The sequence below is a fragment of the Acipenser ruthenus genome, chromosome 7, assembly GCF_902713425.1.
Source record: "Acipenser ruthenus chromosome 7, fAciRut3.2 maternal haplotype, whole genome shotgun sequence".
Taxonomy (NCBI): Eukaryota; Metazoa; Chordata; class Actinopteri; order Acipenseriformes; family Acipenseridae; genus Acipenser; species Acipenser ruthenus.
Genome location: NC_081195.1, coordinates 10,955,947 through 11,231,516, shown reverse-complemented (window position 1 = coordinate 11,231,516; position 275,570 = coordinate 10,955,947). Strand labels below are relative to the sequence as shown.

Here is a 275,570-nt window from a genome sequence, read left to right as displayed (position 1 = left end):
AAACAAATCTTCAATTGCAGGTCACACCGTGCACAATTTGTCAGATACAAAATCTGATTTATTTTTAAAATAAATTCTTAATGACGTATGTTAAAAGGCAAAACAAAACTTAACATAGTACCACAGTGTTGTTAACACAGTATTGTACCTTGAATATTCCTGTGGGTAAGGAGAAGAATACCAGGTATGAATTTCATACTTTCCAAATTCAATTACTGCAGGGTAACGACCAGGGTCTACAAGGCTTGCACATCCAGTTTTCTGCAAAGGAATCAAAGCACTTTAAATGAAGTCTGTATTTCCTTCAGATTTAATACATTACAGAATTAAATAAAAAACCAGGATGGTAGCAGATAAGTGTTGCTGGATAACAGTATTAAAATTAAATACACAGCTATAACATTTCAGACTGCATCATTCACATCAATGGAGCTTTAACTAATCCTAATTAAACCTACCACTTCCATTTAACATGTTATTGCAACAACCTCAAGCTGTTCTTAATGCCAATGTGACTAGGTGCTAGATTAGCAGCTATAGTATAACGATTTACTCTACGCAATGCAATAAAAAAGGGACATAACTGCACTTAAAAAGGTGGTTATACCAGTATCAGTATTTTTGTACTGGTTGCCTTTACAGTCTGGGATGCAGAGTAGCAGATACCTGACAACATGTCCATTTCAAACTCCAACATTGATTTCTATATTATTGTACAAGTCCCGATTAACAGCCGACTGGTCTAGGTTTTATATACTATTCAGTCATTCTTGTAAAATGTCTTTTGTGCATTGGGGCATTGTTATTTCCTCATGGAGTTTTATATATCATGTTTTCATTGGAAAAAGGGTTGTTTTGAGGTTCCTAACCTGCATTGAGAGTTCCTGGGCTTGCTTGAACATTTGCAAATCCTCTGTTGTAACATTTTCCTTAGCGCTGGCCACACCCATGTCTGTACTTCCTTGCTTGAAAAGTTTTGTGCCTTCATTGTCTGCTGTTTACAAAGTGCAGCATGTCAAAAGAAAAGTCCAATGGTAACAAAAAACAGTAATTTAAAAGGTTCAGTCTAGACTAAATATACTCAGACATAGTGTACCTTGCTATAGCAGTATACTGCATTGGTTCAAGTATTCAAGATGTTGTTCTCAGCAAGGTATTAAATGTGAGGCAGTATCTTAACTGTTGGGTTATAGGTGTTCACATCATCAAATTAGATCCAACATACTCTACAGACATATGTAAGGCCTTAAGCACTGTCTTTGCATTATACTTAACAGTTCAAATGTTATATAGATTAAATATACAAGTGGTGTACTGAAAGCAAAAAATACTGTGGAGTGTATTCAATCAAAATACACAGCACCACTCTATATCTTGCAACATTTCCCTGTTCTATGCCGCTAATCAATAAATACACAAACACATTTATATTGTGCTTCTTGATTTAATTTTGCCATAATACAGAGATATAAAGCAGTTACTATATGTTTCTGATTGAATAACCCTGAGTGTGTAAATGACTGCACAAACCACATTAAAATAGAAAATAAAAGAACTGAGAAAAATTCTCAGTAAAAGAGTTTAGTGACTACTGGCAGTGTTTTTTTTTTTTTTTTTTTTTTTAAACTTTTATTTCTTATGATGATACCATAGTTTAATAAGTTCATATCACAACTAAATCATCACAGTCCAGACTAAGACATTGCGGATTCATTTCAAGATAATAAAACAAATGTGAAAATGGAATGACTTCTTTTTTGACAAGAGTTTAGAATTCTTACAGACTTTGCAACTAACTGGACACAGATATTAGAGTCACCACTGCCTTGTGACTGTTTAAAGACATGGATGTTTTGATTTCTTTCAGTTCCTATAGTGACATGTCTCTAACTGCTGGGTCATTCACGGCATACTACTTTATCCAACAACAGAGACAGTATTATACACAGTACAGAGCTGATCACAATTTTCAGTAATTCTCCCACTTGTATATGCAGAACCATACTTTCTGAACTGGGCTCTTTAGTTACTGTTGATGATAAAATAAACATACAATACATGCAAAATTACATGTGCCAATGATCAAACTTCATTGCAAAGTCAGTTAAGAATTAACCTTATCCTTTTACTCAGTTGAAATGGCTCAAATAAGCCAATATAGTTTACATATTAAATAAATAAAAAAGATGATTCATATGGAATAAAAGGGATAGCATTGAAAAATGTATACCAATGTTACTTCATCACAAACATACAAATGAGACATGCATTGCATATTGATAAGCCAACAGGATTTTTTTGTGAAGATGGAACTCTATTGTGAAAAGCTATGCAGCAGAGGGAAATGTAGAATAGAAAGGCCATCTAATCCTGCTATAAATCACTACTAGCAGGCAATCACAATGGCCACACTACTGCAGAAGTAAGGGGCAGGGACAGAGCAGAGGAGCAACATAGAAAGTTGGCCATGCACTAGAAGCCGTTAGCAGCAATATGAAAGCGGTTTGGGATCCTAGTGCCACTACAGACGCAAAATAAATAAGTCAATAAAATACTGGTGGTAAAGGATTAGTCGAAAAACATTTTAAATGTTAATCAGCATTAGAAAACAGGGCAAAAGTTTTTTTCTGCTTTCCTAAGAAAGTGAAAGAACAAAAGAAGAAAAAAAAAGTTAAGGCCAGGTGAGCAAAGTATTTTAATAGACGGGACGCAGGTTTGGTTGGAGCTTTGACCTTTTTGCTTACCATGATCCTGATCAGGTTTAATTCTTCCATCTGCCAAGCTCCCCTTCCCTGGTGAGGGGGTCCCCTTTTGAGGGGTCACTTTATATTTTAATCTGCCTAGCATCCTGTGCTTTTTGAGGAAAGAAGTTCGTTTGAAATGAACCGTCTTAAAAGCATGTCCTCTTGATATCCCCCACCCAGAGGAGGAGGAATGGGAAACTAACCTATTTTTACTATCTTTCTTTCCGTGAAGCTGAGGACAGGATTTTGATGTGGAAGACAAATCCGGTTTACGCCGCATACGCTTAGGTGGTGCATAACTAGGGTGTCCCTTTTTTCGAGACTGTCCCTGAGTGGTATAGATATGAGAAAGTCCATCAAAAAGTCCCTTAAGCTGGTTGTTATTAGAAAGGCTACTAAATGACGGAACACTAGACAGGCTGGAAGAGCTCTGCGGGGAGTTAGCAGAGGTGGAATTGTTGGATTTCTGTGAATTGGGGCTATTTCCAGGAAATGGGGGAGGGGGTGGGAGTGCACAGAGTGTTAGCTTTTGACTGGTACCTGTTGCCATCGTGCTGGAATGAGAAGTACATGATAGTTTCTGAGGGCCCTTTTTCCTCGGTCGGTAGTGCTTTGAGAAGTCTAATATCTGGCCACGTGACCTGCGGCCAACAGGTGATGGTGTAAAAAATTTTGTAAGGCCATCAATGAGACCTTTGGTTTTCTTGTTAACTTTAAGTTTAGAGGAGGTGGAAGTGGACGTGAAAGAAGTGGTGGTGGTGAGTTTGGTGGCATCACCCGCCCGAGAGGGGTCTGTTACAGCCAATCTGCTGCTTGAGTCCTTCACAGATGCAGCATGACCAGATGAAGGTGTGGTACAGACTTTAATCTTTTGACCCCTACCAGGTGACCCCCTTCCTGCCAGTGCTATCATGGATCCCTCGCCGGTGGCTGCACACCTAGGGGCAAACAAAACGTTAAAAAAATAAGTAAATACAGGCCCTCCATTGTTGACCGGAATTTTTTTATTGTTACTTTGTTCACCTAAAGGGGTCATAGTGACCTCTGACCACCAAGTATAAAAACATTTAATTTGCTCCAATTGTGAAAAACTTTTAAAAACCAAGAAACAATCTATTAGATTAAATGTTGGTATTTCAATTTGGGATAGAAATATAAACCATTTAAAATAAATAATAAATACAACATAAAGCTGAGCAGACTGCTGTACTAGAAAATGTGACTTAAGGTAACAACCACGATTGCATTACAATTTAAAACCTTAAAAACAAAAAAAAAAAAAGTCACACAGGGACAAGGATATTTGTGATAATTTGCTGCCAAGAGAAAGGCTGAACGCTAATCAAGAGAAAGCACAGGTCATGAGGCTATTCCAACCCTGACCATCAAACAGATTGCTATGAAAGAAAAGGCTTTACTAAAAGGAGGCTAAAGGGGAATACAATGTAAGAAAAACAGTGAGATGGTCAAAAGGCACAAAGACAAAAAAGCAAAAGGTGACTGCAGACTGCTACTTTGTCACAAGCATTAGTACCCTGTATCTTTCTATACAAGGGATTTAGGGGAGATCCCTAATAAAAGCTGAATCTCAAAACAATTTTATGAATATAGTAATTGTTACAGCTGTGCAGAATGGTTCTTAAAACAGGATTAATTTATCCGACTTTCTACATATCCACAGTCGGATACGTGACGGATTACTGTATTGTCATTCAGATGTTTAAGGTAAAAGAAATAAAGCAAAACATACAGTGCTTGCTGTTTGAGTTTATTTTTGGGTCTTCCTATTGGTTTTGCATATCGTCGTTTGATCTGGGCTGCTCTTTTATGCAGAAGTCTTTTTCCCCTTTCCTTTGGCCTGCAGACCTGACAGATCCACAATCCTGTTAAAAGGCACAAGTTTGACAATATTAAATGTTAACCATCATCAGATACAGGTACCGTAAAAAAAATCCATATCAAATTGGGATATGTTTATACAGGTGAATAGGTCAATATAAATTTAGTTTTCCCATTCCAGGGAACGTGCGACTATCCATCAGATGGTTATAAAAGCCTCAATGAAGATGGGAAAAAAGGTTTTATTACAATACCTTTTGGCATTCTTGAAAGTGGTGGGTTACAGCACTCCATATGGAACCCTCTATCACAAGAGTCACAGAAAAGCATGTCTTCCTATTAAAAAGAAATGGAACATGTAGATTTTAAACCTTTTGTTCAGATTAAAACATTTTCTGTAATAAAATACTGTAAATTAGTGGTGCAGCATCATTGCAAATGCAGACTGGCAAATGGGGAAACATCAAACAGCAACAAAGGTTATTGTAACCTTCAACCTCCCATAGCTACGCTGCATTGCTAAATTTGTTTATCCACTCAATTCACATGATAAAACCGATTCATCTTCCCTTTTGCATTGCATTTCTCATGTCTAACTAAAGCACAAAACCTCTTATTTTAAAAAGAAAAGAAAGAAAAAGAAAAAAAAAGCAGATATTGAAGTTTAAACATTTCTATGCTTTGTTCTGATTTTTATTATTGTGTATTTTAAAAACATTAACATCCTTGTGAAATGTTAACTCATATTACATCATCATAAGCAATTTATCGAAGCCACTTATACATGAAAGAAGTTGAAATGTCTTCTGTGAAATAAAACAACATATTTTGTAAGTAGTAAAATCAATTTATGAAAAAAACATGTGGTCTGTAGCACTGTAATGGAACTTGACAGAGAATCATAGAACACAGCTATAACCACTTGGGCTATCTACAGTATCTTGTGGAAACCTAAACATGACATCAATACGGCAGTAGTAGTATTCAAATTCAAAGCCAAATTTAGCATACAATGAAAATTGCCTACACTTACTGCATTTTTGCCTTGTATTCTACAGGCACTACAAGTCTTGCATTCAATACACTGCCATCGTAAAGCCTTTACGTTGATGGTCAGCTCCGGAGAGAACTTCAGACATGTTGGGTGCCCTTTTTATAAAAAAAATAAAAAATATAAAGTAAAAATTAGACATAAAGCATATAGTTATTTCAACAAATCCAAATTACATTTAATTTGCACATTTGTCAGAGAACTTTGCATGGTTTAGGCACAACACCTTCCAACATTAATTTGTAGAAAGTAGCTCCAAGTAAATAAATCAACATGTTTTTGCTTCCACGGATGTTAAACAGATCATCTATAATTAAAATCCCTCATGTTGTCCCTTCTGGATAGGAGGGACAAATCTGAAATCACTTGACAAAGACAGTACCAGTTCTTGAACATTTGACAATTTCCAGACTAAAAACACAAATCAGCTTGTTTTACTTATACATAATACCCTTAGTATTTTCAAAATGTTTTTCATTTATATTTTCAACAATGGAATACAAGACATTTTCTGAATTGTGTATTTTTAAAATAGTTATTGCATCAACTTTGTTAACAGCGTAGCCCACATTATACATGTTCAAGATCTGCATCTGTTTCTAAAAAGCACTGTATTATTCAATATGTCTGAGTACAGTAGCTAATTAAAGATAATTTGATCTTAATGAGCCAGAAACAGGAGCAGCATTCATTCTAATGGAAGTCGATCCATGAAAGTCATGTAAAAGCTTGCCTTCTTATCCTTACGTTTTCTCCCAGGACTGCCAAACAGCTGTGTTAGTGAATGCACATTTTGTATTTACACTACGAACAGTTAATGAAAAGCACCTTAATGCTACTTCGTCAAATTCAAGAGATAAAATCCTGTCAGCAGAAGAACAATTCTTAGTGGCATTTAAAATAATTGTTCCAAACAAATTACTGCATTACATTGGTAATTTAATGGAAGGTTAGCAATTTGGTTGTGGAAAAAAAAAAACAGTAAAAAGAAATGACACCAATCTGTAGCAGCAATTTATAACTGATCTTTGTTCTACAATTACATTACTATTGATCAAGCTATTCTTTAAACCATCTTTAATCTAGAACAGAATTTGAAGCTACTACAGCACCATTCAAAAATATGATTTTGTACAAACTTGTGCACAATATTAAACATATCCCAGAAACAAGACGTGGACAGGTTACAGTACAGTATCCATTCCCTGTTGTACAGGAACAGACTTTGTTAAATGTATTTACATGAATTCAAGGCAATCGCTGCATGCCACACATATGCCAAGGATAGAGACCCCTAAAAATAGTAGGCTACAGTACCTACAAATGCAAATAAGATACATTTCTGGTACTGTAGATAGTTTAATATACATGTGATGTACCCCGAACGAGCCCCTCCACTGCAAGATGGTCACCAAGGAAATGCATCCCTACAAGCTAGGGATGCAAGTTATGATCGGTTCGTTTATCAACTCTTTCAGCTGTTTGACGTCCAACCAGTTTTCGGTAAAACCGAAAAAGTTTAAAAATGCATTTATTAAAACTGCAAAGGAAATGGGACATGCCAATAACATGCACTTTTTTTTTACTGTGACAAAGCTTAATACAGGGTATTGCATCACTCATACCAAAGCATTACATAATAATGTATATGTAGAAAGAATAAAATAATGTATTAATAGACAAAACTTTTTTTTTTTTTCTGGTACCCCCATTTTTGCCATGGTCAGCTGTAAGTGGCAAACTTGAATTAATCAATATGCCAATAGAATGCAGCAACAAAGTAATCATACAAACAAAACAAGTTTTAATATGCATTGTCAATACTTTTGTATTTGGCTGTTTTAGCCAGTTTAGCATCATTATTACATTTTATATAGGGTCTACACAGAGTAATTTAACAGACGTGACAGACTGAACTTCCAGCTTCGGCTTTTCACTTCTTAGGATGCATTTTTTTAACTAAAGGTTCAAAATTGTTTGTGCATACCTGCAGTGCTAGCAGCACCAGTGCCTTTCATCAACAAACCGTACAGAGGGCTATCACAATCAAGCAGGACTGGCCGTAACTTTGATTTATGTTACTATATTAAAAAGTATCAAGGGATATTAAATGTGAACCATCTACATGCAGCAAAGTGTTTGACAAGCTCCCTAAAAAGGTTGCTGGTGTAGTGCTGACACTGCCAATGCTTTTCCATTGTACAAAAATTAATTCATTAATTAATATAATTTGGTTTGGAATTGTATGCCGGTTTTGGTTTGGGAAAGTCATACCTGTTGCTTCCCTACTACAGGCAGTTTTTTTTATTTTATTTTTTTAAACAATGCTGTTTCATGTAGTGCCTCCATATATGGTACAAAATCATGTTCTGGCTATATGTGCATCAATCCAAAACAAATAATGTGAAATCAGATTCATTTATATGAAGTGAAACTCCAAAACTGTGCAACAAACACCAAATTACTACAGTACAAATTGACTTACCGCTACTTCCACAGTCTGCACAGGACAAAAGCTCTTCTTGAGTTTTGTCACGATTCGACTCTCTTGTTCCTAAACAGAAACTGCATATTGGGATGGGGTCAGCTCGGAGCTAGAATAAAAAATAAAATAAATAAAAATAAAACCAATAACCACCAATAGTTCTACAGTACAAAGCCAACAGTTTATTGGGTGGGAGACTAACACAAAACAAAAAACAGGATTATCCACTATACAAGGTGGAGATTACTTTTTTTGCATTGTTATGGTTACTGAAACTTAAAGGTCTTACATTTACTTAATTGCTTTTTTTTATGCCACTGCTGCTGTTTTTTCATACCTAACTGCCCATTTTACTAGACCTGTCAGCCACTATCATTAGAGTAACTGACCATGTGCCTCTGTCATGGATTTCATTAGGCTAATTTTGCTTAAGTACATAAAAACATGCACTTAAATCTGCAAATAATTTCCCTATATTTCACATATAAATAAAATATTAATAATCAGAACAATTAACATAAATCAGACTGTTTAAAATATCAAAGGGATTGCTTTACAACTAATTTAATTACTGTTTATGGTGTAAAAGTTTCTTACAATCCACAAAGTGCATAAAATACTGCAAGAACATTAATCTTGTAATGATCAAAAATTGAATCTGTTATTCAAGAGAGAAAACAAAAAAATAAAAAATAAACAAAACACACAAACAGCCTAAGATCTAAATACCACCTCCATTTGGAAGGTGGAACTACAGTAGCCTTTGTGTACCAAGGTTATGAAAACCACTGTACACCTTAACTGTAAAAGTGCAACCCATTCTCCAAGTACTTTTACAAACAGAAATACACTACAGCAAAAACACCAGCACAGGTCCAGTTTAATCATTTAAAACAATGCAGGTATTTAGGTCAGCAACACTGGATAAATTGAATAGACCACACTTGTTTCAAAGTACAGAGTATTCAAATTATGAATGGTCTCCAATTATTTTCTTGACACAATTGTAAAAGTTGAAAAATGCTAACACATCATATACATAATACGTCATGTGAGAATACAGATTAAAACCTTCAACAAATGTACAGCATTCAAATGTTGCTTATGGAATGAAAAATGATTCATTGAATGTTTCAATCAGGCATAAAGCAATCAAAATAAACAATTTTCATTTATTATTCCCAGAAGATTTTCTTCTTTAAAATCTGACCAATCTATTTCCGAGTTAATGTACATTCCATGAACAAGGATTAAGGTAACAGATGGGACGAAAGTTGTTCGTAGTTCAAGATCAAAGACTTAAAGTCTATTACATTTACAATCCTATTTAATAATGATGGAATGTTCTTATTGTACTGTACAGTAGGGTACTGCAATAGATGTTGCGACAGTATGGAATAATTTTAGTATTTATGAGTCAGAACCAAATTCCTACTTTAAAATTCAAATTTTTACATCACAACTGTACCGTTTGTGGATTAAATGGTTTTGGTTCCTTTGTTGCAACCATGTGCCCTACAGTACATCACAGGAAGCGATAAGGTACCAGGTTAACAGATAGTGCATTTGCAAAATCTACAAAAATAACCAGTGATAATGTTATTTTTATTATTTATATATTTGGCAGAGTCAACTAACAAATTTTACATTTATGACATGTCATAAGATGTATTGCACCCAGATTTAGCTATGAGCTAATTTTCATTGCCAGTCCCTGGGCAGGTGTAGAAAGGAAGAAAATAAACAAACAAACAAAACTGAAAAAGAAAATACTTCAAATAAAGTAACATTTACAGAAGGGAGCAACTGCAATTGACAGTTTTAAGTTATCACCTCAAAGATAATGCAATAAGTCCTTCCAAACAAATATATAGTTATAATAACGACATTGGTAAATGTGAAGATCATGTACTGTAAAAACACTTTTTAAAAGACTAGATAACCACTCATTTAACTATCTTGGGAAAATCATGTCACAATATTATACAATATCATTAGGTGTGCACCGATAAATCGATAGCCTATCGGCATGGCACCGATATAAGGATAAAAATTATGAATCGGCTATCGGCAGTTTTTGTTATTTTAGCTGATAATGTACACCGATATTCATGCTTAAATTTCTTCCAGCAGAGAATTGAATGTGTGGTTTGGCGCGCTTACTAATGTCGCAAGAACACGGAGACAGTTTTCCTTGCAGTACTGTGTAAGGTACGATCAATCTGCTGTAAACATGTCTCAAATTTTTTAATATCTTAAGACAATAGGATAGCTCAGTTGTGTGCAGCAAAACAGACTTGATGCTACGTTAAATCCATCGATGAACTGCGGGTAGATTATTCCGATGCCTTTTTTTAAATTTTTTAGGTTGAATCCTAAAATAACATTGATGGTTTAAAGTTACTATTATTACTACACAATGTACTTCAAAATGACCTTTTGTAATTTTTGTTGAGGGCGTATTTGATGGCATTTTGTTAAGTACTTTTGTTAAGTAAGACTTTTTTTGGTTAAGTGAACAATTTAAGTTGGGCTGCATTTTTAAGCATGAGCTGCATAAACACTAATGTTAATCAAAGAAATGTCATAACGTGACACAGTAAATCTGGAAGCAAAATACTGTGGAATAATTCTTAGTATAAGCTTAGGGCATGCTGGAGGCATGAAAAAGTGCAGCAGTGTGGAGTAGTCGTTAGGGCTCTGGACTCTTGACCGGAGGGTTGTGGGTTCAATCCCCAGTGGGGGACACTGCTGTTGTACCCTTGAGCAAGGTACTTTACCTAGATTGCTCCAGTAAAAACCCAACTGTATAAATGGCTAATTGTATGTAAAAATAATGTGATATCTGTATAATGTGAAATAATGTATAATGTGACATCTTGTAACAATTGTAAGTCGCCCTGGATAAGGGCGTCTGCTAAGAAAGAAATAATAATAATAATAATAATAATAATAATAATAATAATAACAACAACAAGATATAGTTTTATAATTTTAGATGTTAAACAGGTATCGTTTTATTGTTGTACTTATGACAAAACTGAACAGGTATTGTTTACTTGTTGCATTTACTTCAGAAAATGAATACAAATAACTTGGTATTATATTGGGTGCTTGACAGCAATTTATACATTTGTTTTACAACATAGTGTAAGGTTTCTGCAGGAGTAATGTTGTGGAAAAGAGTACTTAACTGAATACATAGAAGTCCAGACTTTTCAATAACATACTTTGTTACACTGTCCTCACAATCAGGTACACAAGACACAGATAGTGTCATAAGAGTTCACCGTCGGGTATTTAGTACCAACTCAGAAAGACATTCAGGTTACATTTGCTTTTTATAATCTTCTGATATCCCTGCAAAAAAAACGGCTATTAACCACCGGCCAAAAAAACCTTAAATCAGTGCACCCCTAAATATCATCTACTATGTACTGTAGCATTATAGTATCTTACTGTTTTAAACAACTGCAACACACCAGTTTCAGGGAATACTAGAACATCTGAGTAGCACACAGATTGTTAATATGGTAAAATGTGTGCAAATAGGCTGCACATGGAAAGATGTTTCTCTCTGTTTAGTCAGTATATCTGAAGCACTTTTAAACTGGCTTTATCGTAATGTAAATGCAGCTGTCCTAGGTCCAGCCGTCCTAAAAGTGGCCTGCTCCAAAGGGGGTCTCTGCGATGGCTTTGGTCTGTTTTTTGCTCTACTGTGAACGCATCGGTCCCCGAGTTGGCTCATGTTTGCCAAGTACACCCTTCGGCAACAACCCCATTGTCAGCGGCGTCAAATAGGCACCGACAACAGCAACAGAAAGTTTGGATTGTTACTCTGGACAACAGAAACAAAAACTATTTGACAGAATTCCAAGAGACACAGGTAAAGGATTCCAAAATTCAAACAGACTTTTATATTTGTGCATTAATGTGAAAAGATATTTAAAACATACTGTATATTTATGTTGAATAAATGTGAAATAAGTCTAGTTGCCACAGAACTGTCAAATATTTTTCACACATACTGCATCTACAAATGTAACCTGCATTTATACTTTGGTACAAATCATTATGAGGAAATGTTTCGTTTTGTAGATACCTCTATCTAGAATTAAGCAAATCATTAAAGTCGGTAACAAAAAGCTTTCCTTCATGGGACGAATACAGTCCTTTGTTTAAAAGTAACATGTTTTTAGACCTCACATAACGCGTGTTTATATGCATAACGGCACTAACATACGGTACAGTTCAAATGCGAAAGATTATGTTTTGATTTGCTTCACCAAGTTATTCTCTTACGTTGTTAACCACCCCAAATCCTGTGTGTCACATTCACTCACTGCCCCACCTACTGCAGGACACTAAATCAGACATTACAGGGCTTGAATTTCAGCACGGAACTGTGGGAATCACGGTGACTTTCGCGTGAACTCTTAAAACTCAGCCCCATTCACTTTGGGGCACCAGGGCACTGAAGGTTATGCACATATTACTCAGGCACCGTAAAAGCCCACCTACCAGACTCGCGGTTCAATGGTGCAGTTTTTTTTTTTTTTTTTTATTTGAGCCAGCTATGATTACAACATATATAGCAGTGACCAAACATGATTTTTTTTGGAAAACCTTTTCTTTATTTTTTTTTGTATGCCTTGCTCATGTTGCAACTACCAGAATATGAAAGGAAATTCTGTGGCCTTTCTTTTGATGTTACATGCATGCAGTACAAACTATCCAGTAGTTAAACATTCATAAATGAAAACAGTGAAAAACAGGCAGAAATAGAGCTAAGTGTAAAGAGTTAAAAAGAAATAGAGCGCTGGTTAAAAAGAAAAGCACTTTTCTTCTGTTGCATGCAAAAACTTCAGGCAATGGCAAAAGCAATGAAGAGTGCTCCGTCTCACAGTGATGAACAGCTGTAGGTCTCATGAAAGCAGCTTATTTTAAAGCAACACCAGTGTGAAGGATGATGCAGTAAAATATATATAGTTTTTTTTATATGCAAAAGTGCCTTTTCTTTTGCCATTCCTCCCTAAAATTTTTGAACCCCCCCCCCCCCAAATTGACTGCAGCATGTATTGTGCAAGACTCCTCAAAGCAGATGCTTAAAAAAGCCACCACAACAAGGAATAACCTAGGCCAAAGAGAATAAAGAACTGGTCAAATGACTTTTGAGGTAGCTAAAATTAAAAATGAACATGGCAAGTGTGTACAGCGAGACAAAAGTATAATAATCCATACAAGTTTCCTCACACATTCTGGCAAGCAGTTCAATAGATACAGCAAAATTCTAAAGTGTTACAAAAGTACTGTACATTGTGTACGCCTGTCTCCACTACTGTATATCCCCTGGCAGGAATATCTATCTTCAGGGGGGATAATCATACCCATTATATTAACTACTTCAAAACAGTAGTTTGTAAAACTGATTTTCCTGGCAATATCTTGACTCCTATTCATCTTCAGGATTATGACATAACTACCCGTTTAAGGCTGAATCAATGTCTCACTTTGCTGAAAAACCTAATCAATACCAGCAAGGACATGCTGCTGTCAAAAGCAAACTGCTGTTCATATTGCGAGCTTCCCTCTGGGTTGGTGTTACAAAACTACAGTGTAGCAGATAAATCCCACCCTGCAGAGCTAAGGTGACTCCAATCACTCTGCAGGTACTTCAGAAGATAGTTATCTTATAGTAACCATCAACATGTATACTACATTACTGTATGTCAATAAAATCGAAGTGTCAAAGTTTAAACTGACAAAGTACTTACACCATCATGTTTATTAAAAGATATTTACAAGGCTATAGTCTCTTCAACTGCCGAACCAAAGCAAGGAGTGTTACCAAGCTACTGTACAGCACAGCACTGAACTTGTGGGGTGCCTGACCAGTAGTGGTTGCTGGAATGCAACGCACATTTCGATTTTCATCCCAAACTTGCGTGAGTGCAAAGACCAATGTAAGTTACTTAATGTTTTGTCTTGGAATGAAAACAATTGAAAACATAAACACACAGAGTACACCAGCTAAATACACTAATGTGATCCATTCTGTTTATGGCATCTCACAGACCTTTACCTGCAGCCCCCAGCTATCTTAAAAAAAAAAAAAAAACTACAAAATACCTGCATCTCATTCAATCCCTGAGCAGAGTTCAGTGCTCAACAGTGCTTTACACTACTGTCGTGGAGCTTTTACTGTAGATTTCGCGCAACTCAGTCATTTTCTTCACGTATCTTGCACTGCATACAGTAAATATGCATGTTATCCATCTTATTTATGGCACGTTAGTCACCTGCAGACTACCATGTAAGCTTACAAATGATGTTGATCATTATTTGCCTTTAAATGTCTTGCAAGCTTTGTTATTCTATCTACATGACTGAAAAGTCTGCACTATGATTAGTATACTGTAGTTAATATAGATTTGCACAAATGTATTACTCTATTAAATTTCCATTAGAGAAGAACCTCAAAAGCAGAACTAAACAGAGCTGGAAGTAATTTATGAGAGGAGAGAGCTCTCACTTGAGTGAACACACAAACTTTAGGATGCAATTACATAAGCTAGGTTATCAAAAACATAATACTGTAGTTTTGTCATTCAGTGATTATCAGGATTTGCAAAGGGTTTCTCAGTGTGTGCAAATGCTACCAGAAAAAAAAGCTTCCTGTGACACTGCATAAATTATTTCCTGATAGTTAGCAATAGAACCCATTTCTCAAGAATATCAGCTCTCCGAACAGCGTTACAGTATTGTCTTTTTATTCAACGATTGGAAACAACTGTGTTTCACAGTTTTTGTACTACAACAGTGAAACATGCAACATTTTGTTTGGTCTTAAGAGAATCTATTTTATACACACAGATTCACTTGACCCCTTGCCAACTTTTTCTGTACAGTACTGCAGCCCCCCCATCCAAAATTGGTCATCTACACTACTGTGTTCCTTCATTCACTAATGGAATACATAATAAGGTTATGCAAAATATTTTATAGGAGCTTGCTCTCTATTACAGTAGAGTCAATTATCTGATCTTTGACTAACCGTACTGTCTAATCAACCAAACGCACCTGTAATCACGTGATGAATTACATGTGGTGTATTACGCACACAGCTTCTGCTGCGAAAACTGCTACAAAGATTTAGCTGCCAAAAAAAGGACCAGCAGACTGAGGCAAATGAAAGTTACAGAATCATTCATACCACCAAAACCTTAGATGGAGCATTGTGTGCTTTAAATTGTTGCAGTTAGCAAATAAAAAAAAAGTTAAGGGCTTGAGATCCTGTCTATTGAGCAGCTAAGAACTTTTATTTTATTAATTTCAATTGCACATTATTACAATGCCTTAACAGCAAGTATCAAAGTATAGAAACATTTTCCTGAATTTCTGAAGTTTAATGATTTTCAAAGTTTGGTATATGGTAAATTTAATTACTGTACTGAGTTACCTTAACTGTAGGTGTTAGTTTTACTGAATTGCATTAATTGAATGATTTGTAAAGCTTTGTAATTTTGTATGTTAACTTTATTCTACACATTATTAAAGGTACAGTAATTGTTATTAATACCCGTTAGATTATCCATACAAATTAATTATGTATCGGTCCCAATTAGTCTGGATAATTGACGCTACTGTACTTTATAGTAGCTGGAGGTCGAGCTAGCTTTTATGTTCATGCGTTCCTGAAACGAACACGCCCGAAATTTTGCGTCCCATCCATCAATACTAAACTATTGTTAACACAAAGACTAATTAACTCCAGGGATGTGCATTTTGGTACATTTTTACAAACGTTTAACACTAGAACTGCCACAGTAGTCATTTTGACGGTTTTCACTTAAAATTTAAATTACTCTGCATGTGTTAAAGATCCGCGGTTGTCTGTTCTTGACTTTTCCTAAATACATATATTAAATATACTGATGCCGTTTGAAAGTCAGAATCGCAAAAATAAAAAAAAGTTACAATACATACTTGCTTGTATTGTTAGTACAACCTACAATACACTGTTTGTTATATGTATACAAGCCAGTTTGTTATCTCTGCCTCCGCTGAGTTTACAGCAATATGTATTTGAATAGAATATTGCTCTTGACGTCTATATGTGTTATCGAAATATCTATTGTAATCCTATCAATTCCTTGGAGAACTGCCGTCTGGCTGAGTGTAAAGAGTTTAAAAAAAAAAAAAAATAAAAAAATAAAAATAAAGCGAAGCGCTGGTTAAAAAGAAAAGCACCTTTTTCTTCTGCTGCATGCAAAACCTACACGTCAGGCAATGGCAAAAGCAATGGAGAATGCTCTGTCTCACAGTGATGAACAGCTGTTAGGTCTCCTGAAAGCAGCTTATTTTAAAGCAACGCCAGTGTGAATGATGATGCAGTAAAATATATAGTTTTATATGCAAAAGTGCCTTTTTTATGCCATTCCCCCCTAAAATTTTGAAATTTTTCCAAAACTGGACAAAACCAGCAATGTGAGCGAAGTGTTTGCACTGTGGACTGGCTCAACGAGAATGGAAATACCCAAGAGGCAATGAACAGTGAGTAAGCAAGACTCACAAGAACCAGACTTTTGCTGTTCGGTCAGTGGTTCTGACCATACACGGTACAAATTCCCTTAAAACTGGACAGTTGGCAACCCTAGTGCCACAATAAATAACTGTAAATATATAAAAATGAAGCTTATTGCTGGTTTTAATATGTACTATTTTCTGAAATGTCCTTCATAGTTTCACATGTAACAGACACCATGGTGTCCATGCTACACCTATATTTAATATAAAAATATCCCTTTCAAGACAGGTAAATATTAAGACAATAAAATGACATTTAAAAAATGGTAGAAAAAAGGAGTAAGTTCCAGTTGTATTTATGTATAATAACACAATGTCAAATTAAGTCAAATTTGAGACAGTTCCATGCATTGCATGTTTGAGGATGTAAAACAATTTACATTATATTTTCATATATTTAAGTAAGCAATCCATAAAAGTCTTCAAAAGGACATACTGTGCACTGCTTTATAAGTCTAAGTGCCATGCTAAATATAAAAAGCACCACTTTCTGTTGTCAATGTTACATACAAATTGTAGGGTGGTCATTGAAGGAACTATGTCAATTGAAAATTACTTTTTAAAAAAGACATACCTGTTATATAAATTCATACCTTGGACAGTTGATAACTAAAGAAATAAATGCAATTAAGTCATTTTTAAATTTTGACCTTGCGCTCCCACTTTTGGTACCAAGTATTGGAGACTGACCTATATCACAGCTTTTTTTTTTTTTCTTAAGTGTGGTATAATAATAAATCCAACTACATAATAACATATCCACTAAATTAGATTTTAGTTGGATATATTAAACTTTTGAGTATACTATTTTGTGATTTTATTGGATATCTATGCTTTTTAGTCAGAACTTAAGGTCAAGTTTCTCAAGATAGATGCCAGTGTTTTATACAATAGTATAAAGCAATGCTGTATAGACCTCCAGTTAAGCATGCAGTCTATATCTATGATGCAGTTATAATTGGCTCTCAGACAGGCTTCAAAAAGGTAAATATATGCTTCACACAAATTATATATTTATTATAAAATCAAAGGATGATTGAGAATCAGAGGCAGAGCCAGAACAAATGTCTTGTATATGTTTAAATGTAAAAGCAAATTCTAAAATTGTTGAGATACTGGTTTTGGAATATTGTTTCAAATTTGTTTAAGGCAGCAAAAAATAAATTAAAACAGCTGATGAGAAACTTTCGGTCTCGCACTGATAACGTACTGTACCCTCTCAGTCAAAACGGCAAGTTTCTCAGTATCTAAAAAGCTTAGAGGGAACGATTATATCTGTTGATAGAAATCTAACCAATATACATTTTCTTATTAAGCTACATCGTAGACAACTCAATTGTGTACTTTTCAAAATACTATGGTACAGTACATAATGTCCTCAGAGGCTACTGACATTTCCAAAATCACCTTTCTAGCAGCACTGTACAAGCCTCACTGACTGCTGCACTCAGTAGGGCAATGCCATTGGACAGTTTATAAGTACAAGCAGAACACACAAAAACCTGAATCTTTCACTTCTAATTTTCACTTGAATTATATAATTAGGCAGAGCAAGCCAAGCTTAATGCAAAGTCAATAAATTATTTTTAGCTGTTGACAGAGACCTGCTGGCAATTTTAACACTTCAGGAAATTAATCATTATACACACCTCAAACACTGTAAACTGGTCAGTAATTATGTTACTTATAGCCTGAATTAATAATAATAAAAAAGTTCCTATTCATATTGACCCACAATCTGCACCACACTTGGAGAACACTTGTTTAGGCTTCATGGCTCCGACTCCATGGAACTCTCTCCCAGTTTTGGTGCGTGATGCTCCCACCGTCACTCACTTCAAAATCAACTCTCAAGACCCACCTGTTCTCTCTTGCTTTCCATGCTCTTTAAGCCTGATAACTGCTATTAGCTGCTGTGTTGCTGCTACTATCATGTATTATGCACTTTTCACTGTAATGTATTATGCATTGTTTTTTTACTGTATAGTATATGTATTATGCATTTCTCTGTATTTAAATATTATGGATTTTCTTGTTGTTACTGCATCTTGTAAAGCGTTTTGTGATGGTGGTCCACTATGAAAGGCACTTTAAAAAATTGATTGATTGATTTGTATTCTAGTCCAAGTACTGTAATTATTACAAATTTTGAAAAAAAATGTGCTTTAGGCAGGGTGGCAGTACTTGTTTCAATATATATCCTGCCACCACCCGTTACTGTATATGACACGTGAATTGTGTTAACCAATAGCTTAGCAGGTAAAAATACAATACTTTTTCAACAATGGCTTTTCAACATCTCCAAAACCAAACCAAAACACGCATCAGCTGTGTGGTCCAGTGGTTAAAGAAAGGGGCTTGTAACTAGGAGGTCCCCGGTTCAAATCCCACCTCAGCCACTGACTCATTGTGTGACCCTGAGCAAGTCACTTAATCTCCTTGTGCTCCGTCTTTCGGGTGAGACGTAATTGTAAGTGACTCTGCAGCTGATGCATAGTTCACACACCCTAGTCTCTGTAAGTCGCCTTGGATAAAGGTGTCTGCTAAATAAACAAATAATCAGTGGTCTGTTATGTTTTTGTTGCGGTACCGTATATAAAACATTGTTAGGGCACAGAACAGCCGTTCCTAATCAGCCAGAGTGCAAAAACCCTTCTACTAAATTCAGTAATCTGCTAAATAGAATTTGCATTACATTTTACTTCTACAAAAATATTAACTTCTGCAGAAGCACATCCCATTTGTTCCGACTCACATATACAGGTTAATTTCCAAATTCAGACAGCTGACAGCTACTGTAGGGAGGCATCTTGTACTCCTGCTTTAATCTGACATCCCAATGCCCCAAACGCTTCTACTGAAATTGTACTTTTCCAGAAGCTGATCTGCCTTATGTTATCAATCACCTTGATGCTTTTTGGGAGCAGGTACAGTAGCACTACAGTTACTGTTTCATGCTCTGTTGCTGGATTCTGCTACACATTTCCTGTACAGCTTTTGAAGCCCGGTGACAATTCTTACATACTGACAGGGTCAATAGACAACTACCAGTCAAAACAAGATTTAAACAATAAACCACAAGCTAACATGGTCCCTCTCCTGAGTGACCTAACAAATGCATCATTCAATAAAATGTTCAAATGAAGGCACTACATAGTTAACAATCAGTGATCATCTTTCAAGAGCGAACTAGCCAAATCTTTTACAACTTAACAATGCAATGAGCCTGAAATTTACCGAACTTACTTCAGGAGACGGCAACAAACTAATAGGTTATAATGAAGTAGTACAGTATAGTATCTCAATGTGTTAAGGAATAACAGTATTAATTTAAAAAACAGTCAGAATGTAATTTCTTAAAAGAAATCCCTGCTAAGTAAAACAAGTACAGTAATTAATTTAGCCTACACCTCAAATCTCTCAAATGTGTTGCCATTTACCAAGGGCCTAGTTTTTACAAGTTATCAAGGCAGAGAAGATAATACAAAAATGTGACGTTTTAAACTTGTTATACATTCAAAAGGGACTATCCAGAAGCCAAGTTGGCCAAACTGAACATATTCCAAGTCTTTCAGCGCATTAACCCCAGAAGCAATTTAATAAAAAGCACAAGAGCAGCTGCAGACTGGCCAGTCCATGGAATACAAAAAACAACAAAAGGTTATTTAATTCAATGAGTTAATCAGCACACATTTAAATCGCCACCAAGAGTTTTCTAAACCATCTGCAAGACGACAGACCTTGCTGCTTGTGAAACAACTGGCACCATGCTATCATGTCCTCATGTCAATGAAATTTATCTCCTAGCAACAGTCAAGCTAAGTGCTGGAAAGCAGGGGCCTGCATTCACTGAACAATTCAAAGACAAGGGAACGTCCAGAGCCTGGATTAACAAACGGCTCCAATTGTTGGTATTCAACAACAAGTTTAAGCCACATTAAATGCCATGCTGAAACAGACTCTCTCAAAATATTTAAAGCCATCTAAATAGTGCACAAAAAGCTATTGTACTGTACATGCTATTTACTGTGTGTTTGATATAAAACAGCATAGTTTAATTTAAATTAATATTTATAATAAATAGTACATAACGTTGACACCGCATTTTACTTACTTCTTTTTTTTCATTCCTTGCCATTGCTGTTTCTTCACAGTAAACAGTGACCATAGACACATTTTCATAAAGTAATAACAGGAGGTTTACTTGTGCCTTTTTGTAGCTGAACAAGCAAACGAAAACTGAAATTTAACTTTAAACACTTCAAATAAAACAAATGTGGAAATGGTGTGGTAAAGTAAAGGGGACAAAAACTCACCGTTTTGGTTCTCGTTTATTACATTCCACATAAAGGCGCAACAAAAACTATATACAATCTATATAAAAAAATCTCACATATCACACACAAATATTTTTCAATTGCCATTTTTTGAAACTGTTGCGCAAATTCTGTATTTGTCATTTGTACTGAATACGAACACCTGATTTTTGTAGCCGAATACATCTAAAAAATATTTGTTCAAATATTCGGATATTTGTCCCAGCATTAATATATATTTGGAGGCCTTTTGGATTGTGTAAAATACATCTGGATTAGCTTTTCACTGTCAAACCTAGTTATGTTTAAAATGATTGTAACCGAAAGTTATTGATCAACCAATTGAATAATTATTCTTATTATTTATTATATCACGTTATTTTTACATACAATTACATTATTTTTACATAAAATTACCCATTTATACAGTGGGGTTTTTACTGGAGCAATCTAGGTAAAGTACCTTGCTCAAGAGTACAGCAGCAGTATGTCCCCCACCTGGGATTGAACCCACGACCCTCCGGTCAAGAGTCCAGAGCCCTACCACTACTCCACACTGCTGCCCATAATACCATAATTTCTCGTAATCTCCTTGAACTAACCATAACAGGCCTAAAAATGAAAGAACCAGAGTAAAGATCTTGCATCAAGGGTGTATTTAGTATTTTGCTGGTAACATTTTCAGTTTAGGTTCTTGAAACTCAAAAGCAACAAACTAGTTTAACTTCTCCAGAGTCTTAGTGCATCAGCTGAACCCAGACGATCAGGGAGGTAATAATACACACCAAATTCTGCAGTTACTGTAATACATTTCAAATATTGAAAACCTGAACCTAGGGCTGCAACAAGTAGCAGATTTTACTGGTTGACTAGTTGGTGCCAGTAGTCGATTAGTTGCAACTACATACTGTAATTGATAGATACCTGACTGTAATGTGTTTCCAACTTCAGATGCTACAGTTTTGTGCTCGCTACACTTGACATTTAAAAAAAAAAAAAAATTGGTTTTAGGTATATTTTGTTTTAATTTAACGCACTAAAATTTCTGCCAGGATGGCAGAGCAAAGTTTTTAAAGCTGTTGACCTAGACACACTTTAATCTTCAGAAGTGATTAGTAGTCATTTAGTAAGACAATTCTTACTGCCCAGTCCTCTTATCTGTTCAGCCAATCACCGTGTTCTATTTATCCAAGCCATTCTGTAATAGGACTGCTATGATTAAATCGAAAATCGATTTTTCGATCGATTCCATTCCTCATTGTATACATCAATATAAATACTGGATAAATGATACAATAATTACATTTTTGAACGCGCACAGTTAATTATATTATTTAAGTTCTCACCGAAACTGCACCGAACGCCCTCTGCCTTTCTATTTTCTTTTCCTGCTCGTGTTAACTAGTATCTGAATTGCTGGACCCATCCTACCAGCGAATACGTTTTGAAAATGCTTTGTGTGCATGCCCCTCTGTGTATTCGATCTAAACAAAAAAAAAAAAATGCGCTGCCTTGGATCCAGAGTAGGATGACAGGCTTGTATTCCTGGCAAACAGCATGCAAATAAATTGTGCACATTAAAGAAAACTGACTGTATATAGTTTGCGCTTCTTTGGAGTTTCAAAATGAACTGTTATATAATGAATATTCAATAACGTTAAACTATTATTATTATTATGATGATGATGAAGTTTTAGGCAGGGATTTCCACATTGTGTATTTCACAGATAGTGAAGATTAGGTGGTACAGTACAAACAAGATGCAATGCGTGACGCTGCAGCTGTCACCGAATTTAAAAAAAAATAAAAAAATTGTGTCTAGTTTGTGTGGCGGTAAAAGCAGATATTTATTCAAATGACTATATTTTGTGTGCCCAATTAATCGATTGCTATTTTGATTCTTAACTGACAGCCCTATTTTGTAATATATAAATGCTGGTACTTGTTCCCTGTATTTAAAATTAGCTTGGCAAGTAAATCGGAGATGTAGCCTAGTATTTTTCGCAACCGAACAGATAAGAAACAGTTTGTGGAGCCTTGTTAACTACTGTACTGTATAATTTCAGGCCCTAGTCCTCCTAAATAATTAGAAGCAATTACAACAAAACTGCCAACATTAAAGCACTGCTCATTTGATGTTACAAATAATTAAGGCAGTGTAAATCAGCAGCAATTTCAGCATCAGGTTTTCAGCAGCATTAAGATCACTTTCCAACCCTGGAATAAAGATTAACCAAAACACCATACATACATAACATTTGAATAATAAAAACGGTATTATGTTACAGACTGGATTATGTTACAGATTCAAGATTTCTGACTGGACTCGTACTGTATCTGTTTGCAACTGTTCGAGCACAATACTTTATTACCGTAGGACTAACAAATAAATTCTTACTGTAAAAAAATATTGGTAGTTATTTACAATCAAGAATATTGTATGAACCCTACATTAGAACTAGCAATTGAGCTGATGAAGAAATGTGCAACACCCTTGTCGTGCTCTTCAAATAAGTCTCTGGAGTCTTGGAATCAAATGGACATCTTGGACAACTCATCTCAGTCAGGAAAAAAATGATGCATTGCAGAGAGAACTGCAATCTGACAGGACGGTCAGACATAACTGCCATACAACTCTGGCCTGCAAAATCAACTGATTTCATTTGAAAAGGAGGTGTGACATTTCTAGGCATGACAATCCTACATGGAACATTTCAACACCTTGTAGATCCTAATGTCCAGGACCTTTTCTAACTAGAGAACACAACATCTCTATCCTCTCCCCAGTAAAGCGTGAGATTCCTTCACCATAATAATACAAATATATGGTATTATTAAAGGACTTTTCAACCAGAATTGGTACTTTTTGGCATTCAATAATCTACATGCATTATTTCTTCCTTGATGAGAATGGGAGCCACAAAAGGTGACAATGTTAGGGATATGTTTAAAAGAGGAAAATGTATTTCACACACAGCCCTAACCAGCATAAGCAGGAAACAGAATCCCCAAATCAATATAACACTATATACCAACAGTGAAAATCATGTTCATTAGTGACATCTTCTGACAGATACTATGTTTCCTTGGCATCAAAGTACTATTGTATATTATAATTATATATATATATATATATATATATATATATATATATATATATAAATCCCCACACATTCATAAACAAAACTAAGAACCTAATTATCTAGCTAGAGGAAGGTTTTGCTTATTCCGATTCTGCATTATTAGAATTTGTTAAAAACACGTCAGGGTCTAAGTTTATATGTAAAAATCAGTAACTTAAAAATTAACCTGTTTTCATGAAATACCCAAAAAGAAAATCGATTCTAGGTACCAACAGTGGGAATACAACACTACTAAATCTTTGACAGCACTTACCTGGTCTTTCTCGTGGGGGAGAAGGGTTACAGGTGGGAGCAATGAAGTGGAAGCACAAGTGTATTTAGATGATCCCATTCTTTCCACACTTCCATAGTTCATCCTGTAAAGTGGTCCATCCTTCAATAATCTCCCATTATTAACAGCACGTTTCGCTGCTAAACGTAAACGCTGTTGAAATACTGGGCTGTCAATTACATTTGACAAATCATCCTGGCTTCGAAGGTATCTCTCTATGTTCTTCAAAGAACAACCACTGAGATCATCAAGACCTTCAATGGCTCTCTTCAGTAGCTTATTCCAATCCACATTTCGAAGATCCCCAGCAGATCTAATAGATCCCTTTAGGGATATAGGAAAGGTTGCTGATTTGAGGGGTGAAATCCGCCCAGGATTATCTGGGTCTTTATAGGATGCACACCCTTTGTTTGTTACTTTAAGAACGGAGCCATCAAGAACACTTAATTCCAATTGTTCTAGAACAGTCTTCTTGTCTAATCCATGTGAAGCTGATACTGCATGACAAATTCGTTCTTCGGATGGCCTCTGCTTCTGCCTCTTAACCTTCTGTATAGCTTCAAGTATCCACTTCGTATACAGTGGGTTAGCAAGTTTTACCATGGTTGAAGAATAATTTGTTTCAGCATAGAGTTATCCATAAAGTTTTCTCCTTGTTAGAAATGAAATGCATCCACATTATAAAATGCATTTAAAACAAACAATTCAGCAAAGCATCAAATGCCATTCTAACTCACTCCTGTATATCCTTGGAAAGATGGGACCATTGAAATCAAGAAGGTGGTACATTTGTAGAATAATCCTCTGTTTTAGTAGTTTAACAGTTGGACATCTGAAACATGTTGATAATAAATCCTCAGAAATTAATCAATAACCTAGAAGAAATAAAGAAGAAATTGTTTTACTTTAATGGAATCACTTAACCTGTTTGTACCTTTACCATGTTAGCCATTCATTTCTTAAATTCAAAAGGTTATAAATCAGTTTACAACATGAAAGTATCCGTTGTACTAGTTCCCAGTTACAGTAGGAGTTCTCAGACATCAACTACTTGCTTGCTTTTTGTTCCATTTTACCATGTCTTTGTAGAAAAACTTTGACATTAACTTTTTGGCTAGGTTATGGGGGTTTTGTTGTTGTGTTTTTGTCCGATTTAGCAAAAAGCTTTTCTAAAAGAATCCACAGTGTGAAAAACTGCTTGGGAAAACCGAGTTCATGCAATAAATAGAGTGTACGTGGATCAATATTAATCTGATTAAATATAGGCCTAATGTGCCACATGTGTTCCACTTAAGTTCAAAAGACACTTTTTTCTAGATTAATGGTATTCTACTAATTGTGTTCATCAACTGAAAGATGATGAAGCTGCAGATCTAATAACTGAATGAGCTACAGTAAAGTATAGGCTATGTCATTATCACCGTTAAATTTACAGAAAGGGCCTAAAAACAGAACACTAATTCATGTACATAAATTTTTTTTTTAGCAACGAGCCCTGTACAGTAAATCTTAACGTTTATAAACACAGTAGGATAATTTATGGCTTGGCTAGTTTAAAAAGTATTTAGTCTACATTTTGTCAAACATAGGCCTACTTCAGTAACTGGCATACTGACACGTGGCTCTCTTTCACGGAGACACAGGATGGGCAAAGATGCTAGTCGTCGACCACACACCACAAAGTAACTGCTTAAAATGAAGAAAAACATTTTTAAATACAGATTTAAAATTTTGTAAAATCGCCACTAGTGGCCAGTACTGCAATAAAATTTAAATAACACAGTGGGGAAGCCAGGATCTCGTCTGAAAGTTTAGGTTACAATTACTTTATTGTTGTTTAGTGGTAATCCAAAAATTCTACCAAGAGAGAAATTTCTTTTAGCCGGTATCTTTCCTTGACAATTTTTTTTAAATAGCATCTTAAATAATGTTGCTTGCATGTCACGTTTAAACATGTACAGACTAAGTTTACTATTACTATGCATACCCATTCACCAAACGATTAAAATGAAACTTGAGCTATTAAGTCCCTAAATTCATCCAGTATGTTATTTATTTACCTTGTTGCAACACACAATAAATTCCCCATTGTTATAAATACAAAATTTGAGCAATCACAGAATCATGAAAAGTAATGCGCCATGATTGACTGTACTTCCATCATGTAAATGCAAGCGTGACAGACTGACAGACAACCAAGCATCTTCTTAAAAACCTAGATTCTGATACTCATAAAAACTTGTCCTATAGAATGCCCTACCATGTTTCATCACAATTGTTGGGTGTATTGGTCCAAAACATGACACATTGACCTTGGATGGGCACTTCCACCACTGTATACAGGTAACACTATCTCTGAGGATATACTCAGCAGATCAGATAAGTGTTTAAGTGTAAATGGTACTTTATAGATTAATGTAATGCACACATTTAGTGTACATATATATATATATATATATATATATATATACATATACATATATATACATATACATATACATATATATATATATATATATATATATATATATATATATTAAATGTGAAAGCACTAGTATGCTAGCATTATCTTTAAAGGTTAGTGATTGCAACCAGCACAGAAAAAATGTCAGTACATTATGCAACCAGCAGGTGACCTGTATTGTGCAATATCTTTCGAATTCTTCTACCTGCTAGTAAACCCCAGTGATCACACATCAAGCTCGACTCTCTACTGCAGCAGCAGGGTCAAACTAGGATTGCAGGAAAAAAAGACAACAGCCATTGCATTAAACAAACTCAGTCTCAACGACTCCTTTTATGATCCATCCCATCATTTACCACAATGTCTTCAATCAATTCCTTTACACTTGAATCCGAGTATATTTCACCAAGTAGACTATTCCCTTCATTTGCTTATTGTGATTAAATCAGAATACCTTCACATTAGTTTATATATATATATATATATATATATATATATATATATATATATATATATATATATAAACACCTCTTTTTAATCAATCTTTTTTAATTCGACCGTGGTTACATTTATGTATGTCTAACAACTTAAAAGCACGTTCAAAGTTCTAATAGCCTTGCTCACCACTAAACGAAATACACATCTCCATAAAAAAAAAAGTCAAATACTGATTTCAAGTTTATATTGCAGTCAATTTCTCAATTACCTTATCTTAAATATATATTTGACATCTCTATGTTTATGGCGGAGATAACTGAATATTGTAATATGATGGTAACTTAATGTCCCAATTAACCTGTGCTTGAATTGAATGAAAGACAAATCACAAACCTTGACTTCCAGCAGCTGTGGGTTGACGGCGCTACTGCCTGCTGGTGTTACCTAAACAGACGCCATTTTGTTACAATGTTGTAGTTTACATGAATCCGACATGACACTGATTACAGCCCAATGGAGTCTCATTAAACCTTACCTACACACTGGAGTACCCTCCCTAGCAACGTAAATATTGGCTATAAAATGAAAAATCCGATTCCTGGTTTGATAGAGCAGTCGTCAATCACCAAAGCGAGTTCCTGCCCCTTACAGATGTAATGCAAGTTGTTGGTGGCAGCATCTGCCAATTATATTGGACCGACCCGCCTTTTAAAGAAACGATTAGTTAAAAAAAAAAAAAAAAAAAAAGACACTCATAAGGAGATCCGCCACCTACCAATCTCCTTCACAGGATAACAAAAATAAGGCACACTTCAATTACGATTGGTCGACTGATGTATTAATCGTGTAATTTAACTGAATAACAGCAACAACAAAGGCTGACACAGATTCAAGAGTCCGTCACTTGGAAAAATAAAAACATTTTCTGCCTACCTACAAACGCCTCTCAAAAACGATTGGCTAAGTCAGACAGCAAAATTGGAGCATGTTACATTTAATTGGTTGGCTGTTAAATCTATCATGTATTTGCTAAAGTTGCAGATAATCGGTTGTGTTGAAGTTTGATGAGATGTAGCCTAATGTTTATCCTCGTGTGTGGATGGTTGTTTTTACTGCTGCTACACCCGCGTTTCGCTCCCTTATTGCTTTTAAAGTCAGTGTCAGGTATTTCGTCTCTTCGCCATACCTCTGTCATTTGATAAACACTTTTCTAAACCTACAATACACATTTTCTCAATTTTATGTATTTATACTGTACCACATACATACCAGAATTATAATTACTGTATAAAACCATATACAGTTTGCATAACAATTATTTCACCTCCGAGTCCAATATTACAACAAAAATTCACCATTACGCTATGTATACACTTGGTAAATGTGTACTTTATTATATTTTACATTATATCATACATCTAATTTGGCGAGGTTATCTGACCCACGGTGCTATTCAAAGCGCAGTTTAAATTTAAAAATGTGAAATTTATCATGATGTAACAACACTCTTTGAAATCAAATGTAACACAAAAGCGATAAATGAAAAAAATAACGAGAGAAATGAAGGGAAAATGCCTGCTAAGTCGAAAAAATGTTTGTAGTTACCTTTTTTAAGTTTTCACAGGGCTCGTCTCTTCATTCAATAAATGATGTTATTTTTAACGTTGAAAAACTGAAATTCCAAAAGCTTGTTTTTATTAAATGGATTGACGCACGCGACAGCTCGCGCTGAAGCAGAAAGGACCTGATAACAACTAATTGAAAGGTTAATCTACATAGCAGGCTGTGACAAAGTAGTACCCTCCCCCTTCTTCACTCTATCTCGGAAACACTCTGAAAGGGAAAGTTAAGTTTCTGCCTCACTGCTTGCATTTACAGAATTTAATATAATAAAAATAAATAAATAAATACAAATAAAAAAAGCACTTTCCTTTTAAAAACCTAAGAACAGAAGAGCATCCTAAAACACCATCGATCCAGCAGGGTCAACTAGGCTTGTGATGAATACAATTGTTGTGCTTTTTGTCATGGGACTCTAAACTGAGCTGCGGCAGCATGCAATTATTTTTTAAACACTGCAGTATTATTATTCGGGGCAGTTTTATGTTATTCTTAAGGCAATGACCGACTTCCTTTCCAAGTTGCTCAAGCACAAGCTGTTTGCGTCTACGCGAGGAAGCGCTGTAAAATTTGGATTCTTTGAACCTGCTCTGCAATGTGCAGTTTTATTGTTGCCTGATTCTCAGGTAATTACATTATGCCCTTTAATGCATAACATGAAACTTTAAAGCAATGGGATAGTGTTGGGTACATTGCCTAAAAAATACATGTTATCTTGTGAAGTGTCATGCTATTTTATTTCCTCTCTTCTTGGTGATTTACTTGTTTAAACTGTCTGCTGACTCTCTGAGGTAACAGGTTGTTTTTTTCTGTAATTACAGTCTCCCCCTTTGAAACCTACTTGCCAAAGTTTAACTCTAAAACGTGACAATATAAAGGTAATAGTCATAAAAGTAAATAATATAGTATGTACTGCACACAGTAATCCCAAATGATTGTAGGATTACTACATAATGGAAGTTGTAAACTAAGCCAAGCCACCATACCCCCACAATGTTGATGGTGTTTTTAAAATATAACTTTGATATGTATAAACACTGTTCATAGATTTGTTTTAGACAATATGTATTAATATTACTTACTACAGTCTCTGCTCCTGTCATTGACTATCAATCTCTTATTATTAGTTTGAGATGACCCAAACTGTATAATGATTATATAGTTATTTTTACCTACAAATAAAGTGTAATAAGATTTACTCAACACTATGTAGAGGTAGCCTGGTTGTTGCATGTGAAGCTTTATTAATAGGCTACAACAATAGGTGTCATGCTTTTTAAAAATATCTTGCTAAAGGGGTAATGTTGAAGGCATCAAAACATTTTCTTATCTCTCATTACCATTACAACTTTCTCATAAGTCCCTTATCATTTTTCTGTAGTTTAATTTACAAGACTTTATTTTCACTTAGAATCTGGGAAGGATTAGGACCCCTCCTGAAACACACTTTGCTTCTGTAATTTCTTTTTTTTGCCAACCAGAAGGTAAAATGAAAGTAGGTAAGATTCTAAATTTATTGAAGTAAGAAATGAAGCAAGCCATTCTAGACATCAACAAACCTCTCAGCTGACCATGATAGTGTGAACTTATATCTAAATTGATTTAGCAACCTGCTTCCAGTTGAACAAAAACAGACGTGTGACCAACAAGGCTGCAATGGCCAGGGTCTTTGATTGCTATCTGGACTGAGAGGTGAGTACAACACCTGCAGAACCTGAAAGAAAGTCTCGAAGACACATGGTGAAAATGGAGTGCATCAGGCCTCATGAATAAGGAAAGTAAGAGAGGGGGAGGATGAGAAACTTGGTATGTTTTGGCTCATTTGATCACAGACAGCTGAAGCAATGTCGAACTTTGCTTGGTATCAACCCATGCTGGGCACAAGAAAAAAATGTGAGATGAAAACCCAAATCTCGTTCCGTAAGGTTTCCTGTATAGACAGTGACAGGCACTTTAAAGAAAAATAGTGGGGATCTCATCTCAATAGTGGTGTTAGGAGGGGCAATGTAATAATCTAAAGTGATTATTGTTACTCCAGTAATGAAAAGGCAACATCTATTGAACATGATGGATTTAGTGAGTCGGATGTTCAGAGGCACATAAACCGAATGTGGAACACTGTATAATATATACATATTGTTTCCAATTCTAAAACAATTTCATGGTATTTATTTGTATTGTATTGAACAAAAAAATAATACAACATTTTAAAGGTACTAATTCTACTCTGTGTTTTATCTGTAATTCAGTGTTTTTTTCTCTCTATAGAATAACATATCAGATTAAATCTGAAATGGTGACTTCACATGGAATGACTCCATTGTGTATCATATAAAAGATTTTGCTAACCCATAGAAATGAAGGAGTTGTGGGGCTAGTGATGAATCTTCAACACTGAAAAAGACAACCCTGTTTCCTCCAGAACAATGGTCAATGGTTTGTGTAGGATCTTTATGGGACTAAAAACACAGATTATTTCAAGGGTGGGAGTGGAGCAAGCTTCCCTTTAACTGTTAACACCACTCATGATTGGATATCTGTAATTCACCAGCTCATTCTAAACAGGAAACTTGAACCCCCATATGGCATGGTGGTAAAATGAGCAAGGATTGACTCATATTACAACCTAGTGATTAACACTGGTTAATATAATACCATTTGAAGTTGCTGAGTGAGGCCATCCCTCAGGTGAAATAAATCCTTAGGTGAATGTGTTGGGGAGAGGTGAAGATACACTATAGATTTGGCCTGGTCAGGACAACAAAACCATAGATTATGATAAATGCATTCATTGATAATGACAGATCCCCAGTTAATAGGTTATGCTCATAATCTTGTTCCATAACTTACATGCTGTGGATTTTTGTGAATTTATTACATTGATCTAGAGAATGAATAATTAAATAAACAAACAGAAGGATGTTAGACCGACTAATAATTTGTATGTGATGTTGGACCTGCAAGTGCTTAAACAAAACATCTCCACGCATTTTGGAATGCTGTATATTGGTGGTATATCAACCATAACTTAAACAGTTAACCAGAAGAGATTCAGTTAAGTTATGGTTTTATAATTATTTTATCACGTGTGGTAAGCTCAGCTATTCCCTTTGCCTTTGTACTCTAGCCATATTATAAACCAATTAAAACTAAAATATACCATATTGTATAATATTTATTCAAACTAGAACAGGCATGTTAGACATTGTCATACTTTGAACTAACGAGTATATTCCAAAAAAGAACACTGAAGTTATTAATTGCAAATGAGCAATATGGGCAGGCAGTGTCAGATCTTGGCAACAAACTATTCTTCCAGGCCAGACAAAACATTTTCAGGCCAATTGGCAAAAGTATACATTTATTTGAGACACGCTGGGGTGCTTGAAGAAATTTTTAGACGGTCACCATTATGGAAATTGAAATTGAAGTTCTTGAGTATTATTACTGAATAGTACAATTCATTTTTATGCAGATTTATTTATCTAGAAGTCTGTAGTGATCAATTAACTGGACCACATTATTTGTGTTAGATGTTACTTTAGGTTTTGCAGGCTACAAAGGTTAATTACTAGTAGGGGTTTGCTTTTAAATTAAGCTTGCAGTAGCTCTAGTTTATGTAATGCATCCTTGTTAATTTCAGGGTGTGTGTCAGTTATCCAGAAAATCAACTAATTTGACAGCTTAACCCCCCCATTAGTGTGGTTACTAGACGTTGTTCTATAGTGCAATTTAGATTTTACAATATCAATGCGCTCAGATAATGTTAAAGTGAATTAAAAATTAAATATCAATATAACTTGGGGACATGTGCATTGCATAAACATGAAAATAGCAACATTAATATAAATAAAATATCCAGGACCTAGCAGGCATAAAATATGAAGAAATGAATGTTTAAATCAACTGAGAGATTATTCCAATTCTTGTCTTTCTGTTAGGGTTAGTTTACACAGCTGTAAAATAAGGAAAGGTGCTGGGGAAAGAAGAGATGAAAGCAAAACATAAAAGGGCATAAATAAATAAATGGATCTCAATTCCATGCTGTGATACATCTCCAGTCCCACCTGACCAGTTTCAATTCATGGGATTGTCAAGCAAGTGAATTAATCTCAGAACAAGGTTGTGAATATTATGATAGATATCAAATCATTTTGGTGAAGTTTACTTTAAGATTTGAATAGAAACATATAGGACACTGGAAATAAGGCATTATCTATGTATATACACACAGTATATTAAATAGTTAATTAGCCAAGTCCTTAATAGATATTCATTAGTCTTAGGATAACACTTTAGGTACTTGACATCACTTTGAATTTCATCTTTCGTTCTCAACATTTTATATTACACCACATTTACTAACCTTCTGCTAAAAATGTGCTTTTGAAGCACTGATCAATAGCACTGGAGTGGTGTATTTGGTTTGTTTCGATCCCAGGTTGCATCATCATGTAGCATGCTGGTTTTGTGCCAACACACACCAATAAAGATGTTTTCTTGTACACCTTGACCCATACATGTTTCAAGATCATGATGGTTCTTTCAAACAGAGCTCTGCTGTCCGGGACACATGCAGAACTTACTATAAATGTATAGGTTTTCTTTAATTTTTACGTGTCTTAAATGTTTAGTGTCCAATTTTAGTATTCATTAATATAAACAAAATAACCCAGTTCCAGAGTACTGAGAAGAGATTTATTTCAAGCAAGGCATTGTAAGAACAGCATTCAATCCTCATTACCTAGTTAATGCTCTTCAACCTCAGCCTCCACAGGGTACCCCTCTGCTGCATTAGCTTTGGATAATCACGCTCCAAAGTCTTTGCACGTGTGGCTTTTCTGAAATGAAAAGGATCCATGCCAGTTGTGGTGGCAGTGCTTGTAATATACACACCCATCCATTCTGCTTTTAGAGGGAATGCCTGGTCTGGATTTGAACCCATGACCCACAAGACAAAGGAGGGCCAATCATTCTTCCATCATAAATATTTCACAAACGCTGTAAAAAATGGTGTCCCTTTCATTATCATAATAATAAAAAAACAACAACAAATAATTATTTTCACCCAAAAATGTCAGTTTCTGAATTAAATGTTCTCATTCCTAATCACGGATTCACCCTTTTGTATGTTTGTATATTGCCATCTGCCGCCTTAAACGGCAAATCAACCAGCTGGCAGAGAATGTGATCTGGACCAATCAGTAATGAGATAGTTTTCAAATGCATTTGTGTCGAGCGGTGCAAAATGTTGATGGGAAAAATATATCAGCTCTAACAAGTTGTTAATTACATTTTACATTAGAAAATATTTTTTAAAGAAAATAACATTAGCATAAATGTCTTAACACATATTTTGAGGGTGTAAAAATAGCCCCCTGCTTCTCGTTCCTGGAAGGTAATGTAGATCTGAGAAAACTGTTCCCTGTGCCACTTAATTATATTAGAATATATTAGAAGCATTGCGTTTCAGAATGAACAGGCTCACAAGTATTCTCAGTTCTATTAATTTAAAATACAGTACTTTAGGCATGAAACATTTGCTATACAATTCATAATGGGAATGGAAACCTGTACTGGAAATCAAGCAGTTTATACACAAAATAACGATTTAAAAGTAATTCATTGACTAATGTGAATAGTTATTACCTGTTAACTACACAAACAACCCTATATCAAATAGATTGATCAACACAATTCAACATAAAAATTAAAAAAAAGTACTGTCATTTGTAAAAAAAAAAAAAAAAGCACTCAAAGTATACTGTTTAATGTAAGGATATCTACAACAAGATCAACCTGTCAGAGATTTCAGTCAAGAGAACCACTTTGCTTCCATATTGAGCCACTGTCATTCTCTTGTACTGTATTTCACACACCAGAAAAAAAGCGTAACATGGTTATCACAGTGTTTTTATTTTGTCAGTCTGAGATGGCATAGTGTAGTAAATACATGCTGTGGACCCCCCCCCCCAACAAATATAAAAACTGTATTTGGGATGTAAAATCTATACCATTCATACAATTTGTTTTTAAAACTGTGCGCTTAAAATTTCAATTTGGTATGTCATGGCAAGATCCTGCATAAATAATTCTGTACCTCAATTTAAGTCTTTAGTAATTGTATTAAAAAAAAAGTCCCCTTAACAGAGAAAAGCTAATTCTAATTCTATAAACACAGTAAACAAAGACATTCATTCCCTAGATAGTGTTACATTTAAACAGAAACGTCATATTTAAACTTATCTGCTTAATAAAGCTATTTAAGTAACCGTTTTTTTTCTTAAATAAGAATTGTAAACAGAATTTCATGAAATTGGCTTTCTTATATAAATTACAACATACCCACAATTCCAATAACTGTACATAGTGAGATGAACAGAAGTACAGATGTCTAAATGCAGGGACTGGAAAGAGGTGGGTCAGTTTAAAATAAAAAATAAAATAAAAAAAGAATAATAAAAAGGCAGTAATCCCCATTGTCAAAGGGATGTCTCTTGTTCCCACTATCATTTTCCGATGTTAGTGAAAGTCTGGCTTCTCCGGGAATGTGCATCCTGCACGCCTGATGATGACGCTGGCTGAATAATGTCCAGCCCGAATGCATTCTTCCAGGGGTCGGTCATAGACAAGTTGCGACAGAAAACCTAGCATTAAGAGAAGTAAAAATTAGAAGGGTTGTTACATGCATCATATTAAACACCTTCGCAAGTTAAAATATCGCAAGTCATTGATTCTATTCTGTACCACACCTACAATAAAATTAAGTATTTACTATATGTACCTACCAATAATGCATCCTAAAACATTTGTGCCCTGATTAGCACTAAATCTTGGATAATGTAGTCTGATGATTAGTGCTCAACAGGGTCTGTGAAACTAGTCATTGATGTTTGTAAGAACTGATACAGCTCCACATTTTTCAAAGTACTACTGAACAATATTCCGAATGGTTAATGTGTAAAACACTACAGCTATGAGGGTGTATTTAATTGATCTAAGCAGCGGTGGATCTAAACACAAGCAAATATTTCTATTTTGGAAGAAAGAGTATTTTGTAATAAAAGAGCTGTATGAATGCCCAGAGGTAAAAAACAACTGGGCTGGCTGTCTACTAGAAGCCTTCTGTAAAAAGGTACTTCCAGTCCAAAACCATTTGATGAATTTAGTAGAAAACTGGTCCACTAATTAGGTATGATTCTACACGTCTCAAATCAACTGTACTATCCAGAACAGCTTTGACAATGAGTTGATTACAGTCATCCCTCACTATATCCAAAAGAAAAACCTCTCAACATACCAAGACTGCTGAGCCCTCTGCTGCCAAGGCACAATGAGGAAGATAGTGACAGAAAGAGACTGTGCACCAAATGATAACTCTACAGATGTTAAGAGTCTGCCTAATGTTCCAGAGTATGCTTGATGTGTAGATGATGAAAAACTGTTCTGTGATATACAGCTCATTAGAGTTAAAATGGTTCTTAGTCAATGCTTACAAGAAACTTCAACATTTCATATCTCAATTTCAGATTTATCAACATGCTCTCGGGCTGTCAGAATATTAAACTAGGATTAGCAGTTTCCAGAGAAACATACCGGGGGAAGAAATCAACAAGTCCTGCTCCAGGTTTCCTAGTGTAGCATTCTGACTGTAGACTACAATGACAAACAGCTGGTAACTGCATCTGCTGACACCATGAAGCACCAGCTTCGACCCTCTCAGAAAAATCAACACTGTTTGAGCACACGTTTACAGCTTTATTAGGATGTCTTGCTTGTCCTGGAACAGCAATTGGGAGCTATTGTAACAATTAAGCTTGCTGCTCTTGAACCCAGAATGCTTGGTAAGGTTATTATAAAAGTAAACTGCAGGAGACCAACGGGCAAGAAAAAACAGCCTAGCAAATGGTAATATTTCTACTCTCAAGAACTGAACAATCTGATTAGGGATACGATGAGAAGAAGACTGAAGAAAACAGCTTTGATTTTAGAGTGCACATAACGTGTGGCGCTTGAAATAATTCAGTTTTCTCAATGGTTTTCTAACTCTTCATAAAGTGTGATGGTGTTTATGATTTAGAGTAAATCTGGTTGCAGAAAAATATCAATAACATTGCCTCTAGAGTTACTGAGTTTAAATGACTGTGAAAGGTTCTCTCAGAGGATCAACATTCAATAATAGACCATAATGACCTTAAGGGTCCCAGATCAAGTTGGACATTTGATTTCCTGTTTAATAACAATTCTCTTTGTGTGGTACAAACAAAGTACAAAGGTAGGCTGGAGGGGTCCCTTATTGTGGTAAGAATCATTTATCGTTGCACAGAAAAGCAACTTGGAAGGTTCACCATTGAAGAACACCGCTTAGGCTTAAAACAACAGCCTTTTACAGTTCAGTAAAAAAAAGAAAAAAAAGAGAGAAAGTAAATGAATGTTTATAAAGAGCAAAAATAAAAAATCAAGCGGTTAACTCAAATGTTACTTAAGTGCCCCTGCTCTGTTGCCTTGATAAACCATTCTCCTTTGCCGATCCACTACATCCTTGTGCAAATAAGACTTCCAAGATAACAACATAACATTCTCTGGCTCAGGACCAGCGGACTCTATTGAGAAAGGACCTGCAATTTCTCAGTATGTTATAACTAAAGAAAAAAATAAAATAAAATGAAGTACAGCAAAACTTTGTTCTCACTACTCACCACAAGTTTATATAGGGTGTTACATTTACACATACAAGGGTTTCTACGTGCAATCTTCCTGTAGCTGTTTACAAAGCATCCTGATAGCACCAATACATCTTAAAGCTGCCCCCCCTTAATATGAACTAATCATACCAAATAATAAAAAAGTATTCTACCAAAATTAGGCATGAGGCCCCCCTTATTGAAACAAAGATACATTAATAATGTGCCTTATCTGAATGTTAAAGAAGTGTTTGACAAATAGCCTGCCACCAGACCAGGAAGTACAGTATGCTTCTTTATCTAACAGTACAAAAACCTCATAGTCTAAAGACGTGTATTTTTTCAGTTATTGCTTGCCATTTATTTGCATGTTGGATAAATAACATTGTACACGAAGCTTGCTTATCAAGCCATGTGGTTACTTTTTTGCATTCGGGTACCACATATCTTCCTACAGGATGAGGACATGAAGATGAGTACTATGCAAAAGATACTCATCATCAAAATTTATAAGATGCCCATATACTCAAAATATATGAACCCTATCACGTCCATATAAGTTATAACAATATCTAATCCCCCGCCCCCCTTACACACTTTTTACAACATGTTCAAGGGGCAAAGCTGCAGTATCAATAGAACTACTTATTCCTGTATCACTTTATAAAATGCACTAGAGTTACTATTGAAAGTAACAGTCGTCTGAAGAAAACAGATGACGAAACAGAATACCGGTCTCCCAAAGAAGCGATGTAGATTAGCGGTTCCCAAGCTGTGGGGTGCAAAAGATCCAAAGGTGGTCACGGAAAACAGCATACTTAACACGTACAAAGACAGTATATTTGTTAAATCAATGTAAAGGGCAGTATTATAAATTTGATCCTGCTTTTTCACTCCCGATCACAAGATTTTTCTTTTCAGAACCAGTGTGCGATTGTCATCTCATGTTCTTTTCCAAACCAGAAGCCTGGTCATTCTGAACGGTTATTCCGGCATTTTGTGTAGGCTATTCCTTCATTCATTTTTTATGTTATGGGAAAGTTGCTGTAAAAATGGAAAGAAATACTAGTGTATGTGTAGACTAGTCCGCATCATTCAGATTTTAATTTTATCTGTATTTATCCTTTATTCTTAACGGGTCTTAAACGCACCTCTTAATAAATTGTTTGTAAATCTTTATAACAAATTAAGAACTTAATTCATTACTACAGTAGTGGTTTCATATATTTAAAAAAAAAAAAAAAAACCTAACCCGTGGGTAATGGTAGTATTTGTATGACAGGTTACTTCTGTTGTGGTGAGTGTATTGATTCCTGCAATCTATATGAAATCACTGTGCTTTTTTTAAGTAGCGCTTTGAAGCCCGTAATTTAATTTCCGGGATTTAATTTGAAAAACCACGAAGGAATCCTTCAGGTAACCTAACAAGGAGGTGGGTCTCTTCAAAAGGGGATAATGAGAGAATAGCAAAAAACAGCACAGAAACATTTATAACTGAAAAAGAATGCAAGAACACTATGAAGTTCTGAAGATCAGAGACAAGTAAAAGTGCAAAAGTAGGTAAACATTCTAATTGTGTGTGTGTGTGTGTGGTTATTAACAGTGGCAAAAGGAAAAGACAACAATATACTCAACATTTGGGTCAACCTTGCTCTCTCAACTAGTGGTACAATTCTGAATGACATAGACATTCAAGGAAAGAACTCTACAAGTTAGGAATCATAGAGCAGCCTAATGCACTTAGCACAGAAAAACAAGTAAAGTGTATTTGTGGTATGGTATGGATATATTCAAAGTGTAGACACCACTTACATTATATTAACTTCAAACCACCAATACATTTGGTGCGGTGTAATGAAACAAAACCTACCTCCTACAAATGCATCTCCAGCTCCATTTGTGTCCACAATTTCACTCTGATCAATGTCTAAAACAGGGAAAATCATCACTTCATTGCCTAGAGGAAAGAGAGAATAATCAGTAAAGCTGAAAATAACCAAATGCCTGACATAAAAAGAATGTTACTTGAACACATGTACAAAAACCAAATGTCACTGTATTAAATTACCCACAAGAGGCTAGTGCTAACTTCTACAGATCAACCTAAATAGCGTTTTATAGCACAAACTTTCGTAAATATATTAATCTCAGTCCCAGGATCTATGCCTGTATATACAGTAATAATAAAATATATATATTTTAGCCTTTAAGCTTCAGGGACATTAATGCACAACAGTTGTCTTTTAATAAATAATCAGCAGTTTGAAGGTTACAGTGCTCCCCCTTTATAATGCTGTAGTCGGGAGCCATAAGTAAGAGACCGTGCTATTTGTGTTCCGCCTTATAATGAGAATACTAGTGTTAGTGTAATGGTACAATGGAGCAAATGGGAGCCATGACCGTACCGCCTTATAACCTGTTCCGCAGTATAAAGGGCCACCTTATAAAAGGTGGGGAACACTGTACTTATACATTTTCTACCAATCTACCTGGAGCTTATGTATTTAGCTTCAATATTTTTTTTTTTTTTTTTACCATTCCAAAACACCTACAATATAAACTCTTGTAACAACCAGATTTTCTATGGGGGTTCTTCACACGACTGTGTTTTGCTTATGAATCTGTATTAAACTCATTAAGCAATTTAAAGAATTGTAATATTAAAAGCTTAGTGAATACACTTCTTAGGATTGTTACTTTCCCACTACAACGGAAAGCACAGTTCATTTGTACATTTTGAATCACGACCTTTAATATAATATAGGTGATCACCACTGGCATCAAACATCACAATGAATTACACCAGTTACAACTGCTTTCTGTGAATCATTTAACAGCCGTTTGAATGGCTGAGGGGTAACAGTTGTTACAAACTGCTATTTTTTTTGCATGACTTTTTCAATGCACAGTGCTGAAACATTAAGGATATCATTATCCAATAGGACATAATGAGACTTACATTTATTAGGATGTCAGAGGAGTTAAATTTCACCTTTGGAGCATAGCTGAAAACCAAGTGCCTTAGCCAGCCTAATCTCTGATCACAGTTACATCCTAAAACTCCTGCATATTTCAAACATCTTTGTTTCACCACTGCCAGCTGTCATTTCAATGTATCTGTTGACAGAGTTAGGAGAACTGATGGCCTCTTCCAGAGGTTTTTATATAGCTCAGACGGGCAAGGTTAATAATATGACAATACTTATAATGGTCATTAATCAGACTGTTGAATTGTCTGTATATGTTAATGTCATATACTTGTACTTGCTAGAACTGAAGTCATTGTATTTTATCTTGCTCTTAATTGTATTAATACTTGTACTGTGATTCTTGAAATGTATTTTTGTTTGCAACTGTAAGTCGCCTTGGATAAGGGCTTCTGCTAAGAAATAAATAATAATAATGTATGGTGTGAAATCTTAGTATCCAATTCTGGTTAAGTGTAATTTTGTATTTACATTTTGCACTTAAATAGGTTATTTTTCTCTTTTGCAATTTCAATACAATCAATAAAGTTTCAAAACATGAGGGATATGCCACTATTTTTTTGTTTTCACATACCTACATCTTGGTGACATTTTAGCTGTAACTATATTTAAAACTGTATTGCTGTAGCCTGATATTAACACTAAGATTGTTAAGAACATGGTTAACACATTTATAGACGCATAATCAATTGTTTATAACACATTCCTAAACTAAAAGCGTGACTAATCTTTTTTTTTTTATTATTATTTCAAGTAAGGAACAGCTAAGCCTGTATTCTAATATAATAGTAAAGTAGGCAAAGTTTGTGTTTTTAATACAGATGCTTTGTTTAAAATAACACATTTTCTTAATCAGCTGCAGATTTTTCCTTTGATAATTGCATTAAAACGAAGATCCTTTTAGGATCAGCTAATTAGCAGCAAAATGACTTTGTTAAATTAATTCTGCAGATGAAGCATGCTATCCCACCTCCCTCTTGAAATGATTAAATGCAAATCTTGCATGTAAATTATGTTAACAGTAATTTATAGTTTGTCAATTATTCTGCAATTAGAGATTAACACAACTAATGGGGATGTGATTTTAACCAGCAGTTTTAAAGTACATGTAAAAGACAGCACTTTAAATTCACTTGTTAGCACAGGATAGGCTTCTGAAGTCTGACTGCAGGATATAAGCAGTCAAAGGTAATACGTGCACAACCGCTGTCACTTACAGTAACCCTTGAGGCTATATAAATAGTCTGTTTATCATAACCACATTTAAATATATGTATCAGGAAGTCTCACCCGGGGGGGGGGGGGGGGGGGGGGTATTCATGATGCAGCATATGCAGTGTCTCCATCTTAGATATTCATAATCTTAAATAAATAAATATAATAATACATACAATTATGGTGTATAAATGGCTCAACGTTCTGAATTTAGGTGGCTTAGATCACCAGTATGTAAAATGAATTCTACAATTTTTAAAACCTGGACTTGAGGTGAAACCTCCCTCAAGTTCTCTGAAACACACTCATCTAAGCAGAGTGCAGACTGTGATTCAGTCCAAGTGACTGAAACTAGTGAGTCATCAGATAGATATGGACTGCATTCATTTTACTTTACGGCAAAGCATAACTGCTAATTAAAAGAAAAGATAGATTTAAATATGACACCTAAACAGAATTCACCGTCAACATTATTATTATTATTATTTATTTCTTAGCAGACGCCCTTATCCAGGGCGACTTACAATTGTTACAAGACACATTATACATTATTTCACATTATACAGATAGCACATTATTTTACATACAATTACCCATTTATACAGTTGGGGTTTTACTGGAGCAATCTAGGTAAAGTACCTTGCTCAAGGGTACAACAGCAGTGTCCCGCACTGGGGATTGAACCCACAACCCTCCGGTCAAGAGTCCAGAGCCCTAACCACTACTCCACACTGCAGCCCATACAGTACATGCAAGCTAGCTTTGTAAACAGAGGGTAAAACAAAATCGAAATCTTGTTTTCTTCTTTGCACAGCCTCTCTAATTACCTCTATAAAATTTGTCATGTGTGCACCTCCCATTAAAGTACAGTTTTTTTTGTTTTTTTTTTACATTGAGATTGGTGTTAAATACAGCATTTAACAAGCTGCCAAATGCATTCTTATTTTCAACAAGCCAATAAATGTCACATTATTAGCGTGCTTGTAAGGAAGATATCCTGTTGTCAGATGGTCTATTAAGGGGGAGATTAGGACATGACACAAAGATTTTACAAATATACTGTAGGGAAATGCATAGATTTTTAACAAGGCAAGATGCAGGTTAAGATTTTAATAAGGTACTACATTAGTTTTAAATGTATGGGAAAGCAAGTTGTATAAGGCTCCACTGTCACTGTAGTAAGCAAGGCTGAACTTGCACATGTTCATGTATACTGCATTGCTGTTTAATGGTGCATGATGCTCTAGGTGGTTCCCATAACCTTGCTTTGTCTCCTACAAGCTGCGTCAATTGATATGATAATAAAAGAAAGGATGTCTGAAATGAGCGGGGCTGAGCTTGGGCAATCTGTGCAGTCTTTGCATTTACCACCATTTGGTAGCCAAATGCTCTCCAAAAGTCTTCTTTAGTTGCCACAGGCAACAATGAATTGCACTTGCAGCTCAGGGACAAGGGGCAGATGCTTCAGATCCAAATGGTAATAGTTCCAAATCTTGAAAGAGATCTTTATTCCAGACAGTAACTGCAAAATCAATGAAGAAATATCTACATAACAGCCTTTTTTATTTATTATGCTGATTGGTGTACAATTACTAGTATAGCTGAAGCAATGTTTTTATCTGGAAATAATGTCTTTCTATAGTTTTAAAAATAAAACAATAACAAATATTTAAATATACTGTTATTGAAGTAGCTTACTTCAAATATACCCTATCTGCAAAATTAATGCCTAATCCACCACCAGACTAAGGCTGATCTATAACGCAGTCCTAGCGTATTGGACACCACTCAGAACGCATTTGTGTGAATATACCACAGATGCTGTTTACAGGGTTATTTAATCTTTGCTGCCAAGATGCTGTGACATAATTGTCCTTTGTTTGTGGAGGATAGTTGTTTGCACTGAAAGCATCATTAAACGTAAGAGGAATATTAAGTATTTGTTTGCTGCCAGGATGGCACTGTCCTTGACCTACAATGAGCTAATGTCAATTAAAAAAACACACACATTCCCAGTCAAAATAACAATTCTGCTAATGCTCAGAAAGCACAGTGAAACAACTTGCATTGAGTAAATTAAATCATTGTATTTTTTGTTTGGAAAATATGAAGAGGTAAACAAAGAATCTCTCGGGCTTCAAACTTCAGCTTTTAAGCTAAAAACAAAACAATAAACAAACAAAAAGACTGTATTGTAAAGCAGGGGTTTTCAAATACAGTATACAAAATATGCACTTTTATCACCTAATTAAGACAATGTTTTAGACAGGTTAACTATTCTGCTGCCCTGATTTTAAGTTTCTGCTTTAATCCTCCAGCCTTAAACACAGATGCTATGGAAGTCGGCATTATCCAGGTAGGACTTGTTCTTCACACAACAGTTACTGCTAAAGACAATACCAATTTGAAATCTTCCCATCCCAGAGACAAACATAAAAGACCCAATAATGCATATAGATAATGAATCAGTCTGTATTTTGTTATCCCACTACTGTAGGCCTATAGGCCTGCATTATTATTATTATTATTATTATTATTATTATTATTATTATTATTATTATTATTATTTATTTCTTAGCAGACGCCCTTATCCAGGGCGACTTACAATCGCAAGCAAATACAAATACATTCAAGTGTTACAATATAAGTCATACAATAAGAACAAACTCAGGTTTTCTGAGTAATTGACTAAGTAGTATTAGGTATTAATAAATAAAAAACACACACTTATTACATTTGTTGATTTCAAAACAAGAAAAGCTACCCTTCCCTCACCTTTACAACCGAGTTCAAATCAATGGCAATTAACTTCTGCACTGAGTGTTTTAAAAGTTGATTGGAAGCAAATTTTCCTCTCCGCCGGGGCTCTGACATTTCTACTGCTGTAGTAATGGGAGTTTTTTGCAAACAAAAACAAAGTATCCCTGTGAGAATAAATCAAATAGGAATGTCACATCAGATACAATGAATATGTGAAAAACATTTATATCAAATGGTATGTCTGAGATTAAAACCATGTGGCAGCGAAATGGCTCATGTCTACGTTATCATCGGACCGCCACTGAACCACAAGAATAAGATAGACATTAGAGAAACAGACATCATTTTTAAACGATGCAGAGAAACATATTACTTAAAAGTCAAGCACCAGCTCAGATTTAAAAAGCACTCACAGGTCAACACTAAATCTGCTTCCTTATACACAATCAACAGAGTTTCAAATATATTAACAGAAATACTGTTTGTCTAAAGACACCACTAGCTGAGTGAAGTTGTCATTTGCCATGAGAATGGGAAAAAGTCAAGAGAAGAAGTCAGAGAAAAAACAATGTGATAGACATATCCTTAGGGACCAAGCTACTCGTAAGAACCAAACAGCATGTTGTACAAAAAAAAAAAATGAAATTAACAGGATTTTGTTTAAAAGTGTCCTCATTTCAAGCTCCAGTTTATTGTCATGTTAATCAGTTCAATCTGTGAGGAGATGAGGTCATAATTAAAAAGAGATATCGGGTGGTCTTGGCCCAGCCATCAGTGTACTAAGCCACGTCGCAAAACACATCGGATCAGCTTTAATTAGTCTCAACTGCAAGGTTAAGGTCTCAGGAGATGCCTCTGGTGGGGGAAGGGAAGGGGAAGGGGATGTAATCTGTCAGAGCCCTGCATGACTACTGTCCTTGGGAGTGCTTTGTTCTGTCTAAAAGCAATTCATTCTCAATAAGCGGTTATCCAATACTTTACCCAACACTTCAGAAAAGACAGAAAGTAAAACATAAATGTAGACAAAATGTCAGACTGAAATGAACCGAATACAATGGCCAGTACTTTAAATCCTCACAGAGAGGCTGTGAACCTGTGGCTAAGGACATTCATAGACCAGAAGAGACATTCCAAGTGCTGTCACGAACTGCTGCGTAATAAAATATGGTGACAACAAAGAAAAAGGCCAAAAAAACAGACCACCACAAAAAGCTGTTGCCCACCATGAGCTTACACTACTGAAAACCTGACATAAGTGACATCAGTTCTCACATTTGATTAAACTCCTGTAAGTGTACAAGCTGATTACAATGCAGGGTATGCTTAACAATATTTAACATAAACTTGTCTAGTTAGCAAAGGCTATTTTTTTCCCTCTTTTTTTTCTGTGTATCAAATTAAACCAAGTCAGAGTAAATTTACATTTAGGGTACTTTTATCCAAATATTCCTAAACTGAGATTCCACCTTTTCAAAAACGAGACACCTGCCATTTCTTATGCTGGGGTATATTTGCTGGGGGGTAGGGGGGTAATGATTAGTTGTAGTGATTGTGAGAATAAAATGATTAGAAGTGGAACCAGCATAAAATATGAGAGCTAGTTTTCCTTTAAGTCTATTTCAAATAGGTTTATTTGCAGCTTTTATTGTTGTGGACTATTTGGCTGTTACTGTAGTTGCTGATCTGTCTTGATGGCAGTGTGCTGTGTTTATTCATTTAGAAAAAGGGAAACTCGGGAAAGAATAGAAATGCAGCACTCTGTCTGAAACACGTTACAGATGCAGAGTCGTTATCGGTGCCTGGATATATACAGTGGTTTGCAGAAGTGTTCACCCCCTACCAATATTGTAACATTTTGTTGAATTACAAATAACGTATGCACAGCTTTTCAAACAAACTTTTTTTTATTCAAAGCTGTAGTGGTTAAACTGAACACTGTTATATGAGGAGGAGGTTAAATGTCAGCAAAACTTGCAAAGAATGTACAAAATGAAATTTACTAGTTGCATAAGTATTCAGCCCCTTAAGTCAGTACTTGGTTGAAGCACCTTTTGCAGCAATTACTGCTATGAGTCTTTTTGGAGAGGTCTCTACTAGCTTTGCATAGTAGGATGGTGACATTTTTGTCCATTCTTCACGGGAAAATTGCTCCACTTCTGATACGTTTGTTGGGGGATCGTCGATGGACTGCAATCTTCAAGTCTCGCCATAAATTTTCGATTGGATTCAAGTCAGGACTTTAACATTAATTCTCTTCTTCTTCAACCACTCCAGTGTGGCTTTGGCTTTGTGCTTCTGGTCATTGTCCTGCTGAAATGTGAATTTCCTCCCCAGTTTCAGAGTCTTGGCCGACTCAAACAGGTTTTCCTCAAGGATTCGCCTGTACTTTGCACCATAGATTCTCCCCTCTATCCTGACAAGCTACGCAGTCCCTGCTGAAGAGCAGCATCCCCATAACATGATGCTGCCACCACAATGCTTGACAGCTGGGATGGTGTTGACTGGGTGATGTGCAGTGTTGGGCTTGCGCTAGACGTAACACTTGAAATTTAGACTGAAAAGTTCAATTTTTGTCTCGTCTGACCACAAAACCTTTTTCCACATGTCTGCAGTACCATCTACATGCTTTTTCGCAAACTCCATACGTGCTTTAAGATGAGGCTTTTTGAGTAATGGCTTCTTTCTTGCCACCTGTTCATACAGGCCAGCTTTGTGTACGGACCGGCTTATTGTTGATGTGTGAACACTGACTCCCATCTCAGACACAGAACTTTGCAGATCTCTCAAGGTCATTGTTGGTTTCAGAGTGACATCCTGAACCAGTTTCCTGCTTGCTCGGCTGCTCAGTTTGGGAGGGCGACCTCATCTGGGTAGTGTCTGGGTGGTACGATGCATCTTCCACTTCTTAATGATGAATTTCACTGTGCTGAGAGGGATAATCAGCGCCTTTTTCTTGTACCCTTCTCCTGCTCTGTGCCTCTCTACCACTTTATCTCTGACTTGTTTCGAAAGCTCCTTGGTCTTCATGGCTGCTTTGTTGGATCACTGTGAGTTGCAGCTTGAAAGTCTTTATATACCTGAAGGAAATTTAACTACAAGGTAAACCACTTTGAGTACACCCATGCTGAAACCATTTCACTAATTTTGTGACCTTTCAAACAAATCATTTGTACCTGAGCTGATTTAGGGCTGCAGTAGCAAAGGGTTCGAATACTTATGCAACTGAGATTAATCTGTTTTTCTCTGTGAATCTTATTTATATTCTATATGCATTTATCTTTATCACTGTGGAGAAGTTTGTGTAGATTCTACATGTAATGTCTAATTTGAAAGCGTCGCGGAGTACGCTCAGGTGCCAACAAAATGTTAAAACTTTGCAGGGGGGTGAATACTTCTGCAAACCACTGAACATACATACATTTTTTTTTATTGTTTCAACTGGCGAGCGAGCGTAAGGCATTGCAAAATAATACGGCAGGAGCGGTGCTATGATGCGCAATAAACAGATATGCTATGGTTTGACTGTAGAGCTAAACTATAAAATTGCACTGTGTCTACGAAACAAATGCCATCCAGGAGACATTAAGACATTAAAAAAAAAAAAAAAAAGGATGGGCATATTTATGAGACAAGCAAAAACTGGAGCTGGGCCAAAGCATCACCATGAAGGCTGGACTTTTAATGAACTAGTTACAAAAAGCTTGTTCCTTTTAGCTTTTTGGGGATTGGTTAAGCTAAAGGGGTACATGTTTATTAATAGATCAGTTCTACTGAGTATACAAACACACAGGTAAGAAATCATAACAAATTGTTTCGGTTCTAGTAACCTCTTCGGTCACTATTGTCCTGGCTCTGTCATTTCAGGTTCATACTTCATTTTACTCTTAATGCTAGGCCACGCTAGTGCAGAGAATGAAACAACAAGACCCACACTGTGACCACTTAACAGTAAGCCTCTGTGCCTCAGAACAAATTAAGATCTAGTCATACCGTCATCAGCTGTGAAATGCCGCAAACCTCCCAAATGGTCATGTATTAGCTCTCTCCACCGCTAAGGTTCAGGGCACAGAAAGCCTAATTAGTACTTTAATAGGTGCGTCAACTATGCCGTGTAATTCTGTGGTAACATTGGATGCTAAATTAAAGACAACCCTTTTCTTGATGTTTTCATTAGGCATTTCATTAATGCCAAGAGGTGAGGAAAGGCTGATTTAATATTGAGGGGAGAAAAACAACAATAACAAATTGGCATCTCTTTTGAGAATTGCCCCACAGGCCAAGCATTTGTATGTCCTTAATCATTATTAAATGACTTAACATGACACGCTGAGCCTGGCGAATGATTGCATCCAGACAAGAAAACAAATTACACATGAAAGATCAAGCTGTATTAAAGGTCTGCCTCTGGGAAAAGAAAATCTTTAATTCTCTTTTATACTGACATTTATTTGGCTGCCATGAATAACAACATAGCAATCAGATTTAGCTTTGCTTGCCACTGTACTGCTTCACCCAGGGCTCAGAAATTTCTTGACATTTATCATGTTTACCTTTGTAGACAACGTCACAACATACTCTCTTATCCACCTCACATTTTATATAAAGTTCCCCGATTTTGTCTTCATGAAAAAGTCTAGCAGGTATTACTTGTCTCCATGAAACATCTATAGGACAATAGATATTTTTAATTATAATTAAACCCCAGGGGCCTGGGTTCAAATTCAGCACCATTTCTTTATCTGGGAAATTACTTTGCTGGGGAGTCTCACCTTATAGTCTATTTTGGATGCTAATTTTAGAGGGACTGATGCTTTTACATTAGTTTGATCAATCCAATACTATACAAAAAATATTTGTGAAGGCTATGCAATTTATATACAGCTATACAGCCTGCACAGAATAAACACCCTCTCCCTGCTTAAATACTTAATTTGTAATTCCAAATCACTATGTCTACCAAACTTGACTATTTATTTACATAGCCACAGGCATTCTCTGAACCATCAATATGTCTCAGTTATTTTCTACATCTTTCATTTTGGCTTCCGTGTATTCTGACACAAATTCAGTTCGAAGCACTAAATCTAACAAGATCAAAAGAAACAACAGTTGACAACATGCATTACAAGATTACCTTGTTACAGATATCAGTGGCTGTTCCACAACTGACTGCAATTTGTTATAGTAAAACATACTAAAAAGCATGTTGATATTAAGTGATCCTTTCCCTGAAGCTATTTAATGCAAGACTTTTGAGGAGAGTACTTAATGCAGGCACTGAGATCAAGGAAGATGTCAAATTAAATCATCATTCAGAAATGCTAAAAGTCATTTAGCAAACGATTAAACAAACAATAAATGAAGATTATACCACTGGTGACGACGGTGCCATCTTTCCCCTGGGTGAAGACGACAATCCGTTGCCTCTTCTTGTTCACTTTTGGCAGACTCTGGGTCTTCTTTGCAATTTCTTCAATGTCTTCTGTCTGTGGAGGCAAAAAAGCAACACATGGAAATCATAGCATGAAAACAAACAAAAAAACGGTCTGCAAAACTTCCAACTATGCTACAGAATATCACACAGCAAGAAATTTATTTCAACATACTCCAAAAGATTTGTTTGTTTGCATATATTTAAGTAGATAAATGGTTCTTGTCCTAGGACAAGGGCTGAGACAGGAATATATTTTAAATCACCTAATGTAACAATGAAACAAAAATAGAGTGCAACAAATTTTATAAAAAGAAACTGAAGAAATTCAAATGACAAACAGTTTTGAATAAAGTCTTCTAGTCGAAATGTTTGCCAGTGAATTTATTAAGTTTATTTCAGTATTTCAGAAATTTTACAAAGAACACTAAAAACAAATTTCTTTGAAAATTACAATATATTAAATGACTTTCAGGAGATAGGAGAGTTGCTTACATTCAACAAAAAAGTGGAGACACAAAACCACAACGTCACCTGTTCCCAAGTAAGTTTGAAATCTCCTGTGCTACAGGAGATTTCAAACACATCCTGTCACCGGGACCGCATGGTATATGAAAACAACTTCTGCATTAGAAAATACACTATGCTCTGACCCGCTTCATGTTATAGATGCTCACATTCCATGCTGGAAGCTAATTAAGTTGAATTGATTTGAACTTTTTTGTTAGACAAGTGTCTGAATGTAAATATCCCTACTTGTATTAAAACAATATCCATTTAGTGGACGCTAAAACCTAACAGGTTTATGTGCTTCTTTCCAAACCCAACTGTCAGTGCTGCCTCTTTAATTAACCCATCAATGTGCAATGTGAGTAGGTGGGGTGTTGAAACTACCTTTCCACATCTGGTTGGAGTATTCTACTCATTCTGCATGCATACCTGTGCTTAGTGGAATATCTTATCATAGGATCTCATCCCCTCAATATGCAGATGCTACATTTATAAACTTGTAGACGACACATTATCAATCAATACATTTTATTTTTACACATTGGTGGAAACAGGGCTGAAGTGTCAGTTTTGGCTGGATATTGAATGCTGTTTTGCTCCAGCCAAAGACTGTGATCTCTAAACACTTCCCAAGCATGTACTATAAATCAGCCCTAAAAGGTTTAGTGTTCTTGAGAAAAAGCTGTGAGAGAGTCTCTAAGTAAGTGCTAATGGAAAGGTTAATACTGTGGTGGTTAGCAGGCAACAGCAAAAGCAATTTGTCACTGTGACTGAATTTAAACCAGGCACAGTCAAGTCTGTAGCCCAAGGGTGCAATAAAACTATAGAATGGGCTGGCTTAATCAACTATTTCCGTCTTTTTATAGTCTTGCTACAGCAAGATCACAAGCATATGCTTCAGTTGTTTATTTTTTTCTTGGATCCAAAACAATTATATAAAGCAAAATCTTAAAAGTAGTAAGACAAAGCTCTAAATAAATCATTAATTAACAAAACCGCTGGTAAATGACTTAACTTTTGTTATTATTATTAATACAGTGCTCTCCCTTTATAACGCTGTAGTCGGGAGCCATATTTAAGAGACGGTGCTATTGGTGTTCCACCTTATAACGAGAATACTAGTGTTAGTTTAATGGGAGCCATGACCGTACCGCGTTATAACCTGTTCCGCAGTATAAAGGGCTGCCTTATAAAGGGGGAGCACTGTGTTATTTGCTATGCTAGTGAACAAATAATGATTTCTAACTCATTCAAATTAATACATTATTATTATTTCTACTTTGTCCCTACATTTTATAATTACAGTAGTTACTATAGTAGTGTGTAGTTTTGGGAGCTTAGGTGACAGGTTATTTTAGTGAACAGATTGTCATAATTGGTAATGGACAGGCATGAGATTGGAAGACCTGTCTAAATCACCTGCATTCCCAGAACATAAGAAAGTTTACAAACGAGGCCATTCGGCCCATCTCACTCATTTGGTTGTTAGTAGCATATTGATCCCAGAATCTCATTAAGCAGCTTCTTGAAGGATCCCAGGGTGTCAGCTTCAACAACATTACTGGGGAGTTGGTTCCAGACTCTCATGATTCTCTGTGTAAAAAAGTGCCTCCTATTTTCTGTTCTGAATGCCCCTTTATCTAATCTCCACTTGTGACCCCTAGTCCTTGTTTCTGGTCCTTTGGTCCTTGGGTCAACATTGTCAACACTTTTTAGAATTCTGAATGCTTGAATTAGATCGCTGGATAGTCTCCTTTGTTCAGATTGAATAGATTCAATTATTTTAGCCTGTCTGCATATGACATGCCTTTTAAACCCGGAATAATTCTGGTCGCTCTTCTTTGCACTATTTCTAGAGCAGCAATATCCTTTTTGTAGCGAGGTGACCAGAACTGAATACAATATTCTAGGTGAGGTCTTACTAATGCATTGTAAAGTTTTAACATTACTTCCCTTGATTTAAATTCAACACTTTTCACTATATATCCGAGCATCTTGTTGGCCTTTTTTATAGCTTCCCCATTGTCTAGATGAAGACATTTCTGAGTCAACATAAACGTCTAGGTCTTTTTCATAGATTCCTTCTTCAATTTCATTATCTTCCATATGGTATTTATAATGTACATGTTTATTGTCTGCGTGCAGTACCTTACACTTTTCTCTATTAAATGTCATTTGCCATGTGTCTGCCCAGTTCTGAATGCCGCCTAGATCATTCTGAATGACCTTTGCTGCTGCATCAGTGTTTGCCACTCCTCCTATTTTTGTGTCGTCTGCAAATTTAACAAGTTTGCTTACTATACCAGAATCTAAGTCATTAATGTAGATTAGGAGGCAGTGTGGTCCAGTGGTTAAAGAAACAGCCTTGTAACCAGGAGGTCACCGGTTCAAATCCCACCTCAGCCACTGACTCATTGTGTGACCCTGAGCAAGTCACTTAACCTCCTTGTGCTCCGTCTTTCGGGTGAGACGTAGTTGTAAGTGACTCTGCAGCTGATGCATAGTTCACACACCCTAGTCTCTGTAAGTCGCCTTGGATAAAGGCGTCTGCTAAATAAACAAATAATAATAGGAAGAGCAGAGGACCTAATACTGATCCCTGTGGTACTCCACTGGTTACCTCGCTCCATTTTGAGGTTTCTCCTCTAATCAGTACTTTCTGCATGTTAACCACTCCCTAATCCATGTGCATGCATTTCCTTGAATCCCTACTGTGTTCAGTTTGAGAATTAATCTGTTATGCGGGACTTTGTCAAAAGCTTTCTGGAAATCTAAATAAACCATGTCATATGCTTTGCAATTATCCATTGCAGGTTAGTTAGACTCTATCTCCCTTTCCTAAAACCATGCTGACTGTCTCCCAGGATACTGTTGCCATATACGTAATTTTCCATTTTGGATCTTATTATAGTTTCCATAAGTTTACATATAATAGAAGTCAGGCTTATTGGTCTGTAGTTACCTGATTCGGATTGGTATTATGTTTGCAATTATCCAGACTGTTGGTACAACCCCTGTGTCAAGAGACTGTTGCATGATCTTGGTTAGAGGTTTGTAAATAACATCTTTCATTTCTTTGGGAGGATCTCATCCGGCCCAGGGTATTTGTTTATTTTAAGAGCTCCGAGCCCCTTTAACACCTGCCTCTGTTATGCTAAAGTTATTTAGGAACAGATCAACATATGGGGCATGTTGTCTGTATCCTCCTTTGTAAAAACTTGTGAAAAGTAATCATTTAATATATTTGCTATTTTTTTCTCTTCGTCTGTGATTTTGCAATTTGTATCCCTTAGACATTTAACCTCCTCTTTGAATGTTCTCTTGCTGTTATAATACTGGAAAAAAAACTTTTTGAAAAAGTTTTAGCCCCCTTAGCAATGCTCATTTCCATCTCTCTCTTGGCCTTTCTAACTTCGTTTTTGACATGTTTGCAGTTCCAAGTACTCTTTCTGTGTACTTTGTCCCTTTTAAACGCTCTGTAAAGTGCCTATTATATATTATATATATATACACATTGAAGGTGTATCTTAAGCATGTTAAGCCCTGCATACACGAGGAGATATGTTTCCAGACAAAATGTTTCCTCGTGTCTGCTGGATGTTTCCAGAAACAACAAAACATGTTGTGCAGCTCATTTAAAGGATAATGGCATCCTCACGATTTAGGATCCACTCCCTTGTCCACACAACTCTGTTCCTGTGCTTTCCCCTTCTTTCACAAGGGGTTTAGTGTAATTATAAGTGCAGCACCACTCGGTGCAATAAGACACCTCCTTTTTTATTAGCATGCAGCAGGAATGATCACGTGCTGCTTAAAGTTTTCTGACAATTTTTGAAGAAACATGTTTCCAAGTGTATGCTGGGCTTAATGTTCATGTTACTGTAATAAACCCAACAAAATATTTCCATGTGATCTATTATATGATGTTTCTGAGACTGCTCAAATAAAATATTAAAAATCACCATTTCACCTGCATCATACTTCAAAAGGCCAATTCAGAGATAGCAGGCAGATGAACATCATATTGCATCCTTAGGCTGATCTAATGATGGTCTAAAATATACAACATCACTGCCACTGCTATTTCCCCACTTATGATGAAAATAGGCTTAATAACAAGCAGGCTTTTATTCAATCAAGAAAATGGATAGATGTTACACTGACAACAGCCTGCAAGTTTATTTCTGGCTGTTCAGATATACATGGTAATACTCAATTGATCTTAATAGTAGTGGATATACAATTACAGCCATAGTATAACTTAATAATAAATCGACCCAGGGTTATGAAAATGACAAGGTATTTAGATCTGCCTCTGTTTACATAAACTGAATAGAACCCATTGTATCCGATAACTAAACATTGTAGTTAATTCAGATGATGTTCCTTTTAAATCTCTAAACTGCTCTAAATCTAATTGAATGTCTAATTACATTTCTCGAGAATCTAAAACCCATTTTATGTAGAGATTTATAGTAGTTGGTTAAATGCATTTATGCACTTGACTTTTACCTCTTAATTTCTTTATTGAAATCCAAAGTGAATGACCAACAAAACCCATTCTGGTTTTGTTTGCTCTAAGTTTAAAGTGGGTAAATCAGATGATGTGAGCCTGTTTTGTAATACGGAGGAGTATATTTAAATAGAAACAAACCACTGTATCTGTTTGAATATATCAAGTTGAGTATCAGCTGCCCTGTACCATTTTTCCAATAATAGATACTGAGTAAATCTAAAATGATCAGCACTGTACACAAATAGATATACCAATTTACATTCCCTTGAGGGTAGCTCATGCAGATTTGGAGCTTAGATATACTGTAAATTAGTAGAAAGAAGATTGTTCTGGCCATTTAGCCACAGTCCATTTGCTGCTAGAGGTCTTTGGTCTTTAAGGTTAATGAATTCATGCTTCATAACGAAAGTGTTCACAGCATACAGATACATACATACATACAGATACTATATTATATACATAATTACTCACTTATTTGTACCTACATCTGCTCATCAGAGAATCATTTTTAAATGCAAAAAGAAACAGCTGCTTCTATCAGATTCTCTTTTTATGCCCAAACATTGTATATACTAAGAGCCACTTTATTTACATAATCGTAAACCACAGGTGGCAGTGATTAAGTTATTAAAATGGCGTTGTACTTCACAATTTAGTCTTTTATCACACCACTGCTATAGCAATGAATCCTCATGGAGTGTGATGAAGCTAATGAGGTAGCTTTTTAACTAAGCAACCTGATGGACCCTGTATCTGCAGAGGCAACTTGAAACCATGCCCAACTTCTCAGCTTCCCAATAGGCTTTTCAAAATTCAATAAACATCTGTAGGCGATGCTGGGTGCAGACCTAGCAGAGTGCGTCATAACACAGAGCTGGCTGAACAAAGAAACCATGACGACTGCCAGGTTTCCATGGCAACTGCTGCAAGGCCTGGAGAGTATAATAGCACATCAATCACTGTCCAAAAGAACTTCATTATCAGCAAAAATAATCCTTTAGAATCTGTTTAGTGTGTAATTGTCAGTCAACTCACCTCAAAGCCCTGCTCTCTTGCAAAAGTAGCAGCCTCCTGGAATAAAACAGAAATTAACAGTATTATAGAGCTGTGGAAAGTGAAAGAAATCAGACAATTTAGGGGCATAGAGATCTCACTTTCTTGAATCAGTTCTCTCAAACTGTGTTCTGCTTTGGAGAGCAAAGCAGCTCTGTTTTGTTTACCTCTTAATTAGTATTTCTAAAGCCTGCATTTTACCTGTGTTGATATAACAGTGCAGTTCATTTCATATGGATTTCACACACTGGCCACTGATATCCTTTATCTCTCTGCCTACCACTACATATGCCCTTGTAAAATTTCTAGTTGACCTAGTTACTATCTTCCTAAGAGCTTCAGAATTGAATATGGTTTCCCGCAGTACAGACATAACATGGTAGATCATGACTTTTGCTTATTATTAAAATTACCAGAATCAGCTGGTTAAAACTACAAAAGCAAGTTTCATGCTCTCTGGTAGGCCACTGGAATTCCATGGCCTCTCTGCAATGGAATGACTTGACAGTAAATGATCCAATAATGTCAGGCAGGTCTTGCACTCTGAACTGGAGTGTGACCCTTGGGTATGGATGAGAATATAGACCTTGAGGAAAAACAATGAGGTTAGTGGGTCCCACTGGACTACACAGCCTCCTGCACAGGTCAGCATTATAGAGCTAAAGATCCATCAATTAAATCTACCACACACAGAAAAGCTGGCTGCTGAGCCAAATCGATTCATTTGGCACTAGTCTGCGCTTTGTGACAGGGACCTGCAAAACAAGGCTGGTATGTTCTGTGGAGAGGAGCAGCCATGCAAAGTCAATTCTGCACTGCTGTTATTGTGTTTTTTATTTTTTTTAAATGTGTGTGATGTATGATTGCATTCCCAATCTGCTACAAAAGATCTAGTCTTCCACCTCCTCCTGTGTGGGGAATTCCCAAAACCCCTCAGAAGAGTGAAGCTAAACATGGGCAGCAATGTGGAGTAGTGCTTAGGGCTCTGGACTCTTGACCGGAGGGTCATGGGTTCAATCCCAGGTGGGGGACACTGCTGCTGTACCCTTGGCAAGGTACTTTACCTAGATTGCTCCAGTAAAAACCCAACTGTATAAATGGGTAATTGTATGTAAACATAATGTGATATCTTCTAACAATTGTAAGGGCATCTGCTAAGAAATAAATAATAATAATAAATAATAATAATGTTAGTAATCTACCAGCCCTAGACAATGATAACATTGGGGACAATGTGGCATTTTATCTGCTATTCTTGCGAAATGTTTTACCAGAAGAATTGCTATAAAACAATCCACCAACTGAATAGCCAGGTGCATGCTGCTCCTTCTACCATTATACTAGTACCAATGCACAATGAAGCCTTTATAAAATCACTAAACTATTCATCCAAAAGAAAAAAAAAAAAACAACAACAACAACTTGAGATCACTGTGCTTAAATGGTTGATGTTTGTTCAAGCTCTGATGTTTCTAAAGCTTAACTGAACCCAGTGTGATACAGTATTTCAGCTGGATAACAAACTCTTACTGTAAGTGCACACCAATTATTAATTTGCAGAGATTATCCACTTCATTTATGAGCTGTAATTTACTGAATGAGAATTTGACAGTCCTAGGCTGTTACCCTGCTAATTATCAGGGTGTTTTATTGGTCAGCAGACCAGGGCTAATGACTTGAATGTAAATTTAATATAAAGCTAACAAAATGTATGATATCAGGGGCTCAATAAGACAGATATATATTTAGAGCTTAAGATCCAAAACCAGCTGGGGAGGTGAGCTTGCAATTTCTTGCCAACAGAAACTAACTGAGCTACAAAACACTTTACTAAAAAAAGAAATCATTACAATGATTGTATTCTAGTCTCTGGGAAATGTGTTTAATTATTCTCTTTTGGTCTTTACACAATGGACTGAGTGGTGGCAACACCATGGGACTCACAGGCTGTCTGATGGTCAAAAGAGATAAACACTGAAATAAACTTACAGCTACATGTTGGCTTCACAACCTAAAAATCAAGGACAGAATGCATTTACTGAAAGCTGAAAAAGGTAGGAGGTGAAAAGGCTTAACTCACATATAAAAGCCTAGCATTACCTTAACCAAGAGATGATGCCCTTACCCGAACATCCCACCATCCAGTACCCAGTGGGAGGCTAGAAACTACCAGATTTACAAGCCTGCTAAAAGAATACACAACCACAAACTTTTGTCTACATGACAATGTGACACATTATTCTACAAATAAATCAATAACTTCCTAACTGTGTCTTTACAGTGAAACAATTTTGACAAGACAGGTTCTACAATTATTTATTGTTACTAATTTGTTTCAGAGTGGGAAATCAAAGATTAAAACTGGAGTGCTTTGGTTAATAAAACGTGATAAGCTGAAAAGCATATCTCCCCCAGGCGACTAAGTGAATAAGCATTAGCTTGACCGGGCTAGACCTGACTGATGTTGATGCAGAAATTGCATTGTGGGGGTGCCTGGGAGGTTAGCCTGACAAGTTATTTACAAGAGAGTCATGTTTTTTTCTTCCTCCTGGTTATTCCACTAGCTGTACATCATGATAAATTCCTTTATCACGTCAAAGTAACTCTAAAAGTTTAACATCTGACTGACAGGCTTAAGCATTTCAAGATTATATTTCCACAACAACATTTTAGGGTCTACCAGGAGCAAAAGGCTAATGCACCTGGTATGTTTAGTTAACATTAACACTGGTACATGTTTCTCAGTCTAGCTGGAAGTTGTACAGACAGCAGATGTGTACTTTCCCCTGTAAAATTTTGGCATGGAAGAGAGTACAGGTTATCCTTGACCTTTAGGGGGAAAGAAATCTAGGTGTTTAAAATATTTCAACAGCAAGCAGCCCAGAACATAATTTTAGACTTTCAAAATCCTTCAAAACAGTTGACGTTTTCACTTCAGGTGGCCTTAGTTCCATGTCAGAAAAGGCATACTTTCCTGTCCATTTAGTTCTGCTTTTTATTAGTCTTGATGATAAGCATGAATCTTCTATTATAAATTTTAGTAAGTGTGTATGGTTGTGCATGGGTTGTTGCATGTGTATCAGCTCCACTGTTTTGCAGGGTGACCACAAACAACTACACATCTTTTCAATCCAAAATGAAGCCAGTTCTACCTTTTAAGAAGGCACAACTTCTTAATTGCAAATATTATACCAGCTAGTTATTTTACAGACTTACAAAGTAACTAGCTGGTATAATACTTGCAATAGCTGGTGTTTCTAAAATAATTCCATACAATCTTTATGCACTTACATTGCTATATATGTTCGAAAGAAAACGGTACGTTGCAGCAAACATGTATTCTCATTTCATTTTAAAAATGATATAAAGGAACCATATAATGTTAAACACAAGCTTTACTTTCAGGTAGCCTTGAAAGTAGAAAGTAACTTGGTTACTGGAAGTCTTCTTTCTTGCCATTAACCCACCAATGGCTTTCCCTGTTGACTGACCAGCTTTGAAGCCAGTGCCATGCTTTGACTCCTAAGACATAAGAAAGTGCAACAGCAACAGAGTTATAAGGCAAGCAAAGTCAGAATTTTCTCTAACCTAGTTGTGCCAGATATTTTTCCTTCTATATCAATAGAAAACAAAACAGACTGATGTGCCGAAAAAGGAGTCTTGGTGTGCATTCAGTTGGCAGGCTTGCTGCAAACTTGCTTGAACACTGACCCACAATGTTGCTCAGAATAAATAATAAAACTACTGACTGCATAAAAGGCATCACCAACAAAACTGCATACTTGTAGATTTGCTATACAGGCTGCAAAAGCAGGGCACATCTGACCACAAGGGATAATTCTAATTAAATTAGCCAGTCAAGATCAAATGGGACCCAAAGGCATCAGCTCAGAACAGAAAAGGAACAAGAGATTACCCCTCCCCCCCTAAAATATGCCCAAAGGCCACGATGCAGTTTCACGTAGCAACATGTAACAGACAGAGGTCAGAATGATCTCCATTCTAGGACATTACCTAATACACATGACTATTGATATTATAATCTGCGTTTACAAGCTTCAGTTTTACATCTGACAGCACCAAGCTCAGAGAATAAGGAAATAAACAACCTACAAATCGAGGTGTTAGTGCTCCCCAGAGAATGCAGCATTTCCACTCATGCATGACATGCGACAAACAGCAAACCAAAGCTGAGACAAAACACCAGGATTTTCTTTTCAGGCTGAATTTCAATTCCAGTTGTATCACCAATATTTTTCATCGGCTGTAAATCAATTTAAACTAATACATTATATATCACCAAAATGATATAAATAAAGATGTGAATGATCTTCTACAGACTCCCACTTCTTTGAGATGAAGATATATCAAAATCATTATTATTATGCATTGGGTGGGAAGTGTCTGAAGGTTGAGCTTTTATGATCTTGTCCTGAATTGTAAAACTACAATAGTGCACAGTTACATCTTCATGTGAACACCTTGTAAAATTACTGTGCAGACTTTGTGGTGGTGTGGTCTTGTTCTTTCACTATGACTAGCGGCATGTTGTCAAAACGAAAGAACAAGCACTCAACACATGACGTATTTCAGATATGACTGTGAAGCACAAGCTTCACTTTAAAAGACAATTGCCACAGTGTTTACATGTGCATGTCATAGCTACTCCTCTCACAGTTGTGTATTGAATTGTGTTCTCACCCACAGTCTTCACTTGAAATTAATCTCGCAAAATCCGACACAGTGGGAGGTGAATTAGGCCTGACTCATGTCATCTTAAAAGTTTAGCACATTTTGTCTTTCAAATGAAACTTGGTGTTGGAAAATGTGTTTTGATTGGCTTTCAATTGCTGCCTTTTCTATGGATTCTCTGAACGATCTTAGCACCACACCGTTTTACATCAGAGTAACACTGTAATATGTAATTGGTCTCAAACTGAAGTTTGTGAACTAGAAAGAAAGACCAAACTGGGGATTGATCCATGTTTACTGCAAGTCCCTATAAGCTGAGAAACAAGACCAACTCGAGAGGGTTGCCTGGCAACTCAATTGCAGCAGCTAAACAGCAATCAGGGTACCACGATTCCACCGAAAAGAACACTTGTTTCTAAAACTACCAGCTACTCCAGCTTGTTACATAAATTCTTAATCTTTGGACCAATAAATACAGAAACAACCAAAATGAGAATACCCTGAGCATTCACAGGTAAGGCATTTGACAAATAACACTCTGCTAGCAAGGGTTAAAAGATCATTTAGCATGAAAACAAAAACAAAAAAAAACTGTCATGTGTTTTTGGTTTCAATGAAGCATTTTGCAACAAACCTGAATGACAGTAAGAGCGCTTATCAATTTAAACCAATTGAATTTTCACAAACACCACTTTTCACAAGCCTAAGTCCTGTCACATAGATCTTAATTCTAGGCATTAAAAGTACTGTGCCACTAGCCTGTTTGGTTTTCATTATAAAATAGAAAAACAGTGACAGATAAAAATGCACAGTAGATGAATTTATGTCTACACTGTCGTCAAGAGGAAGACATTTTATTTGACTTTTCATGTTTCTTCTTTCTTTCTTCGGCACATACAAATTCATGAATGAGTTGATGGAATGCGATGCAGGAGGTGTTTTTCTAAACACCTATTGATCTGGGATGTGATAATCCCAGAGGAAAGGTCACAACAGGATTGCAATGTTAAATCATTTATCAATCAATACTTATAGCGGTAAGTAACTTTTGGTCTGTAGGTGGCGCAGTGGTACTGAAGCAAGACATTTGAGAGAAAACAGGACTCTCAATAAAAGGTGTAAACATAATTTTTGTTCAAAAAATATTTTGCATTAAACTTCTCTATTCCTCAATATTGAATAAAACTATACTACTGGTTGACACCAAGGTGATACTATATGGCAGAAAACCAAGCCTGTGTTCTGGCAAATACTGGAGCACGACCACATTTTTTTCTTCCACATGGTAAACTTGCTTTTGGTTCATTGACTGTGTTAAAATGTGTGCAGGATGAGCTTAAAAATGAAAATTATTTCTTTGTACACGTTTTCAAAAGCAGTACACCCAAAAATAAAAAAAACAAAATCCTAAAATCTAAAGCAATCATGATAAAGAGCAGAAACTTTTACAAGACGTATCATGTGACCCTAAACCACCAGCTGATGTGCCCTTGCCAGTTTCAAATCAGAAAAGGGAAAAGATCTCTGCCTTGGGCAGCAAATAATAAGCATGTCACAAATTCAGTGCAAAACTTAAATAAATCAGAAGATTATGTTTAAAGGAAATAGTTGGTTTTGCTTAGTAGACCCACAATAACATGGGTCATCAAAATACTAAATCACCCAATTCATGTGAGAACAAAGGGGAATCGGGGTCAAATTCCAGATTGCTTCCTCTGTTACCCAATTGTCTTAAACTTTTAAACTTATTCAGGCCTACCAATGAAAAACGTCAGGAAATCCTAACGAAGACCTGCAAGTCTCATCTCCCAGCAAGTTTAATGCTATTTATGTTGTTCAGGAGGCTGTGCTAATTGAAAACACCATTGTTTTAGAAATGCCAAGAAAGTACCGTGTACTCCAAAAATGACTCCAGACTACTGTGTCTGTTCACTTTTTTCTTAGGGAGAGCATTGTATTAAAAGTTGAGGATTTCTACTGGAGGCCTCTGATCCCCAGGAGAAATACGCTTTTACATAAAACCCTCACAGTAGTAGTAAGATATAAAAGGCAATACTTTGAAAAACACTCAAACCAATCTTCAATTTGAACTTAATTAAAACATATGAATTTGGTTATCAATCAATTCCTATTTCTTATAATATGAGCTCGCCAATTAGCCCCAGTTCTGTCTTATTAAAGTCAAATTCCGATATTGTGAGCTCCATTCTTTTTTCTAAGTTGGCTGATTTTATCTGCGAAATGATATGTTAGATGTGAATATATGACAGGAAATATATTCAGATTTCGTATTTATTTCATGTGTAAAGGGAACTACAGTCCTACAGTACAAGAAACCGACATCTTACCCAAAAACAGCAGAGCACTTGAACCATAGATCTGCTCTTACATCTATCACCTTTCAGTATGTTTATTCCCACTCTTCTTGTCAGGATGTCCAGTACTTTTATATTTCCTCATTAAGACACTTAAGGGTTGGGGACCTTACTTGAAGAGTAAGTAGCGGGGTTCCTAAAAATACAGCGCTATACATCCCCATGTTTTGATGCAACTGTTTAAATAACGTATCTCATTTTGCTTTTCATTGTTAAAATCCTGACACCTTTTTTACACTAACTTTAAAAAGTTGTTTCAAAGCTCTTTTCAAAATGGCTTTTCTAGTGCACTGATGGTGTAAGGATTATTGTCCACGTTGTCAAACAGGTACCACAGCAATAACGATCCATGACGTGGTACAGAACAAAAAAGCCAGAGCACTTGCTATGCTTTTTTTTTTTTTTTTTTTTAAACTCTAAAAACACGTGGGGATGTATAACTCTATACTTTTTGGAACCTCACTACTTACTCTTCAACTCAGCTTTGTCAAATATTTTATGGTTCAGCTCTAAGGTTTTCCCCAAGATTGCTCAATAAGGCTGCAGTCACAGCTGTTACTTTTCAAACGTAGGCTCAATAACAGTCACTGGTGACAGATTCAGAAAATGGGGAATTAAATATTCTCCAGGTACCTTTTGCGTCTCTGGGGCCTCATACAGCACTGCTGTGAAGTACTTAGTTCTAACACTGCCCCAAATAAATACCACCCATATTTCAGTGATGGTGAAACAACTTGTATTAAATAAGCAAGTTATTTGATGTTTCAGTTGTATGGAAACCATATGCCTTTAAGAGTGGGACACAGCAGAACATAAGCTTTGAGATACTGTGTTCATTGATTGCCTGGGGGTGTTAAATCTCATGCGTCCTATTTGGCCACGCTGATAATAAGGTAAACTAATGTAAAATATATCAAAACAGTAGGGCAAGAGAAAAATATAAAAAAAACTGAACACAAGGTTCAAGTAGAAGACAACAGGTTTAACTATTAGGGATGTGATTTTGGTAAACTTTTATGAACGTTTAAATGCTATGCTGGTGTCAGCCTTTAAACGTTTAAACCATAGCTACATACACACAAAATCTTTATATTACATTATGATGCATACCGGCAGCCCTGGTTAGTATCTAAGCAAAGAAACCCTAAATAAGCAAATACTGTTTTAACATCGCAAAGCCTGTTCAAAAAAAAAAATGAAGCAAGAGTAATATTAACTCTACTGTCCAGGGATCGGTGCCATAACTGGGAAATCCATTAAATATCCCCCTCTGTTGACAAATTACATAGATATCAAGTACATCTATTTTGTTTTTAAACAAATGATTTGCGTATAAATGTACTGGTAAATAAAAGCCTATACATAATTTATTTACACTTATGCGTTCTCTGAATTAATATTGAAAAAAAAAAAAAAAGTCCTTTTAAAATCGTGTTATACGTATTTCACAGGGATGTAAGGGCTAAATAAATGTCAGTCGCCACCTAGAGTGTTCTGTTTATTATTAATGAAATATTTTCATTTCAAATGGTGAAACACTGAACTTGCGCTTTTGTGGTACGGCAATTTTGTTTGACATAATTATTTATTTACAATACCATGGTCTTCTCGTCTGGTTCCTTAAAATACTTCCAAATGTGGCTTCGCCTTGTTCCTGTTTAGAGATGCTATTTTATTAAAAATAGAACAAAAACGTCAGAAAAAACGCTTGTCATTAATTTTCTTACCCCCGTGGACTGGATACCATACCACGCCCACTACAGCATGAACAGCGTGCACCAATGAAGCGCCAGATCGACAGAGAATAAAACCCGCCCCAGTGTCAATCTTTCTGTTGCACTAATTGTAAAAACTAGTTGGAGTCAATTGCAAATAATAATATCTGCCCTTACAGTGGCACCACAGCAGTCGGATATGCGACAGACTACTGTATATGATGATAAATTAGTAAAATTAATACATTTAAAAATATAGGTTTGGTGAAATTTGTCACGTGACCGGCTATACGTCTATCATATTATTCAGCGTTTGACCACTTCTTTAGAGTTCATACGTTTAAACGTTTAAAATTCCCATCGAAATTAACTTTCTTATCTATGCCCTAGTCAAGACTCCTGCCCTATGCAATGTGAGTTCCACTGCAGAGGCTGGTTTAGCTAGGTTGGTTTTTTATCAAACATATGCTGGATAATGTATGACTCAAGAAGTTATTACTTACTTGGTACTGAAACTGTAAACTCAACAGCAAATATATTTCGTCAGCTAAACTAGATCCAATGCCATGCTGTGATACACCACTGTCCTTTTGCCTCTAGGATGTTTTTTTGGTTACAAGAAAGGAAATACAATTAAATGTGAATGCTGTGCCCTAGATTTGTCACATAGGTTGAATAAACTTGAAAAGTATGAATTAAGATTAAGCACAAGACGTCAAATGTACACATTGCAGAGGCCATAACAATCTGGGCAGATGCATGACTTTCTCACCCTGTGTTGCCTCAAAGTGAAAGAGAGACTATACTTTTATCAAAGGCATTAACAGTATTGACGTTAATCTACATTTATAGAAACTAAATTTAAGAATTTTAGACAATTCTTAGTGGAACTACCAAACTCCTCAGAGATGGCTTAATTGAACTCTGCAATGAAAAGAAAAAATAAAAGTATCTGTAATTATTGATAGTTTTATGCCACCCTTAATATCTTTATGTGTAAGCATTCTAGAAAAACAGTACATTAGGACAACTGCAAGGAAAATGCAATTTTGATCTTCTGCGATCACCGGGAAATAACCAACCGCAGGTATGCCGTCATTCTGAGAGTAACCCAGGCAATGAGGGGGTCGGTATCAAACCACCAACAGCACAACATGCACTTCCAGCCACCCACACATGGTAATAAACAACCAAAGCCCCAGTCAGACAAATGACTGGCAGTCTCTATAAAAAAATAACCTCATTGATGAACAGAACGAAAAAAACCCTGTGATCCCTTTATTTTTCCTTTTTATTTTTTTTTAATGTGAACTGTTTATCAATTAATTATTGCTGCTGTGGAATCAACTGCCTATATTCCTTGGAAGGGAATTCATGCTGAATTTTTCAGAAGTAAATTAGCCAATTCTTAATGATTTACCCAGTATAAAATTACAGACTCAACACTACACATAGTGTCTGAAAAGGGCAGGTCTTCAAGCTCAGCATGCAAACCTCATTTTAAAACATCAGCGTTTTCTTGATAAGAACATAGACAAGGTTAGGGATCGGAGTGGGGAGATGTATACTGACAGGAAAAAATAAATGACAGACAAGTTAATGTAGCTCTGTACAGCTTAGGGACATGTTTACTAAAAGTAAAGATTTGAACTTCTCCGAGTCACAAACCCATGCAAATTTTAATGGACTGGCAAGAATTCCTTTGATAACTGGCTGTTATTTTAAAGTGGTACCAGAAAGTCTTTGAAACTGTTATATCCTTCCTCTTAAATCTAAGCCCACTATATGTTACTTTTTATCTAAATTCAATCTACCAGTGAGGACATTTAAGTTCTAATCAGCTCCTTATGGCATGGGGAAACATGTGGTTGGTCCATTCAGACAACTACTTAGTTTGGAAAGTCATACAACCCCTTGATCAGCAAGTATTTCACAACGATGTATGCCATCCAAATCCCAGCCTTTACACTACAGTTTGGGTTTTTAAATGATCAACTACAGGTCGAATAACTATTCCGATTATTGTAGAACTATTCACAGTAATGTAGTAATCCTGTGGTGACTATTTTAACCAACACATCAAAAATAATACAAAAAAACTGCTAGAAAACATGGATTACACAGCCTGTATAAAGAGTCCTCTGCTAAGCTACACAAGGTAAGTTTGAAAAAAAGTGCTTGTAGCCCTAAGAAGAAACAGACAGAGACACAAATATTTAATCAAGTGTCCTTGGCAGACACAAAATACAGACAACTGTTTCTATAAGGTCTCTGATGCTGCTATGCACAACCTTCCCCATTTGCTAAATGGTTAGCCTATTGGATTTTCAATTATAAATGGAGCTATACCATTATAATCTCTCTCTCTTAAGTCCACATAAATAACCTCCTCCTCAGTGGTCGATCTATTCAATAAATTGTACTTCAGTGAGAAATGAGGCATGCTGCGACATGGGGGAGGTTTATAATGTCAATGATGGGTTGTAAAGAAGGTGCTGCGGGAAGGCTACAGAAATGTCTCCGAGGCAATTTCAGCCATATACACTACAGTGAAGCTGCTCAGAAAAATCACACTGTGGGTCTTTTTATGATGAGCAAAGCTCTTAAATCATTTACCAACCTTGCAGCTGTCCCAGATAAAAAGTGCAGGTATTTCAAATGATCTGAAATCATGGTGGAATTAAATCACTACTTATATAACATCAGTCAGGGTGATTCATTCTATCCCAATGAATCTTACCTACATTGTCTCAGCTACTGCAATACAAATTCATGAGTAATAACCAAATAATTCTCATTGTACAGTTTATCTTGTGTTGTACAAATGACAAGCAAATTATGTGTAATTTTATTGGCTAATCCAATACCATCTGGTTTCAGCAATAATGATTCTACACACTTTCTTAATTAACTGTGGCTATTAAATTCATGTTTTCAAATGTATGACCTCTGTTTATGTATTGCCATCACGAGGACAGCAGACAAGCACTCAAATTAGACCAGTCCTACACTCTGCACTTGTCAATTAAGTAGTAGAGACTGGAGTCTGATCAGAATCTTTTAACTTTATACATTAACACAGCTCATTCCTTTTTCTTGTGAACATGTGGAAGCCTTAAATTACAAAAAGTGCCATTATTAAAACATGCATTTGTATAATTGTTTCTAAAAAAATCATCCTATCTTTAGGTTGAAACTGCTCCAAAAACAAATGCATTCTACTATGAATTACACAAAACATACAGTTGAAGCAGATATTAAAATTTCATTGGCCCAGGTGATTTATCTGGAGATAACCAGTCCCAATTCTAAGTAACTGCCATGACATCCATTTACCACAGCAGGCATTTGACAAGCTCCGTCTGTCTGGCACTAAAACATAAAAAGCTTTTAAAAGTTTAAATCATCATGGCCACGACACCTGCCTGCAGCGCTAGAGAAGCCGACTTCACTGGGAAACTAAGACACAGAGTGCTGGGAAACTAACACACAGAGTGCAGTGGTCAAGACCCAGTGTACTGGAAAGATACATCCCAGACAAACTGTTAGCACTGACTGTGTTGATTTGTTCTACCACTACTCTTTAAAAAGCAAGTTTGTAGGACAAAATTCACTCAGTTATAAAATCATTTTAAAGAAAGGTACAGCAAATCTTGAAAATGTTATAACAAATATAGTATACATAACATTACTCTTATTAATACGTCATGCCAATAGACCCAATGGTCCAATTATTTAATAGGAAGTTCTATTTTAAAACCTTATACGATGTACCATTTTCCAACCTTAGTAATGGAAGACTTTTAGATGTTACCGTGAAAATATCTCCAATTGTTATTCTTAAAAGGTAAAACTGAGTAACATGGTAAATGTCATCCCTGAAGAAAGGATGATAAACGGTTATACATTTAAAAGAAGATAAACACATAACTCTGTTTCTGTTATCTTTTGGTAGTGGACCCCTGGGACTTTCCCATGACTTCTAAGTCTTCATCTGCATTGGTGGTTCCATCAGGGAGGGAAGGAGGGCTTCTACAAACTTGGCTTATTAACAAACACCAACCGTCTGACCTTCCACTGCAAAACCCACTCAAGACAGGAAAAAAAAACTAAACAAAAACAACCACCAAACACAGATTAACCTTTAGCACAGTGAAGCCAGTGAGACCTTAACCAAAAGGGAGAAAACTATGAATTACTACCTATCTGTTTATTCTTATCTGAGCAGACAGACAAGTATTTCTTCTACAAAAGAGACATGTTACTGTACATTTGCCAAAATAATCTTCCCACAAAAGTATTTGCTGGAAGTGACTGCCTCACCGTCTCATTTCCGAATAGGATGTCCACGTACGGCATGACCTTCATCATGGGCTCCTTGAAAAACTGGCTGACAAATGGTGCAGAGAGATTCAAGCTGAAGACCTTGTTGTGTTCGGAGGCATGTTTGGCCACCTTTAATATGGACTCTGGGGAAACTGTGAGGAAGAATCCCTGTAAAGAAAAAAACAAAATAGTAAAAACAAGAAACATCTTGCTGCACAGACATGCATATAAAAGATTGTATCCAATAATAACTGCAGGTTATTTATTTTATTTTTTTACAATTCTTATAAAATTAAATCACTAAATGGTTTGAAAATTAAACCTACACAACCTAGCATTTCTGCTAAAAACCAACATGTTTATCATATGCCACAATCATAGTCCACATTTTGAAGCTTGTTGAAAGTCTGCTTCCATTTTCCTGAAACAAAACAAACAAACAAAAAATCCAACAACTTCATTGCATAGGATCTGTTAACTTATTGTTTCAAGCTACTGTACCTTTTTTTTTCAGAAAAGTTTTTCAGAAAACAAAAATGGTGACAAACTGCATAGACTTCATAATAGGGCACCTGCCTATTAAAAGGCTTTGTCTGGATTTCCTTTACTGAGAAACAGGAGAGGCTACACTCCACATTATGTGGTGAAATACAAAGCAGGTAAGAAAACACCTCTCTATCAACTGAAATTTGAAACCAAACCTTTTTTTCAATGCCTTTGCGGGTATAGCCTATTCTTTTATAAACCTACAGAATTAGTGCTAGAACCGGTACTTAAGATAAAAATGGGCTCTAAATCAGATACATGTAATCATAATAGGAAAAGCTCTAGTGTCTATAAAGTAAGAGTACCTGGAAGGCTCCATTCAAATTTATTGAGAAAGACTTTGGATGTGCAGAATGTAGAAAGCACAGTTTAAGTACAAAAGGAGATAATCTCTAACAAAACGTACAGTAATTTTAATGCAGCAAATGCACATATTTGCTAACATTTGTAAACTGTTCAGCGGGACGCTTGTCGGGGGTGGGGGGTTATGCGCATCATACACATGGGAGGGTCATATGCAAAAAAGACTCATTATCATATAATAGACATATCCCCCCAACTCAACACCACACAGCCATTATGACAGTAAAAATAGACATAATGAAGCGTTCTTCCCTTTGTATATGTTAGTGATCAGAAGATGTGTCAGCCACACGAAGAGCACAGCGTGTGGTTTTCCCTAACTCTACTGTGCAGAACAAATGATTTTTTTATTTTCTATGGGTAAATATCGGGACTTTCTTCCTATGCATCGGGACTGTCCCGACCATATAGGGACTGTTGGCATGTATGAATCCATGTATAGTATGAAAATTATGGAAGCCCAAAATACATAAATAAAATAAAACGTCGACTTACTATCTCATAATGTCGACTTACTTTCACATTATTATGATTTACTTTATCATAATTATGACTTACCGTAAAAATGATTTTATAGGTCGCACCGGCGTAGAAGTCGCCTCCCCCTCCCGCTTTTTGAGACTTCAAGTTTAGGAAAACACAGTTTTTGTGTTAAAATAGCTTTTTTACAATAGATTTGTGTCCCTACATTCTCAATACCAGTAAATAAAGAAAGATACACAGGTTTAGTTTCGAAATAACCCTTTTTGCAACATTTTATTCCATTAATAATTTCAGTGTTTTTTGTTTAAGTGCTAGAAACGATTTAATTTTTCAGAATTTCTAAATAATTGGTTCAAGTAAATTTAAAATACACTGTCAAAATACATCAAATATAGATATTGTAGCGATCCGTGCATCTGTGTTTATGTCTGTTTGCATGCTGTGTGTTATTCCCTCCGCGCTGTATTCTGCCATTGCTTGTTTACCTTTTGTGTGTGTATTCCCGTACCATAGACAATAGTTCCAGCTGCATTGGCTTTTACAAATGTGTTGTATTAATTCAAATTTAAAAGAAAAGTATTAAACAGTGCTGCTTGCATCAATTAAAAAAAGCAAAAAAAAACAATAAAACTAAACAATGCACCATCTAATAACCAGTAAACAACACCTCTTAAGTGTTGCATAAGGTGCAGTACAACTTCATTACATTTCCAGCTGCAAAAATACATTAAAATTTGTTGTTAATCAATCAGAACCACACACATACTTTACAAGTGTACCACTGCGTTGCACTGACATGTAGAACAAGTTACAGTATGTTATGTATTAAAGTCATTCAAAAAGTACTCCATTCAAGCAATGTTTTCTACAAAATCGGGCCATAAACACATTCCTGCTCTATCAGCTCGTTTTTCTTTCGCCATATTTAAGTTTGTCTTTGTTTTGTCTCCAGTCACGTACTGTTTTTTCAGCACGGCAAATTCAACAACGCGCAGTTTCAAACCTCTTGTGTAGCATTTTCGTTTTTTGTCACAGTCCTACTTTATCCAGTGTAACCAAGCCTTTGGCTTTCGGGTTCGTTGTGCACGAGTTATTTGACTCAACACAGGACTTTTTTTCTTTTTCAGCAAGTACTTTTTTTCACACAATAAAATAAACAAACAAAACAAAACAAAACCCTAACTCCAACTGGGCGTGCTAAACTAAGCTTTTTTTTTTTTTTTTCTGATTAATCCTAACCTAACACTACTTGACAGCTAAGCCGTTTCCCATCACACACAATCCAATACAGGTCCCCACAGTGCCTTTGCATACATGCCAACAGTTCTTATATGCTTGGGACAGTCCCGATTTCCTAGCAAATGTCCCGCGTCCCGATGCATAGGAAGAAAGTACCGATATTTACCCATAGAAAAAAAAAATCATGTATTCTGCACAGTAGTTATTGAAAACCACACGCTGTACTCTTTGTGCGGCTGACACATCTGCTGATCACATTGTCTATTTTTACTGTCATGATGGTCGTGTGGCATTGAGTTGGGGGGGGGTACGTCTATTATATGATAATGAGTGTTTTTTTGCATATGACCCCTCCCATGTGTATGATGCGTATGATTCCCCCCCCCCCGCTGAACAGTTTCCAAATGCCTTTGCTGATTCCGACCAGACAGGTCCCCTCCTTCACCACATCAGCCCTCTCTACTGGGTTTCCCCTGCCGTTATGCAGGGCCCAATTAAAACAAATTGGAGCCAGGTGTTTCGCCTGACTCCTCCCCCTATTCTGCCACATCAGTCTCAAAAAGCTTTGCAGTTACAACAAACTCAACTTGATAAATTTACTCGGCTTTTTAACCAATAGCTGTCTGCTACGGCTTTTTAACCAATAGCTGTCTGCTACGGATCCCAGTTTTAGTCTGAATGTTGACAAATCAATGGCGGGGTGGGAATAAGGAAAATCATAAAGACCGACAGCTAGTGTTAACAGAGAAGCAGTATAGGTGCGACGTTTTTAGTCTGAACGCTTACGTTTAATATTCAAACTGACTTAGGGTATTGAGAGTAACAAATTAAAACTTAATTAGAACAGTGGTTTTGTGTTAGATCCTGAAAAAATAAATCAGGATGTTGACAGTTAAGTTTGTGTGAGCCATAACCGTGGCTATAGTAATCCCATTGTGGCACTGGTACAGTAGTTTAATATTAGACACACCAGCACATACACACCGGCGTATAAGTCGCGCCCACCTTTTAAGGGCCCCACAAAAATGCCTAGAAAATTGACTTACAACATTTTTTACAGTACTACCTCACAATTATGATTTACTATTTCATAATTTCGACTGATATGATAGTAAGTCATAATTATGAGAAACTAAGTTGAAATTATGAGATATTAAGTCATAATTATGAGAAAGTAAGTCAACATTATGTGATAGTATATCATAATTATGAGATAGTAAGTTGATGTTTTATTTAATTTAATTTTTTTTTTTTTTAGTGGTGAAAATGGGCTTCCAAAGAAAACAGTAGGTTCTACCTTAAAATAGTTTTTCTTTGTCAGTGTTTTTATTTAAAAACATGTAATATGGTAAATTTGGCATATGTATTATCTTTTTCTGTTCCCTTTCCTGTCATGAAGACATAACTATTTCTAGAATTCTTGTATTTAAAATTCACCAGTGTTATCAGGAAAAAACCTTTAAGGGTTTTAGTTCAGAAATACTAAAATTCATTTACAAATGTTATGACTAGAAGTCTTTCTGAAACAAGTGTCATTGAATCTGTTATTTCTTTTAGTATTACTACATTTAGCACCATTGAGTGTTGAAAGACTCAAGTTGAAAATGACTGTTATAATATGCAGCTTGCTGTTTTTGAGAGGTTAGTGTCACTGTTTTTGATAAATGTTGTTATTTTTTTAATGTTTCTGTGATAGCCAGAACCTTAACTGTCACTAAATACTCCTTTATTGGCCCTGGCATTTTTTTCCTCTGGTTTGATGCCAATGTGTTGGAGAGAAAAAGATTGTTTTGAGACACAAATAGCCTTTTTGTCATTGAAGATAAACTCTTATAGCTACCACATTACTACCACCTGCTAGACCATCATCGACCAACTAATGAAACAAGTATTTTCTACATTGGGCGCAAGAGGCTTGCTATGCACCCAGATTGTGGAACTCCCTGTCTAATGGTGTCTATGACTTCAAACAAAGCACTTGCCATTAGTTCATATTATACAGCTGACTGCTAATATCTGTGTTACTGTTTTTAAATTGCATTGCATAGCAATCTCACTGATGTTGTACTATTTGGGGAAGGTTAAGTTGCTAGTCTTCAAATGTTTAAAATACTTCTAAACTCAAAAATACTTTTAGTGCATCGGTTGCAAACAAACAATACTTGAGGGGGAAGATTAGTTGTGCTAAGCCATACACCGGTAGGTAGTATGTAAATTACTAAGAAAAACAAGCTATCACCTGTACTGCTGGGTATATTCACAGAAACTGTCTGTAATTGACAATGTTATGCTCAGGCCTGGATGTTCACAGGTTATTACTGACAGCAATGGAAAAAAGATGAAGAAGAATGGACTATGGATTGAGTGCTATTCCTACAACAAACACTCATTGGCTCAAAGAAACTGGTTTGGCTGTGAAAGTGCCAAGGAAAAAAACATGTGCGAATGCAAAGAATCCCTTTCTTCTGAGCAAGTACATAAGAAAAATAACTTCCATAAGTATGTCTTGTGGATTGACAAGGCCAAATTCCACTTCCAGGTACCCAATGGGAATGTCTGTATGTGGAGGAAGCCAGGATAAGGGTTTTCAGCCATGCAATGCTTCCTGGTTTCTTTTGGGATTTCTTGGTTAGAAATAATAATTGAATAAGCTGACTTTCTGACAAAAACTAAAAATCACAGGACATGTAGCAATTAAGCATTTACCTAAGCTTTTTGCCAAAGTGGTTTGCACATTAGTACATTTCCTAGAGTTCCCAGAATGACCTTCAAATAAGATTCTTGATATAAAAATAGGAAATATGATGGAAAATGCAGAACTGCTAACTATATTTTGCTATCTCCCTTGAACCACCATCACCAGTGTGAATGACACATCATGCAATTTAACAATGTTGTGACTTGTGACTTATTTAATTATGTTTTCATGATTTAACTTAAAATAGACTGAATAGGTGAATGTTGCCATTTTTTTTTTTAAAACCATGCGAGACATTTTAGGAAGATATTTTTTACATGAAAAACACGTAAATGTAGAGAGCAGAATTTGCAAAGAGCTGGTATTTCTCCGTAAAATATAACCCTTCAACTTCATGAATTTCAGTTTTATAAATCACTGAAAGAGTACAATATTCTCTAGTCTACACACCATACCTTCAAACACTATCAAAATCATATTAGTTTCATATATCAGCAGTATTTATTTTGAAAAGAAAATTAAATATTGCATACATTTGTTTTTAAAGTAGGCATTTCAAAATCATGTTTGTTTACAGATTTTATTGAGCATGAGCCACTTTTAAAGTTGTCATATTCACAAATTAATTAAACTTTCCAATCATTAAAACAGAAAATTAAATGTATTTTCCTGTTCTTATCAACGTGATTATTAAAGTTTAAGTAGTATGCCAGTAAACAAAGCAGTTAAGTAATGACAAAATGTATTAAAAAACAACAACAAAAAAAAAGACAGACAGACATTCTGCTTACATAACCTACTATAGGGGTACATTAGCCTGGACTATTTGTACAGGTAGTGAATATTTTCTATTTTAAGAATGGACCACATGACTATTTTGTATGTCAACAAGACCTTGCTAGAGTAAGTGTTTTCTCGAGTAATGCTTTCTATTTATTTCTTGAGTAAGACAGCACTGGTAGCCATACAGTAGATTTATTGTTTAGTCTGCTTTCATATATTTGTAGCAAAGCATCTTCAGACCAGTTCAGCAGACCAGTTCTACCTTACTCAATCTGATATTCTAGATATTTTTTCTTACTTTATCTTTGTGTAGTAATTGCTACAATCAGAAGGCGAAAATGTGCATGGCTGGGAATATTAAAAGGAGGTTCATGTGTAAAAATCACATTTAAGGAGGTCAGCATCTTCTGAAATCCACATGCTGTATGACAAATGGTTTTACTGTCAACTGACATATCAATAATATGTATCAGTAACATTTAGATCAGAAAATAGTAGCTATGCAAAATACATTTATGGCATCATTATTCGTCATAAACCACAGACAAGCAGTGGAATCTATTGTATCGAACTGTAGACAATTAACTAACCCTTTCGTGTTTATATCATACAAGAGTGTTATTTTACAGATTAGGAAGGAGGACGCCAAGTACACCCTTCTGAGTGCACATCATTACATTAAGTCATGCTATAGTAGTTGCAAAATTGTTCTTAGCGGAGCAATGGAATGCAACTTTTGCCCCCCTGCATTAGTGTTATCATGAAGTTAAAAAGTTACACACACCCAAAAATCAGGGAGTTTACTTAACTAGAAGGAAATCTTTGCTGTTGTGAGGCAAACTGAAGCAGCTTTTCAGATGAATTGCTGCAGCTTGCTCTAAGATGCAGTGTTTATAAAAAAAAAAAAAGTGTTGGATAGAGTTACAGGCTGTACTGAAACCAAAAAAAAAAAACTGTAAAGAATTCTTAGGATTTGAAACAGACACAAGTTTTAAAGCCAAGAGCCTTCAAATACTAATCCACACAATAATTCAGCACATAGCCCAGGCTCAGATTCCTAACAGATACCATATGCAAGCTGTAATACAATTACACAAAGGTATTTTGGAAGATGATAATTCCATCTGCTTGAGCCTTTTAATTAACAAAACATAATAAATTACCAATCACAAAGTTTTGTTAAATGAATAAAAAAAGTACAAGCACAAAAGAAGTACAGTAATCCGTTGCGTATCGGCGTGTCACGTATCCGCCTGTCAATCTCTTCAGCAACGTTAGTTCATTATTGAACAGAGAAGCTTAGTTTAGAGATTGTAGATCCTACAAAAGTTTTCGTACACTGTGTTGTATGTACTCTGTGCGCAACCATTGCTGGTAGTGTCACGTGAGCTGTTCAGTGCGTTGACATGTAAATAAATCCTGTTCGCCTGTGGGTTGTATCAACTTCAACCTCCGTCTCGACCTCTTGCCCAATAAGCAGCGAATGCACGCACCCAGACGGCTACCCTGTCACAAGCATTAATACTCTGTATCTTTCTAAACAAGGGATACAGGGGAGCTCCCCATTAAAAGCTAAATCTTAAAAAAAATACTTAACCTGGTCCCACCACAGTCGAATACGCGACGGATTATTTCACTCGACTTCCTAAATATGTGCCCAAGATACATCCACCGTCACATTTATTTCAGTGTTGTGTTTTTAAAAATATTTTCAGGAGATCATTCAGACAGATTAAACTACTGGCTGTAAGAAAGTCATGCTGTTTACTTTGTTAAAACATCTTGATTACATGTTGGCAGGCTCTATATATACACTATCTGACTTGTGTTGGCTTCAGCAGAAAGGTTCTCTAAGATAGTCAGGTGTTTCTATGTGCTACCAACTCCAGAAGAAACACAATTGTTTGTTCTCTGAAAAAGCAAGGAACATGAATAGTAGGCCACTTTTTTCCCTATAGCATATGGCAAAGTATATGGCAACATTACTAAACGGTGGACTGAATTTTACATTTTTGGAACCCCAAATCTGCAGGAAATATAAGCCTTGTCCTCCAAGCAAATATTTACGCTTTCAGTTACTGTAAAAATCGTTGTATAGTTCACAATGGCGTAAAAGTCGCCCCCCCTTTTTGAGAACACTTTTTTGTACTTAAAATACTTTTTTTTTTTTACATTTTTTTTCCCCTATATGATCAACACCTATAAACAGGGTTGACGACCTTTTTGATTAAAAACAATAATCAGATTTATCTCAGATTTCTTTTATTTAAATCAAATTTTTTTCTTTTTTTTTATATTAAAATTATGGATTTTTTTGTAGTACCATAGTTGTAGCTCTACAGTACCTCCAAACTGTACATTTAAGGATGTTGGAAATGGTGGCTTGTGAATAGTCACATACCAAACAAATTATTATTTATCACTGTGGCATCCTCTAAATGTGAACTACAAGAATTTAGCGATGGAGTACGCCAGAGAAAAATACCCCTCACTCATCCCAGTCATTCTTTTACTTTTCTTTCTTTCATTTCCTCTTTCTGTGTAAGTCCAAACACATGCACTTGTTACTTAGGACTACTTTGCTTTTTATAGTGTGTTCAACTGTTAAAAGTTCCTGATTGCACCACTAAATAAACCTGGTTTCAGCGGGTCTTAACACACTGTCTACTTAGGACCCCATTGCACTGTCATCAGCAGGGTTAGAAACTCTGTCTCATCTGAGGCGAATTAAATCTGATGAGGACTAGTTGATGTCTGTGTCTCAGTAGTCCTCTGGGCGAGTACTTAAAACAAATGTACACATATACTCTCACGTTCAAGTCTTGCGTTAAAAATATGCAGTCACTCAGAACTGAAACCTCCCTTCACCTCCCCTGCAATGCCAACCCCACTTAACGTTTAACGTTCGTGTTCTCCCTCTGAGTGGGATGCTAAGTTTATCGTTTGAATTTACTGAAACATGTATCTTTTGAAGTAAGTGTAGTCATTTTACAAAAATGTGATTTGAACCGGGTTACGACCTTGACTGATAAATTACCTGTACTGTCAAATTATAGTCTGGATGCTTCACAAAAAGAACTGTTATTGCAGCATATTTAAAAATATGAAATCCATGTACACAAAGTCTCCCATCTTTCTTGAAAAGATCTGTTTCTTAATTTTTCTTTTGTATTTGTTATGCTCTTATTAGTAAATATACATTACAATAAACATTTTATTTGTGTCATCGGTGTCAATTTCAGGCGGAGCTTTATGGTCGGCAAGGTGACACAGCTGAGAGAATCTTTTCTTGTCATCCCGTCTGGTGCTGTCAGTGTCAGTTTCTCATCACACAGTACAGTAGTTGCTCAGTAACGAGGTGCAAACAGGTGATTGATCGATCTGGATGAGCGTTTATAACTGTACTTTAGCAAAATAAAATCTAAGCCATTTTTAGGGACCCCAACTGTTGTTGATTCCACCAAGGACTAGTAAGTTTACATTAGGACTACCAAGTTTCAAAGTAGCACAATATTGTTAGTTTCTAACCCTGCATCAGAATCGCTTCAGCGAATACATTAACGACGGGACAGGCGCTCTAACGGGGCAAGACATGTCTTCAGAATACCATTTCAGTGCAGTATTTTTTGCGCCACAGGATCGGGGGCAAGCGCCGTTCGCGCTTGCACTTGCATTTGCGCTGTAATCAGAATACAGCCCTAAGAGTTTTAATTTATAGACAGTAAGAGTTTAAGATGTCTGTGTTAATAAAAGGTTTTTAAAACATACTTTTCATGTATTTTCCTAGAAAATCGTGATTTCAATCATGATTTAAATCAGCCAACCCTGCCTATAAATAAAGAAAAACACAGGTTTAGTTTCTAAATAACCCTCGTTCGCAATATTTTATACCATTAATATTTTGTGTTTTTTTTCGTTTTTAGTTAAACTGCTTGAAACTATTCAGATTTCTAAATTGGTTCAAGTACATTTAAGTGCAATGTCCAAATAAATCCAAAATATAGATATAATACTATTACAGTATTGTACATTCTATTAGTAGCAGTATAAACCACTGACAAATGGTACTTGAATGGATTTATAGTAATAATTAACAGAGCGTAAAACCAAGTTATACATCCTACATCACATCTGTATTAGTCTTTTACTTTAGCTTATCAAGTACCCAAACACTTCAAGAACATACTGTCTTTGCTTTACTGAACAGTTGCAGCTGCATTGGCTTTTACAAATTTGTTGTATTAATTCAAATTTAAAAGAAACGTATTAATAACAGGGCTGCTTGCATCAATTAAAAAATAGACCTCCTTCATACCCAGACCACATCTTCCTGTCACTGTGCAGAAAACAGCTTTCAGTCATGATGTAGTTATTTTGTTTTAATTACTGTTATTGATGACTTCAGTATCACCACTGATTAAGACATAGTTGCTTAGTTTCTCTTGTTGTTGTCATTGCTTTATAGTTTAAAGCAAAAAAGCAAAATAAATAAATAAATAAATAAATAAATTAAACAGTGCACCATCTAATAACATCTTAGTGTCGCATACGGTGCAGTACAATTGCAAAAACATCCAGCTGTACAAATACATTCATGTTTGTTTTTTTAATCAGAACCATAACCACACACATACTTTACAAGCGTACCACTATGTTACAGAATGTATTAAAGTCATTAAAAGTACTACCTTGGGCCATAAATGCTGTCCTCCTCCATGAGCCCGTTTTTCTTTTGTCATATTTAAGTTTGTCTTTGTTTCGTCTCCAGTCACGTACTGTTTTTTTCATCATTGCGATTGCCATGCATTTTGGCAAATTCAACAACGCGCAATTTCAAACCTGTTGTGTAGCATTTTCATTTTTTGTCTGACTGTCCTACTTTATCCAGTCTCAAAGACACCTGCATTATATAATATTGCAGTTACAACGAACGAAAGACATAAGTTTACTTGGCTTTCTAATAGGGCTGTGCGGTTCTGGAGTGTAGAGTAGTGGTTAGGGCTCTGGACCCTTGACCGGAGGGTTGTGGGTTCAATCCCAGGTGGGGTACACTGCTGTTGTACCCTTGAGCAAGGTACTTGACCTAGATTGCTCCTGTAAAAACCCAACTGTATAAATGGGTAATTGTATGTAAAAATAATGTGATATCTTGTAACAACTGTAAGTCGCCCTGGATAAGGGCATCTGCTAAGAAATAAAATAATAATAATCATAATAATAATAATAATAGTATGTGTGTAACCTCTGGCGCCCCGAACATGTCAGTGAATTAAAATGTGCTTTCAATTACTCTTCCGATCACACCAGAAAAAACTGATCAGCTGTTCATGCAGTCAGTACATTGTTTGTAATGCACTGCAACAATTACATATATCAATATTTGTCTTGGCAAATGTTATTAATATTCTACATATTGCGATCAGTATTCATTGAGTATAATTTTAGGTCTAGATCTGGAGTTGTACGATAGTTAGCTGCGGAGTGGTCTGTGGCGCATCTTCTTTGACTTCAGCCTTGCGCTTTTCTTCGTTACACAGGGTTTCAAATTCTGCTTTGTGTTTGGCTTGTAAATGTCTTTTTAAGTTACTTGTATTTCTGTAATTGGCGCTTACTTTTTTTAAACATATTTTGCAAGTGCACAATTCTTTATCAACCTGTGTTAAATATTGGAAAACTAAACTTTTATGTTTAGCTGCAGGAGGGGTGCTGCTAGCATTGTCAGACATTTTCTCGAATGGTCAAAAATGTCAGGAAACCAACACGGTTTTAATGCTTCAACTCGGTTTTGGTTTTTTCTCAAAAATTTAAACCGAACCGACAAAATCGGTTAACTGCACAGCCTTACTTTTTAACCAAAAGCTGTTTGCTACGGATCTCAGGTGCGGGTTCAGTCTGAATGTTGACCAATTAACGGCTCTGGAGGGTGGTAATAAGGAAATTCATAGAGATGGACAGATATTGTGTTAACAGTGAAGCAGTATAGCTATGACGTTTTCATATTCCGTAGATTGATAACTTTAGCAATTATTTTTATTTTTTCCATGTACACGTGTGTGGGTTGACAGGAGGTCAGTCAAGACTCTGAAAGCTTGCGTTTAACTTTCAAAATGACAGAGTAACTCATTAAAACTTTTAATTAGAACAGTGGTTTTGTGTTTCTACCCAGCAGCATGACCTGAAAGTCGTAGATCCTGAAAAAATAAAGAAAATCGGGTTGTCGGCGATAAATTTAATTTAAACAAAAATGTTATGCATGTTTTAAACAAAACCTTTTTTTTTTTTTTAAAAAAACAAAAATACTATTATGCACTTTGCTACACTATCTATATAATGTACTACCTCCCAGTTCACACTACAGATTTCACATTCGCAAGGATCAATGAAAACAACTTTCGTCTCTTGTTTCAGGGCAGACAGCCAAGTTCGCTATTAAAAAAAATAAATAAAAGATTTACAGTACAAGCAGTGACCTTTGGACAACATCACCATTACAATACTCTTCACTGTGTGTACATACAGTAGAGGCTGCATATGTCAATACATAAAAGAAATATGAACCAACTGGCCCTAACTTAACAGGTCTGAAAAAAAAAAAAAAAAACCTTGCTTGTTTGTGATCTCAATTTATTACTTAAGAAAGAAAAATCCTGTTAAGGCCAAATCCTAGCAGTGCAAAATGAAACCTTAAACACATGCTTTGTGTTACTATCTTAAATGTCACAATCTTGCTCCTTTCTTTTTCTGATGTTCACAAGCCTGAAGGGGCAATTCAGTCACCAGGCTTTATAACGTATCATACAAAAAAAAAATACTAAAGTTCTGATTTAAAACCACAGCACTGATGAATTCAGTTCAGAACACAGGAAGGAGCTGTGGTCTGTGAAGGCAGCTCCTATATCAGCGTTCATTCCCCAGAAAGGTTACACCTAAATCAATATTTCAAACCGCATTCATACCAAAACTCAAACAGTTAAACTCAACCTTGAACGCACTATTAAAGTTGTATCCTATAAACAGGCTTGATACTATTCGATTTTAATTTTTTTGCCAAATCGACAATTAATATCAAAGTTCATTTTTGGAAGAATTTACCAGTTTTGTTTTTTTTTTCGATCGTTATTTTTCTATTGAAGCAGAGAATGGGTGAAATCGACCTTTATGCTTAAAAAATGCACCAGACTTTTTATGCCATTGAGAAACGTTGTTACCAACATGCTAGTTGAAATAACTTTTGGTCACAGTGGATTAAAAATGGTCTCAAATAAGCCGTAGAAAACGCAATATAAAAGTGTATTACGCAGACTTTTAGAACACAGATTTACAAGTAAAAAATAATATGCACAGAACAAAACATTAGATAGCTGAACAGAACTAACCTGCACTTATTATCCAGAGTCTAAGCTCCACCCCTCTCCTGCTTCAGCACAGCTGGAGTCACTGAAGGAAAGGCAGATGGGCCCACTTCATCCTGACGTGGAGACTTCAGCTGTCGTTCAGGGTATTGTGCACAATACTCATGAAGTGTTTTCCTCTTGCGCCCCATTTTCAAATCAAACTAGTAACTGTCACTGTATATACCTATAATAGCAAACGCTTACCTACACCTTAACCCGCTAATTTCAAAGTATTCGCTTTGAATAACAGACGTTGTAACCAGCAAATGAAAGTGCACAGCTGGTGCAGGTCTTGATGATTGACAGTCATTTAAACGAACGAGAGCATTCTAGTGCTGCTTCAGTTAACGATGTCAGAACAGGGTGAAAGTGACAGTGAAACTACAGTATTAACAGACCACTGAGTTGACTGACAGCGACCCCTAGCCATTCAAAGCAGAACAGAGACGGGACAGACAGCAAGTATTAAAATTACACAAACTAGAGATGATTTCTAAATTACAATTTTGGCAAAAAAAATAAATAAAAAAAAAAATAGCGAGTGGTTCTACAAACATTTATCGTAAATTTATTTCAGTCGAACTCATATTTTTGGGGAATTCGACATTTAACAAGCTTTACCAATTAATCGAAAAGAAGCAAGCCTACCTATAAACAAGGCTGGAAGTCTCTGGTTACAGTCATCCCTACCAAGAACAGTAATAGGCTTTTATTTTGGCTAGCTTGCAAGACATTTGTAATACAGAAAGGTGCATTGGGAATCAAACCGATTGAACAAAAAAGTAAAAACCTTCAGCTGGTTTAATGACAAAAAATAAATAAAAAGTCCCTAATGATGTAGAAATACACCAGCAGTTTACCTCAAGGATTTACAGTTGGACCTGCTGCTGGCAGTGCATAATTACAGCTGTGCCGTTTATCATCTTCTACATATATCAGTATAAGTGGTGGGCCAGTCACTGTTAGCCTGCTGAGTGCTGTATTGAATCGTTCAAATTTCTGCCACTGAAGTATAAACACCCCCCACCCCCCAAATGCTGAACTGCAAGAAAACAGCAGGACTGCATACAGGGATGAACTTCGATTAGCAATACCGGGTTACCTAGGCAAGCCTAATTTAGTGATAGATTTAATTTCATTACAAACTACAAAAAAAAAATGGTATAATGCAACACAAAATCAAAATATGCATTCTGTAACATGATTGAGTAAAAAAAAATTTTCTTATCCAATGCTGCCTTGGAAAATGTTATGTAGCGTCAGCTTAGTAATAAAAATGAGATTTAACAAATTACAGCCAGATGAGGACCTTTATAATAAAGTGCAAATCACCATTTTCAAGCATTAGACAATGTAATATGCCAACAAAAAGCCATCTATCAGGCCAATTAAGAATATGAACCGTTAGGGTAAAAATCTTATGCCTGAATTAAAGAGGGCATTTTTGCAAATCTAGCAAATGTGTCATTTGTTAAAAAAAAAAAAAAAAAAAAAAAACACTCACCAATTTCACTAATGCATTATTTATATTACGTTATCTCATGCATGCAATCTAAAACTAATACATAGAAAATACGATAAATGGGCCGACAATCAGTTCAAGAGAAGTGCACCACGTACACAAATACAACGTATTTAGAGTGCTGTGCCTTTCATATTTATGATGTTTGGCAACTAATTAAACCAAATGAAGTTTAATTTAGAAAATGGCAACTGTATTTCACATCTGACATCTACAAGGCCACTTGCACAAAATACCACTCAACATGATCAGCAAGATCATGCATCTTTATTGCATTCTAATGTGTGTCTTTTATTCAAGTAATGAATGTTGGGTTAACTCAGATCAGCATTTTTCATTCAGAAATATGGGCCTTGCAATATCCAGTTCTTTTAAGACTTTCTTCATCACATACTAGTAAAACCTGCCCTGTTCAACTGTTTAACACTAGTTTCCTATATTTCGATGATGATTTTGAATCTACAGCCCATTTTAAATAAGGAATATGTTTTGTAGTCTGTAAAAAAAAAAACCCAAGCAGCATTCCAGTGAGGAGGTTCAATGGGATTATGACAGTGGCCGAGTCCACAGATGTTCTAGCAGCAACTACAACATAGCACCGATGAGCTTATTCTATACCTGCCATCTTTCTTACAAATTACGATTTAACTGACATCCAGACATGTAATGTTTAAAATGAACATTTAGACTGAGTTGGTTTGGCAGCCAACCCATATCTCCCCCAAGCTAAAGGCTTATGCTTGCCTCAGGGTCAACTGGACTGCCCACACTAAACACAGTTATTGTGCAACTGTTTAATACCATTGCAAGTCATATTATGCACTGTGATGTGCTGAATATTTCTTTAGATGTCCTTTCATTTTACCCAATTTATACAGATATGTTGTATGTACCGTTTCTGTAGATCTATCAAACAAAAATTGTCTTTGCATTCAAATACTATATGTTTTGTATAACACAACTGTTCTAAACATATCACATTGGGCTGACAGACTGCCAGATGTTAACAATATGTAGACAGGAAAATGAATTTATTTTATTAAATCCATCAATACTGCCACTTGAAAGAAAAACTTTGTCATGCTTTTCTTCAGAACTGTAACAGCTTCCATAGTTATACAATATTCTAAGCATAATTATGAGCAGAAATTAAGATCATAGCTCTTAAATAAACACAGCAAGGGTATCTACATGAATTGCCAGGAAAAAGGAGACTTAAATACTCAACAGAGGGGGTCCTAATTACCTGGAAAAAAATCTCTGTAAATCAACAGATTCCGATCGATGAAGAGGATTATATTAGAGTAAGCCCTTGGCCTGTTGCCTATAAGAACAAACTAATTGGACCAGTCTCAGCTGCAAATGATCAAAAAGGCAAATTGAAAGCAACAGAACTAAAAGTGACAATTGTGCAGCAGGGGAAAAACGGATCAAGTATTGATCAGCTAGGCCAAAGTAATTAGGATGGTTGTCAAGGAAATGGGATGTATGCTCTTAGCTCTACAGAAATGCATCTTTCTTTTACATGGCCCAAATGAATTAGCTAGTCACAAAAAAATGCTTGTTTTTCCATAAGCACCAACTTATTTTAGCTCCATTATGTCATCAGCGTTTAGAATGTTTGAATCAGCTTATTGCCTTCAGGCGGTGCAAGAAGCAATGAATCAGCTACTAGTAAATATTTATTTAACCGTGGGGTGACATTGGTGGAAAATAAAGGTAAGAATTGTACATGCTTTCAGGACATTATTAAGCACTGAACACAGGTCTGTCTTTGCAATTTGCAGCCGAAAGCATTTTACTCCTACCAAAAACAAGAAAGTTGTGCCCCAAATTAAAATGATTAATTAAACTATAACTCCCCCTAAAACAAAAGGTTAATGGGATATGAAGCATTTCAATTTAAGATTACTGGATTGTTTCCAATCTTCAGTGTTTAGGTCTACTGTTCTCATGGATGTTGGGGATATGTGTGTTTTAGTGGTCTCGGCCTGGTTCCTATTGGAGAGGAATTCACTCCACAGAGACTACCATCATAATTTGTGCCAAAAGATTTGGATGGATAGAGACTGAACAATGAGGGTTATTGTGCAGTTTCCACAAGCACAAAAATGTTAATGTTTAAAAACAAACAAAGCAAAAAAAAAAAAAAAAAAAAGTGCTCATCTCAGTGCAGTTCCAAATTTGTAAATCAGATAAACTTAATAGAAAACCACGTTTACGTCAAAGTCTTTCACCCGACAACATAGAGCAGTAATTGCATATATTAAATTCCAGTGTCAAGACATGCTAGTTAATTATTATATACTTCTAAATAGTCAAGTCAATAGAAGGACTCTCAGTATAATCTTAACCTTTTGTTTTGAGTACAAATACTTGGGTATGAAATAGTGTTAGGAAATGTATTAATTAATAAAATCAGGTAAATTACTGGTAATAATGATAATGCTAGAAGACACGTAGATACCAGAAAAATGAAAATAATTTACTGGTTGATATGAAAGCTGTAAAAACAAACAAAAAAAAAAAACTACATTTTATACTTTTTCACGGACAATCACCAACTTTTTTTTTTTTTTAAATTGACTACTTTAAGTTGTATTCATTGGTATCCCTGTTTTATGTATTGCACAGCTGAACTTTTACAAAGACCTGCCATGTTAAAAAGTGCCACCTCTGCAGTCTAAGGACCTGTATTGTAAAGAATAAGAGCACTTAAACAGAATAATATTTCCTCTTCATTTTGTACTTCCACCTTATTTAGGCAAGCACTGAATTTCCAGGAGTGATAAGAGCTTAGCCAATGTAATCCTCTGAGGCACTCGGGCTTATCTTACATGTGAGGAGTACAGAAACCTTTCCACGCTCAAGAGGCAACAGCAGTCAGTATGGCTGCTACGGTACTTGACCCAAAGCATAGCAGGTGTACATACATGCTGGTGTCACAGGCGGTTCTGGCACGTCCCTTTTGTGCTATAAGTCATTAGATCCTTTTGCATGGAAGGGTGTGTGGTTCTTTGATGGACCCAGATTCAGTTAAAATGTGTTTGCCCACTGACCATGGGATGTAGAGATGGGAGCCCAGCCTACAAGATTTTTGCAGGTATTATTCTTTTAAAGACTGTCACCGCTACTGTAAGCAGTTCGCTCTTTGGGAACAAATTGTACATTTGTGAAACTGCAACAAATATTGTAATGACTGTAATGTGTTTTAAAGAATATAAAACCAGTAGAAAATATTATTTGCCGATCTGTGTAAGGCCTGTTGTGGTGTTCGCAGAGCCTCTTCGAGCTGAGATCAGCTGAGATAAAACCAACCGCGGTTCCAACAATTTTGAAGCAACAGCAAACTGCTGGCATTGATGTGGGTCCCCAAGCAAAACGACCAAGAAAGGCGTTTGAGAAACGGGAGAAGTCTCGGGAGAAGTTTTGCATTAAACACTACCGGTACACTACTAGTAATTTTTTTTAGTTTTTGTTTTTTTAGAAAAAAAAATACAGTGCAAGCACAGTGTCTTTATAAGCACAATGTGCAATATAATGATGTAATACATAAATTTGGTAATATAAAAACAACTAATTTCACATGTTGGTGAAAACAGCAGTAGTCACTGTCCTGTGATTCAGGCATCTTTACACAGAAGCAAATTGCCATGTCTGTGGCAGCAGTGATGCGGTATCAGAAAGTGATGCTTCATTTTAATTTTGAGTTGATACAAAAATAGTGAAACTATACATAACATACTTTGCTTTAGTTTGTGTTTAAATGACTATTGATAATGAAAGCAAGGCGACTTGTGCGGCAGTTTCAGTTTGTAAACTGGTTACTAAGCAACCTGGCTCAGAGATTTGAGTCAAATATGTCAATGCCACAATAAACTGTTAGTGAAATACAGTATTAAGAACCATTCATTCATCAAAAAAAACAAACACATGGTATCGAAATAATATTTCATAAATGTTATGGGAGTATCTATTATTTATGTATTAAAAATCGTAGTATTATACATAACCTTCCAACGTAGCGCTGTAGTAGAACCTCAAAAAAATAGTAGCTGCTACGGCCAAATCGTAGCCGTTGGCTTCTATGCATTATGATTAGGGGTAATATTAACAAAAAATGAAAATGTGCACATGCTGAATATACTATGTATATATTGAGAGATATGTTAAATACATGCCAGTAGCAATCCAAAGCATTCGGTTATTCTGTTAGTATTGTAACGTTTTCGGTTCCCGCAGGCAGGAGTTTCTTACAGCTGGAGGTGTGACGTGAAACCGGGCCTCCCGCCCCGAAGCATAGTGCCGATACCGCTGTACAAAAGAGCCGGCTCCCTTGCAGGAGCGTATATCGGGCTTATGTCTTTTGGTAAATATGGGTTTCTGAACAAGTGCTATAAATATTTAACCCTTTGCGGTCCATTGTCAGACTGGGTCCGACATTGCAATTATTCCTCACAGGTCCTTTGTCGGACTGGGTCCGACATCATTATAGCAACGCAATAAACGGGTGTTTAGTCGTTTTTTCTCCGGAAAAAGCCGAGAAAACCATTCAATTGCCGAGTGGTAGCGACAGGAGCCGAGACAAGTCGGAAAAAAAAAAAAAAAAAAAAAGGCGTATTTCATGAATAGTCATACATGGTATCAGGTATCAGATAATGGGCGTTCATAGTAAACAAGCTGGCTAAGTGCGTCAGCGCACTGAGACTATCATGGACATTTGCAGAGCTTTTTTCAGATGTTATAGTAATAAAATAATGACTTGGATCGCATTATTGAGGAGTTTGGTGATAAAACGAGTGATCTGGAGATGATCGATCGGTATGTACGACTATTATTATTATTATTATTATTTATTTCTTACATAGCTGAACGCTATAGCAAACAAAAGGGTGGGGCGGGGCTGGAGATGCCTAGTGTGTGCTTTGTTGATATGCAGGGCCATTTAAACCCGTTTGACTGTGAAAAAAAATACATTTAAACAGCGCGTATAAAATTAACTGCGCGTGTGAAAATTAATTAGACCTGGTGTCCCTGACGCGCGATTAATAAATGGACCGCAAAGGGTTAAACATGATATTTGTAAAAGGGATGTAAATTACATCTTTTAGGATTAATTAGTGAAGATGAAATGCAAAGGCATATAGTTACTGCTTTTCATACGGACCAAGCAGGTTGATTTACCCCCCTAGTCACAAACTGTCAAAGGGTCATCAACCTGCTGCTTCAGGCTACAGTAAGTGTTGAAACTCATAACGTTAGTTGACTGGCTGTAATAAATAGCCATGCTATTTTATTAATACAATTTAAATAGGTTAGCGCTGTATGGCTTTATTTATTCAAAACAGATGTTTTTTTTATGAGGACGTTCCTTCAAAAAGGCCAGTCGGGTATTTCTAAAAAAAAAAAAAAAAAAATGTGTTAATGCCCCCTTTGTATCCAGCATGTGTATGAATGAAGATGACACCAACTTTGGTCTTAAGTATCTCAGGTCAAGCTGAAATCTTGATCACAGACCCTGCAAGTTTCTGAAATGCAAACCGAATAACACTATTATGGTTAAAACCTTACTCCAAGACTTCACAGTTCTTTCACATACCCGTAAAACATCATGTTCCAATATGATGATAACACTTCCAGTGGCTGAGAATTGGGACAGTAAATGTCAAGCGGTCAGCAGCAGAAACACTGTGTAGACTCATTCAGTCTACAGCTCTCTTTCAAGAATGTAGATTAAGTTTGCCAAGTTCAGCCCCACAGCCAGAATCACTGCTAAAAATCAAGTGAGTAAAAACGAAATCTAATTAAATGCTGACTAACCCCCGTCTAAATCGGGGGTGGGGGGGTGGTGCTGCAGTAAAGCAGACATTTCTTTTTTTGTGGCATTTATAAAATCACAGTGGGCATGTGCCCTTCCATTTTCTATGTGTGGAGAAATTGATGGCATGCTCCCAGATATATAAATATGCCCTCCAGTAAAACCTCATTAGCAATGCTCACCACCTGAGCTAAGGGATCAGCAGTCAACGTAACTTATTTTCTGCAAGTACTATGGGACAACAATACCTAGTATATTAAACCCAAATGTTTAAATACAAGTTTAAGTAAATCTATTTATTTAACCACACATCTAAAATGATAATGGAAGTAGGGTTTTAAAGCCAATCCTCAGGTATATTTTAAGGAATTATATTTTAAATCAATTGGGCAAAGGGGTGAGTGGTTCACACTTCTGGCACACACTATTCCCTATAACCTACACTGTATCAAAAAAAGTGACGTCCAATTGTTCTAAAGGGGTGAGAATTTTATATTCCATTACTAAATGTTTTCAAGGGAAAAAGTAAAATCTTCCATGGTTTAGGTTCATAAAGACTCGTGTCAAATCCAAGCTGCTTAAATCATGATAACCCAGGAGTAAGGTTTATCTTTTCTAGACACATTACAGATGAAAAATCTGTTCTCATTTCATGGATTTAGATTAATGCCATAACAGGAAATACTTCTGGGACTAAACTTGCCTGATGCCTTCAAAGCAAACTGTAAATTTAAAACTACTTCCTTAACTTGAAAGATAAGAAGAAAGAAAAAAAAAAACACAGCAGAACGGTATCCTTTCCAGAGAAAATGTATCGCTTCCTGAAAGAGCTCATAAAATTTACTAGATGAGCTCAGAATACATTATTTTACAGGATACCTTAGGCTAATGTATAGGTTTCAAACAGTGAACAGATCTGTTCTTAGAATGAACTCTCTCTCTCTGTTGTCTTTATAATGAGATTAATTAAATACATTAAAATATATATATATATATATATATATATAACATATATATATATGTATATATATATATATATGTATATATATATATATATATATATATATATATATATATATATATATATATATATATATATATATATAACAACAACAACAACAACAACATGTCTATTTTTCTGTACTGTAAGTTGTTGTTAATAAACATTTAGAGTAAGGTTTATAGTGCTCTTTAATAATCACTATAAACTGTCACATTTAACCTCAATAAGGACCTTTACTATGCTCTAACAGCAAACATTAAATCATGCTTTAGTGAGTAACAAAGGTTAGGAATGTATAAAATGTTTTTAAAAAAAAGCTTTATAAACCTAATTAACTGCGTATAAAAAAACACTTTTGTATTGATCAACACATAGTAAATCAAAGTGTTAACAATGTAGTTTCTCTCACTATAACAGTTATATTGGGTATCTTATACCACTTTCACACACAAATGCCGCTAATGAGCCGTGTCAGAGACTCTTTAAAATACCCATTCACACAGCACAAAACTGTGCAATCTATGCCAGTATAATACCGTCATAACCCTTTCACACAGCCAAAGGGCTCCTGCGAGTACAACTTTCAAACCTGTCAGTCAACAAGTACAGGAGAAACATCATCTGTAATTGGCAAACCCAGAACTGGAAGAAGACAAGTGTTATATTGACAACAGAACTAGCAGAAGGCACAGATGTCGTTGTCCATCCATCAACAGTACGAAGGTCACTCTTGAAATCAGGACTTAACGGATGTGTTGCAGTAAGAATACTTCTGTTAAGAAAGGGGAACAAGATGAAAAGGCTAAAATATGCACAAGAACACAGAAATTGGACTGGAGATGATGTTTCTCTGTACTTGTCGATTATGCTTCGGATACCACACCTTGAAAATCAAGTGATGCGAGCTATTTAACTCAATGTTTTTCCTTCTTTATGCAAGTCAAGGTTGTTATAATAGTAGAAAATACTAGCGGACACTAAGTAAATTTTTGATGCTCATAATGCATCAGAGTAGAAAAATTCAACATGTCTAAGACTTTTGCACAGCAGTGTGTATGTATATATATATATATATATATATATATATATATATATATATATATATATATATATATATATACACACAAATTATACATATTCTCGCTCTCCCTATATATATATATATATATATATATATATATATATATATATATATATATATATATATATATATATATATAATTGAACAGTCTGTTGCTCGCTTTGAGTTTCCTCTGCAGTCGAGAAGTCTCCTGATCACATTAACTGGATTTGCTCAGGGTCTGTGCCCCCAAATTATACTGTACAGTTCAAAGTGCTGCATCTGTTTAGTAGCTGCCACTATTATAAAAACTTAACAATTCCTTAACTTCTCCTGGTCTCCAATTACTGTCTTGTTCTTGATCAGCCATTGTATTTGAAAAAAATTAAAGCGTGTAACACAGACGACAAAAAACACCCAACACGTCCAGTATACAGTCACGCGGGATGTTGACGTTCAATCCACGGCCACTATAGTGCTTCAGTGCCGATGAGACGGATTGGTGCTGTCTCTGAACTCGCGAGTTGGTTCAGAGACGGCATAAAATATGACGGCTGTAAGTACTGTAATGGTTGATCTCAAAGGCAAGGCTGATTGTGGTAGCCTGTACAAACCTAAACATTTACTTCAAAGGCTGTGTCAATTAGCATTAAAAAACAACAATGCTTAATGGAAACGACTTGAATAACTTTTCTGATGGTTTTATGCAGAAGAAACATTTTTCCTGTTTTGGAGTAGTGGGAGTATGCATTTGAGGGCTATTCTCCAAGTGTCAAATAGAAGGGATATAATAATTCAATGAATAACCAGTCCACCAATACCTCGCTGGGGTAAGCTACAGGTTTCTAGTTTCTAGCACATTTTACAGCGCTAGGGAACCATCCAGGATTGCATTACGAAAAACAACAGTAGTGATGGATGTGACCTTAGAAAAATCCAAAAGATTACAACTGTGAACCAAACATTAAAACAATAACTCAAACATGTACCGTCTCTACACAGCAGAAACTTAAGTCATATAGCACTAATATGGCAGCTAACTTCAACTGGTTAAAGTAAAGTATGCTGAGGAGTTTCCATAACCCTGAAAATATGAAGCCGCAAGCTGAAATGCATATAAACTCCCTCACAAGGAAGCTTAATAAGTGATTGATGCAGTCCAGACAGAATCCCCAGTGCTGCAAAATGCTATAGTAATAAAATAATATAATAATATAATAATAATAATAAAAACATATAAATAATACGTTTTCTGTATCAACATTGTCATTCCCCACTCATTTAGTACTCTGTTAATCATTAAGTATTTTGTATCCTACACTATTTTGGTGTTTCAAATCCTTCAAGGAAATGACAACGGATAAAACTGAGGCTTTTCATCCAACAGCTGTGTCTATTAAATTTATATTACCATTCAGCTTACAATTATGCCTGCAACCTTGATCCAGCATAATCCTCAATGAGAAACTCTGACTTGAATATTCATAGATCTACAACATTATGGATGCCAGCAACTGCAAGCCAGCAAACATCATTGTGGTCAAAAAGATAAGGATGATTATTAACGTCTTTTGGGGGGGGGGGGGGGGGTTGTGTTTGATTCTACCAAACATAATATCTAGATCTCTAGAAAGATTTGAACTCTGAACTAAATTAAGATAGGTTCCTTAGTAGAGCTTTAATGACAAAACAATGTATGATTGTTTAAATGTATTTTCATATTAAAGCACATATCAGAGAAAAATAATGGAAAATAACTGGTTTTATATTATTTAGTATTTTGCTGTTGGCAATGGTTGCTCTTCTTGTATGGATCAGTCAGCTTACATATTTTGACAATCTTCAGCCAAGGGCTATGGCAAAATAAACCACAGTAATTATTTTGATTGGCTTTCTTTGTTATGCTAAACCATAAAACGCTTTCAAGCAGTGGTTAAGTGAAAGCACGCACATATAAAATCAAAAAGAATTCTACATTCATTTACAGATGACACACACTTGGCACTTCAGAGTTTGGCACTATCCTGCAGTACATAGCTGGATCACAGCCCCCTTTTTTGGCCTGCACCCATATTAAACTGCAGCGTGCACTTTGTGGCTGTGAGAGCTGGCCTTTAAAGGAAAGCAAATGAATCACAAGCACTGCAAAAAGAACACACTTCTACAATACAGAGTCACCTTGTTATTTGATAGTACACAGAAAAAAAACAGGTTTTTATTTTCTAAATCACTTCCACTTAATAAGGAACACCTGTCTAAATGAATTTCAATCCAAGCTACCATGCTTCAAGGTTTTCTTTCATTCACTCCAAAGAATTACCAGTGAAGGCACAGGTGCCTATTCGTAAAGCGTTTGACGTCTTATTTATAGTAAGGTGAGAAATCTGCTTTAAATAAGAAAGAAACAAAATTAGGAATTTTTGAAATTAAAGTCTGTAAAATTGTAAAGCACAGATTACTGATTGGCTTTAGTTTTAAAAACCTAGAATTTAAGCCACTATTTAAAAAAAAAAAAAAAATATATATATATATATATAGAAATGGGAATTTTTGTGAACAAAAAAACAAAGCAGAAGCATATGCAAAGGGTATGTCACACCATATTGAATGGTTTGTAAACATGTAGCTTGGAAATGTGATAAAATCTGTATCATTGATATGTCCAGCGGTCAAAAGCAATATGGCAGTGAAAAGGTTCATTTCTACTAGACGTCACCTGTAATGGAACTATTGAAAAAATGATAGAATACAGCTTGTAAAGAGTGGTCTGTATCAATATGCTCAGAGGTTAAAAGAATGTCCTTAGTACAGTCTCTTCACTTAACTAACCACTTAGCTGTCACTCGCTGAAGTTGATTTTACAGAACAAAAAAATCTACAGATTCCAGTTACTGCAGCTTCGTAGAACAAGTTATTTTTGTTCACGGACCACCTGTTTTTTTTTTTTTTTTTTTTTTTAATCTCAGTGGACTACACAATAAACAGTACAGCTTACAGAAAAATAAGCACATAAAAAAATCAGTATAATATTAATAACTGTACTCTTACCTTTCTTTGTTTTAATGTGATGGGTGGGCCTGTTTCTGTGAGCAAAGTTAAGTTTTAAAGAATAGTTCTAGTTTACTTTCATTAACACAAACTTACTGAGAGGAATATATAAAACACAGATTGTAAATATAATTACATGTACCTGTTCGTCTCATGTAGGCAGTATTCTGCCTTTGCTTTATCCTGCTCGTTAAAGAATTAAAACGCTGTACAAAAAGCAAAAACCCCAAACTGAAGCTAAACTTTTATTTAAAATCAAATCTGACATGAATCGTTTCAAAGTGCACCAAATCTTAATCCAACATGCAAGAATCCCAAACTGAGTTTTTATTCCAAATCAACCCGACATGAAAAGTTCATCAGATCCTGAAGTTTTCTGTTGTTGTTTTTTCTTTAATCAATTTTGCTTTGCCGCATGGTTGCTGAACAAGCCAAAAAACTAGTGCTTTTTGACAACTTATATTCACGACAGAGATAAGCCTGCGTTACTGCTTTTTTCAAATGATCAATATAGTTTCCAGCTTTGTTGCAACGTAAAATAATTTTCTTTTCGGAGGCATAGTTACACAGTGCGTATTTATGAAGACAAAAGAGTTGACTTCACTGCAGAGGTGGCATCCCGTGCGTACAGACCGGGATGTTGACAGTGTGTGTTTAAATTAACTTTTTAATAGGTTTTTTATTTGGGATCCAAGGGCCAGGTTCGTTATAATGAAGGCCGTTATAGCGAGGGTGTAGTGTATATATAAAGCCTTTGCTGGGGTGCTTCTCCCTACAGTGCATTCAGATACTGCACCAGATCAAAGCCAATAGAATGTACGGTTCATTCTTTGGTAATATACCACCAAATACAGTCGAAAGAAAACATATCGTTTATTATTCAGGTAGTCAAGAGGTTTATACCTATAAATAATATTAACATAAAAACCTGAAGGCAGAAATCCATATTAGTATCTACTTAGCCCTTCAAATGAAAATACTTCTGTTTGTTAACAGACTGTTTTCTATGTTCTCAATCCCCTACTGTGCTGTAACCTGCAATGTTTTGAGATTCTATACAGTTTTTCTCTGGCAGGGCCCATTTACTAGATGAACTGAAATGCAGCCTCCTGCTGTTACTGAAAGCCACATTAAGGCACGTCACATGACTCTGCTCATGTCAACCAATGATGGTTCAATTAGACAGATAAATATCTACAGTCCTCAGCATAATAAATCTACCACCTATCCTGGAATGGTAAATAGAGATGTGTTTAATTATATAGAGGAAGGAAGGTACCAAATAACTACTAGCTGCCTGTTTGATTTAAATGGTTTTCTTTAAAGTAAAAAGAAATCCAGTGGGTAAACTAGACATAAGTAAGATATATAGTAGTATACATGCATCTATCATAATTATTATTATTTGTTTAGTTGCTTGCTGCAGTCCGATTAAAAAAAAAAAAAAAAATGCATCACAATATTATGCAAAGTTTCATCCCCTTACGACCATACAAAAACAATGTTTACTGTAGGTGTATTTAAACAGCTTAAGGCCAGCCAGACATGAAACTCAGCACCTAAATATGGATGGTTCAAATTCCAACTGTAACCAACACATGCCTGCAACACTGAGTTTTCCAGTTTCCTTTTTTTTTCTTTTTCTCCCAAACTGAATTTGCATTGCATGATTTTTATGGAGCAGGACAGCAGCAGTGAGCGGCTGACAGCAGATCTCTCTCAAGGTCAGGTAAGGGGCAGGCAGCAACACTGTCTTCACAGGAGGGCTGAGCTATAAGCCACCTCAATTAATTGACACTTCACTTGCAAATCAGGTGTCCCTTTTTGGTGTGAGTTGCCCAGTTTAGGTGCCAGTTCATAGTTTGAAATGTTGTCCTCAGCCAGTGTTCTGTTTGATGCCTAATGTGCCAAAATCACTCATTCCACACCCCTACTTTGCACAGTGACTTATGGTCTAAATGGATTGTGTCACAAGTCAGAAACAGAGTGTGAGAGCCATCTAGCCAGATAGTCAATGAAAAATTATAAAAAAAAAAGAAAAAAAAAAAGGAAAAAAAAAAAGATGTAAATTAATAATATGAGAAATATCTGCTATCCCCAGTATTGAATAATGGTTGGAGCAGGAATGCAGAATGCACTAAAGATACTATTACGTGCACACTCCTTCCTGGCTGGGGGTGGTGCATTGTATCAGTGTGCAGAGAAGGGCAAAGAAAAACAAATTTCACAGGTCACATATCTATTTATTGCTAACTTGACAGCTCTTCTTTTAATCCCGGGACCTTCAGGTCGTTTAATACCATCTGCATGAAGGCACTAAGCTCCCACTGATTTTGTTCCAAACGGGTATGTTGCAGCCTTAAAAAAAAAAATTATTTTACTCTATCAAATCTGTCTGGGTTAAAATCAGATTAATTTTATTCACTATGGCCAAGGAAGATTGTGGCACAATAGGTTAATTCAAAGTGGCATCATAGAAAGCGCATCTGTCACTGGATATCAAATTACAGGGCAAACTGCCCAATGGTTAGAAAAACAAGCCTGCAGTACGCTGCAGATTACTTGCATGTGTGTGTCTAAGGGGGATCGGAAGGAACAGTGCCAATATTCAGTACCCACCTAACCTTACCCATTTATTAAAGAAGCTATTTAAGTGTGTGTTTTTGTTGTTAATTATAAAATACTGAAATACATATTTCAGTAACTTAATATTATATGGTAGTCAATTATTAAAACAGTGAGTTTTCTTCATTATCCGTTGCCTATTTATAGCGGATATACATAAATAACTACATAAACAAATCTGGAATATTCTTGTTATCACTCACTTTGTCATGAACTGCCTCAGGATCCTGATTTCCTAGCAACAGTCTGACACAAAATTTGGCAGAGGTTCAACATTTCCTTTGTGAAAAATGGCACTTCTGCTTCCCTGTGCTACTGCTGCTTCTGCTTCTGCTCGATTGGCTGTGCAAGTGCTCTAATAATTCTGTTTTCATCCAATCACATGATATAGCAGCAGGCACCTTGAGAGCCTCTGCCAAGCATCATTAATCATAGCTTTATGGCACTTTGTTTGTAATCTGATCTACAGATTAAAGCAAAACAAGTACGGTATGTGCATACCGCAAATCACTTGTTTAGGAAAACCAACAAAAGGAAATTAAACTATTACTACCACTAGTAGGCAATTCATGACATGTCTTATTTCAGATGTTTTAAAGCACTTGTCAAGGTTAAATGGAGACTGCTATAGAGGATGGGTCCATAATCATAGTTCTAGCTATGCCATAGTGCATATGAAATGCAAATGACCAGTGGCATTAAACATCAGCAAGCAAAGAAATCTGAAATTAACAGCGGTCTACATTATTGCAGTATCCTTGACTTCCAAAAGGGTAGACGAAATAAGATACTTGTTTTTTAATCCAGAGCAGTGACTGCCGCTGGGTATGAAATTCTTTTGTAACCCTGTCAACACCGCTGAAGCATTTCTCCACATTTATACTGGGGGCTTTATGATCAGATGCGGCCAAATTGTTGCCAATTTATAGCAAATCTGTTATGTGTACTTATGCTAAACAGAGCCTGCACCGAGACCACCCAAACTCAAAGAACATTAAATCAACTGTATAAAATGACTTGCCATTGCCTTGTCTTGGAACAAGATGCGGGGTTCTACTTTAAACAGTGCTGGCATTACAGAGGTATAACCCTGTCTTCAAATGGCAAAATATTATCTTCTGTCCAAGTGTAATTCAGACAGTTGAAAAAGAGTTAGTTTCAGAATAACAACAAAAAAAAAAACAACTGAAAAGCAACAATATTATATATAAAAAACAAACCAACAAACAAACAAAAAAAACAACTATTCTATATGTAGTGGTCCCAGACTGCCTCTTTATAGATCCCTATTCTATGTTTAAGCATTCATTTGACAGTTATAAAGTTCCAGTCTCCAATCAATAAGAACCACGTAGAAGCCTACAGCAGTGTGCACTAAGAGGCTGCTGGAAACATTAACACTGTGGTCCTTTAGCTGAAAGGAGTAACTAAATTTTCGATTAACTCGCTGGCTGGATAATCAATTTTCACATTTCCCCACTGGTGACTGTTTTTTTCCAGTGGAATTTACCACTGGAAAAGCCATGAATATATACAGTTTAAAATGCTTTACATAATATCTGGAGGCAATGTTACCGGAGATCATAGCAACTGCTATACTCTACAGCAGTGGTGCACAACTCCAGTCCTGGAGGGCCGGTGTCCCTGCAGGTTTTTATTCCAACTGCACCCTAAATTACTTTATTGGACCTTATTAGAAGCTTAATTGGTCCAATTAACTAATTTAAGGTATGGTTAGAACAAAAACCAGGCGGGACACTGGCCCTCCATGATCCGAGTTGTGCACCACTGCTCTAAAAAGAACTGGGGTCGAATTGTTCAAACTTCTTTTTTTCCCTCCACATCTGTGTGTGTTCAATGTTAAATCATACTTACACTTTACATCCCAAAGCATGTTTTTTTTTTTTTATACTGTAGCTAAACGACGGCAAGACTTCAATAGCACCTCTACTGCATTTCTCTGGATCTCAAACGGCACTTACTGTACTAAACATATTTAAGTGGTGTATGTGTGGCACTATTTGAATTTAAACCTAAATGTGGAAAAAGAGCACTGCTTTTCCATTTCTCCGAGGATATTATATAAAAAAGTCCATCTTCTCTGAAAACAGCAACATAATTGTACGCCTTTATAAACAAAATTATTACTAGTAATTCTATAACAAGACGTACAGCCTAAAGCACACTTTGAAAAACATATTTTGGAAACCTTGTTTTATTTTAATTTTTTACAGTTAAAGCTGTTGGATCTGTTGCTTATGCTCACAGAAATAATGCGACTAGGAGTGAACTACAAATTTCATCATCCAGAAAATCAGTCAGAAACTGCCCATAGTGTTCATGGGCCTTTTAATTATAATATTAGGTTTTAGTAACAATTATATGACTGCGTATTCATGCTGTCTCACTCACTTGCATGTTAAAAAATACATCTGTTCTGGGGCTTTGCTGGCTGGCAAAAGCAGTGGACTACTGATTAATGTAAATGCATCATTTACTGGGTAGAATAAAAAAAATAAAAAAAACACACATCACTGATGTGGCTAATGACCAACATAAGTGGATTTCATCTTGGTGGTAGTGATTGCTAAGGAGATTGCTCCCCTGTATACCCGACTCCTTAAATATTAATTAAAACAATACAAATAATAAATAGAAATGTGTACTATCCCCAGTAGCACAATCGAAGGTCATGTCATTTTAAGTAAACACAAACTAAAATGGAAACGTGAAAAAGATTATATCATTCATCTATCCAGAGACTAAACAACAATTTGGCAGTAACAAGGTTAATTTCTACTGCACACGACTTGTAATGGAACTTGTTTGAGATAATCATGCAATACAGCTTGTAACGACACTGTCTGAATCATTAGTATGGTCAAAAGAGGTTTAAATACTTTAGCATTGAAACATGTAATACCTATTGGAAACCCTCTCTAATAATAATAATAATAATAATAATAATAATAATAATAATAATAATAAATTTATTTTTATATAGCGCCTTTCAGAGTGGACCACCATCACAAAGCGCTTTACAGAGGTAGGCTGTGAACTGTGCATTATATGCAGAGTCACTTACAATAGGACATTGATTGAACATCTTATCCGCAGGATGAAGCACAAGGAGGTTAAGTGACTTGCCCAGAATCACACAGTGAGTCAGTCAGTGGCAGAGGTGGCATTTGAACCAGAGACCTTCTGGTTACAAGCCCTGGACTTTAACCACTGGAACGTTATACAGACAAATTCAGAAAATAGAACTGTGTACCAACAATAAAAGACCATATGTAACAGTATGTGGTCTGTATAATTGATATGGCCAGAGTTCAAAAGAAATGTGGCAGTGGAACTTAAGTACGAAAAAGAAAGAATACAACTCTGTACCAAACATTAAGACAATAACTCTCTCTGTGTAGCTGTAAGTCACATGACCTCAGGGTGTGGTGGACAATAACTCTCTCTATGTAGCTGTAAGTCACATGACCTCAGGGTGTGGTGGTGGTGGCAGGTTGACAAACTCATACAAGCTCCTCTTAGAGGAATGCTTAATGAAATGCTGACAGAATGAGAACATATCAAACCAAGCACCCATCCCAGTGCACATTTGAGCAGTTTACTTACTGCAATGTAAAAGACCTTGGCCTTTTCCACCAATTTCCAGTTCTCTTCCAAGTCCAGATGCTTCTCCTTTTTATAGCAGTTGGCAGCAGCAAGGTTTGCAACAAGGGACCTGAAATGAGATGCGTCTTTCTTTAAAATCAAGTGCAAATGACTACTTTATTTATCAAGATCTCATTAAAAAACATACTATGCATTATAAAACATTAAAAAGGTTCCCCTTAAGTCTTACAACACACACACAGAAATCACACTCCTGCTTCTTGTTTTTTTATATACTTCGGCATAAACATGAATCAGAAACCATTATGATGGCCGCCTGATTTATTTTATTTATTTACTTTAAATAACATGTTATTATTGTACCATTCAACTTGAGACAACTGGCCCAGTAAATCACATGTTGAAACTTCTTATGTTGGGATAACAGTCTTTGCTGGTTTGGAAGGTGTAACCATCGCACAAGGGGACTTCAACTTTACTTCCTAATCAATCTCACTGCCCATCAACCATCTTCCACTTTGCTATGATGCTTCTCCTTTTCCGAAAATCCTAAAACTAATTTTAAATTTCAAGCAGCCAGATGCAATCCAGTACAACATATTCCGAATGGTTACAGCAATACAGGAGACTTAGGGAACCAATCACATGTCGGAATTAATTCATACGTAGGTCACTATGAACTAGATTAGAAGGAGTATGCGTTTCTATATTAACTGACAGTTTGGAACTACTGTACTGGCCAGACTTGAATTACTCAAATGTATAGATCTGCCAACATCCTATGCGTACATGCATTGCTTACTGTACAAACAGTTGTTATGCAAATTGAACTATTCTGCCAGCAGCAAAAATTTACAAAAATTCAACAGACAAACAAATCTCACAGAGGCCAGACAAAAAAAACTAAATAAAAATTAGTAAAAACATATCATACCCGTACAGGAATTCAGCCAAGAGCTACCAGATGCTAACAGAATAGGAACAAGTTGTCAAGTAAATCACCACTTATGAAAGTTTCTCATAGATACCCACATTTTATTATAGTATACAATACCCTACACTCAGTGCTTAATTTGTGCCGGGGCTTGCCAGGGTGCAGCCCCGGAACCTCTGGGCATGCAGTCATATTCCTGGTAGCTTTAATTAAAAATCTCATAAAATGCTTTCTTTAAATTCTCAACACAGTCTGCAAGTTCTTGTATACAGGCTTTTTTTTTTTTTTATCTGGAGGAGTACAAGAAACAGGAACACTAAGGTATGTACTGCTTAATGGTGGATTCTCCATCGCTCTCTGATTCTCTAACTTACTAAACTGTTATTATGGTCTGTGCCTGGTTTAACTACGGTGATGTACTCTGATGCTTTAATGTACAGTAATATAGTGTTCCCTGCTGGCACCTAGAAATTAAAAAGTAATTTAACTGTTAATTATTGTGTTTTTTACATTAACAGTTATTTGGGGGTGAGACTTGAATTCAGGGGTGACTTAAATTAGAGTAAACACGTTTTATATATATATATATGTATATATGTGTATGTATATATATATATATATATATATATATATATATATATATATATATATATATATATATATATATATATATATATATATATAAAATGCTTTTCCATAAACCATCACAAGCAGTCTTAATTAAAGCTCTTTCTAGCCCGGTAACATGTTGAAGTTTTGTAATACATGCAATTGCATTTTTGCGTTGCTAAATTAATTACTGTATAATGATGTAATGTGAATTAAATGAAAACAACCCGTCAAAGCCTGACCACATCTTCAGCGTACTTTGAAGTGCTTGTCAATTAGTTCCATTCTTTAGAAGAGACAAGACGCAGTCTCTGTTTGATTTGATCATGAACAGGGGAGTTAAAAGTATAAATAGTCAATGTGCCAAATATGATACACTGATTCTTTTCCCACCCTTAAAACCTAAAGAATTCTACGACTGCATAATTCATGTTTTTAGAGACATTGCTCTGGGAGCTGACGTTCAAACTCATTTTCAGCTTTCATCACATTTTTTTTTCTTAAATAAATAAATAAATGATGCTGGTTTCAAAAGGAATATATCAGTAGTAAGGTTTCCTGTTGAAGATAATATTTGTGTACAGCTGGGGAGCATCAATGAGCCATCAGAAGCGGTTTAGCGGATGCTATTCTATTAGCAGTTTTGATTAAAGTTGATTCATCAGCTGTCAAAAAATGTCTCATAGATGACATTTCCTCACTCAAAAGGAAACCCACGCTGAGAAGAGAGAAATATACAGGGATAAGAACAGATGTATGACCGCCTCCACTATATCCCCAAACATTTGTCAGCAGCAAAACAAACTCAGGTGATGAAGACAAAACCAATTGTTATCAATGATGTAACGTGCCCCAGTCTCTGTCCATGAATACGGGTGTTTTATTGTTTTCAAAAGTTTTTATTTAAAAATTAAGGCAACACTTTTTTTATCTATTAAATCTACCAATTACCTTTTGTTTCAAAGCATGTTGTGTTTGGATTATATGGCAATATAATAGTTACATTAGTCAGGGTTTGTGAGATTAATTCAAATGATTTGCTTTTGGACATAAAATGTAAACAGTATTGAACAACCATAGTGTTTTTTTTATTATAGTTACGATTTTTTTATTTTTTATTTTATAGTTAGTTATAGTTATTAGTTTACTTTTAGTTCTAGTTATTATTAGTTAACTAAATATAAGTTTAGTTATTATTTAGTTATTATTAGGAGGTTAACAGAGTGGTGATGACCTTGAAATCTGTCTAGGTAAAAATAACTTTGGTAATGCCAGGCTCTACACCTCTTCACAGTACACGCCTTACGATAGCCAACCACAAAGATGTATTGATCAGAGATTATCATTTACTAGCCAAGTCTTGCTGTACAGCCCTCCACACACTAATACTAGTGAAATAGATTCTATATGCTAGTAAAAAGCAGGCTGTTTATTTCAGCTTGATTTTTACTTAATTTACAAAAGCTATATTTAGTTTTTTTTATATTAAACTAACTTGAGGAAAAATAATTAAACCATTTAATTTGCAGTTGTAAATGTTTAAGTAGAACCTCAATGCCTGATGAAAACAAGGCACACAGATAGAAGGGTTAAATATATAAGCAACTTGCCTGAATCAATGGTACCCATGAAAAGAAAAAAGAAAACATTTGCCTTTTTTGTGCAATACAAAATGTCCCTGACTCACAGGCTCCAAGAGATCTGGAGAAAACATACTGTAGGGCCATAAGCATTTACCTTTTTAGAAAACACAAAAGTTGCAATATCATAAATCTTTCATGTGCTAATTTAACAGTCCCTATAGGCAGTTCAGATGTTTATTTTTGATTTTGGTTGAAAATGCTTTATGAATATGGACCATATTGAAACAAAAACTAATATTAAATTGTATATTTTCTATAGGCTAACATTACCATTCCATATTCAGATAACAGCTTTGTCGCAAGACAATGGTACATTTTCATTCCATACATGTAACATAGCACTTGCTTTGTTTGATTAACTTTGAAGAATTTACCGTTTTCTTTTCAACCTTTATTTTTCCATTCAAGCAGAGAAAGGGTGAAATTGGCCTTTATGCTTGAAAACAACAGACTTTTTATGCCATTGAGAAATGTCTCATTTAGCGAAACCCCTTTATCATATTCAACATGCAACAAAACTAGAGATAGCTGAACAGAACTAACTTGCACTTATTATTCAGTGAGATCGCCCCTCTCCTTCTTACGCACAGCTGGACTCAGAGACTGGAAGGCAAGGCAGATGGGCCCGCTTTGTCCTGACGCAGAGACATCAGCCGTCGGTCAGGGTATTGTGAACAACATTCATTAGGTGTTTTCCTCTTGCACCACATTTTAATATCAAACTAGTAACTGTCACCGTATACCTATAGCAAAAGCTTACCTAAAACTTAACCCGCTAATTTCAAAATAGGCGCTCTTAATGACAGGCGCTGTAGCTGGCAAATTAAAGTACACATTTGGTTTTAATGGTTGACAGTCATTTAAAACTAATGAGAGCATTCTAGCGCTGCTACAGTCAACATGATCTGTTAGAAAAGGAAGAAATGACTGATGGTGAAACTACACTAGCCTATTAAAGGGACCACAGAGATGACTGACAGCGACTCCCAGCCATTCAGAGCAGAACGGAGATGGGACAGACAGCAAGTATAAAAACCACACAAACTAGAGATGATTTCTAAATTGTTATTTTTGGTAAGAAAATAAAAACAGCGTGTGGTTTTCAAGACTTATCCTATATAAATTTATTTCAGTCAAACTCATATTTTTGGGGAATTCGATGTTTAACTTCAACGCTTTATCGATTACAATGGAAAAATAGTAAGCCCAACTATAACAAAATGTTTTTAGTTTTTTTTTTTTTTTTAAGTTACTATTTCGTTATAGTTTTACATAATTTTTTAGTTATAGTTACTATTAACGGATATGATTTATGTTAGTTGATAGACATTTTCATTATCGTTACAGTTAACTAAAAAAAAAACACTGGTTCAGAAATTACTTCTGTTAAAATACAGTATTTTAGTAAGCAATTGTTTAAGGTCAAGGAATGCATACAAACCTAAAGCCCAACACAGCCTTATCTTGGTTATAACCTGAGGAAATAATAAAGGCAATCCCTTGGAAAGAGAGAGGTATGACACAGGCCCGGTTTTTGGGATGGAACCGCATAACAGTCTTGCGTTTCGATTGGTCCATGTCTGTCACATGAATATGTCATCACACAAGTGAGAAAGCTTGCAGGCATTTTTAACATTGCGATCAGAGAGAGAGAGAGAGAGAGAGAGAGAGAGAGAGAGAGAGAGAGAGAGAGAGAGAGAGAGAGAGAGAGAGAGAGAGAGAGAGAGAGAGAGAGAGAGGAGAGATTGCTTTCCACAATCTTTCAATTAAAATATAAATGTGGTATTTTAATGTATTTTTTACTCTCCCCAGAAAACATTTTTATGAAGAAACAGAAATAAAATGTAAATGTTAAAAAAAAGTATTTCTTATTACAATGAAGAAACTACATTGCACTGAAATAGATACATGAAAATTAATTAAAGGAGTCATTTTCCCTTATTAAAGGCTAATATTAAAACACATTTTTGAGAAGGAACATGGTATTCCAGAAAAAGGACATCTCATTTGCTTATGTAATGTCCATCAATATATTGTAGTGTTTCAGGTTCTTTTTGGGACAAAAAATGAGACTGCAACCGAGGAGTAGATGAAGGCCGTTTATTTTGACAATAATTGATCACAAAATAAAAATCATAGGTGAGGGAAAGGGGACTGTGAGTCGAAAGTGGTAAGATCTTTGGAAACAGTCGTATTAGCTTTCTATTTGGAAAAGTTAGTATAAATAATACAAAATAGTGTGCACTGTAAATGTTTTTTTTACGTTAACATTTACGTCCCATCTCCTCAATTATGTGTGCCATTTTAAATGTTTACCTCAAGATAAAACTATAATAACTACTAACAATGAAAAATGTTTTTATTAAAGCCAACATAAAAAATATCCAAAGGGATTTAGTATAACTTTGTCGCTTTGTAGACTCTTGTGTTTTCTTCCTTTGTTTTGCAAGTAAGTAATGTATCCAATTCAAACACTGAAAACAAATTCAAACCGCCGCTATTGCTGTTACGCTGTATTATGATTAATAATTACATTTACTGTTATTATTTACACTGTACTTCTAAAGAATGCAGAAAGATTGCACTTCCCTGATTAGGAGGCTTGGTGGTAACTTGTAAGTTTGATGGCCTTTGACTTGCGCTTTTTTTTTTTTTTTTTAAACTTTGACTGCCTTTTGTAAATGTGTTGGCCTTTTTTAAATGACTGCCTTTTGTAAAAGTGACAGCCTTTTCATACCCAGCATACACTGCAATACCCAACAAAGTTATACAGTGATATTCTGATAGCACAGCAATTTAAATGAAGTTGGTAAGTGGTTGTGTTCTTCAAATACACAGTAAAAAGGGATATTTATAGGGTATACAGTTATACAGCGATACAGTGGTTTCGCCATCTAAGGACAGGTACTGCATGGGAACCAAATAAGCTAGACACTCGAGCTTCTGGATTCATTATCTGCATGTCCCACAGGTAGTCAGCCTTCCAGCCCATTCACAGCTTGTTTGACACCCTCTTGTAGTTGCCCATTTCTGCATATAAAGCAAAATGCTGTTTGTCAATCTCTTTTTTTCTTTCTTATAAAATCAGTCTTTGCAGGAATCATTCCAAAACACTTGAATCAGTTAGGGACTACCAGTCTGACACTACAACCTTTTAAATAGAGTTTCTACGTCATTCTATGGCTGAAAAACACTTAAAAGGGACGTTTTCAAGTACACTGCAATATAGTGATTTGCGATACTATCTGCATATCCTACAGGTACTCTGTACCAATTTTCAGCCTCCTAGCATATTCACTGCTTGTTTGACACCCAGTTGTACATGCCCGTTTGTGTATATAATTAGGCTTGCTACTTTTCGATTATAACGGTAAAGTTTGTTAAACGTTGAATTTCCAAAAAATATGTGTTCGACTGAAATAAATTGATATACGATAAACGTTGGTAAAACCACTCTCTCTCTCTCTCGCTCTCTCTCTCTCTCTCTAAAAATGCCAGCAAGCTTTCCAACTCGTGTGACGACATATTCATGTGACAGACATGAACCAATCAAAACGCGAGACTGTTTGCGGTTCCATCCCAAAAAACGGGCCTGTGTCATACCTCGAAACAGAGGCTGACCTGTTGTCGTCAGTGATGCAGGCTGCACAGGTTCCTGTTGGCTCTTCGCTCTGCTCGTAGTAATAAGCGTCAACATGGGCTTCCTCGGCTTTCTTCTTCAGGATCCCACCAAACTTATCAGTGCCAATGCATCCCAAAAACGTTGAAACCTTATGAGGCTGCTGAATCATCCACTGCAGGATTAAAAAGAAAAACATTAGGAGACCAGCATGACCAGTCCTACTTGTATGTTAATAATAATAATAATAATAATAATAATAATAATAATAATAATAATAATAATAATAATAATAATAATAAATGTGCTTTTCCACCTCAACTTGAGACAGTGGCATAGGGATGATTTAATTCACAGATGATTTAATTCACAGTGCATCAACTGTGTGTAGAGAGCCCAGCATCACCATGTTCAGTTCTTAACACATGCTGTACCAAGCAAATATGCCAAGAGACTTTTCAATGTTACTGTATTAAAGGATTATGAAGTTTTCCCATAAAAAAGAATTCTTCCAGGATAGCCCTAAGGACAAACCATCCATTTTACATAGTGTGCATATTGCGTTCAATTAATATGAGATTAGCAACCCCCTGCTAATACAGTTTACTGCTGCTATTTAGTGAATTTAGATACTCCGACATGATGTACATCTATAAACTAAATCACAGCCCTGGAACTGCATTACACATCAAGTAAGAAACATTGTTTGGCTTTTCTGCCTTGAACATAATGATAAAAGGACTTTCCAAACCTCAGTGCACTTGCCTTTAACCTTACAAGATTTATTATTGTAAAAACATGTTGCTGTGTTGCTTGTTTTACTGCAACCTTGCTGTTGTTGCTGACAGGGCCCCCTTGTGAATGAGACGTAACCTATCATAGCTCTATCCTGTATAAACTGATCCCGGTTACATTTTGAAGCAAAAAACATACTTTTCTTCACTTGAATGTCAGGTGTCACTACTATAAACACCTGTGACATACAGAGAATTTGGTAGATTGTTATACCAAAATGTCCAAAAAGGTTTATTCAAATTTGGGAAATCCAATTAAAAAAGTGGCCAGAGCTCATTTATGACCTTTATCACTTGTGTTGTGAAATTCCATCACCAAGTTATCACTATTGGAAGAGCAGTTCTCAAACGCATCCATTCACTCTACTGCAGATCCTTGTCACAGAGGACAACAATGGACAGCAGGAACCAGTGTATTGGGCAGCCCACGATCTCAAAGCCCACTGAATAAAAAAAGGCATCTTGGGTGGCAATTCTGTTACTGGCACATAATGGTAAACAATATATAGCCAAACTAGACTGACTGCAAATAAAATTACAATCAACTACTTACAATGGTTAGACATAATGAACAAGGTTAATAAGCATAGGAACATCTGTAGTAGTAGAACCATCATCTGTATTTCACACTAAATTACTTTCTGTTTAATTGGTTTCTAAAGCAGGTGTATCTCACTTTCCCTGTGCTAAGATAACCAATTGAAGCCATCACAAAACCATCTAATTACAAGAAGTAAACTCCCTCTTAAACTAGAACTTCTGTCAATTAATTTCAATCCCGGAACCCTGCTGACAATCTCTTCCCAATTGTGAATTGAATAAATGATAATACCTTCAGTACTACAAAGCACTATCTGTGGGTTCTGGAAAGGTCAATCAACTCTGCAATGGAAATTCATGCTTAGTCACATCCTAATTATCCTATAGTGCCAGACACAAGAACTGACAAATCAAGATGCTTCATTATCGTGGAATGGAGCACTTAAATTAAGCAGCAGGCTAGACACTGCAAGACATTTTGCCCCAGGCAGTAGATGAAGCAGCATACTGAATTGAAAGATTCAGAAGAATAACAAAAAAGTACTGGTGCCCAAATATCTTGCTTGTTATTTTTTTTATACTTTTCAAAAAAAAAAAAAACCTACTGGTCATATCAGTTTTATTTCTGTTCTCATTCTATCACAAAATGTTACTGCTAATATGTCTACGATAATTCCCAATTACTTCATAAGGGTAGGCTACTGTACATTGCTGTAAGAAAACAAACAAAACATACTGTGGCTATTATCTGATCTAAAATGTGGCAGATTTAAATACAAATCGCCAGTGTTTAAATCGTGGAAAGACGACGAGTTTCAGAAAAATGGTCTCTTACTGCAAAAAGTAAAACAATGCCAGGTTTGTTCTTATTTTTTAAACTTAAAACAGTCTAGATGAGCCAGTAGAAATAGTTCAGCATTATTCAGTTCTAAACATTGCTCAGTCTCACAGATGAAGCCTTTTAAAAGATTTACATTATGTTTCAAACAGGGGACCTATCTTTTTTTCATTTGTGTGATTTATGGTTATTCACACACTTGGACTCCTCTACTGCTGCTGCTGTTAACTATTAATTATGACATCTTGCTGATGTGAGGACCAGTCGTCAAAGAGCTGACCCAGCATGTATCCCGACACTAACCACCTGCCATTCTGCTGCAGTACAACGTTCTGAATGGATACTTATGCAAAGATAAAAGGGACAACAATTAGGCTGTTTCAGTGCTTCTAAAAGCCACTTATTATAATGTTCTATTTTTTTGTAAGATGGTTAATAATTATTGACTTTTACGCTTGTATGGACAAATATTCTAAGAAATACTGCTTGAGAAGCACTCGGAGGGAAAAATGGCCACGTTTTTATTTGTTCCTATAGCAAAAATGCATAACGCTGTTTAGAATGTAATTTCATTGAATCTGATTCTCATTAATTGGTCCCATTTCATAGAAACAGTTTTGGGGCGGCATGTTGGTTAATTGTCAAGTGCTTTGGGAGTTATACAACCAGCATTTGCTAATATTTGTTTCTAATAGGAATATTTTAATTAAAAAAATCCTAAATAGAAAAAGTAGAATTGGGGTCTACTGGGGTGCACCATGCTGTCAGGAACGATCCAGTTGGCAACAACAGAAGAGAGTGTAAATATTAGGTCATGCAAAGCATAATGTAAGAAAAGACAATTTTGTTTGAAATAGAACACTAAGGTCTAACACTCTGGCAAGTCTCCATTTTCAGAAGGAGGTGGGGGTTTTATTAACAACTCTAAGAAATGCAAGGAAACAAGGCGAATAGAGACTGGTGATTCCTGGCTATATAAATATCTCCCAACCAGACGAAGTGCTGTATTTTATACAGATTTATATTAATGCAACAATCACAACCCTCATTTGTATGTGTGAAATCATAGTAGAATCTCAGGAAGCATCTGTATTAAGGAGAATAACTGAGGTAAGAAAAATATACTGCCTTCATTGTGCTAGACTTCTGACAAGCTACAGACATAAGCCTCATTTATTCATTAGACCTGACAGAAATACCGCCCCCCCCTCTAAAGAAAAAAAAAAAAAAAAAAAACTAAAAATCTGTCTGCGCTCTGAAGCAGTGCAAGCAAAACATACTCTTCTGTAACAATCTTTCCACAAGGCATAATTGCCTTGGATCTGATATAACAAGGAAATCCTCTGCAGTGAGATTCAATAGCTCAGCTATATACATATCACATGCCTTTCTACACTGGGCTTAATGAATTCATAGTTATGCCCCCACTGTAAATTAATATACTCAACTGGCATGTTGCAGTTAAAGTCAAAATATCAAGAGCTGGGGCTCCCGAGTGGCGCATCCAGCAAAGGCGCTCCGCGTGGAGTGCGGGATGCGCTCTATAGTCTGGACGTTGCGAGTTCAAATCCAGGCTATTCTACAACCGACCGTGGACAGGAGCTCCCAGGGGGCGGCGCACAATTGGCCAAGTGTCGCCCGGGCGGAGGGAGGGTTAGGTCGGCCAGGGTGTCCTCGGATCACCGCACACCAGCGACCCCTGTAGTCTGGCCGGGCGCCTGATAAAGCCGGCAGGAGTGTATGCAGATTTAATAAGCAATGGCTGGTAACCACTGCAGGTAAACTCAGCTGTCACAGCCCTTTCTCTCCACAAAGAAAACAGAGATTTGCAAATCAAATACTATTTAAAATGTGTTTTCCCCCTCCAGGTAGCACTACAGTAAGCACCAAGTTAAAACTGTGGATAATAGGACTTCCACTTTTAAAGCCTTATTGTTTACATTGCGTCATAAATTACTGTCACCACAACTTATTTTTTCTACATACATTAAAATAAATAGATTTCTGACGGCCAGAGGATGACAATTATAGCTCCATCAACCTGTTAATCAATATTACCTTTTTTAGAAAGGTAAAATAACTAGCATAAGACACAAAACAAAATGAGCACGCTAATATGTGCCTGTTTTTTTTTTTTTTTTTAACCAAAAAGGTACAAACCATGAAAAAAAAAAAAAAGAATACATCAAACTTCTGCTCATCAATATCTGTCACTACTGACATCAAAAACCAGAAGGCAAAGGGCTGACAATGATGAGCTCTGGCAGGCTCTATCAAAAGTGTGAGTGATCAAAGCCAAGTAGAGAATTTTTCACTCTGTCACGTAAGTTTTTTTTTTTTTTTTGAGGTTGAAACATCTGGTCAATATCTTCCATCACTGCAATTTCATGCACAGTTAGCAATCGGGCACGTTTTTTGTGTCTGTGTACGCTGTCCATAAGGGGCTACACATATGGCTTATGATCCATCTCTGTAAGAGACAACCCAAGACATTGCCCCGCAACAGTCAAGCTGGTTAACAGGACTGTATTTCGAGTCTGTGTTGGCGACTACATGTCAATGTTCAACTTGCTACTGTAATTCTTTAAAGTGACAGCTTGCCATAAAGACAGCATACACAAGGAAAGTGAACCACTTAATGGTCATCGACTTGGAGAGATGAAACCTGTAAAAACCATGGGAGATTGAGAGAGAGGATCTGCTACTGTATTTTATTTTATTTTATTATTATTATTTTTTTTTAATTAAAAAGGTCTGCGGCTCCAACAAAGGCACTTTGTTGCAACATCAAATTTACAGGCTGGTAGGTTAAGGCCTTTGGACTGCACACTGGTCTTGTCAGAACAGGTGCATCAGATAAAATCAGGCTTGTCATGCAATCCTCCTGTGTTGCAGGTGTATCTGTTTAATTCTGAATAACTGTACTTCGCATTTGAGGAATATGGTTCTAAATGAAAATTAAAATGTCATGATGACTGATGTGTTATGCATTGACAAAACGAAAGAGATGAAAACATATTTCCAAGGGATTCAAATGGGTGTCACCACTGGCTTGTTGAAGGTTATCTGATACACAATACTTATATGCAATGATGCAGCACAGCTTTTTGCAATCAAGGCAAACCAGGTACTTTGAAAACCAGGTATTTTTTTGGTTTTCAATATCAGGTTGTTCTAGAGGCACAACCCAAGCAGTGATGACATAAAGGAAAACTATGCACAGAAATCCCCAGAAGAGCAGCTACATTTAAAAAAGCCACAAAGTCAAGTAGGACAGATGATGCTACGAACAAATCAACCAATCAAATTAATGACATCTTATTATCACAGTTAATTGGTTTAGATCTGCCAACTTTTTCTGTATTATTATTGGTATTAGGGGTGCAACAATTAATCAATGCATCATTTCCTGAGCTTTGATTCCTCCGATGTCTCCTGTTGCCGGTTTGCATTAATACCTTGAGTGTGTGAGAGTGCGCTTCTTTTAGTGCTAGTACGGCAGATTAGCGCGTTGCTAGGATACACAGTTTAGGTCTCTATATTTGCGTTGGACAAGCCAAATCAGAAGTAGGCTTGTATTGTACGTTTTCTTGATTTAAGTTAGGCAATATGTTTTTTTTTGTTTTGTTTTGTTTTAAATCTATTAAATCTACTGATCTTTTGTTTCAAAGCATGTTGCGTTTGGATTATAAGGCAATATTATATAAAAAGAGGCTGAATTTAGTATGATAGATAAATTAGTCAGGATTTGTGAGATTAATTAAAATGTTTTGCTTTTAGACATAAAATGTTAACAGTAATGAACAACCAGATAGAAATGACTTCTGTTAAAATATAGTATTTTTATTACTACAATGTTAAAGGGACATCTGATGCGGTTGTTAAAAACTCAAGTCCATTGTATTTCTTTTTTTACAATTGGAAGTGTTCAAATTTGAATACAAGTTGTGCCTTTTTGTTTAACTATTATGCACAACGGTGTTTTAGTTATTGGATATTCTGCTAAAAAAATAATGTTTGTTCTTTATTTTGAAAAATAAAACGTCAATGCATCAATTATCGTTGATAAATGCCTATACGATAATCGAATATGAAACGAGGGTGCCGATTGCACCACTAATTGGTATCGTTATTATTAACAAGTCTTTATGATAAAATATATCTAGATTTTTTTTTTTTTTTTTTTAATTATGTATTTTTAAGCAGCACTGCAGTTTTATCATGGTTACCAACTGATACAATTTAGTAATAAAACTCTTATCTTAAAAGCCATTCCTGTAAAAGTAGCTTGCGCAGGGATCCCTTTGCTGCAGTACAAGTAAACAAGAAAAGCTTTTAACTTTTCTATGACCCTGTTGGAAGAGCCATCCATTCAGTCTTCTGGCTGCTAGAGAAGTATATCATGGTAAGAATAAAAAGGCTTCCCTCTCCACAAGGCCAGGAACACAATTATAAACGGGTTTCCCTATGTCTGTTGGATTAAACTAACAAGATTAACAGATTGTAACCAACAGGGCTAAACTCTGTGGCTCTGGGCAAAACAGTCCTAGATACCACAGCATATTACTTTTAATCTTTTAAATTGTCTACAGACAGCACATGACTTGCAGTGCTGCTTAAATGATAATCCAGTTTTGTTCCATGTATTTGGATTAAGTCACAAACTTCCATTAACGTTATTAATACATAACTATTACATTATTAATGGTAGTATACAATATGTAATAAAACTGTAGTAAAATGCAAGTAGAAAATAGCATACAGAAAATAGCTTGTAACTGTTATAGGTTGCCAATATTAGAACCCAAAAATGTGTGTTCGGTTATCTTTTAGTACAGTCTTTTTTATAAATCAACCTATTTATTCGGGAAAAAAATATCTATCTATCTATCTAATATCTATATATATATATATATATATATATATATATATATATATATATATATATAGGTCCTGTACACTCACTCACCAAAATATTATAATGTTTTTATTGTGATACGTGACGCAAGTGACACCTCCCAAGATATGTCTCAGAAACAAAATTCTGGAGAAATGTTCAGCTGTTAGAGCACACACTGTACTTTTCTCATGGAAAAGTAAACAACCCACTAACCCCTGAAAGGTCATATTTCACACAGCTTGCAGACTGACCATCTTCTAAGACAGCATAGTACTCTACCACTTTGCTAAACTAGTAGAAAAGAAATAAACTAGGGAGGCATTTGAATGTGAAGAGAAGAGGCGATGAAGAATATGGTAAAAAAACAAACAAAAAAAAAAAACTATACAGGTAGTAATAGACAGTGCTATAGAAACCAAAGCTACAAACAGCAGTGCAGGCAGCATACCAAAAAGTAAGTTTTGATTTATTGTTCTGATAACCTTCCAGATTCCTTCACTAAATGCCAACAGCAGTGCACTCGAGATTGAGTTATACGTTTCATTAATCTCTGTGAAATACTGTGTGATAAATAATGCTGTCACACTGGTTATAAATATGTGTTGTTATTAAAAAATCTAACAAAATGTGTACCATCACATAAAAGCCAACAGACAAGGGCAAACGCTATTAATTGACAAAAAAAACAAAACACAAACACAACAAGTAACTAAGCCCAAGCACTGACAGCAATAGTGTACTGTGCGTCTTTATACAAAATGTAGTATGACCTTCAGATTGATCACAGCTTCATAGTTATAGCATACAAGCTTTTTGCAAAGGTCTGGGGGATATCATTTGTTTACATAGAACAAAAATAATTTAAGGTATGATATCCAAAAAACAAAAGTATGCTGAGCCATGGCTGAAGTTCATAAAACCAGACTGCGACACAGTCATATTTGGGAGTATCCTCTGTAGGTACAGCCATTATAGCAGAAAAATAAGAATGTGGATACTAATAGCTCTCAAAGTCCCCATACCATGTGCCAAAAGTAGTATTCGTTCAGCAAAATCCTATCTGGCTTCACTCATTTCAGCTAAGAATAACTATACAAAAACAATTCAGTCCTCCCCAATGAAGGACCTCTGTTGATTTATCATCTCGTGTCACCTGAATAATCTAGACACAGCATTCTTAAGTAACAGATTTGCTTCAGTCCCGTTACCACAACACTCCTTGGACTACTCAATTCCTAAAGATATGTGCTCATTTCTGATAAAAAAAAACAAACAGATGCAGGACTGTAACCGAGTCACTGACACTACTCCCCAAGCTTATTTTAAAAAAGGGAGGCTTTAGATACAAGAAAGCTTTTCTTTTGAGATTTACAGCTGCCATCAAATTTGTATTCAGTGTGCTGATATTTTGCTCCATTTGCTTTGGCACTTGCTGAGAACCAGCATTCTGTAAACATGTCTAAGGAATCTTGTATTTAAAATAAATAAATAAATAAAACAAACAAACCAACCAAGGAACATACTTTCAACCATCTGTGCTGTAAAAATAAAGAAATAAATACACTTTGTTCATTAACCTTAAGCACATTGTTTTTTTTAAATACTAAAGCAGCTAGAAAATAACTTATTTACATCAACCCAGAAATTCATAAATATGCCTATGGATAAGTGGTGAACTCATCTGGTTATTTTAAGCTAGTTGGTGATAGCAGGTTTGTTTAGTTGTGTAAATCTGTGATTTTGTTCAAAATTGTAGCCTTTTACAGTGTTCCCTTGTATTGGAATCCTCTATTTTCTGACCTGAGATGTTGGAAGACCATCCCTTTTCAGTCTATTTGAGAACCCAGGGCTCAAAGTTGGCCAAAATACTTATGGGCATCTGGCGCCTAGCTTTTAAAATTTGGTCGCCTAAAAAAAAAAAAAGGGCCAGGTAAAATACTATATAGTGACGTCACTGTTTTTGTACACATCCTATGAACTTTGTCAATGTGGTATATGAAACAAACAAACAAAAAAAGTATTTGCAATCCGTGACAATAGCAGCTACTCTATGGTTTTAATGACAAGTTGTAAAAATAAAACACATGGATGCTGACATTGAGCAACTTGATTTCAGTAGTTCATTATACAACAGCAGACTGAATAAACTTTATGAACACAATGAAAACTGAACAAACAGCACGATTAGCAACAACACGTTGGCTACCAGATGTCAAATTATATTACTTTCGCTAATACATTTTTAAGACGAAGTACTAAATACAGTAAGTTAGGGTCTACTGAAATCTACACAAAGGACATGCACTGAAAAAAAAAAAAAGTTTGATTGTTTAACATGAAGCCTGAACAGGGTCTAACCACACATGGAATTCAGAGAAAAACACGTGGTATATTGAGGTAAATGTTTTGAGAAAAAAATAGTGATTAATAATATTGTGGGGAAAAAAAACCCCACAAAAACAAAAAACAAATTCAGTGAAACTAATAATATAACTTATTTTGTATCTGACCTGCCCACTCCCACAGTCGCCAATGGTGAATGCAAATTAATATTTGATCGCCGAGACCAATTATGGTCGCCAAGTTCCAAATTTGAGCACGGAACCCAAAACACCACTTCAAATCCCTCACCAGAACTCAATAATGAAGTATACATAAATTGTATTAGTAATTAAACTCTTTTAAATGATAAAAATGTAATAGAAAAATGATAAAAATGTAATAGAAAGAATTAGTGTTGGAAAACACAACTGAACGGCGATGAAGTGTGTCACAACAGGTTTGTTTTTGATGCCTTCTAATGTTTCTCAGAAAGTAAGAAAAAGGACACACTTCAAGGAGCTTGTTAAAACATGTTATTGTGGTATCTAATGCTGCAAACCACAAAGCCTTCTTTGATGGGATTTATGTGCGTTTACAGTTCCCTGCTTCCTTTTGCAGGTGCCAGAAACAATGCTATATATTTTAAATATCAAGTTACCAGGTCCATACAATTTCAACTTTTCAAATGTGACTTAACTACCAGCATTGGAAAATGGCTATTTCATTTTGTGCTGCAGGCATACTTGTGGCTTTTATTTAAACAAATAGCGTTGCTGTGTTAAACTTAACATTTTAAGGATTTTCGAAGTCAATTTAAAGTTTAAAAAAATGCCTCAAAATGTTGGTGTATATCGTGAGTGTCTGTTGGCTTGAGTGTGATTTCTCCTTATAGCTTTTGAAGTTCCAGCACATACCCACTTTTCAGCAGGGACACAGAGTGTTCAGTGCCTTCCAGTGCAGGACTGCATAAGGAAAGGCTGCAGTTCTCAAACACCAGTCCAGATACACAATGGACACCCTTCACAGCATCTATCTGTGTGGGGAGCACTATTTAATGCAACAATATAAAGTTGTCCATGAAGTTCAGGGGTGTTCAATTTCTGAAAGGGACAAAATGCTAGAAAAATCTACTTATCCTTCTTAAAAATTGAAAGTGGACCACCATCACAAAGCGCTACAGAGGAGAACTGTACATTATATGCAGAGTCACTTACAATAGGACATTGACGTGATAGGAGTTGGCCGTAAACACATTTTTAAATGTTTGTTTGTAGGTGCTAGACTTCTGCAATTCAGTGTTCAGAAACTTGCGTGGCTCTCTAGAAATATACCAGGAGTGTTTTTTTCTGGCAACAGAACAAACATAGGAAAAATAACTAAATAAAAACGATTTGTCCAACTGGCAAAGAATAACGGCAAAACATTTTGTTCCATAAATCTTGTTGTCCCGGGCGTCGGGCGTTATAAATGGCACAGCCTTGAAGTGCTATTAACATAAAATAAAATATACTAGCAGAAAAGTACCTCATTGCTACCCATTTAGTTTTATATGATTTAGTTGTTTTCCTGTCCTGAAGAACTGACTTCAATACTATGGATACATTCTGTAGAGAATGTAACATAAAGAAAGTTCAAGACTGGGCTAGTGAGTACAACCTAACCTATTCTTTATATGAAAAAGGGTCTCCTCCTTTGAAAACAGTGGTGGTTGATAGCTGCCTCCCAGAGACATTAGATCCAGTTATTTCAGCAGGGTTGAAAGCAAACTTTGGAACAGCTCTAACAGAGCTACACAGGAATAAAAAAGTATAACATTATTGGTGTTTATCACTTCCAAAGCCTAATTTATTCACAGTAAAATCAGAGTGAGATTAAATATATTTATAAACACAAATTCCCTACACAGCTACATATAAAGTGTGTTAGTTAAATTAACAAACAGCTGCTAACCGCAGGAATTCAGAAAGGTTACACTTGCAGATATGATTGGCACAAGGAAGTTACACCCACTTATAATATGTTTAGCCTTGGTGATATGCCAAATGGAAAACTTCCAGTTCACACTTTCCAAAAAGTCAGATCATTCATTACAAAAGATTAAAAACCTAGATAAAATCATTAGTTGCCAGCAGGTATGCATTTTAGAGTTTGTAATAACAAAAGGCATCACATCATTATATATATATATATATATATATATATATATAGCTCTAGAAAAAATTAAGAGACCACTGCAAAATTATCAGTTTCTCTGGTTTTACTATTTATAGGTATGTGTTTGGGTAAAATGAACATTTTTGTTTTTTTCTATAAACTACTGACAACATTTCTCCCAAATTCCAAATAAAAATATTGTCATTTAGAGCATTTATTTACAGAAAACGACAACTGGGCAAAAGTAATACAAAAATGACTACAAAAGATTTAGAAGCGAGTAGTTTTTCGAGATTTACGATTATACTGTAAATCACTTTCACGAATCAGCCCCCAAATGTAGTCTCCCATCATGTTCTCGTTATACTGTCCTTGGTAGCGTCGTTCAAAGTCCAATATATCCTGGTGGAAGTGCTCGCCTTGCTCCTCCGAGTACGCTCCCATGTTCTCCTAACTAAACTAATATATTAGTAACATCCCTAATTTTATATATATATATATATATATATATATATATATATATATATATATATATATATATATATATATATATACACAGACGTGCTCAAATTTGTTGGTACCCCTCCACAAAAAACGAAGAATGCACAATTTTCTCTGAAATAACTTGAAACTGACAAAAGTAATTGGCATCCACCATTGTTTATTCCATATTTAATAGAAATCAGACTTTGCTTTTGATTTTTTATTCAACATAATATTGTAAATAATAAAACAAATGAAAATGGCATGGACAGAATTGATGGGACCGCTAACCTAATATTTTGTTGCACAACCTTTAGAGGCAATCACTGCAATCAAACGTTTTCTGTAGCTCTCAATGAGACTTCTGCACCTGTTAACAGGTAGTTTGGCCCACTCTTCCTGAGCAAACTGCTCCAGCTGTCTCAGGTTTGATGGGTGCCTTCTCCAGACTGCAAGTTTCAGCTCTTTCCATAGATGTTCGATAGGATTCAGATCAGGACTCATAGAAGGCCACTTCAGAATAGTCCAATGTTTTGTTCTTATCCATTCTTGGGTGCTTTTAGCTGTGTGTTTTGGGTCATTATCCTGTTGGAGGACCCATGACCTGCGACTGAGACGGAGCTTTCTGACACTGGGCAGTACGTTTTGCTCCAGAATGCCTTGATAGTCTTGAGATTTCATTGTGCCCTGCACAGATTCAAGGCACCCTGTGCCAGGCGCAGCAAAGCAGCCCCAAAACATAACTGAGCCTCCTCCATGTTTCACTGTAGGTATGGTGTTCTTTTCTTTGAAAGCTTAATTTTTTCGTCTGTGAACATAGAGCTGATGTGACTTGCCAAAAAGCTCCAGTTTTGACTCATCTGTCCAAAGGACATTCTCCCAGAAGGATAGTGGCTTGTCAATATGCATTTTAGCAAATTCCAGTCTGGCTTTTTTATGTTTTTCTTTCAGTGGAGTCCTCCTGGGTCTTCTTCCATGGAGCCCACTTTCGCTCAAAAAGTGACGGATGGTGCGATCAGAAACTGACGTACCTTCACCTTGGAGTTCAGCTTGTATCTCTTTGGCAGTTATCCTTGGTTCTTTTTCTACCATTCGCTCTATCCTTCTGTTCAATCTGGGGTCGATTTTCCTCTTGCGGCCGCGCCCAGGGAGGTTGGCTACAGTTCCACGAACCTTAAACTTCTTAATAATATTTGCAACTGTTGTCACAGGAACATCAAGCTGCTTGGAGATGATCTTGTGGCCTTTACCTTTACCATGCTTGTCTATTATTTTCTTTCTGATCTCCTCAGACAACTCTCTCCTTTGCTTTCTCTGGTCCATGTTCAGTGTGGTGCACACAATGATACCAAACAGCACAGTGACTACTTTTCTCCATTCAAAATAATGTTGCTTTTTTATTTCAAATTACTGTGGAGAAACACCAAAATATCAATATTTTCTGGGCTCAGTCTGGAACGATATGGATTTCCCCTCTAATATACAGGTGAAGCAGATGTCTGGCGATTGTGCCTGGAGAGCGGTCTGTGCTGCTCATGATCTTTGCTGTTTTCAACTTGTCGAATCAGTGAAGCAGTGTTTCTGCGTGTTTTAGACGTATAAATGCTCTGGTAAACATGCATAGTCTTCATACTTTGACGGTTTTTGTTTATTACCGCGGCTTCATTTTATTAACAGCAATAGCGGCTGGTTGAATATGTGTTTGTGTTTCTTACTTGCAATAGAAAAATGAAGGAAAACACAAAAGTCAGGAAGTGCAAAGCGACAAAGTTATAGAGTTGCTTTGGATCATTTTTAGTTAGTAATTAATTATAGTTTTATCTTGAGGTTAATGTTTTTGATATAGTAAACATTTTAAACAGCACACAATTATGCTGAGGTGGGAAGTAAATAGTAACGTGAGAAACATTTATAGTGCAGACTATTATGTATTATTTATAATGACTTTTGCCGAAAGAAAGCGAAAGATTCCTAAATACTACCTTTTAATTCTTTGCATCCAAGTTTTAAGAATGAAGCCTACTGTTTGGTTTTCTGTCTCAGCAATCTGTCAGTCCCAGACTGTTGTGTAAAAATTGTATATTAAATAAACGGGAGAAAAAATAAATGTGTAACCAGATTATTGTGCCTTTTATTGCAACTGTGGTACCATTCATTGAGCAAAAATTGTAAAGGGTACTTTAGCTGAAACCTCCCAACAGAAGGGGTACAGTTTCAAAAAACAGTTGAAAACCCCTCAGTTAAGAGAAACAAAGTGTTACCTAGCAATAGCCAATCAAGTGCGTTTTAAGACATGCAGTGCCCGCCCACTGATCTCTCAGCAGAGTGCAAAACTTAATGATGAGAAGCCGGTGCATGCAAATTGTTTTCTTTTTTCTTTTTTTTTTTTGGACTGCATGTTAACAGCAACGAACAGAAAGGAAAGAAGAAACGTTCAGGTGGGTATGACACCGTCGCAAAGTTAAGCGGCATCTAGGGGACTTTTTTTTTTTTTTTTTCAATGGGAATAAAATTGTATTAATTTTTGAATACATAAAACCAAAATCCCTACAACACTATCAACTCAAGGAGACGGCAACATCTTTACAATACAGTTTAAAATGAAAATAATACAAATGCCTGTAGCATCTCAGACTTAGTTATACAGTAGTAAATAGACTTTTTGATTCTCTGCATTGGTGTGTGCTTACTGTGTTTTTCTTGACCGATACGATAGATAATAGCTGCTGTTACTTCTTTGGTTTGGTAAATTAATAGGAAGGCAGTGATGAAAAGTTCCAGTGCCTTGTTCTTGCTGATATTTGAGTATTTGTGTTTCAATTAAAGACAATCGCGTTTGCTAGCGATCATTGTTTAGTAGGGCGGTTTATATTAGACGTCACTTATTTAATAGCCTACTCGGATATCTCATGCAGTTTTCAGAACTTGAGATGTCTTTGTTCATTAGTTAGTTCTAATGTCCACAGTGGCTCACCGATGGACAAATGGTGAATAAAAAAAACACGCCCATATCACCTTAAACCGGTAATCATGGTATAGAAAAATGGTTGCGGTTTCAAAACCGTGGCAGTTTATAATGCAGTTTACCGTAAAACCGGTATACTGTGACGTCCATAACAACATATATAGGTAACAACATGCACAATACAAAAAATGCTTCTCTCACAACCAAAAATGTTCTGAGAGAAGGGCCTCTAGGGCTGAATACTAGATATAAATGTTATATCCCCCATAGTGCTCAACTAACTGAATAGTCAAATGTTGTAATTTCAGTAAAGGATGAAAATGCAAGTGTCAAATCGGTCTTCCTTTACCCCCTTTCTTTGCAGAACACAAGACTAGAGATATCTGCCTAAAACCATTACCCATCTCTGACTTTAATGCACTGGCACACAGTTAGGTGAAATCTTGTTATATCCAACCTAGACATGGCCTGTGTGGGTGTCGTGCTGTTCATTGAATGAGATGGCATGGATTGTTTCAACCCCAGGAGGGAAGACAAAGAAGTGATATATCTCACACCAGTGAAGCCAGAGCATGCTGCGAATCCAGGAACAGGCACTGCCAGACAGGAGCAGCTGGAAGGGGGAACTAGCAGCTGCTCCACTGCCATTGCTCCCAGCAGGTGTAACTATTGTGCTGTGGTGTTAAAGGAGGGTATCGGATAAAACTGGTGAAATTGGGAAAAAACGCTAAAATTTAGGAAAATATAAAACTAAACCCCAGAACTAGAAAGAAAGTACAGCAAAGTTCTCCAGATCTTCAGAGCTCACTACATTGCATTGCTGACCCTCACGTTTATAAGCACCTAACCAAGACATTGGATACAGCGGAATCTAAGAGGCTGGGCCTCAGCCCATCCTACTGCACAATGACAGTCTAAATCGCTTACAGCTGTTTCAGACAGACATCACTTGTCAATTACAGGCTTTCCTTTGTTTCACTTACATATAGAAGAAGTCAGCAATGACAAACTGCTAGCTGGTCTAAAACAGTTGGTTTCTGCTACAGTAAATAAATATTGATAATCATGCACTACTACTCTTCAAATTATCCAAGAGAATGCTCATTGATCGTGCGTGTTTTGTTCCCTATACAAATTTAAAAAATGAAATCAGCAAGTCGTTAAATTCACTGTATGCAAATACTGTATGAAATTAGTATTTTCGGTTACTTTCCAAAATGCTTCAGCAGTTATTTTTTTTTTCTGTCAAAATATATATAGTAGTAACTCGATACTAGTGGCACACTTAAGTTGCACCTTCTTTCCTTTGCTGTCTTCCACAATGAAATCCCTGTGGTTACGGGCACATTCTTTTACATTTGCAATTCTGTTTTAAATCCTCCATATCTTAAATGTAATACAGCTTTAAATCCCGCGAACAAGCCTCCATTCCTGATTGTAATCTCGTTTTAAATCTTGCATGTGGAGTCTGCAATAGAAATGTAGGAATGTGCTGTCACTCAGTAGTTGGAGTGGGTTTAAAGTATTCAGAACAAATCAATGACAGATACAAGTCAGGAAGGAGGAGCACTGGGAAATGTATTTATTATTATTTTTGTAGTAGGTTTTATTTTTTAAAATTTTTGTCATTTTTGACCAACGCTTCCAATTATTTAAAGGCAACCTATTTCACGCCATGTCACTTCCAGTCTGTGGGATCAATATATTGTAGTATGAAGTCTGACAGTCACATGTCTCCAGATGTACTGTCCTTCTGCTGTTTATAAAAGGTCTCAAGTCAGACATCTATGGGCTTTAACAATTATGTTAACAACATAATAGAAAAATTAATAAAGAGTATGCAAAGAAGAATGTGTTCAAGCCCCAAAGGTTCACTCATTTCATTCTGAACAGCTGACCAAAATCAGGAAATCCATATCAGATTCAAAATGTATAAACGACTTGTGGAACCAGAGTTTAGTACAGTGGTCCTCAAAGTGGTGCCAGGCCATCGTGCCCGCGGCAGCTGTTCTTAAATTATGGGTCGTGAACACATTTCTGGCGGGTCGTAGCGTGAGAAAATAAATAAAACTTTAAACACGTTTTCCAACAAAAGCGTCACAGCAGTCTGTTGACAGTGCTGCTCGCTTATTCTGTACTTGTACATATTTTTTTTTTTCCCTGAAGTGCCTCTGCGACACGATCAACCAATTGAATATCGGCATTTTCTCTGCAGCAGCACAAACATAAGTTAGCTGGGTGGGGCATAAACTGTGTCTGTTTCAGTTGCAGGTACTGACAGTAAGTTTAACCAATAGGAGAGTCAAATATCTTCCAAGCTGTCCAAACATAAGCAAGCACAGGTCAATCACGGTATTCTGCATGAAAATTGGCGAGTAAGTAGCCAATAGGAAAGTGAAAGATCTGACAGATGTCCAATCATTCGTGAGCAGAGGCGGGGTGTTAATATGCCGGCTAAACACTGAATTTCGCCGTCTTTTATTGAGAAAAATAATACATTTCAGTATTTCGAATTTTAATTTTCTGTCTATATATTTTTAAATTTCAACAGACATGGGAAACGCCGTAATAGATTTAGTTACGAATCCACTTTCTCTGAATAATTGTACTGGAGATGAGCGATCTTTAAACAGAATTTTGCCAAACTGGAACAAAGCAAGACGCTATCTACCCTCTTATTTTAGTTTACTCGTGGTTATCTGTGTAAACATGCTATTTAAAGATATTTGCATTGCATATTTTATATAAAATTAATTGCCCGCAAACAGCCAAGTAAGATCAATTTATGCCAGTGCCCAAATTACTTTGAGGACCCTTGGTTTAGAACAAAGATATGACACTACCTGCGAGTGGCAATCGTAACATTTAGATTAATATTTTCAGTGGCATGACTACAGTTTGTTTTTTCACTTTGTCTTATCAATATCAGTAGACATATCAGCACCTGTTCTCTGAATCATAGCGAAGCACATGCACTGGAATTATTAGTTCTGACTTAGGTGAAGAACCATCCCCTAATGTTTTCATCCATAAATTATATCTTTTGCACTCTACAAAAACACACCATGTGCCAATTTAGGCAAAGGTTAATCCACAATTTCTAAGTGACAGTAGTGCGATTTCCATCCATTTATCGAGCAAGTTTATAAGTTAAAATTGCTACAAAAATAGTAGCAACATAAGAGTGAAAAAATGGTTTTCTATCTACTGCAAATTCTAGTGAGTCAAAGGGAATTCACTGTGACGTTTTGTGATGTCATAGCCTAATTTGCATGTGTCGCTACGTTTTCAGGTTATTAGCAAGAAATACTCGCTAGATGATTTTCCATACATTTTTTTCACTCGCTCGCTAGTGTAGTGAGTATATTCTACCGAGTTAAGCTCTTAAAAAACCAACAATAAAATATACATCCCGTATGGGAAAATTGAACCTGCAGTGTGTGTCAAAAATGATGTAAAGTAAGTGTTGCATGCGTAAAAGGTACTTGCAAAGGTAAAGGTATTGTTTTCACATATTTTCCCACTAGTTTAAAGGTTGCTTATTCTTTTTCTGCCGTTTTGTTAGAAGTCTTCCAATTTTGTGTAGCACAGTGTACTAGGATGCATACTACTAAACTAGATAAGCAGAAAAAAAAGTTGTATTATAAAGCCATTTAAAAAGTATGTGTGTGTATACTGTATGTGTTTTTATATATATATATATAAAATGGACGCTCTTAAGAAAAAAAAGACAATTAAACATTCAGTTTGTTTAACTTAATTTTAAAGCTGAGGGAACACAGAGACACTTTGTTGCTTGGAACTTGGTTTCAGGAGACCAGGTTTCAAGCCACTGCATGGCACACCAGTGGAGGCTTGAGGAGACCAGTGGCACAAAATCAGCCAAATCAAAAGCCTACTTTTAAAATGGGAGAAAATCATTACTGAATAAAGAATAAAAAGATTATGAAATTCCAACATCATTTCTCAGTTTGTGTTATTGCGTACATCTGAAATGATACAAAATAATGCTGACAGTTCTCTCATTTACAAATTGCAGTGGAGAGGGTTTACTGAGTAATTTATTTTAAATTAATATCTTTAGCAAACGGCGATGCATTCAATAAGATTTGCTTGTGTGATTGTCAGGCAAATCAGCGCATTTTTGGCAGCGACACAAAATAAAAATAAAAAATACTTAATACTTCTGATTGGTTTATATTTGGGGAAACCCCCGATACAGTCCATATATGGATAGTATTCATCACATGATTTCAATGAACCTATAATATGATTCAGAAGGATTCCCTAAAATAGTCCTGGAGCAGACTAGTTCGTAGAAAACAAAGTGCTAAAACATTTCTTGCTCTTATGTTGTTAGCTTGTTTTTTTGCCAGGATTTTATTAAACAAAATAGCATTTTTTTAATAGACCGTTTTTGGTTTGTTTTGGCTTTTTTTTTTTTTTTTTTTTTTTTTAAATTAATGGGTAGAAACTTTGAACTTAAAATGTAAACAAATCAAGTACAGAGACATCATCATATTCATTTAGTAATTGTAAAGATAATTGTGTTTCTTATTTGCTCCACGTCAGAGCATGCAGATTATGCAATTTGATGTCACTGGAATGGTAAGAAGGGCACTAGGCCAAGAAACACGCTTGTTACGGTTTTCCAAGTGTTGAATAAAATGTCGCTGCGAGTAAAAAATAAAACCGCCTCTAGCGAGCGAGCTTGTCATGCGAGTAAAAACTCCTTAAAAGTTGACTTAAAACCGTTTTCCATAGCGTTTGTTGCATATCTTTTCTTATTCGCATAAGTTTTACCGAGCTTAAAAGTTGGAAAGAAAAGGCCTAGTATGTCTATAATAATGTACAGCAAGTTAAGCAACACACAGCGCACGGTTGCACTTCTTTTGGAACAGACCTCCTATGCAAATTCCACCTTGCACCGCACAATTAAAAAATACCCAATAACTTGCAAACTGTAGAACATCATAACACACAAGAAACGTGAGATTCTATAAAAATTCAAAAAGAGCCTTTTAAATTAAAAGAACAACATTGAGCCAGTCCTCTATAAATCCCAGGGGAGAGACTGGAATAATATGGGCACTTTTAATGATGCAATTTATATGGAAGGGACTTGGCAAGCTTTGCACTTCCTAAGCTGGCTGAACAATCTAGCCTGTTTCTTTGTGCTCCCATTTGATTGCGGAGTAGGAGAAGGAGGAAGATGTCAGAGTTTGCATGGGGAGGAAGCAAACGATAAGACCAATTTCTATTAGTGTCTGTCTGTATCCTGCTGTGTGTCACCGTATCTCAGTAATTCTAGCACTAAGTTACAAAACCTGAATATCCCAATTTTGACTTCCACCTACACAATTTAAGGTCTGTCACTGGGCTGAGCTTTGTGCTGGACTTGTATGGTTCAAATCAGAGGGATAACAATCTTGTTTACTTTGTTTATTAGAAAGCCTGTGTGGCCTTTTCCAGTGCTGGTACAAATTGAAATAAATATCATAGCATGTGTATGCCATTAGTAAACAGAAGACAAACTTGATTACATAACTAAAAGAAACAACAGATTCCTGGGTGGGTTACTGTGCAGAGTTATTAATTCCTGAACAGCCCCCAATGAGAGCCACTGCTCTACACCATCCACCCAGGAAACTGTTGTTTTTTTAGTTATGGAATGAGTTTGTCTTTTGTTTTCTGTATCAGATTTCTAGATGGTGCTGTGTATCTGACTGGTGCCTTTTATTTAAGCCCACATTTTATTGACGAAGTCCGCTGCCATCTGGCAATATACGTTGATTATTGACTTACTATGTGGTGTGCACATTGGCAAGCATTGGACACAATCGGTAAACTATTATTTGCAATGTTAAGTTGGCTCTTATTACGATGGATCGGTGGCTGGTTTGTGCAAAAGAAAAAACACAACAGCTGTGACATACAGAGAATTTGTGTAGAGGTGGGGGGCATCAAGTAAGACAGACAAGAGGTAGGAAGGGTGCGGTCCAAAAAGTTAGAGAACCACTGTTCTAGAGGAAATGTTAGGGCTGGCTGGACCCAAGACCAACACAAAAACTTTAATGAATAGCCTCACTGGTAATTTTCTGCAAAGCTTTCAAACCAAAATATTTAAGGTTGCTTTATGGGTTGCTATGCAACTGGCCACTATTCCACAGGTCTCTATAACAACCCAACCACAAATCCAACATGTGTGTGCCAAGATAAAAGCATGCTATGGGCCTAAGGCACTCCATTGGAAAATATATGAATGAAGAAAATGTAGCTAGCCAAAGCATAACTTCTGTCATATGGTTGGTAAATCAATGGTTATACTTCCTTTCATTCTAACTAGATCTAAGGGCTTCAGACATAGCAATAAAAACATCAAAATAGCCTACAGGATCAGGGGGTGTGTTTCGTAAATTTCACATCACTGCCAACAAAACAGACCAAGGCCACTATGGCTACTGTGTAATCAATTAATTTTCAATTAACCCAATGAACCTTAAAAGTCTGTTTTACTTTTCTAGGGCATTTACTACGGCAGCTAGATTGAGTTTTAAATTTTAACAGCAACAGAATTAGCTCCTCTTTTGCAAGTTCACAAGAGATTACCAAAGTATCTATTTTTATCTTTCGCAACCAAGTCTTAGTAGCCTATAGTTACTCATTAATCAAAATCTGTGGCAAGTAACCTTCACTAGATCATACAGTTTTAAATGAAAGGAAGATCTGATTTGAAAGTTTGTGTTGCATCTATGCCACACCCTTACTCTGAAATGTATAAATATATATCATTGCTATTGACATTTCCACAATAGCTCCAGGAGTGACCATTTTGGGAGAGGACTCTCTTTGATGTAATTCTTCTCTTGTACGAGTACAGATACTGAACAGGCCCAAGAGCAGCCACACGTCTCAGATGATTCTCGGAAAGATAAACTTAGACCCTTTCATGTTTTCTTTTCTTCTTTTTGCATATTTTATTGCCAAAACTGCCGTCAGCTATACTGATTTTCATTACTGAAAATAAAAGAATACAAACAGTGATTTTACCAGTCTCTCTTTCAAATCTAAATTTTCATATTTGTTCAGAAACTGTGCATTTCAAAAACAGGCTTTGGCTGTCAGACAGAGAAACAAAATGCAAAATAGACTGCATCACACATTCATGAGCATTACACCTATTCAACAGTCTAGGTTAGTTTATCAATGTATTGATTTAACTTTCGGAAATTTATTAAAATAGCTGGATTACAGGTAACCAATAAGCAAATTCAATTACAGAAAGTATTATATATATATATGTATATATGGGCATTTCATGTAGTTGAAAAAATATTCCAATTTGCTCACTTCAACCTCCCCGCCCCTCCACCCCAAATAGGTAAATGTAAACCATAAATTGTCTCTGATACTCTATCCATTAATTGTCTTTTGCTTATGATATACTCCAAGTAAGCAGCGAATTGGCATCTGCCTTTTGAATTTAGCACTTGCATTAAATGTCTAATTAAAAAAAAAAAACATTGCTTTAATAATATAGAGTAGCTGCACTTCAATCTCTCAATCCAAAGAAATCAAAGACCCACCAGGTGTGCTTCTTTTAATCCTCAATTAACATGCTAGTCTTCATTCAGCTACACTCATGTTCACTGCATACCCTTCAGCTAGAAAGGCTTCAACATGCATTATTGGCTTGTATATAACCTTTGTTTTCAGCTTGCAGGGATCACATCAGTAAAGCTACAGCTTTGGTGCAAAATGAGGGCCTCCTAATGCTTCTTAGCTTAACAGACCAAAGTCTGACTTTTTATGCTCTTGATTTGTAGTAAATCAGGATCACAAAGAAAAAAACAATTATATATTACCTCTGGGAGTGCAAGAAAATATTTTTCTATGCCTTTTAGCCTTGGACCTTCCAAAGTACCTTTACAGAAATAAAACAAAACCAGCTACTTGCAAAAATCAACCTGCTCCTGTTCAACTTTTCTTAATCATTCCCAACATGCAATAAACCTCTTTTTCAAATACACAGTAAAAACTGGGGGGAAAAAAATGTAAAAGTAGCCAATATCATTCAAGACCTTAATTGTTATTTTTTCTAGTATATCTGCATTTGTGTGCTAGACTCAAAAAAGAAACAGAATTAACTACTGGTATTTTAACACATGTGCTCCCAGTACTCTTTAACAAAAGGTACAATAAACTTTTCTTAGTTTTTGTTATAAAAAAAAAAGCCTGCATAGTTATATATGAAGTCATGGAACAGTTGGGCTCATGGGGGTTGATTGGTTTATTCCACTAGACAGCCAACCTAGACTGTCTATGTTTCCATACAAAATATTAGCTGGGGAAGTCGTTTGTACATTATAAAACACTGAGGTGATTTTGTAAAGAAAGGAGTCCCAGCCGTACAGCCAACAGAAGAGACATGTGTTTCCAATAAATGAGTTCGAACACAAATGGAAGGTTGGGCCCCTTTACCCTTTGCTAATAGACTTTACACAGGAAGCAATGGCCAACAAATGGGGGGGGGGGGGGGCGGGATCATACCCATCTGGATATAAAATGTACATGTATTTAGCAACTGCATTTTCCCCATCTGGATGCAAGATATAATACTGTATTCTGTTTTATTATGTAAGCTACAAGATAAACAAAATTAAGAAACACCTGGACCAAAAGCAGAATATTTTTTTCTTCGGGGTACGCAAGTCTGTATAGTGTAGGTGCAGATGAGCCACTGCATGAGAATGTAACGTTTCTATGCTTAATATAGCAGCTATATTAGGTCAGATGTCAACATCACTGTCCCCAACTCTCCCTCACAGGGATGCTTAATTAACAAAGATCTTCATGTGACAGACAAGGAGAAGGTATGCCTACAGAACAGACACAGCTTTAATGTTGCTCCAAGAAAATCTACCATTTCACTTGCTTCAAAATAAGACCTTGTGTTTTTTTGTTCCATGTGTCTGGGTATGATATTTTGAGGACTGTAAGGGATATACATTGTGCACTGGATGGCTTTGCTACTCCCACTCCAACCTTTGATGTAGTGACTATGTAAGCCTGTCTGTATTTGTTATTTTACTGTGATGTACAAAGTAAGCTGCTTTTAGCAGATGGGCCTTTATCTTTTGTGCTCCTCTGCGGTATGATATTGAACCTTGGAAAAGGTTTGAAGGATAGTCAGAAGTAGATTTTGTTAATACTTAACAAATACATAATCTATAAACATCTGATACTTAATTATGAAGTACTGGTGAAGTAGACAATCAAACATTCAAGATACTGCCTATGTCATATGAGACTGTGGCCCTGCTTGTGTAAATACTGTGTGTGGGAATGCAAAGCTGGTAAGGATGGCATTAATAATGTCCCTGCCAACATCACAGGTGTGGCCATTCTCCAATTAGGTAACGGACTGATAATTGGAGAATGGCCACCTGTATAAAAGGAGAAGAAATCCTTTGTGTGGGAACAGGGAGTTCGGTGAGTTTGGACCTGTGTTTGTAATTATAGTGAAGGTGAATGCCCAATCTATATTATGTTTGCTTGTTTTGTTTGAATCTTTATTTTGGCCCATGTGCCCAGTTTATTTGTTCCTGTGTTTGTTTGTCAATTAAAAGTGTGCATGCCCATTTAAACTGCAGCTTCTTGACTTGGAGTCTCTTTCCTGCGAATACCATCTGAGGCCACAGGGCTATCCTGCCACAGATACTGAACACAATATCCTGGAGTGCCTGGTGCAAATCTGCCATATTTATCAAATGATTTATTTTTGGCAGAGGGCACAAAAACGTCTTAGAAAACACGAAGACGTATGTTATTGGATTTATGTCTAGTTTACAAATGATTAGTACACATCTAGGAGTACAAAAAAAATCATGTACCGAAAACGTTTTGAAAACTGTAAACAAAACCGCTTTGAGAATAAGTATGTCCCGCATTAATCCAAGTTATGCTAGTGCCAAGGCTGTGTATCTTCATCTAACATTTTTTCTGCTCTTTGCCGTTTATGTGGGAGCCACGAGGATTATTTCTCACGATCTAAAATGAACGAGAGAGGCCAGGGTACAATTCTACCCTGGGGTACCGCATGGTGTCTCGCATGCTGCTTTCATAAAAAAATTAATTTCCTGAATTGTTATTTTTATTGAAAGAAAATCCCTTTATAAAAGTATATGAAAACACAAATTCACTCAAGCTGAAAACGCAGTGCTGCACCAGATGGACAGCTAATGCCATGTATGCACATTTGACTTGATAAATGCATTATAACAATATTTATATTAACTTTCTATAGTAAATGTAACCTACTGTATTCTTAAATATTCTGTTAAAAAGAAGCATAAAAAATTAAGAATTCTATTTTTTATTTTTCAAGTTAGAACATGTAACCCTCCCCATTTCTGTAATTATATATATATATATATATTATATATATATATATATATATATATATATATATATATATATATATATATATATATATATATATATATATATATATATATATATTAGAGCCATCAGCAATGATCACCCTGACCCTTACTCACCACATATACTGGATCAACAGCTGAAAACAGTGGCTCTTAGAACTTATGCAGTCTTTAAAATTCAGCAACAAAAAGTTTCTGGTGATTTCTTCACTTTGGACAATGTTTTGGACAATACCTTCTGTTTAAGCAAGTCTATTCTTCAGTACATTCTGTAAAATGTAAAGGTCCACTATTAACTACGGTAGATTCATTTTTCTTTATATGAACAAAGCACCTTATAAACACGAGGTAAAATGAGTATGTGAGAAACTGTTTGAGGAGGCTGTGTGGTCCAGTGGTTAAAGAAAAGGGCTTGTAACCAGAAGGTCCCCGGTTCAAATCCTACCTCAGCCACTGACTCATTGTGTGACCCTGAGCAAGTCACTTAACCTCCTTGTGCTCCATCTTTCGGGTGAGACGTAGTTGTAACAGACTCTGCAGCTGATGCATAGTTCACACACCCTAGTCTATGTAAGTCGCCTTGGATAAAGGCGTCTGCTAAATAAACAAATAATAATAATAATAATAATAATAATAATAATAATAACTGTGTGATCTAGCCTTGCTAGAGCCAGTGGTTACAACAATGTTTCAGTGAAATAGTTATTTTTACTGGACAACACCTGTAATGGAATCTAACTGAGAAAACAGGACAGATAAAACTGCCTCCATCAATCCCGAGGTAATGACTTATTCAAATAGATACATGAAGTTTGACCCAAGCCCCCACTATATCGACATAGAATACCGTAGTGTACTAAATGTGAAGACTGTCTTTATTTAGCAGAACCCAAAAGTAACATGACCTCAAAATGAAAGCCATGTTAGGTCAGAGGTTAATGTCATGAACACCACATTTAGCATGCAGTGTATCCGGCAAGTACAAAGTCAGTTCCTCAGATTGACCGAGATGAGACTTTGTGGCAGCAGCTTTGTAAAATGAATGGCATAGAAGGGTTAATTTTTCTTGCACATAACTGCTGATCCTTACAGAACAGGATGGCGACAACATATTTAGGTTTAGCTTTTGGTTTCTATCACCTGGAAACCAAAAAGTCATACATTTCATAATATTGCAGTCATGTTAGGTAAATGCATAAAACTATTTTCACTTTTTGACTGTATGGAATACATTTTTAAAGCTGGTCCATGGTTTAATAACAACATATGTTACATATGGGAACAATATATGAGGTAGTGCTAGGTAGTGCAAAAGATTATTATTATAATACAAGGATGAAAATAATAGGAACTTTCAGTGGTTTGACTATTGTTGCAGCCTCAAGGAAACTGCTTAACTTGGCAACACCCCTTATAACTTTTAGTTCACAGCAAAACATGGCAGGCCAGCAGCTACTGTACCATAGTTTCAGTTTCATCTGATCATATTTTTAGCGAAACAAACTATTTCTGAAATCCCATGGCTTCATCTTAGCCAATATATGTAATCGAGGAAACAACAAGGGCAGACAAATCAAGACTAGGTACCCAGATTACAAAATAATGTTGACATTGCAGGACTACAAAAGGCCTACAGCATGTCTGCAACATTATTAGTCAATACTGTACTTCTACTCGTTCATGAATGTCTCTGCAAATATGTTATAAAACAAATGGCAAGGCATGCAGTATGATAATGACTTTCAGATGATCATGTTAAACATTAAACAGTACCGAAAGCATTTAAATTTTTTACTTAGATTATGGAATCGACATGGATTAGTGTAGTTTATCTTGTCCATTCATACTGAAAACATTTCTTGAGAAACTGAATTTATGTAAATTTTGCTCTGCTTCATAATTAAAGAGCGCTTTGGATAAGAGCTGTGTGTATATCTCTGCATTGCTTTGACTCGTCTGTTTACAATCTGTTGAATGTAAACCTCCACCATGAGCCAACATAAGCCTTAGGGCATCTCCTCCTGCAGTCACAGAAACACACAAATATTTTCTGTTTTTCTTTTACATAACTTAGTATAACATTAGGTTTTCAGAATGGAAATAATACATAGGGTAAGATTGTTTTGGACATTTAAAAAAAAAAAAAATTTTTTAAATAAGAGCCAATAAATGAGATCAATTTTATTTAACTTTTTAGCTGGGAAAAATAGATGTGTTAATCCAATCCAAATATATTTCTCAAAATTCCTTTGCAGAACTACACAATTAATTTAATTGGGGCCTAGGATCATTTGCATAATGGAAGGATCCCATTTAGAGGCCAAATAAATTACAGAAACACTGCAGCAGAGATAAACAGGGTACCTCTCAGGTTAATTTAGGCCATTGTCTGGATGCAGTATGCATTTTTGCCTCAGCAAGTTGTGCAACAGAATGTAACATTCTTATCTTAATGTTATAAAATAAATACAAACCTGGGCAATTTTAACTGAATTCTGGGTGGAGCCACCGGCATGGTATTCTACTTTGAACTTCCTGACAATTTCCTCAAACCTGCAACAGAGCCACACAAAAAAAAAAAAAAAATAAGTCAAATGCTGCAACACATCACAAAGAGAAAACAAATGGAAACATCACAATTACAAACTTATAACTTGACAATGTTTGTAAACAGGAAACAACTCATTCGCTCTTTTAAAAGGCAGGAACTGAGATGATGGCTATAAATAAAAGTGCAAAGATGAAAACACATGCTTTTAACCGCTTATACAGCAGTGAGGTAAAAGTGCTTGAAAAGGACTGGTGCTTAATTTGAACTCTCATTACAGTTTCAGTGTTTGATGATGCGGAAACCAAGATTGCAGCACATTCCTGCAGCATGCAATGGTTTTAACCACAGGTGACTTTTGATGCCTGCCACACACCATTAATGAACGAGGAACTGATAAGACAAATGTCACATACATATTAAAAGCAACTTTGATGTATGAATATGTTATTTCATTAACATAAATGTTGGTTCCACAGTGCACAAAACCCAGCATCATTTCCTGTTTTCCAATTTGAATGAAGAAACCTACAAACACAAGCAACAAACAGATAACATATTGCTGTAATAATACTCCCTGGGAAAATGCAATATTAAAGCTGGTGTATGTATACATTGCACATTGTTTTTCATTCGCTGTACAGATATTAATAGCCAGGTACTCCACTTCTAGCTGTGGGTGGACAAAGCCACGCTTTTGATCTCCCTAGAATAATTATTCCAGGTTCAGTGATTATAGCTTCCAAACTACTACCCGACAAGTAATTTAAATTCAGTAACCACTTGTCCAGAACTGTAAAAAGGATTAGGTGGAGTATGCCACAGGTTTACATTTTACCATCTTAAGTGACTTAAAGGACCTTCATTTTTGCAATTGAATGTATTAAATTATAACTGAATATCATAATGCACATGCATAATACAACATTTACAGTATACCAATGGATGGTAAACATTAGTTACAAACAAACTTATTTAAAAAAAAACCTAAAAAAAACTGTTTATGCCTCTTTCAGGGGCATAAACAGGTTATGCTACACCAGTTATAATACCTTAAATTTAAAACAATAAAATAACCAAATTTTGTAGCTGAAAACACTACAGACATGATAGTTGATCACCAGGTATTTCAAACATCCAGCTGCTGCAAAGGCCATCCAGTTATCTGCGTTTTTAGTTTCTTTGAATAGCCATATTTGCTTCTGTCATTTTTTTTTTTTTTTTTTTTTTTTTTATTAACTGTAGTAAAAATATTATCTGCAGTGAAGTTAACATATTTCCATGTTAGTTATCAGTTTTATATAGTTGTTAAACCAAAACAGGTTCTGATAATTTCAGCAAGCCAACATTACTTGATGGTTCATTTGCCTGTGTCAGGAAATCAACACAGCTGTCATTTTAGTTTTTGTTCAGTGTTGTTAATAATGTAGCGATGCCAGAAACTACAGTATTAAGTTGAAGGTACTGACGGTTCCAAAATTCTAGGATTTTGCGGTCATCTCACATGGGATGTGGGATGACCGCTCTACTTGTAACCCAGTTTGCTCAGACTAATCATGATGTTTATAATATACATTTGAAAATAATTCAGTATCATCAGCTTCCAGCTGTAGTGGGCTTCTATCAGAAGGTAGATGTCCACTGCTATGTGAATCAAATTTAACATCAAACTGCACAAGTGCCAGCTTTCCCATTTTGACTTGCTGTATTGAAAGCTCAGATCACATCTATTTGACAGCAAATACTAAACAAAGACACAATTGGTCCAAATTTTATTATTCACCAAAACCAACCAATCAATACTTAGCAACTACAAAAGCAACTGGTCCGTAGCACTGCCACTGCTGAACCACAGCCTCAACTCGACTGGAGCTCAGTGTCTTTCAACAACAACAAACTGAGACATGGACAGTTCAATAATATTGCTCCAATCATATCTGGCACTGTTCAGATTAATTATAAGCATATTTATTTAATACAGTTATGTCCCCCCACCCCCCACCCCCATGTATATGGGACTATTTTCCGCAAACTTCTCAGCAGAAGGGTACTCAACAAAGCATTACAAGTTGAAGGTAAATCTAGGTTTTAAGAAGTTGTTTTAAAAAAACATAATGAGAAGAATGTTTTTTTCTGAAAGCGATTGCACCCTCTCAATGAAGGCTCTACAGTGCGGTGGCTGACCCAGACTTTGGTTAGCGCCTTCACCTTCAGCTCAGGACCACACAGTACTAACTCACATCAGTCCACTACCACACAGTAGTGCCTTCATCAACGGGCACTATCACTTAATTATTACACCTGTATGCAAAGTAACAAAAAGATAGCAAACATTATTCAGAGCAGTACATCAGATCATTTAATATATACATGAAAAACATATACTGAGGTATATTGACCCTGGAGTAATATTATTGTGTAGGCCCTGTGCTTGCAAACACTAGTGCTTTTTGAATGCAAAGTTATATTTATGAAGACCAGATTACAATTATGAACACTAAACGTTAACTTATGAAGGAAAATATTAAATTTCATAGTCAAGAATCTGTAAGATTCTTTTCTTTGAAATCCTTTGCCACAAATGTTACTGGGGTTGAAAAAATGCACTTAAATGTCAGTTTGATAAAAGCCAAAAGAACATTTCCCACATATGTTTGCAGTTAGCTATATTGAATCAAGATGGAAAAAAGTAACACAGTCATTTAAATCCCAAGTTAAAACATCAGCTGCTTTTTTCTTTTTTTTTTTTTTTTAGGGGACATGATTTTAAAAGAAGTGCCTCCCAGTTTTAAGAAATTCATTTAATTATTCCCTGGGGATACAGCGGCCTAACTTTCTTTGTTTAAAAAACAGCATTGAACACACCGATACAATACTTATAGACCATTTTATTATGAGAAAACCTGTAACAAAGTATTGGTCCTGGCTGTGCTGTATTGTGGGCACTTCCAGATAACTATTTAAAGCAAAAACCATCACTTAAAAAAAAATACTACTAATAATAATAAAAAATAAATAAATAATTCAGTGACAAAACAAATGGCTTCCTCTAGCGCCAGGGAACAATAGTACATATCTCTCTAGATTGCAAGAAGTTGCCTGAACAAAATCAACGGTTAAAAAACAAAACAGTGTCATTCAAGAATAAGTAGCAGGGTTCCGAAACATGTAGCGTTAATAATGAAAAGAAATTACAGGTACGTTATTTAAACAGTTGTAGCAACACATGGGTGCGTATAACGCTATTAGGTGGAGTATACCACTTCTTTTTTGGAACCCCGCTACTTACTCAAAGTAGCATAACCTAGAACCTAACAGTCCAATACAGAAAGAGGAAACACTGCAACTCTGTAAACGGAATTAGCTTCCGCTACAGAACTAAGCATTAGGAATCTTTCTTAGACCCTCACAATGTCTGAGACTACACTGTAAAGCACACTCAACGATAAAGTATCCAGAACATTTCAGTTACAGTAAAAGAGATCATCAGTGACAACTTCTGATCCTTTTGCCGATACGCATCACCGCCCCCCCCCCCCCCCCCCACCGGCCCTGAACCTCTGCTGTTTAATTCAAGCATCTAGCGTTAGATTGTCTGCTGGGAAGAGGGCCTCCAGTTATTCTAAAAGAAACATAACATTCTTTCAGATACAATCACTCAGCAAGGGTGCTGGGCAGACTCTAATTGATGCTTCCATTTCCTGTTAGGATTCTTAGGAAGCTGGTTTATGAAATGTCTCACATACTGGCAGATTTAATTAGGCAGGTCATTCAGGTCATCTTCTATTTCCTTCAATCCTAAAGATTCTGTCCACAACTGCTTTACATAATTACATGCAATAAAAACAGATTGTACTTGTTACATAACAGCAGACCCAAGACGTGCAGAAGATGTCTGAAGTTTAATATATTTTTTTATAATTAAATTGTGCATGTCTAGCATTGGAAGTTGAGCAAATGACAATGTAATGACACTTCAGAGAGGATAACCAATAACACTTTGTCTATTAATTACTCCATCATCTGGTCCCTGAAGAGTCATTTTTATATTTTGATGTAAAAATGAAATATCAACCATCCATCCTTTCTGAAAACTCCATTCTGTCGAAAGTATTTTGTACAGGATTATTGGTTTAAGACACTATTAACAGGTGTTAATACTTCCGACCAAGGTCTTTTTCTTGACTTGGATTATTATTTTTATTTTTTTATTTTTATTTTTATTTTGGTCTATACAAATCCATGCTGCCAGGATGCACCCCCAGTCCCTGACCACCCAGCACTCCGGAAGTGTTAAAATTGAAGTCCCAACCCTTTCTGTTGCCCTCTTTGCCCCCTGTCTCAATCAGTTTATGCTGCAATCAGTTCCTAAGAGCTGGAAGAGGCCCATCTCTCCCGATGACTCATTAACAGGCAGGCAGAACCAAGTGTTCCAACTTTAAATGCCAGCAGCTAAAAATAACCCATGCAGCCGGCAGACTGACTAATGTTTCCATTAGTATTTCCTTTTCTTCTCTAGATCTGATCTTAAGATTGCTTCAGCTTTCAAATTCTGCAGGAGGCCTAGAACAGGTACAACCAGGGCAACCGAGGAAAGACAGCGTTATTAAGTTGCAAGGTCTGCTAGAATCCCATTTCAGCAGACAGGTGGGAAAGCTGAGGCTAATGTTGTTAAATGGATTTTAATCAATTTCAAGGAAAAAGTTGGGTCATTATTTCTCTTTCAGTTCCTGTTGTGAACATGCTTTACCTTCTGCTGTGTACACATTGCCCTGTGACAGATGCAAGGTTCACAGGAAATACATAAAATGACTAATGTTTCCGATTTCATATTGGCGATGATATGTACATTTCTCAATATTTTTTTTCTTTCAAGGAAACTATTTGCTCCACCTTTCGGCAGACAGTCAGGGGGCCCAATCTCAGAGACTGAAAATAGTTGCTGCAACAGAAGAGAAGCTGCCTCATTCACTTTCACTAATGTCACATGCTTGTCATATAATTTCAAAACATCTGTTCACAGTGGACCACCACACAATTTGGCACATTTCTGTCAAGGACTGAACCGCATACAGGTCAGGAATGTCAGCAGTCTACAAATGACAGGTCGGTGGGAATAGGCCTATGTACTATATGCTCTCCTTATGGAGGATGCAAAAGTAACCTTTCTGACCCAAAAGGTAGGGCCAGCATAAATACATGTTAATCTAAATGTATGCTATCACTATATGAAGTTGGAAACTCTGGTTTATGAGCTCACAGATCCCTCTGTTAATATCTCTTAGCAATGTGTCCTTGCTTGACATTGAACTGAATAAAGGAGAAAAAAAAATAAACTCTGTGTTACCATGATCTAAAGAAGCATTGCAGATTGTGGTTTGCTTAAACAGTACTGCTGTAAGATGTTGCTGTTAATCTTGCCTAATTAGATTGTTCAGTCCTTCACGCAGTACACAGTTTATCTGTTTAAAAATCAATACTTCATTTCACACTGAAACTTGTCCCAACTCCAGACAGTACCATTCATTATTCTGTTTTCAAGGCTTATACTCTGATGTTCCCTCAAGGTTGAGGCTTTTATCTTTTTTTTTTTTTTTAAATAATTTAAAAGAAAGTCAGTAACACATCTGTTTTATAAGCAGAATGAGTTTACTGGCAATAACTTGTACTTTTCAGAAGTTACTTTTCAATCTAACACGTCACAGAACCTGTTTAAAACTACTAGAAACAAACCGTGACATTTAACACTACAGAATATAATACAGGGATATTCTACTAACTGTTTTACAGCATCCTCAAATGAAGGGGACGGGGGTTACATTAGAAGTCTTGTTATACCTGAATACATCTATACCAACTATCTAGTCAGCTAAATGTTTTCCACAAAAGTTTGGCATTACATTCAAGAACCCACAAAACCCCAATGCCACTGGCAGAGTTGCTCCTGTTAAATAATATAGGAATGACTTCATACATGCCAATAGTTGTGCTAGCTGTTATTCCAGAACATAATATTTTTTTTACCCATTATTTAAGGTACATATCCCACTATGCTGTTAGTCTTCCTTCGTCTTTTCTTTGGTTGGTTCAAAGCACTGAACTCCTCTATTACAGCTGGAACATACTGTGCGAGCTTAAAAGCAACTTGTATTCAGAAGTATCCATGAAATATGGAACAGCCTCACAGAGCTAAACTTATCAAGATTATGACATGGGCAAAAATCCTAATGGCATGCAGGGTGATCATTTCAGATATTTACTAGTCTACAAAGGACGACACAGGATTAACGCCACTCAGTGTTCGAATGTAAAGAAAATTACATGTCAAAATGCAATACATTTTTTTTGCCCAATTACATCTGCATTGCTATAGTTACTGTTATTCTACATAAATACAGTACCTGAACATACTGCAACAGATATTTAGTATACATATATACATAAAGATAAAAATAGTGTTGTATTGTGTGTGCTTAATGAAGACACTTAAAGTCTCTTACAGGGCAAATTATATAAAGCGACCCCCTTAAGTAGCCATACAGTGCAGGATTATGATCTGGGAACAGACTCATAACCTTGAGATACCGAAGGTTACGATATTATCACACCAAGATATTGAGTAAGGAAGCAATCCATGTTACACACAGTCTGTGTAACAAACTGCAGGGTGCTTTGATGCATAGGGCATTTTTTTTATTTTTTTATTTATTTTTATTTCTCTGGTGACATCTGCTGGTAGTTATTTCTAGCTCAGAAGCAAGAATCTCAATAACCTGAATAATATTTTTTTATACCAATTATATATATATATATATATATATATATATAACCGTTACAATTAACACTACAGATTATAATACAGGGATATTCTACTAACTGTTTTGTTGTGTGTGTTGTTGTTTCTTTTAAACCGTAATGCATGCGTGAAGCTTGCTTCTTTTAAACCTAGCACGTAAATCCCAGCGAGTAAATCTCCAAGCAGTTTATAGTAGTGCGGCTGTGATGAGTTATTTCTTATCCGGTTTCAAAATGGAAATGATTATAGCTTTTAAGAAATATTTTCAGGAATACAATCTGTGTTTGTGATTATAGCTTTTAAGAAATATTTATTACTTTGTTCACTAATATTTTTTTTATGGGTGTATTTTATTAGGCTATCCTGTTTCTGCACATTCTCCAACTTCACACACACATTATTATATATATATATATATATATATATATATATATATATATATATATATAAATACAAAATAATAATAAAACACTAACAAAATTCTGATTATGTATTGTATGCCCATGGTGGCCACAACACTTCTCAGTTCTGTGCCTGCTGCTAGTGTAAAACTCTGACAGGCAGTCTATACTGTAAGCTACATGCCAGCACTAACTTCTTGACAAGGTTCTCTTTCCAGTTCTAGAACACTTCTCTATATTACACGTTTATAAAAGGTTTACATTGAAAAAACTAAAATCACAAAAGTTTGCTATGATTTCTAAAATGGCAAAAACAAAATACAAGTACAATCTGTTTTTATTGCATGTAATTATGTATTATCATTTTGTTATTATTTTAAAGCATGTTTCAATTCACTGTAAAACACACACTTGGAGCACTGCATTAGATTTCAGCCAACTTTTACACCCACGCTCTCACTTCATGTGTTTGTACCTCAACCTAACCCAGAGAGCAGATTCTTCAGAGCTAAAGAACAGGTATAAACATATAATTATCATGAGGGGAGACAGTCATCCTATAATACAATACAAAAGACAGATGCACATACTAATGAAATGCCATGTGGTTTTTAAATACAAAATGTCCACCTCAGTTCCAAAGAGAGATACAGCCAGAAGCAAGTGCAGCAGTAGAACCTTAATAATGTGTGGCAGCATCTGTCACCGTCACAGCGCTTCTGTGAAGTGGTAACCAGAGTCCGGAACTTTCTACATGAATCACTCAGTCCCGTGGGCAAATCCCTACATTAACAAGGTTCTCCATTCTGAATGCTAATAACGCAGGAGGTAATAAGCTGGTCGTGAATAATTTATACATCGCTAGGTTACAGTGCATAATAAACAGTTTACTTACTGTCTGTACATTAAAGTTGCTTTCGTAGTGATTTGCATTTAGCACGAATAAAGGCTGGTTGTATGTATGTATGCCTTTGTAAAAACATGATAACCTTTTAAGAAAGGCGTAATTCATCATTCACGAATTCCGACTGAAAAATGTAAAACACAGGGCCAGCATGGTGGTACAGTGATAGACCCTACAGTACACAGTCAATGAAATTCCCATTCCAGTATCTGATATAGATCTGAAGTCACTGGGTGATAAAGAAACGTTGCATTTTTTTCTTATCTACAGTACTGGGCAAGAGGGAACCTGTTTTTGCGATGTCTGGCTATGCCTTTGAGCAGAAAAATAAATAAATAAAAAAGTTTTTAAAATTTATATTCTTAAGTACAGTTTCAATTCAAACATCCCTTCTGCCACTGGAACACCTGTGCTAAATACTGCGATATTTGACCTTGATTTTTTTGGGGCCCATTTCCCATATTTTTTAGCATAGCAATTTAGCATTGTTGTCACTCTCCTTGCAACTCCAGTTTTCTGCAGTTTTTTTTTTTTTTTTGGCCAACCCTAGTCACTATACTACACTACAATCCGTTTGTTTCATAAAAGACATTCTGTCTGGAGATACACTTCTTGTTAAACAGATAACAAGATGTCAGAATGAGCAAAGAAACAATTGGGAGGATTAATTATGCGTTCACATTGAATGGGTTGCTATTTAAATTACAAATCAGGCGATACACAGCACTGAACCCGTGTAGAGCAACAAACCAGTCAACACACTTTTTTTTATCAAAGTGTTTCATATTTTATCCTGGTTATTTTAATGTCATTAAAAATGATAAACTTAATTTGTGGAGTACTATAAATAGGATTACTCTCACATGACATTGCTGGACCGTTACTAAACTGTTTACTATGTTATACTGTTATTGTAATGCCAGCAATAAGATAATAAGACTGAACATCAGTGTTAGTGGAAAGCTCATATTTACAGTGATATGTACATTTCACAGTGCTGGACATTTGTTTTCTGAACTGTTGTAATATAATTAAGTTTTCCTGCTTATTTTAATGCCAGCAATGAGCCAAGTGACATTTATAAACATTATGACATGTTTGAAGTGTCTTCAGGTGCTTTACTTACTATTACAGCAACAAGAGTCTAAAAATTTTTGCTTTAATAGAAAAAAAAAGAAAAGATTCTGGTAATAAAATGTACTTATTTTAACTCTCAACATTATATTTATGTTCAAATGCCATGTTTAATTATTAACAAGTTGATACAAAAGTGGGGAAAACAGAATTGGTCATTTTGGAAAAAAAAGAATTTACTATTCCCCAGAACAGAAAACTAGTAGTCCTATGACAGTTTACTTAACTTGCGGTTGAACAGCCAGAACTTGAGCTGGTTTCACTAGGAACAAGACTTGAAACTACAAGAAAACTGGCAGAGATGTAGATAGGGCAGCGGTGCGTTTACAGTACCTCCTGTTTGTACCTGGTAAAGCGTCTCATTTTGCTTTACCCATGCAGAAATCTAAAGTTCCTGGCTTACTCTTTGCAAAGGGCATCCGTCCACTATTACCCAGAAAGACAATGACCTCGGCCAAAACCAGAAACAAGTTGCCTGCAAAGGTTCCAACTTGTGCTTCGTGGTGCACAGAGATTGTGTGCCGTTTTCAGTGGTATGGTAAACTGTACTCAGGTGAACTCACCCAGTCTCCCTCGACAGCATAAGGTAATTAAAGTTAACATTATTCAATTGGGTAAGTAGTAGTAAAATCTGTATCGATTACATCAGGGTGCAAACTAGTATTTCTTTTAACATCCATTACAGGAGCTATTGATGCTCTGGTGCTGCCACCAACAGGAGACAAGTAAAATGGACCCCAATGGCTCTTTTATAGGAGGCTTAAACAAAATCACATTATGCCCAAACAACACTGGGGATAACAGGATCTGCTGTGCACCACATCTGAAGACAGTGGGCTCTAACTGAAATAGGAATGTTTATCTAATTTGAACTATAAAGCTTCAGATGACACAGGGTTCAAATTCATCAACCTATACCCTGCCAGGATAAACCACGGCTGGGTTTTGTTACAGCATTTTATAGCACTGGGAATCAACCACCATCTGTGGTTATCACAGGATTACCCCCATAACAGCAGCAGTTGATGCAATCCAGGTGGATGTAACTAATTAATCCAGCAGTGTCTTACCGCAGCGGGATATAAATTGATTAAATCAACCCAATCTTGTACCTTAGAGAACTGCACACAGTGCAAAAGAATACAAACAATTCCCTTCTCAGTTCAGAATATGAAAATACCAAATTCTACCACATGATGGCAGCATTCCCCAGTTAAACCGCACTACTGAAATTGTGTTGCCACCAGGTAGCAGAAATTTGTTATGAAATTTGAGAATAAAAGCTCATTCTACCAGATACTTTATGAATTTAAATCGGTGGAAAATGGTTAAATGCATATATAATTATATTGATTTTTGAACACTTCAAGTAGCCATGAGTCAGATGGTTTGATTCAAGACGCTAAATAATTTGCACATTACTCGTGGCATTTGAAAAGTTAAAAAAAATGTTAGAAAAGCTTGAAGGCACCAGTGTTCAGGATAATTGCAGGCCATTTATATCATTCACTTTACACGATGCACTTGATCAGCTTTTGTTTATAATTATGCACAGCATTTAAAGTGTAATTCTTGGCAGAATTGTATGGAACCCATTCAAAATGACAAAGTGCTTGGGTTTTTGACGCTAGAGCAAACACAATGCAGCATTTACACCAGCTCAGCATTTCTTGCCTTCGTGTTGGGGGGAAATAAATGAATTATCATAACAATATCAACAAGAATCCCTGCAGCCACCAGTGTCAAGGATGGGATCTGCATCAGCGGCAATATATAATCCAAGTCCTATGCTAACAAAGGCAACAGATTGAGTGCTAAATGTGGCAATCTACAGTAGCAAGGATGAATCATGTCTGGGGCACATGTTGGATTCCAATCATAAATAGACAGATAATATGGCCTAAAACCTTTTATACAATTTACTGTAGCTTAATATTTCTCCGTGAGTTTAAAAATCTGTCCACAAATGATTCTGTGTTACTTTCATTTGAACTGGAAATCTGGTCTTTAAACAGAATGTACCGTACAAGGACTAGATATAATTGGACAGCTCAAAAATAACAGACATTCATAATAAGATATGAAGTTCTGTAGTTATTCCATATGCTGTGTGTCAAAGCCAAATTTTCAGTCTGCAATGCAGAAAACAGAAGTTATTCAATGCTAGTTTTTATTTTTTATTAAAAAGGACAAGAAGCAATGACCGAACAAAGTTTAACTAAGCAGAAATAAGCAATTTAATGCAGCATAAAAAGATCAGTGCTTGTGAGTTTACTTTCAGCAAGCACTCTCTGCTGCCCTTTTGGAGTAGGGTATACTGTATGCATTCATCAAGCAAACCACACCAATTCTGGGGTTCATTTGGGGGAATCGTTTTTTGTGTAAACCAATGTACAGTGAAACACATTATCACTATTGGCAATGTTCATGTTTTAAGGAGAACAGACGCCAAGAGGGGTTTTTTTTGTTTTGTTTTTTGGGGGGGGGGGGGAGCTATGGTCCGATAAGTTAATGTAAAGCATGCAAGGCATCTACTTGCAATATCCCATTCCACATTCCCAACACTAGTAACCTGCTGTGGCAGCACTACTCAAAGTGCTGTTGGGTGACAAAAAGATTACACTGGTCAGCAAAACTGGGCCGTTTAGACAGCTGACACATTTCAGAAGATACATATCATATGCCATGTGATCATCTTTGTATATATAATTCTTAAGTTTTACAATGCCAATTTTGGTTGCTTATAAACCAACCCCCGAAATAAAATATTTATTACAACTCTACAGGGAAGATGTTTACACAAAATGGAAATGATTCCATGGTCAAAAGGCTTCATTTTCAGAGCCCACCTGTTCCGTCAGCTGTTGCTCTTTCAAACCAAGCACTCCGAGGAAGAGGATGAAAACAGTGCAGAAGAATTATTTTTCTCTTACGAATCCAAACCACTTCACATTACATTGTTGTGTCTACCACACAAAATACTTCCTATGTTTGTACAGATTACCCAAGGTTTAACAGCAGTATAAAAAACAGTCTAATATCTCCTTTCACACTAAGCCAGCCTAATGTACTATCCTCTTGTCACCACACTGACGAGACTGATGCTGGATAAGCAAAGCCATCTGGCAGGGGTCCAGGGGCCTTCTCCAAGAAACTCGTAGGACTGAAATTAAATGAAATATGAAGTGCAGCGAAAGGTGTTTAGTACGTACAGCATGTCACAATGATTGTATTCTTAACATTGATATCGTCTGTGTCTCTCTCTCTCCCCCCCCCCCCCCATTTAAAACGTGTTAATTAAAATCCCAATCGCCCTGCCACATACTGGAAGACCGTTACTAAAGGAACACCCCCAGTGCCTCTTGCCAAACACACACCATTGTGTGTGTTTATATAGTATGTGCAATCTGTAGGTACCATTATCTAAAAGATTCTCTTTTTAATCATAACTGACTTAAGTACGAGTTAAAAAGATAAGAAATATGTAGCTCATGTTTTAAATCCATTCAAATGCTTACAGCCGAAAGGTAAAATCTTGAAACAGTTGGCAGCAGGATGCATCTCTTTCCAAGCCTCGAGAGATTGTATGCAGTTAAAAGTTTGACCTTGGAGGTGAAAAGGGTGGAATTCTCTGTTCCTGTTCTTATATATATACCAGGAATTCCAAGCGCATAATCAAACAAACATTGAATTGTGTTCAAATATCAGGATTTGCTATTTGCAAAATGGAAAACCACCACATTTTTTTTTTTTTTTTTAAACCTCATAGTGGGAGCTCATTTTAATGGCTGAATGCTGCTGCTTCAGCTTCTGGTAACTTATCCTTGGGAGTGCACTCCCATCAGGCATGTTCAGCAGGGGCTCAAACTAATTGAGGACAGAAACCACAACAATTTGAAAATGTGAGCCATCTTCTGGTCATTATAGAGGCAGTGTACTGGTACAGGGCCTGGGAAGCAGCAATATATGATTTACCAACTATCTATGTTAGCTTTTTGAAGAAAGTCATTTGTCATCTAAAGTGCACCCTGCGTATTACACACATTCTGTATAAAAGATTCATGACCGGGAAGCTTTGGGTTACATACCTTGAATACAGTGGACCTCTTATATATACACACCTGTAACACAACCCTATCAATAAAAACGGTATACTAAAAATACTACTACCCAAGCATAATGTGCATGTTACATAACACACAACCTGTACAGTATAAGACACAGAAATGACCCCAATTATTTGTCAAAGGGTACACATTATATTGAGAAATTAACGGTAATTACCTATGTAATATTCTGAACAGGCTTACAAACCTCTAGGTATGTCAGCAACATTTAACATTGTCCAGACAAGAATATATCACCACACTGTGTCAATGGAAGAAAGAAAATAAGTTGAGGGCTTCTTCTTTGAGTCCAGATAAGTAGAGTTTATTGAAAATAAAAGTTCTGAGTTGCAAAGTTACAACCAGACATCTTAAAGGTTACATGGTGACAACAGTTTGCAGGTATCCTCTTTCCAAGCACGGATCAGAGCAATACAAAGAACATTTCAGTATTTTCAGTTTAAATGCAGTCTTTCAGTGACATCATGACTTTTCTTTAAACCAATCAGAAAAAGACACAAATCTCTTATCAGTTTCTTTGAAATCTCTACTGTGGGAACGAAATGTTGGTCAGAAGTGTTATTTCCCTGTAACACCTAGAGCAGGACACAAGTGTTGTAAAAAAAACATAAAACCTGTTTCTAGAGTTAAGCTTCTATCCTGCAATTCTGGAGGATGTGGAGATCAAAGGTACTTTACCAGCAGGGCATCTTGCCATTTGTTCTCCTTTCCCACAGTCAACCAGAAATTGTCCCAATACTGAATTCATTCTGTGGACTAAATTCTTAAATCAGTCAATTTATCTCTAAATAAAATGTTCCAACAAATGCCATGAAAATGTATAGGTCATAAGGACCTAGATGCATGAAAACAGCCCATGCAGGAAGAGACTGGATAAATAGTTAAAACAATAATTAAAAATATTAGGATTAATTCAAACCAATGTGTAACTTCTTGTAATAAAATGTCCATGCACTTAGGCCGTGGTTCTAAAAATATTTCTTCCAGAAACCCAACCAATGAGAAGCCAAAATAGGTCATCATGAGTTTTGACAGGAAATGCACATTGATGGGTGCTTCTGTATTTAGACTGGACTGATGTTTAAGGAAAATGACTCAAAATGACTACATATATTTTTGGGGATAATGTCATGTAGCTTGCCAATCCCAGTCTGTCACCCTGTTAACAAGAGCTAAATCTAGCACTTGTCTGTGTCCTGTAATTAAAGCTTTTTTAAAACCCTGTATGCCGTGTTTTCATAATTTAGTGTAATCAAGTTCAACTGGATTTCATATAACAAGCTGTCCGCTGGTGAAGGACAAACAAGCGATGTCAGTGACGTGAAAGTTAAAGATAGATTTCCAGGGAAACTGGCTGAAGATTTACCCATGGCTGGAGTGCAATAATGATAGTGGCCAAATGAGTTGTTCGGTCTGCAGTGTGTCTGCGCAACTGTAATTTGCTAACCACTGTAACCTGTACAACCTGTACAAACAACACAGCTTTGAAAAGAAAAAAAAAAAACTTGAAATAGAAACTTTGTCAGACAATGGAGAGTGCTCTGCATCACAATGATGAACAGCTGGATGTACATAATGTTAGAGGTTTACATTTGAGGAACTTTATATAGTTTATTTACAGTCGCAAATGATTTACAGCTATTATTACAGCTGTTTTGTTCACTAATATATAATCTCTCCTACTTGTTTCATAACGCAGAGAGCTGCTACTTGAACCATGTCATACATAGCTACTTGCTCTGTTTTGTTTTTTTTTGGTGTAAGGATTTGAGCAAAACTAATAATTATCTACCTATTTGTGTGTTCATTTCTAGCATTGATGTTTTGGGGGGGATAACACAGAATTACAAAACAGCAACAGTCACTGAAATGGCTATATAAATTAGCAATGTATATACCAGAGGTGGCCAAACCACAGCTCGCAGGCAGTTCAAGAGCGGCTCCCGGTGAAATGCTGGGTGACGCACACTCTGCGGCTCGAATGAACTGAAGAACGAATAATAAACAAAAACGAGAGAAAAAGTAAAAATAAACACAAGTTCATTATTTTTGTTCTCTGTATTTATTCATGTTTGTTATTCTTTCTTCTCTCTCCTGTTTCTTTGAGCCTGCATGTTCACTGCGTATTTCAATCACCTTGCGTGAAAGCCAGATGTGGAACTGAAAGCCAATTTCATAATTTTGAATTAAGTACAGACAACGACATTGCGCAAACCCTCCCTAAAGTATGAGGCTTTAAGCCAGAATGGGAGAGAGTTTGCTTTCACTGAAAACAGTGGTAAACCTCTGTGTCTCATCTGCAACACATATCTTAGACACTGCAGTTTGTACAAGGCGAGCAACCTCAAAATGTCATTATGAAACAAATCACAACAAATTGTCATCTGAATCTCCTAGATCAGACTTTGGGAGAAACAAACTCGCCTCTTTAAAATCTCACCTCAGCAATCAGAAAATGCTCCTTTCGGCGTTCAGTAAAGAAGCTGATGTAACAACTCAAGAGAGTTTTGTATGGCACGGAATATCGCTTGTTCCAAATGTCCTTATTCAGATGAATTCATCTTTTTATAAAATTGGAGTGTTGGCACTAGACTAGAGAATGCATGTTTTAATGTTATATTGCAGGTCTAAAATTAATATTATGTTTACATATCTTGCATCTCGTTATGAGCAGGTACTGTAATCCCTTTCAAAATAAATACAGTGTATCATTCACAAAGCTCTCAAAAGTATTTAATACATGCAGCAGTAATACAAAAAAAAATGCTTATTTTTGTATGTGGTGTTTTTGGTGAAATCATATTTTGCTTCATAATAACTGATTATATTGTATTTGAAGTATGTAATTCATACAATATAAACATAAATAATTGTAAAACACCAGTGTTACATTTAAAGTTTAATACACTGTAGATCTACAGTACAATACAAATTACACAAAAACTGTGTAAGCTCTGCAATGTCCTATCTCTTGTTTTTGTGTATGTTACTGCCATCAACAGATAACAACTACTGCACAGAGTAAGTGCACGATTCCGTTATAATGTTCGAGTGAACAATGCTAGAATTTAAAATGTCTTGCAGGCAAATATTTCTCAACAGCTCGGGAAACAATACTTGCCACCTTCCCACAGAGCACACGGTCCCCAGTGACCCCGTGTGGGGTCCCAGCAACTCGGGAAACAATACCTGCCGCCTTCCCACCAAGCGTATGGGCCCCAGCGAACCCGTGCGGGATCCCAGCAGCTCGCCAAACACTACTTGCCACCCTTCCGCCACTCATAGGGTCAGAAGTTTGGGCACACCTGGTATATATACTTAAGACATGGAAGGTGTCAGAATGTGTATTATGTGAAATAGTGGACAATGAAGCATTGAAAACAAATTAAATTGCAGTTGCTAAAGAAATGGCCTGAAAACTCTCTGCTGCTTGATATTTTTTGTTAAAGGCCTAAATGATCCAAACACAGTGGAATGCAAACTATACAAGGGGCTCTTGACATACGAAGGCACAACCAATTTCTGCAGTACTTGATGTAAGTTCACATTAATATTTTTGTCAGGGATGAATTGTTGTGTACCCATATCTTACCTGAACATTAGGTAAATCATAGAACACTTCGCTGCCGCTTTAGACAGCTCTTCTTCCTTCTTTCTTTTCATATGTTTTTGAGTAACCACGGAGCTCACAGATGGAAAAATCACACCGTGACACTGCCAGTGAACACATGTGATTGAAAATTCCTGGAGGCGCGATCGTATTGAGCTCAGTCTAACAGCGTCCCTCCCTCTGTTTGCCCTTCATTAACCAATGATACAGTACATCTTTCTCGTGGCTCAGTGCTGGGAGGTGCACAGTAAAAAGAACAGCAACAATAATACATTATGATAATGAGTCATTTTCTCGCAGGACGAGATTAGACAGAATTCATTTGAATTGTGACACAACGGGCCAGCTGACGCTGAGCAAGTTTGTGAATGGGTTGCAGATCAGATGTGCTGGTGCTGAGGGACACCGGCGGCAATAAACACAACTTTTGCCGTAAGTTTTTTTAAATTTGAGAGGCATTGCGGCAAGTGGCTTGGGCACTGCGGCAATTGTCGCCGGTGCCGTCGGTTATTTCATGCCTTGGGATAGGGAACCCAAACTACATTTCCCAGAAGGCTCTGCGAGTCAACTGATTTCTTGCCCAGGGTTAATGCAAACCACCTGGGATCAATCAAACAGGTATCTGTGTTAGCAGCAGTGTGGAGCAGTGGTTAGGGCTCTGGGCTCTGGACCGGAGGGTCGTGGGTTCAATCCCAGGTGGGGGACACTGCTGCTGTACCCTTGAGCAAGGTACTTTACCTAGATTGCTCCAGTAAAAATCCAACTGTATAAACGGGTAATTGTATGTAAAAATAATGTGATATCTTGTAACAATTGTAAGTCGCCCTAGATAAGGGTGTCTGCTAAGAAATAAATAATAATAGTAGTGGGTCTGACTCAAGGCTGAGACCTGCATGTAGACCCAGAGCCTGCTAAAGAGAAAACACTGCTGAGTGTTTGTTTTAATCTGGTAAATTTATTAGCTGTCCGGTAATTTATTTTAGGAAACTGGAAAAGGTTTAGTTAGTTCTCCGAAGTGGAGACTGGTTTTTGTTTTGATTTATTGTATTTGATTTTGTGTTTCTTACTTTCTCCCTTTGCACTAGGACAGTAACGTTAATAAATATACAGGCATGGCCCTGTTTAAACCAATGCGGTTTTGTGAAGACATTTATTTCTTACACTAGAAGACAGTATTAAGAAGTCCTGAACTCTGGTATTTTATATATGTCAGTGGTATGAAAGAGTTAACTACTTCATTGTGCAAGTACCATTCTGTCTGGGTGCAATGCTGACTACACTACTTTTAACAATCGGTGGTTTTCTTTGCAATGGTATTGTGTTAACACCATTAAATCTCAACAGTCTACAGCAGCATGTTGTGTTTGAAAAAAATATACTTTCAATTGTTAACAGCAAATATCCTGGTCACAGAATTATAAAAACATTGATCACCACTTGCATTTATCTTTTAATTTTTTCTACATTATTTCAGTGCACGTTTTTACAAACATGTTCATTGTTTAACAGGGAATGTATATGAAAAAAAAAATCCATCATATAGAAACACTCACAGCTCTTTGTGTTTTTCCTCAGCCAGGATCTGGTCATTTGGCTTCAATCCATACCTTTAAATAAATAACAAATTGAAAAAATGACTTATTAACATTTTACATGCAAACTCTCTATACATTTCAACACATTGCTACATTCATCCAAGTAAGAAAACATGTTCAAAATATTGTGAATAAAAATGAATGCAAAACAAAAGCACAGACTGAATATGATCCAGAATCTTTAATAGTTTCAGAGAAAAATAAGTGTCTGGCTGTGCAAGTGGCTCGGTGTACTGTCCATGGGTATATATGTTGACAATATTTGTATTTATTATTTTGACCCCAGTTTTTTCCATCCAATCTGAATGTAACTGCAAAAGCACAATGTGACCCCACCACTGTAACCCTTATCAGGAGGACTGCAGATCAACCAGTAACCTCATGGTTATCAATGGATGTGACCAGAATACTGAACCCTCAAGGCAAGGGCCCTCTGCATGATCTGCAACTTGCATGAGCAGGATTGGAATTACACCTACAGTATGGCAGTGCTCAGGAGATCAAAGGCAACCAAACAATATTGGATTCCTTTGTTCACCAAAGTAACAAAATAGCCTAGGTCTTAAATGGTTCAACACCACCTACCAAAGTGGCTGGAATGTCACATTCAAACCCAATTACAGCTGTGAAGTGTAGGAAGGCCAATGTTAAGTAAGTTACGTCAGCGGCCTCCACCCAATAACTGAGTAAAAATGTACCACCATTTAATTTTTTGCCATTAATTATCAAATAAGGAAAACGAGCTAGTGAAAAAAATAAATAAATCCTGCGTTCCCACAGCTTTTACCTTTCATTTTTCCAAGCAAAAATACAATACCAAGCTTTTTGCAGTGTGTTTTTTGCCTATAAAACATAGTAGGTACACGGCTTGAATAATACTGTTAAATACAGGTTTTAATTACTTCAATTAAATCTATCAGTAATAGGTTTATTTGATGTACTGATAATATTAAACATTAACATTTTACGAATACTTTGTGATAAATACAATGGTCCTTTCCATTGCTCTATTTATCTGCACCTGGCGTCTAACAGTTCCAAAAACATTGCAAGCAACATCACTGTCTCCTTTATCAAACTCTCCCACATGAGGATCAAGATACTGTGTTGTCCTGACCTTTCCATTTTGTAACACCTCTTAAAAGTACCACTTTTTCAGTATTCTAATGATACATATTTCCCAATATAATATCAGTGGCAAACAAACACAATGATACTAAACTATGTACAATGAGCCTCTACACAGCATTCCAGGCCTGTTTATTAGGTAGTTCAGCGTTACCATACCATAGCAAACTGGCATACATGGGGAGGTCAGTCCAGAAAGAGCTTGGTGTCAAAGCTCTTCACAATACCTATGGTAGCCTGGAACAGCAAAGCTCAATTCAACCAGTGACTTGTCTTTTTGCCACTATGACAATACTTCATGTATTCTTCATAGTAAACATATCCAGAACCAGGGGAGTCACCAATAGCGCATCAATGATATTGTAATGTTTCTCATATCCATCAGGGTAAACCTTTGCTTTAAACAAATCAACAGCTCCAACAGGTTTTTGTATAACTAGTTAACTATAACTAGTTAAAATGAAAAATCTAACCAGTAACAATTGTGCTATACATAGAAACAATCCATACTTTATAATTTCATTCACTATGTAAAAGACATGTGTGGCTTTGGGATTTACAGCGCTACACATTACTTTACTGTTGACGGTAGTAGGCTTCTGGTTGTATGGTGCAAGTTCATTGCTCTTTTGAACTTGCAAGTGCTTAGGTAAAGAGTGCATGTTGGCCATGTTGTTCCAACTCACTTGTCAAGTAAGTCCTTGTCGACCACAGCACAGATGTCTAGAAGAGGATTACCCATTCCGAAGAGAGCATTTTGGCTACAAGAGAGAAAAAAAGAGGGAGAAATTACTTGTTTTTATTATTATTACATCACGTCATAACTTATGGGTTTACTTATTCCCGACTGCCAGATAGTTGAACATCTGTACAGATCTAGATGATCCCACTGTACTCTTCAAAGCTCATAACCAGCTTCTGTGGAGCCCAGGGTACTCACTGCAGATGATTATTCTACATTAACGGACTGGGGTTTTACTCATTCAGGTTCAATGTCTCGCATTACATTTCATTAAGAATCTCATTGAGACCACAAACCAAATATTCTGGTCCCACAAAACAATTAAATCATATTGCAATACATTGTAAACAGGATTATTTTTTTGTTTTTTTTTGTTTTACTGGAGACAAATTTTTTTAAAACTTCAGCATGCAGCTTTTGCAAAATTGCAATTTTGTAAAAAAAGCCCATGCATAAAAAGTGAACTGTTACGCAAGACGCTATATTTAACTCCAGCTGCCTCAGAAGAATACATAAAGCATTCAACCATAAAAGAATGCTGTTCCACATTTCTGATTACTGTACTCCATGAACAAACAGCTTTTTGTGTTATTTTTCAGATCCAGAAAAGGTTTATTTTAAGGATATACAGGACATAATATACAGTACAGCAGGAAAGGTCTATCTGCAATATTTAAGACAAAGCTACATGAATAAAATAGTGTCTCAGCAGATTTAACACTACAAAATCATGTGGACTGCAAAAGCACTGTAAGTCTAGTAAAACTCACTGACTTGGTCAGTATAAACAGAAGGCAAACATTAGAAAAAGGTTTAACTTTCATAAACAAATTGGCAATTACTCTAAGGAATATTCATATACAGGTAAGCAATTATTTTCTGGAAATAAAACAAATAGAGATATCGCACAGAGAGGGATGCTCTGGTCTGCTAAAGAATACCCCTTTCAAGTTTCATCAGAATTCCAGTGTGACAGACAGACAGCCTAGACCTCTAAATACTGTGTATGCAAGACTAAAATGTGACATACGCCGATATGGTAATTGGATTTGGTTTTTGCTCTTTTGTTACACTTCAAACAGTTAAAATGTTTGTCTCTTGTGGGCTCCTGAGTGGTGCATCCAGTAAAGGCGCTCTGCGTGGAGTGTAGGTTGAGCCCAATAGCCTGGACGTCGCTGGTTTGAGTCCAGGATATTCCACTGCCGACTGTGGATGGGAGCTCCCAGGGGGCGGCGCACAATTAGCCGAGCACCGCCCGGGGGGAGGGCTTAGGTCAGTCAGGGTGTCCTCGGCTCACCACACACCAGCGACCCCTGTAGTCTGGCCGGGCGCCTGCGAGCTTGCCTGTAAGCTGCCCAGAGCTGCATTGTCCTCCGACGCTCGAAGCTCTGAGGTGGCTGCATGGTGAGTCCGCAGTGTGAAAAGAAGCGGTCGGCTGACGTCACATGCTTCAGAGGACAGCGTGTGTTTGTCTTCGCCCTCCCGAGTCAGTGCGGGGGTGGTAGTGGTGAGCTGAGCCTAAAAATAATTGGATATTCTAAATTGGGAGAAAATAAAAAAAATGGCAACTACTAAATAAAAAAAAAAAAAAAAAAGTTTGTCTCTCGCATTGTGGTTTGAGTTTGAACTCTCACTTACAAACACATTTGTCTGATATAAGTTAAGATAGTAGTGAAGACTATGTTTTAGATGAAAGTGGCATTAGAAAAATTTAAATGAAAAAAACTAAGGAATGTGAACCAGCAACGGAAAATAAAGTTATTGATCATTTTGTTGAACCTAAAACAGAAGAACTAAATATCATTGCCAGCGATCAGTTTGAGAGAAGTACTCAGGCAAAATGTATGTTTACATCTAAATGCGAGTTTACATCGAACATCAGTGTAATTGATGATAAAATTGCTGTTCTTGAACCTGTCCAGAAGAAATGTGAAATAAAAACAGAAGCAGGGATGTTTGTGGAATTGAATTTGTAATTATGATATTTTTATTTAATTTACATTGTTAATGTATAACTGTATTACTTTTCTTTAACAATTTGAAATGCTAAACTGGAATAGCAAGTCCTTTCCTAAGTATTATGTTTGAAATGTCTAACACAATAATTAACTACTTGTTGAAATTATTGCTGCATAATAAAGTGGCATTTGCTTTTCTGCTGAATTGTTCTGACTGGTTTCATTGACGACGCAACAGTTTTCTGTGGATTTGTAGCATAAACTTTAGATTTGTTAAACAATATATCTCCCCTTCTCTGCAAAGTCAATCAGCCGCTTTTAGTTAGAACATTCCTAGAATTCATCCATTAAAAGGATCAGAGGGTGACATCATCTTTTTTAATATGAATAAAGCCATCACATAACATAGTAGATGTTTATTTTGCTTTGGGTTTTTAGATGTACAGCTGATTTATGCTATTCTAAATACAGTATTTGTCTCTTTTCAATAACGAGTCAGTTCACTAGTACTCTTGCTGCGTTCTGAAGGCAGTATCGTACTTTCCTTGACATTGACCAATACATTAAAGTAAATAAAATCGACAAGAAATCAAAGGTTTGCAAAAGTACAGTACAAAAAGCAAAACCCTGGGGGCCTGAAGCAGCCTGCCCACTCCTTAAAAAAAAAACAAAAAAAAAAAAACACAGTCTGGCCATCCACACGTAGCCTGACACTTCCATCCCATGTGTTCTTTGGGCGTATAGGATAAAGAATGCAGCACTCAGTGGTTGGTAAAAACAGGTGTACATTTCTTTTAAAAACAAAACAAAACAAAAAAAAACCCCAAACGTTGTTCCATTTTCTAGTTTCACTGTGCCGCCGCATAACCTAAAAACCGCCTGACACTGTAAAATCAGCTTGCCTTTTCCACACGTGTACTTAATAATGAAGCTAAAGATATACGTCCGTTGTTGTTAACATGCAAGTACACGTTAGCTGTCAATCGTTTAAACTGTGCGTGCTTGCCTTCTGTTTTTAAGACCAATGTGTTCCGCAAAGGCAACAATTATGCAATTCAAAAATAAATAACACATATGAATCATTCAGAAATTCTAAAGTCAAGCCTGAAAAGAAATTACATTTTATATAATATACGTCCTGCATTAACATTTAAATTCCTCTCTCAGGAAATTGCATAATCAAGACCACATTTTAATGTTATATACACTAGCACGAATACAGTAAGAGGGAACTCAAAATATGCTGACGAACAAAATACGTAAACACTCAGAGGTACAAAAGAAACAACAGTGTAGTATTATTATAATACTTAGAAATGATCATATGATATAGACCCCTGGTCTAATACATTACATATTGCGTGCTATATATATATATATCGTTAGCTATCAAAACTGTAAATGCAATCTTTATAGTACTGTCACTTTAAATCGTTACCTTAAAGCTGGCATGCTTGCTAATAAATTTGATCCCTGGGTAGTCCTGTTGACAAGTTGTTTCACAAGCAAACGCTTTCTGCTCCGCTGTAACCTGTGCTAATTTCCAATACATAACGTGCTTTTCTGTATCAATTTGCTTGGGAAACCGGAACCCCCGCCCCGCTCGAGTTGATTGGATAGATCAGAAGGGGGTGGAGCAAAATGTATCAAAAGAAGATGTAGGTGGTTACGGTAATGCCATTTAGTTTGTGTCCTACAATTACACTTTTTTTTGCAAAGGTGCTGTATTTTTCTCTTTTACTTGGTAGAATACAATGCATGCTCAAACGCTGCTGCATAAGGTGCTTTAGCCTTTGAATTATACCTGCAACGATACCCTAAACCTGGTTTTTAATTATGTAATTTACTGCTTACTTAAAGTCGTGCTTTTAGGAAGCTTCAGGTAAGATTCAAATCCGGACAAGCTACATTTGGGTTTCATACACTTGGACGCGCGTCTCTTTCTTGTTAGATAAAACAGAACAAAGGGGTGCCACTTGGTGAATTCTACATCTAGGTTACCCCACAAGTCAGGTATCGTGGGCAGTCACGTATTGTTAATGTTGGGTGTCTATTTCAGTAGTGAAATATCTTAAGTAAAAAGGAACACAATGTCATTAACAAATTTAGGACGTGTGGTGCACATATTAAACGTTAAAGCAATTTAATTGATCTAAGTACAATTTTAACATGGTTATTTTAATGATAGATTTAAACAATTCCGAATAAACGCCCGTGTATGTCCATGTTGACTCTTGACTTTTGGATACATGTTATTGGACTGAACAATTCAAAATATTAAATTAAGAGACACAGGGGTGGTTTGTGTATTTCACCGACAGGCCAACCAATTTAATGCGGCGCGCACCCACACACACATAACAAAAAGACACGTGGGAACAACATGCGGATCTTACCCACGTGAAGTTTACAACATACCATACCAACAGTCTAAGGTATATTGTAAGTGCAATAAACCATTTTAAAACACACACACACACACACACACACACAGTTAAAGTATACGCACAAATAAAATACATTAAAAACCCGTTTATCAAAATGAAATAAAATTGGTCAAACATAGTTCCCGCCTTGGTGCAAAACATTGAAATGCGAGGAATGAAGTCAGGACCGTACGTTGGAACATTGCACATTCTTACACTGTTTAAATTGAATTATTAGGCATGTTATTACCTTAGTTCTTTTTCTTCAAGTTTGAGTTTTTTAGCTTGAGGTTCCTCTGCTGCCATCTTTACCGCACGCCACAACAACCTTCAATGAGACTCGGAGCCGAAACGAAAAAGAGAATACAAAAGTATTGAGGTCTTTGCGGACCACAGACAATGCCTGAATTAAACACCGACAATGAAAAACCATAATTGTCAAACAGTGAAATTAACAGCAAATTTAACAGCATAATTAAATCCATTATATTATTTTCCCCATAATAAAATTTAAAGGCACTTATATAGACAACAGTGTAAATCCGCGCCATTGCCACCTCGCTTCAGGTTTATTTGGTGTGACCGGAACTGATGCCGAGTAAGAAGGAATACACTATCTTTACCTCATTTTATAATGTGTGTTGGGATAAAGCAAAGTTACTACATATTTTGTGTTTACTTTTTAGGTCTCTCTGGGGTAACGGTTGCCAACATCATAGTTTCTAGTTCTGTACATGCCGGTAGCTATCTATAATAATAACTGTGGTACTGTGCAACGTAACTGCTTATCCGTCAGTCGTAGCTTTGATGTATCCTTCTCTTGTTTGTCTTAAACAAATAATACATCTAAACGTTGCATGTCTTCCTACTGCCTTGCTGTGTAACGTAGTAGGCTTCATGCATTGCCATAATGGTTCACTACATACGTGAAAAAACCAAAGACATCGACACTTGATAGTGTATTTTAAAAGAACAATTACACTAATATGAAATATGTGTATATATTTTATTCGAGGTTCAGTTTGGCATTAAAATAGACGCCAGTTGTTTGTGGTCCTTGCAGCCATATTTGCCACAGCAACACAGCTGGGAGTGAAGTCCTTCATGGGAAACAGGAACTGGAGTTAGGGGTATCTTCTTTTTCTTATTATTTTTGTTCTATTTACAGACAGTTTTCACAGAAAAGTTAAACATACAGTATAGCTATATGGAAGAACACTTATTCACCATACATTAATTAACTTTGTGCGATAACTAGCTTGCAGTTGAGTTACTTACACAGCGTACTCGTTCGTAGTCTCAGCAGTGCAAGTTGTAGAAACCTGCGAGAACCACTTTATTGTTTCGCTGCTGAACTATTAACAAAATACAGTTTTTTAAAATTAAGTTTGTTAGTGTTATATAATTTTTTGTATAGTTACAAAGTGACTCGGATTTGAATAAATAATTATATTATTTGTTTAATAAGTTCATTTTTTTTCCATTCAGTATTTACCGTTTGCATTGTTTATCGGCGACTATAGAGACACACACACCTATTTAAATCTATGAATGTGCTTCTGATACATTCATTATCACAACAAATTAAATATTTAGGTGATATTATTTATGGAATCCATAAATAAGTAGAGGTGTAACCAATACAATGTCACAATACGATACTTATCACGATATGAAGGTCGTTATAATTATATCTTTATTATAATAATTATCATTGTATTAATGTTATTTTTTTTTACATTATTTCAGCCAAAACAAAATGATTCACAGCCTGTTTCTCATCAACTCTGCTGGCGACATATTTCTGGAGAAGCACTGGAAGAGTGTGGTCAGCCGCTCGGTATGCGACTATTTCTTTGAAGCCCAAGAGAAGGCTGTCGATGTGGAAAATGTGCCCCCCGTCATCCCCACACCTCACCACTACCTCATCAGCATCTACCAGGACAAAGTCTTCTTTGTGGCTGTCATCCAGACCGAAGTGCCGCCACTCTTTGTTATTGAGTTCCTGCATCGGGTAGTAGCGATGTTTCGGGTGTGTCATTTTGCTGGTCATTGAAAGGATTGATTGTTTCGGTAGATTATGTATAAATGTGTATAAATTCTGCAGTCTGGTGCTGGTGCTGATGTAGCTATATAATAGGGTATACAAAAAATGTAATTCAATTAATATAAGTATTGGATCAGATTTTTGAGACGCTGCCATAGATGACCAGTTCACATCAAAGATAAATGACCCCCATGCTGCAGTGGTAAAAAAACAAGCTACAACTTCACTTTTGCTGTTTCTTGACACCCTTCTAAATAGTGGAGTATTTCAAATCTTCTGTACAAAGTGTTTTTTATTCATAGTACATTTGAATTGACTGTGGCCCACAAATAACCATTGCGTGAATGTAACCCTGCAGCCAAGCAATTTTTAAAACCTGCCAAGAACAGGCTGCATAATAATGCAATAACTTTTTTGAAGTTAAAAAGAAAAAGGTATTTCCCAGGCCAGCACAGACTGCTAGAGGACTTGGTATTTATCTGTGGCCTGCTCATACCTTACTGCCTTTGACTTTTGTTCTCTTTACTGCATGCTAAGCTTGCTCTGCTTGGTGTAAGTGAGTGTGTGGGCTGTAGAACACAGATAGGAGCTAGTCCAGTTAGATCACTATTTTACAAAGCGATATACTGTTCTGTATGTGGAAACATTGTAGAAGCATAGGTAGTTGTATTTAGAGATTAAAAAGGTAATGTGACAATGCGTACTTTCTGCATGTGACTGATAACTTTTTTGCTTATTTTTACAAGCACCCCTTTGCAGGTTGGATGTATAATTTTATTTATTTTTAAACGGGCTTTGAGCTGGCGCACTACCTAAACTTTATTTAATTATATTTTTAACGGCTAAAGCGTTTACTGATTCAAGTGAAACAATGTTAAAACCAACAGAGAAGAAAACATTTAATATTTATCACCAGGTTTCAAAAGCTTTTCAGCACACAGTAATCTGGTCTAAAGGCGGGTCTCAGCTTTCACACAAACAACCCGAGTCATAAAACCAGTTACAGATAGGTGTGCCTCATTCAGAAACTCAGTAAGTTTCCAATACGTGGCATTCTGTGGTCACAGAGGCATTCTGGGAAATGTGGTATTTCTCTTCCTAGTTAAACAACAAAGACTACATTTTCCTCTTCACTTCAAAGCCCATCTCACCTTAAAGCAGGGGTATCAAACTCCAGTCCTCGAGGGCCACAGGGTCTTCTGGCTTTCATGCCAACGTAAGCTCTCAATTAATATAATTGATCTAGTTATTTGTTGAATTTTACATATTTAATATATCAAGGTCTTTTACAGTTGATGATTTTAAAAATGCACTTGATTCAAGGTACACTCCCTGTGAAACATTTTGAGGCCCGAAGTGTTAAATGTGTCCAGTTAATCAAATAATTAGACCAATTAAGTAATAGAGCTCGGGTGGAACAAAAGCCAGAAGACACTGCGGCCCTCCTGGAACTGAGTCTGACACCCCTGCCTTAAAGGGTATAAACTGCAATATTCTGGGTCTTACAGACTTTACATATATAACATTCCCCCAAACTCTATCACTGTATTTTAAACATTGATCAGAGTTCAGTTTTTTTTTTTTTTTTACTTAATAAAAGGAATATAGACTTCAACACCTGCTGTGATTTTGTTTTCGGTAAATATTAAATGTGCTTTTGTGTGTCTCTCTAATCAGGATTACTTTGGTGAGTGTTCCGAAGCTGCCATTAAGGAGAATGTAGTTACAGTATATGAGCTTCTGGAGGAGATGCTAGATAATGGGTTTCCTTTGGCTACAGAATCCAACATACTGAAAGAACTTATCAGGCCTCCAACAATTCTGCGATCTGTTGTCAATTCCATTACAGGTAAGCCAGACATTTGTATGTTTAGAATAAATTCAACCTGAACTTAACTTTTTGCAAAGGGCCATGTTTTCCAGAGAGAAAACCAAATGTGCAATTTTATAAAGCGTAAAATGAATAACTCAGGATGCATATTTAGGATCCTTCACATGCATCTTGGTAGTTTCTTGCTCATTTTCATTTTTAGCCTAGTGGTAAATGTGTTATGAATATGGCCCAAAAAAAAAATATATATATATATATATATATACTGTATATATATATATAATATATATATATATATATATATATATATATATATATATATATATATATATATATATATATATATATATATTTTTGTCATGTTTGTCTGATTGGAAGTTTCTTTTTAATGCTACAAAAAACATGATCATCTTATTTCTATATATATATATATAATATTAATATATATATATATATATATATATATATATATATATATATATATATATATATTTATTATTTTTTTTAATTTAATGTTTTATATTACACTTTTTTTTAAAATCAGGAAGCAGTAATGTTGGAGAGACATTGCCTACTGGACAGCTCTCCATTGTCCCCTGGAGAAGGGCTGAAGTGAAGTACACAAATAATGAAGCCTACTTTGATGTTGTTGAAGAAATTGATGCTATTCTAGACAAATCAGGTAGGTACAGCATTCAGACAGCTGGGTGAAAATGTTCTGCATTCCTGCTTTTAAATTGTGCATATTAACATTTTCAGTAAAGTATGTATGGGTTTTCTGATAAAGGGGGAATGATAAATCCTGTGTTTCACTGGAATTGGGGATTACAAAATTTATACACTAGCTTACTAAAATTATGTCTCAGAAGTGATTGATTTTTTATATATATATATATATATATATATATATATATATATATATATATATATATATATATATATATAAACTAATGGTTTTTTTTGTCAGGTTCAACAGTGTTTGCAGAAATCCAGGGTGTTATAGATGCTTCTATCAAGCTGTCTGGGATGCCTGACCTGACATTATCATTTATGGTATGTACTGTATCACTGTTGATACGGTAAAACTTTTTGAATATATATTATAACAAGAGATTGCTGATAGATGTATTACATTAATGTCAGTAACCACTATACATTATTTAATAGCATTACTTGATTAACATATGTTTTGCAAGCAAACAATCTGTTATTTGCTTTTGACAAAAACACTATTCATTGTTATATTGTTTGGAATTAAACCCAAGTTTATACAGTGTATGGTGGATTTGTTTTCTTATAAATGAACTTAAATGATCCCCTTCTTGAGATGTGAAACATGCGTACAGTGCAGTTTGTAACTGTAATCTCTTAAAGTTTAAAGAACTTCATCGAGGCGATTTACACAAACAAATGTTATTGTCTAATAACTGCTAAGATCGCAGTTTGCCAGTTCACTGATGCCATGTAAAACCTGCCCTGATGAGAAATCAATGTGCATTGTGACTGTTAAATGTTCAGATCATGGCCATTGTGCTGTATAATGAATGTGAGCCAGCTAGTTTAATATGCTTATATACCAATTACATGTATCTAAATGTCACCACAGAACCCCAGGCTTTTGGATGATGTCAGTTTCCACCCCTGTGTCCGCTTCAAGCGCTGGGAGTCAGAGCGAGTTCTCTCCTTCATTCCCCCGGATGGAAATTTCCGCCTGATGGATTACCATGTCGGCTCCCAGAAGTGAGTTAACAACTAAAACTGGCCAAGGGTGTAATGAGAATAATACTTGGTCTGTTAACACATTAAAACAGTTAAGAAATTAATACAACAAGTAAATCCCAATCGTTTGGATATTTCTGATTTTCACTATTAACAGATCAGTTTGTTGCTCAATACTCACCGTTTACCCAACCTGTTATGCAGCAACACTTAATCTGATGAATCTTGATGATATGAACCAAATCTTAATTTTTTCCACCCAAGTGTTATTTAACGTTTATTGCATAATATTGACATCTATTCAAACTAATAGATAATGTCATACTTATTAATCCATAAAAACACTGTTCGTACTGTCCAGTTTGTTTTGCTGTTTAATTTATGCAGATAAGTTTATGGAACATGTATGCTGTTACTTCTTCTTGCATCGGTATATGTCATGGACATTTTTGTTAAACATGGACTACTGCCCAACTGTATCTTCTATTCTTCCATTGACATTTGAAAGGTAGTTGAACAAGTAAATAATTTCCGAGTGACTTTGTTTTTCTAATATTACTTACTTTCACATTTTTTTTCCAGTTTGGTTGCAATCCCAGTATATGTGAACCACAATATTAATTTTAAGGAAAGTGGATCATCAGGGCGTTTTGATGTTACTGTCGGACTGAAGCAGACCATGGGAAAGAGTGTGGAAGGAGTTATAATGACAGTCCACATGCCAAAAGTGGTGCTTAATATGAATCTAACTCCAACCCAAGGCACCTACACATATGACCCAGTCACAAAGGTACTTCATAAAACAACGAGTGTGAAAATACAGATACTGTAATATATGAACAGTTGCTAGGACTCGGATAAAATACTGCCTTTTATGCAGTTACCATAGAATTATTTGAACCTATAAACGATCATAAATGTTTGCCTTTTTTTCCCCCTTCAGATTTTAACTTGGGATATTGGAAAGATAAACCCTCAGAAAATACCAAATCTTAAGGGAGTAATCTGTTTACAGTCTGGGGCTCCAAAACCAGAGGAGAATCCCAATCTGAATATTCAGTTCAGAATCCAGCAGCTTGCAATTTCAGGTAAGAAAAGAGAGTGGAGGAAGCGTGCGTGACAAGTAACAATGTTAATGCAGTTTGTAGTGTAATTCTGCCTAGGTCTACCAATGGCGATCGTGATTAGTAAGATTCAAATCTTTAAAGTGACATTTTATCAGCTTTTTAATACAGTATTAAAGTATTTCAAGTAGCTGTTATTTACTGAAGTGATCATTGTGCTGTAATCAGATACAGGGTACCAGATTTACAATATTGTACAAGTTGGTTCTACAGAACATTTCTGAGCTAAAACAAAACTTAGCATTTATGTCAGATATAAAATTGTATCTTGTAACTATTCAGTAGTGCAACCAACCTGTCTGTTGCATGATATTTTAGATGTTAATTGGTCTTTTCTTATTTAGGTATAAAAGTGAATCGTCTAGATATGTTTGGAGAGAAGTACAAACCATTCAAAGGAGTTAAGTATGTCACCAAAGCAGGAAAGTTCCAAGTTAGAACATAAAGTATAGTGCCAAAGTGTACATGTTCCACTGAGAGGGCTGGAGAAATGCTGGCACATTAAGGGTCACTTATGCTACCTGAATCCAAATAGCTATAGCCAAAATGCTAAATATAATTTAGTTTTATTCCCTTTAGCATATTGTGCACATTTCCCTGGGGGTACAGTGTATTGTCAATATTTATCTGATTATCTAACCATACAGTATGTAAACTTTTTAAACCTCTGTACACTTAAGCACAATCGTATCCTTGGCAGCCAAGTAGTTTTGCATGCAATAACAATGTATATTACAATGTGTCCTGTGTTGCACCATTATATTTCTAAACATATTGCTGTTTGTTTTCATGCTGTAAGCAGTTACATGGCATTTGCCTAAAGAAAATAACTAATTTTGTGTTTCTGGAAATATACTGCCATTTATGAGCCTCTTTAATATGCCCAAAACAGTTGCCTTATCCTGTTGAACCATTCCCCAACAACAATCATGCTTGTCCTTTTTGATTTGTATTCTTTATGTAATATTTCAATTGGAGTAGACACAATACTAACCAGCCTGTGATGCGAGTGCTTCTCTTATAACACTATTTTAAATGTACTTTATTTACACATTATCATTTTGCAATCTTAGCACAATATAGTAGGTTGTTCATAATACAAGAATAAAGGGAAACAACAATTCTTTTCTTAAATTTGTTTTATAAAGCATGTTTAATAAAGATTGTGTTTATTCTTTCCTTCCAAAAAAAATGTATTTGGCATCTGTTGCCCTGTGTTGTAAGTATTCCACTTAGAAAAATGAATTGGTTACACTTTTAAAAAACTAACTGTAGGATGTTGTCACTCATCTCAAATTCCACAAACACAAAATCAAAAAAATGCAAAAGTTTCAATGTTATAAAATATTTTATTATAAAAATGCAGTGAGTGACACAAGGCAGCAAACAAGTCTACATTTGAACTCAGAAGTGGCAACATCAAAACATACTACAAGATATAACGATGATCAAGGAGTATCCAGAAGGACCAGTTCACTTTACCTTCAGATGCTACATAGAATTGTGTGGATTATTCAATATCTGTCCTTAATTATCCATGCCTGTCTGCATCAAGCAAATTTAGAGATTTAAATCTATAAATGTTTTTAATCATCTTTTTCAAATGTAAAAGGCACATTTTAAATCAAATGGCATACTGTAAAATAAGACCATATAAGTTTATTTACATTCAAATTGCAGTAGGTTTTTCATACAATTAGGAAAATAAGGCTAAAATGTGTTAGTGTAGGGTTTCCTTAAAATTGCAACACAAGTTATCAGTTTTAATTACAGTATTCCAAATGTAGTTTTTATCCTGTTTTTCATTAATTGTGGTATTTCTAATGAATATTGTTCAAAGTTCAGCTTTGATTAAAACCTTGTACAACTACTTTGCATAAACAATCCTGCATTATTCTCAACAGTTTAACATGTACAATACGCTTGTGATTGAATTAGAAACCTTGATCTGAGTCTGTGCTATGAAATTAGCATTTCCCAGTTAAGTGTTTTCATACTTTAAAGTATTTGTATGTGACTATTGGCCAAATTTACTGTACTTTTGCACCACATTTTCTAAAAAGAAAAGTCCTAATATTTAATTTCAATATTAAATGCATTTTTAAAAGCAGCAAAAGCTTAATTTATCCAACTGTCTGTTGTACAAATATTGGGACGGCATTATACAGTAAATGCAGAAAAAAGGAGGGGGGGGACCTTTGGCATAACTTTCAATGACGCTGAGATATTAATTAAAATGGCAAATGTAAAGTATTCAGCTACATTACAATTCAGTGCTTTAACAGCAAATGTTTAACAATCTCCACCCATCCTTGGAGTACAAATATCACATTAAGCACAGTGTTTTAGAAAAGTAGGATATTTTGTGAACACAGCTTATACACACACACAGTTATGGAATATCTTTTTGTAATCCCTCACAAAATTAAATGATCCAATCAGCTAAAATGGTCTAATTGCAGTAATAAATATATATATATATATATATATATATATATATATATATAGTATAGTATAGTATAGGAGTACAATACAAGTCCATATCAACCCCATGAGAGGCCGGACCTGCTTTTCTCCCCACATTCTGACAGTGGGTGAAAGTCAGCTTCTATCTTGCAGCACTACACTATATATTTTTTATAATACATATTTAAATAAGAATAATTAAACAGTATAGCTAATCTTAATGTAACAATCTGCTACAATGATGGCTGTATTACATCAGTATCAGGGTATACTATATATTATAAACTGATTGCTTTTAGACGTAAATCCCAGTTCTTTGCAGTGAATACAGCAATGTAAAACAAAGCCTGTTTATAAAAATCTCAAAAGCATACAAATCTGGGGGATTTTTTTCTTATAAACTGGTGTGGTGGTATGTGATATATAAAAGGAAGACGTTTATTCTATTAACATTTGTATAGGTCAGCTGAGTATATATGGAAATGGTAATCCAAATTACAGTATATTGTTATTCCCAACTATTTAGAAAACGCACCTTGTAATATAGATGGATTTCCTTCTAATGATATATTCTACCCTGTTAAAAGACTTTGTTTCAGGCACAGGTGAAAAATAATTAAGTAAATTCTGAGGCAGGCCACTTAGTGTGGTTTAGAAAAGAAAGACGTTCTCCATTAAATTTGCATATCTGAATACAAATACACAAAATGTCTCTAATTAACAGAATTTCTCATAACACATTTAATACATAGTTTTCATTTACTTTTTATTTTTATACAAACCCTGTCATTCTGCAAACATTCTTCTAAATCTCAAAACATAAAAATCATTTCTGGTGTTCATATTCTCTTTTGCTTCAAATTCAAATATCCCATAGAGGGAGTTTACTGGTACCAGGGAGTCTTTCTGGCCCAGCGCAGGGTGAATCCAGCATCGGTCCGGATCTTGATGGAAGCAGCTTCAGCTTCTCTCACTGTCTCCTTGACAGATTGCATCAGATTCTGGGCATTGTGAACGAGCATTTCTGTCGCCTAGAAACAAAAACACACAGTACCAAGTGTAAAGTACAGACATTCATAATATATGTGACGTTGTATTTCAGTGTTTCACCCAGGTCTGTATTACTAGAAATACTAAAAAGAAACAAAAATTAAATGACAAAACGCAATTGTTGGAGATTCACTATGTATATATTACTTTGGAGTGTGGACTCCACCCACAATTGATAGAAGTGTGAATGGTCTGTTAATAAGAACATTATGATCAGTGGGTCTGTGCTAACTATCCTCGAATGGGACATTAAGATGGCAGAGGTGTGAGTGGCTTGTCTAAAAAGGAATGCAAGGTACAGCATAATAAAGATTAAGTACTGTATGTTGGAGGCAGTTTCATAGATAAAAGTTGAGCATATTTCATAGGCAGAAGTAGTTACAATGATTGCAACTAATTTAACCAAAACATCAGTATTGTGACGTGAGATACAGTGCTTCTTTACCTGCTCAGACTCTTCCTCGCTGATATTAGTGCGGCCCAACATGGTAGCTTTGACAGTGGAGAGGATTTTGAGCTGTGTGCTAATCGTCGGAATACGTTCACACACCTAAGGAAAATAAATAGCAGATAGTTATGTCAATTTACAATCAGATTAGTTCAAAGTCCAAGGAGGAATGTGTAATGATTATTTCCCTAGGGGCCCCATCTATAAGCTTGTGTTGAAAAGTGTTTTGGGAAAATGCAGCTATAGCATAAGGGTCTGTTTTCCTTGGTTTTCTTCAACACATTTTTTTAACGAAGACAAAAAAGCATGAGTCTTTCTTCCAGCACATAAACATGGCCCCATACATAAACAAACAAGACACTTGAGTTGTTTTCCTCAAGTAGCTCTACAAGCTAAATTAGCATCAAGTGTACATTTGCTAATGAGGATAAACACTGTCCATAACAGCAAGACCAGTCACATCACACCCATTGGTTAAATGCAGAGACAGAATTGGTACCAGTGAGCAGGTTGTGTGGAACATACAGTATACAAAGTGTCTTGAATGGCTTAGATACTCACCTGCAGAAGGTTTGTTCGGATTCGCTTGTCAGTGCACTGCTTTGCCACTTCTTTGGCCAGTCGAGTGACCTCATCAGATGCCTTGGCGATGTCCTTGGCACACTGAATAAGGGCACGCTTGTTTCCAGTGACGCCACGCACCAGACGGGACATTTCCGCCATCAACAGGGCCATTCGCTTCGCTGCGCCAATGATGTCATTTCCCTGGGAGGAAAGTAGAACAGCAAGAAGTCACAGGTTGTAGCCACACAATTATGACCCGTGTATCGTTTGATGTATTATTTTAACATATTTAAAAAATAATAAAATAAATCAGACAAATACAAAAAATAAACAAAAAATAAAAATTAAGTAAATAATTAATATGCCTTTTCATTAAGCATTAACTTGTTCTTGTGCATCAAACTACCTTGAGAAAATCGCTTTTAAATAACTCCTCAGTTAAAGCTTTACGAATAGGACCAATGTATAATCTAAAACAACTCCTGACAATATTTGAACATGCGTTTCACCGGCACATTTAAATGTAAGGTTCAGCAAAGATTCAGATTCTCCAATACACACACGTTCTTTGTCAGGTAAACTGTGAATAGACTTGTTTACAAAGGGGTTTTAATTCATGTGAATAAAAATAAATAAATAAAAAAAATCACACCCGCCATTTCAATGCTTACTCCATGCAACACTTTGCATGATAATGTTAGTAATCCATGACTGATCAAGGAAGAATGTCTGCTTTACAGTTTTGTGCACTGTGTGTATGAGACAACTATGTTTTTTTCTAAAAATCTGACTGAAAACATTTATGGGAAAACACTTAATGCTAATTTAGAATTGTACAGGTAGGTATGATTACATTATTACCTTGTTTAACAGTAATAAAACAGAAAAGTAGTTGTAGGAAATAAATCATATATTGTAGAATAACCAGATTCACATAAATAATGCATGATTAATGTCCATTAACCATGTGATTGCCATTCAATTACATTTAAAACATGATGATTGTGCATTAGTTAGGTGGTGTGAATAAGGTATTAGTTAGCCAGGTTACCATACCAAAAGAGGAATCGATAAAAACAATTGAAATTAATTACACTTGTGAAAATTCTCAGCCAGCAGATTTGAAGTACACGTGGCTAATAATCGATGACATGACCTCTAGTATTGTTCCCATTTACTTTAGATGGTTTTAAATGCGTAGAAGAGGTCTCCCTCTGCTGGTCAAAAAGATTGGTTGCCATTAACTGATATACCATTGAAAATTGTGAATATGACAAGGGCACTTTACCCAACATTAGTCTTGGGAAGTATTAGTTAGTCAGGTCACCATCACCTTCATCTGTACAGACTTACCTGGAGTATAAGACTACAATACTAAGGGCTGCATTTGTGAGACAGTGTCCATTTTAGAAATGTGCAACTTTCAATTTTGTTTTGCAACTGCATATATACATTTTTTTAAATGTATTTATTTGTTTTACAGTGCTCCCTCGCTATAACGTGGTTCTCGGGGGACACACAATATGAGCGTTATAACCAAAGAGCGTTATAAACGGGGGAGGGGGTGGGGGGCATCGCGGGACACAACACCACACATCTGACTAAAATACTAAATGAAATAACTCCCTCTCTATCATGCACATATAGTGAAGCAAAAATGTAAATTTCTGTGAAATTAACCATGCATAAAGCACTATGTAAATCAACGCTATATTTTTTACAAAAAAAAAAAGAAAAAAAAGGTAACATTCCCACTCGTGGATCATTTTAAATGAGCAGTTTTTAAACTATAAATAGCCTGGCTAAACAGTGGTCGAGAGTTCAGTTCGAAGCGACAGACAAGCAAACCATGTGTGAGAAGGAGAGCGGGTCAGGAGAGGGGAAGAGGTAATGGGCTCGCCCCAGGTTCAGCTGCCGAAGCGAAGCTGAAGAGTCTCGTCTCCTGGAGAAAGCCGCAGCTCCTCTCGCAGCAAAAAAGTAAATACATCAGGAAAGATAACCACGTAATAGGCCTAATATTCATTTTGTTATAGAACAAATGCTGAATAAGATGTCTGTGTTATAAAGTGCCAGCACAGCTTTTCTTCAGTTCAGATACTGTATCAAAAGGGAGAGACAGAAACGGAAGTTGGACTGAGAAGTTGTTACAGTTTGAACAACACCGGTACTGTATTTACTGTAGAAATACTGCATAAATCACTAGTATAGGGAATTAGGGGACATGCTGTAGGAGTGTTACATCCAAGGCGTGTTATAACCGAGAGCCTTATAGCGAGGGAGCACTTGCTAAGTAAGTTAAGTAGTAAACTGCTAAATTATTCCTAAAATGCACAACACCTTTCTTTGGAAGGCAGGCTTTATTTGTTTTACTGTACAGAGCTTGATTTAAAATATATATATATATATATATATATATATATATATATATATATATATATATATATAAAATTCCAGGAAATTGCAGACAGTCTTCCTTTTTCCTTACAACCACCACTCCTTAATGCTATTATTCTTTGCATTTAGTTAAACTAAAGGACAAAGCAAACAGATAGGTGCAATGACTTCTTCATGATTTTGTATCTGGAAGTCATTGAGAAATTGTCGTCCATGGCTTCACATATGATTTGATGTTATTTTTACCGATCCTAGTTGGCAGAAACCTCAATGTAGATATATTCTGAAGGTGAGCAAGCAATGGGACTTCAAATCGTAAATGAACTCTGACCAGAAGCTGCAGGACTTGTGAAGCCAGTCTCAGTTTGTTCAAGTGCAGACAAACTACTCATTCATGGAAACCCAGCAACGGTCAAGAGTGATGCAATAAAATCAAATCAAATGGATCAACGTTCTGAATTACTGGATGCACACGGACCAATCACCAGTGGGAAAGCGGAGTACCTTACTGGACCACTTGCGTGCTTCTTGGTGCAAAGACTTAGCAGCGGCCATAATGGGCTGGTTAACTGACTGATCAGTGGGCATTAAGAACAGCTCAGGCTCGTAATCATCTTCATTGTCTGAGGGGAGGGCGGACTCAACATCATCCTCATCATCTATATCTACATCCGCCTCAGCGGCTTCATTACCCTCATCAGTCACATCGGGCTGGGAGGAGGAGGAAGAGGCAAGGGGGAGCATGGAGAGACAAGGAGAGAGTTAGTATGAGATGCAGAAGGTGGAAAACGGGAGCAGGAGTCAAGAGGTTTTAGGTGCTGAGCATCCTCTTGGGCTGCAGAAAGGAAAGGCAGGGGTTATGAAATGGGTCAGTAACAAGCAGGCCTAGGCTCTGTTGGAAACTGGTTAACATACACAGATATTTTTGCCGGCTTTGTCCAGATTTGTTTTTGAAAACGCTGCCTTTGACAGCAGGATTTAAGGCATGTCAAAATGATAAAGGACATAAAGAAGTCCATAGCAATATGCCAAAAATATATTTGGATCCCTTGCACATACAGTAACCACTGAAGGAATGGTGAGTCAAGTGTCTCTTTGCCAATCAGTGGTAAAATTCAGGGTAAAGTCTGCAAACTTTTTTTTTTTTTTTTTACCAGATGCTGTCCAACAGAAGCTTTGTCGATAAGCAGATGAATAAATAAAAGTGCAGGGAGAAGGCTGAAAAAACTATTTCTTAGCAGACTACATAGATTTGTGCAAGACAAGGATCAGAAGAGGATTACAAGCCACAGACACTTCAGAAATAGGAAGCCAGCACGTAGTTGCTGTGGAAGAGAGCAGCAGGGTGAAAGCAAGAGATACTAAAAGGGATTAGGTGTGGAGAAAAAAAGTTAGGAAAGCAACAACTACAAAGTCAAAGGAAGACTAAGACTAAGAATATTAATATCTGTAAACACAACACTTTTGAAGTTGAAGTGTACAGTGTAGGCATCCGCACCTAACAAACCTGCTCAGAATCTTGCTTTCCGATGAATGTCCATACCATCTCTACTACTCCCAGAGAATACACTGCCCACAAGCAATGACAGATCCCAAACAAACGTACAACAGATCAACTTGTAAAACAGGTTGAACATTCAATCTGTGTCAGGGGGAGGACCTGGGAATCTATTAGGGATGCTCTGCATTAAGCAACACCAGGAGACTGATTTAACAGAAGATGATCTAAATATTGGTTTGCCCTAAATTTGCTCACATACAGAAATGCAACACCATAATGTGGGTCAAATGTAATAAATATTAATCATTTTGTTACAGTTACTTTCAATGTGCATGCAGTGTGCTGTCGATGACAGTTTCTACTAACATCTGAAATAAGAAAGTACTCTTCATAAGTTCCATATTTCAGTGGTAAACCTTTTGCAAATTTACCTGGGAATGGAATTTATTCATGATAATCCCCATGAGTCCTCCCCCCAGACATTGTTGAAATATATAAAACAGGAAAGCGCTCTTAGGTAATGTTCTGAGCACAAAATATAACAATATTCTACAGAATAATAAAGAAATCAGCAGGCCAGAAAAAATCAGCAGATGCAGTGCCATCTTGGACTATGCAACACGAGCTATGGGAGAACAAATGATCTTATGTTTCACAGAGCAATGAAGGATTCCTCAAGAATAAACTTCATTACTGGTCTAAAATGTGTCCTTGACCAGGCGTTTTAGCTTTCAGGAGACAGATAGAAGTACCTTCCTGTAAGGACAATAGCACCAGAACACTAATACTGTGACATGGACAGAAAAAGAATACTGTGTTATAATCCACTGCACGTAACAGGCAAACACATAATATAAAGGAGGAATATCAATTTTATTTAAGCCCTTAAAACATACCCACCTTCCGAGAAGAGGAAAATATAACTGCATTACTATTATAAGACATTTTTCCAGTAAAATGTTATAGTTTTTAGCCAAAGGACACAGCTTCTAGGTGTCTGTGTCTATCTGGACTCACCTTGCTGGACCACTTCCTAGCTTCCTCATGCAGCTGTCTGGCTGCCACCATCATTTGCTGGTTGACCATCTCGCCTGCCTTTTCCTCAGGGAACTCCTCATCCTTCTCCTCAGGAGGTGGGGGTCTGGGGGGAGGCACTTCGCCCTCTGGGAGAGGGGGTTTAGGAGGTGCAGGCTCCTCATTCAACTGCAAACAAGAGCTTGTTAGTCCACCAGCCTTCATTTTTACTTTATCCTGAATTCTGGTCCAGTCCGACCCAAAATGGACCCTTTTCTGTCTAGCTCTTATAGAGACAAATCAGTGCTATGTTAAACAAGGGCCACTTACTTACCAAGCTCAGCTTACCATTAAATTAAAAAAGGCTGGTTACATTTTTCACTTTGCAAAATTTGGTCATATGTATTCTGCTCTACATCTAGGTGTTGTTTAATTAAAACAAATACAAAATAGAATAAACAAAAAAAAAATTGACTTCCATGCATGATTCATTTATTGTAGTCCACCAAAAAGAACAGTAGTTCCAAAGCACAATAATTTAATGCAGCTGACAGCTTACCTATATCTTTAACATGGCTGTCTGAGCCAAATGAGCGACTATTCTCTTGGACTTGGTGTCAATGACTTACATGCAGCTGATCAAGGTCAGGAGGAGGTGGAGGGAAGTCTGGCTCTTGTGGTTGGAAGGCCTCTCGTACTTTGGCTACCGCTCCCAGAATCCTATATCCAGAGTCCAGGAAACTCTTCTGGAGACCTGAACAGAGCAGACAAGAAACCACTTCAAATCACAGTGGAGCTCAGAGCAAGCTTGAGCCCATCCTGGGCAAGATTCTTTCACCATGATGTTAGAGGAGGAACTCTGCACTCTTGTTCTTAAATAGGTAAACTCCCTCACTCTTTAGGAAATGGGCTAATGACAGTCTTGAACTTTTATGTGAAAACCACATTCTTTTATACGCCTCAATAATACTGGGTGTTTTGATATGCCGATTCAAATCATTGATTAGGGCTAAGAAAAGCAAACAAATCTTCTAGAACGGCTTTAGGAAATACTACTTATGTCAATTCATTTTCAGAAATCTTATTAAATTCTAATGATGCAGAAATGCAGTAGTAACATAACACTTTCAATGGCATGTAAATCAAAGCTAAAATATGGTTATAAATACATTTTAAAAAACCGTATAAAGTTATTTTGGAAATTAGACCCAGATTCCAATACCGTGAAGAATCTGGGCACCTCAACTAAACATCAGAGGATACGAATCCTCAATGCGATCTCTTGGAAGCACAGTACCTGGATCCTGGATGTTCCCAGCTACAGCCTTGGCATCCATTACCATGGGGGAGATGGTTTTGCTCAGATCGTCAGAGGCGGCCTTTACAATTTCACGGAACTTGGGATCTTCAGAGTTTTCCACCTCCCGCTTAGCTACCAGCAGGATCCTATTGGCCCGGCGCGCAATGCTAGTGGCGCCAGCGACAAGCATCTGGGGCTGGACGTTGGCCATGGCCACCCGGCACTTATCAATGTCCTTTTTAATTGCTTCTTCGGATGCGTCCAATAGGGACTTTGTGTCAATGGCTTCATCTACCAAACCTATGCAGAACAAGATGAAAAAGGGATATTATCAGTCTTGGTGTGTACAATTACGTATATTAATTTCTATACAGTTGCCAATCAGAACCCCATATTTCTCAGGGCTTTGTACAATTTACACTAACGCAATACATTTGTAACGTTGTGCCTACCAATTAGTGAATTTTAGACCTTAGTAAGATTCTACTGTTTTTTAGGAGTGATTATCAAGCTGAGCATCCTTACAGGTCACTGTAATGGTTTATACTGTATTACAATCTGTTTAAGTATTGCTGATTATGGAAAATTGTAAAAAAAAAAAAAAAAAAAAAAAAAAAAAAAGTACCCGTCATTTTTTCAACATTGTCAATCCACTGATTCTTCATGGTCTCAAAATGTTCATGGGCAGCCTGGTTACCAGGATTCCTCAGTAAGATACGAGCAGCTGACACCACCTTCGAATCACACAAATGAAATAGTTAGAATCCAGTCCAATATATATTAAACACTGCATCTGAGTAGAGAATGGACAATGTGCTGCAGATATATGGGTAAAAGTAAATCAAAGCATGGTGGCTGTGACATAAATCCACCGTCAATGTTCAGAACCATAAACTTCTTGCTTTGAACGGCAGAAAATAGATTTTAAGAAAAGGCGTTTTATTTCATCAGCTGCACAACAGCGGTTACTCTCGAGTCTCCATCACACTCATACCCCTTCTCCACTGGCACATCCGACCCGTGAGGGCTCGGTACGGTACGGGTACGGGTGGTTCTCCACTGGCACAGCCGACCCGTGAGGGCTCGATACGGTACGGGTACGGGTGCTTCTCCACTGGCACAGCCGACCCGTGAGGGCTCGGTACGGTACGGGTACGGGTGGTTCTCCACTGGTACAGCCGACCCGTGAGGGCTCGGTACGGTACGGGTACGGGTGGTTCTCCACTGGCACAGCCGACCCGTGAGGGCTCGGTACGGTACAGGTACGGGTGGTTCTCCACTGGCTATTTGTTGAGCCGAGTGAGAACCAAACCGTGAAACTCCAGCCTCACAAGACATCTGAATCCGGCTGCAAGCCAAGCTGAGCCCGGGGGGGTTAAGGATTTCCGTCATTACGTGGCATCAGTCAGTACACTCCAGAAAGAAATACAACAAACATGGCAGGCAACGAGTGTGATGAAAGCAAAGTACAGCCTTGGGACGCTGAGGAAGTGCAGGCTCTAGTTTCTCTGTGGGCAGAAAGATCTGGAGTAGTGCGTCAGAAATGAGAATGTTTATGCCCGAATTTCTGACGACTTGAAGCAAATGGACATAAACCACGGGTAACACAAAACTCATCTTTCATCTATTATATTAATATAAAGAAAAAACATGCGAAAAATAAAACAATTCTAAACTTATTTACAAAAATGTGGTCAAACAAAATACTTTACAGCTGTACCATACATACAACTACGTCTCAAACAAAAAACAACAACTATCCTTAAAACAGGATATCTTTGGCAAATCATATTTTTAAAAACTTTTTTTTCCCCCCTTCAACATAACTAATTGAACTTTAGTAAGTCGATATAAATCAGTAAAATGTGTGGATTAAAGAAATTCCTAAATATATTTACAAAATACAGCGATAGATACATATTAATTTTTGAACACCATTTGTTTGCACCTCTTTTGACAAACTGAGTTAATTAATAACAATAATTAATAACAACTGTCTTTCATTGCGTGTGACGTGAGTAGCACAGCTCGGCTCTGCAGTGGAAAAACAACCTAGACTCCCCTTAACCGCACCGTGAGGCTCGGTATGGCCCAGGTCTGCACAATACACAGGTTTCTCACTCTCTCTCCAGGTCCCTTCCCTGGCAGTGTGACCTCATATACCTGCGGTGTTAACTCTCTGGAAGATTTCACAGCAGCCTGGATCCCTTCCACAGTGCTCTTATTAGCTGTTCCAACGGCTGCAGCCTTCTCTGCTGTTCCTCCGAGTTTGGCAGCATGATGTTCAAAGTAGGCGGCCCGCTCATCAAACACCTGAAGTAAAAACAAAACAAGAATTTTTTTTTTTTATGAATGAATAAATAAAGGTTTAGAGTACCATTAGAAATTCTGCTTTCTGAATGATAATGCTAACCGTAAAAACATTTTTTGTGTAATGGAATGTCAATGAATAACGTTTTAAAATTCCAGTGCCTTACAAATGTCCTGGTATTTTTGTTTGGTATTTTTTGTACAGTTAGTATTTTACTCTAGGCCACATCTACAGACCTCTTCCCTGTTTGGAGCTCCGGGGGGCGCTGTGGCAGCCACAGCCAGCAGTTTAATTGGGGTGGTGGTGTCACTGAAGATATCCGAAACCTCCTGGGTCATTGCTTCCTGCATCTTTGACTTCATGTCCTTTATAGAGAATAATGGATAGATAAATTATACTGAAAAAGAGATTTGGGAGTCACATTTATCAATGTGGAAACTTAAGTTAATCCAACATTTCTCAGTGGAAAATAACAATGATAAATAAGACAGAAATTGGTATTTGAATGATATATTAACCTTATATGCCATCTATTCTCATTGCGTTTAAAAGTAATGTGTCTGTTGCACTGCAGATTTTTTTTTTTTTTTTTTTTTTTAAACATCCAACATATATTACCAAAAGTAATTGATGTTTTAGCAGGTTATTGATGATGTAAAATGCTGAGAAGTTTTGAAGCATCCCAGCCAGTTGGGGGAGCACTTATTCCTAATTGAAAAAACAAAGTGATTCAACAGTTTCTTACTTTTAGGGATTCCTGGAGCTGAGCTGCAACAGCCCGTGCCTGTGGACTCTCTCCCTCCCCACGCGCTGCCAGCTCAGCCAGGTGTGCACTTAACTGCTCCACTCGATCACACTTGCCAAGGAGCTCCTGCCGGTAAGGGCCCAGCATAGCGTTGGCAAGACGACGGCCCTCGGCCACCAGCCCCCGCATTGCAGCCTGGCCTGAAACAGCACAAACAGACCCATGTTTCAGTTCAAAAACTTCCCTGCAGGGGGTTATAATATATAACATATACACTAATAATAATAAATATGTATAGGTTGGCATGGAAGAAGAATCATATCGTCCGTGTCCGGCATGTCAACGCATGCAATGCCCAGAGTTGCATCTCGTTGCCCAAACAACGCCACGCTGTGCGGCAGAGCTCCACTCTGGCCGCCCATTGAAAAACATAGCGAAGGCATGCAATTGAAGAAGTGAATCGTCCTGGTGGAACAGAGCAAGTAGGCCAACTCACAGCTGCCACCTTGTGGGGCTTAGGTCACAAGCGGAAACGGAAGGCAGAAAAAAAAGTTATTTTGCGAAACTAGAGAATATGATTTGATTGAAGCAAAGAGAGAAATTGATAATTTAGTTTAAAAAAATTGCTGTCAAATCCATTTAGTGCAGGAGATTATGCAATTAAAGAAATCATAAGAAACGGACACGTCACTGCTAACATCAGAACATCTCCTACCCTGTGGGCGTTTAAAAATAACCTCATGGGCTACAAATGTGCTGCAATCTCCTATGTAACATATTAAATGATAAAAACTTTGGTGCTTCTGCTAATCCTACAAACCATCTGCCAATGAGATGTGAACACATGTTACTGATCTATTTGTCCTCTACAACAACATCACAATTTAAAGTTACATTTTAGCTTTCCAAGACTGTTGATACTGACAACCGAGATAAATTTTCAACTTGTTTTACATACATACACACACACACGTCATCTATTACTGCAGGGCCTGGAATGCTTAATATAACGGTGTAATTATAAATGTAGTCAACTGAGCTAGATCATGTGTTGAGCTACAGGGAGAATAATGCTAATTTATTCTTTTCTACAATTTACATTGCCAACACCTGGAGCAAGTACATTAAAACTAGTAATTTCCGTGATCTATATAGGATGAATTTCCCATGTCAAGTCACATATTTTTTGCTGACATCAGCTATCCAGGTTCTTCAGAATGATACAGATGGCCCACCTTTTTGGGCAATCTATGATGTCCCCTTACTCATACCTAGGGCGTCTGATTTTCCGGTGACATTTTTTTCCAAATTCGGGTGAAATCGGGTGGATTTTTTATATATAAATCAAGAAAGAATAAATATTCGGGTAGAAATCGGGTTTTATTTAGAAAGAAATAAACAAATGCTTAAGCACAAAGGACAACAAAATTGTCGTCAACAGTTTAAATCCCCAACGTATGTATATTTCCACACATTGGGGTATGCAAACCTTTGACGACATCTATCTCTCTCCCTTCTCTTTCTCTCTCACACACATAATGTATATGGAGGCATTTCTCTGTTCCAATCAAGTTCTATATTGTAGTGCAGTTGCAAGTATAATTGTACACAGAACATACAGGAAAACTAAACAACTTTACTCCATGCTGTTTTACAAAGAAGAAAAGTGTGCAAAAAAAGCAAAAACCTTAAAACTACATTGCTGTAATATTGAAAAATCAAATTGAACTATATATTACACCAAGAAGCCACATTTTTCTAAATCGGTAAATCAGCTTACTGTCATCGCCGGCAGTTCTGCTCTGTTGTATTTGAATCACAGACAGCTGCGCATGCGTTTATTCATATACAGTATGTGCCTATTCGGGGGAGTTGTCAGGTTTAACCCTATTGCAGAAAAAAGCATTTCATGAAGCAGGTGATCCACACTCACCCACACCGCGGTCATCAGTGGTGGGATTGTCTATCCAGCGCTGGGCCTGCTCAATTTTGCCCTCCAGGTTAACGGCTGCCTTCACAGGCCTGCTGTTAGCCACGGCTCGGTTTGTCTTGGACTGCAGGTTCTGCAGGGTGGTGGCAATCTGCTTGGCTAAGGCCCTGGCCTCGGGAGTGTCACCTTTTCCCCTGAAGAAAGCAATTAATTAATTAACACACATCTGGACAGAGCCCTTTAACCTACAACAGAGGTCTTAAGATATAGCTAGTAAAAGATGCTTCAGAAAAAAGTGGATTTCATTAATACTGTATATAATTTTATGTGCACAGCTTAACACTGTATATGTTGTCACTAATTAAAAGCATAAGTGCATTATTGCCTAAACAAAACTTCAACTACATTATATACACACATACTGTGTGTGTGTGTATATATATATATATATATATATATATATATATGTCTTACTATACATTAAATTACATTTTTTAAAACTATTATGCAGATAAACAGGCTAATAGTTTACCATAAAGCCATACCTGAGAATAATTGCAGCTAAATAAATTGCTTCATTTCTCAAAATGCGTGTGAAATGCCATGTGTGTCTGAAAATCTCCTTTTCAGAACTAAGTCTAAGCGAAACTACATATAGCTGGACATAGCTGGACATAACTGAAATGAATTTTGAATTAGTGGTTGAATGGTTTACATACTGCCTTCTCAAGTCAGAGAGCTTGGCTGTTAAAGCAGCGATCTCCCCAAGGGAACGTAGGATGTCTTCCCTCTCCTTGGGGTCCTCACACAGGTCTGCAATCTTCTTCGCTTCTGACATGATTCCACGGATGTGTTCCTCTCCCTCTGGGCCCCCATTGGGGTCTGCAAGCCAGTTCTGTTCAAACAGGCAGAGGTCAGCAACACTAGGACTATCTTGAATTTGATTTATATTGTTTACTGCAATTAAAACCATGTACTGACATTCCATCAGTGTCTAATTTAAAGTAAATTATTAAAACATAATGCATCTCAAAAAATATCGCCAAGATATAGCGAAAAGCACCCCATGTTTCAACACTCCAGAAACACAGTGTATATATATATATATTTGGTGTGACCACCCTTTGCCTTCAAAACAGCATCAATTCTTCTAGGTACACTTGCACAAAGTCAGGGATTTTGTAGGCATATAGTCAGGTGTATGATTAAACAATTATACCAAACAGGTGCTAATGATCATCAATTCAATATGTAGGTTGAAACACAATCATTAACTGAAACAGAAACAGCTGTGTAGGAGGAATAAAACTGGGTGAGGAACAGCCGGACTCAGCTAACAAGGTGAGGTTGCTGAAGACAGTTTACTGTCAAAAGTCATACACCATGGCAAGACTGAGCACAGCAACAAGACACAAGGTAGTTATACTGCATCAGCAAGGTCTCTCCCAGGCAGAAATTACAAGGCAGACAGGGGTTTCCAGATGTGCTGTCCAAGCTCTTTTGAAGAAGCACAAAGAAATGGGCAATGTTGAGGACCGTAGACGCAGTGGTCGGCCAAGGAAACTTACTGCAGCAGATGAAAGACACATCATGCTTACTTCCCTTCGCAATCGGAAGATGTCCAGCAGTGCCATCAGCTCAGAATTGGCAGAAAACAGTGGGACCCTGGTACACCCATCTACTGTCCGGAGAAGTCTGGTCAGAAGTGGCCTTCATGGAAGACTTGCGGCCAAAAAGCCATACCTCCAACGTGGAAACAAGGCCAAGCGACTCAACTATGCACGAAAACACAGAAACTGAGGTGCAGAAAAATGGCAGCAGGTGCTCTGGACTGATGAGTCAAAATTTGAAATATTTGGCTGTAGCAGAGGGCAGTTTGTTCACCGAAGGGCTGGAGAGCGGTACACGAATGAGTGTCTGCAGGCAACAGTGAAGCATGGTGGAGGTTCCTTGCAAGTTTGGGGCTGCATTTCTGCAAATGGAGTTGGGGATTTGGTCAGAATTAATGGTCTCCTCAATGCTGAGAAGTACAGGCAGATACTTATCCATCATGCAATACCATCAGGGAGGCATCTGATTGGCCCCAGATTTATTCTGCAGCATGACAACGACCCCAAACATACAGCGAAAGTCATTAAGAACTATCTTCAGCATAAAGAAGAACAAGGAGTCCTGGAAGTGATGGTATGGCCCCCACAGAGCCCTGATCTCAACATCATCGAGTCTGTCTGGGATTACATGAAGAGAGAAGCAACTGAGGCTGCCTAAATCCACAGAACTGTGGTTAGTTCTCCAAGATCTTTGGGCCAACCTACCTGCCGAGTTCCTTCAAAAACTGTGTGCAAGTGTACCTAGAAGAATTGATGCTGTTTTGAAGGCAGAGGGTGGTCACACCAAATATTGATTTGATGTAGATTTCTGTTCACTCACTTTGCATTTTGTTAATTGATAAATATAATCTATTAACATGTCTATTTTTGAAAGCATTCTTACTTTACAGCATTTTTTCACACCTGCCTAAAACCTTTGCACAGTACTGTATATATATATATATATACAGTACATATACACACACACACACACATACACTAGGGCAGCAGTGTGGAGAGTAGTGGTTTTGTGGACTCTTGACCGGAGGGTCGTGGGTTCAGTGCCAGGTGGGGGACACTGCTGTTGTACCCTTGAGCAAAGTACTTTACCTATATTGCTCCAGTAAAAACCCAACTGTATAAATGGGTAATTGTATGTAAAAAATAATGTGATATCTTGTAACAATTGTAAGTTGCCCTGGATAAGGGTGTCTGCTAAGAAAATAAATAATAAATAATAATAATAATAATATATGTTAAAATAAAAGCTTATTGAATCTTAACAGGTTTTGAATAACAGCATACTGTAGAAAAGGAAAATAACAGGTTACAAAGTGGCTCTGTATGTTTTGACTGATCCCACTCCTTTGTGGTCTTCTGGATATACCTGGCTACTGTAACATGGGAGACAGCAAACATTAAAATCAGTAGTTTCTACTCTACCTGTGCAGCATCAATGTTCTTGGTAAGGACCTGTTTGGAATTGGTCATGGCCTCCAGTTTTCGGGCAGCATTTTCTACCTTTGATGACAGCAAATCCAGGCCCTGAGAGACCTGCTGAGCCTTCTGCATGGCCATAGGGGTGGCCCCCTGACCTCTGTTTTACGAAGGAAGATATATAATTTATTACTGAAGGCAAACTAATAGAACAGGAGGTGTATGTTATAATAAGCAAGTGTGTGATCCTAAAGACTATTCGAAAGCCAAGCCCAATTTTTTTTTTCTGTTTGCATAAGCATTTATACACAATCCCCTTCGAAACAGAAGTACACACCCTTGCATTATAAAGCGCATCACGAAAGTACTATATAAGGTATACACAGCAAAGACCTCTGAACTAAAGTATTTCACAACCAAGACGTTAAAAGAACACATTTCTGTTCCTCTATTTACTGTAGCTGTGCTGTACCTTGCACGCAGTTCAGACACTTGGTCAGTCATCTGGCCCAGAGTTTTAGCAGTTCCCAGGATGTCTCTCCTTTCTTTGCCAGCGCACAACTCTCCAACTTTACCAGCCTCATCTAGAATCTGCCGGATGGCTTGTTCACCAGCATCACCTGAACACCACACACAGACATGTACTTCAGCGACAGCTACACAGTGCACAGTGAGGAGATGACATACTTCTGAGTGGATAACACTTGAGGAAATGCAAGGCATTTAAATATCAAGGTCTTGAATTGTATCTTAAAATAAATAAATCAGTCCTGTACTGCTTCCTCTATGTATATGGCAAGAAAATGCAGATTCTACTTCTGCATAAGTAAACTTTTAAAGAACATTTGTACATCTTAAATGTTTTTTTTTTCCCCCTCAGTTAAATAGTTTAATAAATAGAACTATTTCATTGTATCGTTTAACCTAAAATCACATTTTGCAAATAAGATTGAGCAGGTACTGTAGCTCCAACATTACCTGACTGTGCATTGGGGTCTCTCAGCCAACCTTTCGCCTGATTTATCTTCGAGTCAATAAGTGCCATGGCTCTCTTCATCGCTTCAGAGTCCTTTGATAGAAAGAAAAGTTAAACGATCGAAAAAATGCCAAGCTTTTGTAGTTTGGGTATTAGATGGTAATTCACCTTAATAAAAAGACAAGTTGTTTTTAACATTCATTAAAGTTCCAATTGAACTTTTGAAAAAAAAGGCAATACATATGTGTTAATATTATTCACTGGATCTGTATTATGAAAAATTAAAATCTCTCAGGAAAGCCAACTGCCAGAGTGTAAATGAGCACTACATCACAGCAGTACAGAGGACCTCACAGCAGTACAGAGGACCTCACAGCTTTCACATGCAGAAGAACATCACTCAGACACACACAACTGTTAGTTCATTTTGCATTCTAGCATACCTTTTACAAAGATCATACTAAAATTTGAGTTCTATGTCCCAATAATACAAAATAATCCTTATGTATCAGAAGATTTCCCTTTTAGTAAATATAGATTACCAGTGATCATCCATACATTTGTACAATGTTTTACAATAAAAAAAATGACTATCAAGAACCTGACAATAGAATGCTGAAAGAAACTAGAGCATCTGTAACAAGCTACGGCCCCATGTCTCTACACTGGAGTCTTGCCTGTTCTGTGAAGCTAAGCAATGTTGGTCCTGATCAGTATTTGGATGAAAAGATTCCCTCAAAAAAATTCCTCCTTTATAATTGTGTATTATAAACTGGATAAGATATATGGATATACCTGCATGTTAATAAAAATATTAATACTTAAGGCGCAGAAACACATTTAGATAAAAACTACAGATTGTTTTTTATTTTTCAAAATGGTTGTGTAACACTTTAGTTTTACGAAGATTACTTTTAGAATGCTATAAAAAGCATAGACTATAACCCACGTCCTCTCTACACAGCAACACATTCAGATAGGGAAGTAAGGGTTAAGAGTATGAATTAACATCCAACGGTCTCTGTGTGACTTAGCTGTTAAAGTGGCATGTCCTTTTTTGGTAAAAAGTTAGTTCTGGTTTGGCTTAGTCATGCTTCCTTCAGCTGTCATATTTTCCGATCTAATATTGATCAAATTGGTTTGTTACGTATTTATGTTGGCACATTTATTTTTATGTTGTACTGATGCATCACAATTGAAGCACAAGTGAGGTTGCATGCAGCCAATAGGTAGTGAACTGCCGAAGACCACTCACAAGGCACTACATTGGCTAAACTCCGAGTGCTCATATCTAAATCGACTAGGCGAAGTACAATTTATACAAGTACAATATACAGTCTGATGATGCATTCATGTATGTTTGGACTGTAATAATAGCCCAAGCAGGAGAAATTGGAAATCAGAGGAGTTACACTCTAGAAAATAAACTCCCTCCTCAGCGTCTGCATGTGACTTATATAGGAAATGAATCTCTGTGTAGAAGTGTGAATGTTGGACAGGCACAGTTCAACTTGTGGGTTATCTCCAGTGTAGTTAAGGGGAGTGACGAACAGTCTGACTCTCAACTCGTGATTTGTAGTAAAATATTGCTGAGTAAAACTGAACTCCTCCTACCTCCTTTCAGGTTAGCCCTTTGACTTTAGAGATCAATATAATGAATTAAGAAAGAAAAAACTCAGACATTCAGACCACATGACATTCAGACAGCATAACTGTGTTACATAAGAATACAAAGAGGTAAGGCAACACTTTCTGAAGCTGTATCTCACCATCACAATCTCTGACACATTGATTTGTTTTCTTCATTTCAAAATACAGCATCATCATTATATTCATAATGCTGCAGTGAACCTTGGGGTAAAAGTCATTACTCATCCACACAGCCTAGGTAATTAATACTAACAGCACACACAAAAGCAACTGCATGGCACACAATTGTCTGCACACTGCACACAGATATAGTAGACATGCTGCAGCATGAGAAGACGAAAGGGAGAAAAGGTAGGCTTACCTTCTACAGGGGAGAAAAGGATGGAAAAGAAAAGAAAGAACAAAAAATAGATGTTCAACTAGTTACAAAAACAAAAAGGTGGCAAAGAAAAGGTATATTTGGTGTATAGCTAAAAAAGAAGTGACATGAGAAAAGGCACAAATATATTTCATGCTAAGCAGGAAAAGGAAAACGTATGGCTATCTATACTCCTAAACGACTGGATGCCTAGTTCATCCCAATTATAATTCCTCAATACAGGAAGGTAGACACGCTGTGCTTTTACAATAGCCCTTACTACCTAACCAAATAAAAATTACAACATGTAGCAAACAATAAGATAATGTTGTTGACCCTCTGAGGCTACAAGACAAAGACACCCTCTTGCTCATTCTTAGGAGTGGATGTTTATTCTGATGTTGCAGTCTCATTGGAGAGCAGGGAGAGAAACAGTTTGAAATACTGATGTGTTTTAAATATGGGCTCCTCAGTGGAAGAACCTACTTTGTTAGCCCAGGCATCTTCATCCCAGGAGGTGAGCTGCAGCACGCGGATGATCTCATTGATTTCAGTGCTCATCTTCTCCACAGTGAAGTTGCGGTTCTTCAGAGCCTCCTCAACCCCCTGGCTTTTGGAACTTTTCGTTGTCACAAAGATTTTAATAGCTGTGAAAGTCGAAGCAATAATGAAAACAGGTTTAATTGTATTTTGTTTCTATTAAAAAGGTGCAGCACTTTATAAATCATGTTCAATTTCATAATAAAATACGACTTGGTATCTGTTTCAATCTGTGCAGTCAGGTTGATCCAAAAATCTTGTTGATTGCCCAATTTGTATGAGTAGCAGTTCTTGGAATGAAATGTTTCAGACTGGAATTGACTTGCGGAGGGGGCTGCTCAGTCACCTGAGATTAGCACTGGCAGGAGCTCTTTCACAGTGTTCATGGAGTTCACCAGCATCACTCGGTGTTCCTGATGGGTGAGCTCCTGCTGGCGCTCGTCAATCATCTTTGCCATTTTTGTCATTCCTGGAGAGAAAAAAAAGCTCATTCTTAGGAGTGATGTATATTCATGGTCAACACTGGAATTACTGAGAAACCTGTGGTATAACAAAACACATAGCATGATTCATCTCTTCTCTATCATTTTTCTTAATTTCATCTTTCTCCCTATTCCACATTCTTATTGCCAACCATATCAATAAAGTAAAAGGAAAGCAAGAATAGAAGCTAGCTCATCGAATACATGAAGAAGAAAACCAGTGATGTTGTATAATACATTCTTTCTGATCACCAGCAAATATCTGCTGATTAAACTGAAACATCTCCTTGCCAGCTTAGTTTAGAAAGCAGAATATATTTATCTAAAATATTCAAATGTCAGTTCTAGCTATTAAGACAGGCAGTGGAAGAAACTCTCACCTGGTCCCAGGTTTTTAGTGTATGTTACTAAATCTTCCATGCCCTCCACCACTTCAGCCACAGTTAGGTATTCCAGAATGCCTTTGCAGACACGAATGATTTTTCGCACCTACAGAACCCAATCATGTAATGAAAACAGCCATCACAACAGAAGACAGCAAGGTAAACATTTGTTTTTAAGTATAGTGAACCTATTTAAAAAAGGTACATTTTTAAAGATATATAGCAATGATTTGGTAGAGTTAACTTGGAGAAAATTGATCAAATTAATATTTATTTACATCAGCTTGTAAACGACATTAAATGAATCATTGCTAAAGCATTTCTGAAAAGTACTTTGTTGAAGCAAAAATTACATACCAGAAATACCCGGTATCATTTTTAATTAACAGTAATATTCTCTTCCCATAAAAAGTGAAAATTAATCAAATTCAGGAACCAATGTTTTTATGACTTAAAAATGCTAAAATCTGTAAATGATTCAAAACGTACCCATTAAACCCACATAGTATTGGCAGTTTTAACAAGATTTACACTGCAGTCTAGCATTTCAACTTCACTCTATTTCCCGTATTTCCTTCTGTCATTATCTGTTATGTATTGAGGCATAGGTGACATTCACCTGGCAATTGAATAGGAGTTGATATATTCACATGAGTACAGGCAACCATTTGCTCCCAGAAATTGAACTCTAATGAAATCTAGCTTCACATGTATTTAATTCTAAAGGTGCATCAGCCTTCACCCACTTTTTCCTTTTCAATGTTCATTCACCACAGTGACCACACCATGTTTGGGTTCTATTTGCCACTGACACTGACTCAATACTTTGTTTCCATGTAGGTTTCATCTGTCATTCTGTGGCCTACAGTATAACGTTCGCCTAACTTTTACATGCATACACAACTCGTTTGCCTAACTTTTCTCAAATCAATCTTTCTAAAAAATTCTAATAATTTTGACTGGTTGGAAATATACCATGTTTCATTTTATGGAAAATCGCCTGTACCTCAGCCTCATCGAAAGTCAAAAGCAAGTCTGAAGTCCCTGAGAGAATTCCCCTGGATCCGTCAATGAGGTAATCACGAGCGGGTACAGAGTAGGGATCTGCTTTCAGCATGTGGGCAGCCTGGACCAGCTTAGTACAGGCATTCTCAACCCTGTAAATAGAATGTGTCTTGAACTCCAGTATTGCAACAGAACAATTTAATACATCTGGCTCTAACAGTACACATAAAACAGCACGACACTTTGACTGTGTAGCTTTTTTCAGGAACAGCCGATAAAATATATAAAATAATGTAGTGCATACTGAAAAGGGGGCAAGTAGCCCAAAGATCCATGCCCAGTCTCATTCAATCTCTATGCATTTCAAAAGTACACGCCCAACCAGTTCATGTCTGTTTATTTAATGATTGTTCATCAAGCAGCTAAGGAATTGATTATGTAAGCTGTTTAAATGTTATTTTGACAAATGCATGGTCTTAAATCGTCACAGATGCAAATGCAATGTAAAGGCAATGCACACTTGGTAAGACAAAGGGCTAGGTTTGACTGTGTTCCTTGAATTACTACTCACTTTATTCTGTTACCAAGTAATTAATGTGACAAGTCAGCCCAGGTTGTTTTAACAAGTTGTTGCTGCCCTATGTACTGGCCAGTGGCAACACTGCTGGTGCAGATTTGCAGGTTCGATGTAGACAACAAAATGTGCTAGCTATGAAACCAGTCCATTTTTATCACCATTCAGTAAGCCAGCATGCAAAGTTCAGTTGTACAGAGAAATTGAGGCAGCCTTATTTTAGGATTAGTACCCCTCTAGTCTATGACTGTGGAGTCTCAGAAATATTATTTTCAGAGACGGAGCCAGTCTCTACAGGGCACAGAGTACAAACTGATGGCAGAGCAACAGTGTTAGATGATGCTGCCAAATGTGTCAGCTTAAAGATACGGTACAAACTCAGTATAGTCAACATGTATCTCCCAAAAGCTTTTTTTACGTTCTACAGGCCAGCAGTTATGTCTCCATGTCCCAGTCAGACATCCTGTAAACAAAATTCTGTTCTCCTATGAGAACACAGGTCAGCAGAAAGCCAATACGAGTTCAAGTCGGTGCTGATTAGAAAGAATCAGGGAAAAACCCACCATCAGTCTACCAGATTTTCCCCGATTGAAAAAAAACAAAACTAAAAAAAGTTTTATATATTGAAATTCAAAAAACACATGACTGTTCGTATTTACAGCAAAATGTCCATCTGAAGCTGGTTAGGAAAGCAATTATGAAAAATTGACAATGGATAAATAAAGCCTGTTGTGAGTTAAGTAGTTATTATTATTTGTTTATTTAGCAGACACCTTTATCCAAGGCGACTTACACAGACACTAGGGTGTGTGAACTATGCATCAGCTGCAGAGTCACTTACAACTGCGTCTCAACCGAAAGACAGAGCACAAGGAGGTTAAGTGACTTGCTCAGGGTCACACAATGAGTCAGTGGCTGAGATGGGATTTGAACCGGGGACCTCCTGGTTACAAGCCCTTTTTTTAACCACTGGACCACACAGCCTCCTATAAACGATTTAAACGATATCCAGTTGTATCTAGATGCACCTAATAATGTTGCACGCAAAAAAGTGTGAAAGCTTCATGAGAATTAAACCTGGAACTAATTTCAGTGACTTTTTCATTGTAAAAATGAATAAAGGGATTTTATTTGAACACAAAGTTGCAGTAATCTAACAGTGCAATCAGCTTATATTGACTCAGCCCCACTTACGCAAATAGTTTTTATATAGGACAATTTCATACAGTCCCGCAGCAAGTTCAAACACCTTCTGGAGAAAAACGTAATGTACACACAGTGAACAAGTAATGACTTGGTATTACAGTTCAAAAGGCCTGTATACTCAGACAGGGATTTTCATGTCAAAAACGGTGGTTCCATAAACTAAAGCCATCTGGCAGGAAATATTATGCTAACAAAGCCATAATCTGAATTATCAGGCAGTTCTTATTGTTACATTCAAGGCTCTAGGGGGAACACATTAGCATAGGACCTACCTAAAGTTATTACTAACCCAGTTTATGTGCTGCTAGAAAACACAGTATATAAAGCTACAGCTGTTTGCAATCATCTAAAAGCAACACACACACTTACCAAAGCAGTGCTGAAAGAATGGTGTCAAAGATAGAGAATCCACCAAGCATTAGGTTGGAATAAGTAAATCAATTTAGCAAAAGCTTAAAATACTTTTCAGTGTTAAATCTGCATCACAGAGTGAAGCAGCGGAGCATCAAGTTTGATGGTGAGAAGAGCCTCTACTTGGTTAATTTGGGGATCACAATGCCTTTTACATGAAGAAACATTCACCAAAACAGGCTAAAGGCAATTTTACAACTAAGGAACAACTAATGAATGCAAATGGTAATATAAATCAGTTTGTCCACAGCTATCAACAGTTGCAACATACAGATAACTCCTACCAAATTCTAACACTGCAACAGCTGACTAACAAGCTGCCAAGATAAGTTATGGTACTGAGGAGGCAATTATGTCTTCTGAAATAGACGGAAATATCTTAAGGAGTAAACGAGTAACCTGGGTCGAATTCAAACGAAATCCTTCCTGGGATCAAGAAAGATCTTGTGTGAAGTATATTAAACCATCACTCTGATTACAGAAACCTTTTCAAAGCTAAACTATTCATTGCATATCGAGCTTGAAAGTGTGTTGAAGGATGGTTCAGTACTTACTTAATAAAAGCTGGTGGCATGTCTCTTTTCATGAGCTGGTCCTCTGTTGTTTGAACAGTCTCTTTCCCAACCTGAATAAAAGAAGAAAGTATACAATAAATAAAACTGCAAACAAATTACAATGTAATTACTATGTATTTCAAATGCATATATGGTACACATGGATGTGAATAATTTTCCAGTAGAATAAAACAAAGTAGAGCAAAGGTTAGACAGTCTAATACCACGGAATGGTCACGCTAGCAAATTTGATACTCCTTACTATACAGTTGACTATATTCAAAAGTCAACAGTCTTCTATCTTTATACAGTATCTCGATCAGTGAAAGTAGTTCAGTTCAAGTCACAGTACAATAAAGCTCTGTGCTTACAATTGCAGGTTCTGGGAGCATGCCAATAAACATTAGAGAGGCAATGCACTGGCATTTAAATGTCTTGTATGTCACTGTCAAGTGGAACTAGGATGTACTTACATTTTCGTCTCCTCAATTAGGGTCACCATTGAAAACATGTAATGTGTATACATATTACAATAACCATGTCCCTCTTTCACACTGGTGAACCCAATACCTGCCTGGAGTTTTTACAAATCTCCACACTTTAATATAGCCTCCAATAGACCGGTCACAGCACTGTTATGCCAGTCATTACTATAGCCTGTATCTACCAAGTAGCAAGTTTTAAAAATGTAATTAAATATGTAAGGACTGTGTTACTTCCTTTGAACACAAATTGGTGCGCACTTTTGACAGAGATGAATCTGCCACAGCAGAATTCACACTAGCAATATCCGTCGCCAACTCTCCTCGTCCCCCCCACCCCCCTTCATCCCCAGCATGATAAGTGACCTAGTGCACAGGTCTGCATGTAACCGAGTCCAGGGAAAGGTTGACAACTTGCCTGTTACAAGCAGCTGCATTCCAGAGTTAAAATTAGCGGGAGCACCTGCCGCTGGTGAACACCCTCGAAGGAGGAAGTGAGGCTTAGCCACTGTGGGTTTTCACCGTCAGGCCGACTGCCAGCAACAGAGGCGGCCTTTGTGATGAGCATTGCAAAGTGGGTAGCACCCTGGTTTATACAGCTCTGCTAGACCTGCTGCTATAAAACAAAGCCAGCCAAAGCACACTACCCCATGCAGCATTCTCCATTTACTATTATTCATGGGCAACACATTTACATATGGTGAGTGTTATATTGTGCATAAGCATTTAAGGTAAAAAATAGTTAAACTAAAAAGTTCAAAAACCTTTTATACACATTTCTAGGACACTCTTTAAATGAGGCCTCATTCTCAATGGGTGAATCTCCTGGTTAAATATATACATAAAAAAAGGGTGGGAGTCAACGAGTATGGTGAGGCACTGTCTAATAATAGACCTGCCCCTATCTTTAACACTTCAGTGCCTCAATATCACAAACACTCCTGGCTGGCATAGCACAGAGCATTTTGTAACTAATCTGAACAATTATTTATAGAGGGAGGCGCCATTATTAACCACATGTAGACAGCAGTAATTTTTACTGAACAAGCTTGCAAACCAAGGCCAGCAGCTTTGTTATGATATGTCTACTGTTTTATTAAACACCTTTCTTACACTCCCTGAACTTCAGCGCTTGGCTAAGCTGGGGCCAGAAGTAGTATTTTTCATAACTCACAGAAGGCCCCAGAAATAAATGTGTTTTCTTTCACTCCCTTTAGAAGGGTGCAGAGGCCTTTGTAGCTGTTAAAAGAACACAAGGGTTGTAATAATGGAAATTCTAAACACAATGACAAGAAAGTAAGGCAATAACTTTTCTGAACAAGAGTTGGCAGATTAGTGTACTGAGCCAGAACAGTCACTATTTCCAGTTAACAGCAGACTCCCAAATACAACATATTACAGCATGTATACCAAGAACTATAATGCAGCAATGGAGACATATCATTTAGTTTTCTGTCCCCTATGTGGAAAAGTTTACACTGCCTTCCCAAATGCCAAACAGATTACAGAATGAGCAGCCCATTCTGAACACTGTTGCTATGTCTGTGTAACAGGCGTTGTTTTGCTGAGATTTTTTTCACTATGAGTTTCTGCCATTGCATGACACACTAATTAAAAAAATAGATCAAATATGTTAAGCATTAGCATTAAAAGCATTAGCTACCAATATTGCAAACTGTATCTTGTTAGAGCGAACTTTACAAAAAGGTGGGTTTGATCACTGCTTCTTTCAAAGCACAAAAAATATTTGTTACTACACCCTGTATCAGTGCGGAAGAATGTCTGACTGTCTGCCTGCCACACAACTTAATTTATAGCTGCATAAATTTAATGACAAAAGTGGCTATTTCCAGGTTATTACTCAATGTAACTAAAATATACCATGTTTTTGTACACCACTGTATTGTACAAAAAAAAAATTAATGCAAAATTTAGAACAAAGCCAAATAAAATGTAAATGACAAGCACATTTTTATTTGAAGTCGAACAGATAATTTTAAAAAGACAGAAATGTTCTTCATAAAAAAATGACAGGGAGTCCCGCAAGTTCCTGCTGTTTATCATGGTTTTCATTTTCCCAATGTTTTTTTAATGATAATAAGCACATTCATTGGCATGTGCTGTGGATCATCTGTGACCATATGTTATGGCAAGTTGACAAGTTGACAAGTCTGACATCTAGATTTATCATTTGACTTGGTGCCGTCTCTGCATACAAAATAGTTTTAAAAATATATTTGTGGTGATCGTGCAAGTCTGCAGCAGACCCAAGCTCTTTTCTTCCAGCAGTGAACAAGTAAACATACTAAAAATGATGGAGTTACTCATTCACAGTGCCTGATGTAAATACTCTCTCTGTGCTTGGCTGAAAGAGGATGCTCTGTATAATAGCATTTCTAAAGGTTATATTACACAGGCCAAATGTAAAAGACTCCAAGTGCCTCCCATTTAAGGCAGCTCTTAGAATTAATTTGGAGTCCATAAAAGGTTCTCGCACAGGCAGGATGGAGGATGGGGGGGGGGGGGGGGGGGGGAATCGAGGATCACTTAATACAGTACTTGCTGGTAGTAGGTGCAGAAGAAACGCTGTATTGGGTCATGCGGTGATGGAAGCAGTCATGTCCTGTAACCGTTGAAAATGCAGGCAAGCAAGCTAGTAATTAACACAATAGTTTGCCACAAGGGTAAATGTAGCATTGTTCTGGCAAAGCTACATTTGTATTGCTAACTCTTAACCCCTGTCATTTCATGGTGTTGCTCTTATTTTAATAACATGGATCCTCATGTGCCTTACTTCAAATAGAGCAAAAAGGTAATATCCAATATAATAAGAAATATAGAATAAAGACTTCAGAATTCTGCTTTGGAAAATACAGAAAATACAAAAAATTTTCGTTAATAATTATCAATAATAAAACTGCAAATGGTGCACAACTGGTGCACAATAGTTTCCTAGTGTATCTTAATTTCACGGATTCACTTGAAGCTTTGCCCCTTTGTTATGCATAGTAACACAATGTTGCCCAGCTATGTAGTTTTCACTTCATAGATTGACAGGAGACTCGTTGTCTTGGCATTCTCAACTTGCTTAAATTTTCCCATAGTGATGATTCAATGATCGATTCAAAAAGCATTGGTCACATAGTAAATAAACAAAGCAATCAATTTTAAAAATTATATTTTGCCAATGTAATTGTACGTCTTAATTATAGTATTAATTCTACTATTTAAATCACTGTGCTGCACTGGAATATCCTTAAATAAATATTTATTGAATTTTGGCTACTTATTATTATTATTATTATTATTATTATTATTATTATTATTATTATTATTATTATTATTATAATAAATCAGTCAGAGGGGCTTGGCCCAGCTTGACTAAGGCCTGACTGGAGGCTTAGAATTTTATAGACTAAATAAAAGTAAGTTGATTTTATCAGAGCAGAAGCTGTTCCTCGTGTCCAAAACACTGTGGGTTGCCCCATGAAATGATCAAAGACAAATATATTCTCTGAACGCCCCATGTGCAAACACAGAGAATTTTTTAAAACTGGTAAGAGGTAAAAAAAAAAAAAAAACACACATTAAAAATAATAATAAAACATCAGTCACAGAGACAATTTGTACTGATCGTAGACACACACATGCTGCCTTCACTATAGATTTGTTTTATGGCATTTCTCCAAAGATGAAACAGAGAATGCTTAAAGGGGAATGATACAAGGAACACTTATAGACGGGAGATCCATTTCACACAGCATAGGGCTGAGGCTTCCCACCCGGAAATCAAACTTGGCTGTGGAGACAGACAGACAGACAGACAGACAGGCTGTGTCGCGCTACCCCAGTGCCAGTCTGATGCCGCCCAAGGTTAGTTTATGGTTCAATCTCCATAAAAAGCAAGTGAAGGACCTGAGTTTCCAAACCAAGGCTGTTTATGATGTCACACACGTGCAGGACCCGTTTCCAAACCAAGGCTGTTTATGATGTCACACACGTGCAGGACCCATTTCCAAACCAAGGCTGTTTATGATGTCACACTCGTGCAGGACCCGTTTCCAAACCAATGCTGTGTATGATATCACACTCGTGCAGGACCCGTTTCCAAACCAAGGCTGTTTATGATGTCACACTCGTGCAGGACCCGTTTCCAAACCAAGGCTGTGTATAATGTCACACTCGTGCAGGACCCGTTTCCAAACCAATGCTGTGTATGATATCACACTCGTGCAGGACCCGTTTCCAAACCAAGGCTGTTTATGATGTCACACACGTGCAGGACCCGTTTCCAAACCAAGGCTGTTTATGATGTCACACTCGTGCAGGACCCGTTTCCAAACCAAGGCTGTGTATAATGTCACACTCGTGCAGGACCCGTTTCCAAACCAAGGCTGTTTGTGATGTCTCACTCGTGCAGGACCCGTTTCCAAACCAAGGCTGTTTATTTTTCATTTCAGATGCCGTCATGGCGATATACTATAGACTAGCTGGTCTATCACGGCAGCCAAGGAATAGAACTCAACCTGGCTCCCTGATGACAGTAAAAACGTGATGTCCCCGGAGGGCTTGACACAGATGGAAAGTGCTGCGTTACACACTTACTGAACTACTATACCATTTTCTTCTCAAAACAATTATTTTGAATAAATTAATTGCTGCTGCTGTACCCTTGAGCAAGGTACTTTACCTAGATTGCTCCAGTAAAAACCCAACTGTATAAATGGGTGATTGTATGTAAAAATAATGTGATATCTTGTAACAATTGTAAGTCGCCCTGGATAAGGGCATCTGCTAATAAATAGGTCACAGCCAGCACCTATCAATGTCCACTCCAGGGTTAACAACAAGCATTTCACAGACTCCTCACTGAAGACACAGACCGCAGTATTTTCCTCCACAGTAGGGAATCACTTACCTCATTAATGAGGTAAACACGCCCTGCCTGCTGGCTTCAAATCTAAGTCTGGCTAAGTTCAGATCTGTATGCTCTCAGTAGAGCCGGAAATCTCAATTACCAATTTTAATTGAGTTACTGTTGCTTCTATTAGAAGGAACTAAATACAGGTAACCCTGTTTTCTTACATATAGCCATAAGTTAAATTATTGATCAATTTGAAAATCCATTAAACACTTAGACTGTTGTTGGCTTCTTTACCAAATTCGATCTAAAATCATATTTTGAAAAAACTAAAAACATAGCTTTGTAAACTGGGCCTGGTGATTTACTATTCCCTGTTTATTTTTTGTAGTTTATATTATATTATATTATGCATTGATCCCAATCAAACAGAGGGGGTGTCAAAGTTTATATCTCCAATGTGTGGAGTTTAAAACACAGCAGCACATTCTCAGCTAGTATAACAGCAGTCTTCTTCTCCCTACAAGGTAGTGTTTTAAGTCCACTGTCTCTGCCGGAGGCAGAATATATCCAGGCTGTTTCCTGCTTGCTTCCAGACGGGGCTGATTACATTAACGAAAATCTTCAAATTGAAGCCAACGGACATTACATGATCAGCTGACATACCAGCACTACTTCGAGATGGTTCACATACACTGTGTATGGCTATGTTGTAACGAAATGATTCCCAAAGATAACCAGTTGTGGTTTACTAGTGCAACAGGAAACCCATACAGTTACATCAGAGCCTGGCACTCAACATTTGAAAAGGAAATGCATAACATTCTTACAACTACTCCATACACAGTTTACTAACAAGTGTCTTAACCAACAGCAAATTACAACTGTTGCACTTAAACTGAATACAAAAGTTCATCATTTGTGTTACTGTATCTACGCACTGTGGCAAATGAAGCTAAAAAAAAACCTGGAATACATCAAACTGCTATTCCATGCCAGTCTTACTTCCATACCTGCATTGGATTTACTCACTGCTGTACGGCATCATTGTTTTACCTAAAAACATGATGTCTACAAGTAGTGCCACATCCTTTTTTATGTAGTAGATAAGTGCATTGCACAGATAAGGTTCTACACCCTGTTTCTTCCTTCCCTGGTTGCCAGTAATGACTGCTCACTTGTTACATTCAGATTTGCACCTTGGGACCAGTAAATACAGCAGGATTTAGTACTACAGAATGCACTGTCAGTACTGATTTTGTGTGTAATGGGCAGTGTTCTGAGATGCACGGCTGTCACAGAGTCTGTCGATGAGATGAGGTTAAAAGCTCTATAATCACGAATGCAGATGAATATAAAATTGGCTGCATATACACGTTTTATGTATTTAGTCTTTTTACATCCTTATATAACATTTTGAGGTAGGCTGTGCTAAAACTGCCGCCGTGTTTATCAAACAGACAATCCCCATCCGTTGCCAAATTCCTTCCTGCTGGGGTTTATAAAAGGTCAGTCAAATGCTCCAAAATGAACCCCAACCTCCATCAGTAATCGAATAACTGTTTTTCACAGAAAGAGGACAGGATTACTACTTAGTCTTTCTTAAAATAAATGCATGCAATAAATGCAAGCTTCATCTCCATAAATGGTTTTGTTTTCATGTTTTTTAGGCATGTAAATTAAAACCAAGTATGTTTGTGGGTCCACTCTGTGGTACACTTAATAAACTATGAATTTATGTGTGGTCCTGCTAGTTTAAAATCTGACAGATTCCACTAGTCCTAAATCCAGTTCTAGTTTTCAGAACTTCATTAGGTGTGCTATTTAAATGATTAGAGTTTCTCTTTCAAATAAATTGCTCCTCCCCAATAGCAGCATGGGTAAGCCTGTTTCAGATGAGATATGCTGTGACAAGTCGATGCAGTTCAGACCACACTTGATTGCTCAAATTCCTGGCACCTATTTGTTTTTGTTTTTTCAATAATAAGCCTGCATGAGAGTTCTGAAACCTAGTAATGGGTGAAGGACTAGCAGGAGTTTCTATCTACTGTCTCCTATCCACAGGAAGCAATTCAGAAATTCCCAAATCCTTTAAAAAACACACACCAGTAACCATGGTCACAAGCACATGTTTAATGACGGATTACAGTGTCTATTTTACTAGACGTCTCTTTTTCCAAATGATGTCCTCTGAAGCATCATTAGACACTCATCCACACAACATGCTTTATTGTAAAGCACTTTAAGAAAAAAACTGAGGACTTCACCACATCTGGCCAAAAGCCCAGTCAAACATCTGTTAGACTGCAGTATTATCTCAAAACCTCTTACTAATTATGCTAATTTCATGATCTTCACCTTCAGATTCTACAAAGAATGCCTCTTTGACAAGCGTTATTGTTTCACTGTTTGCATTATTATTATTATTATTATTATTATTATTATTATTATTATTATTATTATTATTATTATTTCACTTGAACTGCTTTTTAGGCCAAACAAAATATGTACTGGAGTGCTTTATTGGAGATGAAAAATTGTATTGAGAAAATTGCACTCCTAAACATAAAACATGTATGTAAGTAAGCTTTTAAATTAAATCTATATGAACCATTAAGCTATTGTTTTTAAATGTATAACCAATAAATATTTTTTAACCGAACTGTAATTGTTAAACTCTACTTAATATATAGTATGTTTGCTACAGTATAAAACCCACGTAGACAATAATCACATTATAATCTACACCAAAAACAAATGACAATAGGGTATTGTTTTTCTAGGAATGGCAAAGTAGTTTTTAATTGACTAATTGCACAAAGAAAAGGCTTTTCCAAGTGTTAGTACTGTACTTAACTTTGTGTTTAATTGAAAACCCCTTCATGTTCTGAAGCGGCATTCTTACGTTGTGTTCTACTCCATCAAAACGATCAGAAGGAGTATCTAAAATCCGTGGCCCTTCACTTGTTTATTCTTGTTTTTCCATATGTCTATAGTCTTGCTTGTCAAGTATTTGTTACTGTGGTACCACTTAAAGAAAGGTTACAAGAGACAGCCACCTCCCAAAAATCCCATGTCTCTGTTTTGGAAAGCAGTACTCGTTTTCTTTTTTCTCTCTGTTGTCTTGCAGATAATTTTTCTTTTACAAAATACAGTATTATGAAATCAATAATAGTAGCCTAATGATCTTTTGTTTTGTTACACTTAAAAAGGGTGCAATCTGTAACTGTTACTTCTTTCCCAGCTGATACATAGTAAACGGTCAAGTTGTATTTGTTACCACAGAAACACACAAAAAAAGATTGCCTGAATTTAATTTATTAAAAAAAAAAAAAAAAAAAAAAAAAAAAAGCATTCCGTGTAAAGCTGTTGGGAAAATAAATAAATAAAGTAAATTGCTGAATGGGCACGGTGCTGTTCACCTACATGTCAAACGTAACTTAAGTATCATCTCAATAACCACACCAAAACAAGAGCAGATTTTCTTTCAGTCTGGCTGACATTACGAATCAATTTAGTACCTGTAGTAAAGCAGCAGCTTAAATTCTAAAAGTTTAATTGGGAACGTCTTCGCTTGTTTAATTGGCCAACCAAAACATATGCACTAATTATGTTCACTATTTATTGAGACAGAGAGTATGGAAAAGAGTTGACAGGGCTAGGGAGTAAGTAGAATGAAATTCGAGGCGTTAATTTTGACTAATCCATGCACTTCGCCTGAATCTCACACTCTTTTGCCCGTTCGACTCCGGACGGGGACTCACCCGGACGAGGTTGCTGACAGCCGCCTGCACTGCAGCTACGGGTGCACTTAGGTCCGGGATCGCTTTACCGTCCACCTCCCCTTCTTCGTGCATTATCACCAAGTGGGATATCTGCTGAGCCACTGGCTCCAGGATACTCTCTATCGTCTTTGTATGGAAAACCGGCATCTTGAAAACTTTAAATTTGCTTCCTAGAAAGAAAAAAAAAACTTTTATGCTGCTTTTACCCTATGTTTTGTTATGTTTAAAGCGGGGAAAAAACGCCTTTCCCAGACAGGTCACTTTAAGATAAAACTACAAGCCTCACTCCCCCTCCAACTAGCAACTGGGAGAGACTCCGCAGCAGCTCCAAACGGTGGTGCAACGAAGCTGTTACCGCAACCCAGCGCCCTCTGGCCAATAGATGGAATAGCGACTGCACGTAGCCCTTACTTTTATTGGTGTATTGCAATGCCATTCATAACAAAGAGACAAACCTACACGGTACCACCTTAATCGTGTTTGTTAGAGAGGCGAGCTCTTCCCAAACTACGTCATGCATTCTGTTGCCCTTACAAGGAGAATGTCGGACCTGGAGTTCAGAACTCAGAATTCCATAGCACTGGAAGGAATGAATTACAGCAAGTTGTGTCAGACGGCAAAAAAGTACTGCATTCCATGTGGCGACCCCAGCAGGATAGCCTAATCAATCTGCAACATAAGCCTCCCAACAGTTTTGGTTTTCAGAATTTTAAAAGCACTGCCTTTCTTTGAATGCTTCTTATTACAATGTACGTGTGAGCATTATGTATTATTTATGTATGTCAAAAGAGCGGCAATATACTTTATACCAATTACTATATGATAATAAAGGATTGTATTGTCAAAATACTTTGGTATAGGTACACGTGATTGAAAGGATATGCCGGTACATTATTTCATCATTGTGATTAGTATTTTTCAATAATATTTAATTATGTTTTCATATGGAATCATTTACACCGATAATTGTTGATAACATATAAATATTTTTGTGGAAAATAAATGAAGGACAGAAACAATGCGCAACAAATACTATTTTCTATAATGATCTGTACTTTGCATTTCTCTGTATTTGCAATGTATCAATGAGCAGCACTTATTTGACCCCCATGCATTAGAACGGTGGTCACAAGGTATAATTTCCACCCTGCCTTGCCTTTAACAGCAGGATCTATAACAGGCTTGTAGACGCTGTGAGTAAGTCGGGAGCACAGTTCTCACACGCTGGAGAATAGTCAGAGTAGATTATCTGATTTAATGCATCACCCCTTTATTGTTGTTGTAACCTAAATACAACCTTATACAGTAGCATTACCTACAAACTATGTAGCTCGCAACAGCGCATTCAGAGGCAGCAGTGCAAGTCATAAAGCAGCATGACATTTCAATAGAGTAGCCAATGTGTTGAAGTGCAGAAGTCTGGATCACCAGGCAAGAAAACACGTCAATACTACTCATCAGTGTCACTGAATTATCATTCCATAATGCACTACGTTTACTTCATCTAGTTTCTTAATGTCCCTTTTGATTTTCCATAGAGCTTTCTGGCTGGCTTCAGGGTTTTTTTTTGTTTAAGAAAGGGTCAAATAAGGTTTCATCTCCCTTTCAAAATTGAAACTCTGAAGCACTATCATGGTACATCTATATCTGCCACTAAGCTGAAGTCAATGTTTGTTTCCCTCAACAGTGTGCCCCATGAATCTCTCAAAATCACTCTGATGAAATAATTTATAGGAAACAAAGCAGGTGGTAGATCTGAAGAGATGGCTGGCAATTAATACTATTAGGGAAATAGACTTTATAATTGGAAATTACATTAAACAAAATGTGACAGTACATATAGGTGATCTTTGACCTTAGTGTAACATCTGGTTGCATATTTGATTGTAAATTACATACGGAAGCATTGGCAACCCCAGATTGATATTATAATTAGATTAAACCAGCAATTACTGACTGGTTTCATGGTGCAGATAAAATGGTGGAAAAACTTACCTACAGAACCATGAAACATACCAATGTTATAAAAAAAATAACACATTTTTTGAGACAACTGAAGAAAATGTTTATTTATGAGCTTTTAAGTAGATTCCTACTGAAAAAGTGCATTTTAAAACATATACAATTTAAAAATAGGCTTCATAAGACCTTGCAAATGACCAGCCATTATGTTAAATCTCAGAAAATAAACACGTGTTATACAGGTCATGTGCACATGTGCACAGCCTCCAGACTGAGCTGTGCCCAGAGCTGGACTTGCAGTGACTCAGGAAAAGAAAAACAGCACTCTATAAAACTCTAAATTAAGGTGGAAACACATTAGGCTTCATTTTCCTGAAGAATGAAAGTATCAGTGTAACACAAACAATGCAATTTAACCAGTATCCTCGAGAGATTTCAAAGCTGCAGCCCACTACCAAATAAGGTAGAGTGACTGTAGAAAGAATCAAGGAAACATAATGTAAATTCCAGAGGGTTCATGAACACAGGGCTAGCACAGATAGTACGGATTACTGTTCAAAACCGTTGTTTAAAAAGAAAAAGGAAAAGAAAAAAAGTTGTATGTAGCTTTTTGTTTACCTTTTTATGTTTTTTTTTAATGGTTATGGAAATAAAGCCTCTTATTTAAGAGAAAAAGGGATACTATCCTATCAAAGGACTGAAAAATGGTGTCAATAAATAATGGTTTATTATTAATTCACCAATACCTGACAAAATAAGCAGAGTGGATACAACAAATATCCCTGTATCGATTATGAACTGGGAATATAATACTAGTACCAGTGTGCCACTGATTACAATAGCACTCTGTGACAGGGTGGCTGAGTCGTGACGTCGTCAGGCCAGAAGCAGGAAGGAAACTGACACCAGGGATGTACTGCAGTTCAAAATAAAGACGCGGCAGCGCCGTTTATTTAAATAATACAAAAATAAAACAAATATTTTAAACACAAAACAAAGTGCTCACAAAGCAAAATAAAAGTTCAAACAAAACAAGTCAGGAACACAAAACAATACTGAGGTCCGGCTGGGCAGCAGCCTTCACGGAACCTATAGGTTTAATTTTTAAGTTTCCTTGCTCTCTCGTTCCTCCTCTCAAAACACCCACGATGGCATTGGCTATTAGAATAAGTAAGATTACGAAAAGCTCCACGAAGGCTTTGATCGTTTCTTCCCCCTCTGCTGGTAACTCCTTCGGTCCCCATTTTTCTGTTAGCTTTTTCACCTGGTCCAGGCGCTTCACTGTCATCTAAATACAATAATGAATCATAACAATAATCATAATACTAATAAACCACAAATACAAAATAAACTGCACAGGGGCAGAGGGGGAAACCCCGTTCTAAAAATAAACAAAATCCATGTACAAGGCTCCTTGCCCTGTTACACACTCATTAATATAAATGTATTTTTAACCATTACGGTACTGTTGTATGCTGTACTGTACATGTATCCAAAAGTAAGATAGTTGTAAATGTATGCTGCAGTGATCTTTTTTTTAAATGTCAGAACAGTTTTATACAGCAACCTACAGGTAAGCCTTGATGAATGTTAGGAAAGGGTGTGGATGTTTTTGATTTAACTAGCCTACCGTAAGTCTATTTTAGAATTGTGCAATCTGACTGAGTATAATGTAACTCATTGTTGGTGCTTTTCCAACAGCTGAAATACAAAATACTGACATATACTTTTTTATCATGCACCTCCTGTCAAACTACCCAATGTATATATCAGTGTCTCTGAAGTTAGCAGTGGGCACTGGGGAGCTGATAAATATAAAATATACTCATTGAGTGTTTCTGTCTCACCACAATCATTGGACCACAATAGGTTAATTAAACAAATTTAGAGGTGCTGTTAACCAAACAAAAGGCTGATTTCCTGTTTCTCACAATACAGATGCACAGAGCAACAGGTTTAACCCTTTATATCTGTAAAGATGGCAAAGTAGCTTATAATATTTTCATTCCCCTTACTAAAGGGGAATATGCAATATCCTTAAATCACAGTGTTACTCCAAACATTTGACAAAATCCAAACCTTAAGTCCCTATCCGAATGCAGCATTTCTGTTCAGTCAGTGAGGGATATAAGTGAAATTTTGTTTCTGTATACAATAGATACTCCTCAAAGTGTTATTGTATTATTTCTATAATACAAGATTACATCAAATCCATGTTAAAAACATTTATTTTTATATTGTCATGAAACTAAAAATCTGAATTTATGGATGTGTTTTAAATTTTAAAAAGAATACAATACAAGTAGTATTCTGTAGCACTAGCCAAAACACCAATATACTATATGGAATTACACAATTGCAATTGGTCAAACTCCATTTAGAATTTTGTGATTGGTAAAAACTTCAGAAGTTTGATTTATGTTGGAGCCATGTCATTTTAAAGGTTATCGCCGTTAAAAGTCCCACTGACATATAAGTGCCGGAAACCAGATACACTAGAGCTGGGAAATGAGTCCCTGGAGGAGTAGCTGCTGAACATATGACAGCAAATTATTTTCTTTTTCCCTTTGAAAATATGAAAAAGAACCTATTTCATTTAGCGCTGTAATTGAGATTGAAAAATGAAATCAGTCAATGTCACTCACAGTGCTTTTCGTTCTCCCCAATTGAATTTTTACAGATACAGATTGCACAGTGGGCTGATACGGTAGCACACTAATTCAACATTGACAATACTGCAAGCGGGTTACCATTGAATTAATATTATCACTCTGGTATCATTCATCTAGCTGCCCTTGTGTTGTCATTGCCCCTGGGTTCAGAGCCATTTCAATTCCATTGTACAGTGCCACTGAATATCATTGTATTAAAGTTAAGGCTTATGAACAGGGAAGCAAAACTCATTTAATCTTGGCCAGTGTGAGCCTAAAAAAGTCATTATCTTCCTTAAAACCAGCTTGTCCCTCTTTTGCCTGCTTGTTTTAATCATTAAAGTGTTGCTTGTATTTCCCTATTGTATTTCTAGTTGGTTGTGCAAGACACTTTTTGTGAATGGTTGATATGGTTATTATTGTTCATTATTAAAATAGATTTATTATACTGTACATATTATGTAACTGATAATGATAGGCATCATACATTGATTTAATTAGATATTGGGAAATCTGGATATTTTCCAATAAGGAGACTGTTTTAATTGCACCAAAAATAGGTTTGGTCATTTTTGCATCCACTTTCTCATTAGGTTTAGCAGCAGTTTGGAAATACAGATGTAATGATTTGGTCCCAAAGTTACATGTGGTGACAACATAAAAATGACAAAGACTGTTGGCATACTGCTACAAAATTGTGCACTCTTCTTTTCCTGAACACTTACAATAATCTTGAAGATCATCTCCAGCTAAGCAGCTTATTATGGCTCCTGTGGAGACTTTTGTTAAACACTGTCTATGCAGATGGCCAGCTTTCTTTCTTCAGAGAACTCATTTGAGCATTGTCTAAACCAAGTTAATCACATGACTTTAGCTTGGGTAGCTCTGTTTGTGGCACAATTGCTTGAAAATCAACATTCCACCATTTAGGAGATGTGTTTGAAGTAATCCACAGCAATATTAAATATGCAAAACAGGATAAAGGCAATTTCTTTCACACTCTGTTATTATATCTTGTTAAAATCTCTGAAGAATTGCTGCTGCAGTCTGTTAGCTGGGTCACTTGTAATTCATTTAACACTGATTTCAGTTGTCACAGGTTATTAAAGCTGTCAGACTGTCTCTTGGTATCATTTTGTTTCGGGCAAATAGGAACCTTGCTGGCATCAGCTTAGAGGTGAACAAAGACAAGGGTCGAAGTATTTAGCTGGCATCAATGTTTAATGAAGCATTGTGTTGCTCAAACCAAAACTGAAATGACAGAAAACACTGGTGCACACAAACTTCTGACAATGACAGATAAGTCAAAACTCACCACAGACCCCTTCTGATGAAGTGTTGCTCACCAGAATGTCATCTTTGTATTTCTTTAACACACATTTCTACAAACAGTGATTCCGTGATTAGGTTGTGCTGTGTCTATAATCTCCCAAGTGCTTTCAATTTAAAACATATTGTCGCCTTTTAATCTGTAAACAGGTGAGTTTTGCGTGGCCGATGCAGATCCACATTATAAACACATAAGCATAACAATAGCGTGTAATGTCTTCAGGCAGGGTTTTTAAAAAAATCCCTCTTGTTACAATTCTTCAATCTATTGATGTTGAGGTTTAAAAGTTTTAAACTGAGATGAGCCAAAATATACATGATGATAATTGGCCAGTAAAAGCCGACATTTCCCTTTGAATCAAAAGCACTCTGCAGAGCCTAATGACATCATTTAAGAGCGTCACCATGTTCAAATCAAATGTTGTTTCCGTTTTTCTTTTTTTTTTTAAACCCTACTTGAAGAGGGGTTTTTCAATATATATATATATATTTTTACCATATGGATATGACACAGCTTCCCCTTTGAAAACCCCCTTCATCAGATGTTTAATAGCCTACAAATACAAGCCTACTATAACAGCTCAACAAAGCAGTCTTCAGAGAGTTTAAAGCAACTGTTTTAAGGAGGGGGCTTGCTGTGGCAGGACTTGATTTACAATAGTCTACCCATCATTCTTTAAAATATTTTGTACTAAAAATAACAAAAAAAAACAAAACTAACCTTTTGGATAAGACAACAGAGAACAGGAAATAAAAATAGTGAATACAAAGATTGATTTTTGTTGTATATGTGCGTGTGTGTGTGTGTGTGTGTGTGTGTGTGTGTGTGTGTGTCTGTCTATCTGTTTGTGGTTTTCAGCCTACAGAAGATCATCACTGTAACAGTTGCTGAATAGGAAGTCATGATTAACAATACAAATCATGGTGTGACTCAGAGTAGCCCTATAATCTGTGAATCAGTCCCTTAAACAAATTCCTCTTACTGGATGTCAAAACTAAACCAAATACTAATAAATTGAAGTGAGGCTGCAGATGATAATAATATGAATGAAAAGTCTAAAGAAAGTCTGGGAACCTGACAATCATTAATGAGAGAATTGAAGGGTAGAAACTGACAAAAAAAAGCCTAATTAATTAATCTGTGAGAGTGATGGTAGTCAGATCATTGATACAGAATTGGGTCATACTTTAATTTAATGATCCATTCATAAAACATGTTATTAAAAATGTTATTTAAGATATTGGTGATTTTTAATAATGCCTTAGTAACATGCTTTATAATACAATTATCATAGCATGTTAATATTATTAATAATAACAACTGTCTAAAGTAGTTTATAACAGCCTTTAGAACACATTTCAATATGCTTTATTAATTAAGGCATAATGTTTCACGATAATAACAAAACTATAAGTTATTACCATTATTATGTTGAAACACCACAGCAATATCTGAAAAGAAAAGCATTACACCGTGTAACAATTTTTTTTTTTTTTTTGGTTCCTGGGTAGTAAGTGTTATTTCCTAATTGCTTATGCCTCAAAAGTATAGAAAATGGCTATTATTCCCCACAAACTTTGCTTTTGTGACCAGGACAGTGATATTTTGAAATTTACCTATTTTCAATGAGAAAATGGGCGAATTTGTGTCTTTTCGTTCACATAAAGTCAGAAAAAAACAACATATGAATCCAAATTAACATGTATTTATACTAAAGTAATACAACAATGACTACAAAAGATTTAGAAGTGAGTAGTTTTTCGAGATTTACGATTATACTGTAAATCACTTTCACGAATCAGCCCCCAAATGTAGTCTCCCATCATGTTCTCGTTATACTGTCCTTGGTAGCGGCGTTCAAAGTCCAGTATATCCTGGTGGAAGCGCTCGCCTTGCTCCTCCGAGTACGCTCCCATGTTCTCCTTGAATTTATCAAGATGAGCATCAAGGATATGGACTTTGAGGGACATCCTACAGCCCATTGTGCCGTAGTTCTTCACCAGAGTCTCAACCAGCTCCACATAGTTTTCGGCCTTGTGATTGCCCAGGAAGCCCCAAACCACTGCGACAAAGCTGTTCCAAGCCACTTTCTCCTTACTAGTGAGCTTCTTGGGGAATTCATTGCACTCCAGGATCTTCTTTATCTGTGGTCCAACGAAGACACCGGCTTTGACCTTTGCCTCAGACAGCTTAGGGAAGAAGTCTTGAAGGTACTTGAAGGCTGCCGACTCCTTATCTAGAGCTCTGACAAATTGTTTCATAAGGCCCAATTTGATGTGCAGTGGTGGCATCAGCACCTCCCGGGGTCCCAGCCATACTCATCATACTTCAAGGCTTCCAGCAAGGTCTTGATGCTGTTGTAATCCTCTTTGAGGTGCACCGAGTGAGCCAGGGGAAGAGACGGGTACTTGTTACCATTATGGAGCAGCACGGCTTTGAGGCTCCTGGATGAGCTGTCAATGAAGGACAGTATAACGAGAACATGATGGGAGACTACATTTGGGGGCTGATTCGTGAAAGTGATTTACAGTATAATCGTAAATCTCGAAAAACTACTCACTTCTAAATCTTTTGTAGTCATTTTTGTATTACTTTAGTATAAATACATGTTAGTTTGGATTCATATGTTGTTTTTTTCTGACTTTATGTGAACGAAAAGACACAAATTCGCACGTTTTCTCATTGGAAATAGGTAAATTTCTAAATATCACTCCTGGTCACAAAAGCAAAGTTTGTGGGGAATAATAGCCATTTTCTATACTTTTGAGGCATAAGCAATTAGGAAATAACACTTGCTACCCAGGAACAAAAATTGTGTTACATAGTGATTAGAGACTGAGACAACTAAGAAAAGACTGATGAGTTTGACATGACATCCGTGCTTTATTTGCCATTCTGTTTTTTTTTTTTTTTTTTGAGAAATAACAGAACAACTGATACTGTACCTACAGAAAGTCCTCAGACCTTGCAACTGTTTTAGACTGCTGACTGGCTTATGCAGTGTCTGCATTACTGGCATTAGTTCTCCCTTGAAAGTCATTGATCGGGCCCATTGATCTCAATCTCAAATGCACCACTGGAAAGAAGGTCATGTTTCTATAATGCAGTATAATTACTCATTGGAATCTGCCATTAATATCAGGGATAGAGTAAGTTTTATAATGCAGGCTCCGTACAGAAAAGGAGGCCTTATTTGTGTATCCATCAGTGTGTCTGCTGGTCCAGCGGTCCCAGTTTGACCTCAATCTCACCTGGGAATGAAAGAAATCAGAAAGCATGCCAGCTGTCTCCTGCTGCCCTTTGTGTCTTGTAGGCTTGTATTTCTTAAATCCCGGTAATACAAATTTGCACACTGCCTCCCAGTATAAAAAACTATAAAGACCCAAGTTTGTCACAGCCCTTTTGAGATTTGAACTCCCAGGCCTGGGTCAATGGTATTTATAGAGCAGAACTGGGTGGTCTCAATCTGCACTACACCTGGTCTGTACATTGAGTGACACTGTCTTCAGCCCTGGCAATCCCTTCATAAGTACATTATGTTAAAGAAGACAGATGTCTCAGCATTGAAACCAGTCTTACAAGGTGTCTGCATGATGATAGCCAGTATTCACAAACATCACTAAGCACAAACTCCTTCAGAATGCAGCAGGCTTGTTTTCATGTTCTTAAAGAGTAAGTAGTTGGGTCCCGAAAAATATAGTGTTATACCTCCCCAGGTGTTGCTACAACTGTTTAAATAACATACCTGCAAGTTTTCTTTTTGCTGATAGCATTATGACAACTTTTTACACTTATAACTTTAAAGTCTGTTTCAAAGCTCTTTTCAAAATGGCCGCTCTAGTGCACTGATAGGATTATTGTTCACATTGTCAAACAGGTAACACAGCACAATAACGATCCATGATGTGGTACGAAGCAGAAAAGCCAGAGCACTTGTTGTTATTTTTTTTTTCCAGATCTCTTTCTGAAAAGAGATTTGAAACAGACTTTAAAGTTATAAGTGTAAAAAGCTGTCAGGATGTTAACAGTGAAAGAGAAATTGCAGGTACATTATTTAAACGTATAACTAAGGTGACCTTATGGATCCATGTTCACCGGGACAGTTCAGGCTTTTCAACTCACAACCCAAGGCATTCTGGCACATTTTACCTGTCTCAGGTACCATTCTTTCCTTTAAGAGGAACAGGGCTACGCTTACCAGAATGCAGTAGGTTGTGAGTTGAAAAGCCTGAACTGCCCCAAACTGTCCTGGTGAACACTGAGTCATATGGTCACCTTGCGTATAACGCTATATTTTTTGGAGCCCTGCTACTTACTTTTTAACATGTATTGATTTGTTTTTCATTTAATGTAGAGTGTAATATCAGTAAGCCAAAAGCTATGCCATTTTTGGTCATAATTTAGATTTAGAAAGTGGCCAAGTGATAGGGTTTTAATGAAGTAGTTATCAAAATCAAAGAGGATTTGATCATTAAAATAGGGTACATATTAATGTTAATACCAGAAAACATGTAGTTGTAAAATGCTAAGGATAATGCTAATAAAACAATGCATCATTTGTCACATGACCATCAATTTATTTTGTAATGTCTGAATGCATTTTGTGCAAGTTTTCAGCATGCATAGTATATGTACACATTTTCTGGGGGAAATGGATATTTAACAACCACAAAGTACACAATCACTATTGTGGTAAGTAATGTAAAAACACATGGTTTGAAATTGTGATGCATTATTTCTCCTACCCATTATTGGTAACTCTGAAACTCAAGTAACTTAGAAAATGGGACAAGTCAGCTGTGTATTAATGTAAAAGCGCCCTCTTGTGATGATAATAGTGTAATGCACAGCCAAAAGAAATGCAGTACGCCACTAAAGATGAATATATATATTTTAGCACATACTAGAAATGTCTTCATAATGAGTGATTTCATTTGACCTTTTCAATCTATTTTTACAAACATATGCTGTATTGTTGTACTATATTTAATGTAACATCGGTGCTTTCTAGTTCTATGCTGCTAACATACCTCATACAACTGAGATTCAGTAATAAACAAAGTATTTAAACACGGCTTGCTTGCATGTATGTGCACATCAAACCTCCAGATGGCGCTCAAAAATTATTTATGGTAGATTCGAGCATACAGTATGTCATGATGGTGTACGTTAACTTTTTTTAAAATAAAAAGTGTTGAAGACTTAACCTAATACATTAGTATATGTCCAATGTGTATCCTCTTTAGAATTAGTAATAATAACACAAATAATAATTAATATGTAAACATTAGAAATGTCTGGCATCACTCCATGGTACTCTAAATAGAAAGCAATAGAATACCAGGAAGCAGCTATTTTAAACCTAAAGCATGGTACTTGAAAAAGCGATTGAAGTAAGACAAATAACTAAAATAACATAGAACAAAATATTAGTGCAGGACCAGTGATACTGCTACATTTCTGGAGTTTAAAACATCTGTAAAGTTTGGGCTATTATTTCCTAAAAGCAGTTTTCTTCTAAAAGAAGCACAACAAAATAATTACTTTAAAAAGACAAAGAAAAATGAACATATTTACACAGACTGACCGAGGTCTAAATAAGCCATAAAAAAGGAGGAATTCAGACAGGTTTTTTTTTCATTGGGCAGTAATGAGACAGTCGGGTAAGCACCAAAGAAAATGGGGAATTGATTTATACAATAGCTCTGACACACACTTCACATAGAGAGCCCTACAGCTGTTAGGTGCCAATCCTGGCTTCCTCCTCTGCTAAGCACTAAATGATACGACACCCAACAGGATTCCCTTCCCACCAGAATTTTAAGACAAGAACAACCCCATGGGCTTAGAAACTCTGTGTAACCCATGATGTAACAACTAACACCGTCTAATCTCCCCACATTACATACCGCTATTGCAAATTAACCAAGTGTGTTATGAGACACTTACTATGATACAGATGATATGAGGATACTTTTTCCTTTCTTCGGATATCAAGTGACATTCTTCAAATGAATGGTAATGTGTAGTAATGTGTGGTAATGTGTAGTAACGGGCAGTTTTTCCTATCCAGTCACACAACATATTGGAGGCTCAATTAGTTGGACAGCGCTCAAGCAGCTACTTATGTGGTACCCCCAACTGGAATGCCATCCACTTTCCCTCACACCCACCACATTACAATCACTTTTGACCACACAGATCCTGCACATGTAACTCAAGCCCCACGAATCATTCCTGTGATAGCTAATGGCTGATGCAGTTTTCCATTCCCACGCTTTCCCAGTAGTGCCATGATGTAACCCAGCAGCTGTTTCTCAGGGTTCCACAGATGCCTTTTGGAAATCATATAGTCATAATAGTTTTCAAGAATACACTGGGTTGTTAATGTATGTGCAGTATTTTTATAACTTGGTTATCTTCACAATTGCATCCTACATCTAGTAAATTGAAATTACAGTGTTTTCATATTTAAAATATAGATAAATAAAAAGGTTAATCTGATACTGCATTTTTTTTTTTTTTACAAATGGAAGTAATAATTCTATTTTTTTAACAAATGTTATTTGTAAATATAACTATAGAATATAAATATTTGCAAAGATGTTTTCAGTTCCTTATAGAAAGCTTTGAAAAATGTATCATAGCTTTTAGAAATCTAGTAACAATATAAAGGACAGGGTGTTTGAAACTGGTTGTGTGTAATGTCTCATACATCAGTATGGCTAAGTTTGTTTGTTTTCTTGTTTCAGTATTTCTGCATTTACTGTCCACTTTTACAATGGAATTTAATGAAAATTGTCCACATTAACCCTAACTCAGCCTAATAAACTGAGCAAGTTTGACCTTTGCTTTGTCTTATATAAGTTCTTGACATTGAACTCAGTTTAGAGGCTAGAATAGGGCCTCCCAGCCTTGGGATCCTGGCCTTCACTGGCCTCAATTAAAAATGTTCCTTTGGCCTCAGCTGAAACTGGGGGACTGAACCTTAACTCCTTGGCCTTGTAGGCCCTGGCCTTGAATCCAACAATGCTATGAGGTTTCTTTACATTGAATTACAATGCTATGCTGTCAAAGCTGTAATAAAGTACTCCTGCATGATGATATTACACCTGCATGAGATTATTCCTGCAGCCTCCTTGCCAAATCAAATGGCAAAATAAAATATAATGTTAACAAATGCAAATTATTTACCTCCTCCAGGCACAGAAATATAGGATGCAAATACCAAATGGGTGGTAAAGAACTAGAACAGGCCCACCTAGGACCTTGGTATTGTAACAGATAGACTCATTGCAGTCAGTATAGGGAAGTGAAAGTTAAACAGAATGTTTGGCGATAGTGTCAAAATCAAAAGCACTGGGGAGACTGCATTTAGAATGCATGTTCAGTGCTGGTCACCACATTACTAAAAGGACATTGTGGCCTTGGAGAGTCCTACAAATCCCAGGGCTTAACAGAATGAGTTATGAAGATAGGTAGAGGGAACTGAATGAATTTAGTCGAGTATAAAAAAAGAATTAGGGGGGACATAATTGACAATTGAAAAGGACCCTGGCCAATAAGTGCAGCACATAAACCAAAGGACACATTTGGAAATGAAGCTGAGACAGACTTAGGACAGTTGGTAGGAGACATTTCTTTACACGTAGTAAGAGTATTAAATGGGTTACCTAGCCACGTTGTTGATGCTGAATCATCGGGACTAAGACTAACCACCTAGTAGAAACAGGGCAAGCGATAATGAGCCAAATGGCCTCTCGTTTGAAAATCTCTTATGTTTTTATGTATACATAGCGTAATACTGGGTTTATAAAACAGCACCTACAACAGTAGAAAGATAACGTATGGTGGCGCTGCTTATCAAAATTAAAGATCCATGTAAATGCTTAGCTTCGAAGATATCATTACAAAGCCATTTTACTTTAATCTATACAGTACATGTACAAATACCCACCCAGGCTTAGTTCCATATTATATATTTATTTTAAAAAAAATGCAAGTGATGTTACGATATAAAAACCAAAACACAACTTGATAACTCTAAATTCCAATTGTATTCAGGAACAATAGAGGGTCAAAGTTAATACACAAAAGAAATTACTGAACAGTCTTTATTGTGGGTTAAAAAATAATAGCAAGCAACAAAAAACAATTTAACATTATAAAACACACAATGCAGTGGTACAGAAATAAATAAATATGGAGGTTCCAGCCCTCATCAGTTTAACAAAAATGCATAACAGAAAAAAAACAGTTTAAATTATTGTCCAGTGGATAATGTGTATGACAACGACCTTCTTTGACATCATATTGTTTATTGTTGTGCATTGTTTGAGCTTTTTAAAAGGATTTAAGTTGAACTCCTGTATAAATAACTTGCTTAACTTAAAAAATAACGTGTTCTGCCCTCTTGACATTTCTCATAGTTTTCAAAGATTTTGTTTTATATAAAATAAGCAAACAGAAAAAGAAACAAAGTAGATATGCCACTTTGTACCTTCTACTCTTGTGTAATTTCTATACTGTGAATACAATTTGTTTAGAGATATTTTTGCTCCATGCATTGCAGTACATTTTTTTTTTAGATTCCCAATAACAAAATGAATTCACTGTTTGCTGTTTCACAATTTCTTTTTTTAAATATTATACAAAACATTTGGAAACCTTTTCTTTAACATACAATGTATCATTTTCAAATTACCATTCTTTATTAATTACAAGCTTGAAATCACTGGAATAAATAAAAGAGCATTTTCATTGACATTAACCATAAAATGTAAAGCTAGTGAAATGGCAAGACTAGTCACAGTATATGTAACTAATTGCTACATGGGTTGGAGCCAATACAGAGCCTGCTTTTTCCAATGTTTTTAATCAATGGAAATGTTCATTAATTTTTTATTCATCAGATAAATAACACATACAAATCTAAAATAGCTGAATAAATCCTTATATAATCATAAAAATATAATTATTACCCAAATGTTTTTTTTTTTTTTTTAAATAGCCATTAAAAATATTTTGATTTTAAAAGAACTGGACATGGTAAACTGGACATGGTAAATGCTAACTCAAAAGAAACCACTAGCCATGTTCCCAAATGATCAATAATAATAATTAAATAAACAATTAAAGAATAATGACAAGAAGCCGACATTAAATGTAAGTCATTTCACAGAACCGTGTATATTGGTCCATATGGCCTTCAGTGGATGAATCGTGGATCTGCTTGAGATTTTTAAAGTTTTGTTCTCTCAGCAGAAAATATACCTTCGTGTGTATTGACTCCCAAAATGCCATTATTACTTTTTAAACTTTCTTCTTAGTAGCACACAGAGTGGAATATAATAAGGTTTTAGTAGTAAAACCTGATCTGTGGAATGCACCTGTCACGCCCTTACAAAAATATACCAGTAATGATGCAGTATTCTGGACACAGTAATTTTGCAGAAGTACTAGGCATCAGAATCATTTCTCAGGGTACATGAGTCCTTCACTCAAAGCCATTATCCCAGTGTTGTCAGCAATCCACTGGTTGTAGTTTGTAACCCGTGTGTAGACGCCCGGCCTGTAAGCCTTTGCACAGCCTTCTCCCCAGCTGACGATTCCAAAGAGAAACATCTTTCCATAGACATCACAGACCAAGGGGCCGCCTGAATCACCCTGCATTGAATACAAAAAATAACTAAGATTCATGGTTTGCATTCTTTTTCAAATCTAGGCCTAGTGCATGTATATTTAAAGGGGATATTTATTAAAGCTTTCCATACCTCATTAATGTTATTATAAAGACTTAATTATACAAATGCATATACTCTATTATCAAGAACTAATCTAATTTTAAATAAGCAGTGCTTGTGAAGTCATATTCCATCTATTGAAACACAATCGAATGCACTGTGTCGTTTTGTTCAAAATCATCTGTACCAGCATTGACATATGTGTGAAAAAATTCTGAAACCTTTAATAGTAAAACATTTTTGAATACCTGTATAAAAATTGTATCATTCTAATCAAATACTGAAACTCCCAACACAACCCAGAACCCACCTTGCAAGAATCCACTTTCCATTCAGGGTGGCCAGCACAGAACATGTTGTCTGTTACCTGAGACCCATAGTACTGTGTGCTTTTGCAGGTATTCTGATGAATCAGTTGAACTGTCGCTTCTCTCAGATGTTGGGAAAAGTACCACAAAGCTAAAAGAAAAAATACAATTAATTTCCATCAGTTCAGACCATTGCTCATCTGTTAGCTGAAGAAGTTATCATGTGGGGCCTACAGTCCACATGCATATTTTGCTGTAGCCATAAAGCATTAGCATGCTGGTAAATGCATAATAACAAGCATAACATTCCAATTACTGCTTAGCTTAGATATTGATATACTGATATGTATTCACAGATAATGAAAAATGATTTACATTGGGCCTCCCTTCCATATCCAGCAATCTCACAGTAAGAGCCTTGGGGCAACATCTGGTTTGTTGGGGGAAGGCAGACAGTTTTCACAGAACTGGACTCCACAGCACACTGTCCACTTAGTTTCACCAGTGCTGAATACAAAACAGAGGAAAACATTAATGAAATGATTTTGACAAGAACGGGTTTCCATGCTCATTAGTTAATTTCTCTGATGTGTTTGTGCTCTGTTGTTAAATGTGAACTGAGTAAAAGGACCCCCATCTCATTAGTAATGATGTTTCTGTGTTGATTTACTTGTCTTAGCACAACTTCTTATTCAACAGAATCACACTGTACCTATGTCACTGTTGAAACTTCCATGGCTATTATCAAACCCATGGTGAAGAATAACATTTTCAACATCAAATTTCTGTTCTTTAAGAAAGTCAGTGGCATTGAGAGCATCCTTTCCCAAATAGACGGAGTATTGACCATGTTTTGTATTATGACTGTAAGAGAAATAAGATAAAAAAAATACAGTAGGTTTATTAAACTTAACAAGAATAACAGAAAAAATAACTACTGGTATCAGGTCTTGCACTAACAAAATCCCCAACATACAAATGCTCCTTTGCCTCAGAAGCTAGTTTATTGAATTGTATAATTTGAAGAGGGCCAAAATATGTGATGTTGATCATGGCATTATACCTTAGTAAATTTAGAATAAACCCTTCCGATTCTTACTGCACTGTTAGCAAGTAGCGGCCACTTATGTCTCATCCGGTGTTATAACACTGATCTAAAGCAAGCGATAAAATTGAACCCAAAACTGTGGCTCAAATTACATTTGAAAGAAATACCATAAAACAAAATTTGCTAAAAAGGACCACAAATGTGGAGAATTTTCAAGAAAAAAATACTGTCATAAAACATCAAGTTTGTTTGTTTTGTTATTTGGTTCTGTAAAGCTGCTGGAAGGATAGTGGTGATAGCATGCCCAGAAAAAATATATATATTCTGAGCATGTGACACAGTGGTTAGTGTGTCAATAAACAGTACTTACCCCTCTGGGAAACAGTGTGCTGCCGTCAGAACCCAGCAGGGACTAATCAGACTCCCACCACACCGGAAAATCTCTCTACGTCTTGATCTGTAGAAGATGGACGCTATCCAGGGGTGAGAATCGATTGTTGCGATTTCTCCACCTACAATCTTATACAGTTTTCTGTCCCTCAGGCCACAAGTGGGTGCTGTAGGAACACAACAGATCTTGTATGAGGTTTCCAAATAGTCCAAAAAGTCATTTTCTATAATGGGTAAACATCACATTATCTATTCCATTATACTTTCATGGAATCTGCTCTCCCATGTCATCTAATCATACAAGTTTGCTCTTTGCATTCTGTACCACCCCTTATAAAAGTGATATTATTATTATTAGTTATTTCTTAGCAGACGTTCTTATCCAGTGCGACTTACAAGTTATCACATTATTTTTACATATAATTACCCATTTATACAGCAGGGTTTTTACTGGAGCAATCTAGATAAAGTACCTTGCTCAAGGGTACAGCAGCAGTGTCCCCCACCTGGGATTAAACCCACGACCCTCCGGTCAAGAGTCCAGAGCCCTAACCACTACTCCACACTGCTGTTCACATGCTTGGCCATGGTTTTGCTCTTTGTTTTCTATTCCTGGCTATGATTTAATATACTTTGTTACACTTTCATTGTACCATGGCAGAGCACTTAACACTTTTATAGGAGTCAGAGTGACAATCTATTTTTTCATCACGGTCTTTGTTATTAGTTACAACCCAACACTGTTTTACACCATTATTACTTTGGCCCAAAAAGAGTAAACAGCTTAACAACCATACAAGTATTCCTATTGATAATTCTGTATTTTATGCTGTCTCCTTCACTTACTTAGCTCTTGTGCACAAGCTGGAACATTACAAGATTCCTTTACTAATCTGTGACCTTTTTTCACATAGCACCAGGGCTTCTTGCTGTTGTCAGGATTCCTGCAAACATAAATGAAAGATATCAAACTGCTCCCTGTCTGAATACTGTTTGAGGATACAGCATGTTTCCCTGAGTTTTATCATAGTACCCATTGCATTGGTAAATTGCTTTCTTGGAAAATCTGCTGTCACAGAAGGCATTACCAAAAGGGGAAGTAAGGGGGGTGGGGGTGGGGGTGGGGGCTGGGGGCTGGGTATAATTTTAATAAAGTTGGGTAATAGTGGATTTGGATTTGTTGACAGAACAAAAAAAAACCCATATATCTGTGAGTTGTATTTTCACCATAAAAGGATTTTGGGGAAGTTGGCTAATGTGTGTTTCATGTTGACAATTTTACCACTGAACCTATTTAAAGGCTCAACTTAACTAGTGAAGAGCAGGGGAGTATATATTCAGGGTCCTGTATCTCATCCACTCAGCAGACTGATGAAACACAAAAACAAATCTGAAGGAATAAGCCATTTGCATGCAGCTGATAAAAGCAGAAAAGAGATGTCAAGTTACTTCAAAACCAATGATGTACAATTGGTAGTCAACCACAATATCTCAAAGAAACACTTCAGCAACCTGTTTACTTTGTTTCTTCAGGCTACTGGCTCATCACCGAATCAGTCCAGATTGACAATATTTGAGTTGAAGTAGCTTTTCTACATTACACTAGTTAGAAACAGTAAATGTGGTGAAGTGCTCCATATAATTACCTGCAGTAGTTGTGATTGCCAAGTCCAAATTGAACAGCCAGTGGGTCCCAGTCAAGACATTGATTTCCTGATTCAGTCTTAGACACTGTGCCCCTGTAGTCTGCTCCATTGCCATTATAGCAAGTGACTAATGAGTCTGTAATACAGAAATTAGATTGGATCTTAGGTAAAAAGCATACAGTCGCATCAAGATGAAGACAATAAAACAAATCTTATTTTGAAGGTCATGATAACCAAAAAGAAATCTGAATATTGAACAACAATGATACTCTAACACTTTGTAAAAATGGACATACATGAATAAAATATTTGAGAAATGTGGAAACATAGTTAAAGATAGCATACCGAATTCACAAGTTCTTCCTTTGTAGCCTCTGGGGCATTTGCAGCGCAATTTTCTTTGGTTATACTTGACTTTAAAACACTGTCCTCCATTCAAACAGCCACACCCTTATGAAAAAAAAATATATATTAAATACATATCTAATAGGTTTACACTAAAATATATATTTGTTTATCATGTCCCCTATAAAAGTTTACCAAGGTAAGTATTCATTGTAATTTTGCATCTTACTATGTTTTCCCTATGATTTGCCATGATTTTTTTTTTTTTTTTTATCATGTTTTATCACACTTCAATATAGTTATTCAACTTACAAGGACTGCCACATTTTAACTATGCATTAAATATGTACAGTACAAATGTACAGTTTAATATGTACAGTAAAAAGAAATAAACCTGGAAGGGCACTACACCTGTAATTTGTAATATAACATGGGCTAGGACTTGAATGATCAAGGTCTATACTTATGCTATGGTGCACCATAGTCTTAAAGATCAGTGTGACAATAACTGTAATATTCACTACTAAATTGCAGCTTCTGGTCTGAGTAAGATTCACTGCACAGCATGTCTGACAGATTTCAGTTGTCTAGTGGAATGTTCTGTGTTTTTAAGAACATAAAATGAAAGAAAAGAAAGTTTAAAATTTTTAGGAAGGCACTACAGTATATCAAGTGGGGATTAGATGTGGAATAATACATTAGGGAACCATCTCAGACACCAAAGGAGTTGGCTTACCTTCTTCCACATATTCATAACCGTACAGTTCTGAGCTTGTTATTCTAAGAGCCTGCAAACCAAAAATATTCAAAACATTTAAGATAGATAAAAGAAGGTTTCTCCTTAAAAAAGCACACTGTAGAATATGATAGTGTTTTTGCTGAGTAAGTCCTCTTGTAAAAGCGTTGTAACAATTACTTATCATGATTTGTAGTTGTTGTAGGAATTAGACACTTATTTGTGGCTTGCAAAAAACAAAATGAAACCAAACCAGTGGCTTTTTATTTAGCAACAGCCTTCTTTTATAAGGAACTTCTCAGTTTTGCAATGATTTCATAGGGCTTACATAAGCACAAATGGTGGACTTTACTTACAGCTTCCAGACTGAAGATGTGTTGCAATACAGCCATTAATAAAAGCAGGAACTTCATTTTTACTCCGAGGTTGTTGTTCTCTTCCTTATTTGGAGTGTCTGTAGGTGAAAAGCACAAACATTGTACTAATTGGCAATACAATTGAAGGGCTGTTAATTATTACACACATGGTTTTTATTATGGTTACAGTATACATTTCTTTAAAGGCACTGTTGAACCTGGCATGCATGACATTGCATACAGTTTTACTTCACACCTGCCTATACATGTCCTGTGAAGGTTGACAATATTCTGGCAACAGATGGGGCCTATATTTTTTTCTTCTAGGAATATTTACATTAAAGGGCTAATCTCAGAAAGGAAATCATGCCCGGCTTTGTTTAAATCCCATTAATGATGCTTTGACTCATCTGGTTAAATTGGTTATTTGACACTGCAGGCAGTGGAAAAGCCAATCCTGCCAAAACTCAAAGCTGCATAACGTTTTCAATGTCAAATGGAGTATTCATCTGAAAGAAATGTTCTTTAATGTGTGCGAGTGTTACAGAAGGTAGTTGACATCCCTATCTGCAATGATTCAGCTGAAAAGTCTGTCTACAATCGTCATCAAGCTTACAAAGCTGTTGAGTTTTGGTCCTGATGGAACACAACCATGCAGGTGAGAGTTTCAGCAAAGTGAAGCACGGATGTCGAAACATGTTTATAGCAGATGGAAATATCAGTACTGAAAACAGAGAATACATAATGTTTTAAAATAATCAATTCATTAAATTAAGAAGAGAATAAGGACACTTCACTAGTTCACATCCTTCAATATTCTATATGTGTAAGCTAGATGATGAGTATTGTATCGTTATTGTAAAATTTGCAGGCACTGGTGTGGCTAGGCTACCTAATCCATTAAAGATCTACACAACAGCCACCAAATATATATACACTAAGCATCTACCACAGTCGTTCCTATACTGTACTAATGTCCTAGGCTTTCCAGTGCTTACCGACACAGCTACAGCATGCTTTTACCAAATATTGTATCACAGTAGCTATGTAATTCGAATAATCCAAATATCATATTTAAAATGTATACTAAATTGAAATGAAATACAATTCAATTCAAGTTCCCAAACCACATTCTTCTTTCCATAGGCACCCTTCAACTGTTATACAAATGTCAATTTCCTGTGTGTATTTTGCTCTGTAATTATGTAGACAATGGTTTTGTCATCCCACAAAGCCACGGTTATGTGAAAAGATCGCTTTAGTTTGTCAGGACCTGGTTTGCTAATTTTGCTAAATCACTGCCCAGACTGTGCTGAATGTTTAATTTCATTTCTATCTTTTAGGTTGATGTATTAGTCAATATATTTTTTCTTGAATGCATACTTTTAAGAGATATATAGAAATCTATGGAATTTGTCAACAGTAGAAATTGCTTTTTTTAATATCTATTTGATTGGTTTAAAATTAAGGTGTGGTTATTGTTAAAAATGCACATTTATAGATACTGTATGATCATATACAATCAATACATTTCAATATAAAAGTATTCTTACCAGTCAGTGACAGCAGCCTGTGGTTCAGTGTTTAGAGGGCTGTAGGTAATTCTTGGTAGTTGTAGTTATGCTAACTCTCTCTTTGCTTTGCTGTTCTGCTGTGTAAGCATGCCTTTTTATAAAGCTTTGCAGGGACCTGATTGGCTTGTGGGTGGGTTCTGTCTGGTGACAGGCATGACATTGTCAATGTGTGATTCTGAAGTTTCCTGATAATGAGATGGATTTAGACAGAAACCTGAAGATGTGAGTCATGGGGATTTTTAAGCCAAACTATACATGTACTTCCACAACTTAACACTGTACCTGCATGCTATATTGTGCAAAGCCTCCCCATTTAAAATGTGTGTGTATCAAATGCTTCTAGATACATATTTGCATCTGTCTCATGTGCTCACCTATGGCAAATCATAGTAGTGCTAATGGCATTGTAAACAGCACAAAGAAGGCAGTCAGATGATACACTCTGGTATTGCTGCCAGCAGTCTACTGCTAGAGTCTTAATTATGAGATATGTCCTTGCTTGGTAGAAACTATGAGAGTTAGATTCCCTAAAGCTGAAAGATGGTCATGATAGAAACAAGGTGGTTCAGCTACAACACAGGGCTAGCCATCTATCTGGAGGAATTTGAGCTGTGTAATCTATCAACCATACCATAAACCAATGGGAATAACGCAAGTACAACACTGTACATTATAAGTAAAGCCCAAGCTAACATTATACTTTATGTAGCACATTGTGGGTAAACTATCTTTAAGGGAAAGAGATTTACTAAAATGAGTGTATGTGTTCCTGTTATTGCTTGTCCTGGGACTTTCCATTTTAAGAAACTATTTGAATTGTTTTCGGCATTTTTATTGCCACAAAAAGGGCCATGTTTGTACAGTGGTTTGCTTTAAAGTTTATTTAAAAGGATGAACTGTAATATTTGTGTCACAATACTTCCACAACCCATATGCAGTAACTGCTAAATCAAATTAACTGGAATGTCAGCAATTGTGGGTTTGGCAAATTTGACCATTTGATCCCCTATGATTCTATTCCTTCTTTTAAATGACATTCTAATGAACAAAAATATATTCACCACAAATGTTATTTAAAAAAAAAAAAAAAGTTAATTCATGACCTACCCTCCAACTTGTGAGACCCCAATACTTAGTGTATAGATTCCATGCAAATTCAAACTTTGTTATTTGCATTACTTATACAGTAGTAAATTGCAAATGGCCGGAGGGGACACTTTTCTGTTCTTCACACTCTGTATCTCACAAGCTAAGTCATTCTCATAATGGTAAACTATATCAAATACCTTGGAACCCCTGGTCAAGGTCACAGAATACCAGGCTGATTCTTGATAGACTCACAATAAAAGTTACTGATCTCTCAGCTGTGCTTATTTTATGAAAATGCTCTCTTTGGCAGACTCACCATCTACATTTATGTCATTTTTAACATTATAAAGTGTCAAAGTAAAAATGTGGATGTATTATTTTTCTGAGGGGATGATATACGCGTTACTGTTATGCCACAGTTCTAGCTACAGGACTAAAGCAGGCAATGTACTTGTTGATCATTAATTGTTATCAATGTGTAAACATTTAGCTTAATAAAAAGCCACGGTCAATAATAATTACTTAAAATCAGGTGGAAAATAAACTACTTTAAAAGAATAAACCCCTTTAGATGTATTTACATTTCCAGAACACCTGCACATAGGACAAGTGTGTTCTATTCTTGCAATGTGTGTCAGCCCAGTTCACATTAACCAAAACAAAACTCTTCCCATAACTGTGGCTAAAATTATCTTCAAAGAAGCTTCTGAAGCCCTTCTGTTTTGTTCTCATTTAATACAAAGGCAATGGCTATTGGTCCAGCACCGGCAGTGTCCATATATGTAATATGCGTCATGGTTACAAATCCAACACCCACTGAGCCACTGGCCTTCCTTTTTTAACGCAGCCTACATCAGCCCTATGAATGTGGTTAGATGTTTAAATATCCGCTGAAAGTCATGTCTACAAAGTTCAGTTGTTTTGAAATGTAAATGCTGCAAGAACCTAATGCAGTTATCTTTGAGCCAGTAAGCAACAACAGCAAACAAATGCACTACTTTTAAAATGTTTATTTTGTAATCATAGTAATACAAGGGTTTTCAACGCATTGTTTGTATTTGGAGTCAGATGTATTATTATTATTATTATTTATTTCTTAGCAGACGCCCTTATCCAGGGCAACTTACAATTGTTACAAGATATCACATTATTTTTACATACAATTACCCATTTATACAGTTGGGTTTTTACTGGAGCAATCTAGGTAAAGTACCTTGCTCAAGGGTACAGCAGCAGTGTCCTCTAACTGGGATTGAACCCACGACCCTCCGGGCAAGAGTCCAGAGCCCTAACCACTACTCCACACTGCTGCCCATAATTTCAGATGTAGGCACACAGCATTGTAACTGCAGAATTACAAAGGACAAAAGTAATGACCCTTAAAATGAAAGGGCCGTGTTGAGGATGTCAGTAGCTTAAACACCCAAAATAATTGATCATTAACAGATATTTTGCATGATTGTGTTTGAAACTGAAATCATGTCTGGAATTTATGTTTTAAGGAAATATGACCTCCACTGCAGTGATGAAGGTGATGTCATACATCTGGAGAATATCTGATTCACTCAGGTCACTAATCTGTAAATCCCCAAATTTTTATTTAACAAAATGACTTGTTTGTTGCAAGAAAACAAAAACATGACAACTTCCTCTGGGGATGCGAGCAAGACTGCAATAGTAGGAATGCAAGGATTCAAAGATTTATGGTAGAGTGGGTTTACAAAGTTTGGGACCCATGTGTAACCTTTGAAGACGTCCAGGGGCCCCCGAACGTCCAGTTTGAGAAACACTGCTTTAATACATTGTGTGATTTAGTTTTTGCCTATAGTGTAATCAGGAATATCTGGAGCTGTTCACACACTGTAATAATGTAAGCTGTCGGTGAATGAAAGTTAATATTTAATTTTCTAAGATAAAACACTAGAACATCTGAATTTTAAAGATAAAGAAACTGGGAAACAGCAACTGTTACTAATATAATTTACGTTTTTACATAATTACTTATGCGAAGCCTCTTGCATACCTGTTATATCAAATTGAAAACTACCATTAATAAATGTGCAACAGAAACTAAATGACCCAACCTTCTGTGACTGATAATTTCATATGTGAAAACAATAAACACTTAATCTGGAAACTCCATATGACTAAGCAACCAATAAATACTATGCGATAAATATAAATTATTCTTGTTATCTCTAGCCCAAAGGAAAAATGACAGCCATCAAAAGTTGCTTAACAATCTCATTATGCTAGAAAGGTGTTGAATCCCAATTTACAAGTATGGTAGCAGGTTTAATTTGTTAATTTGTAAAGCAAATCTGAAATCTGAAGTACATTGGGCAAACTGTTTAAAAATGTTTCGCTCTGTGTTTAAGAGACATCTTGGTTTCACCAAAAAAATATAACCCATAACACTCCAGTGATATGTGATGGCACTGGACATTTTGGACTCTGATCCAACTTTTGTACACTTCAATCCTCAAAGCAAGCTAAATATTTCCTAGCCATGCACGGGCCTAACCAACATACATTATACATTCTACATTAGAGGAGGCTGCGTGGTCCAGTGGTTAAAGAAAAGGGCTTGTAACCAGGAGGTCTCCGGTTCAAATCCCACCTCAGCCACTGACTCATTGTGTGACCCTAAGCACGTCACTTAACCTCCTTGTGCTCCGTCTTTTGGGTGAGACGTAGTTGTAAATGACTCTGCAGCTGATGCACAGTTCACACACCCTAGTCTCCTGTAAGTCGCCTTGGATAAAGATGTCTGCTAAATAAACCAATAATAATAATACCGTAGAACACAATATTTGACATACCAGTGCACAATTTCAGATTTTTGTCCAGCAGTCAGTCAGTTTTGTTTTGATTCTCTCCATGTGATTTTTTATTTTTTTACTGTTAAGTAAAACACGTACACAAGTGTTGCTGCAGAAGTTCTAATATTTGTCAACTGACTGGACTTCCACACATTACAGTTCTCTCTTAATGTTGGAATTATAGTTCCAGCCATCCCCAAATACCATTCACAATGTTGAAAGGGACATGCAACTATTTCATATCCACACTGCCAAGGACACTAAAGGAAACATTCACAAAGACACAGCAAGTGTCGAGAAATGAACCCAGTTGTAGCATCAAGATAAATGATAGACAATGTACAGTGGACAGTGGAAAATAAAGACCATGAAGGGTCAAGTATATAATCTAAAAGAGAGTAACATAAAATCAAGTATATAATCTAAAAGAGATTAACATAAAATCAAGCATGTGTAGAAGTTTCTTGGTTTTTTTTTCTAAACTATCTGGTGTCATTCTGTGAAGACAACACCTCCAAGCTGACAGAAAGAGGCTTGTAGAAAATTGCATTACTAACATCTTTATGCCTGCCATAAAGTCATTCCCAAATATGGATGACAAAAAGGAAACCAGATGGGTCCAAAGTACAGAGATGTTTGCACAATACATATGCCTTGACAGTGCTGAGAGTAATAGGGTGAGGAATGTTGATAACAAAAGAAAAATGGGGCGTGCAATTATGGAAGAGAAAAGAGGCTGGAACTGATGTTTGTGTATAAGATACTTGGCTGTATTGAAGAATATAACAAAGATGTATTTTTTTTTTTTACTAAAGGACTGGGCTTTGCATTAGTACTGTTGAGAGAACACAACAAGGCAATAAGCAGCTTAATAAAATGAGCATATTTATTTCTGTTCTGCATTATATTATTGTTTTTACTTTTGTTTTAACAATATGTTAGGCATTGGAAAAAAGAGTCTGTGGTTGTCAAAAACAAGATGTTATAAAAATAATAATAATAAAAAAGACAAAAGATATGCAGAAGAATTCTTTATAATACTATTAAAAAGAGTTTATAAAAGACCATATAATCACTTTTTTTTTTTTTAGGTCAATATGAAAATCTCTTGTTGTATACACAGTGTAACAAGACTTGATTCAATAATGTATTATTTTCTAACAATAAAACCTGATTTTACTAAATGTTTTAGGGTAGACTACTGATACAGTTCAATTTTGATTGCTTATAAGCCATTGTCGTGATTGTATCTGCCCATGGCAACAAAATAATACAAAACACAAAAATAAATCACATTTTTAAAAGGCTTGTATCCACGTTCTGTCTGAAATTCCATGTTTTGGGTGGCTGTCGGGCCTGCAGTCCTATTTCACTGCAGTCTGTTTTTCACATGTTGCTTACTAAGTTATTTTATTTGACCAGCTTAACTATCAGTGGACCTTGAAACAGTGAATCATATCCTTTTGTGGGTGATGTGTTAATATAGATCATAATATTTGGAAGTTAAAAAAAAAATACCACACAGAATGATTGGTGTTGTTAGGAAATTTGCAGAGGCAATAGTAAGCACCCTGTCAGATGTTTCCTCTTACTCACACTAATCTGTCAGGGTTGAAAATCTTTTCTTTTGTCAATTTAGAATGCATTCTATTAAAAAATTATTCTATTATTGTATTGTATTTCTTGCCCTTATTGTATTACTTGTATTGTAACACTTGAAATGTATTTGCTTATGATTGTAAGTCACCCTGGATAAGGGTGTCTGCTAAGAAATAAATAATAATAATAAAAATAAAAGTATGTTTGTAACATCTTGTGATGGAAACTTAAGTCTGATGGTGAAGTAAAAGTGTGCCTCTATATTGCTATTATTTGTTTTTAATAGTTTGTTTCTTTTATTGTTGTTGAATAAAAGTGCTTAATTGAATTGCTATTTCAAAAGCTGCCTGATTTCCTTCCTTTTTCCCTGATCACCTGGGCCTACCCCTGACAAAACACAACTTTATCTGCATTTCTTGATTCATCTTATTGGGTACCAGTTAACTGTGACAGTACATGGTCAAACTATCTAAACCTTTCCTTGTTTTTTTTATCAAAATGTCATGCTGCTTTACAGTGTGGTACAATGTAATTTAAGTGTTTTCAAGCAAACCAACATGTTTTCATTCTCTTTTTTTTTGGGCTGCTAAGACTTTCATCCACTAGTCCTCCACCTTTCCTGCAGAATGAAACAGGGTGGATTAATACAATGCCTCAGGATTAACAACCCTATGTTAAATTCTTAGCTCAGCAGTTTTAACCTTACTATTGAATTTTCGACAACCTAAAGACAGATATGTCACTCAAAAATGTACTATGAAAACCCTGGTTTTACTTCACTTAACAGTTCTATAGTGACACCTTGTGGATGTAAGACCATACTACACACCTGTCCAAATATAACAAATTGTTATTTTATGAAAACCCAGTAGTGTCACACATATGTATTACACAGTCAAGAAAAGACAAATATAAACGTTTAAAATTGAATAATCTTTGAAATACTGTATTACAGCACATTTGAACACACGTTTGCAATAACATGTCCCTATTTTATAACTGCATGTGAGACTAGATAGCAGATGGAAGTGGATGATAGGTAAAAAGGAATTATTTCATGAGCTCTAACCCCTTTAACAGCTGACTTGGCCATTTTTAAGGGGGGAGCACATTTCTCCATTTTCCAGCCATGACCTGCATTTTGTCAATAATTTGGTGAAATTAAGCATTCTGGAGATTTCCTGAAAAAAAAAAAAAAAAAACCTTACAAAGCAAATGCTTTGTATACCCAAACATCAGATGACTAATTATATATATATATATATATATATATATATATATATATATATATATATATATATATATATATATATATATTATTATCGCTTAATCGTTCATGACAGACATTTTACCAAGCCCAACTCAACTGTCAAAGTGAACAGCCTCTGACGTCACTTCTGGGAAAGACTGAAGAGAAACATAAGGCAGTTCTGTAGTGTGGTTTGCGTAATTGTATCTTAATTAACAGATACAATAAACAGAATACAGAAATGGACGCTGTTCTTTGAAAAACATATCGGTTTTAAGAATGAGGGAGATGGTAGACGTTCATAAGTTACCGATCATTTGTGTATCCTGGTACAGTACTGTGAAAACAAGTTTGTTGACGTGATCTGCTGTTGCTCAGGCCTGTGCGGAGTGGGTTGGAGAGACTTGTTATTTAACTAACAGACGAACATTAAGAAATACAAGGTAGCGGTTTGTTTTTTGTCAGAAGAAAGCTCTGGATTTTGCTCCTGAATAACGTCAAATATAACTGAAAAGAGTAAGTTATACGCCAGCTTTTTATACTGTCTTATATTACAAAACAAAATAGGCCTACTCTGTGTCTGTTCGACTTGTCTGTCAACCGTAACTTAGTCACACTTTTGAAATCAATTGTAATAAAGGTGAAGTCGTAAGATCATTAAAATTATAATACTTTTTTTACGACGTCGATGAACTGTGTCAAGACTAGATTCGCCATAGCAGTGTCGCAGGAAGTGTGTAGGTTGTTTGTCCTTAGTGAGAAATGTGCCACTTGAATTATCTTCTAGTACAGTGCGACTGTATCTCTGTTTTAGGGATCAATTTAACTGATTAGTGAGAGGCAAACTAGGAGGACTGCAGTAATAGTGACTGTATCAGAAATAATACAATAATCGATTTATCCATATACAATAATGGTTTTCTTGTGAAAACATGGTATTTCCGCGATATCACCTGTCAACGATATTTAATATATTATTATTGTTAGAACAATGAAAAATGGAATTGATGGACAGTTGGTCCTCAACATAATATAGTGTGCATCTTCATTGATATGTTTTGCAAAATTTCATAGATCCCCCATTACTGCTAGTGCTAATTGGGGTCTGTTAACAGTTAACTGTTAACTGTTAACAATATTTTTGTAGTCGTAGTTAATGAAAAAAGGCATATATCTTACCCGCCATTCACTCGCTCCCAAGGATTCAGGTGTGTTATTATTATTATTATTATTATTATTATTATTATTATTATTGTCTTAGTACAGATTTAATGTTATTATTTTCAGTAATTTGTGTGGTGTGGAAATTGATTTTGTTGCCATTATTTTTTCTTTTTAAAATATAGAATATGGAGAAGCCCCCATTCAGACAGATTCAGATATGTGGAGTCTGGGAAATGAAGGATAAACTGGGAACAGGAGGATTTGGCAACGTCTATTTATACCAGCATTTGGTAAATACATTGTTTTTGATCAGTATTTATCTAATTGTCATAATCTAGTGCAGGGCTTCCCAACCCTGGTCCTGGGGACCACATGTGTCTTCTGGTTTTCATTCCAAGGCTCTCAATTACTTAAATAGACACTTTAATTGAACTAATAATTTGCGTAATTAGACCTTTTTAATTGTTCTCCGCTCCTAAAAAGTTGCAGAGTTCACGTTACTTATAAAATGTTATAGCTAACTTGAAACCTGCAACTGTTTAAGAGCTGAAAACAAGTAAAAAGGTCTAATTAAGTCAATCATTGGTTCAGTTAAGGGTTGAGTTAATTAATTGAGAGCTCGGTTGAAATAAGAAAACTGCTGACTGATACTGGCTTCACAGTTGCTACACAACTATATTATGTCACATTGAAGTGTATTTAACCATTTTAGTGTTACAATAAATTCTGCCATTTACGTATACCAAAGGGATTTCAATTTCTTAAGTAAATATTTTGGACCTTTCTGCACCCTAATCCCAGCCACTACATTATTTGGTCACGTGATTAATTTCTACCATGAAGAGAGTCATGAGTTCATGAATATACCCATTTACAATTACAGTAGTCTCCGCGTAGAGACACCTAAGAGAAGACTTCGCCTAAAAGAACACCCATGTGGTGAAACGGATTCTTCCCACTGTAAATGCCACGGCTTAAGGAACAGGAACTTCGCTAAAAAGAACACGTTCTTGGCACCAATAGCGATTCGTTCACAAAACTGATACAGTACTGTTTTGTAACCTGATAACTCCTCATCATCAAACTTAAATTAAAATGGTTTATTCAGTCTTTTCAAAAGTGACTTTTCATTTCGAGAGTGTCTTGAGGCACACTGATTAGTTTGTTCAGTCTTTTATTCAGTCCTTGTATTCTGTTCAGTCCTTCTGTATTGTGATTTCCACGAGTACACCTCATCAGTACAAAATGGCACATAAACAAACGGCAAAACGCTCCGCTTTTCCTCTTGCTACAAAAAGTTGGAAATTGTTCGAGCTCTTGAAAAAAACCTGAATCAGACACAAGTCGCCAAGCAATTTGTGTTTCCCGTTCTGGTGAATTGCTTCACCATTCTGTTAAAAAATGTTGTGAGTGTCTTTAATATTTCTCCTGTATTCATAATTTATCTAGAGCTGCAACTGCATTTTTTAACATGTGTAAGGGTGCTGTGTTAATTTAATTTGACGGTTAGTTTATTAACATTAGTCTGTCTGTTATTTATTATTATTATAGTTTATTAACATACACTTGGCTATTGCTTTTCACTTATTCAGTTAATTTCAAGTGTTGATGCACGTGCGTCATGAAAAGTAATACATGTTTATTTATTTATTTATTTATTTATTTATTTATTTATTGATTCATATTGTGTCTGGTGGTCAACACTGTCTTAGAGAACACTTTACCTAAGAGAACACTTTGCTTGTTTTCTGAGGGGTGTTCTCATAGCTGGAGACTTCTGTACTAATCTTGTTAGTATCCTTTCTTTTTGTCTTTCAGGAAACCAATGAAAAGATTGCTGTTAAATCATGCCGCTTGGATTTGAATGCAAAAAACAAAGAGAGATGGAGTCATGAAATCCAGATTATGAAAAAGTATGCTACAGTGTAATATCTGTTTTCTTGTGAAATTCAAAGCAAAACTGAAAATACTGAGGAAGTATACAAGAACAACCGTGTCTAGTTTAAAGTAGAGGATGTGGTTTTGAGTAACACCACCTTTTTAACTTGGCTTCAGGCTAATTAAGTACACAGTAACCTTTCTTCATTGCAACTACAACCTATACATACATAATATAAATACATACATAAAAACAGGACAGGGCATGTTGTGTTTGGTGTATTTATTGAAATTATATTTATTTTATTTTTCTCCAAGGCTAAATCATCCAAATATTGTAACAGCACGAGACGTACCTGAAGAAATGAAGAATATTGCTTTTAATGATCTTCCACTTTTAGCTATGGAATACTGCTCCCGGGGTGACCTGAGGAAGGTAGAATGATGAAACTTTGTTGTGTTCATGATCACATAAAACGTTACCGTACAAACTGATAAATGTTGTTCTTAATACACAAGCATTCGTAAAATATTTAGTTTTATACAGTAACTAATAGAAAAATAATTCAGGCCTTGTTCAACAACAACAAAATCCCCGAGAATATGGTCATAAAACAGTGATGCAAAATCTGCTAACATGATGATACAAAATGGCTGTTTTAACATGCTGTTAAGTTTTGTGAGGTCCTTAGTTTTTTTTTAATGGCAGGGTTAAAGGACAAAGAAGAAATGGTTGTCCAGTTGCAGAAAATATATTTTGTACTTTTAATGATAAATTGGACAATGCACCAAGAAAGTTAGGAAACCAAATTTATCTGCCTGGTGTGGTCATATATTAAGTAAGTGATACCAGACCAAAAAATGTAATATTTTATTTTACAGCTTTTAAATAAACCAGAAAACTGCTGTGGGCTGAAAGAAAGTGAAGTGCTTTCCTTACTCAGTGAAGTTGGTATGTAAGGTCAACTGATAAAAGAAAGTGATTTACTGTACTGTAATTCATGTAGTATTCTAATATCTAGATGCATGTATCCATAAATGTATTTTTATAATTTATATATACTATATATTTTATATGTTTTTTAGGGACATCAATTATAATATAAAAACAACATAGCTCAGGGTTTGTTTACACTAGCAAATTGATTACGGTTCTATTGTATGCATTGACATAGCTGTGAAATCATAGATAGATTTAGCTGATGATAAAGAGTAACCCTGGCAAGCACCAGGAAGCTTATTACATTATCTCAGCTGGAAACCAGTAAACTCAAAAGAAAAGATACAAAATCCCAATCACCTGTATTAGTTTCAAAATAACTTCTTCCAGTTTCTAAGACTTTTTGTCTTTATTATTGTTTCAGGGTCAGGTATCCAGTATTTGCATGAAAACAGAATTATTCACAGAGACCTTAAGCCGGAGAACATTGTGCTTCAGGAAATCAATGGAAAGGTGAAGCAAAAACTTTCTTTATGCTAAATAAGGAGCCGTAGTGTTAATTATTTTATGGGAATGCATTGATGCATTGATTTTCATTGATGTGTGCAAGCGACTTGGCTTTCTGGGGAAATTATATACAGGGGAATGGGGCATTGTAGCATTACAATTCAGAACTAAGACTGGTTCAAACACCAATAATGTAATCTTCATGTTTGCTTTAACATTTTGTGACAACATTTAAATGGAATTTTCATTTCAACAGTTTCAGTATGAGCTTTACAATTCTTGCCATAAATAAGCTCTAATGATACTATAAAAAAACTAAAGACCTGTATTTAAAAGAAACCATTGATTATCTTTAAAAGGTTCAACCTTTTTATTTTTAAACAATCTACAGTTGGTACACAAAATAATTGACCTGGGATATGCAAAAGACCTGGATCAAGGAAGCCTGTGTACATCTTTTGTCGGAACATTACAGTACTTGGTGAGTATTTCTTGAAAATGTGTGCGTAGAGCTGGATAGTGTTTGCTTAGATTTTGTTGATGTCCTTTGGTGTTGCTGCTAATATCTGATTATCTACGTTAATTTGTGTGCATCGAAAACCTGAAGAATGTTAAATGTTGTTGTTTTTTCTAGGCACCTGAGCTGTTTGAGAATAAGCCATATACCGTAACAGTAGATTACTGGAGTTTGGGGACAATGGTATTTGAATGCAACTGTGGTTTTCGTCCATTTTTACACAATCTTCAACCTGTGCAATGGTAAGAAATGTAGTACATTTCAACGAAATGAAAGTACTTCTCATGACTAAATAAATAAAGTAATAAACATCATTCCCTAACAATTTAGTGGAATAGTTAAAAACTTTTTTTACTGTATTGATTGAATTTGATAACCTTTCTTTCTTTGGTTTTAAAGATTGCATTTGGGATTGCTTAGAGTCAGTGCTGCTCCTTCATTCCACATTAATACATAGATATGTGCTAGTCTTATTTATGCTGTCCTTTGAGCTCTGTAAATTAGAGGTCTTCACGGGTCCAAATTAATCAACCCGACCCGGCCATGAACCGACTATTTTTTATCCGACCCGACCCATTTAAAATTCTTGTTATTAGACCCGGATCCGGCCCGAAAAAACAGTGGAACGCTTTTCCTTTCCCCAGCTTAGTATATGCACTGACTAGACACAGTATTAAAGCAGTGTTTTTTTTCCAGTCAACCTGGAAATCTGGCTGAACAACAGACAGTGTTTATTCCATCATAAACCTACACAGAGGACTGTAAAATTAAATATATAATATGTTTGTGTAAAAGACACAAAGATAAATACATAATCTGAAAATCAAATGAACTGAAGAACGATCTCGTAAATGCGTGATTTTACTACAAACTTAACACAAGCAAATGGAATTGAGATGTAAAATTTGTGTTTTGCAAAACTTGTTTTCCTTCTTTGTCCACAGTAACAACAAATGATTCCCACACCGCAGACTTGCATTTTTCTGTGAGCTTCTGTTCATGGAATTTGTTTTTCTTAAGTTTTTCTTTCACGTCCTTCATAAACAAATCCATTACTCTGACTTTTAAGAATGATCTAAAAGAAATGCCTTCGATATGGGTCACGTGTCTGCTGCTGTGCTGCAAGCCATGTCATGTGCTACTGGGGGAAGCCAATCCACGCAACAGGAATTACAAACAATGATATTTAGTACCAAAGAGAGCTTTTTTAATAGTAATAGTTTACTGAGTAAACAATGACCTGACCCAACCCTAGTGTTGCGTGACAATTTTGCACCTGAAAACCTGTTCGGTACGGGTTGGGTCTCAGGTCCTCAGGTCCGGGTAGACCCGTGAAGACATCTACTCTTTATGCTGCTAATTGTGTTTGAAGCACACAGGTTTTTATTGTGTTGTTTGTGCATTGTGATTGTTCTTTTTTTTTTAATGGTTTTTTTGAACCCCTTGTAAAGGAGGTCTCGGTCTCAATAGGTAAATCTCCTGGATTAATAAATAAACAATTAAAAAAAAAAAATGCAAATAATTTTAGTTGAATTGACTAAATACGGTATGTTTGAGAAAATCTGATTTTGTTGCCTCTTAGTTTGTAATGGAATCAGACGTGTCTTGACTATAGGATGTTATTTGTATACAAAAGATCAGTAAAAGGTACACCAAAATATTTTATTTATCTTGCACATTAAAATAATTGGACATTTGCCAATACCTGTTTCGTGTGTGTATTTGAGGAGGTATTAAAATGAGAAACAGCGTGCATGCTTTAAATTGAAATACCAGAGCTATCCATCCCAGTAACCAGGCACAATTTTGCCTTCCGAAACTCAACCCAATCATATTAACACTATTTTGCAGGAACAATAAAATCCGCCACAAAGGCCCAAAGGATATCATGGCTGTTGAAGAGATGAATGGTGAAGTCAAGTTTTCCACCCACCTGCCGTACCCTAATAGACTTAGCAGGTCAGTTTCATTATGTTTTGAACCTTCATCATATGACCAATAAGAGAAGTGCTGTCCGTCACATAGTAAGAACCTCAACTCCTAAAACTTTGCAGTCACTTTGATGTAACTTCAGTGATTTAAATACATAACTGAATTTAATACCTGCCTCACATTTGCCTTTGTGGAGAGATACAGAAAATTGTACTTATCCTTTGTCCTTCAGAGATGTTTAAAGCCTTACCATTTTAATTGAATGCAAGTTCATGAAATGTTCATTTTAAAATAAACAATACCAGAAGCTTCTTTAAAGGAATGTCTTCATTTTCTGCATTCCTGAAAGTAACGTGTTTATTTTACAGAACAATGGTGGAGCCCCTTGAAAACTGGCTACAAATGATGCTGAAATGGGATCCTGTACAAAGAGGAGGGGGTGTAGACCCTGATACAAAGCAGGCCATATGCTTTTTATTTTTAGATCAGATATTAAGTATGAAGGTTAGTATATATTGATATCATACATATATTTTTTGTCTACGCAAAACAGTTACATTTTAGATGACAACAATTATCCATGCATTAAAACAACTTCGTACTGTATCTGCAGACTTTAATTTCCTATTTAAACAAACCAGACAAACATAAGAAAATGTAGGAAAGCATTACAAAAAAGTGTATTGGTAAGATGTTTCTGTTTTAACACTAAGCAGGTCATGTGTTGTCAGGTTTGTCTTTACAATGGAAATGCACTCTTTTTTTTAACTTTAGGTAGTGCATATCTTGAACATGGCCTCTGCAAAAGTCCACTCTTTCCAACTGTCTCCTGACGAAGGTCTTCACTCGCTTCAGCAACGCATTGAAGCAGAAACTGACATAAGACCCCTTAACCAGGAGCTGCTGCTGGAGACGGGAGTATCCCTTGACCCTAGAAAACCTGCTAGCCAATGTGTGCTTGATGGAGTGGTAAGGGCATTACTATTGTAAGGTTTACAGGTTATAACATAACACATATCACAAAAAATAATGCAAAATGGCATTATTATTATTATTATTATTATTATTATTATTATTATTATTATTATTATTATTATTATTAGTAGTAGTAGTAGTCGTAGTAGTAGTATTGTCAATATTAGTATTTATTTTTTGACAGAAGGCGTTCTGTGTATCTATACCTAGATCCAGATATATTTTTGTACAGTAAACTCCACAGTATTTTGTTGTTAAGATCTTGCTTACATGATTCTTTTTTCTTCCAGAGAGGCTGGGACAGCTACATAGTGTATTTGTTTGACAAAAGCGTGACTGAGTATGTAGGACCTTTTGCTGGCAGAAAATTGCCAGACAATGTAAATTTCATTGGTAAGTTAAGTCCTAGTTTTCACACCCATGCTAAAATGAAGTTATATGTGTACTTGCAGTAATGTGGTTCACACAAATGAAACTATAAAACCATTTTTTTTTTTTATCAGAACTCTTTTTTTTTTCCTGTAAATATTGTATGATAACCATTGGTTGCATTCTTTCATTTAGTGCGGGAATCAAAAACGCAGTTGTCTAATACTGCATTAAGGAAAGTGTGGGGGGAAGCAGTGAGTTACGTCTGTGGACTCAAAGAAGATTACAGCAGGCTCTTCCAAGGACAAAGAGCAGCAATGTACGTAGGTGATGTGTGCCTTTTTCCATTGTATAGCTCAATCAAACATTAGAAAGTATAGCTTTGATGCATGATGTGAATGTGTGTTATATTAAGAGGCTTGGTGGCCAGTGGTTAAAGAAAAGGGCATGCTACCAGGAGGTTTCCGGTTCAAATCCCCGCTCAGCCACTGACTCACTGTGTGTGACCCTGAGCAAGTCACTTAACCTCCTTGTGCTCCGTCCTTCAGATGAGACGTAAAACCAAGCATTTGTTGATGTATACTGCATCCCCTAGTCTCTGTAAATCGCTTTGGATAACAGTGTCTGCTAAATGACTAATTAATGATAATAATAATCTTCAATAATATTGTAAAATGTATTCCTTCATAAACATTTACATTTTTGTTTGTTGTTGCTGTTGTTGTAGGTTAAGCCTTCTTCGGTACAATACTAACCTTACAAGATGTAAGAACGTGATGTTTGCCCTCTCCCAGCAATTAAAAGCCAAGCTGGATTTCTTTAAGAGCAGCATTCAGTATGACTTGGAGAAATACAGTGATCAGATGCACTATGGAATATGTAAGTGAAATGCAGGGTGCAGCTGGTGGGAGTCTTTTTTTTCAAAACAGTCGCGAACCCCCCAAAAATGTAAACATTATGGAAAGTAAAATAAAATGAAATGATCCTGAATGTATTATGTTGACAAATAAATCACATTTTACAAATCATCCAGGGAGCAGATGAAAGTGAATTACTTGCTGTTTTATTATACTTTAAACTAGATACAGTATCATAACTCCAAATTCTGTGAAATGGATTGCAACTTGATTGTTTTTTATTGTCCTGCAACAGCTTCTGAGAAGATGTTGAAGACCTGGCAAGAGAATGAAGAGAAAGCTGCTGCTTATGCACAGGTATTTATAAATTAATATATTAAGTTATGATGGGATGTAACATCTTTCCTGTTGTGTAAAATGAGATCACATTTTCACAAACGTAATTCAACAGTGCTCCAAGTAAACCATTTTTTTTGGAGCCTGCAGGCTCCTATTTATTCATGGTTGCCTATTAACCCTTTGCAGTCCATTTATTAAGTGCATGTCAGGCGCGTCAGGTCCAATTTATTTTCACACGCGCAGTTTTTTTTCCACAGTCAAATGGGTTTAAAAGGCCCTGCATATCACATTATTTTTACATACAATTACATTATTATTTTTTACACATTATTTTTACATTTTATTACCCATTTACACAGTTGGGGTTTTACTGGAGCTATCTAGATAAAGTATCTAGCTCATGGGTACAGTAGCAGTGTGTCCCCCACCTGGGATTGAACCCACGACCCTCCGGTCAAGAATCCAGAGCCCTAACCACCACTCCACACTGCTGCCCCTACTTATTTAAGAGAATTCATTTTTTAAAGGTTTACCAATAAAAAATATCAGAGTAAAATTCTTGAGACTGATATTAAAACAGTAAATAAAACTGGAAGCAGATTGCAGAGTCTATTGAAACTTGCTGTAAGTAAATAATATACATGTTACTTTCTGTCCCACTACAGCAGGTGAGAATAGATAGAATTGTATTACTATTGCAAAGCAATTCAGTGAGCTATTCGATTGGGAAGGATTGATCATTTTGAACCAAGTACCATTCCCTTTCATGTCTGAACAGCTGAATACAAACATGTGTAAAAATGTTTACATTATAAATAATATTCACTAACTCGTAGCCACAGAAAAGTCCTAGTCATCAATAGACACACCTTCACCGCTGGGTTCAGTTCAGGGGATGTTAATTTCAATAATTAAACATTTTAGAAAAAACAGGAAAAGATGATTTGCAGGGCTAAAATGTTAAAACGTACAAGGATATCAGTAGAGATACAGTAGCAGCATCGTTCAGGTTATTTTAAGACTCTTGAGTGATTAGTTTGTGAAGCACGCAGCCAATCAGAGTGGTTCCTCAAACCATTCAGTTACAGATTTCTAATGCTGAGATAGTACTGTGCTTTAAAAAAAATATGCAACATCCTCAATGAATAGGCAACAAGGCACGTGCTACACAGCCATCTGAATAGACCTCTGGTGCATATGTTATACATATACAAAAAGGAACAAACTCTAAACAATATTATAAATAACAAAACTGTAATTAATGTTACATATCTATATGACAAACTTTCCTGCACAAAAGTGGTCACCTGTAGGCACGTAAATTAAGTTGCAATCACCTAAAGAGAAAGAAAGTCACCATAATTACCAAAGTGGTCGCTACTTGGCGCACTACACACGCATTCAAGTTACAAAATTCACCCTTTTCAACCAGATCTTCTGTTACAATCAGGTAACTATATACAAAAGGCAAAGCTTCCTGAATAACTAGCATGCTTCCTGGCTGTATCACAATATGCGGTGCAAATAATAATAATAATAATATTGTATAAACTACATGAAATATAAGTCTAGTGCCGGACCATTATTCATTATTATTGCTTCAGAAACAGAATAACAAGTTGCCATTCCCCATCATTCATCCAGAGTTTCATTGTTTTCTTATCATCATTGCATTGTTTTTCTCCTAAAGGTTGCAGAAATCAGCCACTTGGATGAAGAAATAATGTCTCTGCACTCCGAGATAGTCGAACTGCAAAGAAGTCCGTATGCAAGGCGCCAAGAAGATGTTATGGAGAAGCTGTGAGGCAACATTTATTTATTCTAGTCCTTTGTGATTCCTATTACAGCGTATCCCCCTAAATAGCATGAGAAAATCTGTTAGAAGTAGCTAGTTGGAGCATACTTTCTAGTTGGGATAAAGTTTATGAGTAATGTAAAAATCGCTGAATGTATATTCTTGTCTATGTATTATGTACCTTTTAACTATATCTAAAGAACCACTTGGGTGTGAGCATTCCTTAGTTGGGATAATGAAGAGTATATCATCAGAATCACAATTCTCCATTTCATTTTGTATGGGCATTTTTTCTACGTTCCACGTTCACATTTAAGTTTTAAACTTTTTTAAAAGGCCGATGTTAAGAAATATTTTTTTAATCCCCACAGAGAAGTGGAAGCAATTGAATTATACAAGCAACTAAAAGCAAAATGTAAAGGTATGTATGTGATCTAAATAGCTTCTAGTATAGATATTAATATACCCCTAAACTGTTTACCACTTTGATATGATTATCATTTGTGTCTTTTTTGTTTGTTTTTGTAGCAGATCCACAGCATGCTTACAGTGACAGTTCAGAGATGGTGAAAGTTATTGTGAAAACAGTCCAGAGTCAAGACCGAGTTCTAAAGGACCTGTATGCACATTTAAGGTAAAATGACTTTTCACAATAATACAAGTAGAGCATGAAATGTTTTCTCTAATGTATACCTGATGCCTCTGGCAAAATATATAAATACTATGACCAAAAATATTGAACCATATTCTGAAGCTTGTACTTTTTTCTGAGTAATATTCAAAAACTAAAGCAATGGTATAAGCAAGAGGGTGGAGCAGGTAATTGTAGTTCAGGGTGTTCTTTAGAGTTTAAGTAATACAAATGCTGCACTTGCTTCATCATAGTGCCCTTTGACATATCCATAAAATGGCTGAAAGTTAATGCATTTTGTGTTTTCATATTTACAGTAAGATTCTGTTGAGCAAGCAAAAGATCATTGACTTGTTCCCAAAGATTGATAAAGTTCTTGAAAACATCAAAGAAGCTGATAGCAGTGTGATGCAGATGCAGATGAAAAGACAAAGAGAATTTTGGCATTTGCTAAAAATTGCTTGTGTAAGTATTAGCTGTAGACATTATAACATGTATAAGGGTTAGCAACGTTGTGCATTTTAAACAAAAAAGAAGCATTCACTTTAATTGCTATTTCACTATATTTAAGTCCAATGTCTTGTGAAGTGATATGACCCTGAACACACACAAAAAAAAAAACTGACAGTTATTTTGTCAGAACACTGTACATAGCATGTATCCAAAAAAAAGATCATAACCTATCCCAGTAAACTTTTTCAACCTAGGTCCTGTGTGTTTATCTCTTAATTTAAGAAGTGTGTCATTAATGCTAATGTATTTAAATGTATTTTAATGTCAAGAGGGGTTCTTTTTGTATGCTCTGGGATAGAGATAATGGCTGGTTACTGCATTTGAATATTCAAACTGAACCTCTGGTGCTTTTCTCTGTTTCATTAGGCTCAGAATTTAGCTCGACCATTTATGACTCCAAGTCCTGAGGCCTCACAATCATTACAGCTGTCAGCATGGACACAGCAAGGACAGCCTATTGCCACACCTACAAATGCACCACATGCACTCACTTCTTTACCAGGAGCTAATGACAGGTAAAAACCTGAATAAGGGTTAGAATCAACATTTTTTATTTGTTAATCAGTATTGCTAAACAGTTGTGCCAAACATTGTTGCAAGTAACTGAATTTTATTTACAGTATTGCAGTATTTTCCACAAGCCAAAAGCTTGTTACAAATTAGCAGTTATGAAAACCATATTGTGTTTTTTTTTAAAAGCCTGAATGTGTATATTTGCCCCCTTTTTGTTTTTCTAGTGACTCTGTTTCCCGTTTACTGGAGGAGAACCAGAGGTACTTGACCCAGTTAACCAGTGTGATGCAGGAAACCACTGATGAACAATCTAAAAGCATAATGGTAAGCCCAGGTTAAAGAGAGCATACAGAGATACTGGAAGCTAAGCAGGTCTGATGATTTGGGTTAGGTCAAGGGACTATAAGGGAAATGAATATGCAGAAATTAACTTTTGCCATATGCTTATTTTTTCCATTGAAGCCTGTGTACAAATTTGCTAATTGTAAGGTACTTTTTTCCAACTTTGCATTATCTTTTGAGGTAGCTGAGCTAAGATTTATTTTTTATTTTTTAAATGTGGTGAATATAATTTTTTTTGTTTGTTTCTATACAAAATAAGGACAATGGAACATGTATTAAAATGAAATGCTTTGATATCGGATATGCGTTGGATTCACAGTAGTGAATAGATAAACAGATCAGTTCCACAGTTTTCCTGTGTTTTACCTTTTTTGGCTGTGTTCAAACCATTGCTTACTTTATTTATTTTTTTAAGGATCAAGACTGGAGTTGGACAGAGTAAGAAGTTGTCACTGAAAAATCGACAAACATCTACAATCATCTTTAAAGTTTCTTTTTGGCATTTTCTACTACAAAACACTATCAAAGGATTTTTCCTTTGAATACAGAAGTGTTCAGCCATCACTCACTGAAGCCTATTTTTATTGTTTCAATAATAATATCCACACCACTTAATTGCACTGAAATATACAAGTTTGTAATCCGCAGAGCAGATCCCATTTTGTCTTATTTCTAATCAATCCATCCAGCTGCATCCATAAAACTTTAAAACCAAGACATACATTTTAACAGCGTAGACAATATATACAGCACCTTACTTCAATAAGGATCATTGATACGTTGCCTTTGGGATAATTTATTAACCACTATAAAAGACCAAGACACACAGTTTTGGTCTTTTGTATATTGCTGTACATTTTTAATTCTGGTTTGTTGGAAGTGTGAAAGAATTTACCAGTTTTCACTTTTTTTAGTTACATTTTAATTTAAAATATCATAAATAACCATCCTATAATACTGTATAATTGTTTTGTGATCTGTAAAATACATTCATAGCTCAGTCGACTTTATAAGACTGGAAATACAAAGATTTGAATTGAGTGTTTACTGTGAGCCCAAGAGAGCATTGTATAAAAGTAATCACTTTATTAAAAAAAAAAAATCACTTGTCTTTGTTTTCACTTCAGTAAACTTCAAGACTAGAACACACATCCATCTTTAAAGTACTATGTAGGAGGTTCAACCATTCTATGTGTAGTCACAATACAGTTCCTTGGAATCAGAAAGTAGAATTATGTAAAGAACAAAAAGCACTACAACATGCATGGAAGTCTTGATTGTTTTCTCAGTGGTTACAAATGCACTGTAATAATTGTTTATTGCCTGTATCTTTTTTAAATTTGCTGTGTCACAAAAAAACTGCTTGGGGTTTGCACATTTTTGGATCTAAGAAGTATTGAGTGGAGTATTGGTGTCAACCTACTAGCTTAATATTCTTTATCAACACTTTTTTTCACTTGCTTTTAATGTTGTAGTATACAGTACTCCATAAAGAAGAATATGCCATCCTGATCTGTGATTTGATGTGTACGTTAAATACTGTATTGCCACATTGTAGACTTATGTACAATAACTGCCTTTTAAATAGTTTTGCCAGTGTAATTATTTATGTACATGTGAAATAAAATCTAAAGGCAAGTCCTGCTAACTTTTTTTAATGAATATTTCTAGAATGCTGCAAAGATTCATATGAATGTTATTCCTGTTTGGTTTATAACATTTGTTTCAGATACAAAATACAGCATGGAGAGTAAAAATGATATCCTCCAATAAATGCATTTCTTAGCTATTTGGTAGATTGGTAGGAAGCCCCAGTAAGTTACTACAAATTGAAATCGCTTTGTTATGTTGTACTTATAAAATCATGTATTGTACCAAGTCAGGTTGTATCATATAACTGCTGTGTAAAAGTCTTAGACACATTCAGGAATTACAATATATGGATGTTATGAGCATCAACAATTTACTCAAAGCCTCCACTAGTGTTTTCTACTATTATAACAGCTTTGACTTATTAATACAGCTTAGTTTGGGTGAGAAGAAACCAAGCTTGTCATTTAGCAATCTATAATGCACATTGATCAGAATCTTCAAAAATGTGTGATCCCAACAACTCGAAGTAAACTATACATGAGCAGCTAATATGAAGTGTTTTAGTAGCTAATCCATCACATTTAGCAATCAGATCTCATTGATGAACACTTGACTCATTGTCAGGTGTTCCTCGCTACACATCCATAAAGCTAAAACCCCACTTTTTGTACTGCACAGTACAGATCTATCAGGATTAAGTGTTAGCTTAAAACAAAATGGCTAAAATTTCAGTAGAAGGTTGCCATAGAATTGTGTTTCTGCATAAAGAATAAAAAACATTGAGTGAAATTATTATTATTATGTTTATTATTATTTATTTCTTAGCAGATGCCCTTACCCAGGGTGACTTTGACTCACAACACTCGATTTTCAAGGTGTGGTATCCGAAGCATAATCATCAAGTACAGAGAAACATCATTTGTAATTGACAAACCCAGGACTGGAAGACCCAAAAAGCTGTCTAACAAGGATGAGCAATACTTGAAGATAATATCCTTAAGGAATAGAAAGAAATGTTGAATTGACAACAGAACTGGTAGAAGGCTCAGGTGTCATCCATTAACAGTATGAAGGTCACTTTTGAACTTAAAGGATGTATTGAAGTAAGAAACCCTCTGTTAAGAAAGGGGAACAAGACTAAAAGGCTAGAATATGCACAAGAACACAGACATTGGACTATGGAACAATGGTCAAAGGTGCTTTGGACAGTTGAGTCAAAGTTTCAGTTATTTTGTCTGCTAAGAAATAAATAATAATTTTGATCTAATCGAAGACAGTATGTGTGATGACAAACAACTGAAACTTATAAAGAGCCTTGCTTGAAGCCAACAATTAAGCATGGAGGAGGTTCACTTCAAGTTTGGGGTGCATATCCTCAAGTGGTGTTGGAAAATTGCTGAAAATTGATGGTAGATTGACTGTAGCAAGGTACAAACAAATTTTAATCCACCATGCTATCCCCAGTGGTGCAAGACTTATTTGTCCAAACTTCATCTTACAGCAAGATAATGATCCAAAACACTCAGCTGGAATAATTAAAACTTACTTGCAAAAGAAAGAGGAAGCTGGAGTCCTTCAATACATGGAAAGTGCCGTTATTTTATGTCCACAGTAGAAATAGCATTACATCTACTAATGAGTAGTCTTTATTATCCAATATTTTGTATTATATTCATTAAACTATTATAGTCTGTTGTTGGCTCTTTAAACAATATTTAACGAAAGTTTCATTTTGATCAAACTTTGATGTAACTTTGAGAAAATGGCCCAATGATTTTTAGCAGTTCTAAATTTTATCATCAGCATCCTTTATTCGCTTCTGCAAGTGATACATCATGTGCAGGACTTGCTTGCTTTCACTCAAAGGTTGATGCCAAAAAACAATAATGTTCCATGTTTACTGTGGTGTGCTTTTGGTATGTAAATTGTATAGTCTAGGTTGTGCTTCTACTTTTTTTTCTTCATCAGAAACTGAAATCCCATTCCAACTGCTTACTCTACAGCATTGCTGTATAAACATGAGATTGTCAAAAACCCCATCTGGCATTAACAGCAACATTGAATAATATCAGAAGTAAACATGTCTATATAACATAATAAAGGTAATTATTAGAACTTAGCACTTAGTACATGTTACTAGAATTGTGTAACTTAGTTTAGCCAGTAATTTAAGCTTCATGCACGCTCAATAAGCTTATCACAGTGCGTTTCAAGCAGCTGGTGTTATTTGAAGCTGATCATGTTACCTAAAACTACAGTGATTTCAACAGTTTACCATTTGTAACCAGAGGCACCTCACAACACAGAGACCTCCCATTTAACACACTTTAATGTCTGCAGATGCACCTCTAAAGAAAAACGCTACTAGTTGATGGCGTCCCATGCTGTGACTAACGTCACGTGACAGTACTTGTACGCTTGTACATTTCACCATTTCACCCGGAAGTGTAGAGTCCAGTGCAACCTGCAATGGCTGGTGTTGAGTGGAATGGATAGCAGGGGTTTCAATTATTTCATTACGCATACAAGAAGGTACTGTTTTTGAAACTGGTGAGTTTATTATGTAACCAAATGAGGTCCTGATGCTTCTTACGCGAAGTTATCAATGTTTTGTGGAGATGGTTGTGCAAAACTGAGGGTTAACCACTGAAATCAATACGGTGTTGTTTGCTGTGCATTGTACCGTGGTATGTACTTTGTAACGACTAAAGGGAAGTTAACGGTATAGTTCGTGTCGTTAGCAGGGACTGTCGCAGTTTTTCCATTAATAATCGGCAATCTCACTGTTCAAACTGTACTTTCACATCAGACGGCGCTGTACAGCACAGCGTGCAGTAGAGTTTAGCAGGATATTTTCTGGTCACGAATTGAGTGACGGTTTAAAGTGCAATAGAAGTGGCAGCTAATGGAAAACAAAACAGAATTTTTGCATGCATACAAATATTGTACCTTATGAATACTTTAAATAGAGCTTGCCTTTGACGTATCAGACAGGGACAGGCCAATTCTGTGAATCATTTACAGTTATACTGGCTCACGCAAATTAGTGATCACCTTCGGTTGCCTACTGTTATACAGTTTTGGTTTAAGATCTATTTCATAATGTTGTTTTTTTTTTACAAAGTGGAATGAAATATTAATAAATACTAATGTCTTAGATTCTAAAATCCTAATCCTAAAAACTCCGTTATGAATATTATTTAAACAGTCAGGAGCCAGGAGTTTAATGTTAAATGCATTGTTCCTCCTTTTATAGCTGAATGAACAACTGTTAGTAACCCTACAAACCCAGATGGGACTTGCCCATACTGCGATAAGTCTAATCAGTTCAGAGCAGATTTACCAAGGGGCTGGTTGTTCAAACTTGTTACACGAGGTCATTTCAATAATATGCTTATGATAAGTAGCATTAGGAGAGATGGCATTTACTGTAAACGGGAGGTGCTGGCTAGAAATCTGTTGCAATTTATTTTAACACTGTCATTTTAATACATACAGATGGTGGTAAGTGTGACAAATCAGCCTTATGCTGTACAAGGGTTGTTTGTGCAAGTTACTGTATGCACGTTTCACAGTTCAGCCATAAAATGTACACAACATGTTTCCATTGTACTTATTGGAGATTGAGGTGCCTTATGCTGTTTATGCAGAATTACCCTACCCCATGTAATTATTAAATTGTGCAAATATACGTCTCCTGCTTTCACAAGTTTAAACCTGCTTTATCCAGCAGCTCTGCAATTTACATGGGTTCAGCGAAAAAAAAAAAAAAAGGCTACAGTAGGAAACAGCGTTTTTCATCCTAATGCAGGATGCAAGAATGCAGGAAACCCATTTTAAATCAAGTAACCAAGGAACTGCTATTGATGGGAACCGTTTCCTGTGTCATGTCTGTGTTGCTGGAGGCTGTAAAACCTGACCACTGAAGCGGTCACCTGCCAATAAATGTTTTTTTTGTTTTGTTTTTTTTTTTAATTAAAAAAATGCTGATCTGTATGTTCCTTGAAAAATGTTTGAATATATGTGTGTGCATGTCTTCAGCAGATAACCAGTAAGGATGACAATGGCCCATGTAGGAGCAGTAGTGGCTACTGTCACAGGGGTGATTGCTCTTCTTCTTCATTCTTCTATACACAAGATAGAAGAGGGACATCTCGCAGTTTATTATAGGTAAAGCTTCTAATTGTATGCAAAATTCCAATGTCGCTCGCATGCAAAATACAATCCTATAGATATTATTCCCTTGATTTAAACAAAGGATTTCCCATTAAAAGTCTCTTATCAAATCCATATAACCTGTTGGTCAAAATAAACAAACCAAACCAGTTTGACAGTCGTTTCACTGTGCACCATTGCCTGAGACAAGCTACAGTGTTATCATGCTACAGAGCTACAATTGAAAGCTTCGTGTACACAGCGTCATAAGAGAAATGTATGTATGTGGAAGAGTAAAATGCATTAAAATCTCAAACATGAGAAAATGAAACTCAAGGTTGTTGTGCACAATTCTGGATTATTTTTGGTTTCATGAACCATTTTAGAATGGTTTAGATGCTCCGTTTAAGAGTAACTTACTTTTAGAATATTTGATACACATGTTCGCAGTCTGCATTTGTTTCATAGTGCTGTAATTACCAATTAATCTGTCTAATGTAGTGCATGCAGATTTCAAATACTAAGACAGATATAATGTATATACATTTTTTTTTTGCCTGTGTGTGCACTCACGGTTATTGTATGCATGATGCATGGGTTTTTTTTTTTATTATTTTTTTTATTTTATTTATTTATTTATTATTTATTTATTTATTTAATTAAAATAAAACTGTTGGGCCTGATGTTTCATTGGTATTTTTAGGACAGTTGAGTTTTATTTCATGTGTATGGATTACCTGTAAAATAGTAGATTATATAAATGATATAAACTAGTTAAAAATTAACACCAGAAAATGACTAAAAGGTGAAGGTCCATTCAGAAATTAGTTCAAAGTCTCCACTCCTTCCATTATTTTGTTAATCTTTCATGTGACGCATCGGATGGGTTTTCCCTGATACGCCAACTTTATTTTATAGTTGCTGATAAAATGGCGACACCTTGTTTGACTGATTTTTTTTTTTTTTATGAGAAGGATTAAATTAATCCTTGCTTCATTGAAAAAAACGGATAATTCGTTTTTCTTTTTTTTTTTTAAATATATCTCGCCTTTGCCACTATTGCATATGATTTATATTCCAACCGTATTCGATGTATAAATACTAAGCATGTAGAAAAGTGCAGAGGCTAGGTTTTGATTTAGGTCCCAGGTTCGGAATGTTCTGCAAGGCAGGCACAGTAACTGCTACAGATCTGTTAAGTAATGATGCCTGTATTAAAAACAACTTAAAAGGTTATAGTAGAGTAGTAGTTTGAGCTAATAAATGCATTTTAAGTACTCCTTGTATATTCTGTTACAGAGGTGGTGCTTTGCTGACTACGCCAAATGGTCCAGGCTTTCATATTATGCTTCCATTTATTACAACATACAGATCTGTTCAGGTAAGTGGTACTCAGCCTTCCTTTCCATTTAACAATTGTATATTTAAAAAAAAAATGCTATTAAAAACAAATGTAGACATGTTTCTGTGCAAGGATACTTTATATTTAGTTGTCCATGAAAATTGCATTTTTTTTTTTTCTTTAAGGTTAATAAAATGTTTTTAAATGCTAGGAGGATGATAATGCAGTAATAAAATTGGAATTATTACCATTATCACTTTATATGTAACAGATTGTGTAATTTTTATTTCCTAGACAACACTACAAACTGATGAAATAAAAAATGTGCCTTGTGGGACAAGGTATGTGTTCCAGCCTATTCTTGTGTCCTTAATAATGTTTGAATGGGCAAGGGGGTGTTGAAAGAGGTGTACTGTATGTGGGATGACTGATTCAGAGTCTCCTCCCTTCTGTGGGTAAAGTAGCAGAACTAGTGTTAACTCTTTAAGCCTGTGTGATTGCAGTCATTCCCCCAAAGAGCCATAGTTGTTTGTACCAAAACTTTTCCTGTTGATATTAATAATATAATTACATGTGTGTTTTTTTTTTTTAAACAGTGGGGGTGTCATGATCTACTTCGATAGAATAGAGGTGGTCAATATGCTGGTTCCATCTGCAGGTAAACAATACAGCTGTTTTTTCAACCTCTTCTGTAGGTTTTGTTAGTGGCTTGTTTTGTGTAGGGGTCACGTTCACTTGCATGCCTAATGACTTCTAGGTATATGCTGACGCATAGTTCACACACCCTAGTCTCTGTAAATCACCTTGGATAAAGGCATCTGCTAAATAAACAAATAATAAAATAATATATATACAGTATATATTCAGTTGACATGGATTAAAGCACACAGAGTGTAATTATTGTAAAGATTATTTGTTCACTGAAAGCTTATGATCCCAAATTGAGTTGTTGTAGTATAATATTTTTGGTCAAGCTTGCCCTTCATTTGTGTGAGAAAAAAAATAATGCTAACATGGCATACAGAACAGTAAGTGGAATGCAGTACAAGTCAAATATGTAGGCGTAGAAATTAGAAGATACATTAGGGCAGGGGTCTCCAACCCTGGTCCTGGAGAGCCCCTATCCAGCAGGTTTTATAGATGCCTTTACATCATCAGTGGCCAAAGATCTGGAACACATGTTGATCTTGACTAATTAAGCTATAAATGCAATAAATTCAGAAGCTGTCCACTGCATAGCCCTTAATGGCTTGTGGTGGTGGTCCTTAAATCCTGTTGTCCATCATTTGGTGTCTCCAACTAGTTATATTGATGAATGTTGTGGTGGTGTTGTTTTTTTTTCACATTTGGTTATGCATGGACACAAGATTATATTTACCCTACCTCCCATACAATGCTGCACAGTGTTTGGTAGAGTTGATAATATCAGTCTATTCATTATATATAGAGAACAGAGAAGACCACACAGAATTATTTTACACACTCACAAGGTCGAGAGCAAAATGTTAATACAGCAGTGGTACTCAACTCTGGCCCTTGAGATCCAATCCAGTCCAGGTTTTTACTCCAAGCATGTTCTAATTTGTTAACTGAAGCTGCTAAGAGGCAATTAACTAATTTAGGACCTGCTTGGAGTAAAGACCAGGACTGGAATGGATCTCAAGGATCAGAGTTGAGTACCACTGGTATACAGTCATTCTTTGTTTCTAAATAACTGTAATTTTAGTGATTGATTTTTCAACCCATGCTCTCTTTATTTTCTTTGTTTAGCTGTTGACATTGTGAGGAACTACACAGCAGACTATGACAAGACATTGATCTTCAACAAGATTCACCACGAGCTCAATCAGTTTTGCAGTGTCCACACCCTCCAGGAAGTTTACATTGAGTTGTTTGGTAAGTGTTAGGCATTACTGGGTGGGATGGGTAAAAAGGATGATATTTTACTTCATGGTGCATTATAGAAACAAGCAGAGATGGGTCACAATGATTTCTAAAGACAAAGAAGCAAATGGTAAAACAAAGGCAGGCAACGCGATTCTGTAATTGGTAATGTATATTTAATACTTTTATTGTTACAGATATAATTGATGAAAATCTGAAGCTGGCACTACAAAAGGACCTGAATGCAATGGCACCAGGTCTTACAATTCAGGTAGGATCATATCCCTAATATTCTTTGCTAAAATTTTGCCAAAATATTCCCTTAAATGACATTTCTTTAGGTTTAAACTGGGGTCCAAAGATTTGTTAAAAACATTAAAACATTGAAAACATGTTTAGTAGAGCAGGATCATGGAATTCTGCTCTTGCTGATTCTGAGTTTTAGGTTTTGCTGAAATGCCCTAAAATAACCCCAATCAGTAAGGGATGGTTATCATATCTGTAAAGCTTTGACTAAACTTAATCTGGTCCAATGATAATCTAAATAATACACCAGTATGGTTTATATAGGCACTATATGTTAATGTTTTCAGAAGATGAGACATAAAAAATGAGGGCTGCTTCCCAAACATGAAAAGTTTCCATGGCAGAAAAAAGAGAAATGTTTTTTCCATGATGATCACGCCTGTGAATTCCCATTCCAACCCCTAATAGGATACAAGAACTCCCCTGTGAAATTTCTGAAATAATGAAATGGTTTCTTTTTTATTTTTTTTATTTAGGCAGTTCGTGTTACAAAGCCAAAAATCCCAGAGACTATCAGAAGAAATTTTGAACTAATGTGAGTAATCTGTTAATCTTAATTGGAACCTAAACACACACAATATGGGAGTGTACAGTACCCTGGCCAACAAGAAAAACATTTGCTGAGTATGGGTCAATCGTTGCCAGTTTTACCTCTCGCAAACCACATGGCTTGCTTAATGTATTGGTGTATCTGGAAAGCTATTCGTCCTTGTAAAAATCAAGATGTCCCACAATTGAAGTGGCACCCTAAGTGATTTCTATTTACTACCAATGCAGAACAACTGTTATTTAGTAAGAAAGCGGTCTGAGTGAGGGAAAGCAGGCAACAAATTCACTGCAGTAAGTATTGTTTTCTTTTTGATGTTTTCTTATTAGGGAAGCTGAGAAGACAAAGTTGCTTGTTTCTGCACAGACCCAAAAAGTCGTCGAGAAGGAGGCCGAAACCGAAAGGAAGAAAGCTATTATAGGTAAAGAATAGATGAACTATCACTAGGGCTGTCGCTCGATTCACATTTTTGATCGGTTAATTTATGGCCATTAGTTGATTAACCGGTAGATTAATCCGTGCACATTTTTAATAAAGGTAACGATCTTATAGTGGCTGTCCTGCATAGTAATACTTAAATCAATAGAATCTAAAGAAAATAAATAAGCCCAATGGGAATTTGATCTTTTTTTAAAAAACATTTTTATTATTATATTTATTTTAGTAAATGTAACAGGTGTTACCTTTCCGCCCTAATAAACTTAACCCTATTAAAGATTTAGAGACCTGATAAGTCACACAAGCCCCAAGGGCCAGAGTAGCACAGTTCTACACGTACTGTTTAACCACTCTGGGCTAACCCCTGAACTATAAAATTTTGAACTAATGCACAAACACGGAAACCAAAAACACTCTGAGGTTTATAACTAAATCAACAGTTTATTATGTTGGTCAGAATAAATGCGCCATGCTGGATTTTACCATAGTGTTCACCACAGCTCTGGATACAATGCACACGAGTAACTTTGCAGACACATGTTTGGCAATCATTTAAAGCAGGGGTGTCAAACTCCATCCTCGAGGGCCGCAGGGTCTTCTGGTTTTCATTCCAACTTAAGCTCTCAATTAACATAATTGATCTAATTATTTGTTGAATTTGACATATTTAATGTTTTTCAAGGTCTTTTACAGTTGATGGTTTTAAAAATGCACTTGATTCAAGGTACGCGACCTGTGAAACATTTTGAGGCCTGAAGAGAAGTGTTAAGTGTGTCCAGTTAATCACATAATTAGACCAATTAAGTAATTGAGAGCTCAGGTGGAACAAAAGCCAGAAGACACTGCGGCCCTCCTGGAACTGAGTTTGACACCCCTGATTTAAATCAACATAGATAAACATTCCAGATCCAAATATATATATAACACCGTAGCAATTATGATTTTTACATCACTTTAACCCCTTTTCTATATAGAAGCTTAAAACCACAGTGTCCTGCCACTTCCGGGGAGAGAGTGTGCGCTTCAAATCAGCACTTCCCTAAATAGCAGCACGCATTTCTATTTCTACCCAGAATGCACTTTTAATGCGTGATTAAATAGTATTTTTTTTTATTTAACTGCGATCAACTCTTTAGTTGATTAATCGGTCTGATTAATCTGTTAATCGGAACAGCCCTATTGCTAATGCTTTTCATGATCACATGCTTTTCATGTGAAGTTGTGTAGGTTCCCTAATTCTTATACTTTTGACACCGACAGATAGAAACCAAATGAGTCAAATGTGTATTTAATGTATTCATAACACTGCTACATTTCTCACTGAAACCTTGCCCTGTTTTATACTCAGAGGCACAGAAGGTTGCACAAGTTTCTGAAATTCACTTCCAGCAAAAAATGATGGAAAAAGAAACTGAGAAGAAGATTTCTGAAATAGAAGGTATTTATTTATTTATTTATTTATTTATTTAAATAATTTTTATGCTTAACTTTCTTTAATAACCAGTAACTCATTTGGTGTGAATTAACTGACAAAGCTGTTAGAATGTCATCCCAGAACATTTATGCCAAGAAGGAAGAATAAGCTTGGCAAATAAAAAGCATGGGATAATTTAGGATATAAGCAGTTAAACTAAGAATTGGTTATGTTCCCTGGGAATAATAATTTGTGACATAAAATATTTGACTATTAGTCAATCTTATCCACTGGCTATTTTATGTAGACTATGATATTATTGTGCAGTATCCAGTATTACTTTGTTCTTCACAATGTTATTTTTTGAATTACAGATGCAGCATTCTTGGCGAAAGAAAAGGCCAGAGCAGATGCAGAGTACTACACTGCAGAAAAAACTGCCCAAGCAAACGCGGTAATACTTTTACACAACTAGAAACTTTTTTACAAAGAAAATGACAATGTTTCATTTGACTTTATGTACTGTGCTTTTCTTTCTCCATACAGTTGAAACTAACCCCGGAATATCTTGAGCTCATGAAATACCAGGCGATTGCTGCTAACAGTAAGGTTTATTTTGGCCAAGACATCCCAGACATGTTTGTGGATAACGGTGCCTTTCAGCCTAGGATTCAGCATGAAGAGGACACCGTTTCCACTGATCTTCTGGAATCGCTAGGAAAGGCAAAAAAAACAAAGAAAGCACATCGTACTGATTCGAAGGGAGGGTAACAGAAGATCTGGTTGCTTGAGATTTGGTGGGTAGATTGTGTGGCATGCTGACTTGTTTAATAATAAAAATGTATGATTGGTGCTTTATAGCTCTGACATTTACTAGTGGAATATGACAGGACTGCAGGTTTTATAAAGCAGACCATTTGTTTCTAAAAACTGGTTTGTAAATCTACAGTCTGGTTTTCAGATCAAATGCCTACACACCCTGCCTTGAATACTGCTGCATTATAACAGGGATGCCTAAACACAAATCTACCAGTTTTTTTTTTCTATAAGAAAAAAAGAATAACACCTCATATGCTTTAACACATTTTTTTAAATCAAAAGAAAAGTACTTGGATAAAAGTTAAACTAAATGTTTGTTACAAGAAGATACATGCTTTTTTACAGCTTTTATCGGTCTAAGCTAACATTTCTATACATATTTTCAAAAGGGGGTTGGGGTTAAACTTAAGGTTCTTCACAGAATTTCTTTCTAAAGCTAGGAAATACGGCCTATAAACAAAAGGTATAAATGCAATTTTTTTTCATGTTATTCCTAGTGCTTGACTGGAATGGTGTTCTTTCTTGAGTTTACACCAAGTAAACTTAGTTTATCTGAGATGCCTATTGTGAAAATATGCAAATATTGCAGTATGACAGCAGGAATGGTTAATACTACAATTTACTGAATGATGTGAATTAATTTGATTTTTGTTTCACAAATAAAACAAAAAAGAATTTTACTGATGCTGAGTTTTTAAAAGCTCTGAATGAATATGCACTTGCTTACTAGTTGTTTTGTAAGTAAGAGTATTTGGTGCAAACAACTAAGAATTGGTGACTTTATATTAATTCAATTTTCTGTTTTCAAGTGTGACTTTATACCTCATTGGTAATGTATTGAAGTTGAGGTGGGGCCATGCCACAGGGGTTACTAGCCTAGATACACCTAATGTGAACTGAATTGTGGGGTTCCTGTTTTAAGACCATACAAATAAATTACTGCCATTTCATTTGTGATACCACAAATATATAATATACATATATTACACACACACACACTGTAACTGGACAACAAAGTAATTCTGTGATATTCATTTAAAAACACAGAATGAAACATCTTTTGTTTATAATGGGTCATATTTGAAAAAGACTACATATATTTTAGAGAACTTCAAATTTGGTAGCAAGCGCTACTACGTGTGACATTTCTTGCTAAGTTTTTATAAGTTACTAACAGCCTACTCCTAAAAGTTGTCCAATTTAAGATTTTCAAAATGAATGACTTTCCATAAGTCAGGTTGGATTCATTTATCATTACTAGGTTTTTAAATGAAGTTATGCCAGCACAAGACAATTACCAGATTAAAGTAACACAAAGTTATTCATGCTTATACCTTCAAGGAAGAAAAAGGTGACTTGCGTGTGTATATGGCTGTACGCATTTTTGGAAGGAAAGTGAACAAACTCACTGAAATTACAGTACAGTATGATGTCTTAAAAGCTCCCCAGTTAGTTTCAATATCTCCGTCTTTGTTCTATGTGTTAACTGGAAATGGAACAGATGTATGGTGAGCTGGCACAGTATTTTAATCTGAAGAATTCACAACTGTCTAAAACCAAGTTTAAAAATTCAGTGGTAGTGTTTTGAAGAGCTTATGTGTTTGGATTTTGAAACCATTGATGTGAAAGACAGAAGTAACAGGAACAATGATAGATTTATTTTACAAACGTATAATGGTAATGTTGCTATGTCAGCTATTTCAGTTATTTCCTTGAATCACCTTTGGTATATTCTGTTAAAATAACAAATGACTAGCTAGTTAAGATGAGAATAGAGACCTACTTGCTCAGGTATTAATCAGATGTTTAAATAGAACAACTGGTATTGCTCAGAAACTTTTATACAAAAAAGTTATTTTAATTATTATTGATCAACAGAGAGACGGGTAAACAGTGAAAGCTGTAAAGCTAAACTAAATTAACCTGCCACTGGATACAGGTGCTAGTTCTTACTACATTTTTGTGATCTGGTATTTATTTATTTCTCTATCCACACTACCTAAATAATGCATGTTCAACACGTGTTCAAACTGATTTCCATTGAGGTTGTGCTTTTTTTTGGTAGTGTAAAGAGGGTAACTGCCTTTCCACTGACCAGGTTAATTCAGGTTTTGGCAAGAATGGTTAGTGAAGGATTCCCTGTGCTGGTTGAGTGAGCACTCGGCTCAAGGCACACTCCAAGGCGTTCTGGGATGGTGGAAGATTTTAAACCTGTTGCACATCAACATCCCATGTTAATTTGAAGTGCAGGATTCTAATTAAATGCAGGTCAAACAATAGATTTGTGATCTCAAGAAGCGTGCCTCTGAGCATGGCAATACTGACAGCTGGAAAAGAAGATTGTTCAGTAATATGTTTGGTGGAAGCTGGAGAGTGGATCTTTCTAGCCGTACAGTTTAAGCCTTGTTCATTTGAATCAATAAAATAATCCATATGTTTGAAATTAAATTGGAGTGCATTGATAAAATTAACCGTGACACTTTCTTTCTAGAATATACATTATTGGCTCATCATATAAAGGCTCCCATCACACACACACACACATTGAGAGAAAGATCACATTAACTGCTTTGCAAACACTATTTCTTCCTTAAATCCCATTGTTTATCTTGTGTTCATTTTCTTATCAGTAATTCCTCTTGTAAAATGTGACGCTGTACATTACAAATCTGAGTGTAGGCTTAATCCCAGAAATGGAATCTAATGCTACCACCTTACTTTCCTCTCTTCTGGTAAGTAGGAAGAAAAGAAATTCTAAACCTTGGCAAAAAGATAAAACCTTGTGAATGTTACTTTATACAATTCATGATGCAATCTCTGTATTTAAGGATTTATGTGCAACATTTACAAGCATTTTTGGCAGTGGTCACCACAAATAAAACCTATTTTGATACCACTATAACTTCTCTGATTGATCTTTTGCTTTTAGTCTGCCTAAATTCAACAACTGCAGTGCCTGTATTGTTTGGGTAATTTATGTCAAGCCTTGGAAAATAATTGGTTTAAAATTGATTTATTTTGGTCTGTGCTGTAGCTTAGGGTTGTTCACTATTTTGGTATTTTAGCATGTTCTCACTTTATGTTCTTGGGCTGTGGTATGTAATTTAGCCACAAGAGGGCAGTGCTTGAACATTGTTTTTTCTGAAGATGGAGTTTGTTAATTACCACTGGGGTTTGTATGGCCCCTAAAATTAAATAGGGGATATTCTGTATTCAGAGGTGATTGTTGCCATATAAATGGTTAAAAAAAGAATTAATTATGCTTGTGCCTTTTTGAACCCAACTTAATTATGTTCACTTAGTTCAGGTCTTGGTAACACAAGATAGACTTTTATTTGTGTTACCTGTGCTAGGATAGTAATTTGAAGCAATCCCATTTAATTTATTGTACCATATTGGAGTTCTCCAATAAAACATATTTGCTTTTATCTTTTGTCAGAAAGTAAAGTCACAGGAAAGAGCTGGCTTTGGGAAAAAGTGATTAATCTGATGTGTCGTGTGCCTCGTTGTTGTTATGTCTTTAGGTATTTGGGTTTCCTTCGTGACTTGGAGTCGGGATTATAATGTGTACCTTACTAGGAACTGTTGCTTAAAAATAGTAATAATAAGGTTGCTTTTGACTTTGATAGAAATTATTGAATAATGTGGCCAAGCAGCTAAGAATATAGATTACATTGTGTTATGATTTTAGAAACTAGAATCAAATTAACGAAGATTATATATATATATATATATATATATATATATATATATATATATATAATGAACACGAGAGTCATTTGTGCAGTACAATGCTTAATATTGAAGACTTGTCAGAATTTTTTCTGCCAAACTTTCAGTTTTGATGGCTACCGAAAGAGTTTCCGTAGGGACATTCATGGTCGCACTCTTGTCATTTTACCTTAAAATGATTAAATACTTCACTCCAGCTCATTTGTATTCTTCAACAAAAATGTCTTTATTTCTTTAAAAACATGGTTGTAAAACAAACAACGCGTTTAGACACTAACGTGTCTTCGTCAGGGTTTTTTTTTTTTTTTTTTAATTTAGTAATCAGCAATTATTTTTATTATTTTCTCCCAATCTGGCATATCCAATTATTTTTAGGCTCAGCTCACCCCTACCACATCCGCGCTGACTCGGGAGCGGCGAAGATGAACACACGCTGTCCTCCGAAGCGTGTGCCATCAGCCGACCGCTTTTTTTCACACTGCAGACTCACCGTGCAGCCACCCAAGAGTTAAGCGCCCGGCCAGACTACAGGGGTCTCTGGTGCGCGGTGAGCTGAGGATACCCCACCCCCGGCTGGCGCTCGGACAAATGTGCGCCACCCCCTGGGAGCTCCCGTCTACGGTCGGCAATATAGCCTTGACTCGAACCGGCGACCTCCAGGCTATAGTGCGCATCCTGCACTCCGCTTGGTGTGCCGTTACCAGTTGAACACTCAGGAGCCCCCTTACTCCATTTTTTAAAATGAGAAATGAGTGTACAGCATTCCGTTTATTTTATTATGCCCGTTCATTATTATTTTATTTGATCCCTTGACAGAACCTCAAACCTGCGTTGAGTTTTTCTTTAGGACTGGTGTGCAGTGCTATTGTGTTTCCTGCCAGCGGACGGTTTCCACCAGCAGCCTTGATGCCAGCTCAGCTTACTGCAACAGGATGTCTCCACACCCAGTGATGTGTTCAAGGACAGGAACCTGGAGAAATGCATTACCGTTTCCAGTATCAGTCACCACAGTAATGCAAACGTGGGAGCATTGAGCTCTAGCTCTAACGCAATGGACCACACCTGTTACCTCCGGTATGGAGGAGCTGTGGGGCCTGTCGCTTATTGGGGAGGCAGTTTGAATGTTAGACTGGCTAGACCAGTCAGAGAGGAACGAGACTTGCAAATTGACTTGTATTCCACACTTTATGTACCCTAACATTGTTTGCCTTTTTATTTCCCTTTCCACATTGGCGAGATACCTGTGAAGTAGATGAATAGAATTGTAAAATAAGCACTAAAAAATATTTTCAGTTGTCATTATGACTAACTCAGGTGGTTTTAAAATACGCTTTACACTATAGTTGTCTTACATCTTTCTCAGCCCGCTAATAGGAGTGTGGTCAATCAAAAAAGGATGGCCTTGTTTTTGGTGTTCACTTAGTTGGTTTTCTTGTTTCTTGTGGTTGTGTGACTCAATCTCTTTTTTGCAAATCAATCCCAGTCACAAAATATAACAGCTTCTCTCATCATATTTGGGGAGAGATCCATAAAAATGAATGCATTGATGTTAAAAATGTTAAGGCACCATACCTATTGAGCCAAGATTAAACCAAGAGCCTCTGCTATCTGTTACTTCAATCGTGCCCTACGTAAACAGAGACATGGCATTGCTGATTGCTTTGTCAGCAGGTCTTTATGGCAGCTCCCTGATAAAGAATATATCTATTCGTTGCACTGGGAAGTCATTCAGCATGCACAAGAACAGACTATCTCACACCTTATCTCACAGCCACTCTCGGGATGTTTGAAAAGCTTCAAAATCCCTAAAACTCTTTCTCACCCCAATCTCAAACCTCTTACCCATTACAGAATGTGCTGCAAGAACTGCAAATGAAGCTGAGCAAACCAACAAAGACCTAAAAATAAATCAATTAAGTACATACAGCACTACAATATGATTCAGTGTACCAAAGATAATTAACATTATCTTAGACATTTGTTTTTGCTATGTTATGTATTAAATATAGAAAATACGCTAATTCAGTTGCTGTTAGCTTCATGCAGGGTTTATTAATATCAGGGAACTGTGGGGAGTCTCAGACTTACAATCACTGGAATGCCTGATATTTTGGGTATGTAGTAAGCACTCAACATTTACATTAACTTTGTTGATAAAGATATGGCAGTTGAGGCTTTTCAACCTATCAAAAAGTTTGTTTTTAGTACAAACGACAGCAGTCTTGACCTTGTAATGGAAGGAGGCGACATTCACAGACTGCAGACTCAGTTACAGACGCTTTCCTATTCTCTGCAGACTCCATGTGTAATTACATTCTTCTGCAAATACTTATTTCAAATGATTAAATTGAACTTGTTTTTTTTATAATACAGGCAGTAGCATGATTTGCCAATGTTTGGTTTCAACAAAAAAAGTTGATACAAAACAGCTGTCCTTGTTTTGCTGTTTGTCTTTTAGTTTAGTTAAAAGTTTTAACAACACACTCTTCAATTCATTCTATTTCTTTTGGGAAATCAACATATTTACATTTCAATATAAATATCTTCATTTTAACGATAATCATTAAAATGAATGGAGCATGTTACAGTAAAATCAAATTAAACTTTACAACAAAACAGGGTGTTTCCATAAAGCAACATTTGACAATATAGGGTTAAATTAATTAGATTTATTATATATATATATATATATATATATACACACATACACACAGTTGTAGTCAAAAGTTTACATACCCCAATTGAAATTTATAATTTCTAGAAATTTCTTGAAAACAAAGAATTTTAAGAAAAATCTTTTGTAGTAAAAGTTTTGCTTTTGTAGACGACGAAAAAAGGTTATAAGAAATAGATGTTTACAATTATTTATTGCAGCATTTTTTTTTTGCAAAACTCAAAATGTTAATTAAAACATACAGAGGTAGAAGCGTTAAAGGGACTAGGAGCTCTTAAAATAAACAAATCCTCTGGGCTGGATGAAATCCTCCCAATAATACTCAAAGAAATGAAAGAAATTATTTACAAACCGCTAACTAAAATCATTATTATTATTTATTTCTTAGCAGACACCCTTATCCAGGGCGACTTACAATTGTTACAAGATATCACATTATTTTTTTACATACGATTACCTGTTTATACAGTTCGGTTTTTACTGGAGCAATCTAGTACCTTGCTCAAGCGTACAACAGCAGTGTCCTCCACCAGGGATTGAACCCACAACCCTCCGGTCAAGAAGCCAGAGCCCTAACCACTACTCCACACTGCTGGCCTGAAAAAATCATGCAACAGTCTCCTGAGACAGGGGTTGTACCGACAGACACGAGAATTGCAAACGTAATACCGATCCACAAAAAGGGAGACAAAACCGAACCAGGTAACTTATAGACCAATAACTGACTTATATTATATGGAAACTAAAATGAAAAATTACCTATATGGTAGTAGTATCCTGGGAGACAGCATGGTTTTAGGAAAGGGAGATCGTGACTAACTAACCTGCTTGATTTTTTTGAGGATGCAACAATGGATAATTGCAAAGCATATGACATGGTTTATTTAGATTTCCAGAAAGCTTTTGACAAAGTCCTGCATAAAAGATTAATTCTCTAACTGAACGCAGTAGGGATTCAAGCAAATTCATGCACATGGATTAGGGAGTGGTTAACATGTAGAAAACAGAAAGTACTGATTAGAGGAGAAACCTCAAAATGGAACGAGGTAACCAGTGGAGTACCACAGGGATCAGTATTAGGTCCTCTGCTCTTCCTAATCTACATTAATGACTTAGATTCTGGTATAGTAAGCAAACTTGTTAAATTTGCAGACAACACAAAAATAGGAGGAGTGGCAAATACCATTGCAGCAGACAAGGCCATTCAAAATGATCTAGACAGCATTCAGAACTGGGCAGACACATGGCAAATTACATTTAATACAGAAAAGTGTAAGGTATTGCATGCAGGCAATACAAATGTGCATTATAAAGATCTAGGAGTTTATGTTGACTCAGAAATGTCTTCATCTAGGCAATGTGGAGAAGCTATAAAAAACGTCAACAAAATGCTTGGATATATAGTGAAAAGTGTTGAAATTAAATCAAGGGAAGTAATGTTAAAACTTTACAATGCATTAGTAAGACCTCATCTAGAATATTGTGTTCAGTTCTGGTCACCTTGCTATAAAAAGGATATTGCTGCTCTAGAAAGAGTGCAAAGAAGAGCGACTAGAATTATTCCGTGTTTAAAAGGCATGTCATGTGCAGACAGACTAAAATAATTGAACAAAGAAGACTACTAAATTCAAGCATTTAAAATTCTAAAAGGTATTGACAATGTCGACCTGTGGCAAAGTGGTTTGCAGTGCGCACTAACAACAGTTCAATGGTGAAAAATGAAGCTTTATTATTTGCTTAAATAATAATAATAATAATGACTATACACAGTGATGTGTAAAGTCAGTAAAACCACGGGGTTCAGTCCTGAAATAATAATAACACACACTATACACAGACATGATCACGAATCCCAACAGTGAGTGCTCCTTCTGTAAGTGGTGAATTATACAGCAACAGTGAAACAGTAGTGCAGTGTAGTCCGGGGTTGATGCTGGCTGATTAGTGACAGCTCCCAGATAGTTTAGTAACAATGACAAATACAATTATTAATAGACAGACAAAAAAACACTCACGATTTAAATCACAGCACGTCCTTTACAGGTCTTTTCTGTAACCGTAACAAACGAACAGATTGCTTGGCCACATCCCCTGATATACCTTCAGTCCCGCCCCCTTCGGTAGCGAGTGCAATAACTTATCCTCCAATCCATGACTGACACCTTGCCTACTGCATTAGGGCGATGACTTCTGGTATTGTGGCTCTGCCCCCTTCCTGGATGGCCGACTTCCAACTGACCCTGGAATAAACTGGCAAACCATCCAGTCCGGGGCACACTGTTCCTGTTATACCGTGCTCTCACAGGTCGGGAGGGAGATTGTCGACTCGGATTCATTCGCTCTGTCACACAACCCAAGGGACTTTTTCGACCTGAAAAAAGAAACAAGGACCAGGGGTCACAAATGGAGATTAGATAAAGGGGCATTCAGAACAGAAAATAGGAGGCACTTTTTTACACAGAGAATTGTGGGAGTCTGGAACCAACTCCCCAGTAATGTTGTTGAAGCTGACACCCTGGGATCCTTCAAGAAGCTGCTTGATGAGATTCTGGGATCAATAAGCTACTAACAACCAAACGAGCCAAGATGGGCAGAATGGCCTCCTCTCGTTTGTAAACTTTCTTATGTTCTTAAATCAGATTTTGAGGGTGGTGCATATTGTGGCTTATGTGTGAACGGTTTAGATCTCGCAACCTTGCAATGTTAAGTTTTACTGTGCCACAATTTTTATGAAAACAAAATGCATATTATTGGCTGACAATTTATCCTTCAAAAAGTTATTTTTTACCAGTATGTCATAATAATAATATTAAAATGCTTTTATGGGTAATATTGCTTACTACAAACCAATCATCTGGCTTTGTGGAACAGAACCAACTATAATTCAACCTACGTTTAGTCATATGTGTTTTTATACTATTGTTTAAGAACAGCCTTAATCTAGAATAAACCAAACCAAATACAAGCTATTGTATAATATTCTGTACAAGATATATTAAATAGGAAGGAGAAGTTAACATATAAATACCAATTTTTGGAAATCAAAGTACAGCAAGTCTTACAATACAAAGTATCTGGCTGTGTGCCATCCAAGAACATAAGAGTGAATTCAAGTTCATGGGGAATTCCTTTGCATTAGCAATCAGATTCAATCACAGATTGTGTAACTTGTGGCAACTTTACGGCTATAAATATGAAAACTCAGGACTTGGAATCAAATGACATCAGTAGCTCAGGGGAAAATTCATAAAGACCTTCATTGCATCTTTTTTTCTGAAATGAGTAAAACAACCATTGGTGATTCTAACACTTTAGAGTAAATGGCTTTCCTTTCATTATTTTTTAATGCAGAATGGTGTTTCTCACTCAATTACCCCCTTATAGCTTTTTAAATAGTCCACTGTACAGCCCCTGTAATTCCTGCTGGCACTATATTGATGCAAGGGGAAGGTATTCATCCTAGCACCAAGGGAATTAACCTGTCACATGTTTACAGGGCAGTGGAGAAAAAACAGTAGTTAACAGCATTGAGCTATAAACTGTGATGCAATGAAGTAGGGATTTAAAAAAAGGGGCAAAGAGTATTTCCCTATTTTCTTCAGCATGGGGGTGAGAGACCTCCCAGGGAAGGAAATTTAACTGTCAGCAAGCTCTCACTGCTGCTGACCCAGTGGAAGTCTCTGTCTGTGTCAGGAAGTTCACAGATTTTTCACTTCCAGCTGGGAGCTTAAAAGGTCATGGTGTATAAAACATATTTTAACTCTTAACAGGCAGCTTCCCCTGGGCAACAAACCATTTCCTGAGCAGTGCCCAAAAGTGCTCTGTGAAGAAACCCTCTTTACTCGGGTGTAGCCAAGGTTTATGGAATGGGGTGGGAGGTTGTACAAGCACAAGTTTTTGTGGGTGTCATTTTGGATCAACGCAAGCCTAAAAAGTGGCCAAATTACACGGCACAGAAGAGTTTAATTCAAAATGGCACCTAATGAAAAAAACAGAACATTCTGTTTGAAGTTTCCTAACCTCTCTTTTTAATAAACCATGAGTGTAGCTCACATTTAAGACATTGTTCCCCACTAAATGATCAGATTAGATATTTTTCAAATATATTTCCCTTGCTTTAACCAAGCTAGAATAATATACACAATGTCAAACGTCGTGGCTCAAGGCAGGGCATAATGTGCTATGGGTATACATTAGATTCCAAACCACCAAAGTGACCCGTGACAGTCATTGTACAGCCCGCAAAATAATCTTGGCTGGTTCCCGGCCTCAATGCTCAGCTCAAGACAAGAGTCTTGCCCGTCTGCGTAGTTATCAGCCACAAGATGGTCATGTTTGTAGTTGAGGTTGTATGTACGCTCCATTAATTGGTGGGATCTTAATTCAAGTTGCAAATTATATCATTTTAAATCAACAAATGTTGTTTTCTTTTTCTTAAATTGATTCGAAATGTAATTTTAATAATTGAGGTCAGATTAATCATTAATGTCCAAAATGTTCTTGAGGAAGGAGGATACCCTGAACCCCCTCACTCAGCACTCCAGTTGATAAAACGTGGGACCTATGTATTCTCACCTGCAAAAAGAAACATACAAATCATTATGGGCCAAGACATTTGAAACGCTCTGTAGTTTGGAGTGTTTTAAAAAGTCAGATGATATGATTCAGAATGATTCACTTAATAGGTGCAATGCAGGAGTCCAACACTACATGATACACACATTCCACACAGGCCAGCTCCATAATCTGCGGTATTGAAGGCAAAGCAGTAAAGAGGCTTGGTGGCAGTCTGTTTCTGAATCAGCACGTTGACTTGCTGAGTATACCTCAGCCCTTGTCATGTGGTCAGATGGAATGTGGCTCACAGGACTGAAAAACAAAACTGTAAATCACCACAGCTGGCATAAAGATTCTTCTCATTTGATGTTGTGGTTTTAACAGAGAAAAGGTAACAAATTAAAAATGCACTGTAAGAAACTGAAAACAATTATTTTTACTTCTTCACGGACAAGATTCTTTAGAAAGCGAATACAAAAACCCATTTGATAAGAAGGTACTACAGTCTACGACAAGTATTGCATGGTCTGAATTTACTGCCAAACTTAAATCCAGACTCAAAACAAGGACTATAAATAGATGTGCAATTTAATGTATGCATAAATATTTTTAAAGTATCTCCTTTCATATGTGCATTCATATCTTAGATGATTCTTCAAAGGGTTTTGTTAACCAGAATGACATCATCCTTTGACATCTATCAAGCATGGTGCTAGTCCACCTTGGGTGGTCAGAAACCTAATGCAGTGACACTGACCAGCTAAGTAACTTGACCTGAGTCAGTTTCATATCCTCAACATTTTTGTAAATACTGTTGACCAAGTTCCTTTGAAAACTAGTGCATCCAGACTCCTGGATTTAAATAAAATCTGCATTATTTTGAACAGAGGCTGGTCCAGGGGTACACAGGAATATAGCAATGGCTCTAATAACACTTAAACGGGATTGATCTTTTTTCCTCCAAACAGCTAACTGTTGTCCTGCTAGGCATGGAAAGGATGTAGATATTTCAGGAGATATTAAAATCAACATTTTACATTCCATGACTGATCACACAATATATGAAATCCCCTATAGCTCCATATTTCATATTATTATGATTAATTAGTCATTTAGCAGACACTTTTATCCAAAGCGACTTTCAAAGATTAGGGGGTGAACTATGCATCACAACTGCTGCTGCAGAGTCACTTACAATAGGACCTTGGTTGTACGTCTCATCCGAAGAATATACTGTATACAAATTATTTTAAAAATTATAACAACAGTAATTCTTTTTATTTAACACATAATTGTATGTCCACATATTTGGATCCCAGAACCCAAAGGGGATATAAATACATTACAAATATTTTTGCTATTAACGATGGCACTATTTTGAATAGTTGGGTTGAAATTCCTTGCTTCATGGCTAAGTTCCAAAACCTCCAGTACTTCCTCAATGTCACCTAAGGAGTACAGGATATGCAATGAAAATTACATGTTGCACCTAAGCAGAATTCTGGATACATATCTACATAACAATGACTGGCACTAAGGCTGACAATTGTGGGGAGTTGCTCTGAACAGGGATTGCCTGGCTTCCCTTTCACTTCTTGAGACAGGGATGAGGGGCTATAGTGACCTGTGTGAGGAACAGCAACGTTGCTCAGACCACAGCTGCCTGTGCTTTGCCTGCCAAGTAAAAAAAAATAAAAAAAAATAATAACTATCATTTATGAGTACCAAAACTCACCATGCAAAACGAGTTTATAAAAAGTGTGTTTGCCTACAGCCCTGCACTGATGAGAAGACAGTGGGAACAGCAGTTCAGATTAAATTATACAAGAGGGTACACAATAACAAATCAAATTATATTTTAGTGTCTGGACTCGGCTGTGTTGCCAGTGTGGTGGGTACTGGGCAGAGTAAAGGTCAGTAAGATCCTTCCCTTGCACTCAGGAAGGCCTTTAATCTTGAGTTTCTTTGATTCCTTCTGGACATCTGGAACATGTTAAATAAATTTACAGCTAATACAGTCCCATTGGGAATTGAATGAGGCTAGTAATGCATGTTGTGCATATCATTCAGTGCTGGTAAGTCGGTTCCACATCAGAGCAGCTACTTATAGTGTGTGATTGAACTGTGAGTATGAGTAATCACAATATAAATGAGGATGCAGGGTAAGGACAAAGATTTCAAAAATACCCAGACACAAACAAGGATTCCTTTGTGTTAGACTGGTAAGAGTAGCAGAATATCCCATTTATAACATTACTGAATGGAAGGCTTTTAGAATGGGGGTCTTATCTTGATAAGATTAGGTCACACTACCTGCATGGAGATAGATTTACCTATGAAGGGTGTCTTTTACGCAATACGTTTTTTGTAGATCTAGAAAGGAAATCAAAACAATTTAGATCATTTCCTACCCTAAACAACAAAAACTATTACTACAAAGCATATTTAGTTTGTTTTTAATAGAAGTCAAAGTACTTTTCCTCTATCAGATCTTCTTGTTGTAAGACTTGCCATTGAACATGCCTTCCATGCTTGGACAGTATCTCTACCTGTGGTGGCAAACCAGTTCTCTTCTTATCAAGGTACTTGTAATGAAATGTTGAATCTCTAGGGTAAGACTTAAATCAAATAATTATTATTAAAATATTTATTTGTAACATGTGCACCCTTCACAAATTGATGTTCTTGTTCCTGGAGCTATGATAGCACCCAGCATAGCAGTCAATGCTGAGTAATTGACCACAGCATTTGAAGACATCGCCCTGCAGCTTTCTGCTACAAACAAACAATCTCATTGGTTTAGTACAATAAAGTGAGGCAATAGTGAGAGATCAAAAGGGAAAAATTGAACTATCCGTGTTTCAGAAATGTGTCTTTACCTTGTGCATCTCAATAAGCATGTTGTAAATAAATCCTTCCTGGAGATAGAGAAATGAACCACAATTAGACCATTTTGCTGACACAATGCAGGGGGAACTTTCCTAACACAGTGTTTTTAAGAAGCATCGTTTAGGTTCAGCTATAGTTTATAATTGGACCTAAAGCGAATGTAGAACAGCCCAGAACAGAATCCATTTTGTACCTTTCAGAAGTTACACAACATAACTGGTATTCATACTTGTATTAAATGTACATTAATCAAGCACTTATACAAGACAACAAAAAATATACACCTCTAAAATTGCATAATATTGGGCATATTTATTTATTTCGAAGAATTTACTTGATATAGACGGCTTAGCATACACAAGGTTCTCACTGAAGTATGTTAAAATAACAGCTTCAATTCATGTTTTTTAATATAACTAATTTTGACTGGATAGATAGTCCAGAGATATTACATATGTTGGCTCAGAATGGCTTTTTCCACAGCTTAATCATGAGTAACAATGAGTTATGTTTTAATAACTGGTCATGTCTCAGCAGGGGATAGTCCCAGTATTATCGGCTCTGTCTAGTCGTTCCCAATGTCCTGATGCTTTTCTCTGTCAGACAACCCAGAAGTGTTTTTCATTAGCATCTGAGTACCAATAGCAATACATTGGCAAAGGTGTAAGTAGTTGTTAACAACACAAAGGTGGGCCTTAAGATATTCTGTTTTCAATCCAGGGAGATAAGGATGACTTCCGGATATTCTCTTTTGTAAAATGGATGCTACCCAGTTGCACAAGTTTTGAACTAAATTCCAGTCAAAAAAGTAAAAAGGAAATTAATGCTATGAGGGAACAACATAAGGGACTCAAAATGTAGTTAGTGTTAAAAACATGGAACTTCCCTAGAAATGGCATTAGCCCCACATCAAACCACACTCAACAATGTGCTCCATTGTGAGCTTATTTTGTATACTGGAAGGAGACTATACAGTAGTCTGCAAGTAAAAAGACCTTCTTAAACTTCTATAATACTGTCACTGGTGTAGCTTTCCAACAAACAATACATACAAACAACGTAAGCAGTGGCAGTTTGTTAGTGTCTGACAGCAAAGATAATGTATTTAAACTGCCTGTAATCATGTGCTGGGTGGTTTCAAATGCCTTGTCTTAATCTGAAATCTGATAACTGGCTTTTAAAAATACATACTTTAAGAAAAACTGGGTTAAGAGTTAACTAGGTCAGATGACGCAATTCAGTTTAAAAGAGCCAAGAAGCTTGTGTGGCTTTTGCAAATACTGTGTGGAATTTTAGTTTTAAAACAAACAGTCTGCTTGCTCTTGGTCAAAGTCAGCTCCTTGACATCTTTCCCACACAAGTCCTAGTCCCCATTGGTAACATCATGCATTAGAATTCCTATATTGTGTCTGTTACTGTACTTGTCCTTTAACAATTTGAAAGTCATATGACTTCTATCACATCTGCACCAATCAAAATTTATGTTGATATTCCTTGACTTCATGTTTTATCAACTGTGGGAAACATCCTTAACACTAAATCATCTGCACTGTTATATGGTAAAGGCCATTTTTATGGGCTGCCTTACGTATTTGGAAAAGCTAAAGCTTCTAGTTTGTCTCTGTGTACACTGTGATGTTCTGTATATACATTGTACTGTATATTTTGTTTCTCACCAACACCACAAGGAAATAATTTGCCTATAGTTTGCATATGAAAATGTTTACGTTGGCAGTTTCAGAGAATAAACTTCTCTGAAGATCCAGAATATAATTTCTATTGAAAGAATGCTGTTTAAACCCTTTAATTAAAGTAATGCATCACAGTCAACATCAACACATTTACTGAAATGTTTACTTTTCGTTTCACGTTTACATCTACACTGCAAACAGCCTTACCTGATTACACAAAGCTTATGATACATGTTTAAAACCACAAGCACAAATGAAAAAAACAAGATCATTAGCTTTGTCTGTAGACTTCTTTTACAAAAATGTCTCCTTTTATATAAAAAATGTATATAACGTACTTACAAACTACCATCGTTTTACTATGCTGGTGCAACTGGTAGACTAGTGATTGTCAAAGTTATGAAAGTATTACAAATTGCTGTACTTGTATTTTTCATTCTCATTTGTATTCTCACCTGCGTCCTCCTTTCGGACCCACACTTTCTATTTTTTTCTCTGATATTTCTAACATTTCAGTGTGGCTGGCTGACCATATTTAAAAATGCACTGCACGAATGATGGTGCTCCTAACGTTCTGTAGTACTTCCTGGTGCCTTTCTTCAGCATACTGGTGTCTATCGATTCTATTGACCTAATAGAGGCGGGTCTAAATAAATCAAACTATGACCCTGTACATTTTTACATACAGAAGTACACTTCAGAGACTATGTGCTGTTAACCTTTATACACAAGAAGTCCTATTTTAATTATCAAATAGATCAATTCCATATGTGTTATTACTGTTTACCTTGAAACCTTTTGATTCCTTGTATTTCAAGAACCACTTTGTTAAGTGGTAGAGAGAGCAATGTCAGTTCCATACAAAGTAGAGATACTAGTATCAATGTGAAATATGTAGTAGAGAGCTAAATATACCAATGCATTTTTGTAAAATTAATAAAATGATAAGTCTTCAATACATATTGTAAGCAGATAATAGAAATTATAACAAAATAGTAGTGATTTTTATGAGAAGGCACCTCAGTGTTCTAGGCATGGAAAAAATGAAGACTCAAAAAGCTGTATTGAAAATAAGCCTGGTCACAAATAGGTTTGAAGAATATGTAGGGAACTATTGCCAGAGCATTGGCGAGTTCAAACAGATCTGCTGCCCTGGGACTGATCTAAGTGTGAAGATCTAAGGGGGAATCTTTGCTTTTATGTTGTTTACTGTTTGATCTATTTAGAGGATTGGTAATAGGACACACAAAATCAGCCTATAAAAACATTTTCAGTTGGAGTCAATGTAATGCGCGTTCATGTGATGTCAGCCCATTTCCTATGGGTGCTCATATCACAAGCTCAGCTTTATCTATAGCCCATAGTAATCTATCCATGGCTGGTTTCATTGGATGAATTGGTTATAACATATATATGACATTCATTGTATATTTAGGAAACCAGGCAACCCCAAGTGCAAGAAAAGTGACTATCTGCAAAACCTCCGGAAAGAGTATTGACCTATGAGTGCCTGGTCTTAAATAAATATAGAAAATGTAATACTAACCCATAGAGAAACACCAAAGAAATGATAAAAATAAGACATTTCTATTCTAACTTCTAAATCTTAAATGTGTTAGCACAAAAAAAA

At 36.2% G+C, this 275,570-nt stretch overlaps 7 protein-coding genes across 35 annotated transcripts in view; 3 read left to right on the top strand and 4 right to left on the bottom strand.

The window, feature by feature from the left end:
* LOC117416010 (histone acetyltransferase KAT6B-like) overlaps window positions 1-29,112 on the bottom strand; it is a 43,709-nt gene extending 14,597 nt beyond the window's left edge. For 2 of the 17 annotated variants that reach the window (XM_034027018.3, XM_059026354.1), the window contains exons 1-9: window positions 27,731-27,866; window positions 24,418-25,310; window positions 8,120-8,228; window positions 5,617-5,732; window positions 4,838-4,919; window positions 4,495-4,627; window positions 2,745-3,682; window positions 870-994; window positions 149-261 (exon numbers count right to left, since the gene is read on the bottom strand). In XM_034027018.3, the coding sequence (XP_033882909.2) occupies window positions 149-261; window positions 870-994; window positions 2,745-3,682; window positions 4,495-4,627; window positions 4,838-4,919; window positions 5,617-5,732; window positions 8,120-8,228; window positions 24,418-25,038 (2,237 nt within the window). In that variant the 5' untranslated portion in view covers window positions 25,039-25,310; window positions 27,731-27,866. The other 15 variants (XM_059026349.1, XM_059026348.1, XM_059026351.1 and 12 more) reach the window with 15 other exon arrangements.
* A 5,740-nt stretch (window positions 29,113-34,852) lies between these two features.
* LOC117415758 (adenosine kinase-like) lies at window positions 34,853-161,620 on the bottom strand. Of its 4 annotated transcripts, none has more exons than XM_034026529.3 (11): window positions 161,293-161,620; window positions 156,603-156,677; window positions 154,747-154,800; window positions 136,148-136,226; window positions 108,220-108,410; window positions 101,431-101,539; window positions 69,219-69,389; window positions 56,096-56,131; window positions 49,975-50,089; window positions 39,512-39,598; window positions 34,853-35,604 (listed from the first exon to the last, which is right to left on the bottom strand). In XM_034026529.3, exons 1-11 carry the CDS (start codon window positions 161,346-161,348, stop codon window positions 35,480-35,482), a joined length of 1,098 nt encoding a protein of 365 aa, XP_033882420.1. In that variant the 5' UTR covers window positions 161,349-161,620; the 3' UTR covers window positions 34,853-35,479. The 4 variants fall into 4 exon arrangements, with proteins under 4 accessions (XP_033882420.1, XP_034778058.1, XP_033882422.1 ...); XM_034922167.2 differs by having other exon boundaries at window positions 108,238-108,410; window positions 161,293-161,616; XM_034026531.3 differs by lacking the exon at window positions 161,293-161,620 and adding an exon at window positions 160,055-160,202.
* Window positions 160,316-168,886, top strand: LOC117415757 (AP-3 complex subunit mu-1). Of its 4 annotated transcripts, none has more exons than XM_034922166.2 (10): window positions 161,600-161,640; window positions 162,058-162,172; window positions 162,792-163,074; window positions 164,767-164,938; window positions 165,465-165,602; window positions 165,888-165,973; window positions 166,527-166,660; window positions 167,222-167,429; window positions 167,583-167,727; window positions 168,108-168,886. In XM_034922166.2, the coding sequence occupies exons 3-10, from the start codon at window positions 162,802-162,804 to the stop codon at window positions 168,206-168,208; spliced, it is 1,257 nt and encodes a 418-aa protein (XP_034778057.2). In that variant the 5' UTR covers window positions 161,600-161,640; window positions 162,058-162,172; window positions 162,792-162,801; the 3' UTR covers window positions 168,209-168,886. The 4 variants fall into 4 exon arrangements, with proteins under 4 accessions (XP_058882329.1, XP_058882327.1, XP_034778057.2 ...); XM_059026343.1 differs by having other exon boundaries at window positions 161,604-161,640; window positions 162,106-162,171; XM_059026346.1 differs by lacking the exons at window positions 161,600-161,640; window positions 162,058-162,172 and adding an exon at window positions 160,316-160,498.
* A 206-nt stretch (window positions 168,887-169,092) lies between these two features.
* LOC117415756 (vinculin-like) lies at window positions 169,093-204,179 on the bottom strand. 4 transcript variants are annotated; one of them, XM_034026522.3, is made up of 22 exons: window positions 203,759-204,179; window positions 194,652-194,722; window positions 191,908-192,058; window positions 190,899-191,007; window positions 190,383-190,505; window positions 189,983-190,143; window positions 187,491-187,581; window positions 186,985-187,132; window positions 186,519-186,672; window positions 184,206-184,381; window positions 183,490-183,680; window positions 181,557-181,756; window positions 181,048-181,176; window positions 180,664-180,813; window positions 179,126-179,234; window positions 178,498-178,800; window positions 177,830-177,954; window positions 177,204-177,389; window positions 175,190-175,396; window positions 172,289-172,492; window positions 171,725-171,829; window positions 169,093-171,260 (listed from the first exon to the last, which is right to left on the bottom strand). In XM_034026522.3, the coding sequence occupies exons 1-22, from the start codon at window positions 203,924-203,926 to the stop codon at window positions 171,114-171,116; spliced, it is 3,408 nt and encodes a 1,135-aa protein (XP_033882413.1). In that variant the 5' UTR covers window positions 203,927-204,179; the 3' UTR covers window positions 169,093-171,113. The 4 variants fall into 4 exon arrangements, with proteins under 4 accessions (XP_033882413.1, XP_058882323.1, XP_033882414.1 ...); XM_059026340.1 differs by having other exon boundaries at window positions 187,491-187,585; window positions 189,984-190,143; XM_034026523.3 differs by lacking the exon at window positions 175,190-175,396 and having other exon boundaries at window positions 203,759-204,177.
* A 13,581-nt stretch (window positions 204,180-217,760) lies between these two features.
* LOC117415187 (tissue-type plasminogen activator-like) lies at window positions 217,761-225,931 on the bottom strand. The gene is made up of 11 exons (XM_034025213.3): window positions 225,848-225,931; window positions 224,295-224,392; window positions 223,939-223,990; window positions 223,203-223,307; window positions 222,858-222,993; window positions 222,058-222,155; window positions 221,192-221,378; window positions 220,486-220,637; window positions 220,149-220,280; window positions 219,776-219,924; window positions 217,761-219,388 (listed from the first exon to the last, which is right to left on the bottom strand). Exons 2-11 carry the CDS (start codon window positions 224,349-224,351, stop codon window positions 219,194-219,196), a joined length of 1,263 nt encoding a protein of 420 aa, XP_033881104.2. The 5' UTR covers window positions 224,352-224,392; window positions 225,848-225,931; the 3' UTR covers window positions 217,761-219,193.
* A 6,800-nt stretch (window positions 225,932-232,731) lies between these two features.
* Window positions 232,732-247,537, top strand: chuk (component of inhibitor of nuclear factor kappa B kinase complex). Its single transcript, XM_034027056.3, has 22 exons — window positions 232,732-233,143; window positions 233,974-234,081; window positions 235,610-235,704; window positions 235,988-236,105; window positions 236,552-236,621; window positions 237,034-237,122; window positions 237,508-237,597; window positions 237,751-237,875; window positions 239,485-239,592; window positions 239,934-240,069; window positions 240,340-240,534; window positions 240,831-240,933; window positions 241,105-241,228; window positions 241,637-241,788; window positions 242,062-242,123; window positions 243,796-243,905; window positions 244,272-244,321; window positions 244,429-244,534; window positions 244,849-244,996; window positions 245,411-245,559; window positions 245,782-245,881; window positions 246,315-247,537. Exons 2-22 carry the CDS (start codon window positions 233,977-233,979, stop codon window positions 246,339-246,341), a joined length of 2,262 nt encoding a protein of 753 aa, XP_033882947.1. The 5' UTR covers window positions 232,732-233,143; window positions 233,974-233,976; the 3' UTR covers window positions 246,342-247,537.
* Window positions 247,538-249,898: 2,361 nt separating this feature from the next.
* On the top strand, window positions 249,899-259,077 carry LOC117414519 (erlin-1-like). Of its 4 annotated transcripts, none has more exons than XM_034024297.3 (12): window positions 249,899-250,024; window positions 251,537-251,662; window positions 252,947-253,028; window positions 253,284-253,330; window positions 253,586-253,647; window positions 254,760-254,885; window positions 255,071-255,144; window positions 255,656-255,714; window positions 256,056-256,147; window positions 257,513-257,602; window positions 257,953-258,032; window positions 258,125-259,077. In XM_034024297.3, the coding sequence occupies exons 2-12, from the start codon at window positions 251,550-251,552 to the stop codon at window positions 258,347-258,349; spliced, it is 1,050 nt and encodes a 349-aa protein (XP_033880188.1). In that variant the 5' UTR covers window positions 249,899-250,024; window positions 251,537-251,549; the 3' UTR covers window positions 258,350-259,077. The 4 variants fall into 4 exon arrangements, with proteins under 4 accessions (XP_033880188.1, XP_033880187.1, XP_033880186.1 ...); XM_034024296.3 differs by having other exon boundaries at window positions 251,534-251,662; XM_034024295.3 differs by having other exon boundaries at window positions 249,899-250,042.
* Window positions 259,078-275,570: the final 16,493 nt, after the last annotated feature.

Bases quoted from the DNA above. Each gene is read 5' to 3' on its own strand.
- LOC117415758 (XM_034026529.3), bottom strand. From the start codon at position 161,348: ATGGCAGCAGAGGAACCTCAAGCTAAAAAACTCAAACTTGAAGAAAAA. The intron at 156,678-161,292 runs GTAATAACATGC...TCTCTCTTGTAG, and splicing joins CTTGAAGAAAAAGAACTAAG to CCAAAATGCTCTCTTCGGAA. The intron at 136,227-154,746 runs GTGAGTGTTTCT...GCTCTGTTGCAG, and splicing joins GAGGAAAAACACAAAGAGCT to GTTTGAGGAAATTGTCAGGA.
- LOC117414519 (XM_034024297.3), top strand. From the start codon at position 251,550: ATGACAATGGCCCATGTAGGAGCAGTAGTGGCTACTGTCACAGGGGTG. The intron at 251,663-252,946 runs GTAAAGCTTCTA...ATTCTGTTACAG, and splicing joins CATCTCGCAGTTTATTATAG to AGGTGGTGCTTTGCTGACTA. The intron at 254,886-255,070 runs GTAAGTGTTAGG...TTATTGTTACAG, and splicing joins AGTTTACATTGAGTTGTTTG to ATATAATTGATGAAAATCTG.
- LOC117415756 (XM_059026340.1), bottom strand. From the start codon at position 203,926: ATGCCGGTTTTCCATACAAAGACGATAGAGAGTATCCTGGAGCCAGTG. The intron at 186,673-186,984 runs GTACAGCACAGC...TTCGTAAAACAG, and splicing joins GTGTCTGAACTGCGTGCAAG to AGGTCAGGGGGCCACCCCTA. The intron at 177,955-178,497 runs GTACTGTGCTTC...TGCTCTGTTCAG, and splicing joins TGGGAACATCCAGGATCCAG to GTCTCCAGAAGAGTTTCCTG.
- LOC117415187 (XM_034025213.3), bottom strand. From the start codon at position 224,351: ATGAAGTTCCTGCTTTTATTAATGGCTGTATTGCAACACATCTTCAGT. The intron at 222,994-223,202 runs GTATGCTATCTT...TCTGTATTACAG, and splicing joins AGGAAGAACTTGTGAATTCG to ACTCATTAGTCACTTGCTAT. The intron at 220,281-220,485 runs GTACAGTGTGAT...TTTTGTATTCAG, and splicing joins AAGTTTCAACAGTGACATAG to CACTGGTGAAACTAAGTGGA.
- LOC117415757 (XM_059026346.1), top strand. From the start codon at position 162,802: ATGATTCACAGCCTGTTTCTCATCAACTCTGCTGGCGACATATTTCTG. The intron at 166,661-167,221 runs GTGAGTTAACAA...TTTTTTTTCCAG, and splicing joins TACCATGTCGGCTCCCAGAA to TTTGGTTGCAATCCCAGTAT. The intron at 167,430-167,582 runs GTACTTCATAAA...TTCCCCCTTCAG, and splicing joins CATATGACCCAGTCACAAAG to ATTTTAACTTGGGATATTGG.
- chuk (XM_034027056.3), top strand. From the start codon at position 233,977: ATGGAGAAGCCCCCATTCAGACAGATTCAGATATGTGGAGTCTGGGAA. The intron at 236,622-237,033 runs GTATGTAAGGTC...TTATTGTTTCAG, and splicing joins TTCCTTACTCAGTGAAGTTG to GGTCAGGTATCCAGTATTTG. The intron at 240,535-240,830 runs GTAAGGGCATTA...TTTTTCTTCCAG, and splicing joins AATGTGTGCTTGATGGAGTG to AGAGGCTGGGACAGCTACAT.